This window comes from Scyliorhinus canicula, chromosome 1, assembly GCF_902713615.1.
Source record: "Scyliorhinus canicula chromosome 1, sScyCan1.1, whole genome shotgun sequence".
Lineage (NCBI taxonomy): Eukaryota > Metazoa > Chordata > Chondrichthyes > Carcharhiniformes > Scyliorhinidae > Scyliorhinus > Scyliorhinus canicula.
Window position 1 is genome coordinate 53,060,179 of NC_052146.1, and position 288,358 is coordinate 53,348,536.

The following is a 288,358-nucleotide window of genomic DNA, read 5'->3' on the forward strand; positions in this document are numbered from 1 at the left end:
TCAAAATTGGAACAGGTTGGGGAGAGCCCTTCTTCCACTTTCAAGTTATTGCTGTTTATTACATTGGCTGCTTGGATGACGAGCAGCTGGTTCAATGGCTTTTAGTTACGTTTTCTCTCTGCAAACAACTATTGCTGAATTAAAAGCAGACAACCAAAATGGCTTCCTCATCCACAATTTCAAAGCGGTGTGTTGATTGGACATGCCATGCTGTTGTTTAACACCTTGAGAGTTTGAGGCAGCTAGTGTCTTTATGTTTGAATGACCCATATAATTGATCATACACTTTTTAATTAGTTTTAGGAAAAGGCATTGGGCAGAGTTTCTCATTTTTTAACAAAGTGTCAGCTCAGGCGGGAAAAGTGCTGCACTGCACTGTCGGCTTTCCCCCCCCCCATATGTTTTTTGAAACATAGTGAAAAGAAATGCTGGATGCGGTTCCCATGGCATCACACTGGTGGGGAGGGATTGGTTCTGAATAACCGCACCCCAGCAACCTCAATCTTCAATAGGTCAGGGGTGCCCCAATCTAACAAAAATAAAAATAAAAACATGGGAAACCCCACCCTGGCCTTTCACGGTGGAAACATCATAACGAGGGGAAAGGGAGAATCGAGCAAGGTATTCCCACTGGCATGGAAGCAATTTTGGGACTTCCCCTCAATGCGTCACCCCCGCCAGTATACCCATGTGCCAAGGATTGGGGGGGGGGGGGGGGGGAATTCCCTTAATTGCAGCAGGGTAGCATGGTGGTTAGCATAAATGCTTCACAGCTCCAGGGTCCCAGGTTCGATTCCCGGCTGGGTCACTGTCTGTGTGGAGTCTGCACGTCCTCCCCCTGTGTGCGTGGGTTTCCTCCGGGTGCTCCGGCTTCCTCCCACAGTCCAAAGATGTGCGGGTTAGGTGGATTGGCCATGCTAAATTGCCCATAGTGTCCTAATAAAAAAAAGTAAGGTTAAGGGGGGGGGGTTATTGGGTTATGGGTATAAAAGTTGGCAGCACGGTAGCATGGTGGTTAGCATAAATGCTTCACAGCTCCAGGGTCCCAGGTTCCATTCCCGGCTGGGTCACTGTCTGTGCGGAGTCTGCACGTCCTCCCCGTGTGTGCGTGGGTTTCCTCCGGGTGCTCCGGTTTCCTTCCACAGTCCAAAGATGTGCGGGTTAGGTGGATTGGCCATGCTAAATTGCCCGTAGTGTCCTTAAAAGTAAGGTTAAGGGGGGGGTTGTTGGGTTACGGGTATAGGGTGGATACGTAGGTTTGAGTAGGGTGATCATTGCTCGGCACAACATCGAGGGCCGAAGGGCCTGTTCTGTGCTGTACTGTTCTATGTTCTATGTTCTATGTTCTATATCAGTCTGGAATCTTCCTTTTGTTCCCTCTTGAGATAGAAGAGTAGTTTCAATCCACAAAAAAAGTCAGGTGATCCTTGGGCAGCCATATTTTGCAGCCTTTGGTGCACTGATTTTAAAAAGATAAAAATTGGTTTGTAAATACTGGGTCATGACATTTTATTCAACGTATTTGGGTGTGATGCCTTTGTGGATTTACTTCAGCATGAATATTTCAGGTTCAACAACAAAACATTCAGGTATGGATTGTTGAAGTCGCAAGTGAAGACATGTCAAATTGCCTGTGCTTTGTTGGTCCAGATGTACTGACACATTTTCAGTTCTCATGGGATTTAATAAAAGTTAAGCATCGTGGGTGGGATTCTCCATTCCTGCAGCTAAGTGCCGGCTCGAACGAAGAGTCTGCGAGGGATTTGCGTGAAAAAAATCGGCGCAAACCTCTCATAGGTACCGGAATTGGTGAGTGGCTAGCACCGGCGCTGACCAACAACCCCCACCTCCCGTACCGGAAACGGCCAGGGAATGTAGGGATCTTGGGCCGTCCATGAGCACGGCTGACGACCTGCACCGGTCGGGCAGTACAACATGGCGGCAGCCGTGCGCGAACCCGGCCGGCCATCCACGACCCCACAGGCAACCCCATGGCCACCTCCCACCATTCATCCCAGCTCTCGCAGGAGACCCCCCAGCCAGCGGCACGGATCTGCAGCCGCCACGTCGGGTTCACGATTTGTGTGAGACCATGGCCGGGATTCTCCCCTACCCGGCGGGGCGGGGGGTCCCGGCGTGTTGGAATGGCGTGAACCACTCCGGCGTCGGACTCCCCAAAATTGCAAAAGTCTCTGCACCTTTAGGGGCCAAGCCCTCACAAGCTAGGCCCATGCCAGAGTGGTTGGCACCACGCCAGCCGGGGCCGAAAGGACTTCGCTGGCCGGCGTAAGCCCGCGCATGCGCGGAGCGTCCGCGGCTACTGACGTCATCCCGGCGCATCCGCAGGGGAGGGGATCTCTTCCGCCTCTGCCATGGTGAAGACCATGGCGAAGGCAGAAGGAAAAGAGTGCCCCCATTGCACAGGCCCGCCCGCCGATCGGTGGGCCCCAATTGTGGGCCAGGCCACCGTGGTGGCACCCCCGGGACCAGATCGCCCCTCCCAGGTCCCAGGAGTCCGCCCGTGCCGCCAGTTCCGCCGATCAAGTAGGTGTTTTGATTCCCGCCGGCGGGAGATGCTTGACAGCGCCGGGACTTTGGCCAATCGCAGGCCGGAGAATCGCCGGGGGGGGCGCCGACCGGTGCGGCGCAATTCCCGCCCCCGCCAAATCTCTGGTAGCGGAGAATTCGGGACACGGCGGGGGCGGGATTGGCACTGGTCCCCTGCGATTCTCCGACCCGGCGGGGGGGGTCAGAGAATCCCGCCCCATGTGTCCATGCTGTCAGGAACCCGGCCCATCGTGGGCAGAGCATCACGAGTGGGCCAGCCAATGGCATTGCGACTGCGCGTGGTGCATATCATGATGGCGCCTGTTTAGAGGGGGTGGAGACTCGCAAACTGGCGTCAAACCGCTGCTGGCCCTGATTCCGGCATCGGAATCGAATCTCCATCTGATCGCCATTTACGATTTTGGTGTTGGGCTATGGAGAATCCCATCCCCAATCTTTTCCAATCACATTTTTAAAATCATTAAACTTGCAATGTTTCAATATTAGACCATTTGAATTCAGTTCATTTGTGCAACCAATCACAAGCCATCTAAAGATTTGATGGGAGATGTTTTTGTGATGTAGAAGGGACATGTTACTACCCATGTTACGGGCCGGAAAGTGGAGCTGAGTCCACAAAAGATCAGCCATGATCTAATTGAATGGCGGAGCAGGCTCGAGGGGCCAGATGGCCTACTCCTGCTCCTAGTTCTTATGTTCTTATGTTCTTATATCCAGCTATTTATCCTCACTTGTCTAATTCTAGGCTATGAAGTTTAACTCAGCTATTTGTGACTCACAGAATAGGGTGCACTCTTAATATAAATTACTACTAGTAATAAAATCCTTCAGGTCTTAATTGCTTCAAAAAGTTAAGAGCAAGCAACTCCTGTTTTTTCCTAGTTATCCGACACTTTTTGATAAATACACCAACATTTTCCCAAGGGTGCACCAGAACCTTCATAAACTGCACAGTGAAGGAACCAACAAAAATTAATGTAATATATTGTCCTGTGCTGGTGCTATGGAATACCACAAGCAATATTATTAGAAACGTGCATATTTACTGTTGTGCTGGGATGTCTTGATAAGTATGATCCCACAACTTATAATCTTGTAGCAGAAATTCGCCGCAAAATGGCCACTGTTCCGCCGTTTGGTGGAGGGCTAGCAGGGGGAGCACCCGGCTCTAGCTGCCGATACGGCCGTAGAATTGCCGGTCGATAGCCACGCTTGCGCAAGGCAACGGCCTGCAGCGGCTGCACCGTACAACATGGCACCGGCCGTGGCCGAACCCGGCCTGCCAAATAGTGCCCCCTCTTTGGAGGGCTCGCGACCCCCGGAAACCCCTCCCCCAACAGTGCCCCCAGCCCCTGCCAAAGCCCCCCTGTCTGCGGGTTGGCCCTCCCCCAACTGTGGCGGCGCTGGACTCAGTCTGCAGCCGCCACACTGAGTTCCTAACAAATAATAGCATGAGAGACCCACACTGTCGTGAACATGGCCGGTCGGGGGCGGAGCATCGGGGGGGAACGGCCTCAGACAACATCATGAGGTCGTCGATACAGCGTGTGGCGTACTCCTACAGTACGCCACTTTGGAGGGGGCGGAGCATTGCGAAAGCAGCGCCGCCTCCCAATTCGGCACGAACAATGATTCTCCAGCCGATCGCGAATGCGATTTTGCCGTCAGCGATCGGAGAATCCCGCTCAATAATTGCAGAAGAACATGCCAGGATCAACAATAAGCATTCCTATGATGTACCAACCTGGTGAAGATCCAACACAGGACCACATGCATGCCACATCCAGCCATGAATGATGGTGGAGAATTAAACAACTAACCAGTGGATTAAACAACTAACCCCAATACAGGGGTTCTGAAGTAAAAAATAGAAAGTGCCACAAAGATTCAGCAGATCTGGCTGCATTTGTGGAGAGAGGGACACAATTAATGTTTTGAGGCCATATGGGAACGTAAAACAATTCCAATTTTCAATAATAGCAGCACCCAGTGCATCAGTTCAAAAAACAAAGCTGAAGCATCCAGCCAGGGATGTTGAGTAGATGATCCATCTCCATCTCCTAAAATCTACAAAAGCATAGATATCAGTCATCAGATAATTTGGTTCACTTCATGTGATATCAGGAAACGAGTGAGGCAACTGGATTTATCAATATTTTTTTTTTTTTAAATTTAGATTACCCAATTATTTTTTTCAATTAAGGGGCAGTTTAGCATGGCCAATCCACCTACTCTGCACATTTTTGGGTTATGGGGGCGAAACCCACGCAGACACGGGGAGAATGTGCAAACTCCACACGGACAGTGACCCAGAGCCGGGATCGAACCTGGGACCTCAGCGCCGTGAGGCGGTTGTGCTAACCACTAGGCCACCGTGCTGCCCTTGGATTTATCAATATGTTAGAAAACAAAGATAGTCTTATATCTTTGTATGGGGAAACATAAAAAATATGGTATAGTTTTAGGTCAGTTTAATTTAATGTTTGTATTCCTGTAGTTCAATTCATGCTGGACAAAGATGTTTGTAGATGTGGGGGTTGGTTAAGTTCCAACCGTGATAGAGCTAGCTATGGTATGAAGAGTCAATATAGTTGCTTGGCAACTAGAGGCTCTTGCATTTATTTAGTTTTAATTGAATGTCAGAGCAGTTAGTCCATATAGCTGCTGGAGAGGGAACTCGTCCCACAGCCCTGCTAACAGCAGTTGGCCATAAACATAACACATACAGTTCAGAAGGAGGACATTTGGCCCATCAAGTCTGCATCGACCCACTTAAGCCCTCACTTCCACCCTATCCCCGTCACCCCATAACCCAATAACCCCACCCAACCTTTTTGGACACTAAGGGCAATTTAGCAGGCCAATCCACCTAACCTGCACGTCTTTGGACTGCGGGAGGAAACCGGAGCACCCGGAGGAAACCCACACTCACATGGGGAGGATGTGCAGACTCCGCACAGACAGTTGCTCAGCGGGGAATTGAACCTGGGACCCTGGAGCTGAGAAGCCACAGTGCTAGCCACTTGTGCTACCATCCTGCCCGATGTGGAGATACCAGCATTGGGCTGGGGTGAGCAAAGTAAGAAGTCTTACAACACCAGGTTAAAGTCCAACAGGTTTGTTTCGAATCACTAGCTTTTGGAGCACTGCTCCTTCCTCATGTGAATCATTGAAGCTGCAATATGTTCATTAGCACACAACTCCTTTTTAAAAACATATAGATTGATTGTGGTCAAACACACACTCTTCACAGAACCCAAGTTAGAACGCAACCTAGTGCTCCAAAAGCTAGTGATTCAAAACAAACCTGTTGGACTTTAACCTGGTGTTGTAAGACTTCTTACAGCAGTTGGAGACAGGAGAGAGTGAGAAGGCAGCTCTCATAGCTCTGCCTGACGCAGTAAAAGGCAAGAAAGCAAGGTCCAGAGGAACAACAGGATGGTTGGTTCTGGAAACTTGGAGATAGAACAGGAAAATGTTCATGGGCAGCACAGACAAAGCTAAGAAGGGAATGGCTGGTGAGACGTTAAGTTTTTAAGGGTTTCTAAAGTAATCCTAAAGGTTTCCAAAGTAATCCTAAAGTTTGGAATTACTACAGTCTGCAAAACAAATTTTAAGGTAATTGGGAAGACAGTATCGGCTAGACATCAAAGTTTGTGTTCACAGTGGAAGTCAGTTGAGGCAAAGAAATCCTGAAGGGGTGGTGTAAAATCCTGGAGTGGGGATACAAAGGGGCTCACCAAAGAGTTTGGAAAACATGGACTGGATTCTGGAATGCAAACTGCTAATGGGAAGCATAGTTAGGAGAGAATATTTTAAAGTGTGTTTTTGGAAGTAGAGTTTTGGAACTGCTACATGACAATCAAACTGGGAGGATTCTGAGAAGCAATCTAGAGCTACTAACTAGGGTTCTGAGAAGAGTGTGTTTGACCACAATCAATCTATGTTTTAAAAAGGAGTTTGTGTGCTAATGAAAATATTGCAGCTTCAAATGTATTATGTCATCTGTATTAATCTTAAAACCTGTTAACCTCAGAGGGGGAGTAAAGGGAGTATTATAATCCAAACTTTCCATATTTAATCATTTTCTTGCTGTTACATCTAGTTAGCGGTCCTATGACTTTGTTCCACCACGTTTGATAAAAATAAATAAAAATTACTTGAGCCAGGGTTCCATCCTGGGATCTTTCCATCCAGTTGCAACATCAACTGGGATCATAACAAATGCTATGGGTTCTGACAACATTTTGGCAGGAGTGCTGAAGGCTTGTGCTCCAGAACTAGCCACGCTACTGACCAAGCTCTTCCAGCACATCTATAACACCGGTATCTAGAGTACAATGTGAAAAGTTATCCCGGTAAGCATTCCACAGAAAGCCTGACAAATCCAAGTTGACCAATTACCATCTTATTAGTCTCCCCTCACTCATTCGCGATGTGATGGAAAGTGCAACCAGTGCTATCATGTGACACTTTACTCAGCAATAACCAGCTCACTGATATTTAGTTTGGATTCTTCCAGGGCCACTCAACTCTGAACCTCATTGCAGCCTTGGTCCAAACATGGCAAAAGAACTGAATTCAAAAGGTGAGGTAGAGAGTGAATGCCCTTGATATCAATAAGGCATTTGACTGAGTGTAGCATCAAGGAGCCCTGGTAAAATGTAGACAGTGGGACTGAGGAGCAAAATTCCTCACTCAATGGCCTCATACCTAACATTCCATACAATCCCTACAATGCAGAAGGAGGCCATTCAGCCCATGGGGTCTACACCAGCCCTCTAAAGCAGCACCTTACCTCGGCCCACTCGCCTGACCTATCCCCACCCAACCCGCACATGTTGAGACAATAAGGGACAGTTTAGCATGGCCAATCAACCTAACTTGCACATCTTTTGACTGTGGAAGGAAATGGGAGCAGCTGAAGGAAACCAACGCAGACACGGGGAGAACATGCAGACTTCACACAAATAGTCACCCAAGGCCATAATTGAATCCGGGTCCCTGGAGCTATGAGGCAGTACTGCTAACTGCTGTGCTGCCCCATTAAGGAAGATAATTATGGTTGATGGAGACCAACCATCTCTTCAGTAGGAAATTACTGCAGATGTTCGTCTGAGTTCTAGGCCAAACACTGGAAAGTATAGGCTGGGTGGCCTGTTTTCTGGCCAGTGCAGATACGATGGACCGAGTGTTTTCTTTCTGTGTGTTAAACTTTCTCTGATTCTATGAAGCAGTCTGTGCCCACATGCAGAAAGACCTGGACAAAATTCAGACTTGGACTGATAAGAGGCAAGTAAAATTTGTGCCACAAAAATGTCAGGGCTATAATCATCTCCAACAAGAAAGAGTCTAACCGCTTGCCTTGACATTCAACAGCTTTATTGCTGCCGAATTCCCCACTATCAATATTCTGGAGTTACCATTGACCAAAAACTTAACTGAATCAGCTGTATAAATACTGCAGCTACAAGAGCAGGTTAAACGCTGGGACGGTCTGCAGCAAATAACTCACCTGCTGAGTCCCTAAAGCCTGTCCATCTACAAAGTACAATAAAGTCAGAAGTGTAAAAAATACTCTCCACTTGCCTGAATCAGGGTCAAAATCCTGGAACTCCTTCCCTTCCAGGACTGTGGGTGTACCTACACCTCAAGGACTGCAGCTGTTGAAGATGGCAGCTCACCACCACCTTCTGAAAGGAAACGAGAGATGGACAAGAAATGCTCGTCTATCCATTGGATCAACGACCATAACCCATAAAATAATTTTTTTAAATGAGTGTAGCTCCAGAAAAGAATATTCAAGAGGTTTGACACTATCTGGGACAAAGCAACACACTTGATTGTCACCCCATCCATGAACTTCAACTTTCACTCCATTCACCACCGAAGCACAGTGGCAGCAGGTTGTACCATCTACAAGGTCCGTTTCAGCAACTCACCAAGGTTTCTTAAGCAGCACCTTCCAAACCAGTGGGCTTTGCCAACTAGAAGGACAAGGACACCAGACACATGGAAGTACTGCAAGTTCCCCTCCAAGCCACACAGCATTCTGGCTTGTAACTATATCTCAGTTCCTTCACTATTTCTGGCCAAACTCCTGGAATTCCCTCCCTAACAGCACTATGAGTATACCCACATCGCCTGGATCGCAGAAAGCAGTTCACCACTGCCGTCTCAATTTAGTTGGTAAATGCTGTCCTTGCCAGTGACGTTCACATACGAATATACAAATTAGGATTGGAGTGAACCATTCGGCCCCTTGAGTCTGCTCCACCATTCAATGAACTCATTACTGATCTGATTGTAACTTCGACCCCACATTTTTGCCTATAACCTTTTCAGGAAGAGAGCTCCAGAGACGTACAACCCTCAGAGAGAAAAATATCTTCTCACCTCTGTCTTCAATGAGCGACCCCTTATTTTTAAAGTGATCCCTAGTTCTAGATTATCTCACAACATGAGAGAACACGGGGCAGCATGGTAGCATTGTGGATAGCACAATCACTTCACAGCTCCAGGGTCCCAGGTTTGATTCCGGCTTGGGTCACTGTCTGTGCGGAGTCTGCACATCCTCCCCGTGTGTGCGTGGGTTTCCTCCGGGTGCTCCGGTTTCCTCCCACAGTCCAAAGATGTGCAGATTAGGTGGATTGGCCATGATAAATTGCCCTTAGTGTCCAGAATTGCCCTTAGTGTTGGGTGGGGTTACTGGGTTATGGGGATAGGGTTGAGGTGTTAACCTTGGGTAGGGTGCTCTTTCCAGGAGCCGGTGCAGACTCGATGGGCCGAATGGCCTCCTTCTGCACTGTAAATTCTATGTAAATTCTATGAAACATCCTCTCCACATCCACCCGGTCAATATCTCTCAGGATATTAAAGGTCTCGATCAAGTCATCGCTTACTCTTCTAAACTCTCGTGGATACCTACACAATTTTTCCTCACAAGGGAACCTGTCAATTCCTGGTGTGAAGCATGAATTTAAAAAATGGAAACACCTTTGGACACAGATCATGGGACAACTCCATTTTTTGCATCAAAGAATTTTCATAAAATCTAAATTAATTCCTGAGAATTTGGAACCAAATAAACAAAACATGTTTGTGAAATAGTTTGCATTATGCAATCAATTGTACGTACGGGAGTTTCTCAGTGTTGACACTGAGTGATCATATTTTCAGTATTATTTCTGTTTTGCCAGGACACTGATCTGTAAATTAGAATGGTTAGAATAACTTCAGTTTTAATTTTAATCAAAAATCAGACTTTACATTATATTCAGCCAAAGTGTTTTAATGTCACTGTCATTCCCTGTGTCTCATGCAATCTGAAAGTCACAGTCCAGAAATATGCAGTATCTACTCCATGTGCCCTATGAGAGCACCCCCGTGTGGCCATTTTTGGATATTCTACCTGCTGTTGATGAAAGTCAAATTTGGATTGGATTGGATTTGTTAATTGTCATGTGCACCGAGGTACAGTGAAAAGTATTTTTTGTGAGCTGCTCAAACAGGTCATTTAGTACATGATAAGAAAAGGAACAGAAAATATATAATAGGGCAACACAAGGTACACAATGTAAATACATAGACACCGGCATCGGGTGAAGCATACAGGAGTGTATCAGGTCAGTCCACAAGAGGGTCGTTTAGGAGTCTGGTAACAGCGGGGAAGAAGCTGTTTTTGAATCTGTTTGTGCGTGTTCTCAGACTTTTGTATCTCCTGCCCGATGGAAAATGTTGGAAGAGCGAGTAAGCTGGGTGGGAGGGGTCTTTGATTATGCTGCCCGCTTTCCCCAGGCAGCGGGAGGTGTAGATAGTCAGTGGATGGGTTTTTCCTCTCCCTTTTCTGTCCCAGGTTTCTTGTTTAGTAACCTTTGGGTCAAATGGAAATATAATTTCCGAAGTGGGGAGGGACACCAACCTGGTAATTGTGTTCTGGACAGGTCCAACACTACTGGTACGAATTCATGGTGGGTGTTGTTGAATAATATTTTCCCCATTTGTTTTAATGTTAACCCCGTTTGGGGCCCTGTGGTGACCTCAAGACAAGCGGGGATGGAGCAGTACTAGCTAATGGCCGTAACCCATTTCTAAGCATGTAATAAATGTATTTGTTCTGAATTACTTTACCAGGGCACCTCTGTCCAAATTTGAATCCTTTCTCCGGGCTGTGGGCTAGACAGGCTAGCTCCATACACCCATGGTTAGTGTATGCACACGATTCACTGGTGATGGTCGTCCTTAAGGAGCAGTAATCAGAGCTCCCCTTTCCTTCCTGCACACCACCCTTTGGTTGTTACACCCATAGGTGACACTCTTATTAGGGTGTACCTATAGGAGTCCATCCTCACACTTGCCTGCATCGGTGATGTGAACCATTTATAACTGGGGTATCATAGGATAATCTTCTGTTCATCGGCTAGTGTGGCCGCTGTGGTCTGGGGCTGCTGTGTCTATTCCATGGTGAGTAGTCCCAGGTACCAAAGCATATGCAGTTCATTCTGGAAAGGGGATCAGAGTTGCATTTGTTATTCTCATCAATGGTTGATTCCCTTCCCCCACCTTTTATTTTAAATGAGAATAATAATAGTCTTTATTGTCACAAGTGGGCTTCCATTAACACTACAATGAAGTTACTGTGAAAAGTCCTGAGTCGTCACATTCTGGCACCTGTAAAATAAGGAAGAAAATGATCAGGAGGCTTCTTTTTGGGATACATATATTTTTTTTAATTGGGTTGTGCCTCCTGGGTGATGAGTTAGATATCAATGTATGTCCAGGGGGTGGAGAGGTGTTTTATTTATAGCGAACAATATGTTGACCTGACTTCCCTCAGGTTAACAGGGAGAGTTGCATGTTACCTGCCGTTCTTTAGTGGGAAGAGTCGCAGATCTTTTGAGCTGTGTTAACTGGAAGAGTTGCAGGTCACTTGGCTTGCTTTATGCAAGAGTGTTGTTTAAAGTGCAACAATATGTTGATTGTGTAATGTGGTTTACCTGGTTTGCCTTAGGTCAACGGGAAGAGTCACAGATAGTTGGCCTGCTTTTTCTGGAAGAGTTGCAGGTAAAGTGGCCTGCTCCAACCTGGAAGAGTCGCAGGTAAATTGGCCTGCTCTATTCTGGAAGAGTCGCAGGTAAATTGGCCTGCTCAAATCTGGAAGAGTCACAGATAAATTGGCCTGCTTTAATCTGAAAGAGTCACAGATAAATTGGCCTGCACAGAGTCTGGCAGCTAGAAGCTGCTGGAAATATATTTGTTCAGGTGCCATCAAACAAATTTGGCAGGGGGCCGAGGGGCCAGCTTCCATGAAATGGGAAATGGGGAAGTGTAGAGTTTCAGGAAGGCCGGATGTGGCTCCCCCAATATAGTGGGTCCAGTAGGGTGCATTGTCACTTGGGGAATTATGACACAGGGACCAGAGCTCTGTGCTGTCCCAGATAGATAAATAGGTCCTTTGTTCCAAAACCAAATTATCGGAGAGCTATGACCCAGGGTAGACAGTCTACAGGGTAGACCAGCCAGGGGCTGGTTTAGCTCACTGGGCTAAATCGCTGGCTTTTAAAGCAGGCCAGCAGCACTGTTCAATTCCCGTACCAGCCTCCCCGGACAGGCGCCGGAATGTGGCGACTAGGGGCTTTTCACAGTAACTTCATTGAAGCCTACTCGTGACAATAAGCGATTTTCATTTCATTTTCATTTTCATGGTAGGAGTGGGCAAAAAAGCTTATTTACAAATTTAGGGCCAGGACACCCTCTTACCTCATCCAGGGGGGGGGGGGGGATTGGATTGGATTGGATTTGTTGATTGTCAAATGTACCGAATTGCAGTGAAAAGTATTGTTCTGCGTACAGTCCAGGCAGATCATTCCATACATGAAAAAAACATAGGACATACATAAATACACAATATAAATACATAGACACGGGCAGCAGGTGAGCATGTGGAGTGTAGTACTACTCAGAAGAGAATATATGTGAAGAAATCAGTTCAGTCCATAAGAGAGTCATTCAGGAGTCTGGTAAAGCTGTTTTTGAACGTGTTAGTGCGAGGTCTCAGGATATTAAAGGTCTCCACTGGCCATTGCTCTCAAAATTAGCGAAGGCATGGACAGACAAGCAGAGAAGAGTCAGGCAGCACAGAGTTTCACTCTATGTGGATGACCTGCTGCTCTACGTATAAAACCTCCTGGTCAGTAAAAGGCAAGATACCTGAACTCCTCAGGCAGTTCGGTGCCTTTTTAGGTTACAAAATGAACCTGAGCAAGAGCGAAATCTTCCTGGTGACCCCCCGAGAGGGAGGAGCTTAGCTGGGGCTGCTACCATTCAAACTGGCCCAAACTAAGTTCAGGTACCTGGGGATCCAGATAGCCCATGACTGAACGCGGCTCCATAAATGGAACCTGTCCAGCCTGGTGGAGGAGGTGAAGTGAGACCTGTGGAGCTGGGACTCGCTACAGGCCAGTGAGCTTTACGTCAGTGGTAGGGAAATTACTGGAGAGAATTCTTCGAGACAGGATCTACTCCCATTTGGAAGCAAGTGGACATATTAGTGAGAGGCAGCAAGGTTTTGTGAAGGTGAGGTCGTATCTCACTAATTTGATAGAGTTTTTCAAGGAGATCACAAAGTTGAGTGATGCAGGTAGGGCAGTGGATGTTGTAATATGGACTTCAGTAAGGCCTTTGACAAGGTCACTCATGGCAGACTGGTACAAAAGGTGAAGTCACACAGGATCAGAGATGGGCTGGCAAGATGGATACAGAACTGGCTAGGTCATAGAAGGCAGAGGGTACCAATGGAAGGGTGCTTTTCTGATTGGAGGGCTGTGACTAGTGGTGTTCCGCAGGGATCAGTGCTGGGACCTTTGCTGTTCATAGTATATATAAATGATTTGGAGGAAAATGTAACTGGTCTGATTAGTAAGTTTGCGGACGACACAAATGTTGGTGCAATTGCAGATAGCGATGAGGACTGTCAGAGGATACAGCAGGATCTAGATGGTTTGGAGACTTGGGCGGAGGGATGGCAGATGGAGTTTAATCCGGACAAGTGTGAGGTAATGCATTTTGGAAGGTCTAACGCAGGTAGGGAATATACAGTGAATGGTGGAACCCTCAAGAATATTGACAGTCAGAGATTTAGATGTACAGGTTCATGTCACTGAAAGGGGCAACACAGGTGGAGAAGGTAGTCAAGAAGGCATACGGCATGCTTGCCTTCATTGGCCGGGTCATTGAGTATAAAAAATGGCAAGTCATGTTGCAGCTGTATAGAACCTTAGTCAGGCCACACTTGGAGTATTAGTGTTCAATTCTGGTTGCCACACTACCAGAAGGATGTGGAGGCTTTAGAGTGGATGCAGAAGTGATTTGCCAGGATGTTGCCTGGTATGGAGGGCATTAGCTATGAGGAGATGTTGAATAAACTTGATTTGTTCTCATTGGAATGACAGAGGTTGAGGGGCGACCTGATAGAGGTCTACAAAATTATGAGGGGCATAGACAGAGTGGATAGTCAGAGGCTTTTTCCCAGGGTAGAGCGGTCAATTACTAGGGGGCATAGGTTTAAGGTGCAAGGGGCAAGGTTTAGAGGAAATGTACGAGGCAATATTTTACACAGAGGGTAGTGGATGCCTGGAACTCAAAGGAGGTGGTGGAAGCAGGGACAATTGTAACCTTTAAGGGGCATCTTGACAAATACATGAATAAGATGGGAATAGAGGGATCCAGACCCCGGAAGTGTAGACAACTTTAGTTTAGACGGACAGCATGGTCAGCGCAGGCTTGGAGGGACGAAGGGCCTGTTCCTGTGCTGTGCTTTTCTTTGTTCTTTGTTGGTGGGAAAAATGCAAATGTTAAAAATGAAAGTGCTGCCAAACTTCCTATTCAGATTACTCCCGATCTTTACCCCCAGATCCTTCTTCAACAGGACCAATAAACTAATCATGGGCAGGGAAGCGTCTTTGGATACAAAAACCATCCCACTAAGAGGGCGACACATGGGAGGCTCAGCTCTGCCGAAACTCCTATTTTACCACTGGTCAGCAAGCACAGAGAGGTGCAGGGTGGTTGGGAGAGCTGGAAGCGGATTGGTGCAGATGGAGGAGGCCTCCTGGACAGGGACGTCCCTCCGGGTACTGACCGCAGCCTCATTCCCAGCCCCCCCCCCCCCCAACCAAATACTTGAGGATCCCGGTGGTAGTACCGACATTAAGGACCTGGAATAAGCTCAGACACTATTTCAAGCTCAGTGTCATGTCTGTTGCGCCCCCATCTGCAGGAACCATAAATTTATTCTGGCAAAAATAGACGCCACCTTCAAAACATGGAGAGAGAATGGAAGGGTACTGACAGTGAGGGACATGTACGTGGACGGTAGAGTCGTGACCTTGGGGGAGCTAACAGGGATGCTCATGCTCCTGAAAGAGAATGGGCTTCAGTACTTGAAGTAAATGTGGCGACATATACAGATGACTGTTAGAATAGGTAAGGGCCCCACTGGATGAGGCCCAAGAAAAATGGGAGGAATTGCTGAGCAGGTAGATAAGGGGAGGATTCTGGATCAAAGCTCTGCACAGAGTGAACTCCACATCCTCATGCACAGGGCTAAGCCTAACGCGGTTAAAGGTGGTGCACAGGGCACACCCAAGCAGGACGGGCATGAGCACATATTTCCTGGAGGTGGAGGATAGGTGCCAGCAATGTTGGCGGGTCCGACCAACCACACCCACATGTTCTGGTCTTGCCTCAAACTCAGCGGGTTCTGCCATGTCCAGGCTGGTGGGGGTAAAGATAGAGCCATGCCCTTCAATGGCAGTCTTCGGGGTTTTGGTGCATCCACAGCTCTTTATGGGGAGAGGGCCGAGGCAGTGGCCTTCACTTCCCTGCCTGGTGGAGACTTCTGCTTGGAAGGAGATCAGTAGCACTACCCAGAGCCTCAGACTGGCTCTCCTACCTAGTGGAGTTCCTGAAGCTCGAAACAATTTGCAATTAGGGGATCTGATGAAGGATTCCATTTTTTTTTTTAAATTTAAAGTACCCAATCCTTTTTTTTTCCAATTAAGGGACAATTGGATTGGATTGGATTAGATTGGATTGGATTTGTTTGTTGTCACGTGTACCGAGGTACAGTGAAAAGTATTTTTCTGCAAGCAGCTCAACAGATCATTCAGTACATGGGAAGAAAAGGGAATTAAACAAAATTCAAGAAAATACAAGAAAATACATAATAGGGCAACACAAGATATACAATGTAACTACATAAGCATTGGCATCGGATGATGTACAGGGTGTAGCGTTAATGAGGTCAGTCAATAAGAGGGTCATTTAGGAGTCTGGTAACAGCGGGGAAGAAGCTGTTTTTGAGTCTGTTCGTGCGTATTCTCAGACTTCTGTATCTCCAGCCCGATGGAAGAAGTTGGAAAAGTGAGTGATGCACCATCAATTGGACTCGAGTCATAAAGAGGTTCCAAACAACAGGCTTTAATACGCTAGATGTGTGCCCGGCAGTGGTCGTACCGAGAAAGGCCGACTGCCAGCCGGTATGAGTTCTTATACCCCGCCTTGTAGGCAGAGCTACCAACCTCTCAGCCAATCGACGGGGAGTCACATGACTAGCCACAGCCAATTGGCAGAGAGGCACATGACTTGCCTGGGCCAATGGGCAGCGAGTCTGCTGTACCAATGGCAGCTTGGTTCTACTGTAATATGATCTCCCTAGTCATACTACCACAGTGAGTAAACCGGGTGGGAGAGCTCCTTGATTATGCTGCCCGCTTTCCCCAGGCAGCAAGAGGTGTAGATGGAGTCCATGGATGGGAGGCAGGTTTGTGTGATGGACTGAGCGGTGTTCATGACTCTCTGAAGTTCCTTGCGGTCCTGGGCCAAGCTGTTGCCATACCAGGCTGTGATGCAGCCAGATAGGGTGCATCTGTAAAGGTAAAGGTTGGTAAGGGTTAATGTGGACATGCCGAATTTCCTTAGTTTCCTGAGGAAGTATAGGTGCTGTTGTGCTTTCTTGGTGATAGCGTCGACGTGAGTGGACCAGGACAGACTTTTGTGTGGACAATTTAGAACAATTTAGTGTGGCCAGTTCACCTACCCTGCACATCTTTGGGTAGTGGGAGTGAGACACTCGCAGACACGGGGAGAATGTGCAAACTCCACATGGACAGTGACCCAGGTTCGAATCCGGGTCCTCAGCGCTGTGAGGCAGCAGTGCTAACCACTGTGCCACCAGGCCACCCTGAAGGATTCTATCATACATGGATACAATTTACCAGCTTCTTCAAAGACCTGTTCGTGACCAGCAACTAGGGGGGATGGGGAGCAAGTGAGGGAGTAATCTGTTGCACGCATTGAGGGATGCAGATGGCTGCATGCAGAAGTGCCGAATAAAATGTAAAATATATGTATTGTCAAGAAATGCAAAGGGGCTCAGAAAATGAAGCAGTCTATATTTATACAAATGCCAGTTCATGCAATGTAAATACACCACCTGTTTTTGCTCTAGTATTAATGTTTTAACTCACTGCTTATTCCATGTGGTTGTTATTGCTTTTCCAATGTTTTCCATACATGCTTGATAACACTTGTATAGCAACGAGATGTAAATTATTTATAACCTCGGTTAAGAGACATGCAACTGTAACATAGAACGATATGACACAAAGATTCACCTGTCATAAATGGAAAACTCTCATGCACCGATGGCCTGATTTGATCCTGACGCCAGGTTACTGACCGTGTGGAGTTTACCCATTTTCCCCGAGTCTGCGTGGGCCTCACACCCACAACCCAAAAGATGTGCAAGGTAGGTGGATTTGCCATGTTAAATTGCCACTTAATTGGGAAAAATGTAATTTATTTTAAAAATGGAAAAACTCCAATAAAAACATTTTCAAAAATTATTCGTCAATAACTATATTATTGTTATTTTGTGTGATTGTAAAGACAGATGATAGAAAATAAACATCAATCCCTTTTACCTGTTACTCCTACATATCTAATAAGTGAGAGGCATTAGAATGACCATCTGCAAATGCATTCTCTGCCTTGTCTTGTATTGAATGCAGGCATGTTGTGGGAAGGCAAACACATTGCCATCTTTTTTTAAATTGAGAGTACACAATTCATTTTTTCCAATTAAGGGACAATTTAGCGTGGCCAATCCACCTAGCCTGCACATCTTTGGGTTGTGGGGGCGAAACCCAAGCAAACACGGGGAGAACGTGCAAACTCCACACGGACAGTGACCCAGAGCTGGGATCGAACCTGGGGTCTCGGCACTATGAGGCGACAGGGCTAACCCTCTGTGCCACCATGCTGCCTACATTGCCATCTTTTCACCCTGAAAAAGCAGGATGTATCAAATCTTGAGTACAATATCTTCAATGTAAATAAGGCATTAGATGATCAAAGGAGAATACTGTGGATGCCTGAAAATATATTTTCCATTTGCTCTCAGATCCACCTTTGCACGTCCTTTGCTGTTGCTCCCTCAGCAGTGGTGACACTGTAGCACAGTGGTTAGCACTGTTGCTTCACAGCACCAGGGTGCCTGGTTCGATTCCTGCCTTGGGTCATTGTCTGTGCGGAGTCTGTACGTTCTCCCTGTGTCTGCGTGAGTTTCATCTGGTTGCTCACGTTTCCTCCCACAAGTCCCGAAAGACGTGCTGTTGGGTAATTTGGACATTCTAAATACTCCCTCTGTGCACCCGAATGTGGCACTAATGGGCTTTCACAGTAACTTCATTGCAATGTTAATGTAAGCCTATTTGGGACAATAAAAGATTACATTAAAAAAAGGGGTCGCGATTCTCCGCTGCCCAGGCCCCGTGGGAGAATCGCAGGAGGGCCGCTCTGGCGCGCCCCCCCCCCCCCCCCCCCCCGTGATTCTCCCCCCCCCCCCCCCCCCCCCAAAAATATTTTTCACAGCGACCCGTGATTCTCTGACCCGAATGGGCCGAGCGGCCTGCCGTTCCCGACCGGTTCATGCCGGCGGCAACCACTCCTGGTCGCTGCCGGCGTGAACATGGCGCCAAAGGCTTATTTGTGGCTTGTGGGGGGGGCAAAGAGGGGAGTGAGCACCACATCCGTGCTCGGGAGGGGACTGGCCCGCAATCGGTGCCGACCGATCATCGGGCCGGCGTCTCAAAGGGACACACTCTTTCCCCTCCGCCGCCCTGCAAGATCAAGCCGCCATGTCTTGCGGGGCAGCGGAGGGGAAGACGGCAACTGCGCATGCGTGGCTTGGCACCGGCCAACCTGCGCATGCGCGGCTGACGTCATTAGGTGCCGCCACGTCATTCTCGGCACGCCGGGTCTTGACACCAGCGACAAGGCCCGGCGGCCGAGATTTACGGCCAGCCGCTCCTAGCCCCCCAGGGGGGGAGAATAGGGGGCGAGGAGCAGCCTCCGACGCCGTCGTGAAACACTCCGGGTTTCACAACGGCGTCGGGTCTTGGGAAGAATTCCGCCCAGGATGTCCAGTTGCTGAAAGAAAGCTTATACCATTATTGCCCGTTGGAGTCAGGATTTGGTCTGGAAAAGAAATGTTTTCCCTTCAATAGAAAACATCTTCCCTTTAGACGCTGCTGTTGGATGAGATTTTGCAGCTGTCAAGTGGTAAGCCTACATTTTCAGTGTATTCACTGCCCAGGTAAATAAAGTGAATCCTAAAATTTGCTCCATTCTGCACAGGATTGTTAAGACATTGAATGTCCATCAGAAACAGGGATGGAAGCAGAACCCATTTGGCTTTTAAAACAGAATTAGATAAATAGTTGAGAAAGAAAAGCAATTTAAATGCCACAGATAAAAGGCAAGCAAATGGAACCAATTATTTTATCAAGCTGACACAGGCAGGACCTGCCCATTGTTCTTGTTTGGTACTGTAAAACCCTGCAGTTCAATGTTTTAGTTTCAAGTAAGCTAGAATATAATGCACATGTATGAACGCCAGTGAGTGATCAGTTCGGCAGTGACTTATTCCTGGAGGTTCTTCTTTCTGCGTGACCAGCTAAGTTGCCCGACTGATTGCAGCAGCTCATATTTCCTCGAGATGCCTACATTTATGCCCCAAAACATGGCAGACTGCCTCTACCGCCATTTACCCAACTGCTCCCCTTCCCTCTGCCTCCGTCAACACCATCTCCAACAATGTATACATGTTTCACACCAAGATGACAATTGTCTAATCATTGGTATCTCTTCTAATTGTCTGTGGTCAGTGGGGAGGGAGGCCGCTGATGCTTAATCTTCAGGAGTAGGAGAGGTTTGCAGAGCTCTCAAAATCTACTTTCTCATTGGAAATCCGGCTGCCCCAATGGTAACTTTCTGGTTTCCCAAGTCTTGATACCTGTGTTTAATTCTTATCTGCTTGACTTTGCAGCTTATCACAGACAATGATGGTTGCTTACTCAAAGAACAAAGAAAAGTACAGCACAAGAACAGGCCTTTGTGCCCTCAAGCCTGGGCCAACCATGCTGCCCGTCTAAACTAAAATCTTCTGTACTTCTGGGGTCCGTATCCCTCTATTCCCATCCTATTCACGTATTTGTCAAGATGCCCCTGAAACGTCACCATCGTCCTTGCTTCCACCACCTCCTCCGGCAGCAAGTTCCGGGCACCCACTACCCTCTGTGTAAAAAACTTACCTTGTATATCTCCTCTAAACCTTGCCCCTCACACCTTAAACCTATGCCCCCTAGTAATTGACCCCTCCACCCTACAAAAAAGTCTCTGATTATCCACTCAGTCTATGCCCCTCATAATTTTGCAGACCTCTATCAGGTCGCCCTTCAACCTCCTTCGTTCCAGTGAGAACAAACCAAGTTTATTCAATCTCTCCTCATAGCTAATGCCCTCTATACCAGGCCACATCCTGGTAAATCTCTTCTGCGCCCTCTCTAAATCCTCCACATCCTTCTGGTAGTGTGGCGACCAGAATTGAACACTATACTCCAAGTGTGGCCTAACTAAGGTTCTATACAACTGCAACATGACTTGCCAACTTTTATAGGCAATGCCCCGGTCAATGAAGGCAAGCATGCCGTATGCCTTCTTGACTACCTTCTCCACCTTTGCTTCCCCTTTCAGGGACCTGTGGACCTGTACACCAAGATCTCTCTGACTGTCAATACTCTTGAGGGTTCTACCATTCACTGTATATTCCCTACCTATATTAGACCTTCCAAAATGCATTTCCTCACACTTGTCCGGATTAAACTCCATCTGCTATCTCGCTGCGCAAGTGTCCAAACGATCTAAATCCTGGGCTGTATCCTCTGGCAGCCCTCATTGCTATTCGCAATTCCACCAACCTTTGTGTCGTCCGTAAACTTACTAATCGGACCAGTTACATTTTCCTCCAAATCATTTGTATATACTACAAATAGCAAAGGTCCCAGCACTGATCCCTGCGGAACACCACTAGTCACAGACCTCCAATTAGAAAAGTACCCTTTCATTGCTACTCTCTGCCTTCTATGACCTAGCCAGTTCTATATCCATCTTGCCAGCTCACCTCTGATCCTGTGTGACTTCACCTTTTGTACCAGTCTGCCATGAGGGACCTTGTCAAAGGCCTTACAGAAGTCCATATAGACAACATCCACTGCCCTACCTGCATCAATCATCTTTGTGACCTCCTCAAAAAACTCTATCAAGTTAGTGAGACACGGCCTCCCCTTCACAAAACGGTGCTGCCTCTTGCTAATATGTCCACTTGCTTCCAAATGGGAGTAGATCCTGTCTCAAAGAATTCTCTCCAGTAATTTCCCTACCATTGACATAAGGCTCACTGGCCTGAGTTCCCTGGATTATCCTTGCTACCCTTCTTAAATAAAGGAACAACATTGGCTATTCTCCAGTCCTCCAAGACATCATCTGAAGACAGTGAGGATCCAAAGGTTTCGGTCAAGGCCTCAGCAATTTTCTCTCTTGCCTCCTTCAGTATTCTGGGGTAGATCCCATCAGGCCCTGTGGACTTATCTACCTTAATAATGTTCAAGACGCCCAACACCTTGTCTTTTTGGACCTCAATGTGACCCAGGCTATTTACACACCCTTCTACAGACTCAACATTCACCAATTTCTTCTCTTTGGTGAATACTGATGCAAAGTATTCATTTAGTACCTCGCCCATTTCCTCTAGCTCCACACATAGATTCCCTCCCCTGTCATTCAGTGGACCAACCCTTTCCCTGGCTACCCTCTTGCTTTTTATGTACATGTAAAAAGCCTTGGGATTTTCCTTAACCCTATTTGCCAATGACTTTTTGTGACCCCCTTGTAGCCCTCCTGAGTCCTTGCTTAAGTTCCTTTCTACTTTTCTTTATTCCACACGGGATTTGTCTGTTCCCAGTCTTCTAGCTCTGACAAATGCCTCCTTTTTCTTTTTGACGAGACCTCTCGTTATCCAAGGATTGCGAAATTTGCCATATTTATCCTTCTTCCTCACAGGAACATGCCGGTCCTGAATTCCTTTCAACTGAGATTTGAAAGCCTCCCACATGTCGGATGTTGATTTACTCTCAAACATCTTCCCCCAATCTATGTTCCTCAGTTCCCGCCTAATATTGTTATCATTAGCCTTCCCCCAATTTAGCACATTCACCCTAGGACCACTCTTCTCCTTGTCCACCAGCACTTTAAACTTACTGAATTGTGGTCACTGTTCCTGAAATGCTCCCCTACTGAAACTTCTACCACCTGGCCAGGCTCATTCCCCAATACCAGGTTCAGTACAGCCCCTTCCCTAGTTGGATTGTCTATATATTGTTTTAAGAATCCTTCCTGGATGCTCCTTACAAACTCTTCCCCGTCCAAGCCCCTAGCACTAAGTGAGTCCCAGGCAATATTGGGGAAGTTAAAGTCTCCCATCACAGCAACCCTGTTGCTTTTACTCCTTTCCAAAATCTGTCTCCCTATCTGCTCCTCTATCTCCCGCTAGCTGTTGGGAGGGCTGTAGTAAACCCCCAACATTGTAACTGCGCCCTTCTTATTTCTGATCTCTTCCCATATAGCCTTGCTGCCCTCTGAGGTGTCCTCCCGCAGTACAGCTGTGATATTCTCCCTAACCAGTATCACATCTCCTCCACCCCTTTTACATCCCCCTCTATCCCGCCTGAAACATCTAAATCCTGGAATGTTTAACTGCCAATCCTGTCCTTCCCTCAACCAGGTCTCTTTAATGGCAACAACATCATAGTTCCAAGCTCTAAGTTCATCTGCCTTACCTGTTATACTGCTTGCATTAAAACATATGTACTTCAGGCCACCAGTCCCACTGTTGTTTGCAACATCTCCCTGTCTGCTCTTCCTCAGAGCTATAGTGGCCCTGTTTCCTAGTTCTCCCTCAATTTTTTCACCTTCTGACCTATTGCTTCGGTACCCACCCCCCTGCCATACTAGTTTAAACCCTCCCAAGTGACACTAGCAAACCTTGCGGCCAGGATATTTATGCCTCTCCAGTTTAGATGCAACCCGTCCTTCTTATACAGGTCACACTTGCCCTAGAAGAGCTCCCAGTGGTCCAGATAACTGAAACCCTCCCTCCTACACCAGCTGTTAAACCATGTGTTTAGCTGCTCTATCTTCCTATTTCTAGCCTCACTGGCACTTGGCACAGGGAGTAATCCCGAGATTACAACCCTGAGGTTCCGTCTTTTAACTTTCTGCCTAGCCCCCTGAACTCCTGCTGCAGGACCTCATCCCCCTTCCTTCCTATGTCATTAGTACCAATATGTACCACAACCTCTGCCTGTTTGCCCACCCCCCCTTTTCAGGATGCCCACTACCCATTCTGAGACAACCGTTTGGATAAGTAAGGATAACTTGAAATTGCAGCAATTCCATTTTATAGAAGTCGCCAGCAGCCAAGCCCTCAGCTTTTCAAGGCATGCTGGTACATTAATTGTAGTCAGGTTACAGCACAGACTTGGCCAAAAGACATCCCGACCTTTTTACACTTTCCTTCATTTTCTGCACCAAACAGACCTTTATGTTTGCACATTCCCAGTTCTTTAAATGACTGACTGCTCCAATTTTCAGCATATCTGAGGTAAAACAAATGTCTAAATTGTGATCATCCCTGGTCCATTCCTAGCAAGCTCCTGATGTTATGAGTTCGGACCAGTGTTTGACTTTCAGAAAAGCGGAGAAGAAAATGCTGCCCCATTAATCAATACAGCTGTCTGACTTTGCTGTACAAATCATAAGAGAAAACAAGATCTAGGTTTTGTTTCATGGATCTCAATGTGTCTGTATAATTATTTTAAGAAATGTAATTTGCTGCTGAAATCACAGGATTCAAATGATAATTGTATTTTATGTTTTTATTCTACAATGTTTGGGTTTGGGATTAACATGCATGAAAACAGCAATAAAAGTTCTGTTAAACAGCAGCTGCCTTGGCTTTCAAAGTTTGACTGTGCTAATTATATGTTAGCACCTGAATTCACAATGGGAGATACACCGTGATCTCCGATATGCATGCAAGCTCCAAAAGGTGCACACAGGTCATTGAAGCAATGTCGGAAGATCAGAGATACTAACCAAATTCTAATATGAATCATCCATCAGACAAATGATGAAAGTTTGTTTTTCGGTGGAAGTGGGCCAAAATGCACATCTACACTTACAATAACATAACAATCCTGAAGAATCTGTATTTGATTTTCTGTGGGAATTGCATAGAATCTTGAGGTGATCTTGAGTGTAAAGAAATACAGTGGAGGAAATAAAAATCTTAATCCATACACTTGTTGCTATCACTGTTTTTGAAAAGTTTTGGAACAAAACAGCGAACCACAGAAGTTACAGTTGTTTGTTTTCAGAAGAAAATAAGCATCATGGAAGAATAGAATGAATAATTGTTTCTATTTACAAAGTGCTCTACATATCATATGAAGGCATAGATGTTTGGTTGCAATGAGTACCAACCAGAAGCACTGCCACGGAAAAGAACATGATGAATGAAACAGAGGAAAGCCATAATAATATTGGACGGATGTCACTGAAGAGTGTTGTTGGAAATTGACCACCAGCATAATGAAGATGAAGATGGCACAACTCTGAAAACGTAATCCAAAATCATGTCAAAGCAGCCATGGCACAATTGTAGATCACCATCAAAGCATAGTCCAAAGATGTGCAGGTTAGTTGGATTGGCCACACTAAATTGCTCTTAGTGTCCAAAACGATTTAGTGGGGTTACTGGTTTACGGCGATAGGGTGGATGTGTGGGATTTGGTAGGGTGCTCTTGCCAAGGGCTGGTGCAGACTCGATGGTCCGAATGGCCTCCTTCTGCACTGATTCTATGAACTTCTCCTCCTAGCTAATGCCCTCCATACCAGGTAACATCCTAGTAAACCGCTTCTGTACCCTTGCCAAAGCATCCGCATCTTTCTGGGAGTGTGGCGACCAGAATTGTACACAATATTTCAAATGAGACCTAACTAAGGTTCTGTACAGCTGCAACATGACTTGCCAATTTTTATATTCAATGCCCCAACCGATGAAGGCCAGCATGTTGTATGCCTTCTTGATCACCTTATCCACATGCATTGCCACTTTCAGTGATCGGTGGACATGCACTGCCAGATCTCTCTGCCTGTCAATACTCGTGAGAGTTCTACCATATACTGTGTAATTCCTACATGCATTGGACCTTCCAAAGTGCATTCCCTCACACTTGTCCGGATTAACCTCCATGTGCCATTTTTCCGCCCAAGACTCCAACCAGGTTATATCCCGCTGGATCCTCCGACAATCCTCTTCACTATCCACAACTCCACCACTTTTTGTGTCACCTGCGAAATTACTAATCAGACCAGTTACATTTTCTTCCAAGTCATTTATATACACTATGAACAACAAAGGTCCCGGAACTCATCTCTGTGGAACGCCTCTAGTAACAGCCTTCCATTCAGAAAAGCACCGTTCCACTGTTACCCTCTGTCTTCTGTGCCCAAGCCAGTTCTGTATCCAACTTGCCAGCTTTTCTTTGATCCCATGTGACTTCATCTTTTGTACTAGTCTACCATGAGGTGCCTTGTCAAAGGCTTGACTGAAGTCCATGTATACAGCATCTGCTGCCTTTCCCTCAGCTATCATCTTTGTCACTTCCTCGAAAAACTCGATCAAATTCGTGAGGCACGACCACACCTTCACAAAACCACGCTACCCATCACTAATAAGTTCACTTGTTTCCAAATGTAAGTAAATCCTGTCTCTTAGAATCTTTTCCAATAATTTCCCTACCACTGACGTCAGACTCATCGACCTATATTTCCTGGATTATCCCTGCTGCACTTCTTAAACAATGGAACAACATTGGCTACTCTCCAGGCCTCTGGAACTTCACTTGCAGCCAATGAGGATACAAAGATTACTGTCAAGGTCCCAGCAATTTCCTCCTTTGCCTCCCTCAGTAGTCTGGGGTAAATCCCATCAGGCCATGATGACTTATCTACTTTAATGTTTTTTAAGATTGTTGCTCGTTCTGGGTGAGTGTGCTTTACACTCAATTGGCTCTGTTTTATTCCTTAGCTCTAGAGTCGCCAGGTATCTTTATGATACCGCCACGAGGTTCAAGTTCAAGTTCAGATCAATGACTCAATAGACCAGTTAGTAAGTTCAAAACAAGACACGTTTATTATTACACAGTTATTTACTTGTCATGCATATAATACTAAGACTAAACTATTCCTACCATTACTAGGCCAATATTTATCTGGAATAAGGGAACTGCTGGATCAGGAAACAATGGCCTCTTACTCTGTCCTGGATCTGCAGGCTTCCAGTTGGTGTGGACTAAAGAGGTCAGGAGTGTCTATTCTCGTAGCAGGCGTTGTATGGCACTTACTTGTCGGTGTAGCAATTGGCCAGGCCTCTCCTTCTCACGTTCACATTCTTAGAGAGCTTCTGCAAAGGTGTTCTGCTGGGAGGGCCGGCTAAGAGATCGAATTTGTCTTGGGACCTTACTTTTATAGGTCCCAGGGGCTTCGCGCCCTTTTGGGTGGACCCCTAACTCACTGGCAATCGATTGGGTCGCATCCCAATCGATTGATATGAATCCCCCAATACTGAGGCTGTTCCTCGATCGCGGGGCAGTTCTTTCTAACTTGTTTGTGTCCTTTTGTTTCAGACCCCGTTGGTGCCGGGAAGTCTGATCTGCTATAGAATGTTTCGATTGCAGCTAATTGTTGTGTCCATTGTTCCCGGGAATCACCAGGAATCGCTCAATTAGTATGCAAACTTGCTAGTTTCTATGCTGTCTGGTTTCTTCAAACAGAATACACAGAGAGGTTCTGCAACCTACTTGCCTTTCTGACATTGTCCAATTTTCCCTGCATGCATTTCAATTCTCCATTTTATGTCGGAAAGTGGCCAGCTTCGGTGGATACAAGATGCCCAACACCTCCTCGTTATTAATATCAACAGAACTCAGAATATCTACTCACTCTACCCTCTACTCCTCATCCACCAAGTCCTTCTCTTTGTGAATGATGAGGCAAAGTATTCATTTGTATCTCGCCCATTTCTTCCTTCCTATTGGAAGATTCCTTCCAATATCCTTGAATGGACCAACCCTTTCTCTGGCTACCCTCTTGCTCTTTACATATGCATAAAACGCCTTAGGACTTTCCTTAATCCTGTTTGCCAATGACATTTCATGACCCCTTTTAGCCTTCCTAGCTCTTACCTTAAGTTCCTTCCAACTTTTTTTATTTTCTTCAAGGGCTTTATCTATCCTAAGCCTTTTGGACCTGATGAATGCATCCTTTTTCTTTTGACAAGGTTCATAATATCCCTCGTTATCCAGAGTTTCCTATACTTGCCACCCCTACCTTTTTCTCTCACAGGGTACATGCCGGTCCTGAATTCTAATCAACTGACATTTGCAAGTCTCCCACATGCCGGATGTTGATTTTCCCTCAAACAGCCTTGCCCATTCAACAATCTCCAGATCCTACCTAATGCTGTAGTAATTAGCCTTCCCCCAGTCTAAAACCTTCATCTGAGCACCACTCTTGTCCTTATCCATAAGCAGCTTAAAATTTACGGAATTATGGGCCGGGATTCTCCCCTACCGGGCGGGGCAGCGGTCCCGGCGAGATGGAGTGGCGTGAACCACTCCGGCGTCGGGCCGCCCCAAAGGTGCGGATTTCTCCGTACCTTTAGGGGCCAAGCCCTAACCTTAAGGGGCTAGGCCCACGCCGGAGTGGTTGGTGCCCCGCCGCCCGGCAGGAAAGGCCTTTAGCACCACGCAAGCCGGTGCCGAAGGGACTTCGCCGGCCGGTGGAAGTCCGCGCATGCGCCGGAGCGTCAGCGGCTGTTGACGTCATCCCCGCCCATGCGCAGGTGAGGGGGTCACTTCCGCATCTGCCATTGTGAAGACTCTGGCGAACGCGGAAGGAAAAGAGTGCCCCCACGGCACAGGCCCGCCCGCCGATCGGTGGGCCCTGATCGCGAGCCAGGCCACCATGGGGGCACACCCCGGAGCACCCCTCAGGACCCCGGAGCCCGCTCGTGCCGCCTGGTCCCGCCGGTAAGGTAGGTGGTTTGATTCCCACCGGCGGGACCGTCATGACAGCGGCAGGACTTCAGCTCATCGCGTGCTGGAGAATCGCCGGCGGGGGGCCGCCGACAGGCGCAGTGCGATTCCCGCCCCCGCCGAATTTCTGGTGCCAGAGACTTCGGGAGACGGCGGGGGCTGGATTCCCGCCGGTCCCCGGCAATTCTCCGACCCAGCGGGGGGTCGGAGAATCCCGCCCATGATCACTGTTCCCAAAATGATCTCCGACTGAAACTTCGATCAGCTGGCCGGGCTCATTTCCCAGCACCAGGTCTAATATGGCCCCTTCCCGGGCTATTTACATATTGTTTCAAGAAACCTTCCTGAACGCTTCTTTCAAATTCTGTTCCAAAGATGTCTCCAGTAGTGTGTCCCAGTCAATATAGAGAAAGTTAAAATCACCAACCACAACAACCCTATTATTTGTGCACCTTTCCAAGATCTGTCTGCATATCTGCTGCTCTATTTCCTGCTGGCTGTTAGGAGGTCTGTAGTAAACCCCAAACATTGTGACAGCACCGTTCCTATTCCTGAGGTCTACCCACATTGCCTCGCTGCCTGAACCCTCCAAGATGTCCTCCCTCAGCACAGCTGTGATAGTCTCCTGAACCAATAATGCAACTCCCCCACCCTTTTTGCTTCCCCCTCTATCCAGCCTGAAGCATCTACTCTTCAAAAGCTTCTTAAAACCCATGTGCCATCTCTAATAACTCACCAAATGGTCCTTTTCAATTGTTTCCCTTTTGTGAAACCCATCACAATGTCTTTCTATACTGCAGGCACTATATACATGGAGGCAATAGTAATGTTGGATCTGGTAGATTTTATGTTATTAAACCACTTTGAAAGCACATGCAAAACAATCTGCTCCATAACGTGCTTCCGTCGGGATTTGTTCTGTTACTTTTCCTCTTTGCAGCAGGAGCTGTTTGTGCTGAAATGCATATTTTGAAACAGCTGTTCCAATGCTCCCGTAATTTATTTATTCGCCTCCTGATAAGGCTGTTAATGTTACAAAATCTGATTTTAATGATTAATGGTGAATCCTCAGAGAGACAAAGATTTGCTACAAGAAACAAGCTCCAATTGTTTGTTTGATTTCCAATCTCAATAGCTTCTTGGATAAAATAGGAGCTAATGATCTGTCTTGTAACTGCACAGCCTGTTGCAATTTGAAAAGTAGTAAAACATTTTGTTTTTGTTTTATTTGTAAAGTTGGGCAATAGTGAAGTGTTTGTGAGAGGGAGTGGGGGACAACACAATGAATCAGATCACTCACAGCTGTAGATTTCTCATTTTATTCGGCTTCCGGTGACGGGGATGTGCTGATCTGACACACGGTTATCCTCCTGGAAACTCAAATATTGGCACTTTTAACCCAAAATAGCCAGCTAAATGTGGGCGGACGGGGGGGAAACCTCAGCCTCCTCCAATGTCACCATGACAGAAGAGACATGCCAAGTATTAGCAATCCTAGGACCCGAAGAGGCAGCAGAGGCAATAAGAGCCGGGAAAAAAAGACAGAGGGAAACATGCTGGGTGACAAGGTCCCAGCCACAACTGCTGGAAGGACTGCTGCATCATATGCAGGGCCATAGACAAATAGAGGGAATTCCTAACACAGGAACTCCAAGAGCTCAAGGATGCCATGAAACTGGAATTGATGGCCACGGGGAAACTGGAGATAGCGGAGGCTCTGGTCAGCCTGCAAGCAGTGTTAGAAAAGACGGAAAGGTAGCTAGAGATGCAGGAGGCGACAATCAGATAGCTAAGGAAGGCCGCGACCGACTAGAGCGATCGAATCGCCTCACTGGAGACAGAGGTGGCAAGGCTGGTGCGACACAAGGACCACTAAAGGGGAAGGTTGAGGACCAAGAAAATCGATCTCGCCGCACCCCGGCATTGTGGAGGGAACCGAGGGCAGGAACCCTACGGAGTACGTGGCCCAGATGTGGGCAAACTGGTTGGAAGGAATAGCTTCCTTAAACCTCCGCAAGTGGACAGATCTCACAGTCAAATCTCAAGGCCGGGGAAACTGCAACTGCTACCGAGACCGGAAAAGGATTTCAAACTGGGCAAGACATACAAGGTCCTGCAATTAACTCGCACTGGGTATACCAAGACATTGGGGCAGACCTGACCAAGCATCGGGAGGAATTTAACAAAGCCAAGGCGGCCCTTTACAAGAACAATGTGCAGTTTGGAGTGCTGTACCCACGAAGCTCTGTAACTAGTCAGGGCAGGGAATACTATTTCACCGCACTGGCGAACGCAGATGAATTTGTCCATAAGCATGAGCTGGGAAGGCAATGTAACCAGCAATCCAACCTCAATGCATTGGACAACAAAACATTTAGAAACTATTTGCGCGGGACTGAACCACATTGCCTTCAATTCTAATGTTGAGTCTCAGAAAGGAGGGGGCGAGAGCAGTAGGTCGCAGGGGGGGATGAGGAGGAAGGGGGAACAGACATGCATTGGTCGGGGGGGTGGGGGTGGGGGAGGTACAGATGGACCTGGGGAGGCCACCACACTAGCGGGTGAGCTAGCACCAGGAGGTCCGAGCAAGGGGACGACCGCAGCACACGTGCTGATGGGGAGAGGGTACCTGGCAACGGGGTGAGAGAACACTCTAAAGGGGTAGGTGATGTTGGGGTAAACAGAAGGAGAAAGGCGAGGAGGTGGAGCGTGCCGGGGTCAGACGGGCGAGAAAGACAGACCCGGGGGAAGCCAAGGGACAACTGGGGAAGGGTGCTGGGCTGGCTATGACAGATCGCATATGACAGCAAGGAACACTAAGGCACCGCAAGCAACCACTTTGGATGGTCCTCTAACAAAAGGAAATTCCAGAGAGCAGAGGTGCATTCACAAGGTAATATGGTTGATCCCGCAAGAGGTGGGAGGGGGACAAAAACCCCCCGGAAGAATAGTCACCTGGAATGTCAGGGGACTTAACGGCCAGGTGAAAAGATCCAGAGTCTTTGCCCATTTGGAAAGTATGAAAGCCGACATAGTCTTCCTCCAGGAGATCCACCTGAGGGTGAAGGACCAACTGCCCCTGGGTGGGGCAGACATACAATCTGTGCTACGGGAGGAGGGTTTGGGGAGTAGACATACTGCTCAATAAGAGTGCAGCATTCATAGTGATAATGATGGTCACAGACCAAGGGGAATGGTACGTCATGGTTATTGATGTCCTGGAAGGGGCACTAGTGGTCCTTGTAAATGTGTATGCTCTCAGCTGGGATGATGTGGAATTTATGAAAAACCATGGTGGAAATCCCAACATACGCACAACAACTCATCATAGTGGGAGGGGGAAAATTTTTTTAAAATGTACTTTATTCCAAACATGTGTAAAAGAACAGCAACATATACAAATACACTCCACAAACTCACAGGCCACAGTTTGTACAATTTCCCCCCTTTTTTCCCCTCCCACTTCCCCCTCCATGCCCCCGCGACAAACAGTTCCTTAAACATCATCATGAACAACCCCCACTACATCTCAAAGCCCTCCGCTGACCCCCTCAATGCAAACTTAATCTATTCTAAACAGAGAAAGTCATACAAGTCCCCAGTCTGCCTGCCACCCCCAGCAGCATACCCAACCTCCAATTTAGCAAGATCCTTCGCCGGGCAATTAGAGAGGTGAAGGCCACAACATCAGCCCTCTTCCCCTCCTGCAGCTCCAGCACTTCCGATACCCTAAAGATCGCCACCATTGGATCGGGCCTGACCCCCACAATCTTTGACAGCATCCCAAACACCGCTTCCCAATATCTCTCCAGCTTCTCGCAACCACAGAACATGTGCATGGAAGAGGTAATGAAACTCCTAAAGGAATGTGGAGCCTTCTCAGGCTACAAACTCAACCTGAGCGAATGTAAGATCTACCTGGTGAACCAGCAGGGGGAGGGACAGAGCTGGAGGGACTGCCATTCTAAATAACCAAATTCCGCGACTGGGGAATCCAAATTGGCCAAGTCTCGACAAGGACCCATAAATGGAACCTGAGATGTCTGACAGAGGAAGTCAAAAGGGACCTGCAGTGATGGGGTCCATTCCTACTCTCCCTGACAGGGAAAGTGTAGACAATCAAACTGAATGTGCTGCCCAGGTTCCTGTTTCTGTTCAGGTCCCTCACGATCTACATCCCCAAGGCTTTCTTCAACACAGTAGTCAAACTTTTGTGTGGAGGTGGGGTGGGGTGGGAGTGTGTGGGGGGGGGGGGGGGGGTGAGAATCCCTCCCAAACCTACAGTTCTACAATTGAGTGGCCACAGCAGAAAGTGTGAGGGAATGGGCGAAGGAACCAGGAGCGGAATGGTGAAGATGGAGGAGAGTTCCTGCATAGTGACATCTCTCCGAGACCTCATCTCAACTGTACTCCCATTCCCCCCCCGGCTAAGTAGTCGAGAAACCCAGTGGTAGTAGCCAAGCTCTGGACTTGGTACCAGATGAGACAATACTACAGCCTAATGTTCACTATGGCCCCCAGCTGCAACAATCACAGGTTTACTCCTTCAATAATGGATACCACCTTCAAAAAGACAAGGGGACACTGATGGTAAGTAACATGTACACAGACGACAGAGTAGCGACCCTGGAGGAACTCATGGAGAGGTTCCACTAGCAAAAAGAAACAACTAAGACACAAACAGATCAAAAACTACCTATTTGAGGAGACAATGACGTCCCCCAGATACCAGGACATGCACTAATTGAGGAACTGCTGCACGTGAGTGACCTGAAGAAGGGAAACTGTGGAGATCTGTACAGTTCACTGTTGGAGGAGGTACACTCCCCCCTGGACGAGACAAGGGAAAAATGGGAAGAAGAAATAGTTGTAGAAGTAGGGGGAGAACTCTGGATGGAGCAAGCACAGGGCAAACTTCACCTCCCTATACGTGGGGCTGAGCCTAATACAGTTAAAGGCAGTGCACAAAGCACACATAACCAGAATCTGAATGAGCAGGTTTTTTCCAGAGGTGGAGGGCAAAGGTGAAGGGTGCTAGGGAGGACCAGCCGACATCACCCATATGTTTCAGTAATACTCCAGGCTGGTCAGGTTCTGGGTGACCTTCTTTGAGGTTATGTCCAGGGTTGTGGGAGTGAGGGTGGAACCATCCCCAAACGTGGGCCTTTGGGGTTTCACATCAGCCGGAACTCGTTATGGAGAGAGGGGGCTGACTCCCTAGCCTTTACCTCCCTGATCGCCCGCCGGAGAATCCCGCCTGCTCAGCTGGCAGCTGTCAGCACCACCCAAAGCTGCAGACTGGCTGTCCGACCTGGCGGAATTTCTCAGGCTGGAGAAAAAGTAAAATTTGCCATCCGGAGTTCAGAAGAGTGCTTCCACAGGACATGGCAGCCATTCACCAACGTGTTCTAACATCTATTTGGAGCCAGCAACCAGTAGAGTAAGGGGAGGGGGGGGGGGGGGGGGGGGGGCAAGGGGTGAAACACAAACAAGCCTCTGGACAAAGAGGAAAAGAGAGAGGGGAGAAATGGGGGAGGGGGGGGAGGTGGCGATGGTGGAGGGATCGAAGTCAAGCAAAGTAAGCAAAAGAGAAAAGGGTCAAAGCAGCCGTAGGGGACGGCTCCACGAGCAAGCTGAAACCTAAATTAAACTGTAGAGACACCTGTAAATACATGCCTGGCCATACTGGGAATTGTAACAGATGTAAGCCATCTAAAGGGGGGAGACCACGGCCACAGCCGGAGGAATGACTGTAAATTATGTGCTGATTCTTTTTTTGCGCCATTATGCAATATGTAACTTATGAGTGTGAAATATAAGATGTAAAAACCCCAATAAAAACATATTTTTTTCAATTTCTAATTTCATTCCATCGTGTTACCTCACTGAAACTTCATGAGGTCAATACATTTGTCGGCCCTTGTCTAAAATCCCTACGTGCTTCTTAAAAGAATATACGTATCAGATCATGAATATATGTGAAAAAGAGACAGGCAGAGAAATGGGTGTTGTGGAAGATTTATGCGCTTATGCATAAAGAGAAGTTCAAATGTTGTGACATGTACAAACTAAAGTAAAAACAATTATATTTTCTTTATGTAAAGATATCTTCTGACTTCCTGCGGAAATAAACAATGCTTGCCCCTCAAAAATTTCTAAATCAGTCATGGGATAAATATAAATAAAACTGTCGACCTATCATTAACTTCAGGGCAGATAAAAATGCAACGGTCTGACTTCAAGTTGCCAGCTTTTTGGACCTACTTGACCAGCTTATGTTAGCTTTCTAGGTGTCTAACAGATGTTTTAGCCACACAGTATAGATGATAAATACCAAAAGATGAGATAGAAAATTAAGTAGTGATAGACATATTGGAATACTGCAGCTGCATGATGCAACATACTTGGGCCTGTAGAGGCTAAGTGGTCCCCTGCAGCAAATAGTGAAACCAAAAATATGTCCATGGCGTTCCTCACAAACACTATATAATCATGCGTGCAATGGTTTTGTGTGCGAGCACGAGTATGACATACATAATTTCCCTTGGATACATACATTAAAACATTTAAATGGAAACGTTTGAACTGACAAGTTAGTTTATTCACATTTCTCCAGACAATGCATAAAATAAATGCATTAAAGTTTCTAAAGATTGTAACAAATAGAGAAATATTAACAGCCTTGTATGGTACAAATTTTAATAACTGCCAAATAAATTAGTAACTGGGAGTTTTCTGCACCAGTTTTCTGTAAAGCAAGTTTTTCGCAGGCGCAACAGAAAACTTGTCTATTCTGATGCAATAGTATTAATGTAATTTTCACACCCCTCAAATAGTCATTTAAATTGTAGAAATTGTATAGGTTATTTTTGGCAGTTGCAGAGTGCTCATCCTCCTGGAATATAACTCCAGAAGAATAGAGAAAGTCCCGATTTCTCTTCGAGGCTCCATATATAATAAAAATGCAAATCAACTGGCCAAAATTGGTTTGAGAATCGTCAAATGTTCACTGATTAAATTATTTATTTATCGGGCCATGTACACCCTAACTTTCTCTCTCTTCACCACTGTGCTATGAAGCTGGAAAATCATCTAACTGGCATATTTCAATCCGGACTCAATTAATGTTAAAACAACTTTTATAATAACCTTTATAATATAATAATCTTTATTGTCACAAGTAGGCTTACATTAACACTGCAATGGAGTTACTGTGAAAAGCCCCTAGTCGCCACATTCCGGCACTGTTTGGGTACATGGAGGGAGAATTCAGAATATCCTTCCGGGACTTGTGTGAGGAAACTGGAGCACCCGGAGGAAACCACGCAGACACAGGGAGAATGTGCAGACTCCACACAGACAGTGACTCAAGCCGGGAATCGAACCTGGAACCCTGGAGCTGAGAAGCAACAGTGATAACCACTGTGCCACAATGTCGCATTTTTGAAAGACTCCGAAACCAAATTATTCAGCAACCCAAATGAGCAGCATGAAGACTACTTTCTTTGGTTAATTAATGTTGCAGGTGGGGCAGCACTGTGGCGCAGTGGTTAACACTGCTGCTTCATGGCGCCGAGGCCCAGGGTTCGATCTCGGCACTGTGTCACTGTCTCTGTGGAGTTTGCACGTTCTCCCCATGTCTGTGTGGGTCTCACCCCCACAATGCAACGATGTACAGGATAGGTGGATTGGCCATGTTAAATTGGCCCTTAATTGGAAAATAACAATTGGGTATTCTAAATTTATAATTTAAAAAATTAATGTTGCAGATATCCAGCCAACTTTGCAGTTTCCAATTTCACTGACTCAAATCTAATTGCTTTCTGATCTGATTCCCAATATAGAAATGTCTCAGAGCCTTGGCAGTGCTTTCCCAGTACTGGGGATGAGCATGGCATGCACTGTAACTCCAGTGTTGTGCCAACCTATTTTAAATAATGCATTGGGACCTCCTCTGCACTTAATCAACCTACACAGAATATCTCGTAAAATTTTGGGTGCGCTGATACTTCTATCTGCACCCTCAAAATGTAAAAAATGTATCAGCATTTGGAGCATACTTACCTGTAACTGAGTGTCAAGATTCACAGCCAAGCCGTTTTAAGTTAAGTACCCTGTAAATCAGTTCTGTAACTACTGATCTCAGGTTGTTAGCTACAGTGTTGACATAACCTAAGGATACATTCAGTCTTTGTGGCTAGCAGTTGTATGGCTGCACTGTGAATATGTACTTCTCTGAGAGTTCACATAAAGCTAAGATTTTGAAACCAATCCCAAACCCAATGTATGTGCAAAGGATTATAATTACATTTTAAGCTTTAATTATGATACAAAACTATTGAATTTACTATACAGACATAAAAGTGGAATTGTAGCTAGTGATTGAATACATCAGATTTCCATTGATGGAATTAAAAATTAGATGGTTTCTAGAAGAGGCAGGTGATCCTGAACACAGGTAACACCTTCGCACTTCAAGCTGAAAGTCTACCATCTTTAAGGAGTAAAATTTCAAGTCTTGATGATAATTGGAGATCTGAAGCCTTTTAGCCTTTCACATCATCATTATCTAACGCTGCATATAAATAGCCCAAAATGTCCGTGTTTTAGTTAATAATGTGTGAAATTCCATTTTTTTTTGTTTATGGGGGGGGGGGGGGGGGGGGAGATAACGCATCATACATTATCCATTTAAAGTGAGTCTAATGCTCAATATAAGCGTGTGGAATTTTAAAAAAAAATAATTTTGATTGGAATTTTTTACAGAAAATATAACAACAAACAATGAAAAGCAACAATATAACACCATAATAACTGTAACACCCCCAAGACCGTATCAACGCATGTATCACACCCCCCCCCCCCCCCCCCCCCCCCCCCCCCCCCCACACACACACACACCCAAACCCAGTAAACAACAAGAGAACTTAAAAATAAATTTAAATTAAGTAAGCAAACATAGTCAACGTCCCCCCACCCTCCCCCCCTCCCCCCCCCCCCGGGTTGCTGCTGCTGCTGACCCAGTACCCTATCGTTGAGCCAGAAAGTCGAGGAAAGGTTGCCACCGCCTAAAGAACCCTTGTACCGATCCTCTCAGGGTGAATTTGACCTTCTCTAGCTTAATAAAACCCGCCATGTCATTGATCCAGGTCTCCACACTTGGGGGCCTCGCATCCTTCCACTGTAGCAAGATCCTCCACCGGGCTACTAGGGACGCAAAGGCCAGCACACCGGCCTCTTTCGCCTCCTGCACTCCCGGCTCAACCCCAAACCCAAAAATCGCGAGTCCCCAGCCTGGGTTGACCCTGGATCCCACCACCCTTGACACCGTCCTCGCCACCCCCTTCCAGAACTCCTCCAATGCCGGGCATGCCCAGAACATATGGGCATGGTTCGCTGGACTCCCCGAACACCTAGTTAATAACGTGTGAACACCTGTCTTCGCCCCCAAAGAACTTAGTCATCCTAGACCCGGACATGTGGGCCCAGTGCAGCACCTTGAATTGGATGAGGCTAAGCCGCGCACGTGAGGAGGAAGAGTTAACCCTCTCCAGGGCATCAGCCCAAGTCCCATCTTCGATCTGTTCCCCCAGTTCTCCCTCCCACTTAGCTTTCAGCTCCTCTACTGACGCCTCCTCCACCTCCTGCATTACCTTGTAGATATCAGATATCTTCCCCTCCCCAACCCAGACCCCCGAAAGCACCCTGTCACTTACCCCCCTCGCGGGAAGCGAAGGGAATCCCTCCACCTGCCGCCTAGCAAACGCCTTTACCTGCAGATACCTGAACATGTTCCCCGGGGGGAGCCCAAATTTCTCCTCCAACTCCCCCAGGCTCGCAAACCTCCCATCAATGAACAGGTCCCTCAGCTGTCTGATGCCCGCTCTGTGCCAACCCTGGAACCCCCCATCAATGTTCCCTGGGACGAACTGATGGTTCCCCCTTAACGGAGCCTCCATTGAGCCCCCCACTTCCCCCCTATGTTGCCTCCACTGCCCCCAAATCTTGAGGCCGCTTGTAGCCGCCACTACCAGACTCGTGGTATATCTCGTAGGAGGGAGCGGCCACGGCACCGTTACCAGGGCCCCCAGGCTTATTCTCCACAGGACGCCCTCTCCATCGGTTTCCATGCTGTCCCCTCCCCCTCCATCACCCACTTCGCACCATCGACACATTGGCCGCCCAATAATACCCCGAGAGATTGGGTAACGCCAGCCTCCCACCATCTCTACCCTGCTCCAAGAAGACCCTCTTCACCCTCGGGGTCCCATGCACCCAAACAAAGCTCATGATGCTGCTAGTCACCCTCCTAAAAAAGGCCCTAGGGATAAAGATGGGCAAACACTGAAAGAGGAACAAGAACCTCGGGAGAAACGTCATTTTGACGGACAGCACTCTACCTGCCAGCGATAGCGGCACCATGTCCCACCTTTTGAATTCCTCCTCCATCTGCTCCACAAGCCTGGTAAAATTAAGCTTATGGAGAGTCCACCAACTCCTGGCCACCTGCACCCCTAGGTATCTGAAACTCTTCACTGCCCTCTTAAACAGGAGCCTCCCAATTCCCTCCTCCTGATCACCCGGGTGTACTACAAATACCTCACTCTTGCCTAGATTCAGCTTATAGCCCGAGAAGCTCCCAAACTCAGCCAACAGCTCCATCACCCCCGACATTCCCCCCTCTGGGTCCGCCACATACAACAGCAGGTCGTCCGCATACAGCGATACCCTATGTTCTTCCCCACCCCGCACCAGGCACCTCCACCTCCCCGACTCCCTCAGCGCCAAAGCCAGAGGTTCTATCGCCAGTGCAAAAAGCAAGGGGGACAGGGGGCACCCCTGCCTGGTCCCACGGTAGAGCCTGATGTACTCTGATCTCCTTCCATTGGTAACTACACTCGCCATCGGGGCCTCATAGAGCAACCTCACCCATTTGATGAACCCCTCCCCGACTCTGAACCGCTCCAGCACCTCCCACAGGTACCCCCACTCAGCTCTATCAAACGCCTTCTCTGCATCCAGCGCCACCACTATCTCCGCCTCCCCCTCCACGGCCGGCACCATAATAACATTTAACAATCTCCGCACATTCGTGCTGAGCTGCCGTCCCTTGACAAATCCTGTCTGATCCTCGTGTATCACCCCTGGCACACAGTCCTCTATCCTGGTGACCAGAATCTTCGCCAGCAACTTAGCGTCAACATTGAGGAGCGAGATTGGCCTGTATGATCCACACTGCAAGGGGTCCTTATCCCGCTTCAGGATCAGAGAGATCAGCGCCCGTGACATCGTCGGGGGCAAAGCCCCCCTCCCATGCCTCATTGAAGGCTCGCACCAACAGGGGGCCCACCAGATCCGCATACTTTTTATAGAATTCCACCGGGAACCCATCCGGCCCCGGCACCTTACCTGACTGCATTTGACCAATCCCCCTGACTAGCTCCTCCAACTCTATCGGCGCCCCCAGCCCCTCCGCCAGCTCCTCTTGCACCTTTGGGAAACGTAGTTTATTCATGTTAAGATCCAGTTAAGATGCTCCCCTTTCAACAAGCCCTTTCCTTATATTTCCCTTATGTGATTCTGTGTCAAATTCTAATTCTCAGGGAGGAATGACAGGGTAGATACTGAAAAGTTGTTTCCTCTGGTGGGGCAGTCTTAGACCAGAGGGCATGATCCCAAAGTATGGAGTCACCCATTTAAGTCAAGAGATGAGGAATTTCTTCTCTCAGAAGGTAGTGAATCTGTGGAATTCTTTACCGCAGAGCCTGCAGAGGCTGGATTGTTGAGTATGTTTAAGACTGAGATAGACAGCGTAATGTATATAGGGTCAACTTAACAAAAGACAACATTTTAAAAAAGACTGAGACAGACAGATTTTTAATCAGTGAGGGAATCAAAGGTTATGGAGATAAGGTGGGAAAGTGGAATTGAGGATTATCATATCAGATCAGTGATGATCTTATTGAATGGCAGCAAAGACTCGATGGACCAAATTGCCTACTTACTATTTCTTACGATCTTATTGCGGAAAATAGTAATTGCTAAATACAAAAAACTCTTAATGTATATTATCCCAATTATTGTGAGCAATGCCAATGGCAATTTGCTAACTATAGCTATAAAAACAGGATGACTGTTGGCACAGGTGGTACAGTGGTTACAACTGCTGCCCTCCCAAACGCCAGGGACCCGGGTTCGATTCCAGCCTCGGGCGACTGGGTGGAGTTTGTGGGCGCGATTCTCCGCTCCCCACGCCACGTGGGAGAATCGCGGGAGGGCCCCCCGACTAATTTCACGACCCCCTGGCACCCCCCGCGATTCTCCCACCCCCGCTCGCCGTTTTTCACGGCGACCGCCGATTCTCCCACCTGGGTGGGCCGAACGGCCTGCCGTTCGCGACTGGTTCACGACGGCGGCAACCACACCTGGTTGCTGCCGTCGTAAAAACTCCATGAGATGCCTGTTTGGGGCTTGTAGGGGGCCTGGTGGGGAATGAGCACCACGACTGTGCTCGGGAGGGGACAGGCCCGCGATCGGTGCCCACTGATCGTCGGGCTGGCGTCTCAATCGGACGCACTATTTCCCCTCTGCTGCTCCGCAAGATCAAGCCGCCACGTCTTGCGGGGCGGCTGAGGGGAAAGACGGCCACCGCGCATGCGCGGGTTCGAGCTGTCAGCCGTCGTGACGTCAGCCGCGCATGCGTGGGTTGGACCGAATGGCCTCCTTCTGCACTATCGGCATTCTATGTCTATTAACTGTACATCTAATGGGAGATTTGCTCTGTAATGATGCCCACATCTCTGGAATGCATTCTGGTAACATCTGTCTGATATTCTATATGACGATTCCACACCAACATCCCTTGGGGGCAGGAAATAGGACAATCAGGTGATTATGTAACCTGGCAACGGATCCTGACAACCAACGCTTATAGTTAAGCATCTGGAGAGAGATGTCTGCACAAGAATTTAGCAAAAAAAAGGTTAAGAGATTTGTCATAGCACGCTGCCCACTCGGCTGTCAGTGCATGCTATTCTCTGGGCGTTTCCAATCGAGTAAGTTTTTTTCTCTCTCTCCGAGACTGCAAAATCTCCAGTGCTGGAGCTCCACCCAGCGGAATGTAAGCGAGCGCTCACAGCAGGAGCAGTTCAGCTCGGCGCAAAATGCAATGCCTATCTTGCGTCCATTATTATTTTTGTTGCGAATGACATCGATGCGAGCCAGAGGCAATAAAAAATATCAATGTCCAATTTTGGGGAGACTTTTATTTCCAGATTTGTTTGCTGCTCTCCCTCCATTGCAGGCCCAGCAGGCCTGGTGGGTGGGTGTATATGTGTGTGTGCACCCCGAGCAAGGTATGCAGTGTGAGCCGAGAGGCCGTGTGCTTATGTGAGATAGTGACACACCGCCTTTTAAATTGGTGATTCCCCCATCGCCTTTGCTGCCAGGTGTGGGGAAAGGGTGTCGGGTGGTGACTGGACACCCCGGCGTCAGGCTTGAAGTGAGCCGACACCACTGAACAACAAGCCTGCGCCGAAACAAACACATTAACACCTCCCTATAGATGGCGCCTGACGGTTCAGCAGCCGCAGTAAATCTGCTGCCCCAGTTTTTGACAGAAGTAGGGTTTGACGAGGGCACTTCTTATTCGCGCGTGATCTCCCAAATTGATCATTATCGTCGCGTGTACTCGATTAGTCGGATCCATTTCAAAAACTTAATCGAGCTTTGCAGCACCACTCTTTGAGATTCACTCCAATAAAAATGATACACTTCAATTATTCTTGGGCAAATGCTCCCTATCAAATGGAGTATTTTTTTTGCTGTTGAAAATCAGGTGACCTTGCAACGTCTCTGTTCAGAATTATCAAATATCCAAACAAGCAGCTTTCTCAGCGAGACCATATAGAAAACAGCACCCCTGATAATTAAACTTGACCTATTTACTTTATTTGCATGAGGTTCACTGCTCGACACACATTTGCAACTGCAAAAGCACAGCCTTTTACCGGAAAACAACGGGGCAATGGCCCAATAGCCTGACTGCAGTTTAATCCAGGTTTATTTAGTTAAAGTGGGGGGTTGGGGGAAATTAAATTGATTCAATTGGCAGCATACATCCACTGTACTGGACAGGAACTGCAAAATCGAGCCATCAAGGAGCATAAACACAATTTATTTCAGCTTTTCCAGACCATGAAGACTTTCATATTTTCAAATTTAGCCGATGTATTGTGAAGAATAATGAATTCTTTGTCAGCCTTTTTTAAAAAAAAAGTGAAGGCCAGGGTTCCCAACGCTGAAATATATTTTGAATCATACGTCAGTTTATAAATCAGTAATCAGGAAATGTATAGTTATTGCAGTAAACGCTGCTGTATGGCTGGCGTTTGACTTTAACAATGATCCTTCATGCAAACATCTACCCAATAGGCACATTGGGACAGGAACAATGCAATGATTATGGCCCACGTCTCAACACCCCCTCCCCCCCCCCCCTGGCCCCGCCCCGGCCGCCGCCCCCACCCAAAAGAAACTGCAATTTAATAAAATGATTTTCAATTATACGACCAGACAGGCAAGTCTGTCGTGAATTTTACACCGGTTGGCCAAGAGGTGACCTTTACACTCTGCCCGGGTCATTAGGATTATCCAGTTTGCTAACCCCTAGATGGCGCTCAGTCACCAGGGAAAGGTACTTCATGCAAATCGGTGGCCTGTGCGGTGGCTGGACTGCTGCTCCCTGAAATCACAGATCAGATCAGCCGAGGCGCCAGGTGAGTGATATGCTAGGATAATCCAAGCAGTATTGCACATTGTTTACTCTGATCCACGAGCGCCGCACTGGTTATTTATTAACGTCACTGTAAACAGGTCAGGGAGAAGCTATTTCCACTTCACATTGTGCTCACTTTACAGACCGTTTCTCGTGGCCTGCCACTTTTTGAGAAGTGAGTGGGGGGATAGATGCCTTCTCAATGGGGTTAGTTTAATCTGTCTCCCTTAAACAGCCACACGTAACTGTTCTTAATTGGTTTTAAAATGAAGCCAATTGCTGCATGAATTCCGCCTCATAAATAAGAAAACAGTCAACGCAGAATATAGGCCGCCTGCCCTTTGGCTTGACTTCCCTCTGACATTACATGTGTTTACATTTCCTTATATGACCACAGCATGTTTATTAGACCCTTCTTCCTTATAGGTCAAATGCAAACTACTTTGCAATTCCAGAAGCATTGGTGTTGGCCTTTTGTTACGCAGAAAATATAGTCGAGATTTTCTGACTTTTTATTACCGTTTCCGCAGGAGCTAGAAAATGAACCCTCCAACTCGAGATGGGACTACTCAAATCAGTTACAGATTCTAACCCCAAATCACAAGTGCAAATGATTCATTGTATGAAAAAATTAGGTTGAGGATAAAGTGTTGAGCGTTGTTCTTTAATAAAATATTACATTGCCAGGAATAAAAATAGCGCTTAAAAACGTTTTTTTCACTGGGACGCGTCGACATAAAGAATAATCTACGCAAAAGAGGGTAGAAATGCAATGGCAATATGTTGGTCTGAAAGAGGCATTCATCAGTGTCAAATTAAATTCAATGTTACTTGTTACAGTAACTCACTGAGGTAGTGGAGAGCAAAGCTATGCAATACGGGAGGGAGCGAGGCTCTGTAATACTGGAGAAAGCTGGGTTCTCGAACACTAAAGGGGGGCCAGGTTATGCAATACTGAAGGTAGTGAGGCTGTGGAACACTGGAGGGAGCGGGCACTAAAAGGAGTGAGGCTATGCAATACTGAAGGTAGTGAGGCTCTGTAACACTAGAGGGAGCCAGGCTCTGTAACATTACAGTGAGTGGGGCTCTGAAACACTGGAGGGAGTGAGGCTATGCAACACAAGATATTGAAACTCTGTAATACTGGAGGGAGCGAGGCTGTTTAATACTGGAATGAGTGAGACTATGTAACACTGGTGGGAGCGAGGCCCTTTAAGACTGGACAGAGCGAGGCGATGTAACAGTTGTGAGTAAGACAATGTAACACTTGAGGGAACAAGGCTATTTAACACTGGAGAGGGTTAGGCTATGCAATACTGAAGGGAACATGGCTATGTAATAGTAGAGGGTTCGAGGGAACAAGGCTCTGTAACACTGGAAGAAGGGAGGTTGTAACTCTGGAGGATACTGGAGGTAACAAGATTCTAACACTGGAGGGAGAGGCTCTGTAACACTGGAGGGAGCGAGACTCTAACACTGGAGGCAGCACAGCTATGTAACACTGGAGGAAGGCTCTGTAACATGGGATGCGAGGTTCTGTAATGTGAGGGAGTTGGGCTATGGAGCACTGGAGGGAGCGAGGCTAAGTAACACTGGAGGGAACATAACTGTGACACTGGAGAAAATGAGGCTATGTAACACTTGAGGGAGTGAGGCTATGGAACACTGGAGGGAGTAAAACTTTTTAAACACTGGAGGTAGTGAGGCTCTGTTATACTGAAAGCAGCGAGGCTATGTAACAATGGAGGGAGCGAAGCTATGTAACATTTGAGGGAGCATAACAATGTGACACTGGAGGGAGTGAGGCTATGTAACAATTGAGGGAGTGAGGCTATGGAACACTGGAGGAGGGAGTAAAGCTATGTAACACTGGAGGGAGCGAGGCTATGTAACACTGAAGAGGGCATAACTGTGACACTGGAGGGAGTGAGGCTATGTAACTCTTGAGGGAGTGAGGCTATGGAACACTGGAAGAGGAAGCAAGCTATGTAACACTGGAGGGAGTGAGGCTATGTAACACTGGAGGGAGCAAGGCTATGTAACACTGGAGGGAGCGAGGCTATGGAACACTGGAGGGAGTGAGGCTATGTAACACTGGAGGGAGTGAGGCTATGGAACACTGGAGGGAGCGAGGCTATGTAACACTGGAGGGAGCAAGGCTATGGAACACTGGAGGAAGGAGCAACGCTATGTAACACTGGAAGGAGCACGGGTGTAATACTAGAGGGAATGAGGCTATATAATGCTGGATGGAATGAGGGGTAACACTGGAGAGAGTGAGTTTATGTAATGCAATGGGGAAGTTAGAATCATAGAATCACGACACTGCAAAATGAAGCCATTTGGCCCATCGAGCCTTTAACAAACCTCTGAAAGAGCATCTGACCTATCCCCGTAACCCCACCTAACCTTTTGGACACTAAGAGGCAATTTAGCATAGCCAATCCATCTAGCCTCCAGTGTGTGAGGAAACCGGAGCATACGGAGGAAACTCACAGACATGGGAAGAATGTACAAACTCTGCACAGATACCCAGGCTGAAATTGAACGTGGGTCCCTGGTGCTGTGAGACAGCACTGCTGACGACTATGCCACCCCTTTATTTAACACACTTGTAACACAGTGGGCAGGCAGGGTATGTACCAGAGGGCAGGCAGGGTTTGTAACACAGTGGGCAGGTAGGATATGTAACAGAGTGGGAAGGCAGCGTATGTACCACACTGGGCAGGCAGTGTATGTAACACAGTGGGCAGGCAGGGTATGTAACAGTGGGCAGGCAGGATTTGTAACACAGTGGGAAGGCAGGGCATGTAAACACAACGGGAAGGCCGGGTATGTAACATAGTGGGAAGGCAGGGCATGTGACACAGTGGGAAGGCTGGGTATGTAACACAGTGGGAAGGCAAGGTATGTAACACAGTGGGGAGGCAGGGTATGTAACACAGTGGGGAGGCAGGGTATGTAACACAGTGGGAAGGCAGGGTATGTAACACAGTGGGAGGCAGGGTATGTAACACAGTGGGGAGGCAGGGTATGTACCACAGTGGGAGGCAGGGTATGTAACACAGTGGGGAGGCAGGGTATGAAACACAGTGAGAAGGCAGGGTATGTAACACAGTGGGCAGGCAGGGTATGTACCACAGTGGGAGGCAGGGTTTGTAACACAGTGGGAAGGCAGGGTATGTAACACAGTGGGAAGGCAGGGTATGTAACACAGTGGGGAGGCAGGGTATGTAACACAGTGGGAAGGCAAGGTATGTACCACAGTGGGAGGCAGGGTTTGTAACACAGTGGGAAGGCAGGGTATGTAACACAGTGGGAAGGCAAGGTATGTACCACAGTGGGAGGCAGGGTTTGTAACACAGTGGGAAGGCAGGGTATGTAACACAGTGGGAAGGCAGGGTATGTAACACAGTGGGGAGGCAGGGTATGTAACACAGTGGCGAGGCTGGGTATGTAACACAGTGGGAAGGCAAGGTATGTACCACAGTGGGAAGGCAGGGTTTGTAACACAGTGGGAAGGCAGGGTATGTAACACAGTGGGAAGGCAGGGTATGTAACACAGTGGGGAGGCTGGGTATGTAACACAGTGGGAAGGCAGGGCATGTAACACAGTGGGGAGGCAGGGCATGTAACATAGTGGGTAGGCAGGGTTTGTAACACAGTGGGAAGGCAGGGTATGTAACACAGTGGGGAGGCAGGGTATGTAACACAGTGGGAAGGCAGGGTATGTAACACAGTGGGAAGGCAGGGCATGTAAACCCAATGGGGAGGCAGGACATGTAACACAGTGGGAAGGCAGGGTATGTAACACAGTGGGAAGGCAGGGCATGTAAACACAATGGGGAGGCAGGGCACGTAACATAGTGGGCAGGCAGGGTATGTAACATAGTGGGCATGCAGGGTTTGTAACACAGTGGTAAGGCAGGGCATGTAAACACAACGGGAAGGCCGGGTATGTAACACAGTGGGCAGGCAGGGTTTGTAACACAATGGGGAGGCAGCGTATGTACCACAGTGGGCAGGCAACGTATCTAACACAATGGGGAGGCAGGTATGTAACTTCAGGGAGTGAAGGTATGTAAACCACTGGGTAGGCAGGGTATATAACAGTGAGCAGGCAGGATATGTAACAGTGGGGAGTGAGGGTATATAACAGCGGAGAGTGAACGTATGTAACCCAGTGGGCAGGCAGGTTATATAACAGTGAGCAGGCAGGTTATGTAACAGTGGGGAGTGAGGGTATGTAACCCAGTGGGCAAGCAGGATATATAAGAGTTAGCAGACAGGGTATATAAGAGTGAGCGGGCAGGGTATGTAACAGTGGGGAATGAGGGTATGGGCCACAGTGGGTAGCCTATGTAGCAGAGTGGGGAAGGAGCTAGCTAACATAGTTGGCAATGAGACGCTGTCACACATTGGGGAGGGAAGATATGTAACACAATGGGGAGGCTATGTAACAGAGCACGCTGGCAAGCTATGTAAGAGTGGGGAGATGGAAGGGAGGGTACACGACAAAAGCATGACCTTTGGCGAGAATAACCCGCAGCTTGGTGAAATCACTCGTGAGAAATTGAAAATGGAAACAATATTGGTGAACAATTAAACGCAATGATCAGGCCAACCTGGTCCTTTGTCGCCTCTGTGTAACGGACTGGAAATGTGATTGGAATAACTGGGACAAGGCAAACTTGGATAAAAATTTATTGAAACTTTTTGAGAACTTCAAAGCGAAACAAAAATAGTACAAGGAAAACCAAGAACTTTCAACATTTTATAACACAAAATATACCTTCATTTATTTTTTTTTCAACTCTCGGCACTTTTAAGCTGTAGAGCATAACATCTCCATTCATTTTGACACACCATAGAAAACCCCGAAAGCGTCTTCATTACTTCTTAAGCAACTGGTGAGCTTTTATTCCCCCCGTTACTCTAGACAGTAGCACTTAACACTGAAACAATGGTAAAAGCTAAAAAAAAAGAAATGGCACGTCTTGTACTCGGATCTATAAAGGTTTTGTTTTAATGTAGCATGGTAAGACATTGCTAGGTAAAATAGTGGTAACCATGCCGGCACTCTGGTTAATAAGGAGCTGTGTTGAAATGAGTATGACGAACGAATAAAGGGCTTGGAGCCTTATATACAGATGTATGTACACCAACAATAAATTAAAGTATAATTTCCAGTATTCTAATTTCAGTATATTTACACATGTTATCAAATAATTACATAAATACTTTATAATAGGTCTCCGTTTCTTTCTGTTATTGCATATATATGAAAAGCAGGTTGACATCTAGAAACCAAACTACCGATGGTGCTCGGAAACTCTTATCTTTCACTCTTCGGCTATTTCTTTGTTTGCTAAGTTGGGGACTCGATAATACCAAGGCTCTACACACTAGCATTTAAAAAAAGAAACAAGACATGTACGTGTGTGACATGCAAAGCCCTTTTGTCCTCTCTCTCTCTGGCTTTCGGATATCACCTTCCTATCAAGGGGAGTCGCTCCGGGTTGACCGGTCCTGTTTCGTGTCCAGTCCGCTGACCAGGCGCTGGATGTTCTGGAGCTGGTTGGGCGTTTCTTTCTCTGAGCACTGCTTCGGCGACAGTGAGAGCGATCCCGAGGAGAGGGTGGAGGACCTGCTGTTGACCTCAGAGCCCGAGTCCAGGCCGGCTGACACGGGGCTGGTTGTCATGCTGCTGTTGTTGACCTTCGCCTCGCCTGGGGTGGCCATGGGGGGCAGGGCGGTGGCCAGCAAGCTGCTACTGTCCATTCCGGGCACAGGGAAGGTGTAAGGGCTATACCTCAAGCGAGGCCTCACGGCGCTGAGGAACGGATGGCGGTGGAGGGAGGACGCGACAGACGGCGGGACTCCGGCGGGCATGGAGGCGGCGGCCGCAGCGGCCATGTAGGTGTAAGGATAGGGGAAAAGGCTACCAAAAGGTGACATCGCGAGACCCTGTCAATGTAACAAAGAAAAGTCAGGTTACGTTTGCAACAACTAATTGCTAAATACCGATACAAATGGATGGATTAGACTGGATTCCCGCGTTCAGTGAAACCATTAACCCAGAAACAATGCAACAGCTTGAGTAAATTTCCCATTCGCAAACCGAATGAAAAGCGTGAGGCCAGACACTGCAGAAAGAACACTTTAAACGCCCGTCTAAAGCACACATTGTGGGCTATTTAAAATCGAGTTGGGCTCTGACAACAGAAGAACAACTAGGTGCAAATATCTCTCACTTACTCTCCCCCAACAGGTCGCTCAGAGAGACAGGCAGAAACAAGAAGTGAAATAGGATTGAGAGAATGTGACTCATGCCAGCCAATCAGATAGTTTATCTTGATTGATATTCTATATTTTGTAGTATAAGTGAAAGATTTTTTTTAAGAGGTGATATATCTGGTATCAATCAGCTGGCGTTTCAAACCGTTCTGAGGGTGTGGTTGGAAAGGGAAAGTGGGAGATCCAATATTTTTTATTTCAAACGATCAATACTTTGCATGTTACACAAGGCTGTTTACTGAATGTTGCTCTCCGAGATAGCCTGCTTTCCAACGTTAATTTAGGGGGAGTGGGGAGCAATGTTGAAATACCCTATCTTGATTACTCACACAGGCTGTCAAACGACAATAGTGGAATAAAGACGAGGAGGATGAAGCTTTACCTGAGAGGCCAGCACGTGTTGTTGGAGGTGAAACGGGAGCGCTGATGCGGATCCACCAGGGAGTCCCTGCTGGGCGGAAACTAGTGTGTCCAGGGCGCTGATCCCGCCCGTGGCGCCCGACATTGAGGCCAACAGGTGACCCATACCTGCTGCCATATTTGGGAAGGCCCCACCCATCGCAAACTGACTGGGGTGCAACAGAAAAGGATGTCCCGCTGCCAATGGCGCAAAGAAGTGCTGGCCAGATAAATTATGAGAAAAGGCGAGGTTCTGTAAGTGTCCGTGGTTCAGGTGCGAGATATTATCCGTCTGGACGGTCAGGGGTGAATAAGGCTCCTTGCTCAAACCGCTGGACTCATCCGCTTTCTGATGGTGGTCCCGAACTGGGCTTTTGATCTGGCGGCCCTCGCCGTTCACGGCCTTGGCGCCCGAGGAGATGGCCGTCGGGCTCGGCTGCGAATCCCTCAAGCCCTTGTCAGTCCTGGAGCTTCCGTGCTCTCTCATCCTGCTCACAGAGTCCGCGGGCCGTGGGTTCGCTTTGCTGGAACCGCGTTCCCCCTTCCTGTCCTCGCCAGCAGCCAACAGTTTTCCCGAGTCTGGCCCTTCCTGGATGGGCTCGTCCTTACTGTCCACGTCGCTTTCGTCTTCGTCGCTTTGCAGGGCACCTGGAAACGAGGACAACGCGGTTAGAAAAGAACAGTTAGCAACTCAGACACGGTGCCACATTTGGGAGCCGCGCAGTTGGTGGGATGGGTCTGTCCCAGAAGGTGACAGGACCCAGGACAATGAAGCCACTCTGATGAAATAGAGAGAGTGACAATACAGGTGCGAGGAATCCAAATTCTGTCTTGTCTATGCTTCTCATTGCACCACTTAAAACAGAAAATGCTCTTTTGCTATATATAGTTTCACGGAATAAGGAGATTTCTAATTGAATTTAAGAGTTATCAAATCCTACAAAACCTCAGCATGCGCACACAAGTGGCCGGGGTCTCTCGGAGCCTAATTCCATTGCAGGAGAACAGTGAGTCAAAGCAATGCTGTATCTTGTGGCGGGTTATTTGGTTGGGAGGTGATAAGAATCTTAAATACAAACACACACTCAATTAATGCACGAGTGGAACACAAACTTAGTTGCGCCTTATTAAAAAAAAGCAAACAATCTCCTTTTGTAGGTAACAGAAATAATAACCTTTTACGTTCGCCGTTCCTGGCGTGGAAGCAGCGGGGGAGGTGGACTGACCGAAGCATTTGAAAGCCGCTTGCTCGCTGGACGAATCGTCCGATGTCCCATTCTCTTTGGAGCCCTTCTGCTGTTCGTCATAGACTCGGAGGGACTGAATCGCCAACTGTTTTCTGTTTAACCAAAAAACAAGGGGACAGGGACTTCAGTGGTTAGCACTCCAATAACTGCCCTTGTCACTTTCAATTCTATTTCAGCCTGCATTCTGATCATGTCGAATCGTGGCTTGTTTAGCAATATTCCGTGGACATGACTTACAAGTTGGTTTCGCGCGTTTTCTGTCTTAAATAAAAACAGCTAGGATGACACCAAGAGCAATCACCAAAAAGCGAAAAGATACTTCTCTGTCGCAAAATGCAACAAGCAAAACAACAAGCAGTTCTCATTTCACTCTCTGTGCTACCGAGACGATGACAGCTCTCTATCAGGCGGGTGAGATCATGACTGGAAGCAGGGCCTGTTAGTCCACACATTGACAAATAGAACTCACCTCTTCTCTCTTCTCCCATTGCCCGTGTCACGAAAGCCTTTGGCAAATGGATTGTTGTCGATTTTTAACTGAGTTATCTAAATATTAAAGAAAATGGCATTTTAATACTTATCTGCCATGCAACACATCATCAACTGCAATCTGCGCTGGAAGCGCGCAGGTTCTACGAAACCGTGTTGCTACAAGTTACCAGTGGAATTCAGAGACCAGGCGGCAGCGTTAAATCGCGGTTACGTTATCATTTCGGATTGTTTAGAGTAAATAAATGTCGAATTGCGTTAACGCAGCCACCGCAATATTCATTTCACCACAATCTGATCTGGAGTTGCAACATTTCCTTCTCCTGAATTGTGCATGCATCGCATTAAAATGTGGACCAGCCACTGAACACAACCATACTGCGCGAATATATGGGTGCAGAAACCCCGAATTTAATGTTACTGCCACTGAATGCGGTGTATTTATTTTATTAAATGTGAAAATACAAGGTGCAAACCACGAATCTGCCCCCAAATAAAGCCATTTTTGCATCATGATAACCCGCTCGTACAAGACAGGCAGGCCACTTTATCAGAGAGATAGGGTGTAGGCTGGCCTGGCGTCAGCACCGCCATTTACCCGCTGTTGACAACAAGTCAACAGTAACTTTATTGCCCATTCTTATCCTCCTTTCAATGGGGTCGAGAATTTAACTAGATTGAAAGCATTGTCCCTTTAAATAATGAACTGAAGATAATAATACAGCAGGGGCGAAAAACAGATCGGACACCCAGTCTGTTAACGTCGTTTTATTTAGCATGTTAACAGCCTTTTCATTATCAGTTTCTATTATCTGTATGAAACCCCCATAATCAACAGCGCGCAAGAATTATCAACAATTATTAAGTCACTGTAGGCAATGTGACTCCCTTCATAAGATTCCCTGACTAGCTAGTAGTGTGATGAGGAGCTAAGTGTCAAAGAGTTCCAAGTCCCTTAAAATTTACTGGGGCAAAACCATTAACAATAATTAACTCAATTGTCCATCCTCAGAGGTTTGATATCTATAAATGAGCATAATGCAAGATGAACATCTTGAATCTATTTAAAAATAGTCTACTTGCACGCTTTGCCACTAAAGATTACGAAATGTCTCTTTTTTAATAACTATAATTTAATAATAGTTAGAAATCTGTTAAATCCTACTACCTCGCACAACAACATTGATGTCAACACACGGCCCGCACAAACATATGCATCCAGGAGAGCCTTATATCTACTGCCGCACCAGGTAGCCTACGCCAATAACCAGCATTACAAGCCAAATCATAAAATCGTATTACAACATATTCAACAAACATCCTTGCAGATGAAATGAGACTGCCATTTAAACAATGTATTGATCACAATGAACTAAGCGATGCAGACAAGAGAAAGAAACTTGACCAAGTCTTCATGTTTCGATCTTTTTGGTGCAACGGTATCACAAGGGAAATCGACATCTCTATTACAAGAAATATTACGTTTCTGCAAATTACGGACTTACTTTTTTCTAAACTCACCTTATCGTTTTGGTACGCAGTCACCGCAATGAATTCTGTTTCGGGGAACACGTACGTCCGGAAAGTACTATAAGGAAGTTTCAAAATGTCGTTCGCACGAACAATGTGAAATCTAGGTTGATACTTGTGCATGGAGTTCAGAATAGTCTAAAGAGAATAAATCAAGCAATTACAACTCGACCAAGGCGAGTGCAGTTTTATACATGGCTGCTTCTAGATTCAGCCAAGCTGCTGGGAAACGTGGTATTATATCGCTTTGCTGTTTAATTTCACGCTGCTTATTAATGGTTGATCGGCAATAATATAAACTAATAACCAGCAGAAAAGACTTTACAGGAAGGGACAGAGTTCAACAGGAGTGTAAATCCACCCTTTTACATGAACAGCTGACGGCTTGCTAACAGTTGCACTATGGCCTCCCTTCGCTGTCTGAGCACATGCGAAATTATACCTAACTGGTTTAGAAATATATTATGCCTATCTACATATATCTGCTTATACGTGTGTACCTCTACCTCCCCACATATGTGTCTCTATGTAAATCGGTAAGACAAGTCGCCGATAATGTTGACATGCACGGCAGTAATTCAGAATGGAATGTGTTAAACAGCAAACGGCTGCTTTATAACCATTAACAATTTAAATGTCTTTAGTGTCCTGCTTTTTGAAGATCATATTAAAATGTGTTGACTAACGGAGCTACCGCTATCGTCATTGTTATTACAGTGGCTGGACTGTTTTCTCTCCAGCGAGCAAAATGCTTAATACTTTGCAGATTTGCCAAAATGAGCTAGTTTTCAAATATTTGCCACAGCAAGCCAGTGTCCATTACCACCGAGATTTACAAACTGAACATTGAGGAGGTTGACATGTGACTAAGCCTGATCACTTTGTGTCAAGAGAAAATTGTAAAATATGATCCCAACGATAAAATACTTGCAATCCCAGTTACTTAAAATGGCCGATCTACACAGTACCTCAGGTTATGAGAGCACACAATCATCACACTCAGAAAATAATGCAAAAAGAAAACATGTAAAGTCCTCACGTCAACACCAGTCCGTGCTTTAAAAAAAAACTCTGAATGCGAAAAATATTTTAGTATATTGACCAAACACGGCTGAAGTAAAAGCATATCACTCATTGGTTACTACTTGTTTTTAAATCATTCGCCCAAGTGAAGATTAATTCAGAAGTAAATATATCAAACTTACAAATCCATGTTTATCGGAAATGTTGTTTGTCAGTTTCAGCTTGTGGAAAGTGACAACTTTAGACATCCATTGCTCACCAGTAGCGGGGCTATCAGGGTGAATGTACATTCGCTTTGGCATTTCAGGGTCAGCTTTTCCGGCTACCATCCAGCGTGAGTTGTGGAATTTATACCTACAGTCATCCGCCGCCACTATATCCATTAGCAAAATATATTTGGCCTTCTTATCCAGACCCGTGCATCTAACTTTAAATGGCGGGAACATTCTCCTGCAAGAAAACATTAAGTTGACTATTTTTGCTTTGTACATCATACTGTCAGTAATGTAATCCACGTGAAAGCCAAATTGGAGCTAGTTTCTCCACTATTTCGGGGCATTGATTCGCAGGCATTTACCGTGTGAAATATTTGATACAACACATTTCATGGTGCTAGGTTTTAGAAGTATTGTGAAACAGCAAAAACATGCTTTAGATGTATTTTCATTGGTGTTTAATTTAAGGTTTCCATATACTAAATTTCAACTGTTTAGAAAAAATGCAGGGCCAAGTTAGAGAACCAATCAGTTCTATGTGGAGATATTTCAACTTAAATTTCAATATTTCTGGTAAGATTGATACAAGCATGGCTAACAACCCGGTCCTAGGTAAATGTGGGTTCGGTTACCTGCATAAGGCCGCGGCTACCTCAACGTTTATGGTTTTATAATCACCAATTGGTGCCATAAAAAACTGCGTGAGTTAAAATGCTCCCATCACAGGTGTCCTGAAAATAATCTGCCATACCCTAACTATCCCCTCCCTCCTCCACACCACCCAAACCCACTGAGATAAATTGCAGCGCCCAGCTCCTCCAGGCAACCCTGGAAACTAAGTGCTTGTGTGGAGCCCTTATCCTGCGAACGATGCACGTTATTTCCAAGCGCGGGCTGCCTGTCCCATCTTGCCATTTCTCCGATCAAATGAGTGGTTAAATGGAACTTCAGTAAGTCAAGTTTCATCAATCGGTCCCCCTGCAGATCACATGTGACCTCCCCTCTCATAAGGAAGAACCTATTTAAATTAATTTCATTAGCATTTATTAAAATTAAATATTTGATCGAGCCTGGTCGTCCTTTCTTAGCCCAGTGATGTCAATTGTCTCGTCTCACCAACAAAGCTGAAGACTAAATGTTTTTTTTTGGAAGGGGGGGGGGGGGGGGGGCGCTATGTCTGAGCTATTTCAATAAATAAGTGACTGTATTTACCGAGGCGAAATGTCTCCCTAAAATGGATCATTCTGCAGGAAGTGCTGCAAAAGTCCTTGACAGATTAGAGGCTCGTGCAACTGACAGCTTTTCTCAATTAAATCTATTTCGCCTGCTTAAATCCAACAATGCTCCAATATATATATATACAATGCATATATTATTCCGCATCATAACTATTCACGGCTGGATATTTAAAATAACTGGTAAGATCTCTTAATCAGTGAGGTCGGCATTGCTCTCTTGGATGGAAATGTGCGCCGTACCTTCCAGATTTGGTGATAACCATTTCAGTGCCACACTTGTGAAACTGATCCCACAAATCTTTCGCTTCGAGTATAACTTTCGGATCGTCTTCCACTTCTTCCTCGGGCTCCAGAGTCTTAAGAGGCCTCAGATGCGAGGGCTGGTGGCCCATTGCCGATAGAGCGATCCCAGCCTCACCTGCCCCCACGAGCTGATCCAGGACAGGCTTGCTGAGTCCGCCCGGGATTGTGAGAGCGGCCGCGCCGCCCGGAGGCAGGGCGAGAGCGGGGAAGAACGGTGGCTGATGTCCCAGCACAGCACTCATCGCAAAGTCCGGTGCCCGGTGAGGTAAGAACGGATGATAAGCCATACTTGTCCCCGGAATAACTGGCTCTCTCATCGGTAAATTCATCCACTCCCTGGATCTCGGTCGCACTGTCGCTTACAAGCGCATCATTATTAATATTATAATATGTTTTTGGAGGGGGGGGGGGAGGGGGAATCTTCACATGAACTGAAAGTAAGACTGGTTGGCCGTGGCAGAGCCTAGGCGCATCTCCCCAAACAGTCAACTCGGAGCTTTCCGTATGTGTGTGTGTGTGTGTGTATGTGTGCGTGTTGCGAATAGCTCAGCACTGTTGATTGGCTATTTGACGCTTTCGGACCAATTGTGTTGCTCCATAGGCGTGGTTTTGACAACTAAAGCCGGGGATAGATGAGTTATAAAAAGAAGGTGTCGGAAACTGTAACGTACAGCCAGCATCACTACTTCAGCCGTGTGAATATGTCAACATCATTAGAGGGAGGAGGAGGAGGGGGGCGCCTTGTGTGTGTTTGGGGGGGGGGGGGGGGTCACCAGCCAATGGAAAGGCCCAGGTGGCTTCACCCACCATCCAGGAAATCAGGCAGAGAGAATCGTGTGTCTGTTCCGGAGACAAGCTGGACCTCTCAGGCAGACAGCCCCCTTCTCGCCGTTATGTGCAATCTCTGAAACATCACTCCTCCCTTCACACTAATCCGCCGCCGCCTTCAAATGCCAGAGCCGGCGATTAGCAGCCGCTTTCATTCCTGCTGATTTGGGGGCGTCTTGTGTTTGTTCCCTTGTCTTGTCTTGTCTCTCTCTCCCCCCCCCCCCCCCCCCCCCCACCCCCAGTCTGCCGCAGATACTGATCTCTACATTTCAATTCGCGGGGGTGGGAGGTGGACAAAGCCACTAGATGTCCAGCATCTTAATTTTATTTGTTCCTTGTCTATGCTTTCAACAACACACAAAAATGTCTAATTTAACGAGGTGATTTAATTATCAGGACATGGCGCCTTGTGGGCTGCTGCAGCTTAATGCAGAAAGATTCTGCTTTCTCCCTTCTCTCTCTCTCTCTCCCTCTGAAAGCCCTGGGAAAAAAAACTCGCAACTGAAAAGCAATCACATCGGCTAAATGCACGGAGATAGGAGCGGAACATCTAAAGTGATTAGCTCTTGTAACATTGCATTTTTGACGCACATGTTTAAGGGCGCTTGGCGCCAGGCTGCTGACGTCGAGTTGTAACCAGCGTCTCGTATCATTTTTCGCCCTTTTTTCTCTCAAAAGGCAAAATATCGTCTCTCTGATCTGTGAGTATATATCCTGACCAGAGAAAGTCGCTCTGGCCACCACCAATCTCCGCCGTTGTAGCTTGCGACCTGAAGACGTTTCATTTCATTCTCTCTCTCGCTCTCTCTCCCCTTCTCCGCTGTGTTGTGTGTCCTTGACTCTCTTCCCCCTCTCCCTCCCACCGCCTTCCCCTCCTTAAAGCGCGAATGCCAAAAGCACGGCGTTTTCCTGACCTATGTGGAGATTTAGAAGTCGTCAGATTCACTTCAAGGCGAGTTCCCCTGAACCTATTTGCGTACATTTTTGTTTGGCATTTAGACAAAGGGAGATCCCACTCATTTGTGTTTTTTTAAACAATAACTCTCGTTTTAAACGTTCCTTATAACTGTCCTTTTTTGCTTAAAGTGAAGCAAATGACTGGATCGCATCCTGATATAATCTTTATAAAATAATAATCATATTCTATAGAATTGCGGTTGAGCAATATATATTTACGAATTATGCGTTCTCATGTAACGTTTCGAAAGGTTTCACTAACTTCCGCCAATTATGACTGACCTCCCAGGCTAAGCACCCAAGAGACTCGTATTATGAAGGGAGGGTGCACTAATCTAGGATCAAAAGCAGGAAGGTGCGAACTCTCTTTGTCTCTCCTCGCCCGACTCATTCACCCTCCTGTGTGTGATAAATCTACACTGGCGCCAACTACGTATAGGATGATTAATTTGCAAGCAAACAAAAGGGAATTGATGGCTAGCCATCTTAGTTAAACATTCGCCAATACCGCAAGCTACTTGTTAGCCGTCAGAGCTTTAAAACCTAGTAAGTGCACTGATGTGAAAATTAAAATAGCTTTGAAAGCATTTACGCCAGCACCGAGTCGCTCTGTAGTGCCTCTGCAACCAGACACCTCACTTCATTAGCTATAAGCAGACAGAGCTATAGCCTGAAATGACACAGAGGTTTGTTGATTACTGTTTATCTGAAAGAGGCGGGCACGTTTACATTGGCAAGTTTCGTGTAAATATTCTCTTAGCATGTGTGAGGTCCAGCTAGTGCCGATTACATGCTTCTTCCTTCCTAAAATCTTCGGCCACATTCGCGCGAGCCCATTTCCAATTTAACCGAATGTGTGATTAAATACTGGGCTGAGTTTGTACTGTGAGACCGCTTTTATTCCGACGTCGACCAGTCATAATGCAGTAACCTCTACGTTTAATCTTTTATCAATACATAGGTAATAGAATGATCTGATATGTGGGCAATTCAAATATTAAAATATCAATTGATTCACACACGTGAAATAACTCAGTTGGGGTATTATAGTATGTATTGTAAAGTTAGACTGATGGATCTATCTAACGGATGGATAGGTCTAATCAATGTCTATCTGTGCGTCCTGTAGTCTTCAAGTATCTGAAATCGTGGTGTAAAGCAGCTAAACTATATAAGCAAAACACATGTTTATATTACATTGTGGCAACTGTCATAGTAATCTATTGGGGGTATTCCCTCCCAGTTTATCATTCAAAGGGACTATACGTTGAAAGGCACATTGCTCTTTTTGGCTAATAAAGGCACTGCCAAATCGTCACTTGCTAAATGAGAAAGTTGCAGGGAACGGATAATAAACAACAGCTTGCAACTCGGATTTAGCCTTCGTATTTAAATATCTTTATTGTTTCCCCCACTCCCAATCCCACCTCACTTTCTGCCTCAGGTCCATTCACCTCCTTGTCTTTTACTTCACACACTTGCTGCCCTTTTCACTATCCTACGCCATGCACTGCAATTTCCTCCCTTAATCAAAATAGTTCCCTTCATCGGCCTTCTGGCCACGTCTTCCCTTCAAAACATTCCACAGTTTTTTTTTTAACTGATCTTTCCCTACAGCTAATATAGACTACAATGGTTTCCGCTTTGTAGCTAGCCCGATAAATATAGCACTCTGTGATAAAGTTCATGAACTTCATTTCTAACTTCAATATGCAGTATCCTGCTCGGGTTCATAATAAAACAAAGCAGGCAAACACAATTCGTGGTCTCTGCGCTGTTCTTTTGACAGGTACTTCAATTATTGATCAACTATTTCAGTGACATAGGACGATTTTTTGTGCGGACTGCAGACTGCACAATTTTTATGCTGTAGACCGACATTGGCGCCAGCAGCTTTATGGTGTTCACAAACTGCCGCACGTTACATGGGACCATCCGTTTGTCAATTTTCATTTAGGAGCATGTTCCTGGCAAAATAGGATAATGACCAACTTCCAGTTATCCAAGACTAACAGTCCTAATTGCATTTCTTAACCAAATAATGATTTGGACTTTGCGATGAAATGTCAGTCGAAAATATTTTTCTTGTGGAAATTAAACTAATTGGACTTTCCCTGGGCAACTTATTCTAGGTAGCTAACTACTGTATCAATGCCCTCTTTGTCTGTGTTTTCTTTCTCGCTACAGAAATGCTGTACAAAGCTGATACACTAAGAACTGCCGGCAACATTATTGGCGATGCGCTTCTTGCAGATCGAATGTGACAAGCCCAACCACATGAAACTGTAAGGTGTCTTTTTTTAAAAATAGCATTTAGCCGTCAAATTGTGTTCTATAGCTGTACCAGCCAGTTGAGGCTGAAGTTCTCAAATTGCTCTTTCCAGGTAAGTAACAGGAATATCGTAACTTATTATTACGATGGTTTCGAGAATGTGCAGTCTGCTGTGATGGAGAGAATGAAGCAAATCTTCGCGCGATGTACATTTTGCTGGGGATTTAGTGCCTATTTGCATTGACGCGAGGCCAAAATACACGTGGCCTTGCATTCATGTTGGCCTTCTCGAACTGACAGCAATTATTGGCGATTTTTATTTTGCTGAGCAAATTTTAAGCAGACGTGAAGAAAGTTTTAAGCAATCAATGGATGTCCTCTTCGACGAGGCTGTTGATATATTTTTAACAGGGCGTAGTGAGTATAGCAAGGGTGACGGATGTTTGCTCCAGATTTTCTACAGTGTGCGTGCTATCTTGTACTAGCTGATTTAATATTACATAAGTAATGAGGGAGCATAACGCTTTGTGAAACACTTTAGTTCTCTGCTTTGAATGCTTTTCCATTCCATTCCACGGCGTGTAGTTTGCTCTCCATCCTGGTCCTGCCAAGTTCCTTGAGGGTTTTTGTGACGCTGCCCGTGGCTAACAATCTGCAGCAGTTTTTTTCCCATCAGTTTCTCTCCAAAGCTTTAGCGATTATACTTCGCCAATAGTGAAATATTAATGCGACTGTGACATGTCTGCAAATGTAAATAACCGATTGACTCTGCAAAACCAACAGCCGCCCCACCCCACCACACCTCCCTCAAAAAAAGTACATACACACCAACTTTGCATAATCTGAGTATTGTGCTGTCATAATCAGTTTTAAGATCAGATACTTCTGGGGTACCGGGCGATTACGATATTTAACGCTGATGGCTTTACTGGTAAATAAAAATGCAACATATTCAATTTTGTCCCATCTTCCATTGGAGAGGATTTATTAACAACGCGCCTGCCCTGAGCTACTTAATCGATTTACCCTCAAAGGCACAGGAAAGAACAGTTTAAGAAAGGTTTGTTGAGGGCACCCATCGTTGATCTTTCACGTAACTCAAATTTGTAGAATAATTATTTGAGTAGAACACACATTTTATAAATGGGACCAACCAGTTTCTCCCCACCTGTGATAATCAGTTTTCCATCAATTAGGCTCTCCTTCGGTTTAACATACTCAGAAAATATCACACCATGAAAACCTTCATCAACCTCGAGTTGGACAGTTATCTCTAGAGGTTTGCAGAGTGAATACCTTAAACCTTGCTGATAATGTCCTAGTGATTTCAAAATACATGTTCTTCATCATTGGCATTGTTCAATATTGAGACAAAATATGCATGTCTATGATTTTAAAAAAACATGTTATAATTTGTGTTTCTCCCAGCAAACATTTCCTGCATATAAACTGTAGTAAAGTGGTGTTTAATTAGGAAACAGAGAGACTCCGTAGCAAAGCAGAGTTGAAACTAAATTTGCTCCAGTTCCCTATTATATTTGTAAGGCATCTTTGCAACTTTATTTGATTGGATGTTACAGCAAAATTAAAGGATATTTCTGTCTATCTGTTTTATAACGTATTGTCCCTTCATTTGTCGTATTTCTGTTTTTATTGTTGACATGTGGATAGGTTATTTTCACACTTTCTACTGTCCAGCACATTATAGTTTAAAATGCTGCTGCAGCAATTGATTACTGAAATGCCCATTAGGATGGTCGAGGGTGGCATTGCCCCATTATTAATTGATGGACAACAGTAAAGCCAACAAACTATCTCAACCTCAGGATTATTTCTTGAAAGCAAACTGCCAGCTTCCTGCCCAATATGCTACATTGCATCAAATAACAATAACGTTTGTATTTATGAAAGTATATACCCATTCACCCATTGTGAACACAGCATGTGTTAAATGGTGATTTCAAGAGAAGATATGTTTTATTAAAGTGCCCCAGAATAGTTTATTATAAAATAATAGAAAATGATACACATACTACATACTATAATCTGTGAGCATTTGAAGATACAATTGAACCAAATATTTTAATCTTATCCACTACAGCATTTTTTTAAAATTTGTGTGGGTGAATGTTGTCCAGTATTTGCATGTTCTAATGTTTTGCCTCTGTGATTTGAATACAAAAGCAATTTTAATGATGTTTCAATGTGAGTGTGTTGTTAATTCTACCCCCCCCCCCCCCCACACACACACACATGCACAGATACACAATATTTAAGCTTTAATGTTATTACCTGCAGATTATAGTGGCATTGTGTAATAGATACTTTGTTGAACTATTTGTACTATATGCATAGATTAATCCATATTTCTAAGTATGAAATATGGCATAAATTTTCAGAATAGCCTAAAATATGAAATGTAGCCTTTTTTGCTCTGCAGCTTTTGATGTTCATAATATTTTGGGTTTAATACATACATTTACTTTGGAACAAAATACTTGATAACTCATCATTGGCCTAGTGGAGTGAGATTATTTTTTAAAATCTTGTAGCCAGAGATTCGTTATTAAAATTGCACATGTGTGATTTGGTTGGGTTTTTTAGGGGGAGGGGGGGTAGGTTTGCAATAACAAAAGAATGGCCGGAGGCGATGCTGTGGTGTGCACCGAGGTTAACCGTTTAGACAACTGGTGTATTTTTTAACATGTTAATCTGATGGACACTATTTTGGTTCGGACCCTTTTATCGAGGAACAGAAAGCTTCAATGCATAACCTTCACTAATGCGAAGAGAAATTGATAGTAAGGATTAAAGCACATTTCAGAAATCACTAAACAACCTGAGGCCAAGTAGTAAAATTCATATCTGATCGTTTAAATTTTGACACTCCCGTCTTTGTTCATGTAATAGGCACTGACTGTTCAAAACATGTTGCAGACCTCGCACTGAGCACGGATACAGCGCATCATAATATTGTCCGTTGTTTACTGAAATGCTATTTGTCAGTTACCATAAATTGAAGTGAAATATACTCTTAACATGGTTTGCAGGCTACCCCGCAATGTAGCCCAGAATAATATGGAAGATGGATCATAAATAAGGTGGCAGTTCAGGTGCTATTGAAAACATGAAAGTAAACGAAGAAGAAGAATATAAATTAACCTGGAGAAAATAAATCTGAAACTTTACACAGCGAGTAAGCATTCAGGCGCTTCACATAAACAGGCAAAGTTAACGTTTATGTACCTTTAGTGACCATTAACTACTGATACCCAGAACAAATTAGCTCGCGTGCCGAATATACAGATGCCTTTTTTTTCCTCTTTGAGTTACCAACTCTAACGGTGACCTATGGAAGCATGTGTATTAGTAGTGTTTTATTTTCATGGTGATGTCAAAACTGTTTAGAACGCAGTTACAAGTGATTCGACTACTATCAAAGGCGGATAGTGTCGTACGGAACAGTGTTGTGTAATGATTATATTTATCACAACCCCCATTTCCAATGTAAAAGAATTGATGAAAATCCTCACTTTGTTTCCGTTTTAGCCACCGGTCCCCGGGACCGTTCTTGCACTCATTGCTTTGCGCAAATTGTGTAAAACAAGCAGAATTGGTGCGTGCCACATCGTGTGCTGCAGGACCTGTTGTTAGAATTTATTAAAGACAGATGATTCCCCTGTTTTTTTCAAAAACATACGGAAAAGATTTACAATTCAGTTAATTGCAATGTACTTAGGTCCATCATCACTCCGCAGGTGTAAATATCGCGCGTTTGAATGTGTGACATGTATAACAGCATTCCCCATGAATGTAACAAGTACAGGTATTTACTTCTGGCGAATGCAGTTGTGTTAGTTGTAAAGAGAACACAAAAGGCAAACGTCACATTAGAGCAATGCTTAAGCTTTTAGTACATCATGTTGAAAGGAATTGAAATGTCAACTTAAGTTTCATAATGGCGTATTCTAAATATTCATCCAGGTATAAATATTATATCTAACGCCAATCGTTCGTCATATAGAAAATAATGGGCGTGCAATACTAAACTGGTTGAGATACTCTGAGTAGTAAAAAAAAACCTTGTGCTTTAACTCTCCAGTAGCAGATATGCATATCTCTTGTTGTAATAGAGCCAAAACGCTCTGTGGTACCTCTTTAGCCACCGTAGGTCAAATTGCTCCCCCGAGAAATAGCAGCCCTCTTTCGCTTGATGGCGCTATCTTTGGGTTTCCTGCTTTCTCAACCCAAGATTTACAGGGGACAAGCACGTTTACCTTTCTGTTGCTGCTATTCCTCTGGGGAGGGCGAGGCGGGGGGGGGGGGGGGGGGGGGCTTTTTCATGAACGAAAAGTTGTAGAATATTCAACTATGGAATATTGGAATCACGCCAATCTTTTTTTAAATCAACACGTCAATCGCAGCAGAGAATATATACCAGCCTGCTCATCTAGTCACTGTCTTGCCAGTACTCATTGGACCGAGCTTGCTGTAGCCTTCTGCGGGATTCAGCTTCATGTAAGAGTCCATTTCATGCAAAAAAAAGTTCATCCGAAGTTCAGTTTCTCTGTTGTAGGTTCGCCCTTTGCCAGAGTGACTATAATTTCCATGGAGCTATTTAGTGGCACCGATGATATATGAACGTCAATCAAACTGATTAATACATTTTTCAAAGGTTTTAATTGCAATGTTAAAGATGAAGGCTGGTGTTCCCAATACCTTAAATTATAACATTTTAATGAAACCCTGTATGTTTTTCTAATATAGTATTGAACCCTGTCCGTCGATACTTAACTTTCAAAGGGAGGTTTGGGGAGGGGTGGATTCAGGGTGCCTCCACTGTTTTTAGAGTATTGGTCGATTCTTCAGTCCTGTCATGTTTGGGTTTTTTTGGGAGTAGTTCCCTTTTTTCTGGAGAACAAACAGAACTCACAGACTGACCTCTTCAATGGCATTTTCTCCAGGTTAGCGTCAATCAATTCAAAGGTCATGCGGTTCCGAAGTTGCAGTCGATGCAGTTAGTAAAATCAATTTTATTATGAGACACCTCAGCTTGATCAATCAAAAAAAGGGAAAGAAAAGCTACCTTTGCTCCTTTTGCAACGGCTGCAACACTTCTCTTGTTTCTATAACGCATTTTCTGAATCATTATGCAGCCTGAAATAATCTTTTGATATAAACTCTGCAGTTGTCTCCCCTGCTACTTACAGTGGAGGCGAATCCGCTCTCAGTCTCTTAATTAGAGTGCTTACATGTTAGTCAAAGCAATGCTGGCTTCAAAGTGTGTACGACTGTACATTTATGCTAATCAGCCTCTTAAGCATTTGGTGCTCATAAGGCATTTCTGGCATGAGTTATATTTTATATTTGCACCATCGCATCTAAATTGTCCACGTGTTAATTAGGTTGCCCTCAGACGAGAATGGTTTTGCCTCTCCCGGATATTATCCTGCCACTGAGTTTACTCGACAGCGCTGTATTTTGAACTACCCTCCAAACAACGACGACACCGCTTTAAACTTTGAGCTCAGACACGAATCCTATTATGAACGCTTCAAGTTAAAGACCGGAGCGGTACACACAAACAAAATCCCCGCGACCTTTTGCACGAAGAAGAAATGCCTTAATAAGATCAATATATAGAGAAAGACAAAATCTTAACAAAGCTTCACTGGAAGTCTAACGACCTCTGATATACATTGCAAATTAATTGGAGACTATATGAGAGAAGGTGGGATTCCAGTTAATTAGTCGAAAATGAATAAAATTGAACATTATATGATTTGTCTCCGAGTACCGCTTTGTTAGTGCGGATTTAGAGATCAGCTTTTGTACAGGACAAATTGGATGTGAGTAGCGTGGTGCACTGTTACACTGTCGTTTTGTGTCCTGGCGACAGCTTCAATCCTGGGAAAAGGTAAAGGGATCTGGATGATCACAGCCCTCATTATCTCATGTCTGAGCACATCTTTGGGAACAATTCACAATCAACATGGGCGCCCAGTACTTGGACTCGTTTACTTGTAGCACAAAGTACACGTTATATATGTATTTTTAAAAAAAAACTTTATTGCAGATAACCTCTAAATCTTTTTGAAAAGCCTTCCCAGATGTAAAGCTTCAAAGAAAGGTTTCAGTTATATTTCTGTAGTGGGCTTGTTACATATTTAGGGACTTACTGTCCTTATAAAATGTGAAGTGTTTATCTCCAAGCCGTAATTAGACTCTTTAGTAATGCAATGCTGGCCATTCTTTCACTGTTACAGTAGACAATGAGCGGCTGGAGAAAATGTTCAGAGAAGTTTCAGTTAAGCAACACACGTGACAGGGCTAGTTCCAGTTGCACATCCAGCGCTGAGGTTTTGTGTGTGTGTGTGGGGGGGGGGGGGGGGGGGGGGCGCAGTAGGGACGGAGAAACGTGGGTGGGGGGGGGGGGGGGGGGTCGGTGCCGCAAAAATATACCGGTTCCACCAACGTGCACCACAGTGTTTAAGCTAAGCTGGCAATTAATTCTTGCTGATTGCTCTGTTGATGTTTCATAGAATTTACAGTGCAGAAGGAGGCCATTCGGCCCATCGAGTCTGCACCGGCTCTTGGAAAGAGCACCCTACCCAAGGTCAACACCTCCACCCTATCCCAATAACCCAGTAACCCCACCCAACACTAAGGGCAATTTTGGACACTAAGGGCAATTTATCCTGGCCAATCCACCTAACCTGCACATCTTTGGACTGTGGGAGGAAACCCACGCACACACGGGGAGGATGTGCAGACTCCGCACAGACAGTGACCCAAGCCGGAATCGAACCTGGGACCCTGGAGCTGTGAAGCCACTGTGCTATCCTCAATGCTACAGTGCTGCCCAAATGATGTGCCACTTCGGATTCGGCGTTTGCACGGTCCCATCTTTGTTTTAAAAATTCGTTGGGAAAATGTAATTTTTTTAAATCGCAAACACGCGGTGAATGTAAGTGGAAAACTTACTATAAAGTCCAGTGAAGAGTGAACAGCAATGGTTAACTGACGGAGAATCAGGAGAATTACATAACGTGAATACAATAGGAGCAACACTGTACCTTTTAAATAGACGTCGACCTCGAAGGGGGAACAGTGAACTAGCCAAGCTGGTATTATTTGATAGTTAGCGCCTGTAACAAACCGTACCCATATATTGGATAATCTTAAATGCTAGATATTATGATGGAGGTTAGCAGAACCTAAAGTTCAAATAAGAGTTTTTCTTTAGAGGATTTAATACTTTCGGAGCCAGTGGCCGGGTTCAAACCCAACAATAACAGGAAAGTCTCGAGTAATATAACTAAATCAAATGTAATAAATAAGGACCGAACGTTTTCATTAATTTAGTTCATTTCAGATCAATAAGACTGTACTGTAAATGAAACTTTGAGGAAACGTGCCGGCCTGTTTCATACAAGCCTTTGAGGGATCCTAGCACTTAAAGAATTAACTCCTTCAGTTTGCGGAATGCCAATGTTTGAAAGCGCAAATGCCGATTTCCCGTAGTGAGTTCACTTCTGTGTGTCACCTAATCAAGAGTTATATATAACAAAAAGCGCGTCCAAATATTTGTGATAAATGGCGAGGTGGAAATATTGGGTTTTTTTTATTGTTCGATTATACATAACTGTAGACTAACCTGTTGCTCAATCGGTGCTGGAGACTATAATCGCCGCATTCCGCAGTTTTGCCTCGAACACGCTGGGAATAACTTCATTGTCACGAATCTGCACTTCATCATTAGGAAGCAGGGTGTGTTACATGTGTTAGAAGAAATAATGTTGATTTGCTCCAGGTAATAAATGAGTTTAGCTTCAGGTAAGGACACAGGGTGGAATTGTGAAATGTCAGCGAGATTTACACCTGTCCTATGGCTTAAACTGACAGACCTATTGCCTACAGAGATGACCACTGGTGCCAGTCTGTCTGGGACTCATCGGCCATACTTTGTACCTTTAAATGGATGAGACGATCCAAACAAGCTAATAACATACGTATCTTTTTATCACCAGGAACCACACTGGCGAAGAAAGACAAATATTTATTTTTAAATACGTATCATAATTGCTGTGCTTTCTTGTTCTAGATCTTGATTGCAAAAGGGGTGTAGCTAAACTATTATTGCCAAATAGAGGGAGGTCGCCCTGCCAACATCAATAGTGATCTATGCCCAAGTTACCAGAAAACAAATAACCCTTGCACAATTACCCAAATGTCCCACCCAATGGACATTTCAGTGACAGATAATAACCAGACGCTAAAGGAATCCTGTTCAACCGCAAACCCTTCTTTTCCAACTCATTGCATCTGTTGTGAATGGGGAACACATTGCCGTTTCGCAGGGGCCGTTGCCATCCTATAGCGCTGTTGAAAACATTCATCATATTGGTCAAAGTGGGCCCAGGCCTCTCAGCCACCGTATTCACACACAGGTAGCCTAATGATTCCATTAAGAGACCAACCCGTTCTGGATCAGTGAGCGCATGAGAGGCTAGAGAAACTAATGCCTCCACTGTCACCGTCGTTTAAAGATTTCAGGAAAACACCATCTGACATCCCAACACTGTCCTGCACCAGGCATTCATTACTTGTCTGTCCCCTAGCCAGAGTAGCTTAATCCCATAAAGCGCCCTATAATTTATCTGACTACACTTCTTGAAACATTTTCTCCAAATATTTACCAACCGACTCTCACCTGCTTCAATGTGCTCTTCCGAAATTGTGACCTTAATGTTTTTTTTAAAACTCGACGACAATTTTCATGTAACAATCTAGCATGTTGTAACAAGCATTCTACATCATCAGGATCTGCACCAATCGTCAGCCAATTGCTTCAAGTATTTTCAGCTTTATCGAATCTCGTTTGAAAATACTTCCTTGAAGCCTTACATTCATATCAAAATAACTTATTTCACACTCCCACTAACAAGACTCAACACAATCCTATTTGGAGGATTGCTGTGTTAAAACCTTCATACGTAAATGATTTAGAAATGTTAGTTCGGGTGTTTTTCTTACCTTCCTGACAAAATGAATACATTTACCTGTTTGTTGATCACTACATCATGGCTATCCTAGAGTTAGTTCATTGCTAGGACATAGTTTGCTTTTGTTAAAGTCAGGGTAGTTGATGCAGAATAATCAGTAGGCTCTGGGCTCATTGTAGGACAGTAAACAAGATACTGTATTAATCAGCCTTCAGGGATTGATCAGTAAAGCAGAAATGGTACTTTGGCAATGACGATTGATTCGGTTTTAATATATTAATAGTCAAATTATTCATTAATTTGTAAAACTTAGGCCGCTCGTCATTTGATGATAATGAATTCGACTCGGAAGAAAACGTGCAATGAAAAAGCACCACCCAACAATCGGGAAAAGAGAGCCACATGCAGCAAGTTTGTTTAGAATGAGTGGCGTTTGTAAATCGAAACTCTTCCGAGACCTCTGCCTGTGGTGTGAGGGAAAGAGAAAGAAAGAGATTATTCAAGCAAACAGAGCCACTAGGCCGATATCATTTAGTGATTTATATCTACAAAATCTCACATCTTCATAATAAAGTATTTTAGAACTTATTCCTCCACCACAAGGGACAGGATATGCTGTCATTTGCAACTCACTGCCATTTGGATCAGGAAATTCCACTATTATTTTCAATTTCTGACTCCTTAATAGAATAAAACTTGAATGGTTGTCATTTGCATGAATCATAGTCACTTTACGTGAGAGAAGAATCAGCAATATTTTCAGCACATTGCATATCGATGTAATAGTAATTAACAACCTTGCCATGGGCCTAAAATACGTTTTTAATCTAGGAACCCTGTAAATGTAAAATAAAGAATAATGTTTGGATCAATCTTAATTTCCATAACGTCCAAGGACTAAGATTAGCTCTGTCTTAAATGTTTGCTCAGTAGGCACTTCATTTTCGGGGCATGTCAAAGTGCAGTATTTTCAAATCTTTACATTGTCGACATTTAAATGTGCGCAATAATGGGTGATATGTTAAAAATGGGAATGGGCAAACATTAAAAATAATGACATATCACTGACTTCTCTAAACTGTTAGTAATCCAAAGAAACCCGCCAGATAGCCTCCCAAAAAATGCAGCTCTGGAATGAAAACGTTCAGACTTACTTTTCAGCTGCAACAGTAAGTTATTATTGTTTTCACTCCGGCACCACTTTAACTGCTCGCCATTAATTTCTAGATTTCAACCATTTCCAGCTTTTGAAATCTTTTTTAAAGCAAGTTAAAAGAGCTTTAACAGGGGCCGCTGTTGCTGTGAACTCCCGATGGAGGTCCCTTCCCCTGGCAATATAATGGATTTAATTACACCGCTCTCGCAATCAAGATCTGTAACACAGAAAATGAGGGGAATGTCAAACCTCATGAATGTGATCACATTCGTGGCAATCTCCAAAAAAAATGCATTACTAATCTCCTTCTTTGTTCCCTTACAACACGAATGATGTCAGTGCCCAGCTGTTTCAGTCTGTTTATCTTGTTGTATTTTGCGCCCCCAGAACAATTACAAATCTTTCAAATGCATATTTACCTGTAGTTTTTAATGCTATGAAGATTATACCTAACATAACTCGTTCAGCTATCTATTTATCTATCATCCACCTGTAGAAAAATCTTGCCGTATTCATTACATAGGTTCATACAGTTAGTCCAAGACTTTGTCGAAGTTGATTGAAAGTCTTCAGTCAGGCTAAACCTGGGACAGCTGACAGCACTCTCAATTGCATGGAGACATATTCAATGAATTGTAAAGTTTCTGAATTTGCACAGCAATCAGAAAATGATTAACTGCTTGGAATGATTTGGAATACCTTATTCCTATCAGGAAAATAGACCTCACTTTACGGTGTTGCTGCTTGAAGCAGGTGTAATGCTGGTTACCGAAGGAATATGTATATCTGGTGCACCTCTTTATACTAAATCATAAGGCGTATTAGCCTGGTACAGTTTCTCAGGCAGCGGAACAAACGTGAGAGTGAAACAAATGTTCGGAGAGCTGTGGTAAAATACGATTGATGTGTTTTGTATAAGATCAAATGCTGTCTGTTTGGTCAATTCTTTGGTCAACGTCCTAAAAACAACGTTGGGACACGGCATGCGTTCAATCGGCCCAAATATTAATTGCATGGTCGCCGAAGTTATTTCGAGGAGGGGGCAGGGTGCTTATATATTAAAATAAACGGCGGAGTGATTTCGCATAGTCGTGGCTTTGGTTGGCTCTAACGTCTTTCAATATTTAAGAAGCATGTTAACTTTTGAAGAAGCTGCAATTTAAAGAAAGAAAGAATGCCATATCTCTTTAACAGAGGACAGGCACTTGTTCCAAAGATAAGAGACTCTCGGCGTGTTAGTGGTCGCACGCCCCACATTGCTCCACTGGATACAGTCACCTTTGTTCGGGATAGTGTGTGGGAGGGTTCAGTGAGGACGTGAGTGGCCGCAGTTCGGAACACGATAAGGCAATTCCAAAGACAGAACAAATTCAAAGTACAGGCATTTAATCAAAAACTTATTAACTGGCACAATGATTCTAGTGCCTTCTAGGAAAATCAAAGCTCGGGAACACACACTGTTCCCTCCCTCCCCCCCCCCCCCCCCCGTTCATAAATAACTTAGATGTGTAAAGTGCACAACAGATGAATAAATCCTACACGTTATTGTGAGTGGACATTGTTGTAGCGAAGCTTTGATGTTTTATGTTAGTGGGGAGTAAACATTTTCAATTTTTTTTGTTGTAATATTGCATCTGTGCAAGTCTGGGTCCGTGTTCTTGCTGTGAAAGATCAGACGTCCTCCAGTTCCCACCAACATGGTTTGGAAATCTTGTAGGAAGTTGGAGGGAAGCCAGCAAGGAAACGCTAGTTTCACATTTTCATCAATAATTTACGTTCCCTTTATTTTTCGGGATTTAAAAAAAAATTAAAGCTCGCCACTTTGGAACGAGGTTAAATACGACATTCAAAGCAAATTACAGCGGATGCTGGAATCTGAAGCAAAACCAAAAAATACTAGATAATCTCAGCTGGTCTGACAGCATCTGTGGAGAGATGAGGGAGCTAACGGTGACGCCTCTTTGTCAAAGCTGTGACATTTGCCACACAGAGTCAGATGCTAATCTTGAACTGGGCGCCATCCCAGAAGATTCAAGGGGAAATATTCATACCATGTGCACTGTGTGCAGGTAACACACAGTGAACTCAAGGTAAAAGCATAATGCCGTTGTACTGAGAACTGGGGCCACATTTTCCACGTTCATTTCCGCAAAGTGTCCAAGCAGGATGCAAGTTAAACTGGGAAAATTATAAAAAGGAAACAATCCCTTCACCGATGGGGGAAATACACAAGGGAGTAACTTACATGCGAGAAATGCAAGGAAACAAAGAGGGTACAGAAGTGCTTTACTGAACGCCAATGTCGCTGATTGAAAACACGCAGGGTAATGACTTTGGCAAGCCCAAGCATACCTCTGACCACCAGAGAGGAAGACCAGCAAATTTGTTTGTGGATTTTGGCTGGTAGTGAAGCAGCTAATAAATTCATGTCACCTTGTCAAAATTTAAAAGCCCGCCACCCTCTCCCCCCACCCAATAATGAGTCCACTACAACTTGGGGAATACATAAGGGAGGCCCAGGGACCATGAAACGGTAGGTCTGTTTATTTTGAGCGACATCATCAGAAACGTTGTTTCCCATTGTAACCAGCATTCATCCAGCCGATTCTCTCTCTCCCGCACCCCCAACCCAACACGTAACATCATGCTCTTAAATGATTCCACAACACATGGCGTACACTTGGAGCCAGCCGCTCTCTGTGCCACTCGAAGGGACAACTGGCAGCGAACTCTCAGCGCAACTCGCAGTTGGCTCTGGGGACCTGTCAGTATCCCCTTTCTAGCCGTGCGTAGTTCAAAGACTTCCACTTTCTGGCCGAATGCCCTAAAGGCATGGCCGAATCCGGGACTCGTTCACTGACCAACTGATGAAAAGAAATGAGGGATTTGACTCAGATCAGGTGGACTGCACATTGATTTACTTGCTTGGCGTTATCGATTTCGTGGAAACCTCTATTTAAGTCAAAATAAGTAATACTGTGCCTTTAACTAGTGGCCGGCTCGAGACTGTCAATTATGGTCAAGTACTTCAGTGTGGCATGAAGGAACCTGACTGAACTCTGGGCAGGAAGCTGCCGTATCCACGTGATGACGATGTGTCCTGCTCCATAAGTTAAAATAACCTCCTGAAACTGCATGCATCTCTGTGATATCTCAACACACTTCGTTCAGAAAATCAGCTGTTCAAGCTGCCATGTAGATATCTGCTCACCATTCAGATCATTGCTGAACCGTGCACAGACTTAATGATTACAGAGGCGAGAACATAGGTTAGCTGACCTTCATCACCCTCCCGTCAACCCCCCCACCCGCCCACTTCTCTCATGAGACAGAGCTAGAGGCAGACAAGGAGACAGGGGAAACAGACACAGGGATAAACAGAGACACAGAGGGAGAAGTAGAGAAGTTGTCTGCACAGCAGTTGCAAACAGAAATTCCTGGCTCCAAAAATGCTCCCCATCCCCCTCCCCTCCCACCTCCATCCATCCATCCTCCCCTTCCCACTCAGTTATTAGCCAGCAAATTGGCTCCAGTGCCCAGTCCGTGTGATTCCTCCATGGACTTCCTGTGTCGAATATTGCCGGCATTTCCACATCATGACTAATATTGGGGAAGGCGACCAGAACGACATCAGATTCCATGCTGCTTATACAGCCAAATCGAGGAAGATTTACCCCCCCCCCCCCCCCCCCCCCCCCCCTCACCTCATCACATTCTGGAATGATGCAAGCTGGAGGAACGTACATCTACCAACACTTGCATACATTTCAACCACATCACATTCTTTTTGTGGCCAGCAGTAAGATGCAGTCAGTCAGTGCTGTAATTTAAGAACGGAGGGTTTGGGGATTAGGATTCTCATGAAACGCGGTTGAAAGATGGGAACGTGCTTGCCGTGGGGTTTTCTTTTGCACTTGGGGATTTGTCTTTGGCATCCGCTGTCATCTCACTCGAGCATTCCCCGGGTGCTCACTGCAGGTCGTGGTGACGTTAGATCATGAACAACTTGGCCAGTTGTCGATTACCTTGTCAGGCTGCCGAACCCGATTATGATAAGTTCATAACCGCTCCTGCAAATTGATCCCCGGATCGCAAATTTATGATTTGTTTTTCTAACTGGTGGTGCCGCATAGTAAAAAAAACCTCTCTGAGCGAATATCAATCACGCTCCAGTCATCAGGGAGGGGAATAAGATAGCAGAGAGAGGTGACCAACCATGCAATCAGATGCCACGATTACATTGATTAATTGGCTTCCATCTAGCTTTTCAAGGGGCGAACTCTTGCAAAGTTGCATACCATTCGCTGATCAATAAGACCGCATCTTTTTCACAGACATGTACATTAGTGTGCAAGCCAATTCTGCACAATATCCTTTGTACAATTTTAGCCCCCCTAGTCGTTTCTGACTGTGTCTCTGATATATTCTTTGCTGCGAACGTCGTTTCTGTTAACCATCAAAGACACGCATGCCTTTTCCCAATTTGCATTGACAACCCGGTTATAAATCGCTAGCGCATCCCTCGCTCTTTAATGTTTAAATAGGATAGACGCCGACCAAAAATCAGGCTCCCAGAAAGTTGGCTGCAGCGCGCGCCAAATGCATCGCTCAGTTCCTGTTAAACCTGCCCCTGCCCTCAAGCAGACCATCAGTTAGGGTAACACTGGGGCAGGAGGGAAAACGTGGACTGGGGAGGCGGGGGGGGGGGGGGGGGGGGCAGTCACACCAGTGATCATCCGCGCCAGGGAAGTGAAACAGGGGTCACACATTCTCAAGCGGAATGAATTGCAGCCGACAACGCCAAGCGCTAGGAGTTTCCTGGTCACGCCATACCTTCCCCAGCCCTTCCTCACCTTTCACTCCCCCGCCCCCCGCCACCCCAACCGTGTCCAATTTGGCGACATGACTGATGGCATGATTCCGTGAAAGACGCCGCCTTCTGTCAGGCTAACGAGACCAAAGTTCCAGTTGTTTCCAAACCCCGGGCGGACTTCAGGCCACCGCGGGAAGGGTGGAGGAGCCTCGCCATCAATGGCAGAAATTAATCTGTGTCAGGGCACACTGCTCTGGTGTCTTAGCTCTTTACCCCGCTGGCGCCTCCGTGACAGGCAGAGCTGCAAACGTGCCCTCAGATGGCAGCTACCAGTTGGGCACATTTTGCACACTTTGTAAACTTCCACAAGCCACTGAACTTGACCACCAGAAATTTCAATCATTACAACCGTCGTTAAGTAAAAAAAAGAATAACACGTCAAAACCGCCCCTCCTGCGGGAATGGAGGGCTTTAAATCATGTTAGGGCTTGCTGTAGAATTGAACCATTTCAATCGGATGCAGGCCAGGGTCGTTTCCCATCCCTGGACACAAATGATCAGTTTCTGGATATCTGAGGACAGCAGTTACCTTGCCAGCTCTCTCTCTCTCTCTCTCAGTAAAGATTCCTTGCTGCCGGGTTTCGAGTTTAATGCGGTAATCTTGCCAAGGCCATGAACGGAAAACAAGAGCAGAACAGGGTCCAGTGAGGAATGTTGGGCGTGGGGGAAGAGCAAGGAATCTATGTGCCCTGGTGTGCAGTGACATCCGAAATGGGTTGATCGAGAATTTCTCCATTGGTAATCTGCAGCGAAATTGTAAATGCTGTTATTTTAATATTTGATATTTGAAAATCATATTACCACTTCGTTTAAAGAGATACCTTATAGAGGAAGCTTTCCCGAAAAATAAAGTTCCCTCTGAGGCTGCACACGGCAGCCAAGTAAATGAACAGGGGTGTTCTACAGAGGAAAGTTGATTGATTTAGTGAAGGGTGGTTTAAACATACACACATTGAGGATATGTATCTGTGATCTGGAGTAAAGCTGTTACAATAGTCACCCACTCCTCTCCGCACAAACAGGCAACAACACATCACCGGACTATATTCCAGGTATGGGGTGGTCAAAAGTTCACCTATCTCCCCCCACCCCCTCCTCTCCTCCAAACCCCCCGGAGTTGCACTGTGGCCAGAGATGATTCTTTTTTATCGACGGTTGTATTTGGACTGCTGGGGTTAATAGGGTTTAGAAGTTTACTCATGTGTACAAGTTTGGAAGAGGTTCATTGTCTCGCCCGGAGAATGGGCGTGGAAAGTTTTGTCATTCGAGGGTTGTGGTATCAGAAAGCCAACATTTTTGTGGGGTGCGTTGCAAAGAATTTCAGCGGATCTCGCCGCTCGTCTCAGAGAGACGCACAAGTCACGCTCAGGTGACCTGCAAACTCGTATTCGTGTTCCAATGGTTGAACATGAAAGTTGGCTGTCCTGGTCAGTCAGGGTTGCTTTGCGGTCGATCTGGCCATGACCACAATGGCAAAGTAAACGCTTGGAAATTGTTTTGAGTATGATCCAGCTTCAGGCTGCGGTCAGCGAGTTTGTCATCTTCTCTACGTCTTCATATGCTCCCCATTTTCTATGTATCATTGGCTGAACCGACAACCGAGAAAGACTTCTGATGCCGCAAGACTGTGCTCCGACGGAATATCTTTAATTAATGCACCTTAACATACATAAAATTCATCAAAGGCTTGCTCAAAATGCACTTACGAACTCTCCCTGTAATCTCAGTGCATACCAAAATATAGTACACTTTCTGAGACAGAAATAATTGAATCACAATTTGTTCACCGCGTGGATTGCAAATCTTCTCCCAGAAACGTTTTGTAAAACCAACCAAATTTTAATATTTAAATGGCAGACCGCTTATTTACTTAACTGCAACAACAGCTATGCCTAAAGATTTATATACAGGTTGACCCTTTGCTCACTTGCGTCAGGTAACTGACATGAGCTGAAATGACCTATACGCGATGTCCCCTACAATGAAACTACGCAAAATGACATGATGTGGCTGGGTTGACCGAAGAAGTACTCTATCAAATTCTACATAGTGTAATACGAGCGAATTACGAATAGGAACTATTTAGTCTTGTATCTACATTTAAAACTGGTAGAAGACTATAAACGTTGTCTGCTAAATGGTCCAAAAAAGATAGCGAAGTGGATGAATTTGGAAAAATGTGCGTATATTTTTCTTTATAAACAGCTCTAGAATGAAATAACTAAAAGCAATTACTTAATCTTTTAACCAGATGGACATGTATTTATCCTGGTATTTTGTCAAATCAAAACATTAAAGTGGGTCCCGTTAGCGTAAAACGGAATTATAAATTCTGCATCTGAATTTCTATATTGGAGATTATACCGAATATATTTATTTATACAATCTGCCAGGCCTATCTTTACTTCTAATCATTGAAATCCCACACAGCGACATTATCAGGGAAGGCAAGTCTCTCCATTATATATACTGGCACAGGCCTCTTAATGTCCCTCATCATAAATGATTGATTAATTAGGTTGTATGATTTTTTTTCGTTATTCAACCAGTTTCACAATATATTTACACTGTCCATTAACAAATCCATAAATCCAAAACGCGGGTTCAAAGATTGTTTCGTGCATTCTAAATATAAAACAAGTTAAAACTAACCAAGGCCGTGAAGATTACAAGATCAATTGAAGAAATTGAATATCTGCTGGCATTATTATCTGGTTTACCAAAGTGCTCGATTAGAGGAAATAAAATAACTGATTCTTACACTCTTCCCATCAAAGACACTGTCTTGCATTTTTCATTTACAAGGCAAAGGACTGCGCTCACTCACTCACATCCTCTGCTTTTCAATTCTAAACTTATTGGTCAGGTAAAGGAACAATAAACGGTATTGATTGTTCATCTGCTCTCTTTATTTCTGTCTGCAGATTAGTTATATTTGCAATCTTTCCAATGTCCTATTATTTCCTACCATTTTTCTGGCCCTCTTACATTTTTTAATATTATGCTTTCCCTAATTTCTTTTGTCATTACCAACACCCTCTCATACCCATTGGATTCCATAGTTTGGAATCGAATATTGTGACAAATACAGAAAATACTAGACAATCTCAGCATGTCTGGCAGCATCTCTGGAGAGAGAAGGGCTCAAATGTTTCAAGTCTGGGTGCCTCTTTCTCATCAGCTTTGTCAAAGGGTCACCCAGACTCAAAACGTTGGCTCCCTTCTCTCTCCACAGATGCTGCCAGACCTTCTGAGAGTGTTCAGAATTTGTTGTTTTTGTTTCAGATTCCAGCATCCGCAGTAATATTTTTAATATCATAAACCGTTGAGGGTTGCGCCTGTAGTTTAGGACAGTCTGCATCTCTGCCCTTCACAGTCAATATCTAGTAGCAGCATCTTACAGTCACAATACAATAATTCCGCAACATTCCCTGCACTGTAATAGGGTACGTCCTTCTGAGACACTCAATTGGGACATCCCAAGACACTGGATTCACAGCTATGGTCATTTTGTGATGCCAATATGTCAGTGGTAGTGAGGCAAAGTGACACCATAGAAGATAGGAGTGGGAAAAGAATGTCACTAGTTTATACAATTGGGAATAAAGAATAAACAAAAGCTCTAATGCTGGAGGACAAAATAACCAACTTCACAATCATATAATAGCAAAATACTGCGAATGCTGCATTCTGAAAGAAAAATGCTGGAAAAACTCAACATGTCTGGCAGCATCTGTAGGGAGAGAAAACAGAGTTGATGTTTAAAGTCCGTTTGACTCTTCATAGAATCATGGAGACCCCCATAGTGCAGAAGGAGCCCATTGTCCCATGGATCCTCACTGACTCTCCAGAAGTTCACCCTATATAAGCCCAGTCTTCCACCCTATCCCCATGACCTCACCTAACCTACACATCTTTAGACACTACGGGACAATTTAGCATGACCAATCCACCTAACCAACACATCTTTAGACACTACAGGACAATTTAACATGACCAACCCACCTAACCAACACATCTTTAGACACTACAGGACAATTTAGCATGACCAATCCACCTAACCAACACGTCTTTAGACACTACAAAGGAATTTGGCATGGCCAATCTACCTAACCTACACATGTTTGAATACTAAGGGACAATTTAGCATGGTTAATCCACCTAACCTACACAGCTTTGGACTGAGGAAGGAAACCGGAGCACTGAGAGGAAACCCACGCAGTCACCTAAGGCCAGAATCCAACCCGCTTCTCTGGCGCTGTGAGGCAACAGTGCTAATCACTGTGCCGCCGTGCCGCCCTTCCTCAGAACCAACTTCACAATTTTGATTTCAGATACTTGTTTTGCACATTTATATTACAATAGGTCTGATGTTTTTCAACAGGCCGTTATCTTATTATCATGTGTTAGAATTCGCGGAATTTTCAGTATACGATGTATTTCGACAACTTTGCCACCAACAGTTGATCCACCTGTCAATGCCCCGCATGTCCCATAGAAAATAAGATTAGGCATTTGCTTCAAAGTTAGCAGCAGGTCGACTTCCCATCCCTCTGGTGCACATGCGCGGTGTACTTGGTTTGGGTGGTCAAGTGTGTGAGTCTGAGTATGTCAAACAGTTCCGGACAGTGTGGCGGGAATGGTTAACACTGGCCAAACAAGGCATTATCTGTACCAATTGAGATGGTACAGCACAACAACAAAAATACAAGCAGCTTTGAAGTAATGCAACTGTTATTAAATTCATTTGGCTTCTATTGTGCGTGTATGTATCCACCGACAATCAAAACGTTGCCAAATAAAATTAAAATCGTTTTCTGAACTGAGAAAGGCAGCAACATCAGTAAAATCGTATTCAAGAACAAACTCCTAACAACACAATTTCGAAATCATGTATTCGAAGTTAAATGTTGTATCCGTGCCAACGTATTAAATTGTCTTTGAGAGAACACGGCGTTCACACCCTGTGCAATGATTGTAGGGTTGGGAAAGAATGATGTGGTGGATTTAGTGCAGAACAAGGAAGTTTTTCTGCTCTTCTTAAAACAGTACCGCCCGGAAGCTGTATGGCACCCCTGACAAGCGATTTAACGTGTAGAACAAAAAATCATATCGCACAGGTAAGTAGACACTAAATCGAAGCAAGTGGGTGACAACAAATAGAAACATATGCCAAATCCCACGAGTTGGATTTTATACAGGTCGGTCACAGTTTGAAATGTCCTGGTTGCAACCCCATCATAACATTTCCGAGTTACTTGTGTGATTCACTTAAAAGTGAACGCTTCATTATTAGATTGTAAAGACATTATTCTTCTAAAGCTATTACCTAATGGTGCCTTTATAACCTGTAAATCCAGTTATTGACTCGCGATAGTCACTTATGTGATTTGATATTGTACCGTTTTCATTTGTTACTGGATGCTGAAAGTTGTTTGCACTTTGATAGATTCCGTAGTGATGCAGATTTTGTTTTCCACAGTATTACTGCCCGTACCTGAAACATCAAAGCGACTGATTTATTCGTGGAAGCCACTAATTATTGCAACCTTGGTGCTGAAATAGAGCGTTGTTATTCGCTCTGCGCCTTTTATTAGATTTGAATAATTGTTGGTGATTGAAGCAGATGATCGACCAGTAGAGCAACCTGTGGGGATGTTCAGCTCATGCTGGTGTCGGGGCTGTTGACATAACTGGAGAAAAGACATCCCTTGCCCTCTCATGGTATCAGACCTTGCTGCAATAATAACAGCCTGTCGATGCACAATCGGTGCTTTGCAAATATTCATTTTGTCATTGGCATGATTTAGTCAACTGGATTGTTGTCCGTGTTCACATGACAGGTCGTGGCGGTCTCCGGTAGAACTTTATCAGCAATATGTTTCCTTGGTTCTTTAAAATAATCTGCCACAACCTCCCTGGTTACTGATTATTGAATAGAAAGGCATCGCTTCCAATTGGTTGGACAAATCGATTCGTTTTGGTCGAGCGGGCAGTTTGATTGTATTCGATACTAATCTTCATAACAAATGGCATTTCTGTTCACCGATATATACATTTTTGTAAATCGGTCAAAGAATATTCTTCAATCTAGAAATAGTTCCCTGGCGTTTCGGTTCCTTCCTGGGCAGGCATTTATTTCCTCGGGGATAATGTTAGGTATTGTTCCACCAGACTCCATAAATTTACACGCCAGATTGCAGCCTTTGATCGCAAGCATATCTGTACCCGGCCCTGACAGTTAAAAAATGCAGACCTGCTTGGACCTCATTTAACTGACATCAGTTTACTCTCAATAAGGTCATTCAAACTGAAAAATCCACCTTTGTTCGGGGCTAGAGGTGGGCGCAAGGTCGCATCGAAGGTAATGTGTCCGAACTCAGGCATTCATTGAGCAAGATAGTCATCAAAAGCTTCCTTATCTTTAATCGACACGCGGTCGCTGACAGTTAACGTGTGTGTGGCTGCCCTAAAATAATATTGTGTGCATTTTGTTCTGGGATTGTGTCATTGTGTTAAAACGATTAATCTCCTGAGCTGGCGTGGGGAATAGTTCTTCAAATCGAACGTTATAAGGCACCGGGATGAACAATGGAAATTGAAGTTCTGTTAAAGTGAGGGAAGGCAACATGGCTTTAAGCACCACCAGCTATATCATTAATATAGTTCATAATACACCAATTACTCTTAGTGATACCATTCGTGGTTTGGCTGCCCCCTGTCTCTGTATATTCCTCCAGCTCTACAAACCACTGCCCCAAATCTCATTCCTGTGTTCTACCCTTCAGCCACCTGGATCCCACCCCTTCTTTAAATCCCACTTTTCCTTTCCTTCGCTCCCTTTAAGACCTTCCTAAACTCCTCCCCGTTGTCTCTGCTGCCGAATATACCGCCTGCATCCGCGTTCATTGACCCTGGGTTCACTTTTCTTTTGATTGGGTCCCTGACGACGGCCTCGGGATCTTCTCCACCGAAAAGGCTCGCTAGAAATGCAAGCTGTTGTTGTTGCCTTTTCACAAATGAACGAAGGGTATCGGTAACTATAAGAACATATACTCATGGGCACACATCCCTTCATAACCGCCACATTAGACTGCGAGCCGAATGTAAATATCATGTAGATATTACATCAAATGTGCTTTTGTTAAAGTTTACTGCCACGAATAAGCACTCTTAGTGACTGCATTTGTAAACATATCTCTGATCTGTTAGCAAAACCCTGAGCAATTTGTTTATTATTTTAATTGCATTGACTTTTTTTACAGCGCTTGAAACGCAAATAGTGAGGGCATTTTCCTAAAACAAATTTTCTATCGACTATCCAGTCTACCTGGTGTTATGCGGGGTGCTCGCCAACAACCTCAGGTTACGCAGGTTACGCAAGTCAGTTTCAGGTGACACCATTGCAAATGGATAAATGCCGCAAGCCACACCACTTCTCTTTCCCAACCTATTCTCACTGTGGTGTATTTATGAATATAACACCCAAGTCCAACCTAGCTCCGAATCACGTCCAAAATGTTACCTTCTCGTCAACCTATCTAATGTGTACCGATCAAAAACCTCCTCCTCCGGAGTCACTGACAAGCAAACCAACTTCCCCAGTCATATTTCCCGAAGTAACACCTCTCCAGAACAGCATAAAGTTGACCGAACCTGTATCACCACGTCTGTAGGTACGTGTCACTTCAAGCCTTTATTGTAAACTCATAACCTGTTCCACCTCTTTGCTTGAACGCATTTATACCTCGTTACTTAACTCAACTAACGTCTTCCAACTGCCAACCTGAATCGAGGAGTTTTCAAAATGAGCCCGGAATGGATCACAGCTCCATTGCCTAGGGGAACTGTGTTGAATCTGGAAAAGGATCAAGAATATTCACACCCTGGAGCTTCCTGAGGCTGTAAAGTCAACCTGGCACCATCGCTTTTAGATGCTTAACCACCAAGTACATACCTGCTGGGTATAGGTCGATATTCATATTACACATGTACAGAAATCTTTCACTTCTTTGCTTGAATTCCGAATGCAACTATGTTTGCATCTAATTTAATCTAATTTAATGTGTACGGTAATCCAATTTAATATATAATTGAATGCATGCGTATGAATGATAATCTTTCAGTTTGCCAGCTCGCAAAGGAGCCATGAATTAATGTCGTATGCGGTCACACGTCAGTGTAGGAACTCGTTAAACACCTCCCAATTGCTGAAATGCAGGTATAATCGTAACGGCCCCTCACTCATGATGTTACTATTGCAAACTGCATGATTTCACTCCAGAATGTGCAGTCGGCGCGTAACCTGTGGCACTCACACCTGTATCATTGACGAGAGGTGGCCACTGCCAATTGGCCCCTCCTGTCCGCACTGCAACAAACCATCAACCTTCTTTCACCCAATGTTAGGAAAGTAATTGCTATTTCCATGAGCGATGATAACAATGCACACAATAGCATACAAAACCCAGTGAAGTGGTGGCATTAAAGCTACTGTTGCTTATCAAAGCAGAGTCAACTGTTTTTTTTTTTGCAGTTGCAAGAATACTTATCAAAATTATGGGATGGGGGCTCCAAACCGATTGTGTGCGTTCCAAACCTAGGCGCATGGTATTTGATAAATATCTCACTGTGCGATCGAAGTAAAGTGATCCCCACACCAAGGAAATGTATTGAGTGCTAATGTAGTTAAAAACAATAATTTAACAATCTCTATCTCAATTTATTCATGGCATTTTATTTCCTCCAAAGCTGTGAAGATGTTCATCATATGTGCCATATGTGGCACGGGGGTGGTGGATTTTATACATTTAGTTTTAAAAAAATAACTCCTAATTTTGATTTTCGACGGATCAAATTGAGGAATGCAATATGAGGTAATTGTTCATACCCCGAGTCAGAACGGTTACACTCTTTTACTTGAGGCAGTTTTTCACGTTCTAACAACAAAAAGCTCCTTTAAGCCGCCAATTTGCCATTACATCCGTCAGGTTTTCTCAAGGCACATTCCATTTCCCGCCGGCTCCTGCTCCCCGAAAGGTGTTTTTATTGAATACTGTGGGGCCGGGAATCTCCAAAGGAGAGTGCCTCTGAACATCGAGTGTGCGTGTGGTATTCAAGATACAGTAATTATCTGAGAGGAACTCTCTTAAAAAGAAGAGGTTGTGATGGGTGCTCGACGGAAATGATTGAACTAATTTTATGCATTGGTTGTTGGCAAATGGGAAACGATAAATACGTATCATTTTCAAATAATTCGGAGAGCAGAAAATATCCTAAGACACACGAAATATGGAAGAATTGTTGGTGAAAGAAATCATTTTTTTTTGGTTGAGTGACACAGGCTCAAACAACCAACTAATGCCACTGGACAGATTCACACAGAAGTAGCAACATGGGCTCCTGTAATGATCCAGTTGATAGCAGGGTAGCATGGTGGTTAGCATAAATGCTTCACAGCTCCAGGGTCCCAGGTTCGATTCCCGGCTGGGTCACTGTCTGTGTGGAGTCTGCACGTCCTCCCCCTGTGTGCGTGGGTTTCCTCCGGGTGCTCCGGTTTCCTCCCACAGTCCAAAGATGTGCGGGTTAGGTGGATTGGCCATGCTAAATTGCCCGTAGTGTCCTAATAAAAGTAAGGTTAAGGGGGGGGGGGGTTGTTGGGTTACAGGTATAGGGTGGATACATGGGTTTGAGTAGGGTGATCATGGCTCGGCACAACATCGAGGGCCGAAGGGCCTGTTCTGTGCTGTACTGTTCTATGTTCTATGATAGTAAACTCTTCACTGTAAGTTTTAAGGGCTGGTTTAGCATAGTGGGCTTGTAATGTAGAATAAGACCAGCAGCGCGGGTTCAATTCCCATTCCAGCCTCCCTGCACAGGCACGGAATGTGGCAATTAGGGGCTTTTCACAGTAACTTAATTGAAGCCTACTTGTGACAATAAGCAATTATATTATTATTATTATTATTATAAAGAGATCACACAGGACTACAATCAACCCTGTGGGGGAATACATGTATAGTTGTATATTTTAAATTTATAATTTAAAACAACCTCTTCCATCTACGGAACCATAAACAATTGCTGGGATTAAAGTGGTGCTTGGAATTTTCTGGAATCATTCAGCTACTTGTCAGCATTTGGTCATCTCAAAGGTCAGCTTTCCCATGAAATCCCACACTTCCCTTAAATTGGAATGACCTGATGCACCAAATAGCTGGGTTTGCATTGCAGTGGAGCAAACAATGAACCCTTGAATTAGGCTGTGGATCAGCAAGTATATGATCAATCTAGCAGTGCTTGGTTCAGTTCCTCCAGTGGCCTAATGGTTGGTATAAGTCACTGAACTGGGAAACCACAAACCGAGAGTCACGTTCTGGAGTTCCGGGATCCATGGTAGATGGTTACATTTGCATTCAATGAAAATGGGGACCCGAACTGGGGACAGAAGTGGGCGGGGGACTCTGGAGTGAAACACTCCAGCCAACTCCACCTCCTCCTGTGCAAGGCTCAGGCTCATGCAGTTCAAAGTGGTGCACAGAGGGCACCTAACCAGTACCCGAATGAACAGGTTTTTCCCTTGGTGGAGGATAAATGTGAACGATGCCAGGGAGACTAGGCCAACCACAACCACATGTTCTGGGCTTACCCCAGACTTATGGGGTTCTGCACAGCCTTCTTCTAGGCAATGTCCAAGGTTGTGGGGGTGAAAGTGGAGCCATGCCCGAGAGTGGCAATCTTTGGCATATCAGAACAGCCAGAACTACACATGGGGAAATGGGCCAACGCTTTCGCTTCCCTAATCGCACGCCGGAAAATCCTGCTCGGCTGGCAATCAGCAGCACCACCCACGGCTGCAGACTGGCTGGCAGACCTGGCAGAATTTCTCCATCTGGAGAAGATCAAGTATACCATCTGTGGGTGGGAAGAAGGCTTCCTCAAAGCATGGGGCCGTTCGGCGGCCTGTTTCCAGACCTGTTTGAGGCGAGCAGTGACCAGGGAAAGAGTGAGAGACAGTGGAGAGCAGACAGAGATACACAACTTTAAGAAGTACAAAGAGAAGGGTAGAGGAAACGAGGAGGAAACTCAGGGGAACCACAGGAAGAAGTGTGGAGGGGGGGAGAGGGCAGGAAGCCTCCCCCCCTCCCCACCCCCCCCCCCCCCCCGAACCCACAAGGCCTGCAACAGAAACCACAGAATGTGGGGGGGGGGGAGAATGGGGAGAACAGGAATTCATGGACTGAACACCCAGAACTAAAGAGAGGGATGCCAAGGAGGGGTCATGGAGGGGGAAGGGGGGGGGGGTGTCGGGAAAGGAAAGGGGAAGGACTGTATGTACACAAGAACTGCACAAACTGTAAATATCAGAGGCAACGTTTTAAAGTTTCATTATGTAAAATTGAAAATGCTAAGAAAATATATTTTAAAAAAAATTTGGATTCAATGAAATCATTACTGTGGCAGGCATCCATGGGGTGACCAGTCTCTCCAGATCAATTGAAAACATTGGCCAACCTATTCTGGCCCAGATGAACCCTACAAAACGTACCGTTGGATTCATCGGCAGGCTCAAAAATTGGGGTAAATGTTCCGGTTCCCATCCAGCACGGGAATCAGTGCAGACTGGATGGGAAACTCTATTAAGTCAATTGACCTGTGGTGGGAATTTCCAGTCTCCCATTCCGTGGGAATTGCCTGGGAAGTTTGAGCTTTGATGGGTAATTCCACTGCTCCCTGAAACAATTCCCACCCTGAGTTAAATGAAAAGCTGATCTAATAGCTGGGCAACTACAGAATTCACTCCTCCCCCCATTCCCCATCTGTCGTATTAATTCCTCCTGACCCGCTGACTCCCCATCCTACCCAACCTGCTCACAGATGTTTACCACAACAGGCTTTATATGTGATGGAACTGTGTGAGCTAAATCTGGATTGATGTCCTCTACTCTGATGTGAATTAATCTAAATGTGATCTGTGCTATTTAGTAACAGTATTATTAAGTAGGCCAAATAGCCAATCAAGTTAAATAATTCTCACAGACAGCAATAAAGGAAGTATAATTTATGGACTATGTCTCACTTGTTGATTATTACACAAAAAAGAAAAGAAAAATTGGGATTACACATGGAATTAATGGTAGAAGCTGAAATATCATAAACAAAGTTTAAAAAAAAGTTTAAAAATATCTTTTGTCCTTTTAGAAACGTGCATTTTAAAATATTCTGAGGCAATGACACCTCCACACTTGTAAAATTCACTTTTCAGTGACAGTGACGTTGTTCAGAGGTAATTAAAAATTAGTTACACTATATCCAACGAGACGTAACATTTTCAATGATCTTAACAGCAAGATTAGTGTGCAAAAAATAGTTGAAGTTCATTTCAGTTCACTGATTCTGTATCGATTGCATCTGAGAAGACTGCTACAGGGCGCCTGTGGCGGAGAAGGGTATCACTGACAAAAACTCCTGGATTTCTATCTTTAACTATGCATGTGTGAATGCCAGCAGTTGCTGTCAGTTTTACACATTAATGACGGTGAGTGCGATAGTTTCACCATCAACACAGCTACACATTCTGGGCCACTAAATACATTTATTCCCTTATTCAGGCTGCATCTGTCTAAAGAACCATCAATCTAAATCAGAAAAAAGACAAGAGATGGATCACATGTCATGTGGATCAGTACAAATATACTGCACCTGCTTCAATCATGGGGTATTTATTTTAGTTTTGTAGGCCTCTAGCCAGCTTTTGAACCATAAAGCTTATTTTAATGATTCAGTCATTGGGGATGCAACATAGTTCATTCTTACAATGACCTTAAATATATTGTAATATATTACAAGCCTGCGGTGGCTGCTCGATCAATGTTTAAGGATCATTCCCCAAAATTAAGACGAAACACAGATCAACCTCACAATGATCCAAAGATAAGTGTCAAACACAGGCTGTGCATTATTTGCTCACAAAGGCAATGGAAAGCCTTCATGGGAGCAGTAAATAATCATTTTTATATGTTTACAATATTAGGCATAGCTTTAACTTTTCCACAAATAGATAATGTGATCTGAAATGGGATGAATTATTAGGTCAGTTAAATCCATGCTATTTCTGTAAATTGCATGTCAATTATATGCGTATCTGAATTCATGCAATAAACTCTGCTCTTGACAGCAAGCACATTGTGCAGTAGAAAATGGAACTCATGCAATTGGTGGGTTGGAAATCCTTTATATAAACTGTGGATTAGCCGTCACTCTCAGAATGTAAATAAAAGCTTAGACCCTTTATTTTCTATTTTTATAAGACATTTTGCCACCTTTTTATAGAGTTTCAGGAGTGCTTCAACCAATAACACGATTGATTGATTTCTGATTTACAATGGAAGCGCTTCCATTGCTTTGTAAATGGAGAATACAATTGAAAATAAAAGCATTGAGAAATAACTTGCACTCTGCTCAGACTGAAACTAGACTAGAGCCAGATTTTTCCCCTCTTAACCTATCAACCAAATGCATTAGTTCAGGGTGGTCACATTGTTGGGAGTAATGCTAGGAGCTTTATCAGGAAAGTTTAAGTATCAAATGAGCCATTACTCTGACATTAGCAGACAAATTCTTAATATATTTATATTCTTTCATTATTTAAGTCAGCATGAACCTATTTGTTTTCATATACAGTGTACAGCATGCTAAAATGTTGAACCAAGTGATATTATTACAAATATGCAAAGCACCTATGCAATGCTCAATAGTTTCAGTATTTATTTCTGACACATTTCCGTTGTCTTTGTGAAGGAGCCAATATACAGGATGCATGGATTTGACATTAATATGGGGGTTGCAGCGAATATGATGATAAGCGATGGAATTCCACATTATTGGAATTGGACATTATTGTCTTTCTCACATGCCCACATTTGCGTTTCTCTGATTTATTTTAGCAGTTAGATGAGATGAGGCCAGATATGACTCATTAAGCTGCTTTACTTCACAGGCAGAAAGTTGACTTGCAACATTCACATGAATCCAAGTAATAGGTCATAAACTAATATAAATACAATGCACTATTCCTGGCCAGCTTTCTAGTTTTGACCAACCCTGGGAAAACTTTTTTCTCTCCTTCCTTCCTGCTTGGCGACTGACTATTCTTGAATCTCCTCCTTTCTGTCTCCCGAATTCATAGGACATTGATGCCTCAGGTTGCATTCAGCCAGCAGGACTGTTAACCAAACTGACTAGTCTCCTCTCCCAAAGCTATATTTTCTGATTGTTGGACATGTATTAAAATAATTGTTTCCACTATAATAAATCTGGATGTTTACATTTCCACCTGAGATGAGATAACAAGATATTTAAGATCTGCCATCATTGTGGAACTTCCTCAATGCTTGCATCAGGAAAGCTCATCCTCTCCCCTCACCCCAACCCCTCCCATTTAGTCTCAGTGCTTCAGTGCGTGGGAATTCACTTTGCTGTAAAAAAAGATATAACTAATTCTGGGAAACTCTCTTGGAAAAATATGGTTAAAATCAGAATCCTGTGGCAACTTCTGGATTATGATCCCTCTTGAATGGCAAGATTTGAAAACGATAAATGACATTGGGTTATATGCTCAAATTTTATGTGCTAACCCACAGCAATTTTTGGCACTCAGGGTGGCACCCTAAATACTGGCAAAAGGGATATTTATGGAAAGATATGGGGCTGGATTCTGTGCCGGCCGGATGCTCCATTTTGCCGGCAGCCGGGGGTTTCCTGACAGCGTGGGGCTGCCCGACAATGGGAAACCCTATTGACTGGCTGGCGTAATGGAGCATTCCACCGGCGGGTTTAAATGGAAATGTGGCGCGGCGGAGAATCCAGCCCATGAGCTTTGCATCCTTGAATTGCATTGGCACAATTAATAAGCCCATACCTCAAGAAATCATCTTCATACTACTTTGTTCCTGATTACAGCTTCTTCTGAATGGATTGTTCACCAGTGGCCTTGGACCAGCAGTGCTGGCAGCTATAAAATGGAGGAATCTCTCTCGCACCCAGGGCATGTGACGTCAGTGCACAGGGAATGTGACCTGCTCTCTGCTGCTCCTTCTGGAGAGAAGACTCCATCGATTTTTGAAAAGAATCTGCTCCAAGGGTGGCAAGATGGCATTGCTGCCTCATGGCGCAGAGGACCCGGGTTCGATCCTGACCCCAGGTCACTGTCTGTGTGGAGTTTGCCCATTCTCCCTGTGTTTGCGTGGCTCTTGCCCCCACATCCCAAAGATGTGCAGGGTAGGTGAATTGGCCCTGCTATATTGCCCCTTAAGTGAAAATGAAAAGAATTGGATACTCTAAAATTTTTTTTTAATAACCTGCTCCTGGGTCTCCCTTGCTAGGCCTGTGCACTCCTGAGGGGGAACGCATGCGCAGGATGGCTGGCATTCTGAAAGGCAGTGACGGCAGGCATTTTTAAAAGCCAATCGTGGCCATTGGCCACTTCTTCCCACAATTGGGGATGCCACGACTGATGGCCCCGAAATCCTCCTGACACTCGGCCGTGACCCACCCGCGGGTCGCGACCCTGAGCTTGAAAATAACTGCCCTCTGCTACTGTCTCCCCACATGCTTTATCACATTTCAAACGGAACTTGACAAGTGTGGTTGACTTGTTTCATAACAAGAACATTGTGAACTTTACTTGATTTTTTTTATCACTCAGCTTACGTGACATTATTTATTACACATACTTTCCGTTTATAGTCATGCATTACAGGTATGTTTCTCTCTAAATTAACCTGTGGTGCCAGCACCGAAAAGCCATGTTTTCCAATCAATTTTTACTTCTTACAGCGGAGTGGAAGAATAATTTATTTTCAGCAACAGAAACAACTTTAATTCACATAGGTAAGTCTTACCTATTCACATAAGAACACAAAAGCAACACAAGAGTTGTTTGTTTTAAGGAGGAAGCTATTCTTAAAGGTTTAACGTCCTGTTTGCCATACAGTTTATTCCAAAATGAATCCAGTCTGGATTCAACTTGAAAGTTATATTGCTGTGGAAACTCTCACAGCCTGAAGCCATGAAGTTCATTTGAATGTGACATTGGTAAGTACACATTTTAGGTAGCAGAGCATTTTTTTGCTTTCAGTCCTGTTATTATAATAGTGTCTTTGCAATAAGATATGGGGAGTGCTTGCTGAATGTTGGTACGGTCAATGTCAGTGAGATTCATTTTTTGAAGATCCCTGGGTCATTCTAGCTCACTGTAGAAACTGGGAAGCCTGCTTAGTTTCAACATTAGCCAAAGCATTGGTGCTTTTTTGCTCCTCTTTTCTTCCAGTTGGAAAAGCTGACTATATTGCTAATTTGTTTTCTTGAATTTAGTAGAGACTTGATTGTTAGCAGAAGGTTGATAATCTTGAACCAAAACCCAAACATGTTCGAAACACTCAATAGGTCAGGCAACATCTGTGTGAAAGGAATGGAGCGGTTGGGGGGGTGGGGGGGGGGGGGGGGGGGGGGGGGGGGTTGTGGGATTGATACCTCTTTAGAACTGTAATTCCAATTCCAGATCCAGTCTTGACATCTGAAGTGTAAACTCTTCTCTCCACAGAGGTTGCCTGACATATGAGGTTCTATCTAACATTTTGTTTTAATTGTTTGAGGTCTGCAGCATCTGTGCTTTGACTGATAAGCTTGCCTGTGCTTGAGTGCCTATATTCAGAATTCTTTGATCTCTTTGTAATAGGTTGAACAAGCAATGTAACAACATGCTGCCTAATTACTCAAATACAGAAATTGTGCATAGACTAGCCCAACACTCCCAACATAGTGATAGTATTATATATGAAACAATTGGCATGGGGTAAAAGGGAATATCAATGAGATAGCATTTGATCCCATTGGCTAATCCTTCCTAGATGTTTTGATGACTTAGGTTTAATGTCTTTAGCAGAACAAATGGTACTCAGCTCAGAGTGATCCATGTTGATATGATTCCAAAAACTGAGTGGCTACTAGTGTGGTGACGAGCTCATCAGAAAATAAAATAAAGGATTTATCTTAATTTTCATATTTCCTATAAACATGACCGTAAGACTTCCAGTCGTAGAAATCTTAGATTTTGCAGTGCAGAAGAAGGCCATTTGGCCCATTGAATCTGCACCGGCCCTACTTAAGCCCACGCCCCCACCCTATCCCCGTAACCCAGTAACCCCACCTAACCTTTTGGACACCAAGGGGCAATTTAGCGTGGCCAATCCACCTAACCTGCAAATCTTTGGACAGTGGGAGGAAACTGGAGCACCCGGAGGAAACACATGCAGACGCGGGGAGAAAGTGCAAATGCCAAAGTGCAAAGTCCTTTTCAGTTTTTACCTGTCCAGAAACCTTAATGAAGAATTCATTCTAAAACTTGTACAAATTTCCTGATTTTTTTCTCAAGCTAAGAAACCGTGATAGATGTTTGACTTCAAATGTGCAGCTTGATTTGAAAACAGCAAAAGTCACAAATAGCTGGCTTTTATTTTTCTGATAAAACAACAACATTTAATTAGATAAAATGATGATGACAATTCCTGAACAGAACTTATTTTGTGTGGTCTTATGGGAGTCTGTAAAATGGAAATATGTGCCCCGGCAGTTAAATGCAACAAAATACTTAAGCATAAACGTCAATAATAATTAGATTGCCCAGTCTCTCTGCTGACCTGACATCCTGACATTCTCTACAGCCCTGTGTTGGAGTGTTCAGTTTTATGAATTCAAAATAATGTTTGGCATTAGGACTGAAAACAGATCACAATAATATTACAAGAGTCTCTGTGGGAATAGAAATACAATTAAATGGAGCAGATGGGCTTTTCTCTAGTCAGATACCTCATGGATCACTTGTTCATTTCCCAGTTATGGTTGACATCAGTTTGGCATGTTTCAGGAAACTCTTTGTATGAAAGATGAGGTGAAATATGTACAAGCAACATTCATGCAATATCAATTTCAGACCTATAGGCTCCAATAAACCTTTGCACAAATGCTCAAATATACGTATTTCATTTCCTTTTTAAGCTTCTGAGTTCAAAATGTATTCTTATTTATTTTTGAAAATATTACAACCATGAATTGAGTATAGATTGAAAAATTGTGGGCTGGAGTTTCCAATCAATAATGCTTGGTCAGGGCATAGCTTGTGTTGGACAATATGCAATTAAGTTTGATTCAAATTTGAGGGTGGGGAGAAAATAACTTTACAAAACGGGTGCAATTTTGGGTGCAATGTTTGGTGGAATTGCTGATTGCTGCCAAAGCAGAAACAATTCCATTCTATAGGATTCAACCTTCACAAAAGAAGGGAGAAATCCCTATTTTCAAGTCTTTAGGTATGTTTTACAATGCAGAGTGCAACGAATCTGTCAAGGCTTTGGGAAGAATGTTTCTTATTAGCCTGATCAAAAATCCTAATGCATTCATATTTCAGTGAAATAATGTACAATTTTAGTGGAAACTTAAGTTTTCAGAAGCAAGTAAAGAATGTGAACCAAAGAACCAGGGGTGCTCAACTAAAATAATTAGCAGTTAGTTCAGGAAAGCCCCCCCCCGCCCCCCCCCCCCCCCCCCCCCCCCCCCCCCCCGCCTCCCGCCCCACTTCCTAACCTCATCCAAGGCTTGCTCTATATTCAATTCCCTGGAGTAAATGTAATAATCAAATAGAATCTAGAAACATCGGTAATGGGTGAGTCAGGGAAGAGAGAAGAACAATAACAGGGGCTTGATTTCTGTGGGGTGGCATATTTTGTGTGAATTCCTGAATGGAAACTTTCATTACAAGGCTGCTTGCTATTTTGGTGGATTCGCAACCTCCTCTCACAGCAGTAAGCTAAGCAGAAGTAAATTAGTGATTGCGGAGAATTTTGATTGCTACTTAAAAGAATCTTACATTTTACTATAATGAAAGCAAAATACTGTGGATGCTGAAACCTGAAACAAAAACAGAAATGGCCGAAAGATCTCAGCAGGTTTAGCAACATCTGTGGGGAGAGAAAGGGGCACATTTTAACAAAGAAAGAGTCCCATTTTGGGCCCGAATAGAACATAGAACAGTACAGCACAGAACAGGCCCTTCGGCCCTCAATGTTGTGCCGAGCAATGATCACCCTACTCAAACCCACAAATCCACCCTATACCCGTAACCCAACAACCCCCCCCCCCTTAACCTTACATTTTAGGACACTACGGGCAATTTAGCATGGCCAATCCACCTAACCCGCACATCTTTGGACTGTGGGAGGAAACCGGAGCACCCGGAGGAAACCCACGCACACACGGGGAGGACGTGCAGACTCCGCACAGACAGTGACCCAGCCGGGAATCGAACCTGGGACCCTGGAGCTGTGAAGCATTTATGCTAACCACCATGCTACCGTGCTGCCCCAATAGCAGGGCGTTTTTCAGAGCCTGCAGTGCTGAGAACGACCCAGCTATTAAACAGGACTTTTTTGGGGGGGCCCCGCTGGGGCCACACTTTCAGTATAGGAAGACATTGAGGCGTCATTTTTAAATGCCTCTTGCGAGATTCAATGGCATCGTCGCGTCACCCAATTGGGCACGGTGAGGCTGCTTGACCCATTGGTAATGTTTCCAATTTGTGTGACTCATACAGCCCCAAAGACCTGGATTCAATTCCCACCTTGCACGACTATGTGGAGTTTGCACCTTCGCCCCGTGTCTGTGTGGGTTTCCTCCGGGTGCTCTGGTTTCCTCCCACAGTCCAAAGATGTGCAGGTTAGGTGGATTGAACATGCTTAAGTTACCCCTTAGTGTCCTCCTTCGGCACTGTAGGGATTTCATGATTCTATGAATAGAAATGTTAACTTTATTTCTCTCTCCACAGGGACTGCCAGACCTGCTGAAGTTTTCCAGCATTTTCTATTTTTGTTGTTGGAGGGTTGAAAGAGACTTTTGAAACACATTGGAAGATGGTTTGTCAGCGTTTGTCAATGCTTTACCAATGTTTATTTGCAAACGCTGAGGAATTTACCTAAAAAGCAGAGTACTTTTGGCTAGTTTGTAGTATCAGGAGGAGAAAGGGAGTGCTCGGTCATTAGCATCTTGCCAGGGGACCACTTGGATTGTAAGAGGAGTGTGAAAAGGAGAGAAAGCCAGGGAGAGCAGAAAAAGTAGCTGCAGAAAAGGAGGACAAGGGGGACTGCTTCTTCTCTGTGGGTACAGGATATCTCTCCTCCTCTGGAGCTTCTCCAAATTAGGGTTAACCCTAATTCAAATGCCTCATCTGAAGGCCTGTGCATTTTACACTTGATCCCTGACACGTCCTGAAATCTGTCATTGTGTGACAGCTACCTCACACCACGCCTTAATTTGAAGTAACTGTGTGGAGGCCATACAACTTGTCAAACCCATAGGTTTTAATACCTTGAGGCAAGTTCACATTATAGCAATCACCAGTTAGGACTAAAACTGTGCCCTATAACAAGACTTCAAACTGCACAGCACACATTTAGCGGCCATTTTTATACTTTCATCCAAATAGCCCCCATCACTCCACCAAGAATCTGGTTCCAAGGAGATAATTTTGGTTCATAGAGTTTATTTTCCATCTAAAAGATTACGGCCGGGATTCTCCACTTGCTGACGCTGAAATCGCAAAACACATTTGGGCGGATAATAGCTTCCGACGCCGAAATCGAGGTAGGCGCTGGTTTGAAGACAAATCGGGATGCTCCGGCACCCTGAAAATGGCGTGAATGCATCGCTCACCGCGCAGGGTGAAAGTACAGTAGGAATTTCATCAGCTTCCGAGATCACTGCCTCCGATGGGCTGATTTCCCGACGGCGTCGTTCACTTGTGGTTTCATAAATCGTGAACTTGGCACCCTGGCTGCTCAGTGAGAGAGGAGGAGGTAAGAAATGACGAGGAGTGACTGCGGGCTGCTGGCCCTGACACCGGCCATGCTGGCTATGGCGGAGGGGGGGCGGGGGGGTGGTGCGGGCAGCTAGGGCCGGGGAGAGGGAGAGCTTGCTGAGCAGCCAGAGTGCCGCACCACAGTGCTGGGACCGTGCCCATGCACCGACCGCCATCTTGCTGAACATCCACTGACCACCCACCCTGGCTCCTGGTTCTACACAGTGGCACCGGCCCGCACTCCACCTCCCGCATCAGGACGCACCCTCCCACACCCGGCCCCGAGCACCCCTGAGGTCTGTGTCATATCAGCCAGTGACTGGGCCACCTCCCTCTGGGACTAGGCCACCTCCCTCTGTGTCTGCGCATGCTGGCCAGTGCCTGGGCAATGCAGTCTGCTATGACTGGGCCATGCTGAGGAGCGTCGTCGCAATGTCCAGGTGACTCTGGCACATGGCCGCCTGTGGGAGGGCACCACTGTCCTGGGCCTTGGCTCCTGCCTGTACAGAATTCCCAAGGCCTTGCACATTCTGACCCATATCCGACGCTGTCTCCCCCAATGCCTCCACCTCAGATGCTACCGGTGCGTTGTTGGCCTGGGTGGCACGCATGATCAGCACGACCCCCTGCTGCTGCACGCGGATGGACCCCTCCACCTGCGCCTGCAGATGCTGGATGCCCATTGTCATCCCCTCCAGTAGTCTCTGGGACTCTGACTGCACCTGCACTGTGGCTGTGACTGGATTTTCCAGACGCCCAGAACCCGTCTGGGCGGCATCTGGTTCCTGGGGCTAGGCTGTCCCCCGACTGCCCAGCCCCTCAGCTGCTCCTATCGCCACCTGCTGTACCAGATGTGATATCTGGTGCGCACCAGATAGTGACTCAGGAGCCTCTTCACTAATGTGCCCAACCAAGGTGATGGTCTCTGGGATGCTGGAAGGTGTAGGAGAAAGCAGTGACGGAAAGTCCGTGTCCTCCTCCGATCCGAGCTCCGGGTGTACTCGAGCAGAGGGCTGGTTTTCGGGCTGCACTCCCTGCCAGTGCTCGGCCGTCTGGGGGGCAACGGTCCTGGCACTGGCTGGGGGCGGGGTGCTATTGATGGACCGGCTCCATCTCTGACAGGTCCTGTCTGACACAAGAGGACATGTGTATTTAGACAGAGGGCCGGGGGTTTGTGCGGTGTAGGGGTTTGGGAGGGTAAGGTGAAGGGGGTGTGGGGGCTGTGGGTTGAGAGGGGTGAGGGGTCGAGGAGGGCATGGGGTGAGGTGGGTGGGGGATGCGGTGAGGCGGTTGGGGTGGGGGGGTAAGTGGGGTGTGGGGAGAGGTGAGGGGGTGCGGGTTGGGCAGTGAGGGGGTGTGGGTTGTGGGGATGAGGGGGGTGTGGGGAGGGGTGCAGGGCAGGGGATGAGGGGTGTATGGGCTGAGGGGGGGGTGCGGGGGGGGGTGCCCACACATGTGTCACGGGGTTCTGCAACTAAGCCGGATCTCACTTGCTCACCCGCTGCCGATCTCCGCATCAGCGACCTCCCTTTCCTCCGGGCTGCCGACCACGTCCAGTGTTCTCTGCTTGGGCACGGTGAGGGGCCACAGTTCTGGTGGTGCCCTGCTGGTCTTCCGGCAGTTGTGCGCGGTCTTCTCCTGAGGGGAGGGGGGAACACACACAACAAAACCATTAGATGTTCCGACACAAGCAGCCCAGGGATTAGTTAGATGATGGCATCAGTGGCCAGGGCATCTGGCCATTGCGGCTGGCATGGGTGCGCATGTAGGGCAGGGTTTGGGTTCGGCTGTCCCCCAAAGGGGGTGATGTGGGGGGTTGGGGTTATTGCCGGGGCACAGCGCTGCCTACTCACCCTGGCCACCCACACCCCACTTACCCCCCCACCCCAACCGCCTCACCGCATCCCCCACCCACCTCACCCCATGCCCTCCTCGACCCCTCACCCCTCTCAACAGGACCACAGAATGTTGTGCAGTTTCTTCCAGCACTGCATGCCAGTCCGGACTACGTTACCCATGGCGCTGACTGCCTCTGCCACCTGGGCCCTAGCACTGCGAACTATGGTGCCTGGCGGCCTTCCTCCCTGGCCAGGGTACAGGGTCATCCTTCTGTCCTCCACGGTGTCCAGGAGGGTTCCAGCTCAGCTGAACCATCGCTGTTCTTCCAAACATTTTACTGGCTGGGACGGTGTGTGTGGGGAAGGACCGTTTAAGTGCGGCTGCAGTGTGTGAGCCTCATGTGCGCCAATCAAAGACCCTGCGAATCTGGCCCCGTTTTGCATGGAACCGGTTGCGTTCCACGTGGTGATGGTGCTTGCCCATTTTGAGTTACTGAATAGGTGCAACTATTGCGCCGTTCTTCCTGTTGTAAAACACCACTGTTGCCACGCCGGCATCAGCACTAGTCTCAAAATCGGAGAATGCAGCCCCATCTTTAATGGAAGCACTCCATTTCTTTGTTGATTTAAACTTTGAAATGAAGCTGTGTTGCTGTAATATGACAATATTGCAATAATATGCTACAGCTGTAATTTTCTTCAAATATAGGAAACAGACTCATTAAAAAGTATCATCATTAATAGGGAGTGGTAACTGCTCCTGAAATAATACCGAGTTCAAAGAATCATAGTGTTAGAGCGCAGTAGGAGGTTATTTGGCACAGCCATCTCTTTGAAAAAGTTATCCAATTTGTCTCATTGCACAAAGCCCAACAAATAATTCCTTTTCAAGTATTTATGCAATTTGCTTTTGTAGGATCTGCTTCTCCCTTTCAGGCATTACATTTCAGATCATTTTTTTTTTAAAATTTAGAGTACCCAATTCATTTTAATGGAAGGGAAAATGTTGGAAAATCTCAGCAAGTCTGGCAGCATCTGTAGGGAGAGAAAAGAGCTAACGTTTCGAGTCCGATGACACTTTGTCAAAGCTGGTCTTTGTCTTTCTCCAAATCAAAGGTGTAGCAATGGGTACCCGCATGGGTCCTAGCTACGCTTGCCTTTTTATGGGGTATGTGGAACATTCCTTGTTCCAGGCCTATCCGGGCTCCCTGCCACAACTCCTTTACCGATACATTGATGATTATTTTGGTGCCATGTCATGCTCTCGCCCGGACCTGGAAAAATTCATCAACTTTGTTTCCAGTTTCCACCGCTCCATCATTTTCACCTGGTCTATCTCAGACACTTCCCTTCCCTTCCTTGATCTTTTGGTCTCCATTTCCAGCAATAGACTATCTACTAATATCCACTACAAGCCCACTGACTCCCACAGTTATCTGGACTACAGCTCTTTGCACCCTACACCCTGTAAGGACTCCATTCCTTTCTCTCAACTCCTTCGCCTCCGCGCATTTGTTCCGACGCTGCCACTTTCCAAAATTGTGCTTCGAAAATGTGTTCCTTCTTCCTCGACAGTACTTTCCCACCTACAGTTGTGGACAGGGCCCTCAACAGTGTGCGGTCCATCTCCCGTGCCACTACCCTCGCATCCTCCATTCTCTCCCAGTCCCCCTCATTCTCACATTTCATCCCACCAGCCTCCATGTGCAATGCCAGCTTTGACAAAGAGTCATCGGACTCGAAAAGTTAGCTCTTTTCTCTCCCTACAGATTCTGCCAGATTTGCTGAGATTTTCCAGCATTTTCCCTTTCGACCCAATTCATTTTTTCCAATAAAGGGACAACTTAGATTGGCCAATCCACCTAGCCGGCACATCTTTGGGTTGTGGGGCCGAAACCCACGCAAACATGGGGAGAATGTGTGAACTCCACACGGACGGTGGCCCAGAGCCGGGATCGAACCTGAGACCTCTGCGCCATGAGGCAGCAGGGCCAACCCACTGCACCACCGTGCTGCCCTCACATTTCAGATCATAACAACCAGTTGCGTATACAATGTTTTCTCCTCTGGTTCTTTTGTCAATCACCATTTTTTTTAAAAAGCCCAGTTATTTACTTTATCAAATCCCTTCATGATGCTCAGCATCACTTTTTAAAAAATAAATTTAGAGTAGCCAAATCATTTGGGCGAGATTCTCCCAAAACGGGAGAAATCGTAAAGCTGCCGTAAAACCCGGGCGGGTTTTACGGCAGCGCGCCCCTTCCCGACCGGGGACCGATTCTGGTCCCCGGTCGGGGCTAGCAGCCCGACGCCGTAGGCTCCGGCAAGACGGGCTTAACGAAAATCGTTAAGCCCGCTTGCCGGAGTTAGCGCCGGCTGACGCGTCATATGACGTCAGCCGCGCATGCGCAGTTTGGAAGACTCAAACCCGCGCATGCGTGGGTGACGTCATCGCGTTTTTGCGCGAAACCCGCGCATGCGCGGGCCGGGTTGCCCCTCAGCCGCCCCGCGAATGGATACTGCGGGGCGGCGGAAGGACAAGTAGTGCGCGGGCATCGGGCCCGCTGCCCGCGATCGGTGCCCACCGATTGCGGGCCCATGGCACCCTTGGCACGGCCGTGGTACGGCCGTGCCAATCGGTGCCATGGTTATTAATAGCGAGTTTGTGACGCCGTTTTTACGAACGGCAAGACCAGGTGTGTTTGCCGTTCGTAAAAACGGCGGAAAGGGCTGGGACTTCGGCCCATCTAACAGCTGAGAATCGCTGCTGGCCGTAAAAAAACGGCGGCAGCGATTCGGGTCGGGACTTCGGCGGGGGGGGGGGGCGGGAGAATAGCGGGAGGGCGGCAAAAATGTCGGGAAGGCCCTCCCGCTATTCTCCCACCCGTCGTGGGGGGCGGAGAATTTCGCCCTTTATTTTCCAATGAAGGGGCAAATAAGCGTGGCCAATCCACCTACCCTGCACATCTTTGGGTTGTGGGGGTGAGACCCACATAGACATAGTGAAAAAGTGAAAACTCCAAATGGACAGTGACCCGGGGCTGGAATCGAACCGAGGTCCCCGGTGCCGTAATGTAGTAGTGCTAACCACTGTGCCGCCATGCTGCCGTTGTTGAACATTGCTATCAAATCTCCTTAACATCTTCTGCTCAAAGAAGAACAACTCTAGTCTCTCCACATAACTGTAGCCCGTCATTCTCTGGTAAATTTCCCTTGCGCCCTCTCTAAAGTCTTAGCATCCTTTCTAATGTGCGGTTCTATTGGCCCGAATATCAAAGCTGGGGAATAATCAGGATTTCATGAAGGTTTAGAAGACCTTCTTTGTTTTTGCACTTTAAGCTCTATTTACAGAGCAAGCATCCCACTTGCTATTTTAACAGCCTTCGTAGCTTGTCCTGCCACATTAAAGACCTGTGTATACATAAATCACAGATCTCCCTGTTCCAGCACAACATTTACCATTTTCTTTACACTGTCTCTCTTCACTCTCCCTTTTGAAATGAATAACCTGAGTTATCCTTTATCCTTCAAGTGGATTTTGATATTAATGTAACATAAGTGCATGAATTTAATCGAACATTGCATTTTTTTAACAAAATATTGACAAGTTGCCTGATTTGAATGAAACAGATGGATGTCGCCTGTAAAATTGTGTTATTCCTTCATTATAATATGCAAATCAATTTAGCTGAAATGAAAGTTCCACAAATTTGCGGCTTACGACCCATTTGTTTATTTTTTATGTAAAATTTAGGGAAACTAAAACCGAGTAGAGTTTTAACAATTACGCTTTCAGGGCACTGCCTGGTCTCAAAATGGGCCCATTGGTACTTTCTATGAAGGCTCTTGTTTTGTTCCAGCTGACAAGCAAATGGATGGAAATTTCAATCAGAGAATCATAGATTCATAGAATTCCCAATGTGCAGAAGGAGCTCATTCGGCCCATTGAGTCTGCAATAACTCTTCAAAAGAGTATTCTACACAGGTCCACTCTCCTGACCACCCCGCCCTATTGCTGTAACCCCATAACCTAACCTGTACATCCCGGAACACAAAGTGGCAATTTAGCACGGCCAATCCATTTAATCTGCACATCTTTGGATTTCACCTTTGCAGTAGTTATGAATAGTTGAACAGTTTTCATTTACAAGAGACAGTCTAACTTATGCCAGGGGATTTCTTTGCTGTTGAATGGTGACATTTTAATGTGCATTCTCTCCTTTCCTGCAAAAGCTGGTTATTTTAAAATGTGCATACATCTCTTGTTAAGTATTGTACCCTAAATAATGGAAGATGGAGTCAATAAAGCAAACCGTTTTTCCTTGTTGTGAATTCACTTATAGACCTCACTAATTTGCAACAAGTGTCTCATGTTTACGAGAATGTTACCAGTACTTGATGCTGATTTATAAGGAGTTATATAGATTGGCTGGGACTTTTTTTCCCTGGAGCGTAGGAGACTTCGGAGTGATCTTATAGTGGAGTATAAAATAATGAGGAGCATAGATAAGGTAGATGGTCAACATCTTTTCCGAAAGGTAGAGGAGTCTAGAACTAGAGGGCATAGGTTTAAGGTGAGAGATGCAAAAGAGACCAGAGGGGAAATGTCTTTACACTGAGGGTGGTGAGCATCTTGAATGGGCTGCCAGAGGCAGTGGTAGAGGCGGGCACAATTTTTTCCCTCAAAAAGCAGTTAGAAGGTTCCATGGGCAGGGTGGGTATAGAGGGACATGGGCCAAATGCGGGCAAGTGGGACTAGCTTAGTGATAGATACTGGGCAGCATGGACAAGCTGGACCGAAGGGCCTGTTTCCATGCTGTCAACATCTATGACTCTATGTTCACCTTGTTCTTACCATTCAGGACCAATATTATGATTAAATGAAAATGTTTTGAGTTGGAAGAGGAGGAACTGATGCACAAATATTCTGTTAATGTATTGGGGATATGTTATGGTACTTCTTTTCCATATTTTGGACTCAGCATTTGATTTGTCATGGATTGTATGAGCCAGCTGTAAAGGGCAGTTTGAATTAAACCAATTTTTAGATTTCCTTTAAAAATTAGGTTTTATGTCATAGTTAATTCCGCCAACCTTCTTTCCCATTCCAGACGCACCTCATTTATTACCTCATGCTGAGCACTTTCACTAGCTGCACATCACCCTCCTCAATAAATCACTTTTAAGTCGTGCTCCACCTCTGTCTGCATCCTCTTCTAGCCCAATGAGCCAGATTCTTCCCTCCATTGGGAAAAATCCATTTGGGGAGAATGGTTTGCATCTCTATTGACAGAAGCTGGAAAGAGGTTTTTAAGAAACCTTCCAGAGATATATTCCTTTTGATAGACTTTTGAAAATTAGTAAGTAAATCACATTTCCTTCACCCATTGCCAAAGATTAAAACTTATTCTGCTTATATGCCACAGTTATAGATGTAGTTTATATAACATCGATATCAACTTATCTTTATCTTTGCTGTCCATCTTTCTTAGTGTGGATATTTTTATGGTGAAAGCAAAGAAAAAGTGGAAGCGATGGAGAGATTAAAGAATTTGAAAAAAAACTGACACTAAAGAGCTCCTCAGAAGTGGTGCTCTCGTTGATTTTCAGATTGGTCACTGACTTTTTGAGACCAATTTATTGGGCCAAAAATCATAAGGTCGACTTTTACATGGGTAATATTTTCAAAGGGATTGATAAACATGTTTGAGTTATTTATTTTATAACATTATGAATGAGATATACTTCATCTGTATTAATTATCTAATATTCATTAATTCCATAATGTTACAAATTATATACATTTCGGCCAACACAATGTAAGTATATAATGAATTAACTACAAAACGTCACTTTGAAATCCTTCAATTTTAGGATCAAGTTTATTCCTCATGTCTATGAATCATTGGAACAATGTTACGAGTGAGGATGCTCATATATTTCCACTCTGGGCGACTGTTTTTTGCCCTGTTTAGAGGAGATGTACGAGGTAAGTTTTACACAGAGGGTGGTGTGTGCCTGGAACTCACTGCCGGAGGAGGTGGAAGCAGGGACGATAGTGACATTTAAGGGCCATCTTGACAAATACATGAATAGGATGGGAATAGAGGGATACGGACCCCCGAAGTGCAGAAGATTTTAGTTCAGACAGGCAGCATGGTCGGCGCAGGCTTGGAGGGCTGAAGGACCTGTTCCTGTGCTGTACCTTTCTTTGTTCTTTGTTCTTCCAATATGCCAAATCCAATTGTTCCACATCTTTTGGATACAGTCCTCAAGGGTTTATTCATGCACACCTTTTTATCAATACTTATTTTAATTAGAATTTATACATTTACAATTAAATCGAATCATTAACACTTCCAGGAAAATACATAGGGCGTGACCTACCGGCCACATTACAACTGAAACGCAGCGCGGCATGACCGGTAAATGCCCGGAGATCTCTCTTCCGGGATCTACCCAACTGCCCCAACTCACGAGATCTAATGTGATCTCATGAAACGTCGCAATGAGAATCCCACCCATTGTGGGCGGATCACTTTTTAACAAATCTGCAAATTGGAGTGAGGCCAGCTGGTCTCACTATATTATGCTCTCCCATGATCTACCCGAAGCGCTGGAATCTAACACCCTCACCTTGGCGAGCACCGTTCAGTGCCGGTCTTCTCGAATGGGGACCAAACAGAATAGCACTTGTAGGGGTCTCCCAGGGGACTGGGAGCTCACAGGTGCTTGCCCTCTCAGCAGGGTGGCATGCTGAAACTGAGGAGGTCGGGGCTCAGATGGGAAACATGTCTTTGTTCCATTTGAGGCCCTGAAGTGGCGAACTAATGGCCAGTTAAAGGCCATTTTTCAGAAGAAATCTCAGGGCGGGAAGTGGGAGGTGTTGTGGGGGGTGAGGGGAGGTACCTCCATCAGCCCCTTCTGAATGGCTGATGGTGATGCCCTTTCCTTAAAGCCCAATGATCTTTGGACATCTCTTCCATTTTTAAAAATAAATTTAGAGTTCCAGTTATTTTTTTTCCAATTAAGAGGCAAGTTAGTGGAGACAATCCATCTAATTTGCACACCTTTGGGCTGTGGGGGGTGAGACCCACGCAGGCACAGGGAGAATGTGCAAACTCCACACAGACACCCGGGGCCGGGATCGAATCCAGGTCCTCAGCGCCGTAGGCAACAGTGCTAACCACTGCACCACTGTGCCACACTCCAGACCTCCCTCCACCCCAGCCTATTTCCCAAGACTCCAGTTATCCCTTCCCCTCATGACCCCACAAGCCTTCCATACCCTCTCTGCCCTGGGCCCCCGGTATTCTCCAGTTCCTGGTACTTAATCCCAGGAAGCTTCATGCAGTGTCTCTTCCAACCTCTGCAGAGCTGTTGTTGGAGCAAAGTTTCCCAACAATCTGATTGGCTGGAAGTTCTCCAAGGTTGGACGCATCCTGATTGAGGGGGCGGAGGTCCCGCTTTCTGCCTGTCAATGCTCGTTAGAGATTACAATGGTAGTGGGTGTGTCAGAGTCCACGAGGATATGTTCCCCACCATTCTAAAAATTCAGGCCTATGTTTTTTTAGCCCAAAAATGATGGGGTTGACTTTTACAGAAGTAGAGTAGTGGGTGCCTGGAACATTCAAGGGGCATCTTGACAAATACATGAATAGGGTGGGAATAGAGGGATACAGACCCTGGAAGTGTTGAAGATTTTCATTTAGATGGGCAGCATGGTGAGTGCAGGCTTGGAGGTCTGGAGGGCATGTTCCTGTGCTGTACCTTTCTTTGTTCTTTGTTCGTTGTACTTCCGGTAATGGCCTTGAGCTGAGCGGTCCTACGAAAGGTGCCTCTTGCCTTAGGTGGATTGGCCATGCCAAATTTCCCCTTAGGATGGGGTTACAGTGTGGGGAATTGGGCCTAGATAAGTTGGTCTTTCAAAGTGTTGTTGCAGGCTTGATGGGCCAAATGGCCTCTTTCTACACTGTAGGGATTCCATGATTCTGTGATTGTCAGCCCCTTTGTGCCCACATTGCCCGTGAAGAACGCATTGGAGAGCAATACCAGTATGTTTATAAATGAAATCAGTCCACACTGCGTCAGCATAAACTATTTATTTTGGGGCTTTCCTTTAGTACGCGTCTTTTGTGCATTTTACCTACCCTAGTCCTCCTGTGTAAATCTACCTCAGTGACTGCACTATAGTTGGCACAAGGCTGGTCCTTTGTACACTGCAATCCACAGCCATGAAGGGCTGAACTTGAATGGCAGCAAGCGGACCTTGCATGAGTTCTACTGCAGCACTCAGACTTGTGATGGAAGCTGCATTCATTGCAATGGAAGCTGAGGCAATGGGGGCCGGATTCTCTGGTCTCCGACGCCAAACTCGCGTTCGGTGCCGCTTTTGCGATGCGCCGCCCCTCCAAAATGGCGTACTCTGCAAGTATGCCACATGCCATATGGATGGCCTCAGGGCCTGAGGCCCTCCCACAATGCTCCGCCCCCGATGGGCTGAGTTCCTGACAGCATGCGTCTCTCATGCTATTTTTTTTCAGGAACCCGGCGTGGCGGCTGCGGACTGAACCCAGCGCCTCTACATTCGGGGACGAGCTGATCCACGGGGAGGGGTGTTTTGGCAGGGGCTGGGAGAACTGGTGGGGGGTGGTCCGGGGGTGGCGAGCGGCTGCAGGCTGCAGCCACGGACCGGGCAATTCTCCAGCCGTATCTGCAGCTGGAGCGGGGGGCTTGATGCTGTGTGCCTGCTAGCCCCCCACTAGACAGAGGATTGGTGGAGGTTTTGCGCCGTATTTTCAGGCATAAAACACCACTATTCCCACACCGCCATCAGAATTTAGTCTCAAAATTGGAGAATCCACCTCTGGGCATCAGATGCTCAATATGTGTGCAAACGTAGCTGGCCACCATTTCCGTGTTGGAAAGGATGGAGTTCATTCTCTGACCAAAGCCCAGCTCTGTAACATTGACAGGTAGCCTTTCTGACAGGTCTGCCAGTGCAACGAGCATTTCATTGTTCATGCTCTTCAGCCTTCTTCTGTATACTGCCCTGAAGCAATTCTCATCTGAGTCCTCTGCAGCAGAAGCTGTGTGAGACCTCACCCTCTGTGCTACCCTTATACCCTGTCCAGGGTGCAGGGCACTTGTGGTGCAATCTGTTTGGGTGATTTGGCTGTCATGGTTGAATGGTTGGTGGTGTATGTAAGTTGGGAGGTGTTGGTGTGAGGCTTGCAACAATCCTTATTGTGTGAGGGTACAGTAAAGCCTATAAATGTCAGGTATGAATCCTGATAAAGTTTGTTGGGAGCTGAGTGATATTGGTGTAGTGAATTGAGGAGTATATGAAGTGTAGATTCTGGGCTGTGGCTTTTGAAGAGGCGTTCACTGATTTTGACTATTGGGTAGTGAGATCATTGAACTTCTTTCCACACTGCATCTAGTTCCTCAGGAATTGGCACTGAAATTTCCGGCTCTCCATACAGGATATGTCTCCAATGGTCCACCTCCTCTGTCAAGGCCTCCAAGCAGCATCTGACAAGCTTGGAGTTTGGTCCTACCCCGGGCTGTGCCAACATTCAATGTTTCACTTCCTGCATAGCTGCCTGCACCTGCTCCAGCAACAATGCACTTCCCCTTTAAGAGGTGCTGCTTAGCTGAAAGTGGTGCTAACCGCTTGCAGCATTGGCCCCTTGCTCAGGCATCCAGCCAATCGGCAGCATAGCTAGTGCTGGCTGGATGCTGAAATCATTTAAAACAGCAGGCAGCATGAAGCTGGCGTCTTGCCTGTTTTGGAGTCAATGGGAGCGGGTTAATCACACGTCACAATCCCTGTGTGCTCATTTCAGGGGCACGTCGAATTTAGTGCCCTTTGTTCCTCAGGTTAGGTAATATAGCACAATTCAATTTGAGTTGCTAAACGGAAAGAATTATTGGTTCAAATGTTAAAAATCTGGACTCTAATATTATGCATTGAGAACAATACCACTGCTATGTAAACAAGTTACTTGTTACACAAATGTTATTGTAATGTTTCCCTATAGCCACAGAGTACCTGCTGCATCGAACATTGTCCCGCTAATATTTTGGTCTCTTCTCTTTAGAATCTAATACATTGGTCCTCTCGGGGATTTTGGCTGAGAGTTAGTAAGATTGTGTGGATCTCAAGAGCATCTGAGTTCTACTTGCAAAATTCATTGACATTGAATTGCAAATCATTCTCAGAAGTTTAGACCAGTTTCATTGTATTATAGGTATAATTCCCCATCTTCTTCAAGATTGCTTTGTGGATAAGTCATAGTTCCACACTAAACCACATGGACTACTCCAGTTTATCTCTGGTCTTCCACGATTTGGAAAATCCCAATATGAGCTTCGTCAGGAGTAATTCTAAGCAAACTCATCAGTCACGAAAGTGGCAAGATTGTGTGCACCGTTAATTTTGCAACCAGGCCGAGTTTGCTCCCTTGAAGTGAACAGGGCACAGCACTGGATGGGTTGTAAACCCGGTGTTTCATTCCGTCCTGGTGACTTCTCAATCCATCACATTACGGATGGAGTATTCCATGGCTGTCAGCATCTTTTTTTTCTTTGCTTCCTGGCTTCTCAAATAATTTCTTTTGCTTACAATGTCTCCCTTCCCGAACACTGGAGATAGAAACCAGCTGGGGTTTACCCTGATAGTCCATAACTCCTGCCAACTGCAATATTGTGCAGATGTGGATTTCAGGCGGGGCAGGATTAGGCTCAGTTCTAATGCCCCAAAGGTAAATGAGATTTGCTAACTGACATGGTCTGTGAATGTGAGGCCATTTAAATGAAGCATTCAAGATTTCCTGATGCCAATGAAATCATGTCCCAACGTGAACTATCACCTTCAGAAGAGAAACTGGGAAAAATTTAGGAATCATGCCCCAAAATGTGCTCAACAAAATCGGTGAAATTTGTAACTGAAGCAGCGAGACAATGTTTTGTCAGTTTAGCACATGTGCTGCTGACTCGTCAATATGCAAAACCAATTTTGTTACATACTTGGCAACAAAAGCATAGGTCGAATTTTGAATGATAAATTGCAGCATTACATAAATAACTTAATTGTGATAAACATCAACACTACTCTGAGTTGAATAAGGACTTTGAAATCATGTGGAACAAATCAAGTTTAAATTTATGTGCAAGTTAACACTTGTAACATTTTCCTAAACATTAAGCTCTTCACATAACAAAGGGACAATATAACCACAAAGCAATGCTCCTGTGTCGGAATTTCAGCTAAAGTCGTTGTTGAAGTTGAAATGTTGGTCAGATAAGGAAGTATAGAAGAAAACATTTTTAAAATACTGCAATGATTGAAACTTTCAAACATTAATAAATTGCTTTTTTTTCATCTACCTTGCTGTAAATTTGCCGAAAATTATTTTGGGAGTACAACATTTCAGTTTTAGAAATTTAAACTGGAAAAATATACCTGCGGCATTTATTGTATATATAGTGAGGCACACAACACAGGATGCAATACACCGTTTCAAGTGACTCACTCCAACAACGTTTCTATTGTGCTTAGAGAGGGTTATGGCGTGAAGGGACTTTTCAATTCCTTTCCTCAAAATTGTAGGGATTTGTACTGAATCAGTTCCGAAACTTCTATTTTCAGATTATTCACACAGTAAGAAGCAGATGATCTTCCTAACAAAAATTATTTTGTTTATCTCTGAACTTTTACTTTCAATATGGAGGTTTTCATATGGGCCTTCCTGTCTCTGGATTGTTGGAGACCGGTCATATCAACCAAGATGCGCATCGGGACCCAACTGAAGCACGAGCTCTGTGGGAATTGCCTGGAAAGTTTGAACTTCCGATGAGCAATTTCGCTGATCCCTGGGACCCTCTGACAAAGTTTCTGAACCTGAGCTAGAGTCAGAGAATTCGGACAGTTTCGCAGTACCTAGGAAATATGAGACAGAAAAATTTGAGTCTAACTCCTGGGTAATTATAGAATTATAGAATTATAGAATTGACCCCACCCCCCTTCCCAAATCACTTGCATGACCTCACAGACTCTCCCTTGACCCCATAACTACCCCCCTACCTCTGTTGTAAGGGTTTGCCCTGTAGGGGCACGGTCCAATGGCCATGCTGCACCTGAAAAGCAGCTTGTCACGGCACAGCATGGCCTGTAAAAGCCAGGAGACCCCACTCCCAGGATCTACCCGGCATGCAACACCTTGCGAGATTCAACACAAATTGTGAGAAGTTATGATGTAAATCCCGCCCAACACGTTTTGCGCAAATCTGTATATTAGAGCGAGACAGCTAGTGTCACTCTAATATGCAAATTCCTGGGGAACCTGAAGCTTTGGGATTGATTCCCTTCGCCTTGGAGACCTCGGTTGAGTGTCATTCAGTATTGATCCCCACAAACTGGGACCAGATGGAATGGCACTCTTGGGGGTCTCCAAGGCGATCAGAGGCCCCCAGCTCCATGTCCCTTTGGGTCCCACTTGGGCACTATTGGGAGCCACATGGGTGCTTTGGCAATGCCAGCTGAGAACCCTGGCAGTGCCATCTGGGTGTCAGCCTGGCACGGCCAAGGTGCTCTGGTTGGCACTGCCAAGGTGCCATGCTGGCATTTTTTGTGTGCGCATGATTGGACTGGGGATGCCCTGCGTGGGTGTTGGAGGGGAAACGGGGACCATAAGGATCCTCCCATAGTGCTTTTGGACTGGGGGTCGCTTCAGTGGCCTTAGAGATCAAGATGCCATTTTTAAATGTCTTGCTACATTGGGGAGTTACGGCGAGCGGAGCTCTCCATTTACAAAACGGGGCTATGTGCAGCCTGCCTTACCCACTGAGGTCCTTATACAATGTGAGTCCTGTTGTATAACTATGTTTTTCTCAGCACTTCGAGCATCGGGAAACACGCAGCTAAACCCGTTTGCTATGTGACTTTGTTCCCAATTAGATGAATCGAGCCGTAGGTCTCACTAAGAGGTTCAGAGGCTTGTAACGTTGAACAGTAATGTTTATTGGTAACAGAGAACTATTTACATATGTACATAGTACAGTCCAGACCATCAGCCAAGTCCATGCTGACTTCTACACAGGTCTCCGCATGCTCTTAAACTGATCCAGGTCCCTTTCCATGTGCCCTTTATCACACTGTGGGCAATATAGTGTTTCAGCACCACATTAACTCTTGCCATGACATACAACCTCATATTACAACTCCCACAATCCAACCTAACCACCCCTGACCACCTAGTCACCTCATCCACCTGCCACCTTACCCACTTACCTAACCCACCTAACCATCTGCTACCTTACACATTCACTCATCCATCCACTCATCAACTCTTCCGTCCACTATCATTCACCCATCGCCCATTCACTAGTATGCAGACTGGATATATAAATTTAGCTTACGGCAGGGGTGATGTCTCCTGCATTGATTCTCTTTGCCGCCCTCTGTATGGATTCCTGCGCTGAGGGAGATCTGCTTTGTGGATCAGAAGGCCGGCATTTTCAAACATATCCAGGTAAGTGGACAGTTTTCTATCTGATCAGCGTTGGACATGACAATTTTGACACTGATCGGAAGATTTGGGTCATGAAGTCAGAACTCAGAGATCCTTTTATTGGGTAGCATAAAAAACTGATGTTAGATTGTCAGCCATGCATATTATTCAAGGTTGCAGTTATCCTCCTTTATTGGCAGCACAGTTGAAAGATTTGACCAGACAGAAGAAAAATAGTCTGAGAAACTAATATTAATGACTGAATAAGTTTTCAAATTAACCATTGATCAAATATCACAAGTGGTGTGAGCCCATTTACTTGTTGACCTAGTTTCTAGCCGATGCAAGTCCATCAGAAGTCATGGATTGTGGTCTAGGAAACCTTTAATTTATTTTTTTCTTCAGATTGTTTCCACCTCAATATTTTTCCTGCAAGGACATTTTACCTCTAGCAAAACTAGGTCAGCCAGGCAATGCCATAAGTTTCACTTTTGTTTAAATTGGCTCACAAGGAACAGAAATAGAAAAGCATGGCAGGCTAAGAATCCAACATAAAACTCACTATTTTGTTCTCTATTTACAGTGTCATCACGTACAAAATATAAAATCAAAAAAGTGAGGGAACAGAATAAAGGACGTGGAGATCACAAAATAATTTTGGTGGCAAAGAAGATTATCTGGAATGTCTGCTGGACAGCACGGTATCGCAGTGGTTAGCACTGTTTTTTCACAACGCCAGAGACCTGGGTTTGATTCCCAGCTTGGGTCACTGTGCGGAGTCTGCACATTCTCTCCGTGTCTGTGTGGGTTTCTTGCGGGCGCTTCTGTTTTCTACCGCAAAGTCCCGAAAAACATGCTTCTAAGGTGAATTGGACATTCTGAATTCTCTCTCAGTATACCTGAACAAGCGTATAATGTGGCGACTAAGGGATTTTAACAGTAACTTTATTGTAGTGTAAATGTAAGCCTACTGTTGACACTAATGAAGATTATTACTGATACCCAACTGGCATTGAAGCCTACTCGTGACAATAAGCAATTTTCATTTCATTTAATTTCAAATGGTGAAATCTACCTTTTCAACTTCCAAAGAGAAATTCCCCTTCTTCCCAGGACCCTCTCAAAAAGGCTCCAACTCTACGTTAGAGTCCGAGACTTTGGACAGTTCTGATTTTCGTACTTGGTTGGTTACCAAGGAAATATTAGACTTAAAAATCCTTGTCTAAGTCCTGATAATGATATAGCTGACACCCAATCACTAACACTGAACCCCCACAACCCACCCCTGACTTCCCTTATCTCCCCCGTGTATGTCTTGGACCTCCACAAATTGAAATTAAATCTGCAAAATTTATAATGCAGATTAAGATTACTAGTCTCTTTTCCGGTCAAAAACCACTCAACCATCCTTGCCACTCACCTTGACCAGCTGCCACCCTTTCCACCTGCTCACTTACACACGTCTGCACTCACCCATTCATTCACACATTTACCCAAACACTCATTTACCCGTGACAATTCTCATCGATGTTGGAGCCATAAAACCATGTCCTTAGGCTTCTTGATGCCTCACATTTATTTATTGTTTTGTGTTTTTTTTTTCAAATTTAGAGTATCCAATTATTTTTTTTCCAATTAAGGGGCAATTTAGCGTCACCAATCCACCAACCCTGTACATCTTTTGGGTTGTGGGGGTGAGCCCCACGCAGGCACAGGGAGAATGTGCAAACTCCACATTTTGCAGAATTCGCAGGTTGCAGATGGGGACAGGAGCTATTCCCTCAACACCTAGTTGATACACCAGCAAGGCACCCTCACAAAACAGCAGACGTGCAAAATGTAGCTCACATCTCCACCCGAGCTCATCATACAAACCATTAGCTTGCTGAAAATGTGATTTTGCTGCCTTGGGCAGTATGGATGTGCTCCGCAGTATACACCATATAGATAGGTGAATTAATTAATTTTACACGGGGGAGTATTGATCAATGTCAGCCTCTCCCTCCCTCCCCATCCCGCACTCTCCCACCCTTCATTCTGCCTTTCCCAGCCATATGTATCATTGACCAGTTAAAGGCCTCAACAGGTCTAAGACAGACAGGCTGGCTGGTGTTTTAGGCTCCCACCATATTATGGGAAACTGTTCAGGGGTGGCTGAGGGGGTGGTGACCGGCCGCCCTGTGAGAAAAACAAAGGTAGTTTAAAGGGATTTATACTTGTATTGGTAAACATTAGAAATAAGGTATAGTTCTAACGTGTTTCATTTAATGTTTCAGAGCCTGGAAGGGTAAAACCTACAGTTGGATTCATACTGGACAAAGGTGTTTGTATGTGTGGGGGTTAGTTAAGTTCCAACTGCATTTCTATTGTGCTTAGAGAGCATTATGGCTTGAAGAACAAATAAAAAGCATAAGAATGTGGATAAAAGCAAATTACTGTGGATGCTGGAATCTGAAACAAAAGGGAAAATGCTGGAAAATCTCAGCAAGTCTGGCAGCATCTGTCGGGAGAGAAAAGAGCTAACGTTTCGAGTCCGATGACTCTTTGTCAAAGCTAGCAGACAGAGAGAGTGGGAAATATTTATACTGTGGAGTAGGAATGAAAGATGAGTCATAGTCACAGCTGTGGCTATTCACCACCCTCTGCTAGTAGAAATTTCTCGCACCTCAGTTTTAAATGACTGTCCCTTTGTCTTGTAGCTATTTCCCCTTGGTCGACGCTCTCCCACCAGTGAAAACATCTCACCATCTACCCCACCAAGCCCCCTAAAGATATTAGAAGTTTGAATAAGGTCACCCCTCAATCTTCTAAATTGCCAGGAATACAGATCCAGACTATTTAGGGCAACCCTATCATCCCAGGAATTAGCCTGGTGAATCTCCTCTGGCCTGCCTCCAATGTTGCTATATCCTTTTTTAGGTACAAGGACCAAAACTGTCTGCAGTATTCCAACTTAGGCCTCACCAGCATCACGTGCAATTGCAACAAAACCTCCTTATTTTTAAATACCAACCACTTTGCAATAAAGACCCAGGGTGAAATTCTCCGACCCCCAGCAGGGTCGGGGAATCGCCTGGGGCCGCCAAAAATCCCGCCCCCGCCGCGGCAGAGATTCTCCGCCACCCGGGAAGTGGCGGCGACGGAATCTCGCCACTCCGTTCGAAGAGGCCCCTGCGGTGATTCTCCGGCCTGGATGGGCCGAAGTCCCGCTGCTGGGAGGCCTCTCCCGCCGCCGAGGTTTGAACCACCTCTGGAACGGCGGGATCAGCGGTGCGAGCGGGCCCCGGGGTCCTGGGGGAGGGGGGGGGGGCGGGGGGCGATTGAACACCGGGGGGTGCCCCCACGGTGGTCTAGCCCGCGATCGGGGCCCCCCGCCCAGACTCCGGGCCAGTGCCCTGGGTGCACTATTTTCCTCAGCGGCTGCCACGGCCTTTGCCATGGCGGAAGCGGAAGAGAACCCCACATCACGCATGCGCCGGCAGTGACGTCAGCGGCCAGCTGCCGCTGACGTCACTGCCGGCGCATACGCCGACCGGCAAAAGCCTTTCAGCCAGCCCCGCTGCCGAGGGCGCCGGTTTTTTGCGCCAGTCTTCTGGTGCAAACCGCTCCGGCGCGGGGCTGGCCCCCAAAGGTGGGGAGAATTCTGCTCCTGCCAGGGCAGCACGGTAGCATTGTGGATAGCACAATCGCTTCACAGCTCCAGGGTCCCAGGTTCGATTCCGGCTTGGGTCACTGTCTGTGCGGAGTCTGCACATCCTCCCCGTGTGTGCGTGGGTTTCCTCCGGGTGCTCCGGTTTCCTCCCACAGTCCAAAGATGTGCAGGTTAGGTGGATTGGCCATGCTAAATTGCCCTTAGTGTCCAAAATTGCCCTTAGTGTTGGGTGGGGTTACTGTGTTATGGGGATAGTGTTGAGGTGTTGACCTTGGGTAGGATGCTCTTTCTAAGAGCCGGTGCAGAATCGATGGGCCGAATGGCCTCCTTCTGCACTGTAAATTCTATGTAAAAAGGGAGCACCCCAGTTACTAATCCTACCAGCAACTGGTTCCCCTGAGAATGAATTTGGGAACCTGTTTCTCCTCTGACAATTGAAGCTTTGTTTGTTGCATAATAAAAGAATGGTAGACTGCAGAGTTAATTCATTTCAATTTGTTGTACAATGGTGGTATTGTACATGTTTACTTGCTACATTTGCCTCTTTTGTCGCCATGCCAATTGTGCACATTCCTGAATACCTTTGCTCTTCGAATTGGAATATAATATTGTGATGACCTGCATTACGAACATACGAAATAGGAACATTGTCGGCCATTCGGCCCCTCATGTCTGCTCTGTAATTCAGCAAGATCATTGCTGATCTGTTGTGTTACGAATTCCACATTCGTATCTATCCCTGATCATCTTTGATTCCCTTGTCAAACAAGAAGCTATCTGCCGCCACCTTAAAAACCTCCCGCCTCCACCGTCTTTTGAGGCAGAGGGCGCGATTCTCCGGACTCACGACGCATCGGAGAATAGCAGGCGGCGCTAATCTTTACGGCCACGCTGGTCCGACGCCCTCCTGCTATTCTCCCCCTCCCCACGGCCGCCCCCCGACACGAATCGCTGCTCACCGTTTTTTTACGGCGAGCAGCGATTCTCCCCAGCCGATTTCCAAGGCCTTTACGGCCGTTTTTACAAACTAAAAACACACCTGCTCTCACCGTTCGTAAAAACGGCCGTAAAGTGCCGTTCTGGAGAACCATGGCACCGAAGGGTGCCATGGGCCCGCGATTGGTGGGCACCGATCGCGGGCAGCGGGTACTTACCCCACGCACTCTTTCTTACTCCGCCGCCCCGATGGATCCGTCCGCGGGGCTTCAGAGGGCCATAACGGCCCGTGCATGCGCGGGTTTCACGCATATGCGTGAGAACGTCATCCGCGCATGCGCGGGTTGGAGTCGTCCAATCCGCGCATGCGCGGCTGACGTCATCATACGCGTCAGCCGTTGCTAACTTTGGCGCGCGGGCTTAGCGAAATTCATTAAGCCCGCGATGCCAGAGTTCACGGCCGCGCGATGCTAGCCCCGACCGGGGAGCAGAATCGGTTCCCGGTCGGGGGCGCGGAGGCTGCCGTCAAACACGGCCGGTTTCACGGCAGCCTTCACGACTCTCCGCATTTGCGGAGAATCGCGCCCAGAGAGTTCCAAAGTTGCATTCGCGATAGGAATCTAGTAAACCTCCTCTAACTGTCTCCAACACATTTACATCCTTCCTGAAATAAGATGACCAAAACGGCACACAGTATTCGAGATGAAGTCTAACCAATGCCCTATATAACTGAAGCATAACATTCTTAATTTCATGTTCAATTCCTCTCATAATAAAGGATAGCAGTCCGTTAGCCTTTGTAATTACTAACTGTACCAGCATTCTAACATTTTGTGACTCATGCACTAGAACACCCAGATCCTTCTGTGCCTTGAAATTCTCAAGCCGTTCTTCATTTAAGTAATCCTCTGTTTTTTTATTTTTCCTGCCAAGGTTACAGCCATTCTCAAAAGAGTTGAAGCCATCTGCATCTTCAGTTTTGAGTTAAATTACAAAGTTTCTATAATAATAGACAGGGCAGCACAGTGGCACAGAGGTTTAGCCCTGCTGCCTCACGGCGCTGAGGTCCCAGGTTCAATCCCGGCTCTGGGTCACTGTCCGTGTGGAGTTTGCAAATTCTCCCTGTGTTTGCATGGGTTTCGCCCCCACAACCCAAAGATGTGTAGGTTAGGTGGATTGGCCACGCTAAATTGCCCCTTAATTGGAAAAAATTAATTGGGTACTCTAAATTTAAAAAAAAATAATAGAGGACGGTATGTGACGCAGTGGTTAGAATTGGAACTGCAGCGCTGAGAACCTGGGTTCGAATCCGTCACCATCTGTTTGGAGTTTGCACATTCTCCCCATGTCTGCGTGGGCTTCACCTCTACAGCCCAAAGATGTGCTGGTTAGGTGGATTGGTCAAGCTAAATTGCCCCTTAATTGGAAAAGAAAAATAATTGGCTGCTCTAAATTAAAAAAAAAAGTTTCAATAATAATAGAAGATAGTGCAAAATAGCACTCCAGGGCCAATGGTTGGTTGATCTGTCATGCTTACTGTGCTGTGTTTTCAAATGTGCAATACCAGACTGCAGTGTAGTCAGGTATTCAGTAACAAAGGATGTTATTCTGTAGATTGCTAAACCGAAGCAAAGTTCAATTTGATACTTTACAGCCTCCCTCTTCTTGCATGAGCTATGTAGGCTGGGCACTGCACTATGTATTGAATTGAGAATTTGCATTCAACCAACCAGATTTATTTTGCACAGACTAGCTCTCATCGTCGGGGGAAGAAGATTGTTATTCTTACTGTATATTGTGATGTTGTCCTCTCTTCACATTATTCATTTTTAAAAAATATGTATTTTGTGTGTTTTCTATCCATGGATGTGATTTAATGGCCTAGTTGCCCCGATTTGGTGACTCCACGGGCCTGCTTAATCTCGTGAGAGGTTGTGATGCCCGGAACGCCTCACAAGATCTAATGAGATCTTGTGAGATGTCACAACCTGGATCTTGCCCTCACTGGGAGAGAATCAGATGAACATATTTAAATAAGTAATTAAGCTAATTTAAATATGTCTGGGCTGTATTCTCCCGAGGCACGGGAACTCCTAACAGCCTCGCCTGGGAGACCTCGCCATGGTGCCGTTTAACACTGGTGCACACAAACGTAGACATGACACCTGGGGATGTCTCCCAGGCCATTGGATGTCCCCGGGTGGTCGGACTCTGGGCAGTGTGGTTGGTATTCTGGCACTCCCACTGGCACCTGGGCACCTTGGCATTGCTAGCCTGGTACCTTGACATGGCCACCCAGGCAGTACCACCCTGACACTGCCAGAATGCCTGGGTGATACTGCCAGACTTGCAGGGGCACTGCCAGGGTGCCAGACTGGCGGCGCCAAGGTCCCTGGATACCAGGTTACCCATGCCAGGGATTGGGCCCAGGCGTGCCCTGCACTTAAGAGGTCGGGTGAGGTCACCCTAAGAGGTATGTTAGGGCAGTAGGGTGTTGAAAGGTCAGGGCAGCAATTAAAAATGCGCCGAACAGGCGGTGGAATGTGGGACTAGGGGCTTTTCACACTAACTTCATTTGAAGCCTACTTGTGACAATAAGCGATTTTCATTTCAATTTATTTTTTCATTTTCAAATGGTGCCTCAATCCACGTGTCACCTTCCTGCACTGACGAGCTGAGCTGAGTTTGTCAGTGCAGAAAATGAGGTAAGTGTGGCATTGACGGGGCATTCCTGGCTGAGGCGGAAGATAATGGCAGAGTCCTGTTAGATGGTGGGGCCTTTCTTGGTGCTGCAGACGTCGAGAAACATTCCATTATACATGACCAAAATGGGACTCTGGTTTTTTTGCATTAAATCGCGCATCATATGTTACAGAATCACAGAACTGTTATGGTGTAGAAGGAGGCTACTTGGCCCATTTTGTCTGCACCGGCTCTCCAAATGAGCATTATGGCTTTGTGCCATTCCCCAGCTTTTTTCCCCATACCCCTGCACATTGTTCCTGTTCAAGTACTTGTCTAATGCCCCTTGAATGTCTTGATTCTAACCTACCTCCACCATATAACCAGGCAGTGCATTCCAGACCGAAGCACTCACTGTGTGAAAAATATTTGTCTCACATCACATTTGCTTCTTTTGCAAATAACTTCAAAACTGTGCCCTTTCAGTCTTGATCCTTTTACGAGCTGGTACAGTTGCTCCCTATCTACTTTTTCCAGCCACCTGATGATTTTGAACATCTCTATCAAACCTCCTCTCAGTCGTCTTCTCTCCAAGGAGCAGTCCCAACCTCTCCAATCTGTCCTCATAACTGAAGTTTCTCATCCCTAAAACCATTCTTGTAAACTTCTTCTGCACTCCCTCCAATGCATTTGCATTCTTCCTATCGTGTGGTGTCCAGAATTGTACATAATAATCCAGCTGAGCTCTAACTAGTGTGTTGTATAAGTTCAACATAACCTTCTTGCACTTGTACTCTAACTCTTGCTACCCTATTACTAAAGCCCAGAATACTATATGCTTTATTAACTGCTCTCCACCTGTCCTGACAACTTCAATGATCAATGTACATATACACCCAGATCCCTCTGCTCCCACACCCCTTCAAGAATTATTTCATATTCTCTTTCCATGTTCATCATGCCAAAGTGCATCACCTCACTTTTGTTTGCATTGAACTTGATCTGCCACCTATTAGCCCACTCCGCCAATTTGTCTATGTCCTTTTGAAGTTCTACCCTGTCCTCTTCACAGTTTACAATACTTCCAATTTTTGTGTCATCTGCAAACTTTGAAATTGTCCCTTGCACATAGTGATCTAGACTATTAATATATATCAGGAAAAGCAAGGATCCCAATAAAGGTAAAAGTAAAGTCGCCATAGTCCCAGATGACCAGAGGCTGTCTTCCCTTTTGAGTAGGAGAGCTGACTGGTGGTGATTTAACCTGAGGATCACCACACCTCAGACGAGAGGCAAGGTTAAGAATGCAGAATCTTCATGAATAACCACCAATTCAGACCCCAAGAAACACCACTACAAACCTTCATTTAGCCTGAAAAATATACATTATTCTCTGCTTCCTATCATTCAGCCAATTTTGTGTCCACTTTGCTACTGTCTATTTATTCCATGAGCTATACATTTTCTCACAAGTCTGTTGTGTGGCACTGTATTGAATGTCTTCTGAATGTCCCACGAGATGTACACCACATCAATTGAATTAGCCATATTGACCCTTTCTGTTACCTCTTCAAAAAACTCCAGCAAGTTATTCTAACATGATATCCCCTTTAGAAATCCATACTGGCTCTTCCTAATCAACTCCCATTTTTCCATGTGATCACTAATTATATCCTGATTAATTGTTTCTTTAAGCTTTCCCACGACTGATGTTAAACCTGTAATTGCTGGGACTATCCTTACAATCTTTCCGGAACAATTGCAGTTCTCCAGTCTCCTGGCACCTCCCCTGAATCTAGGGAAGACTGGGGTATCATGGCCAGCACCCCTACAACTCCCATTCTGACTTCCTTCACTATCGTTAGATGCATCTCATTGGGTGCCTTGTGAACTTTCAGTACTGACAGTCGATCCAACACTTACTCTTATCAATTTTGAATGCTTCTCAGGAAATAATTTCATCATCTGTCACCAGGTCCTGGGTGACATCTACCTCCTTGGTAAAGACAGATGCAAAATATTTGCATACCTCAGCTATGCTTCTTTCCTCCATGTGTAAATTCCCTTTAGGGTCCCCAATAAGCCCTACTCCTCCATTTACCACCATTTACTATTTATATGCAATGGAAAATTGTGAAAAATGAAAATGTTTTATTCAAAAACCATGGACAAATGTTTATTTGTATCTGTCATCTTACATAAGAACATAAGAACTAGGAGCAGGAGTAGGCCATCTGGCCCCTCGGGCCTGCTCCACCATTCAATGAGATCATGGCTGATCTTTTGTGGAATCAGCTCCGCTTTCCGGCCCGAACACCATAACCCTTAATCCCTTTATTCTTCAAAAAACTATCTATCTTTACCTTAAAAACATTTAATGAAGGAGACTCAACTGCTTCACTGGGCAAGGAATTCCATAGATTCACAACCCTTTGGGTGAAGAAGTTCCTCCTAAACTCAGTCCTTAATCTACTTCCCCTTATTTTGAGGCTATGCCCCCTAGTTTTGCTTTCACCCACCAGTGGAAACAACCTGCCCGCATCTATCCTATCTATTCCCTTCATAATTTTATATGTTTCTATAAGATCCTCCCGCATCCTTCTAAATTCCAATGAGTACAGTCCCAGCCTACTCAACCTCTCCTCATAATCCAACCCCTTCAGCTCTGGGATTAACCTAGTGAATCTCCTCTGCACACCCTCCAGTGCCAGTATGTCCTTTCTCAAGTAAGGAGACCAACACTGAACACAATACTCCAGGTGTGGCCTCACTAACACCTTACACAATTGCAGCATAACCTCCCTAGTCTTAAACTCCATCCCTCTAGCAATGAAGGACAAAATTGCATTTGCCTTCTTAATAACCTGTTGCACCTGTAAACCAACTTTCTGTGACTCATGCACTAGCACGCCCAGGTTACCAATGCAAACAGTTAAAACTGGAATAAAATGGTCACACATAAAAATAATATAAAATAATTCCAAATAACAAAGGGTGATGACAATTATATTGTGACTTGATTTCCATGATAACATACCAATGCCTTAATTAGATTATAGCTGCTTACTCATGCTCACAAATCCATGTTTTCCATGAACATCTCAGATTAAATTGAATGTTACTGAATTTTTAATGGCTTTGAACTGATTTTGTGTAACTTTATGCTACATTATTTTTATGGTATGAATTTCCTACTCAACCAGCATTGTGTTAAGTACAGTTTATCTTCTATAAAGGAGTTATTTCACCTTGTTGTGCATGCACATGTTTGTTTGTGCATTTGAGATAATTTGTGGCTGAGTTTGATTATTGGGAGTGTGCTACCAGGTTTAATTTCCATTGGGCTGTGTTGGGTCTTCATGAGGCTTGTACTGTCGGGGTTAGCCAGCTTCATTAAGAATTTCGAATATATTTTTTTCTCTTTTTAAAATTTAGAGTACCCAATTATTTTTTTCCAATTAAGGTGCCATTTAGCATGGCCAATCCACCTATCCTGCACATCTTTGGGTTGTGGAGGTGAAACGCACGCAAACACAGGGTGAATGTGCAAACTCCACACGGATAGTGACACGGGGCCAGGATCACACCTGAGGCCTCAGCACCGTAAGAATCATAAAATTTACAGTGCAGAAGGACGGCATTCAGCCCTTCGAGTCTGCACCGGCCCTTGGACAGAGCACCCCACCCAAGCCCACACCTCCACCTTATCCCCGTAACCCAGTAACCCCACCTAATCTTTTTCGACACTGAGGGTAATTTAGCATGGCCAATCCACCTAACCTGCTCATCTTTAGACTGCGGGAGGAAACCGGAGCACCCGGAGGAAACCCACGCAGATACGGGGAGAAAGTGGAAACTCCGCACAGACAGTGATCCAAACCGGGAATCGAACCTCGGACCCTGGAGATTTGAGGCAGCAGTGCTAACCACTGCGCTACCGTGCTGCCCCAAAGAATTTGAAAAAGATATCCGTAATATCAGGGCTCCATGGTGTTGGAAGTGGAAGTGTCCCAAAAATACACTAGGGGACCACCTTCCCCCACTCCACTCCTTGCGCCTCCCCCTCCACCCTCCCCCACACAGCCCCCGGAAGTCCCCAGGTAATGATTACCTAGCAAATGCCCAGGTAATTCAAACTTCCATTGAGTGCTTGCCCTGCAATTGAAACCATTCAAAAATACCATTTAAATCATAAACTTTGAATGGTTCTTACAGTCATAGTTCCCCAGAAAAAGTTAGAAGAATTAAATCCACAGGGGCTGGTTTAGCACAGGGCTAAATCACTGGCTTTGAAAGCAGACCAAGGCAGGCCAGCAGCACGGTTCAATTCCCGTACCAACCTCCCCAAAAAGGCGCTCGAATGTGGCGACTAGGGCCTTTTCACAGTAACTTCATTTGAAGCCTACTTCTCACAATAAGCGATTTTCATTTCATTTTTTTCATTTCATTTCTCACTCCTGCGTAAATATATCAGTGAAACCTCCCCCCCCCCTCCAAAACCCCTACGGGACATCCTCCCCCACCAATCTCCCCAAGGAATCCCCCTTTACCACTGACCACGCCCCTTCACCACCCCAATCTCCCTCAACCACACAACACCCACTGACCACCTGACCCCCCCGCTGAACACATGACACCCCCGTGCACCCCTAATCGCCCGACTCACCCCCATTGACCGAGGAGCTGCAAAGTAATTAATGAAAGTGCAGCACGGTAGCACAGTGGTTAGCACAGCTGCTTCACAGCTCCAGGGTCCCAGGTTCGATTCCCGGCTTGGGTCACTGTCTGCGCGGAGTCTGCACGTTCTCCCCGTGTCTGTGTGGGTTTCCTCCAGGCGGTCTGCTTTCCTCCCACAGTCCAAAGATGTGCGGGTTAGGTGGATTGAACATTCTAAATTGCCCCTCGTGTTCAAAAAGGTTCTGTGAGGTTACTGGATTACGGGGATAAAGGAGATAGGGTGGAAGTGTGGGGCTTAAGTGGAGTGCTCTTTCCAAGGGCCGGTGGAGACTCGATGGGCCGAATGGCCTCCTTCTGCACTGTAAATTCTATGATTCTATGATTCTGTGATTCTATGAAAGGGAGGACAGAGTCAATTTGAAGCATGTTGCAAAGTCAACATAAACAGAGAGTTACGAGAACTACTTGGATATGTCAGAAGCGATGCGCTTTTTCCACTTCTGCATTAAGAAAGGCAGGTTAGATTTGGCCCTTGATATGCATCCTCCTGAACTAGCAGAAAATCAGATCAGAGATGCTGGAAGTTGGAGGATCACATGCACCTTCTCACAGACATAGAGAACATGTATGCCTTCTTGAGTGCTGGTATATGACTAACCTTTATGCATCTATGTTGGTTGGTTTATTGTACACTTGAGGGTGTGCCCCACTGAGAGATTTCTGTGAGATTTTTATGTGTAAGTGATAAATGGTGATCAGGCAATAGGATTGTGCCATGGAACCATGAACTACTGAATATATGTTGTCTTTTTTGAAGGTTTGGCATCAAAACCTGATTAAGTGATCTGCTCCTCAGTCTCCAGCCATGTCAAAGAGTTAACAACTGCTGTGGAAAAGAGCAACTTGGGTTGACTTTGTCACATCAGATTTCCCTTGGAAAAGCATCTCAACTTAAATAAAACAGTTAACCATTGTGGCACCTAAAAGGATGGCTAAAATCAATGATACTTCACTCTAATTTATTTTCTGGAGATATTTATGTGAGGAGATTGGCCTGTTGACATCACAAGCTCCGATTTGGTTTACACATGTGAAGAGTTTATCAGAATGTCATTTGTAAAGAGAGCACCAGTCAGTGTAGATTCACAATGCTGTCTTTTTTTAAAATTTAGAGTACCCAATTCATTTTTTCCAATTAAAGGGCAATGTAGTGTGGCCAATCCACCTACCATGCACATCTTTGGGTTGTGGGGACCAAACCCACACAAACACGGGGAGAATATGCAAACTCCACATGGACAGTGACCCAGAGCCGGGATCGAACCTGGGACCTCGGCGCCATGCGGCAGCAGTGCTGACCACTGCACCACCGTGCTGCCCTCACAATGCTACTATAATAAATACAGAAACTGAATAAGCCCATCCATTATATTGTCCCATTATCCATAGTCCCAGATAACTGTAGGCTGCATTTCGCTTTGAGGGGGGAGAACTGACTGGTGGTGATTTAACCTGAGGTTACCACACGTCACACAAGTGGCAAGGTTGAGAAGGTGGGGCCTTCATCCATAACCTTAGCCATTACGGGAATCTGAACCCATACAGCTGGACTTTCTCTGCATCACAAACAAACAGCCGAGCCAACTGAGCTAAACCAGCTCTCGATTCTGCTCTAATTCATGACGACAATGACTTGTTTTGAGCTCTCCTTTGCCCTCCATGAAATATTGCCTCAGGAAATGATCATTTTGGGGGGCAAACCTGCAAATCTTCTATTGTTTAAACTTTAATCAATTTCTATATATTTTAAAATAAACTCTTTAAATACATGTTTTAATACTGCAGCGATGGGAAAGTGATATGCATAGTAGTATGTAGCTATCCATCTCTTCACCCCTTGGCCTTTCATTTGAGCTCACATTTGGCAGAAGAGATGAAATGTTTATCACTCATAGAACATAGACCAGGACAGCACAGTACAGGCCATTTGGCCCACGATGTTGTGCCGACCATTTATCCTAATCTAAGGTTAACCTAACCTACATCCCTTCAATTTACTGCTGCCCAAGTGTCTGTCCAAGAATCACTTAAATGTCCCTAATGACTCTGACTCCACCACCTCTGCTGGAAGTACATTCCACGCACCCACCACTCTCTGTGTAAAGAACCTACCTCTGACAACTCCCTTATACCTTCCTCCAATCACCTTAAAATTATGTCCCCTCATGACAGCCATTTCTGCCCTGGGGAAAGGTCTCTGGCTATCCACTCTATCCATGCTTCTCATCACCTTGTACATCTCTATCAAGTCACCTTCTTCCTTCTTCGCTCCAGTGAGAAAAGCCCTAGTTCCCTCAATCTTTCTTCATAAGACATGCCCTCCAGTCCAGGCAGCATCCTGGTAAATCTCCTCTGTACCCTCTCCAAAGCATCTACATCCTTCCTATAATGAGCGACCAGAACTGGACACACTATTCCAAGTGTGGTCTAACTAGTGTTTTATAAAACTGCAGCAAAACCTCGCGGCTCTTAAACTCAATCCCCCTGTTAATGAAAGCCAACACACCGCACGCCTTCTTAACAACCCTATCAACCTGTGTGGCAACTTTGAGGGATCTATGTACATGGACCCCAAGATCCCTCTGTTCCTCCAACTTCCAAGAATCCTGCCTTTAACCCTGTATTCAGCATTCAAATACGACTTTCCAAAATGAACCACTTCACATTTATCAAGGTTGAACTCCATCTGCCACTTCTCAGCCCAGCTCTACATCCTGTCAATGTCCTGTTGTAACCTGCAACAACCCTCAACACTATCAACAACTCCCCCAACCTTCGTGTCATCGGCAAACTTACTAACCCACCCTTCCACTTCCTCATCCAAGTCATTTATAAAAACCACAAAGAGCAGAGGTCCTAGAACACAACCCTGCAGGGCACCACTGGTCACTGACTTCCAGGTGGAATACTTTCCATCCACTATCACTCGCAGTCTTCTTTCGGCCAGCCAATTCTGTATCCAGACAGCCAAATTTCCCTGTATCCCATGCCCCCTAACATTCTGAATGAGCCTACCACGGGGAACCTTATCAAATGCCTCACTGAAATCCATATACACCACATCCACTGCCCGACCTTCATCAATGTGTCTCGTCACATCCTGAAAGAATTCAATGAGGCTTGTGAGGCATGACCTGCCCCTCACAAAGCCATGCTGACTATTTTTAATCAAACTATGTTTTTCTAAATAATCATAAATCCTATCTCAGAATCCTTTCCAATATTTTGCTCACCACAGACGTAAGATTGATGGGTCTGTAATTCCCAGGGATTTCCCTATTCCTTTTCTTGAACAGGGGAACAACATTTGCCTCCCTCCAATCATCCTATACTACTCCAGTGGAGAGTGAGGATGCAAAGATCATCGCCAATAGCACAGCAATCTCCTCCCTTGCTTCCCATCGTAACCTCGGGTAACCGTCAGGCCCAGGGGACTTATCTATCCTGATGCTTTTCAAAATTTCCAGCACATCCTCCTTCTTAATATCAACCTGTTCGAGTCTATTAACCTGGTTCACACTGTTCTCATGAGCAACAAGGTCCCTCTCTCTCGTGAATACTGAAGCAAAATATTCATTTAGGGCCTTCCACATCTCCTCAGACTCTTGGCACAAGTTCTCTCCACTTCCCTGATCGGCCCTACTCTCATTCTGATCATCCTCTTACTTCTCACATAAGTGTAGAATGCCTTGGGGTTTTCCCTAATCCTTCCAACCAGGGCTTTTTCATTCTCCCTTCTAGATCTCCTAAGTCCATTTTTGAGTTCCTTCTTGGCTACCTTGTAACCCTCTCGAGCTGTTCCAGATCTTTGCTTCCTCAACCTTATGTAAGCTTCCTTCTTCCTCTTGACTAGAAGCTCAACTTCTCTTGTCATCCAAGGCTCCTTCACCTTACCATTCCTTTCATGTTTATAAAGAACCAAGTGAAAGGAGCCACTCAGCAGACCAAGCCACCTTTGTTGGAACTTATTTTTTCCTGAATCTGGTGGTGTGAGAAATAGAACAATGTCTATTAGCGGATATCTTCTTGGGTTGAGGCAGTACTTCAGTGAGAATGAAAAAGCCAATTTGGGAGAATAATTGTTGAAATTGATGCTGTGAGTTACTTTTCACAACAAATATTCCTTTCTATATTGGGGGAAAACACTTCTGGTGTAGATGTGCAGAATAGGCAGCATGGTGGTACAGTGGTTAGCACTGCTGTCTCACAGCTCCGGGGACCCAGCTTCAATTCTGGCCTTGGGTGACTGTCTGTGTGGAGTTTGCACATTCTCTCTGTGTCTGCGTGGGTTTCCTCCGGGTGCTCAGGTTTCCTCCCAAAGAAGTGTAGGTTAGGTGGATTGGTCATGCTAAATTGCCCCTTGGTGTCCAAAAGGTTAGGTGGGGTACTGGGCTACGGGAACAGGGTGGAGGCGTTGGTTTAAGTAGGGTGCTCTTTCCAAAGGCTGGTGCAGACCCGATGAGCCAAATGGCCTTCTTCTGCGCTGTAAATTTTATGATTCTAATGGGTAGACATTTCTGACTATAAAGAATGTTGAGAAGGTAAATCAACCCTTCCACATGAAATTGTGCTTTTGAAAATATATCTCCATTCTGTGGTGATGAGAGATTGGGTGGCATTTGAGATTGAAGTGAAGGGACATATAAAGAGACATTTGCATGTAGTTTTTGTCTGGAAAATATGCATTCCCAGGCATAAAGCACAGGAAATGAAACGTAACCCTATGAAAATCCCTCCATCCCCTTTACATGGCCCCAGGAGTTCAGGTACATCCTCCATGTAGGGATGAGAGATGGCTGAACTGCTACACCTACCACAGACAGGCACAATCAAAGCATTCTGATTTAAATGAGGGCGAATGGTCTTTTCCATTTTATTTTCCTCCAGGTTCATCACAAGGGCTCTGAACTGCAAGGGTGCCAAAATAAGGTGGCATTGAGTCTTGATTCTGGGACCCCTTTACAAATCAGAAGATCTCAAAAGGACAGTCAGCAATGTTTGGGAGGCTAAAAGTTAAGTCTGGACTTTCTCTTCCCTCAACCCCTTGGATTTTTCAGCTTGTGAAACCTTCTAGCTTCTGCTTTCTAACTGTAGCCAGAAGGCTCCAAAGCCAGCCTATATTTCTAGGAAGAGTAGGCCTGGTCTGAGGATCTGACTTAGCTTGTCAAGCCCATCAAATGCAATTCAGTCAGGTCAGGAGAGGTGAAGTTTTGGATCTTTACACCTGTCCCATTTCTGGAAAAAGTATGTGTGTGTGGGGTGGGGCCGGGTGGAGGGGGAGGTGCATGGGATGGTGGGGCGGCATGGCGTTGGTAGATGTGGTTGGGTGGCAAGAAAATTGGTGCACAGATTGAACTCACGAAAATAGTCTAACGTGAAACTTGGTCCATCTCTAGGCTGTTTCACTTGATTGTACAGAATTTCAATAGAAATTTACAGAGGATTTTACCTGAAATCAAACCACATATTTAGAGTTTGAAAGAACGATATGACTTTAACCAAAAACAACAGAACACTTGATGAACTCGCATGGCTTTGATATACTTCTTCCACAGAGGACTAACATCTGTTTTTATGATACTTTACAGCAAATAATCTATTGTAAAAATGTATCTCTCGGGCAGCACGGTGGCCTAGTGGTTAGCACAACCGCCTCACGGCGCTGAGGTCCCAGGTTCGATCCCGGCTCTGGGTCACTGTCTGTGTGGAGTTTGCACATTCTCCCTGTGTCTGCGTGGGTTTCGCCCCCACAACCCAAAAATGTGCAGAGTAGGTGGATTGGCCATGCTAAATTGCCCCTTAATTGGAAAAAATAATTGGGTAATCTAAATTTAAAAAAAAAAATGTATCTCTCTTTGTTTTCAGAGACTTTGACTGTTTTTGAATAATTATTTGTTCCAAAAAAATTGAAAACACTACTCTCAATTTAAATCTGCACGATACTTCATTTTAAATCCATGGATAACAAAAAAAATCCATGTACACCAAAACTTGAGTTAGATGTCAAGTTTGTTTTCTATGTCTGCCTGTGCCTTAATTATATTTAAAAACTTTACACTAATCAAAATTTCATGTGTACAAATCCTTATTTCTTGTTTCCACTTCTTTCACAATTTTCTGTCAACTTTTACATTATTAATTCCTATGTTTACATGAACAATTTCTAAGATCGGCGGTCTCAAAACACATAACCACCATTTCCAATACTCCCAGATACCAGCCCTTGCAGCAAAATCACCATCGTCCCAGATGACAATAGGCTGTTTTATCCTTAGATGGGGAGAGCTGACTGGTGGTGATTTAACCTGAGGATCCCCACACCTCAGGCGAGGACAAGGTTGAGAAGGCGGGGGCCTTCATGAATCACCTCAGCTGGTATGGGAATTGAACCTGCACTGTTGGCCTTGCATCACAGCCTAGCTGTCCAGCCAACTGAGCTAAATCTGCCCTTGCAGTGCCCCCTTCCAGTATCCCTTCCCCAGTGATCCGTGACCCTGACATCCCACCCCAGTAGCACTGTCACAAACTGGATACCCTACCTCATTTTCAAAGCCAAATATTACCAGAATATAACATCACTCATCTCTAACCAGATACCACCAGGGCTCCCAGACCCAGAAACCATATTTCCACCACTATGAAGCCATCATCTTGCAACCCTTCCACGGGTACTGAGGACCTGCGTCCTATCTGGACTATCTCCCTTTCTAATTCCTTTGCATCTTGGGCTTTAAGAAGGGATAAGAGATAAAATGAACATGTGTTACATGAACTATAATCAACATCACAGATTTATAGCAACCATGCAAGAACTGGCATAACCAAGATATGTAAGGCCTAAGTTATCACTAGTATTTCTACAATACTGTGCAATAAAATAATAATTCAACTTAGTCAATTACTGTATTAGGCCTGATAACATATATCATATAATTGAAACAGCAGATCCCTTAACAGTGGCTACTGTGTGTATAACATATATAAAATATATACATGATAATATGAGCTTTGCATTGCACTGAGGAGAATGAGAGAAAGCAAAACCAGGCTCAAAATCAGTACTCAAGTTATAAATCCTTTAATGTGAAACTGAAGTCAACATAAAACCGGCTCTGGTTTTTGTTAGATTTAGAAGAATTTCAAAGACTGCGAAGTATAGAATAGTCAGTTGCATGGTGTTTGTCTGTGCCTGAAAAATGTCAATGTTTTAAAAAGTATCAGCCATGCATAAAGCAATGTAATGTATCATGTTTACACCAGAAACCACTGAATTCCTCTTCCAATGTAAAGGTTGCTGCCTTTCAGAAGAAGAGCAGGAGTATACAAATACTGTGCGGTGTGTTCCTCTCACTAACAAATATTTTCAAAATTTGGTGCTGTTGAAAATATACTTGAATCGCGATGTGCCTGCTGGTTGAAGTGAACCGTTTTGTTTAACACACTGTAGTCCCTAAAAGCTTCTTTTCTTTCAGCACATAATAAGTTGTTATGACTGACGACTTGCAACTTTCTTCAGAATCAGAGCTTGGCCTGATATTCTAGATCTGTGCTGTGGGTGACATAGAAATAAACACAATGTTAGTGATCAATGGCGTGTGATTATGAGAGAACCCAGGCAGTAGGAAATATTCAGAACAGGGAAAATTGTAATATTGACAGGGTATTTATAATGATGCTACAATATCAGCACTCACTGTTATATTACTCTAAAGGGTAGAGTTTCTGGTACAGAGTAGATCATTTAAAAGGATGCTCTGTATGATCCTGCAAAATACATTCTACAAATGAGGGGGTCTTCAATAACTCTCTAGCGCCAAAATTGCAAATTCCTTGTAGGCAGCATGAATTTAACATTTTCTTTTCATTCCTATTAAGGATCGTGCTCGCTGAATTCAAAATGTTGAACAAAATACGAAAAATAATCTGATGAGTTAGACTTCTGCTGGTCATTTCCTGCAAAAATAATTGAGATTCTCCTCTGCTTAGTGATATTTTAAAAGAAGATAATCTTCACCAAGGCCAGATACAGCAATGAGAGAAATTCCGATCCCAAAGTATTCTAACTTTCTGCACACCGATGTGTCAAATAGCATGTTGATGAAAAGGGTTAGGAATTAGCCTCTCGTTAAATGCTGGGGGGGGGGGGGGGGGGGGGGGGGGGGGGGTGAGGTGGTGGGGAGGTGGGGAGCTGAACATTATGCGCAGTGCCTGATATTTAAATCTATTCACCACAGCGTAACTGAATATTGTGCTCAGATAGGCAGCCAGTCCATTCCCCCTCGCTTTGTGCTGCTATCCAAGATGAATGTCTATCCTCAGCTGCCAGAGTCCGTGTCTCTGGAATCATTCTTTAGAAAGACAAAAGTACAATTGTTTCATTTTGCTCTCTGGTGTGGTGGTGTTCATTGTAACTGTGAAAAAAAAAATGAATTTAAGTCAAGTGTTCCTTGGCATGGTTGAAATTCAGAATACAACTGTATGGTACACATACCAATTCTGGACAGTTAATTAAGTCAGTGCAGTGTCAACATTTACAATTAAGAAGCAATAATAAGATGCACTTTGTCTGTAGGAACCATTGCTTACTGATTTCCAGCTTCAAGATAAATAATAATCAGCAAATCATTCAACAAAAATAATTTCTGACAGAATTTCTGAGAATTATTTGCAAGACAATAAATGGCCACTTTTTCTAGACTCACTAAGTTATCTTTCTGTTTTAACATAATATGAATTTAAATTATATGAATCAAATTTGACTTTTTGCAAATCATCTGTAATATAATAATCAGAGCACGAGAAAATTGATAAAACATTATTCTTTGGTTTAAGAATTAAGCAGAAATATTCAAATAGGGGAAACAATGTTGCAACATTCCTGCAATTTCATACTGAATTTATTTGAAGATATCTTTAGTTTGATATTTGTGATCATAATTCATTGCATTTACATCACTACAATAACTGAAACAGATAATTTAGCGCAATGATGTATAGTAAGCTGTTTTAATCTGCCTTGGTGTATCTAAATAGCTGTTACCATCTCCATAGCAGCTGAGAAGCTAAAGAGATATTTGAACTTCCAGTTATTAGCTGAAAGAAGGACACACAAGATTTCCCATTTTAAAATAATTTTCACTGGTATCGATGACGAAAGGAAATTCACTATTAACTAAACACTATTTTCATCTCATAGGCAAAGGCCGGGATTCTCCGATTGTGAGGCTGAGGGCGTGATTCAGCAGCCTCGATTTTCCCAACTTGGGGTCGGGATAAGGCCGTTGAATCTCAAGAGGTTTGCTACTCTCGATACGCCTCGCGAGATTTAACAGAGTCTCGCAAGACATCGCGATCTGGAACTTGACCACACTGGGCATGATTCAGATCTGCATATTTAAATGATGCATGAGGATGATTTAAATATGCATTTGCAGGATTCTCCCGTGCCCAGGAACTACCGGCCTTTTCTTGGAGACCTCGCTAGGGCGGCGTTTAGTACTGGTTTCCACAAACGTGGATCAATCAGACTGGCACCTCAGGGGGGGGGGGGGGGGCGGCGGGTTCTCCCACGCCATTAGAGACCTCTGGGTGGTTGGGGACGGAGCAGGGTGGCACCCTGGCACTCCCTCTGGCACCTGGGCACCTTAGCACTGCCACCATGTTTGCCAGGACGGCACTGCCAGGCTGTCAGGGGCACTGCCAGGGTGTCAGGCAAGCAGTGCCAGGTTGGCACTGCCGGACATCGTGCCTGGGGTCCTTACCAGGTGAGAGGGATGTTCCCAGAGGCCTCCCTGAGTTTGGGAGTGGTCAAAAAAGAAGGGGGAGCTGAGAGCAGATAGCTCAGAGAAGAGTTGTCCCCCAAGTTTGGGAGTCCGAGTTGGGCCCAAAGCTCCATGCAAGTGAGGAGAGGTGGGCACACTATTCCGCAGGGTGGGCCACAGACTTAAGTCTGCCCTCCTGAACAGCCCCTGGGAGGTGGTGGCAGAGGCAGTCAGCGCTGCCAGCCTCACCAGGAAGAGACAGCTGGTGATCCTGAGAGGTGCGGGTCACTGATTAGGCCTTTGCCCTGAGAGGGACAGAGAACCAGGGAGGGTTTTAAAGTCCACAGTGCAGATGTTCTTTGGTTGGGGTGAGCTCTGCTGATCCCCTGCTTTCTCTGCAGTGGGGCTGCTTCTGAGGAGTGCCAACATCTGGTGGGCCCCTGATTGAGTTTAGCCCACCCATCCCCTTAATGATACAGCTGGGGTATGAGGGAGTCCAGTGTGGCAGCCTGAGCGAGCTCCCAGATGACCAGAGGCTCTCTAACTATTCACAGGATATAGTGAGCAGTCAGCAATGTGGGCGGCCAGGAGCCTGTAAGTAGCATCGGACGGGTGTATTTAAATCCACATTTAGCAGCAATGGAGGTCTGAGCCAGGCCCGCCCGATGGAGACACCCCGAGTCCCACGGACCTGGCACCAAGTCATTCTCTGCTATCGCTTCTGGCCCGTGGCTGCCAACCACAGCAAGTCCAACAATTTTTGAGGCTTTCTCAGAGGTTTTGTTCAGCCTTCCGTTCCCCCTCCACAAGCATGGTGCCAGTCCCCATTTTTAAATAGTGGAGCATTAGGTGTCCAAGCTGCTAATGATATTAAAATCCATGCAAATGACGGTTTTGCATGGATCAGCTGGCACAGGATGCACACATCGATCACACTGCCGGCGAGGCGGAGCATGCTGTTGAAATCGGGCGTAAAACGGATATTTTCCATTTCACATGATTCTCCATCCGATTTCAATTCATGCTTCTGGCATCGTGAAGCGGAGAATTCAGCCCAAGTCATACAACAGAGCTTGACTCTCTTTACTTTCAATGACGAATCAAACCCAAATTTTGCTACATTAATCAGTCTCTAAAGTAGATCTCCTGGGTGTAATCCAAAGTGTGTCGCAGTTGCCAAAGATTTACTTCCTTTTTTTGTCCCTTTCCCAATACTATCTTCGACTGTGAGAGTTTTCTTGAGGATTCCCCCTCTAACCTAACTTCAAATAGGTGAACCCTTCAGCCATGTTTAACTTCTCACGAACTAGGGGCTGCATTCTCCTTTTCTACGGCTAAGTGCTGACCCCAACGGAGGATCCATGGAGTTCAATGATGGAAAAAACGGCGCTACACCTGCACCGCTTCCTTTACTGGTGAGGACTAGCACCGGCGTGAAACACTCACAGAATATACAGAACACAGTGGCAGAATAGCCGGGACATGCTCAGGCCTGACAAGCTGTAGCCGAGCGTAAACCTACACCCCCCCACACACACATACTGACCGCGTCCGAAAAGATGTCGCTGGTTATGCTGGACCGTGTACCCCCATCCATCCCGACTCCACAGTCCGCCTCCCGGGAACCCCCACTACTCCCCAGAGCCCTGACAGAAGCCCCACGGCCCACGGCCATCGACTGTGGCGATGTATGGCGGTGCTGGACAATGTACACCCTCTCCCTCTCTCCCCTCCGCGGTCACCACGCCAGGCTAAGCTGTTGAGACCACACGTGGGTCACACCATCAGGAACTCGGCCCATCAAAGGCGGAGCATGGTGGCTGGGCCCGATATTGTGATGCAAACGTGGTCGTAACTCCGCATGGCATGCGTCACAATGACGCCAATTTGGAGGGGGCGGCGCATCACGATTCTGCGCCAAACCGCCACCTGCCATGATTTTGACTGCGGGAGCTATTGTCCGCTCGATCACCGTTCCCGATTTTGGCATCGGGCAACGGAGAATCATGCCCTACATCTTCAAGCTGAGTGCAAACTGCCACCCGCATTCCATGCAGTAAATGACAGAGTCAACATTTTCTCTGTTTACGGTGCAGGGCAACTGCTGTCTGTGTTTGGTATACCGGAAGTTATAGGATAGCCTGCCACCTGATCACAAAAATGCCTTCTCTTTGGTAATGCGCTTTCTATCAAAGTAAGAATGTTAATCAGCTGTCTCTTGATCACCACTGCCTTTCACCTTAGAAACAAAAGAACAGCACACCTGTTCACAGCTTGGTATTGATAACACCTGTCTGGTCGCAGGAGCTTTAGGGCAGGAGTTTCTAGACAAGCCGCCGCATGTTTCGTAGCGAGGGGAGCGGGGTGGGGGGCACTAGTAGCTTGCGGCGGGTTTTTCTGGTCCCACTGCTGTCAATGGGTTTCCCGCTGAATGCGTCCCTCACTTCTGGGAAACCTGTGGCTGGCATGCAGCATCGATGGGACTGGAAAATCCCGCCGGTGTGAACGGCCGGTAAATTCCAGCCTTTAGGTCTCCACATTGTGAACTTAGAAACAAATGTCATTGTCCCCATATTTGGGAGATTTGGCATCGCCCTTTCAATTAAAGCACCCAGGTCAGATAAACTCCAGCACAGAAACATAGAAAATAGGAGTAGGCCATTCAGCCTTTCGAGCCTGCTCCGCCATCCAGCATGATCATGGCTGGTCAATTTATCTCAGTACTATTTCCACATCCCTTGACACGTTTATAGACTATCAATCTATTCCTTCTTCAATACATTCAGTGATTTGGCCTCCACAGCCTCCTGTGGTAGAGATTTCCACAGGTTCACCAACCATCGAGTGAAGACTTTTCTCCTCATCTCAGTCCAAAATGGCCTCCCCAGCAAACTGATTATGTGCCTCCTTCTTGTAGACCCACGAATCAGAGGAAACAACAACCCTGCATCCAGTCCGTGCAGCCCTGTCAGAATTTTATACGTTTCAATCAGATACCCTCTCATTTTTCTAATCTCCAGTGAGACAGACCTAGTCGACCCAATCTCTCCTCATGTGACCTTCCTGCCATGAACACTTTCATTTAGCTGCACGGTGGCACAGTGGTTAGCACTGCTGTCTCACAGCTCCATGTCCCAGGCTCAATTCCGGTCTCGAGTGACTGTGTGGAGTTTACACTTTCTCTCCGTATCTGGATGGGTTTTCTCCAGGTGCTCCAGTTTCCTCCCAAAGTCCAAAGATGTGCAGGTGAGGTGGGTTGGCCAAGCTAAATTGTCCTCAGTGTCCAAAAAAGTTAGGTGGGGTTTCTGGGTTACGGGAATAGGATGGAGGTGTGGGCTTAAGCAGGGTGTTCTTTCCAAGGGCCGGTGCAGAAACGACAGGTCGAATGGCCTCCTTCTGCACTGTAAATCCTTTGGGGGCAAATTGGCTGGATCGGCAATGTAAATTCAATGGTTCTGTGATTCTATACATTTAAAGATACAGTCCCAAACTATGACAATATTATGGACACATAATAATATAAGCCACACTTAACATCTAATCTGACAGCTAAGTCATTTTGTCTTCACGTTATAAGTCTCTATGTTAAATTTCAGTTAAGTGATTTTGCCCTACCAACACATATAGGGCAGACCCTGTTATTCAGTTTCCGACAGTCTGGTAATTGTACTAAGCACAGCTGATTTTCAGGAGTGTGTCAGCAAGATTCTTCTTCTTGAGTGCTCTGCCTGAAGACAGGTCCAACCCACAGGGCCATAACCTCGATCACAGGTAGGCCAAAGAGACAGGTTCCAAATCCATTCCAGCCGAAACAGGAATCAAATCCCATGATGTTGGCACCAATCTGATCCACATTGCCCATCCAGCCAACTTGCCCCCAAAGGATGCATGCTGTAGCAAGGGACGCGATTTAACTAAAAAACAGAGCCCGTTCTGAGTGGAAATCAAAGGGTCATTCCAGGCGCTTGTAATACCTGCTATCTAATGGCACTCTGTTCTTTTTCCAGCCCCCGGCAGGGAGCACCCTGTCAAGGCCGCAATTAGCCACATATCCTGCACTAAGAAGCTCCGATGAGCGCAGCCGTTCAGTGCAGGAAGAGATGGTGCCTCGATCGCTTGACCCCCCTGATGCAACCCCTGAACCCCCAGAACACCTCAATTCACTGTTAGGGGGGGTCTTCGGGTCCCCCTATACCCCACCACATACTGACAGGCGACCCTGGGCCCGATCAATGGTGTGGGCAAAATGTCAGGCTGGCACCTTAACACTAGCATCCTGGCAGCCTGGGAGTGCCTCTGCAGCCTGGCAGGGCCACACAGGAATGCTGGCAGTGCCCAGATGGTACATGGATGGCACTGCCAGGTTGCCCAGGTGACACTGCCAGGGTGACAGACTGGCAGTGCCAAGGTGCCCAGGTGGCACCAGCAGTGCAATGGTGTCAGCCTGGCCAGAAGCCAATCATCAGGGGCCTCCAATCACCTAGGAGACTCCCCCCAGGTGCCATTCTGCCTGGTCCCCATTTGTGATGCTAAACAGTGCCTGACTGGGGTCTTCTTGGAGAGGCCAACAGATGCCGGGTGGCTGTTCGATCCGGCAGCAGCACAGCTAAGTGCAGTTTTAAACTCTTTTAGCTATGTGAGTCTGGGCCCCGCTGATTTTCAGCGGGATCCAAGTCACAACGTCTCACGAGATCTTGAGAGGTGTCATGATTCTGGCGGGACATAGATGGTAAATCACGCCCTCAAGCTATGAATAATGATGGTAGAGGTTCCAATTACTTTAATCACGTGGTTGATCAGGAATCTCTCCTGCTCGATACTCAACCTGTTTGGCCACATTATAAAGGCACCTTGTCCATCTAGTCCTGGCATGTGAATTTAAATTGGAGCTTTTGGCACAAAGGTGGGGATGCTACTGGCAAGCCGGGAGATCTCCCTCAAGCAAGAGTAACTTGTACAAATATTTAAGTGCAGATCACTTGCTCTGTGTGAATTACCGGAAAAGTTGATGATTCTTTGGTGTGCTCGAAGTAACTAGTCTGACAGTTCAACTCAAAAGGTCTAATTCTTTGTGTGGTCAAACAGATTGCAATGGAGTAGTAACGCTATCATGGAATCCGAGAATTTACAATGCAGAAGGAGGCCATTTGGCCCATCGTGTCTGCACCGACTCTTGAAAGGAGCACCCTGCCTAAGCCCACATCTCCACCCTATCCCCATAACCCAGTAGCCCCACCTAACCTAATCGCAATTTAGTATGGTCAATCCACCTAACCTGCACATCTTTTGACTGTGGGGGGAAACTGGAGGACCCGGAGGAACCCCACGCAGACATGGGGAGAACGTGCAAACTTCGCACAGACAGTTACCCAAGCCGGGAATCAAACCTGGGACCCTTGAGTTGTGAAGCAACCAAGCTAACCACTGTGCTACCATGCTGCCTAAGCTGTCAGCAAGGAGGCAGTCTTGCAAAATGTGTGATTCTACAAAAAAAATAAAGTCAGTATCTACTCAGCGACATTGGAGCAAAAATTTGAAATTACAATTTAATTGCACAACTTTGAGTATGATAGACCTAATATGTACATTTCCCCCTACACATAAATTTTAGAAAAAAATAATCTTGTGCCTACTTGTGCTGTAAAAACAGAACAACTAGGATGGGGCTTACAGAAAAATAATTGGCAACAGAAATCCACTACAAGGTTGCAAAATAGGTGAAATACCAAAGTTAGTCATATGAGCTGTAATAACAAAGTTCAAGTGTTTGCTTTGAAACTTTTTTTGAGCAATGGAAGGGTGTTGGAACATTGAACCCACTCATTGTTAGGTTTGTTTTAATGGGTGGGATTCTCCGGCTTTCCAGCTGCATGTTTCTCGGCAGCGGGAGGCGGTACGCCGTTTGTTCCTGCCATTGTCAGTGGGAATTCCGATTGAAGCCACCCCACGCCAGCGAATGGCCAGAGAATTCTGGCCAATATGTGCTCTCACTCATTTTCTCCATTTGTGACACTGAGCCATGGTATTCATTTGGAGAGCCAGTGCTGACATGATAGGCCAAATGGCCTCAATCGCACCATAACGATGCTTAATTTTTTTAAGATTTAGAAACACTCTTTTGGGTTATAACAAGTGAAACCAAAACACCATTGCAAAATAAACCCACCCACATCTATCCCTATAACCCTAACCCCCCATGAACAAACAAATCAAAAACTAACTGCAACTGATTGTGATTAATTCCTTGAAAAAGGAGATGAAAGGCTGCCACCTCGAGTAGAACTTTTCCACCTACCGCCTCATTGTCTACTTGACCTTCTCCATATGCAAATTTTCATCAGGTCACTCAGCCAGGCCGAGGCACTGGGCAGTACCGTGGACCTCCACCTGAGCAGAACTCCCCTCCGGGCTATTAACGAGGCGCAGATGAGGACGTCCGTGTTCACCTGTGTCTGCAGCACGGTACACCAAACATAGCCATCAATGGGCACGGCTCCAGCTGAACACTCAGAATCCCTGACATAGTGATGAAAATGGAGACCCAGAATCTTAAAAGTTAAGCGACAGACCAAAACATGTGAGTATGATTCGCCAGTCCCCCAGTACAATGTTTGTATCTAACTATTTGCTCCTTTACTTTCTGATCCATCTTTTCCAAGGCCGAATGGATGTGGGCTAGAACCCTTCCGCTGCCTTATCAAGGTCCTCCACGTACCGCTGCTTCTTGAAATCAACCTCCAAGAAACGTGCCAGCATCGCGGCTGTCCAAGGAAAGGCCAAAGTCGCAACAGGAGCCATTTGCTTCACCAACTCGGCTCAAGGAGCTTCTGAGTCTGACGACAATTCTTTTCTCATCTGCTGCCTTGTATTATACTTGCTGGGCAATTTTTAAATTTGGGAACCTTATCCCATTGAACAACTCAAATTTCCCCCCCAAACATCAAGCACAAACTGGAAGAAAGGGACCAAAAACAAACTTCCCTGGTGTGAGCCACCGCGTTGGGACTGCTCACTAGATAGCTGCCACCGGAAGTCTCGCCGTAACAATTCTGTGACTCAGTAATTTGTGAGCTCTCTGGTTCAAACTTTACTGTTAGATCCAATGGGAGTGAGCAGTAGTTGGAGTTGTGGCACCACCTGCCTGTTGCCGCTGGTGCGGAATGCGACCTGTTTTGGTGATTGGGACTCAGAATAATACAAACTGGCAAGCTGCCTGTGCTAAAGTACTGCTAGCGGATAGCTCGCCAATTGAGGAGGGGAAGGGGGCGGACATCACTCAGCAAACCTGGCAGCTCTTCCCTGGAGCCAAGTTGGCAGGCATATCCTATGGGAGGGTGTGGAGGGGTGGGGTGGAATTAATGGAGCAAAGCGACCGAGAGTGGGTGGGATTACTTTTTTCATCACGCTAGGAAAAACATTTGTGCTCCTATTGATCCCAGGAAAACCATTCTAAAAGATTCCTTTTCAAGAATCCAACTGTCTTTGTAAAAAAGACATGCTCATTACGTTGTACATTTCAGTATTAGCTCCAAATTATTAGGCTGCCCAGTTTTCTTTCTTTAGTGAGAAATTCTTCTCCAGAAATTTCAGTTTGTGTACATGTATTATTTTGGCGGCTGGTTTGCACTGAATGCCTGCACCATAGTAATGGCATGCCAACAGTGCACATCATTGTCATGGTGCACAAATTACAGGGACTTATGATGTGGATGATTTATGCCACTACTGTTGGCAGACTCAGTATATTCGGTGCAATCATAGAAATTGCAGTTGAGGTAAATAAATAATCGTGTTGCCTCTATTAGGTGGTTTTTATAATTAGTCTTTGGTATATATTATTTGGTGTGGGGGATGGGGAGTGGTAGGGGCATGGTGGTGGGCGGGGTTGATGGTTCCTGGTCCGATGTAATCATTTTAAAATGATTCATTTCCTTTACACATTCTCCCCGAGTCTTCCCGTGTCTCCGCCACAACCCAAAGATGTGCAGGGTAGGTAGATTGGCCACGCTAAATTGCCCTTTAATTGGGAAAAAAGAATTGGGTACTCTAAATTGATATTTAAAAAAGTGATCTTTTTCTGTGATTTGGATTGTTAATCCTATATGTTGTGCATGTGGTAGTTACCAATCACAATCTGCCGATTTGCATCTTGTTATAATCCAAACAGTTGATCAAAAATATCTTTGGGATTGCAGATTGCTTGAGTGATTGAGGACTAAAAGCCTTTGCTTTCCGAGTTGTTGCTACAACCTCAAGAGGAAGAGGAGGGGCCATTGTTCCATCTAATGATCGAACCAGACAGATTTAAAAATAGTCCTCAAGGCAAGCGAGCTACCTACAATTGGAATTCCTGTTGGTTTCTGCCCATTCGTTCAACCTTCAAAATCTACGCTAAACATTTCCGTGCCTGAGTAGCCATGGCATTGCAATGGGCATTTCCTTTGTCCCTCTGATCTGTTGCTATATTCGCTGCAGCCGATTCTAATTATATTTTCAGCAAATTGTGGCATAAATTCGCCACTGGGATGATTAAGGAGCCCAATGGTCCAATGTATCAACGTCTGCTGTCAATATCGCTGTTACCCTGAATCCCGGGGAATAAATCAATTCTGAAGTGGCACCTCAAAGACTGTGCGCAGGCCATTTTTCCACCACAAGTTTCAATTGTAGTTTTACGTTGCATGAGAATAAATTCATAAATTATTAGTTGGAAGCACAGCTACCTAGAGTTCAGAGTAATAACAGGGTTACAAATTCCAATTTAATTGATCTAGTTCAGCACGAACTGGCAAATTCTAGGCCTGATCTTTAAAGTGTGACTCCTCCGGAATGGGCTGCTTGTCAATGTTCCTGAATCAACTAACCAGCGAGTTCTGGATGCCTGATTATAGAGCTTTGAAAGGTATCCTGAAAATTATGAAGTCACACCATGGAATGCCACAACTTTTGTTCTTCAAAGTATAAAGTGGAAATATGGGCTTTGAATTGTGACATGTTGAGTCAAGGGCTGGTGGAATGCCAGCAGATATCAATAACTACCCACATAGCATGATCTCAAACTTACATGTCGAAATCAGGAGAGTTGCCTTATCATGAGGGTGGAGGAGAAGCAGGGAAAAGTGACTCATCCTACTGTGCAGCAGCTGTCTGAATACGTGCAATGGTGCACTGTGAATATCCCGAGACAGGGAGGGAGAGTTCCCTCTCAGATAGTTAATGCTGATATCGCTGTCAATATCTATGGGCAGCAGAAGACAACATTAAAACGGAGTTGGCCTCTTCTACATCTTCCAAAGTAATGCGCAATGCCTCATTCACACAAAAAACATATCAAATATTTTGTTTTCAATAACCATATGCCTGATATGTTATAGGAAGAGTCCACTCTCAATACTTAGGAATTAAAAAATATATATATTTTTATTCAGGATATTTTCATCTTCTATACAACACACAACATTCCATCCAACTATGCACATTTCTCACTATAAACACCCCATCCACCATATCACATCACATGACCCTCTTTCTAACTATTATATAAAACAAAACAACCTCCCCTACCACCTGACACTTACTCTTAAAGTCAGAGAAGTTCAGCCTCCACCTCGAGTAGAATCCATCCTCCGACCCCCCCTAACGGCAAAGTTTATCTTCTCCAAATGTAAAAATTCCTACAGGTCATTCACCCATCCCGCTGTCCTTGGCCGCTTTGGAGCCCGCCACCCTACCAGGATACTCCTCTGGACTATCAGGGAGTCAAAGACCAACACGTCACAGGATCAAAACATGTGTGCGCAGTGCACTGGCCCCCTTAAACACCACTCGCATCTCACTCCAACTCCGGAAAAAAAACCATTCATATGCACCTTTGTCATATGTGTTCTGAGCACCACTTTAAATTGAATTAAACTCAATCTTGCATATGAGGCGGTCGAGCTTATCCTACACAAGACCTCACTCCAAGCCCCCCTCAAATGCACCACCCAACTCCTCCTCCCACTTCCTCTTTATCTCCTCCCTCTCCATTAACTGCCCATAAATATCTGAGATCTTACCCACTCCTATTGCTATCTTTTCTAGCGACGAACAGGGCGGCAATCACGAGACAGCTCCTTCTTCACAAAATTCCTAATCTGCACGTACCGGAACCCATTCTCCCTCGGCAGCTGACACCTCTCCACCTGTTCCCCCAACTCTACAGAACCACCTTCCATGAACAGGTCCCTAAACCTCTCTATACCCCCTCCTGTTCCCAAACCCTATCTATCGAATCCAACCCTGCTGGAATAAATCAATGATTACCACAAATCGGTGCCCACAGCGACATGCCCTCCAACTTAAAACCAATTCCATACTCTTAACGAGGGTACCACTACTAGACTCGCTGAGTTTTTGGTCAATGAGAACGCAAGCGGAGCCATCACTAGTGCCCTCAGACTTGACCCGATACACAAAGCGTCCTCCAGCAGTCCCAAATCATCCTCCATCACCCATTTCCGAACCTTCTCCACATTCACCGCCCAATAGTAATTATTCAAATTCGGCAACACCCCCTTGCCCCATCCCTCTGCAAAAAGGCTCTCCAATTCAAGGCACCTTACCTGCCCATGTAAAGGCCAAAATGATCCTATTTACCCTCCCAAAAATAATTTAGACAGGAAAATCAAAAGATTCTGGAAAATAAATAAGAGCTTCGGAAGGATTGTCATTTTCAAAGTTTGGATCCGCCCTGCCAGCGATAGCAGGAAAACATCCCAACTCTTTAAATCCTCCTTCACCCCTTATACCAGGTTGGCCACATTCAACTTGTGCAACAGAGCCCAGCTATGCACCACCCGTATTCCCAGGTACCAAAAACCCTACCTGACCAGCCAAAACAGCAACGTCTTCAGTTCCCTTCCTTGTCCTGGGAACCTATTGGGAACACCTCACTTTTCCCAATATTTAGCTTTATATCTGAAAAAGAACCAAATTTAGTCAACATTTCCATAATCCTACTCATGCGAGAAATCGGGTCCATCACATATAACAGCAAGTCGTCCGCATGAAGGGATACTCGATGTTCCACAACCTCCCCCTCTATTGCCCCACTCCATCAATGCCATTGCCAACTGCTCAATCGCCAATGTAAAAAGCAATGGGGAAAGTGGACAACACTGCCTTGTTCCCGTGTGTAAACAAAAATACAACAACCGTGTGGCTGTAGTACACACACTTGCTATGGGGGCTCAAGACAACAACCTAATCAAACCAATAAACCCTGGTCCAAAACCAAACCGCCCCAGCACCTTGAAAAGATACTCCCACTCAACTTGATCAAACGCGTTCTCCGCGTCCATGGATATTATCACTTCCATTTACTGACCCATCGGTGCCATCATCATCACATTCAATAACCTCCGAATATTGGAAGACAATTGCCACTCCTTCACGAACCTGCCTGGTCCTCAGCTGTCACAGTCAGCACACAACCCTCCAGGCGTGTTGCCAACATCTTGGCCAAAAGCTTTGCATCCGCAGTAACAGTGATATCGGTCGATAAGATCCACACTCCACTGGATCCTTGCCCATTTTCACAATGAGCAAATCCAAAGCTTGTGCCAACGTGGGTGGCAGTTCTTCTCGACAAACGAATCATTGAACATTTTCATTAGATAAGGTCCCAACTCCTTCGAAAACCTTCTCCAAAATCCTGCTGGGAATCTGTCTGGGCCCTGAGCCTTCCCAGACTGAATTGAACCAACGCAAGATTTTTTGCAATGGGAATTAACATTATGTTGACCTCAAACTCTTCTTAAAGGATTAATATTCAGTAATAACCAATGGGATATTTAAACATATAATGACTATTTACTGCATGTTGGTGTTTTCATTTATTTTCATACCCTTTCTCAAATAAATATACACAAAAGGCGTGACAATTGGGGAACATGTGGCTTTCAAAATGGAATTGAACAAGCACCTGAAACAAAAATATCACAGCATTATGGGAAAGGAGGGGAGTGGGACTCGCTCAATTACAGAGAGCGTGCTCTGATTGGATGGGCAGAATAATCTCCTCATCTATTATCATTCTATGATTATACCCTATGAAATCTGGGTTTACGTGCACATGTCAAACATCCTTTATTCATAACACTTGGGATTGTGTTTCACTCTTCAGATAGCCTTGGCTTTCAGATGGAAAGGCCCATGTCTGCTTACCTTCCAATTGCCTAAACCTAGACCTAATCTACAATTCCAGGGCTGTAGTAGTAAATTAAAGTAAAGTAAAATAGTGAATTAAGCACAAAATAATCACAAAAATCAGAAGTTAAGGCAAGAGTGTGTGATTGTCGACATAACCGACAAACAACTAGTCCTCATGCATTAAGGTCCAGTCCGGTCGGCAAGATTTGTCTTCACTCGGGTCACAGATTTCCCACACAAAATGTCTATAATTCTATGAGATATTCAAAGACACAGAAAATACATTTTAATTCTCAGGCGGGAGGGATTTTTAAAAAATCGGCAGAAAACAGCAGAAATATGAATTATAGCTGGCTCAGAACAAAGTACGGAAATTGGCATCAGCTATATTTTTAAACAAGTGGGACGGAGCTTTGCTCATGGAAATTGGAGATTTTATAGCTGCAGTGCAAAAAGAGATGTGGGCACACCATTGCCCCGTGAGAGCTGCTGCTTTGCCAGAGTTACCACCTCCAGGTCAATTGTTGAGGTCAACGGGAATCAGGAATTCAGAAAGCTCTGCAATGGTTGGAGCCACAACTAGCACAAAGAAAGATGGCTGCCATTGCTGGAGGCCAATATCTCAGCTCCAGGATACCGTTGCAGAATGACCTTGCTTCAAGGACTGCGAGTTTTCACTGATAATTGCACAATGTTCAGCAGTATTTGCAATTCATCAGCAGTCCCTGTTTATAGGCACAAGACATTCAGGTTTGGCTGATAAATGACAAATAACATTCATGTCTCACAAGTGCGAGGCAATGACCATCTCCAACAAGGCAAAATCTAACCATCTCCCCATGACATTCAATGGTATTGCTGCTGCTGAACCCCCACCATCAAGTTCCTGGAGGTTACCATTGAATAGAAACTGAACTGGACAAGCCACATAAATACTGTGGCTGCAAGAGCAGGTCAGAGGCTAGAAATCCTGTGATGAGTACTTGACTCCCTGAAGTATGTCCACCATCTACACAGCACAAGTCAGGAATGTGATTAAATATTATCTACTTGCCTGAATAAATGCTGTGCCAACAAAATTCAAGAAACTCAACACAATCCAGGACAAAGCTGTCTGTTTGATTGGCACTCCATCCACCACCTTAAACATTGACTTCCTCCATCACTGGTGCACAGTGGCAGCAGCCTGTGCGATGTAGAAGATGCTTTGCAGTATTTCAGCAAGGCACCTTTGACAGCACCTTCCAAACAACTGAATTTCAACACGTAGAAGGGCAAGTGCAATAGACGCCTGGCAGCACACCATCACTTTCAAGTTCAACTCCAGTCCTCACACCAGACTGACTTGGATTTGGATTTGGATTTGTTTATTGTCACATGTACCGAGATACAATGAAAAGTATTTTTCTGCGAGCAGCACAAACAGATCAATTAGTACATGAAAAGAACATAGGGCAACACAAGATACACAATGTAAATAAATAGACACCGGCATCGGGTGAAGCGTACAGGAGTGTAGTATTAATCTGGTCAGTTCATAAGAGGGTCATTTAGGAGTCTGGTAACAGGGGAGAAGAAGCTGTTTTTGAGTCTGTTCGTGCGTGTTCTCAGACTTTTGTATCACCAGCCCGATGGAAAAAGTTGGAAGAGTGAGTAAGCCGGGCGGGAGGGGTTTTTGATTATGCTGCCCGCTTTCCCCAGGCAGCGGGAGGTGTAGATAGAGTCAATGGATGGGAGGCAGGTTTGTGTGGTGGAATAGGCAGTGTTCACGACTCTCTCACGACCGGAAACTATGGGCGGGATTCTTGATCTTGCCCATTGCCACCCTGCTGCAAATGAGAATGGAGAATTTGGCGTTCCAGCCAAAATGCCATTTACTTTCAGCGGGATCGGAGGATTTCCTGCCACCCGTGAGGTCAGTGGCTTTTGGGGTGTATCACTGTTCCTTCGCTGTTACTCGATCAAAGTCCTGGAGCCTCCCTTCCTAAAAGCACTGCAGGTGTATCTACACCATATAGACTGCAACGGTTGAAGAAAGTGGTTCACCATCACTTTCTCAAGTGAAATTGGGAATGAGCAAAAATTGTTGGCATTGCCAGCTCACACATACCACGCAAGGATTAAAAAACTCTAATTTGCTGCTGGGCTTATTTTCAGAGGTTATCTTCATTGTCTTATGAAGAATGCCTTCTGACAGCAGTAAGATGCTCTTATATTGTGGACCATGCCGCTGTTATGCAACACATGCAGTATGGGCGAAAAAAACCCTGTGCGACACATTAACCTCTGCATCTGACTTCTCGATGTACACTTCCCAGCAATTGATATGTGGCTTAATATCCATTTTCAGCTTTAGCCTCTCTTATATAACTCCATGTACTCACAGCATTGTGGCAATCATCTGGTTAATCAGCTGTGCATGCTCTTAGAATGAGTACCATGTGAATGTGGCAGGTTTTGAAAACGTTGGATGCTTTCTTGTTCTACTGTACATTCTTTTGTTGCAATACATGGATTCGAGTTTGTTGGGAATCAGTTCTTTGATGAGCCCCACCCATTTCTGCAATGCATGACTTGACAGCTTTGTGTTTTGCACCGTGTCTGCCCATCAACTCCTGAAACATGACACACATCGAACCAATTTTGTTTATAATCAGTGACTGTTAACCAAAACAAAAAAAAAAGCACCCGAGGGGAAGAGGACAATCCGTTGTGTAGTAGCAGCTGTCAGTGATTCAAGAGCTTGTATCATTCTGCATTTGCTTTTTAAAAATAAAATTCATCCTATTGGTGCTGTATATATAGCACATGTTTGTGTGATCTTCTTCCACTGAAAGCTCCTGTCAAAGAAATTAAGTGATCCACAAAGATAAAGAATAGAATTCCATGGCCCCACCAGCATGAAATTTCATACTTGTCTCATATTGGCTGCATATTTCACATTAATTCAGAACAGATTAATACTGCTGCAATTTAATAGATACATCAAATACAGTCCTGCCATATTCTACATTTGTTTCATCAATCTTTCTGGACTTGCTTGCTTGCACAGAGCCTTCATCGACTGATATCAGACCAGCCTTCACTTCTCATGCAGTTAGTTCCCTGCAATGTCGCCGCCTTTTACAGAGACACGTTAGTAAAGAAAGTGCACAGGGGATACATGTGGCAGAGGTTGCATCTTTCATTCCCTGCCTTTCCGCATTCTGTGTGCAACTGGTTTTAACCTGGCACTCTTGTTCAGAGTCAGGGAGAGAAATCATGGGCTGGATTCTGCATTTTTCGGACTATGTCCCCATGCCGACGTGAAAACGGTGGTCTTTTACGCCAGGAAAACTGGCATCAAAAGACCACAGATTCACCATTTTGCAGGGGGCTAGCAAGCTGCTGTTAGCTGTCAATATGGCCCCTGGCACTTCTGGGTTAGAGGCCGCGCTTGCACATAGCAGCGGCCTCCAGCGGCCGCGCCGTGCCCCACAGCAGAGTAAGCCTGCGAACCTGGACCGCCGAAATAGTGCCCCACATCGGCCGCTCGCCCACCCCGGAATGCGCGCACACATAGCCCCAGTCTCAAATGAAGACCCCCCTGCCCTTTGATCAGCCCTCCCCGACTGTGGCGGCTCCGGACTGAGTCCGCAGCTATCACGCGAGTATCCCGGACGGTGGTACCAAGTTAAAATCACGCCGTTGAAAATTCGGCCAGTCAGGGATGGAGAATCGCGGGGCGAGCCTCAGGTAATGGCCTGTGGCAGTGGATACTTGGCACAGCATACGCCATGAGTATGCCAATTTTCAGGGGGCGGAGATTTGCGAAACCAGCGCCGCTCTGGAATTCGTGCGTTAAAACAGATTCTCTGCCCCATTGCCGAACGCGATTTTGCCGTTGGGGTGTGGAGAATCCAGCCCCATGGGTCATAGTGCCTCCCCTGTCTCCAGGACCCTAACTCCCCTCCCCCTTTTATTCTCCCCTTCAATCAGGCATGTTGGGCGAGATTCTCCCATATGGGGAGAAATCGTAAGGCTGGCGTCAAACCCGGGCGGGTTTGACGCCAGCCCCCCCCTTCCCGACCGGGAACCGATTCTGGTCCCCGGTCGGGGCTAGCAGCCCGACGCCGTAAGCTCCGGCATCACGGGCTTAACGAATTGGAAGACTCCAATCCGCGCATGCGCGGATGACGTCATCGCGCATTTGTGCGAAACCCGCGCATGCGCGGGCCGGGTTGCCCCTCAGCCGCCCCGCGAATGGATACTGCGGGGCGGCGGAAGGAGAAATAGTGCACGGGCATCGGGCCCGCTGCCCGCGATCGGTGCCCACCGATCGCGGGCCCATGGCACCCTTGGCACGGCCGTGGTACTGCCATGCCAATCGGTGTCATGGTTATAAAATGCGAGTGTTTACGGCCGTTTTTACGAACGGCCAGACCAGGTGTATTTGCCGTTCGTAAAAACAGCCGTAAAGGGATGGGAACTCGGCCCATCTATCAGCTGTGAATCGCTGCCGGCCGTAAAAAATCGGCGGCAGCGATTCGTGTCGGGAGTTGGGCGTGGGGGGGAGAATAGCGGGAGGGCGTCGGAACAGCGTGGCCGTAAAATTTTACGAGCCACGCTATTCTCCGCTTCGTCGGGAGTGCGGAGAATCTCGCCCGTTATTTTTCTTCCCCCTCTCTTTATCACGAATCAATTCAAACAAACGCCGAAAGTTCCTGGTAAAATGATAACTCCCATTGTTGGCAACTGGTTACAAATATCTTCCAATTTACACGAAGCGTGGGTCATTAATCAGCAACGATATAAAGCAGTAAATAAATTAATGATTTAATGCCGTGTTAGTTGGCTTATGCTCCGTAAGTGATCCCACCTGCCACTATTAAACAATCTTTATTTTGACAGCATTATGTAATATGGTTAATTTGATTGGAAAATAGTTATGTGCACTGTGCAGATGATAACACTGATTTTGGTGACAGTCTCATTCACATTGTACCATATGTATACGGTGACAGTAAGTTCATATTTGGGGGAAGAAGTCAACACTTGCATCTCAGATTGCAAGGAAACCTTTCAACTTTTGGTTTTATTACCACATGGTCTGGATAGAAAAGAAAGGCTGTCTCCATGCTGCAGGTTGCATTGTTTTATTGTTGGAAAGTTGTCGAAAGGAAAGAGGGAGGGAAGGCGGGAGGGGAAGGGGTAGATCCATTCACTTGCTGCCACCTCCCTCCCTGGACACACTGACACAGCACTCATTCAAGTTGCTCAAGAAAGCTCAGTATCACTAGAAGCAAAGTTTCAGTTCCCTGGGAGTGGCTCGTGCTGTGGAAATGGATGCGGGTCTGGCCTGGCACGAGGCTACGTGATTAATAGAACCCCTACAGTGCAGACGGAGGCCATTCGGCCCATCGAGTCTACAATGTCCCTCAGACACAACACTCTACCCAGGTCCTCTCCCTTGCCCACTGCGCCTTATTCCCGTAACCTAACTTACATATCCCTGGACTCAAAAGGGCAATTTAGTATGTTGAATCCACCTAATCTGCACATATTCAGACTGTGGGAGAAAACCCGAGTACCCAGTTATCGGTCTTCATTGTCAGGAAGAGGCAATGGAGCCCACAGGTGTCTTTGTGCAATAAAGCTTTTAAGAGGCCAGAGGACAAAGACTGAATTGTTCACAACTGCGTCTGTGTTTTCTTGATCAGCAAGCCTGAAGACTCTGCTGATTTCTGCTTCTCACTGTTGTTATGGGCCAGGGTTTAGAGAACCCCAAAGCGTATCATGGAGTTCACCTGACCCACAACTTTTAATAGATTGTGGTTATGGGGAACACATGGGCCTACTCTGCAGGTGTGATGCAACAGAGATGTACAGTACTTTTAAATTAAAACAATGTTTAGTTATGAAACCAGTTAACACTTTATAAATGCACAGCAAACATCTTAGCAACAATCGACACCAATAAATCCCCCAAAGAATACAGTACCCTATAACTTGCAACATCCATAAGACAATAAAGAACTCTTTTTACAGAAAGACATCAGGTTTAACTTCTCTACTGAGAGCAGTTACCACGTTAAAATCACCAAATTAACATTCTTTAGCCTGCAGAGATTCATACACATCTTGCTGTGACTGCAGTTTCTCCAAATCTAAAACAAAACTAAACACACCCTGTAGCAGACAGCCCAAAGCGAAAGTAAAAGCAGACAGACAGCCCAGCTCCACCCGCACTCTGACATCACTGATAAAAACCCATTTCTCAAATGACACCTCCCCCCAAGAAAAAAAAATAAACCATCAACTTCAAGATGGTTTCATTTTTCACCTTTTCCTCTTTCCTTTAAGACATTTGGACAGTGAATATACGTTTCTTTTTTAACAAAACAAAACATGCAAACATTTATAATAACATAGCCCATTTTAGTTCTTCTTCCTCCACCGAAATCCTTCTTGCTTGATAGTCTCTTTGGACAAGAAGGTCACTGCACGATCCATCCATTTCTCTACGCTTCAGCATTTCTCTTTAAAGTCAGATACTTTAGTTGAATCTGATCACAGAGTCCCTTGTAATTCTCCAACACAGGAGCATTGGTTATCACAGTTTTCAGGCAGTCAACTGTCTGTTGAAACTCCGCTGTTGACTGAAATTTTCAACATTTCTACAGCAAGTCCATCAGTGGAGTAACCACGCTACAAACATTTGGCACAAATGTTCGATCAAATCCACTCATGCCAAGAAATTGCATTATTTCCCTTTGTGTCGAGTGTATTGGAAACTCCCCAATAACTTTTGTTTTCACATCCTGTGGGACCATTCGATCCTGTCCGATTGTATGGCCAAGGAAAATGACTTGGGCTTTTCCAAATTCACTTTTGGCTAGTTTACCACCAAACCCATTCCTGAAGTCGATCATATAACTCCAACAGATGTTTTAAATGTTCTTCCCCTGTCTGGCTGAAAATTACCAGATCGTCGATGTATACTGCACAATTGGGTAATCTGAAACAACTTTGTTAGTTAATCGTTGAAATGTGGCTGGGGTGTTTTTCATGCCAAATGGCATAACTTTGAATTGGCAGATACCATCTGGAGTCACAAAAGCTGAAATCTCCTTCGCCCTTTCGGATAAAGGTACCTGCCAGTAACCTTTAAGTAAATCCAGTTTGGAAATAAAAGCTGATTGTCCCACTTTCTAATTGCAATCCTTCAAACATGGGATAGGATAAAAGCCAGTTCTTGGAACTGCATTAACCTTTCTATAGTGCACACACAACTTTTGGGTACCATCTGGTTTAGGTATCATCACTATGGGTGATCTCCATTTGCTGTAACCCACTTCAATTATGCCATTTTTAAGCATACTTTCAATCTTTTTGTTAACCTGTGCCAATTTTAAAGGGTTACGTCTATATGGATGTTGTTTGATTGGAACAGCATTTCCCACATCTACATCATGCATAGCCATTTTAGTACTTCACAATTTATCTCCACAAACCTGCCCATGTGATATTAATAACGCTTTCAGGTCAGTCCATTTTTCCTCTGGAAGGTAACTCAACAATTTATATCAATTTTTAAGAACATCCTCATTTTCTAATTTAATTTGAGGTATGTCAAATTCAAAGTCATCTGGGTTTGGTTCGTCACTTTGAGTTAGAATCATTAAAACCTCCTTTTTCTCTCCTTCCCTTTCAAAGTACCTTTTAAGCACATTCACAAGACACACTCGGTGAGTTTTCCTTCGATGTGGTGTCCTTGCCACATAATTCACTTCACTTAATTTCCTTTCAATCTGATAAGGTCCATAAAACCTTGCTTTTAAAGGTTAACCTACCATTGGTGACAAGACTAAAACTTTATCTCCACTGGCAAAACTATGAACTTTGGATTTCTTATCCGCTACCTCTTTCATCACATTTTGTGCAACTTTTAAATGTCTAGCCAATTCCCCTGCTCTGTTTAATTGTTTCTTAAAATTTGACACATAATCCAATAATATAAGTACCGATTTCTCAGTCACCAATTTCTCCTTAATCAATCTTACCTCATGAACAAATATTAGTTCAAAAGGACTGAATTTGGTTGACTCATAAAGTACATCCCTAATTGCAAACAGTACAAATGGAATTCATTTATCCCAATCCTCTGGATAATCATGACAATAAGCCCTCAACATTGTCTTTAATGTCTGATGCCACCTTTCTAACGCTCCCTGCGATTCTGAATAGTACGCAGTTGATTTAAATTGTTTTATTCCTAGGCTATGCATAACTTCTTTGAATAACTTTGAGGCAAAATTTGATCCTTGATCTGATTGTATTTATGTGGGTAGTCCATATCTAATAAAGAATTTAAGTAACTCCTCCACAATCTTCTGAGCTGTAACATTGCATACTGGAATGGCCTCTGGAAACCTAGTAGACACATCCATTTTCATCAAAATATATTGATTCCCACTTTTTGTTTGAGGAAGTGGTCCTACACAATCAATTAAGACCCTTGTAAAAGGTTCCTCAGATGTTGGAATAGGTATTAGGGGCATTGTATTTATCACTGCTTGAAGTTTCCCTATCACTTGACATGTGTGGCATGATCGATAAATTTAATTATATCTTTATGTAGTCCAGGCCAATAAAAATGTTTTTGTATACACGGAGTACTCGGCCATTGCGATATCGGACCATGCACCACATTGGGTGGACGTGGAATTGGGGGAGGCGCGGGATCAGCGCCCGTTGTGGCGCCTGGATGTGGGGCTGTTGGCGGACGAAGAGGTGTGCAGAAGGGTTAGAACGGGCATTGAGAACTATCTGGGTACGAACGACACGGGTGAGGTGCAGGTGGGAACGGTCTGGGAGGCCCTGAAAGCAGTGATTAGAGGAGAGCTGATCTCCATAAGGGCACACAGAGAGAGGAAGGAGAGGCAGGAAAGGGAGAGGCTGGTGGGGGAGCTCCTAGAAGTAGATAGGAAATATGCGGCGGCACCAGAGGAGGGGCTATTGAGGGAGCGGCGCAGTTTACAGGCCAGGTTCGACCTACTGACCACTAGGAAGGCGGAGACGCAGTGGAGAAGGGCGCAGGGTGCGGCGTATGAGTACGGGGAAAAGGCGAGCAGGATGCTGGCACACCAGCTTCGTAAGCGAGATGCAGCCAGAGAGATTGGGGGAGTGAGAGAGAGGGGTGGGGACGTAGTGCAGAAGGGGCAAGAGGTGAATAGGGTCTTCAGGGACTTCTACAGGGAATTGTATAGGTCTGAACCGCCGAAGAGGAGAGGGGGAATGGAGAACTTTCTCGACAAATTGAGGTTCCCAAAGGTACAGGAGGAGCTGGTAGAAGGGTTGGGGGCGCCGATAGAGCTGCAGGAGCTAATTAAAGGGATAGGCCAGATGCAGGCGGGGAAGGCGCCGGGGCCGGATGGGTTCCCGGTGGAGTTTTACAGGAAATTTGTGGACCTGGTGGGCCCAGTGCTGGTGAGAGCCTTTAATGAGGCGCGCGAGGGGGGGGTTCTGCCTCCAACAATGTCGCAGGCCCTGATCTCCTTGATTTTGAAGCGGGACAAGGACCCGGTCCAGTGCGGGTCCTACAGGCCTATCTCCCTCTTAAATGTAGATGCCAAGCTGTTAGCAAAGGTCCTGGCAACCAGGATAGAGGATTGTGTGCCAGGGGTAATCCATGAAGACCAGACGGGGTTCGTGAAGGGACGCCAACTTAACACAAATGTCCGGAGATTGTTAAACGTGATCATGATGCCGGCAGTGGAGGGGGAGGCGGAGATAGTGGTAGCGCTAGACGCGGAGAAGGCATTCGATAGGGTGGAGTGGGAATACTTGTGGGAGACGTTGGAAAGGTTTGGGTTTGGGGAGGGATTTATCAAGTGGGTAAAGCTGCTCTATTCGGCCCCGATGGCGAGTGTGGTAACAAACGGGAGGAGGTCAGAATATTTTGGGCTCCATCGAGGTACTAGGCAGGGATGTCCCCTATCCCCCTTACTCTTTGCATTAGCGATTGAACCGTTAGCGATGGCACTGAGGGGGTCAGAGGGGTGGAGGGGACTGACAAGGGGAGGGGAGGAGCATCGGGTCTCGCTATATGCGGATGACCTGTTGCTGTATGTGGCAGATCCGGAGGGGGGAATGCCGGAGGTTATGGAAATACTGGCGGAGTTCGGGGACTTTTCGGGATATAAATTAAATCTGGGGAAAAGTGAGGTCTTTGTAATACACTCGGGAGACCAGGGGGAGGGAATTGGGAGGCTCCCCTTCAAAAGAGCAGTAAAAAGTTTCAGGTACTTGGGGGTGCAGGTGGCAAAGAACTGGGGGACCCTCCACAAGCTGAACTTTTCTAGGCTGATGGAACAGATGGAGGAGGAGTTTAAGAGGTGGGACATGGTGCCGCTGTCGCTGGCAGGGAGGGTGCAGTCAGTTAAAATGACGGTCCTCCCGAGGTTCTTGTTTTTGCTCCAGTGTCTGCCCATCTTCCTCCCTAGGGCCTTTTTCAAGAAGGTAACGAGTAGTATCATGGGGTACGTGTAGGCACATGGCACCCCTAGAGTTAGAAGGGTCTTTTTGGAGCGGAGTAGGGATAGTGGAGGGCTGGCGTTACCCAATCTTTCAGGATATTACTGGGCGGCAAATGCATCGATGGTACGAAAGTGGATGATGGAAGGGGAGGGGGCAGCTTGGAAGCGTATGGAGAGGGCGTCCTGTGGCAACATAAGCTTAGGGGCACTGGTAACAGCACCATGGCCGCTCCCTCCCACGAGGTATACCACGAGCCCGGTGGTGGCGGCCACCCTCAAGATCTGGGGGCAGTGGAGGCGACACAGGGGGGAAGTGGGGGGTTTGATAAGGGCACCACTAAGAGGGAACCACAGATTTGCACCGGGAAATACAGGAGGGGGATTTCTGAGCTGGCAGAGGGTGGGCATTAGGCAACTGAAGGACTTGTTTATAGAGGGGAGGTTTGCGAGCTTGGGAGAGCTGGAGGAGAAATTCGGGCTCCCCCCGGGGAACACGTTCAGGTACCTCCAAGTGAAGGCATTTGCCAGACGACAGGTAGAGGGGTTTCCCGTGCTTCCCGACAGGGGGGCGAGTGATAGGGTGCTATCAGGGTTCTGGGTCGGGGAGGGGAAGATCTCGGACATTTATAAGATTATGCAGGAGGTGGAGGAGGTACCAGTAGAGGAGTTGAAAGACAAGTGGGAGGTAGAGCTGGGGGAACAGATAGAGGATGGGACATGGGCAGACGCCCTAGAGAGGGTCAACTCGTCGTCGTCATGTGCGAGACTGAGTCTCATTCAATTTAAGGTACTGCATAGAGCCCACATGACGGGGACAAGGATGAGTCGGTTTTTCGGGGGTGAAGACAGGTGTGTCAGATGTTCGGGAAGTCCTGCGAATCATGCACACATGTTTTGGGCATGTCCGGCACTGGAGGAGTTCTGGAAGGGGGTGGCAGGGACGGTGTCGAGAGTGGTGGGGTCCAGGGTCAAGCCAGGATGGGGACTTGCGATCTTCGGGGTTGGGGTGGAGCCGGGGGTACAGGAGGCGAGGGAGGCTGGAATATTAGCCTTTGCGTCCTTGGTGGCTCGGAGGAGGATCTTGATTCAGTGGAGGGACGCAAGGCCTCCAAGTGTTAACACCTGGTTAAACGACATGGCAAACTTCATCCAATTGGAAAGAATCAAATTCGCCCTGAGAGGGTCGGTGCAGGGGTTTTTCAGGCGATGGCAACCCTTCCTGGACCTCTTAGATCAGAGATAGAAACTGAGGTCGTGACAGCAGCAACCCGGGAGGGGAGGGGAGGGTGGGAGGGAGGGGGGGGGGGGGGAGGGTGTGGGGGGGGGGAGGGGGGGGAGGGGGGATAACAACGAAGGAAACACGGTATCGGTGGTGTCACGGGCAAGGCCTGCCCGAGGACACTGCCAGAAACGACAAGGTGGTCTGGCGGCCGGTTCGTAGGCGGGGGGGGGGGGGGGGGGGGGGGGGGAGGCGGGGGGGGGGGGGGGGGGGGGGCGCGCAGGTAGGGGGTGGGGGGGATTCTTGTTAAGTAGGGGGGTTTGACTTTGTTTTGATATAATTCAAATGTAGGGGGGGTTAAAATGTTTGTACTCTGAAAAATTTCTTCAATAAAAAGTATTTAAAAAAAAAAAAATGTTTTTGTATTTTAGCTTAAGTTTTCCTTACTCCCAAATGACCTCCCACTGTTAAATCATGTGATACTCGCAACACCTCCTTTCTTTACCCAATCAGCAATACAACTTGATGAACTTCTGCCCACTTTTCATCTGATTGCATATGTAAAGGTCTCCATTTCCTCATCAAGACATCAGTTTTACGGTAATAACACTCTGGTATACACTCAGATTCCTCTTCCGTGTATGCTTTCTGATACATCCATTTTATTTCTATATCTTTCTCTTGTACCTCCGCCAATTTTCCTGAATGAAAAATATCTGCCTCATCCTCCACCTGTTCTTTTCCAACCATCTGATCAAAAATCGTTTCTGATAATGCCATTTCAACTTTATCTTAATTCTCTGATTTCTCCTCTTGTCTTAACCTGTGACTTTGTGACCTTGTTACTGCACAATCTGGAAAAATCCCAGGATACTTGTCCTTCAACACTTCAGTTGTCTGATTTTCCACTGGATTATCAACCACAGTAGGCATCACTCCCACCTGTAATCCAGCTATATCATGATAAAAGATAAACTGTATTCTTGGACAAGATAGTTTCACTATTACTCTTACTACCACTTCACCACTCTTCACTGGACTTTCCAACCTTATCTTAGATAACGGAACACTTCTCTTCTCACCCTGAATTCCACATATTACCACATCTTCTGGCAACATTCTTCCCAAACTCCTCATCTCTCACTATTAAAGATTGACTAGCTACCGTATGTCTTAAAATTGTGACTTATTTACCTGTTCCTTCTGATACACATGAGTAAACTTTGCCCACGCAAGTAAATTCTTTAAAGAGATCTGGCACCTTCTTATCAATCACCTCTGATCAGGCTGTACAACCTTTTGCTCCTCCTTTGCTTCACTTGGGCTTTCTTTTCCCACTTGAATAAACTCCACAGTCTTATCCTGTTTTACCACATCAGCCTTCCCAGTGCTATTCTGCAACCAACCAACACTATAACTTTACATGGCCTAGTTTATTACAGTAAAAACGTTTGAAACTTTTCATGTCTCTTCCACCTTCCTGGATTTCCTTTTTAGTCTGAGGTACACTCTCCTTATTATCTCTTATCATATCTCCTTTGCCTCTACTGCTTGAGTATTTCTCTTATCCCCAGTTTCTAACCCTCACAGGCTGAAACTGATGTCAGAAACCAAGCTTTGATTTATGAACTAATTCATAATCATCTGCCATTTCTGCTGCTAACCTCGCAGTTTTAACCCTCTGCTCTTCCACATGAGTTCTCACTACATTAGGAATTAAATTTTTTAACTCCTCCAAAAGTATAATTTCTCTGAGAGCTTTATATGTTTGGTCTATTTTCAAAGCTCTTATCCACCTATCAAAATTACTCTGATCCTTTCAAACTCCATGTATGTTTGACTAGGTTCTTTCCTTAAATTTCTAAACCTTTGTCTGTAAGCTTCAGGCACTAGTTCATATGCACCTAATATGGATTTTTTTCACCTCCTCATATGTCCCAGGTACCTCCTCCGGTAGTCATGCAAACACTTCACTAGCCCTACATATCAACTCTGTTTGAATCAGTAATACCCACATGTCCGGTGGCCATTTCATTTGTTTAGACACCTTCTCAAATGAAATGAAAAAGGCTTCTACCTCCTTCTCCACTGCGTGGATATATTTAAATAGAGCCCCACCAAGCCTTCGACTATGACTTCAGCTTCTCCAAGATGGCGCTGGAGCGAGGCGACTTTTTGCAAGCTGTGCCCAGCATACCCTCTAATTCTATATTTTACTCTTGTTCTATGCTTCTAAAACTTCACACTAACTCTATTAAACTCTCTAACAATGTTCTAATTCAATTACTTACATATTTAGCGATCTTTAGGACCCTGGAGACGCCTGAAACTGATGACCTGAAATCGACCCGGACCAGCCGACCACGTGTGAGCAGCTGCTGGTGCTGCAGTCCCAGGCCTGGGGATTCCCCTACAGCGGCTGCCAGAGACCAAGAAAACACCCTAGAAGCCAGGGCCTTCACTCTACAGGCTCACAGAGACCAGGAAAATACCGCAGAAGTCGGGACCTTCAATCTACTGGAACTCCAACGACCAGAACAGCATCCCAGCAGCTGGAGCCCTCTCCCCCTCTCTCTCCACCCCCCCCCCCCCCCCAGCTCCCAACCCCACTGACCTAGAGAGCTGCGACCTCCTGCAGGCCCTAAGCACTCCTTCCACTACCCCCCCCCCCCCCCCACCCCACCCTACAGTCGCCTCAAACTCTTAAAAATCAACTCCCACAGCCTAACAATCACTAATACTGCTCTTTTAAATTTACTTGCAGATCGAGAGATCCTCCGGCCTCTGAAGGAAGACTGTGATCTGGAAAGGACTCTGCGGACCCCAACACACGGACCCGGCCATCGCCTTATCCGCAACCGCGACCCCAGAGACATCATAGACTTCCCGGCCTTTACTCCATCCATGCTGGAGCGTGGTCTGGACATCCAAGGACCTGTGAAGACAAACCGCAGCCCGACATTGACCTGGAATGCTCAACCACGCAGATCAATTTTCTGAGGCAGGAACCGCAAGCAAGGCAACAAATCCTCTATCCACACACCGACCAGAGTGAAGAACCTCATTGGACACAACTATTCCCTTAACACAGCATACTCTCACCGTCGTCTTGGCTCAAAAAAAAGTCGTCATCCAGGAAGCGTGGAAAATGTGCAGGCCTGCAGGTGAGACTGAAACAACGCGGCCCCAAAACCCCTCTGCCAAGCTTACTCCTAGCTAAGGTCCAATCTCGAAAAAACAAACTAGACGAACTTAAAGCCAGACTCACTTTTCAAAGAGAACTGAGGGACTGCTGTGTGCTCTGTTTCACAGAGACATGGCTCACTCCTGCTTCACCGGACTGTGCCCTCCAACCAGAGGGCTACTCAATCCACCGAATGGACCGTACAGCGGCCTCAGGCAAGACAAGAGGAGGTGGGGTCTGCCTCCTAATCAACACCACCTGGTGCCTAGATGTAGCAACACTGATGAGTTTTTGCTCCCCGGACCTGGAATACCTGACGCTAAAATGCCGCCCATACTACCTACCGCGGGAGTTCAGCTCCGTTATCCTGACGGCAGTTTACATCCCACCCCATGCGAACATGAAAATCGCACTGGACGAAATATTCACCACCACAAATATCCTTGAAACGAAACATCCCGAGCCTTGTTCGTTGCAGCTGGGGACTTCAATCAGGCCAAGCTCAAGATCTTACTACTAAATTACCACCAACACGTTACCTGTTCCACCAGCGGCCCAAACATCCTGGACCACCGCTACACAAATATCAAACATGCCTACCGATCTATCGCCCAGCCACACTTTGGCAAACCTGACCACAAGGCTGCACTCCTGCTTCCTGCTTATCAGCAAAAACTGAAGCAGGAGAATCCATCAAAGAGTCGTGCATTGTTGGTCTGGGGAATCGGATGATCTCCTACGGGACTGCTTAGAGTCAGTGGGCTGGTCAGTATTTAAAAACTCTGCGACCAGCCTGAACGAGTACGCCACTACAGTAACTGACTTCATTAGTAAGTGTAGAAGACTGTGTGCCAAAGAAACAAATCTGCGTGTTTCCCAACCGGAAACCCTGGATGAACAGGGATATCCACTGCTTGCTGAAGTCTAGGTCTGAGGCGTTCAAGTCAGGCGACCCTGATCTCTACATGAAAGCCAGATATGATCTAAAGAGATCCATCAAAGATGCCAAAAGACAGTACCGGACCAAGCTCGAGTCCCAGGCTAGCCATAAGGATCCCCACCGTCTATGGCAAGGTTTGCAAGACATAACGGGCTACAAGATGAAGGTTTATAAAATCGTCGGCTCCAACACACCCCTCTCTGATGAGCTCAATGCATTCTATGCACACTTTGAACAAGAGGTCAGCGAGAGCAAACCCTCCACCCTCAGAACCCCAGAGCCTGTAACTGAGATCACCATTGCAGACGTCAGAGCAGCCTTCTCGAAGGTCAACCATCAGAAAGCCACTGACCCGGATGGGGTTCCCGGACGGGCACTCAGGTCTTGCATGGATCAGCTGGCGGGGGTATTCGCAGACATCTTCAACCTCTCTTTGCAACAATCTGAGGTCCCTATATGCTTCAAGAAGCCGACCATCATCCCTGTACCAAAATAAAGCCAAGCAGTGTGCCTTAATGACTATCATCCAGTGGCTCTGACATCCATCATCATGAAGTGCTTCGAAAGGTTAGTCATGGCACGAATCAACTCCAGCCACCCGGATTGCTTTGATCCACTACAGTTCGCCTACCGCTGCAACAGGTCCACAGCAGATGCCATCTCCATGTCCCTGCACTCTACCCTGGAACACTTGGAAAACAAAGACACCAATGTCAGATTCCAATTTATCGACGACAGCTCAGCCTTCAACACCATCATTCCTACAAAACTCATCTCCAATCTCCATGGCCTTGGCCTCGGCTCCTCCCTCTGCCATTGGATCCTGTACGTTCTAACCCACAGGCCACAATCAGTAAGGATAGGCAACAATACCTCCTCCACGATCATCCTCAACACAGGTGCCCCACAAGGCTGTGTCCTCAGCCCCTACTATACTTTCACCTATGACTGTGTGGCCAAATTCACATCCAACTCGATTTTCAAATTTGCTGATGACACCACAGTAGTGAGTCGGATTTCAAACAATGACGAGACAGAGTACAGGAATGAGATAGAGAATCTGGTGAATTGTTGCGACGACAATAATCTCTCCCTCAATGTCAACAAAATGAAGGAGATTGTCCTCGACGTCAGGAAGCGTAGTGGAGAACATGCCTCTGTCTACATCAATGGGAATGAAGTAGAAAGGGTCAAGTTCTTCGGTGTCCAGATCACCAACAACCTGTCCTGGTCCCCCCATGCTGACACTATAGTTAAGAAAGCCCACCAACGACTTACTTTTTCAGAAGACTAAGAAAACTTGCTATGTCACCTAAGACTCTCACCAACTTCTGCAGATGCACCATAGAAAGCATTATTTCTGGTTGCATCACAACTTGGTATGGATCCTGCTCTGCCTAAGACTGCAGGAAATTACAAAAGGTTGTGAATGTAGCCCAATCCATCACGCAAACCAGCGTCCCATCCATCTGTCTACAATTCCCGCTGCCTCGGAAAGGCAGCCAGCAGAATTAAGGACCCCACGCACCCCAGATCTACTCTCTTCCACCTTCTTCCGGCAGGGAAAAGATACCAACGTTTGAGGTCACGTACCAAAAGACTCAAGAACAGCTTCTTCCCTACTGCCATCAGACTTTTGAATGGACCTACCTCGTATTAAGTTGATCTTTTCACTACACCTTGCGATAACTGTAACATTATATTCTGCAGTCTCTCCTTCCTTCCCTATGTACGGTATGCATTGTCTGTATAGCATGCAAGAAACAATACTTTTCACTGAATCTAATACATGTGACAATAATAAATCAATTAAAAGTCAAATGAAATCAAAAATGACGCTCAGGCATCCACATCATCATCCTCATCACTCTCCTCAGACCATACGTATTTCTTTCCTTCCGCAAATTTTAACTGACTGTCATGTTTCATAGCCATTTTCTGAAGTTCAAACTCTCTCTTTTTCCCTTTCCTCTCTCTCCTTTTCTTTTCCTCCATATCTCTTTCTCTCTCTTTTCCTTTTTCCTCTCAATCTCTTTCTCTCTTTTTTCCTCTCTATCGCTTTCTCTCTCTTTTTCTTTTTCCTCTCTATCTCTTTCTCTCTCTTTTTCTTTTTCCCTGATCTGTACCTCCCTTTCTCTTTCATTTTGTTCTGCTAGGGATATTCTTTCTTTTGTTATTTCTTCTCTCTCCTTTTCTTTTTCCCTGATCCGTATCTCCATTTCTCTTTCTTTTTCTCTCAGTCCATCTTTGATTAGCTATCTCACAGGGTAGAAAAATAAAGTCGCTCCTGAGTTTTTAAGTGGACTGATTGAACAACATCGGTCTTCATTGTTAGGAAGAAGCATTGGAGCCCTCAGGTGTCTTTGTGCCATAAACCTTTTAAGAGGCCAGAGGACAAGCCTGAAGATTCTTCTGATTGCTGCTTCTCACTGTTGTTATGGCCCAGCATTTAGAGAACTCCAAAGTGTATCATGGAGTTCACCTGATACACAACCTTTAATAGATTGTGGTGATGGGGGGCACATGACCCTACTCTGCAGGTGTGATGCAACAGAGATCTACAGTACTTTTAAATTAAAACAATGTTTATTTATGAAACCGGTAAACACTTTATAAACCCACAGTAAACATCTTAACAACAATCAACACCAATAAATCCCCCAAAGAATACAGTACTCTATAAGTAACTCTTAATCCTTCCCTGCAACATCCATGAGACAAAAAAGAACCTTTTTTACAAAAAGACATCAGGTTTAACTTCTCTACTGACAGCAGTTACCACTTTGAAATCACCAAATGAACATTCTTTAGCCTGCAGAGATTCATACACATCTTGCTGTGACTGCAGCTTCTCCAAATCTAAAACAAAACTAAACACACCATAGCAGACAGCCCAAAGCGAAAGTAAAAGCAGACAGACAGCCCAGCTCCACCCACATTCTGACATCACTGATAAAAACCCATTTCTTAAAGGTACATCCACTACAGCTATTTTATAAACACTTATTTCTTAAAGGTACTCTCACATGACACTGTAATATATTTTCAGTATCGGCTATGTAGCACAACATTATCATAATATTTCAATACTTTAATAATACTGAAAAAATAGAGTGGGATAATAGGCACGTTTACTCGAACATACGAACACACAAATTGAGAGCAGGATTAGGAATTAAGAGCAGGAGTAGGCCACCCAGCCTCTCAAGTCGGATCCACTGTTCAACAAGATCATGCCTGATCTGATGGCAACCTCAACCCCACATTCCCGTCTCCCGCTGATGGCCTTTCACATCCTTGCTAATCAAGAGTCGATCAAACTCTGCTTTAAAAATATTCCCAAGACTTTGCTTCCACTGTCTTTTGTGGAAAAATGTCCCGGAGGCTCACAACTCTCTGAGAGAAAGAATTTCTCATCATCTCCATATTAAATGACCAACCCCTTAATTTTAAAATGTGACTCCTGGCTCTAGATTCTCCGACAAGAGGAAACATCTCCACACCTATCCTGTCAATACCCCTCAAGATGTTAAATACTCCGATCAAGTCGCCTCTTGTCCTAAATAGGGCAGGATTGAAGTCATTGGAAAAGATTCTTGAGAATCATGTGCAATGTAAAACAGATCACTGATTTACTAAGAGCCCATTATGCATTCCTGGCAATTTCACACCACAAAGCATGTTCACAATAAACTGTCATTCGTGACAAAGTTAACAGAACTGCAGCAATGATTCCACTTATTGTTTGCAAGATAATTATGGATGACAAAGACCATTTAGCCCAGCTCATTTCATCCATTCACAATTACCTTAAAAGTACCGCAATTCCTTCCAGCATCCAAATGGTTTTAAAATGATTCTAGGATTTCACTTCCCATTTTTCCAACAAATTTTCAATCGAGAGCATTCCTGTGAGACTGACAGTTGTTGCAAGTCGGGACTGCTGCTGCTGACCTTTGGGCAGCTTTGCAGGTTACTCGTGGGCTTTTCAAAAACAAATCAGAACCACAAGGTGGCCTGAAGGTCTGAAGCGGTGCAGCAGTCGTCATTGAAGGGCAAGGGCTGCGTTTAACGGCCTTGCCGCACCCTACTTGGTGTCGCGACGAGGCAGCTGAATTTCGCGAGAGGCCTCTCGTGAGGTTCACGACGCTCATGACATCTCGCGAGATTCAACGGAACCTTGTGGGACATTGCGATCTGGACAAGATCCAGATCAGCATTCAGAGATCCAGATAAGCATATTTAACTGAGCTATTAGATTCAGTTAAATATGCGTTCGCTGGATTTTTCTGGATTCGGGATTCGCTGGCCGCAACTGGGGGACCTCGCCAGGACGCTGTTTAGCACAGGTCCGCACGACCATGGGTCTGTCATAATGGCTCCTGGAGGGTCTCCCAGACCATTGGATACACTCGGGTGCTCACGGACAATGCAAGGTGGAACCCTTGCAGTCTCGCTGGAAACTGGGCACCTTGACACGGTCAGCCTGGCACCTTGCCACTGTCACTCAGTCACGCTAACAATGCCACCCTAGCACCTCCAGAGTGCTTTGGTGGCACTGCCAGGCTGGCAGGGGCACTGCCTTGATGCCAGGCTGGCAGTTGCAAGGTGCCTGAGTGACAGGTTGCCCACGACTGGAGTCTGGGGTGCTGTGCCTATAAAGGGGGGCTCGTGAAACCTGGAAAAGGTAAGTTGGGTGAAGTGGGTGGAGAGCTCTGAAGGTCTAAGTGGGGGGTTGAAAGATCGGTGCTGTCTTTAAAAATTGTGACCCGCTCCGTAAGTTGTCCTCCTGCACTGGTGAGCTGAGCGTTCTTCAACAAGGCCAAAAGAAAAATGGCAAAGCACTGTTGAATAGTGGGGTCATTTTGGGCGCTGCAGGTGTCAAGAAACACCCCACTAACCATGCCCGAAACTGGACATAGTGGCTCGGATTCTCCGTTGGCTGACGTCACAATCAGGAAATGTGAGGGGTGGAGAATTGGCACTAACGCTGAAGGTATAGCGGGCACGGGTTCCACGCCAAATCGCAATTCTCCGGTGCCTCGACAGCAGTGTCAATGCATCTCACTCTGTATGTACAGTAAACACCTTTGGCTGCCGCGATCCTCTGCCTCCACTGGGGGGAATTCCCAACGGCGTAGAACTCCACAAACCCTGCCCAACACCTAGAGCTGGATCCTCTAATTGCCAATGCCGAAATCACGTTCAGCGATTGGCCGGAGAATATGTTTTTACACCAAAATCAGGGGTGACGCCATTTTTCAGATGCTCCGCCCCCTCAAAAATGGTGTAATCACTGAGTACACCACACGCCATGAGGACGGCTTCAGGACTTCACCTGAGGCCCTCCCCCGATGCTCCTCCCCTGATGGGCCAACTTCCCGACTGCGTGGGGCACGTGTGCTCACAGTTTTCGGGGACCTCGCGTAGCGACTGCGGACTGTGTCCAGCATCGCCACAGTTGGGGGGGGGGGGGGAGCTGTTCCGCTGGCTGGAGGGGCTTCATCAGGGGCTGGGGAGACTGGTGGGAGGTGGTCCAGGGGTGATGAGGGGAGGTTACAGGGAGGGGGTTACCTGGCAGGCCGCACCATGTTGTATAGTGTGGCTGCCGCAGTTCGCTGCAGGTCACCGGCGTGTACATGCACGGCCATGGACCTGGCAATTCTCCATCCGTATCTGCAGGTAAAGCCGGGCTTTACGCGGCGCGGCTGCTAGCCCCCCACCGGGCGGAATATCAGTGCGGGGGTGGCGCCGACCTTTTGGTTGTAAGACTAGACACATGCTCCGGACATAGCCTCAAAATCCGGGAGTCCTGTCCTTAGTCTCAGAAACAGAGAAGAGATTCTGGTCCAGCCAGACTGTCTTGCTCAACTGCAATGCCTTGTAGTTCACAATGGGCATGATTCAACAGAAAGATATCTAAGTGCCATATTGGGTGTGTTTAGCGGGATGTTCCTTGACAGTTGTGTGGCGAGATCACGGTCCATGTTCAACCGCACACAGTGCCAAAAATGAGCCCCTATGAGATTATCAACATTGCTGGCTGTCTCGCCATCTGATTCGCCTGACTCAGCTTCTCGCTGCTCACAAGAGGGAACTGCTTTTAAGTGCTCCGTCACCACTCACACCCAGTCAACACAGAAGCATGGCAGCGCACAAACCTACTCTTCACTTTGGCGATGTCAATCTGGCCAGGCTTCTTGATGCCGTAAATGAGAGATGGGCCCCCCTGGTTCCCCGAGTGGGTTGGAGGAACAGCAGCAGGGTCAGCAATGCTGCCTGCGAGGCAGTGGAGAGCCTGTCGGTTCGGGCAGCATGGCCATGAGGAACGGCATCCAGTGTCGGAGGAAGACCAACGACCTCCACTTCGCTGCAAGGGTAAGTTACCACCTCGCTCCCTTCACCCAGATGACCTGTCGCAAGTGAGTTGACTGTGAGCATGTCAGATAAAATTACCCTTCTCTCTCACTTGCCACGTGTCCATTCTCTCGCAGGATCTCCACCTGATAGGCGGGGCCATAGGGGTCATCCCACTTACCCCTGCCACCTAAGTAAACACCTCACAGGAGAGATACGAGGAGACAACCATCGATGTGTCATCGACATCACCCCTACCTTCCATCAGCACACTTCTGTGGGCGACATTAGTGGACAGACTTCTGGGGCACAGTCTGGTGAGCACCGTGTTGATGTGCACCAGGTGGAGGCAGGAACATCCAAGAGAGTCAGCAGTCGGAGGTCTGCTGGATGCCAGGACTCAGCTGGGTCCCAGTGAGATATCGAGCCTCTTGACAAGGTTATCCAGTCCTGAAAGACATGCCATTAGGTAATTTGGACATTCTGAATTCTCCCTCAGCGTAAGCGAACCGACGCCGGAGTAAGACGACTGCGGGATTTTCACAGTAACTTCATTGCAGTGTTAATGTAAGCCTATTTGTGACAATAATAAAGGTTATTATTATGATGCAGATGAGGCACTGCAGGGTGTGGCCCAGTCACTGAGGAGCATTGCTATCGGCAGGAGCAACCAGCAAACACAATCTGTAGCACCATTTGAGAATATTTTGTTTATTAAATGGTCAACAGTCACAAAGATTTGAAAATCTACAAAATCTACTACTTAACATTCTACATATGACACTAATCATTAAACAACAAAGAAACATCACTGTTCCATCCTGATACCAACACAAAGCTACATCAGCTGATTTTCACACAGAAAAAAACACACGGTATCAGCCCTCGCAGGTTCCTCAACAGAAACGGAGGATAAGCCTGAGAAAGTGTGATCATGTCCAGAACATTTTGCAGAAATGATCAGTCCATCAATGCGTTACTTGTTCCACGTATCAGAGCCATTCCCATCCAGGAGCTGCAGCTCCGCAGGTCCTCCCACACGGCCCAATATCACTGGAACCAAATCCTGGCATCCACATATTCCACTGGCACTCAAGGTGCAGTTGAAAATCCTTGTCTTCCAGTGTGTTTACCCGTGGTGATGTGCCAGTTATATGCAGCACTCACCACATCAGCAACAAAGGCATCAGCAATTTGCAAAAGCATTTCTTCAATGGCGTTAGCAGGTAGGCCATTCGGAACAATGTCGGCACCTGGTCCCCTAGCATCTTCTTGCTTCAAACTGGATTGTGTTCTGGGCTCAAGCGTCCCTCTGAGCCCCGTGTTATAGAACCCAGGCATCTTTGACAAAATTGTCCTTCTTTCTGGTTACAGAAAAGAAAGGAAACAACATCAGCAACCTCCAGGCATTTTCAGCCACCAGTAGGAGCAAGCAGCAAACACAACCTGAAAATAATTTAGTTTTAGACAGTTTCAAAATACAGAAGACAATATAATGAGAACACCAATCACTTGGCACCCAGAATACACTGACCTCCCCCTCCCCCCCCCCCCCAACATACACACACACCTACAGTGGACATGCATCAGTGGAAAGTGCAAAGTGGACCTGCATCAGCGGAAAGATACTTGGCGAGCCAACCACCAGAAGGTCGCATTGACATGGAGCATAGCGGAGGAGGGAGAGAAAGTGAAGACCACCTCCTCTCTCCAGCACTGGCAACGCGTCGTTTATCATTCCAAGGACTCTCAGGCCACAGAGGCTGCAGCTGCCGGTTGTACCACAGTTATATGGTATCCAGCATACAATTACCCGACCCCCCACAAACATATACCAAATGCAGAATAAATGGACAACACCGAACACCAGGGACATCCTCTTACGGGAGCAGCACATCGCTTCTGAATATAAAAAGTCACCGGGAGTCCATTAAAGTGTTCTGAGCAACTTCCGGGCTGTGCAGTTGAGCCGGGTTGTGACCCTCTTCTCCTGCAGTATCGACCCCTGATCTTCCATCACCACCCAGTCCAAGGATCAGGCCACAGGAACTCAGGGGGCATTGACAGGTGACACACAATTCCAGAACACAATACACAGTCAACACACAAAACAGACCTTTAAAAACATCCCAAGACTGCTCAAGCAAGTCCTTTTACATCCTCAGCCCGGTAATAGACCCGCCAAAATCCTCTCCTCACCACACTCCAGGTAAGAGACCAAAAGGCAACTACTTTCTTTCTTCCTTCCCTTCTTTCCTTCTTACTTTCAACTACAGCAGCCTCCAGCCATTCTCAGTCACCAACTGGAGCAAGCAGCAAACACAACCTGCAGCTGTGAAGTGCTCTCACAACTAACAATGCCAATTCCTTAACGACAATAGTCTTCAGTTGTACAGCCAGAAACTGCTCGCAGCCAAAGGGAGTTAAAGTGACTTTCAGCACATAACCTCGAGCAGGGCTCTGTCCTGGAAGTGTTTGGTATGACAAACAGGCAGCAGCTCTGATAGCTGTGGTTGCCCCAGTTATGGGTATGCACAATATTGGAGGATGGCCAATAAGCCCAGCAAATGGCGAATCCCTCAACCCCCCCCCCCCCTCCCCAGCCCAGTGACAATGCCCGACCTATGGGGCCCAGACTCCCACTCAGGCCAGTCCCTCCCCTCCCCCCACTCCAAGGGGTAGCCCCAGTACCCCTGGGCTGCGTGTGTGAATGCAAAGGGCTGCTCACCTCCTCATCTCCCTTCAGCAGCCATTGCGGCAGCTTTTCTATTATTTTTTTTATAAATGTTTTTTATTCAGTTTTCATGTTTTATATTGAACAAATTACAAATTGTTAGAGAGAGAAAAAAAAGAACACGCAAAAATCAACATATATATTTACAGGTAAGCATCTTCGTAGTAATAACTGTGGCCTCCCCCCTTTAGCCGGCATACATATTTTACATTCCCCAACATGTTTATTGGCATTTATTTAGTTTGGTTTTGGGCCTTAGCTAGCCATCAAACCCCCGTAACGAACACGTAGCGCGCCCCCCCCCCCCCCCCCCCCCCCCGGCTACCTTCCCCCGACTATTCTTCCTCTTGTACGTTGGCCACAAACAGGTCCCGGAACAGTTGCATGAATGGCTCCCACGTTCTGTGGAAGCCGTCGTCCGACCCTCGGATGGCGAATTTGATTTTCTCCATTTGGAGAAAATCCGAGAGGTCGGACAGCCAGTCTGCAGCTCTGGGCGGTGCTGCTGACCGCCAGCCAAACAGGATTCTACGGCGGGCGATCAGGGAGGCAAAGGCAAGGGCGTCCGCCCTCCTCCCCAGGAATAGATCTGGCTGGTCTGAAACCCCGAAGACCGCCACTATCGGGCATGGCTCCACCCTCACCCCCACCACTTTGGACATAGCCTCGAAGAAGGCTGTCCAGTACTCCACAAGTCTGGGGCAAGACCAGAACATGTGGGCGTGGTTGGCCGGGCCTCTTTGGCACCGTTCACATCTGTCCTCCACCTCCGGGAAGAACCTACTCATACGGTTTCTCGTTAAGTGGGCTCTATGTACCACTTTTAGTTGCGTCAGGCTGAGCCTTGCGCACGTGGAGGTGGAGTTGACTCTATGCAGTGCTTCGCTCCAGAGTCCCCACCCTATCTCCATCCCCAAGTCGTCCTCCCATTTCCTTCTTGTTGCGTCCAGTACGGTGTCGTCCCTTTCTACCAGTCGGTCATACATGTTGCTACAGTTCCCTTTCTCTAGGATACTTGCGTCCAGTAGGTCTTCCAGTAGTGTCTGTCATGGCAGTTGTGGGTACGTCCTTGTCTCCTTTCGTAGGAAGTTTTTGAGCTGCAGGTACCGTAGCTCGTTCCCCCCGGCTAGCCGAAATTTCTCTGTCAGTTCGTCCAGTGTTGCGATCCTGTCGTCCGTGTATAGGTCCCTGACTGTCAGTGTCCCCCCGTCCTGCCTCCACCTTTTGAAGGTGGCGTCAGTCAGTGCTGGTTTGAACCTATGGTTGTTGCAGATGGGAGCCTTGAACGACATTTTGTTCAGGCCAAATTGCTGCCGCAGTTGGTTCCAGGATTGGAGAGTGGCTTTCACCACTGGGCTGCTGGAGTGTTTTTTGGGTGGGGATGGGAGTGCTGCCGTGGCAAGGGCCCGGAGGGAGGTCCCCATGCAGGAGGCCTCCTCCGCACGCACCCACTCGGCTTCTGGCTCCTGGATCCATCCCCTTACTCGCTCGGCTGTTGCCGCCCAGTGGTAGAATTGTAGATTCGGGAGGGCTAGCCCCCCCCTGGATTTTGTTTTCTGTAGGACCTTCTTTGGGATCCTAGCATTTTTACCCCCCCACACGAACGCCACGATAAGTTTGTCCAGCGCTTTGAAGAAGGCCTTGGGGATGTAGATCGGAATGGATCTAAACAGGAAGAGGAACCTGGGCAATACGTTCATTTTGATCGTCTGGACTCTTCCTGCGAGGGAGATTGGGAGTGTGTTCCATCTTTGCAGGTCCTTTTTTACTTCCTCTGCCAGGCTGGTGAGGTTCCATTTGTGGATCCCTTTCCAGTCATGGGCTATTTGGATCCCCAGGTAGCGGAATTGATGTCGGGCTTGTTTGAACGGCAACCCCTTTAGTCCTGCCCCCCCCCCCCCCTTGCTGGTGTACTGGGAAGATCTCGCTTTTGCTCATGTTGAGTTTGTAGCCCGAGAAGGCTCCAAACTCTTTCAGAAGCGCGATGATTCTGTCCATGCTGCTTTGTGGGTCTGAGATGTAGAGGAGCAGATCATCTGCATAGAGTGAGACTCTGTGCTCTCTGCCTCCCCTTCGGATCCCCCTCCAATTTTTTGCTGCCCTGAGCGCGATTGCTCGCGGTTCGATTGCTAGTGCGAACAGCAGCGGGGACAGTGGGCATCCTTGTCTGGTGCCCCTGTGCAGCTGGAAGTATTGGGAGTTGGTATTGTTGGTCCGTACACTTGCCATGGGGGCGTTGTATAGGAGCTTTACCCACGCGGTGAACCCTGTTCCAAGCCCGAACCGCTCCAGTGCCTCTATGAGGTATTTCCATTCGACTCTGTCGAAGGACTTTTCTGCGTCCAGGGAGACGATCACCTCTTGTGTTCTCTCCCCGGAGGGGGTCATTATCACGTTCAGCAGGCGCCTGATGTTCGAGGTGAGCTGTCTACCTTTGACGAAGCCCGTCTGGTCCTCTGTGACCACCTCAGGTACACAGTCTTCTAGCCTTTTGGCTAGGATTTTGGCCAGTATTTTGGCGTCTGCGTTCAGCAGAGATATGGGTCTGTATGGCCCACATTCCGTTGGGTCTTTGTCTTTCTTAGGTATCAGCGAGATTGAGGCCTGTGCTAACATGGGTGGCAGTGTGCCCCTAGCTAGCCAGTCTTTGAACATCTCCCGCAGGTGCGGGGCCAGCGCTGTCGCAAATTTTTTGTAGAAGTCCGCCGGGAATCCGTCCGGTCCCGGCGCCTTCCCCGTCTGCATGGAGCTAATGCTGTCCATGATCTCTCCCAGTGCTAGTGGTGCTTCCAGGTCCCGTTTCCTGCCCTCTCCCACAACTGGTATGTCCAGTCCATCAAGGAACCGGTTCATCCCAGCCTTCCCCGTTGGGGGCTCTGAGGTGTACAGCTCTTGGTAGAAGGCCTTGAAGGTTTTGTTAATCCTCTCTGGTTCTGTTTCCAACGTGCCTCTGGTACCCCTGATTTGCGCAATTTCTCTGGTGGCTGCCTGCTTTCTCAGCTGGTGTGCCAACAGGCAGCTGGCTTTGTCTCCGTGTTCGTACAGGGTCCCGCGCGCCTGGCGGAGTTGGTCCACTGCTTTCCTGGTGTAGAGCAGATCAAAGTTCCTTTGTAGTTCTTTTCTCTCCGCCAGGAGCTCTACGGTCGGGGCCTCAGAGTATTTACGGTCTACCTCCAGTATGGAGTCGACCAGCTTCTGCCCAGCCACCCTTTCCTCCCTATCTCTTTGCGCTTTGAAGGCAATGATTTCCCCTCTTAGTATGGCCTTAAGTGCTTCCCAGAACGTGGAGGATGAGACCTCCCCGTTTTGGTTGTTCTCCGTGTACTCCGCTATGGCCCGCGCTATCCTTTTGCTGAAGGTCTTGTCAGCTAGTAAGGCACCGTCCAACCTCCATGTGGGGCGCTGGGCCCTTCCCGTCTCCAGCCGCACGTCCATGTAGTGTGGGGCGTGGTCTGATATCACAATTGCGGAGTATTCCACTTTGTCTATCCCTGGAAGCACCGTTTTCCCCACCACAAAGAAGTCAATTCTGGTGAACACGTTGTGTACTGGGGAGAAGAAGGAGAATTCTTTCTCCCCCGGGTGGGCGAACCTCCAGGTGTCCACAGCTCCCATCTGCTCCATAAAGTGACCGAGTTCCCTTGCCATGTTTGAGGTTTTCCCCGTTTTGGGGTTTGACCTGTCCGTCTTTGGGTCCTGTACACAGTTGAAGTCCCCCCCCATGATTAGTCGATGCGTCGCTATGTCCGGGATTTCTGCCATGGTCTTTTGCATGAAGCTCGTGTCGTCCCAGTTGGGTGCGTACACGTTGACTAGGACTACCGGCGCCCCATCCACGGCCCCGCTGACCATGACATACCGCCCCCCTGGGTCTGTAACCGTCTCTGTCGCCCTAAACATTGTCCTCTTGCCGATCAGTATCGCCACCCCCCTGGCCCTTGTCCCATAGCAGGAATGGTAGGTTTGTCCCACCCAACCCTTTCTTACCCGCAGTTGGTCCTGCTCCCTCAGATGCGTCTCTTGGAGGAAGACTATGTCGGCCCTCATGTTTCTGAGGTGGGTGAGGACTCTAGATCTAGCTTTTCTATTATTAAATAGGAGCGCGAAACGCCACCCACGTGTCTCTCGCTGGGCAGCTTGTTATTTCCCGGGAGGCCGTTAGATTAGGTTTCCATCTCGCGGAAGATTGCTCTTAATTGGTTTCAATTGGAGTCGCGCCACGTCTGGGCGGGATGTGATTTAACGTTGTATAATTTCACAATATTTTGGAGGGTATTAATTGGAGCTGGCTGTGCTTATCCTAAACTAAATTATAAGGTAATATGAGGCACGATTCTACAGGTTCAATAGCCATTGACACAAATCCTGTAATGGTCGCCACATATTGTGAGAGGTCGAAAATGGGATTTGTGCTGACGAGATTTTGGAATGCAATGTTCCTGGGCTCTCCTTAATGACACAATCAGGTTCTCACCCAGGGAGATCCTCATTTGAATGAATTTGAATCCATTTTTATTTAATTAGCGAGTTTAAAGTTGAATCTTCAGGCCTCATTGAACCTTTCCACCCAAGATGTCACGTGGGCGCGAATTACAGCTGGTTTTTAAAATGGGAACTGGTACCATGGCCTCCAAGGGAGGGGAAGGAGATAAGGCCCCTTCTCCACACGTTGTACCAGGGTGTACAAGGGGACAGTTAACATTGGCCAACTTCTTAGGGGGCGGGGGCTGGTGGTGTGTGTGGTTCAAGGGTGTTGGGAATGTTGGGGCCTCCTCTGTGATGGGGGTCGCAGCAGTTGTTAGTTGTACTGAAGCCTCTATGCTGCATAGTTTAAAAAGTCTTCAGAGTGCTGTGTCAGTCTGCAGGCTGTGTTGTCATAAATGAAAATTAGTGCTGAATTACTCAGCCACTAGAAGCATGGGGGTGTTTGTGGGTGCCGGGTGCATTAGGTGGGGGGGGGGGGGAGGCATGTATGTTCAAGGTGATATTTCAGAGATTGACAGAACGCTGGAGTGCCGAGGGGAAACAGGGGACACTTAACCTTGCAATCATAGTCGGCTATTCATTTTTTTTCTACATTGAACCCCAGTCCTATTGGTGAGGCCGAGGCAGGATTGGTGACCTTGCTGGGGGCCCTCTGCCAATGTAGCCCGCCTCTCCTCCACGGCATCCAGTGATCGAGTCAGGGCCCACTCCGAAAATCCAGGAGCTGGTCTCCGAGCTGCCATCCTCCTGGCTTGACTGTGAGCAACTGCTGTGGAGCCCTTTACAATGCACCTTGACTGAAGTGTTTAAATGATCCCTGTGGCCAGTGAATAAGACACGTTGAGCATTAGTCTGCTTTAATTCACGGGTCAATTTTTTTTTAACTGTGCCTCAAGATTGCAACCCAGACGCGCCGCCAGGGCCTTCGCCATTCACATCGATTTTCCCGCTGGAAATGACACTTTGCCATTTTTGTCTAGACAGGTCCGCCCATTGGTTATAAAATGACCGCTAGATATTAGCAGAAATATTCAACATAACAATAAGAGTTCCCAGCCACAAAATAATCTTTCTAACTTATTTAATATGAATGTGGTAGATAAGCATGCATTCTATGATTGGGAGGGATTTGCTGAGCAACGCCGCCGCGTGTTTTACTGCGGCAGGAGACGGCTGACCACTGGCTGGTGAAATGCTCTTCTGGTCCCGCCATTGTCAATGGATTTCTTGTTGAATGCAGCCCACATCGCAGGCAAACCCACGGTGGGTGCACTGTCAGTGCGACCGGAAGATTCCGCCGGTGGCCAGAAAATCTCACCCTGTGTTTCTTAATTGCACTAGCTTATCTGAATAAGTTAATTTGCTGCCCGTCATGTTGTGTAACTTTGATGTTCAGACCTTTGTCCATTTTTGTACCATTCAGTCATTTTATTTTAAAAATGCACAATGAATTGTATTTTGTGGATGGTGGAATTTCTTGTTTCCACATGCAATACTGGAGAGAATATTTATAAAATAAGCTCATGTATAAGTATGCCACAGGGCGGTATTTTTACTGTTCTAACATTTCTTCAGAAGTCCCAAAAATAAAACTATTCTTTAGATAACAGACAGGACTTTATAAGAAGGTATCTGTGTTCAACATATTTGCACAAGCAAAACAAAGAAATATAACAACACCCTGAGTCCCTCTGAGCTGTTAATATGCCTGCTGCATTTAATGTTTGTTTACTCCAGCTACTTTTTCTTGTAAGTAAATACTTTTCATCAACTACATTATTTTTTAACATATTTCTGACCAAAAGGGAGCCTTGCATTCTGTAGCACCTGTCACATCTTTTAAGTCACATTCTCCACCTCCTGTATTGAATCATCTCTGTCTGCACAGTGACATACCCTATGATTGATATCACCAGAAACCCCTATTCACACAGCTCAATAGCAAAGGGAAATTGCTGTTTTCAAAAGAAGTCAAATAAATTCAAAGTACGCTATGTCTTATTCTTCCATAAAAAAACAAGCACGTTAAATAACTCTGCACGACCCCTAGGCTTTTCCTTTAAAGCTAATTATTGGGATAGAACAGGGAGCTTTATTTAGCACTTGGCCCATGCTGTATCTCATCTGGGAACATTTTGGGAATGACATTTAGATGCACAAAATTGAACTGTGTCCCATTGTCCAGGACTGATAATTATCTCCACAGTGAGCACATGAATGGTTTATTGTAAACTGTTCGAAAAACCCGACAAAACTTCTAATTATCAAGGTTCCCAGGCTACAACAGAAACAGTGGTGTTGCTTGGCGTAAGAGGTGAGGAGGATATTGGAGCACTATCATATTGAGCCAGTTTACAGCTATAGGGTGCCCACAGTGGTGAGTGCCCTGTGGTGATGGTGATGTTGAGGTGGATGCACGGAGTGGCAGGCCAAATTACATCATCAAATAACAAGGGAGAACGTTTGTGAATCATAAAGATGCCGTAACTATAAAGGAATTCCGCCAGGGACTTAATAGTAGAACCTCATCAGTTGTCCAAGCTCAGGGGGAAAGCACGACAAGCAGAAATTTAGAAGAACTGAAAGGGAGAAAGCATAGAATAATTACGAACAAATAAATAATATTCCTACTACATTCTCACAAGGATCAGATGCATCTAAACCACATTCTAAGTGTCAAGGTGACCCATGAACATTTGAAAATGCTTTCTATCATGTTGACCTATTCCTGATTCCAGCTCTCTACTTCTTCATTCTTCTTATTTAATTTTGGTTGAGAACAACAAAACTTCTATTTTGGAAATTTTTTAAGCTATATGTATATAATGGCATCAAGTAGTCAGAGAAGTATATGCAGTGGATGCGTTCACCTGAAACATGTAGGCCGTGCAGTAGCAAAAATAATGAAACAATGCACTTACCCTACTCACGGAAAAATACCAAATTGACAGTTAACTAAATATGATATAAAAGTTACTGTAACATTTCTCTTCACAGCCAATCCCATTCATCACACACAGATTCATCTTACTATGACGGACGCTGTGAACTGTTACAACTGTATTCTGCCAATATTTAGTATTGAAAGAACAGATTCCGTATCAAAAACTTCACATTGATGGATATCGGCTCTATATAATCATTCTGACTAAACGTTACTCTGAGTGTTATTTTTAATGACTTACTTAAAGAGCTTTGTGTGCTCTTTTGACAAAACTATTCATGCATTTGTTTGGTAATATCTTATACTTTTAATGATTGTATCTGCCAGTGCAGATATACATATTTCCATCGAGAAGTAGTTCTAACTGATTGTTATGTATTTACCCAAAGATTTGGGCAAAGGTCCACAAATATTTACTGCTGAATACTTCAACTTTAGCAATTTAAAAAGTTATATGAAGATTTGACTTTCAATTATTGCAAGTAATAGATTTTTAAAAATGCTTTCCCTATAAGCTCAATACACAAGGCACTAAAGTTGTAAAGTACTTGATTTTTAGAAAGCAAAGATTAATTTTAGCCACTGATTTATCAGCAACACAAAATTGGCAAATTTATTGTTCAAATGCAACATCCAAAATCCTTAAATCACATTATTTGAGACACATATGGAATAAATAACAGTGCCGGGGATGCATCCGATTAAGTTTTGGAAAAAGTCGATTGTTTTGATGTTATTGCCAATGAATCACAGTCTTGCTCAGTTCAGTGAATATACACTAAGCAACACAGACTCTTAGTTTAAAAATTGTCTACAGAATACCAAGCCATCCAACAGGCTGAACAAGCCAGGAGTTAATTTTAACTGAGTTTTTCAATGACATCTTGATACATTTTGAAATCACATTGAATAAGGAAGAATTCAATCTCTTCGGAACTGAAGATACTGCACACTTAAAAAAAAAAAATATTTTCTTAGGGATACAAAACAGAACAAAAGGAAACAGACAATGTTATCTGCTGAACACATTTGCTTTGCTATCAAGGCAATAAGCTGTGTCTTTTATCATTTGTATACACAATATGTATTTCTAAACATGTTCTTCCTCCTTCCAACAGTCCTTAATTGTATTAGCAAGTGGGAGTATATTTATAACATCACTATTTTGTCGCTGTGATATAGTCTCATTAAAGGTGAGAACAAAACATTGGAGCAGGATCCAGTCTGACTCCTGAGTGAAGTGGTACGAGACTTCCCTCCAACGGGGATCACTTGGACTTGACAATATATGAAATAGCCCCAGTGCGGTGCCAAACTCAGGGAACTTTAAAACCTCTCATCGCTTCAGAAATGGAAGCTAAATTTATACAGAAAGTGAGTACATCTATTTCATAGGATTTACAGTGCAGAAGGAGGCCATTCGGCCCATTTCTGCACAGGCCCTTGGAAAGAGCACCCTACCTAAGCCCACACTTCCACCCTATTCCTGTAACCCCGTAACCCAACCTAACCTTTTTGGACACTAAGGGCAATTTAACATAGCCAATCCACGTAACCTGCACATTTTTGGATTGTGGGAGGAAACCGGAGCACCCGAAGGAAACCCACGCTCACACGGGGAAAAAGTACAAATTCCACACAGTCAGTGGCCAAGCCAGGAATCAAACCTAGGAGCCTGGAGCTGTGAAGCAACTGTGCTACTACTGTGCTACCGTGCCCTCCAATCTCTGACTGGGTCTGAAGAATGAGGGTGATCAGTGTGACTCATCTGGTAGCATATTTGCCTCTGAGTCAAAAAGTTGCAAGTTCATAACCTCTTTGTGGAGACTTGGGCAAAACTCTAGGCTGACACACCAGTGCAGCAGGAGGAGTGCAACATTATAAAAGGTGCAGTTTTTGGATGAGTTGTCAAACTGAGGTGCTGGCAACCCTCTCAAATGGGCATAGAAGACCCCAAGAACCATTTTGAAGAAGAGCTGGGGATCACTCCCAGTGCTGTGCCCAATATTTAACACTCCCTCAAACATTTCCAAAACTTGATCGGATGCATCACATTATCACTTATTCCATAAATAATGCAACTTAAGGATTTTGGTTGCTGCCCTGGACAATAAATTGAACAAAAAATCTGCCAATTTTGTGGTGCTTATGAATCAGTGACTAAAATTAATCTTTGCTTTCGAGAAATTAAGTCCTACAATTTAAAAATAAACAGATTATCTGGCCAGGATCCCATTTCTGTTTGTGGGACATTGCAATTGAAAATTGGATGTCACATTTCCTACTTCATAACAGTGGCTACACTTTAAAAATTACTTAATTGAATGTAAAGTGCTTCGATAGTGAAAGGTTATGTTTAAATACAAGCCTTTCTTTCTTTCACAATGACAAATGACTCCCTTCCATAAATATAGTGTAACTAGCTGTAAACGATTTCTATTAGTTATTGGAGACAAAACCCAAAAGATCATAGATTACAGAAACTAAATCATTCTCCTGACAGAGACCCCGATTGGTTGACACTTCTCATTTTTTAATACAATTTTATCAGCTACACTTTGAATTATTTGCAGGTTGTTAAATGCAAATAAGTTACTAGTTTTAAATCGTTTATGAAAAACAATTCCCAGCTCAGCAATCGTCTAGGAAATGGACATTGCATTACACAGTAATGAGCTGTAACAATATAAATCGGTGAGAAAATATGGTCAGATCTGTTGGGGCTTTTGATGAAATCTGTGGGGAATCTGCAGAACATGTTCTTATGAATTAAAGAACGTCTGTGAACAGGCATTAACAGTTGGAAGAAATTACACACAGGCAGTAAAATAACATTGCAGATTTTTAATTAATCAATACATAATGTTGATGTTCTGCTGAAACAAGGAGTGGAAATACATGGGTCTGTCCTTATTGTGCCCGGCACCATACCTTTGAGGCCTTGGCTGGGCCAATGAGAGCAGCAGCAAACAGATGGCAGGTGCCTTCCCAGAGGGAGGAAGGAAAAGGGCCACTCTCGCAAACTTCCTGAGTCTGACTCAAGAGCAACATTGATTGAAGCTTGAGACAAGGTCACTTGCTCATCCTGTTGGCTGAGTGATGGTGTGTGGCCCAAAAAAGGCCCAGAGAGAGGGGCGAACATGAAGAAGGGGAGGAAAATGAAAACAAGACAGCTCAGTGGCAAATACAACCAACAGTCAAGAGGAAGGGAGGTGAATGGGAGAAAATCATCGGCCATATGTATGTGGAGAAATGTTGAATTCTATGCCTGAGGACAGCCCCCCCCCCCCCCACCCCTCCCCCCCCACCCCCACCTATGACAGCTGTCTTTAGGTGGCATTTTGCTTTTCATGTGTAAAATTATGCAGCTTTGCAAGAGGGGCAGGCAGCTTTGACATGCACCTCACCATCTCTGTCTACTTTTAATAAACTCCCTTGCAGGTGAACATCTGCTTTTCAGCAGGCCAATAGTCAGTATATGTTTACTTTCTCTTCTAGTCTAGGTTTAAAACTAATTATTTTGTGATGTGGTGGAAAACATCAACCCATGGCCTCCTGTTCTTTAAGAGAATGCAGTGGCAGGCTCTGTTTTCCTCAAAGGCGGGGGAGAAGAATGCAATGGTATTCCTATTCAATTAGGCAGAGCTGTTCATGGCTTTGTGTTATCAAGACAGCCTACCTTTGACTTTCGGTGACAGTGATGTGCCGAGCCGACGCACATCAGATGGCTCTCCTCCCAATCAGAACCAAAAGAGACACTTTTAGACGAATTTGGCCTGAAAAACCGACAAAAAACAACTCCAACGGAGGAAAAGAAAAAACGGAGGGAAAGGTGACGGCGAATGGGAGCTCAAGAGGTCGATGAGAGGGCAGAAGTGGCAGGAAGGGCCACGAGCAACGGGCGGACGATCCGCTGGACCCATGAAGTGAGGAGCCCTGGCCGCCCATAAGAGGGGGAGACCGTCGATCCGAGCACCAGCCTCCCCCTCCCCATCTGGAGACGGAGGATCTTCCTAAAGAAGGAGCTGGCCGCCATGAAGGAGGCAATTAAAATCGAGATCCAGGTGGCAGTGAAGTTGGTGGTAAACAGAGGCGATGGTCTCCCTACAACGAATGATCAACGGACTGGGAAAGAAAGGAGGGGATTATCCAAGACCGAGAGAGAGAGGCTCAACAGGCCAGAGAGTCAGCATTGTCGCTCTGGAAGCAGAGATGAAAGGTTTGGTGGCGGCCCAGGGGAGCTTGAAGGGGAATGTCGAGGACCAGGAAACAGGTCCCAATGGCAGAACGTACGGATCATGGGCCTGCCGGAAGGCATCGAGGGCAAGGACCCGACAGACAATATCGCCCAAATGCTGGGCAACCTAGTCGGGAGGGATAGCTTCCCAACCCCCTCAGAACTCGGCAGAGCACACAGGTTGCCCAGCCCGAAGCCCAAGGTGGGGGAGCAGCCGAGAACGATCAGAGCAAAGCTGCTCCGATACCAGGACCGCAAAAGGGTCCTGTGGTGGGCTGGACAAACGAATGTGAGCAGATGGCAAGGACATTGAATCCGGATCGATCAGGACATTGGGGCAGACTTGGCAAAAAAAAGGGCCGAGTTTAATCAGGCAAAGTCAAAGCTTTACAAGTGAGGTGTGATTCGGCATGTTATTCCCGGCCAGGCTCTGGGTCACGCACCGGAGTAAAGTGTCCTATTTCAACACCCTGGTCGAGGCAAACGACTTCGTACGGGCCAAACGCCTGGACAAAGAACAAGCGAGGCAGTGATGAAAGCGTGTCAGAGGAGGATTTCAGAAAAAGACAGATTCAGAGACTCATAGACATTGTTATATGTTTGCATGGGACTGTACACCCTCATTCTGAATAGAAAGACTGGGTACAGGAGAGAGGGAGGACAGGGTAAAGCAGGTGGTGGGGTAGGCAGGGAAAACTATCAGGCTGCGGACATAAGCAAAGGGCTATACCAGCCCTGGGAGGGGAGCCACTGTACTAGCAGGGAGGGCTAGCACGGGAAGACAGGCAGTAAGTGGCATACCTGACCAGCGGTGGGGGGAGCGGAGACACAGGACAGGGAGGGGGAACACAGAGCGGTACGGGGTGCGAGATGTGGGGAATAGGGGACGGGGGGCAGGGGGGAACAAAGAACATATCGGAAATAGGACGGGGAAAAATATTTGATACTTGGATTGGCTTTGACAGGCAAGGAGCAGGTCGAGGAAGCAAGATGGTGCAACAAGCAGCCACTTTGGAGGGTCCCTAAACAAAGGGAAACCCTGGAGTGCAGGGGCGCACCCACATGGTGCACACACAGTTAACGGCCATGTTGGGTGCCCTCTGGAAAAAGGAAACCCCAGAGCGCAGGGGCCCGGCCTCATAGTGAGAACGCCGATCGTGGCCATTTTACATGGCCCCCCAACAAAGGGAAACCCCGGAGTGCAGGGGTGCATCCATCAGGTGAGTACGGTTGATCCCACAGGAATAGGAGGACCGAAACCCCTCATCAGGATAGTCACCTGGAATGTAAGGGGACTTAACGGTCCGGTGAAAAGTTCCAGAGTCTTTGTCCACTTAAGAAGCCTCTAAGCCGACATAGTCTTCCTGCACGAAACACACCTGTGGGAGGAGGACCAACTACTGGTAAGAAAGGGCTGGGTGGGAAAGACATACCATTCGGGACAAGGGCGAGGGGAGTAGCCATACTGATCAACAAGCGGACGAGGTTCATTGAGACAAGGACAGTTATGGACCAAGGGGGATGGTACGTCATGGTCAGTAGTGTCCTAGATGGGGCACTGGTAGTACTATAAATGTGTCCATGCCCAACTGGGATGACACAGACTTTATAAAGAAGACCATGGTGGAAATCGCTGACATTGATACACATCGACTGATTGGGGGGGGGGGGGGGGGGGGGGGGGGGTACTGCCTCACCAGCTGAAAAAGCAGGCAGCCGCAAGGGAAAGAGTGTAGATAATAAAACAGCGGAGAATGGTAACCAAGCCAAAAGAGGTCAATTGAGCAGTGGAGACCTTTTGATCGACTGTATATCTCCAAGCCCCGCGATGGGGATATGGGGATGAAACAGTTCCTCGACAGATTAGATATGCCAGTTGTGGGAAAGGATAGGCGGGGGAGGGGGGGCTGAAGCACCAATATATTTGGGAGAAATCATGGCAAGCATCAGCTACATACAGGCGGGGAAGGCGACAGGACCCGATGGGCTCCCAACGGACTTCGATAAAAATTCATGTCGGCCCTGGCCCCATACCTAAGGGACATGTTGACAGACTCGCTGGCAAGGGCCACTTTGCATCCTACGCTAACACAGGCCACGATATCACTGATAACCAAAAAAGACAAAGAACCAATGGAATGCGGATTGTACAGACCCATTTTTCTGCTTAATGTGGACGTGAAGATACTCGCGAAGGTCCTGGCCTAATGATTGCAGAATTGCATGCCAGAGGTGGTCGCAGAGGACCAGACAGGCTTTCTCAAGAGCAGGCAGCTAACTGTGAACATCAGGCGGCTGATGAATGTAATAATGACCCCCCGACCCTTGGGGAGAGAACACCAGAGGTGATTATCTCCCTGGATGCAGAAAAAGCCTTCTACAGAGTCAAGTCGAAGTACCTCTTTGAAGTAGTGGAGCAGTAGGGCGAGGAGCAGGGTTCTCCCCCTGGGTGAAAATCCTGTACAATGCCCTCAGGGCGAGCATTCGAACCAACACCACCAGCTCTGAATACTTCCAGCTGCACAGAGGCACATGGCAGGATGCCCACTGTTCCCGCTCCTATTTTCCCTGGCAATTGAACCCCTGGCGATCACACTGCGAGACACAAAAAGCTGGAATGGCATCCAAAGGGGAGGCAGAGAGCACGGAGTCTCACTCTATGCGGAGACCTACTCCTCTACATCTCGGAACCATAGGAAGGCTGGAGAGCAATCATGCAGCTCCTGAAAGAGTTTGGAACCTTCTTGGGCTATAAATCTAACTTGGGCAAGAGCGAGGCATTCTCGGTGGACCCAGATGGGGGAGGGACAGAGCTGGAGGGACTCCCATTCAAGCTAGTCCAAAACAAATTCTGTTACTTGGGGATCCAGAAAGCCTGGAACTGGACATGGATCCTGACAGGCCTGGCATTGGAAGTTAAAAAGGACCTACAGAGATGGGACCCACTCCCGCTCTCCCTGGCAGGGAGGACGCAGGTGATAAAAATGAACGTGTTGCCGAGGTCTCTTCCTGTTCAGATCTGTTCCGATCTTCATTCCCAAGGACTTTTTCCACAGCATAGATACAATGATCACGGTGTTTGTGTGTGTGTGGAGGCGAAGAGGCGGTGTGTAAGAATCCACGAATCCCCAAATCAACACGACAGAGGAGAAAAGTCATGGGCAGTCTGGCACTACAAATCTACAATACTACCCCAGGGCAGCAACGGCAGAGAGGGTGAGGGGATGGATACTGAACCCACTATGGAATGGGTGAGGATGGAGGAGTCTTCCTGTGAGGGAATAACCCTCTGGGCCCTCACCACGGCAGCCCTCCCATTCCCCCAGATGAAATACACACCCTGCCCAGTGGTGGTAGCCACACTAAAGAAATGGAACCAGATGGGCAACATTCCGGAAACCATCTGCGGAAACCACAAATTCCCACCAGCCATGTGTTGCTCGTTCTGGTGAGTGCGCTTTGCACTCAATTGGCTCTGTTTTATTACTTAGCTCTAGAGTCGGCAGGTATCCTTATGATACCACCACGAGGTTCAAGTTCAAGTTCAGATCAATGACTCAATACACCAATTAGTAAGGTTCAAATCAAAACACGTTTATTAATACACAGTTAATCGCTACTCATGCATATAACACTGAAAGACTAGGCTATTCCTACCACTAACAGGCCAATACTTATCTGGATAAGGGAACCCACTGGGTCAGGGAACAATGGCCTCTTGCTCTGTACTGGATCTGCAGGCTTCTAGCTGGTACGGACTAAGGGGTCAGGAGCATCTATCTCGTAGCGTGCGTTGACTGGACACTTACTTGATGGTGCAGCAGTTGGCCAGGCCTCTCCTTTTTACGGTCAAGTTCTTCGAGAGCTGCTAAGATGTTCTGCTGGGAGGGCCGGCTAAGAGAGCGAACTGACCTTGGGGCGAGAACACCAGAGCTTACTTCCAATCGATTGGATCCCATACCAATCGATTGGTTTGAATTCCCCAATACTGGGGCTGTTTCCCGATCGCTGGGCGGTCCTTGGCTGCCCGTTTGCTTCTTTTGTCTTGGACTCCTGCTTGCGCCAAGGAGTCTAGCTTTACTTCAATCACCTTTGATTGTTACTATTGTGCCCGGGAATCGCTCATTAATATGCATGGCTGCTGGTTTCAGTGCTGTCTGCTTTCTTTGCAGGCAGAATACACAGGAAAAGTCTGCAAACTGCTTGTTTCTCTAGGATTGTCCAATTTTCCCTGCGTTCCTTGTGTTTCTCCATTTTGAACTTGGGAAGTGGCCAACTCAGGTGGCTACACTTGCTAGACACCACTTTCAAGAAAGGACACAGGACGGGGACATTAACAGTTAGGGACTTTCACTTGGGGAACAGACGAGTGACACTGAGCGAGCTGACGGACGGCCTGGAACTATCGGCAGGACAGGAACTTAGGCACCTTCAGGTAAAGCACTTACTCCGTAAGAAGATGGTAGGATACCCCACGGCCCCAGAACCACTCTATTAGAGGGACTGATAAACACGGACAGTAAGGAAGGGGGGAACTGCAGGAAAATCTACAGACAGCTACTGGACAGGGCGAGACTACCATTGGACGAATCTGGACAAAAATGGGGGATGAACTGGGGACTGAAGTGTGGTGGGGACTCTGGAGCGAAGCACTGAGCAGGGTCAATTCCAACTCCTCCTGCTCAAGGCTCAGCCTCATGCAGTTCAAAGTGGTGCATAGAGCGCACCTGACCAGAACCCGAATGAGCAGGTTCTTCCCGGAGGTGGAAGATAAATGGAAACGGTGTCAGGGAGGTCTGGCCAACCACATCCACATGTTCTAGGCTTGCCCCAGACTTGTAGGGTTCTGAACAGCCACTTGTAGGGTTCTGGACAGCCTTCTTCGAGGTAAAGTACAAGGTTGTGGGGGTGAGGGTGGAGCCATGCCTGAGAATGGCAATCTTTGGTGTGTCAGAACAGCCAGAGCTACACATGGGGAAGAGGGATGATGCCCTCGCTTTCGCTTCCCTAATCGCACGCCGGAGAATCCTGCTCGGCTGGTGATATGTAAAATTGAAAATGCCAATAAAAATACTTCATAAAAAAAGATAGCGGGCGGGATTCTTCGCCGGCGGAATGCTCCATTTTGCCAGCAGCCCGGGGGTTTCCCGGTGGAGTGGGGCTGCCCCACAATGGGAAACACATTGACCGGCCGGTGTAACGGAGAATCCCGCTGGTGGGTTGAGGCAGAAATGTGGCGCGGTGGGGCAGAAAATCCCGCCGAGCTTACCTTTGACAATACTCAAATCCAAAGCTAAAAATAATTCCTGTCCCCAGCTGGTTAGCAAGAAAACTTAACAGGGAAATGATACAATGAAGATTTGAAAAATAATATTTATTTGTTTAATCTCAGCATTTGTGTATATCTATCTGGTTACAAAGTATCGATGAGACCAGCTAATGTCATCGTTGGCCGGCCGATGGAGACAAGATAAAAATGAGTACGTCTGTTCAAAAGTTAATTCAAAACAAGTAAAGAAGTTTCATTATAACCAACAGATAGAAGAAAGAATCCAACCTGAAGGAGCTGATGGTGTGCGCACTCAACAATAATTTAGAATGTTGGGGTAATTGCATACAGTTAGCATAAGTTGTATTTTAATAACGTGACCCAATTCTTCCATTCATATTGTGCCCGAGCGAGGACAGGTTGTCTAAGAGCTGCATATGGGTAATTCATTGGAGTCAGGACAGTTTGTAAGCTTACTTTCTTGTAAAAATCATGTTTGACCTCCTGCTGCTGTTGCTGACCCAGGAAACCAGATACTCAAGAGAGGTTCACCCAACAAAAGCATCTATCATCCAAGACATCTAATATTACATGGATGCCTGAATGATGCCAGTTAAGTCCCACCTTCACATCTGAAATGAACCTGAAGCAAAGTAGGTTAATGCTCGCCTGACATTTTGGATGGATGACAGAGCATGTGATCGACTGATGGTATGTCTTTCGTTCGTGATTGTACACACAATGAGTCTCTGGGTCCGTCTGGTTAATTTTTACTCTCAGTGAATCCAATGTAGAGCCTTGCAGTTAGGAGCACCTATTAGGATTTTGGGTGTGCGTGTGATTTGCGAACCCACAGGGTTGTGATATTTGCCTCTTGCATGAGTAACTCTGTGCCAGGAAAATTAAACACACACATCTATCCCATTGAATACTGATGAGAGAAGTGGTATCTAAATAGTGCGACTTGCATTTACGTTATTTGAGAGGGGATTTCTCACGTGGAATATTTGCAGCAAAATTCTAAATTGCACTTTCCAAGAATGAGTTTATAATTACACTGGACATAGCAGACAGTGGGGGACTCACTGTCTTCCCCCGTGAAGTCCAAATTTAACGTGTATACTCAATGAGGATAAAATTGATCTTTGCCAGTGAATTAGCAGCCCATTTTGGACCAAGATTGTTTTTCTTTTCTAAACACATCAGGCTGTATTCAGATGGACAGGCCTAAGGATCCAGGCAGGAAATCATGAAGGAAAGTGTTTAATTTATGTAAAAATATTATTTTAAAGTGGTGAAAGTGTCAGACTCTCTGCCACAATTCGTGATTGAGGTGATGAGTACAGGCACATTTAAGAGAAAGGTGGATAAGCTAACGAGGGATAAAGGAACAGCCGAATATTGGGCTGCGCTCCCCGGTCCCTCACTCCCTCAGCGGCGCGCAGTTTCCTGGAGGTGGGATTCATTATCACCGCTGGTTGTCAATGGAATTTCCCATTGAAGCCACCCCACATTGCTGGGAAACCCATCGACGGGGGTGCTCTGCTGGAGGAAACAGAATCGCAATGTCGTGGGAATTTTGGCCTATGTTTCAGATGATGTAAGGTGGGAGGAGGCTTGAGAGGAGCCTAAACACCAGCAAAATGCTGTTGTGCGAAATGGTCTGTTTCTGTGCTGTAAAATTCTATGCAACGTTTTTCTGCGAGATCATGCATCTTGTGCCCAGAGCTGGCCACTTGCGTCATAATTTGCAGCCTCTCCACCATGCTGGTTATACTAGAAGTGCCCCTAATTGGATGGGTGTCTGCTATTGATACAGTAATGAACTGATGATGAAAAGATGAAAATTGCTTATTGTCACAAGTAGACTTCAAATGAAGCTACTGTGAAAAGCCCCTATTCGCCACATTCCGGCGCCTGTTCGGGGAGGCTGGTACGGGAATTGAACCGTGCTACTGGCCTGCCTTTTTTTTTTAAATTTAGTGTATCCAATTAATTTTTTTCCAATTAAGGGGCAATTTAGCATAGCCAGTCCACCTACCCTGCACATCTTTGGGTTGTGGGGGTGAAACCCACGCAAACACGGGGAGAATATGCAAACTCCACACGGACAGTGACCCAGAGCCGGTATCGAACCTGGGACCTCGGCGCCGTGAGGCAACTGGGCTAACCCACTGCTACTGGCCTGCCTTGGTCTGCTTTAAAAGCCAGCTCTTTACCCTTGTGCTAAACCAGCCCCTAACTTTAGGCAGAAGTTCAATGCTGTGCATTCCAGCACTCATATCAAGATGCACTTTCTCTCCGTCCACTTTTTCTGTCTCTTTAAGCTTAGCAACAAGCTTCATGACGAACAGATAAAGTACAGGAGTATGCATGCCAAAGCAAATTGTAAATCTGTCCTAGAGCTCCTTAGCTCAGTGCCATTTAACATACTGCTACACTGAGATAGCAACCCATTTTCTCTTGCAGTCTTGCTTATAATCAATAGTTAGCAATCTCCTAATTGTGTGCCTGTAAAAACAGACGAATCCCCGTCATCTCAATTCCCAATGTTATTCGGAACTACCAATGATACTAGCCAGCCTTTATAAATGGATTACCATTCATTTGGGTCAGAATGTTTTCAGCATATTACTCTGGGTTCTTTTCACAAAATTAATAATTAATATTCCGAAAATATACGGCAAGTTATTTTCTGACATTGCATTTCCCTTCCACTGAAGTCTGATGTATCAAGTGCATGTGAAGAATTGGAACATGTATCAAACATAACTAATGCTGTTCCAGGAAAGTTCATGGTGTTTTCATTTCCAAACCACACAATCAGCTGAGCAACTTCCCAGAAATTTCCTTCAGGGTGGTCCTATCTGTATAGTGCAGAACTATGCAATAAAGTGGCATTATAAATTTCACATTATATGCTTGAAAGTGTCCAGTTTTCTTGATAAAATAACATATCAGCTCACGGTAATTGATCTAATAAAATAAATATTTATAACAATGAGATACTGTCATTAGATGAATAGCGCAAGCAGAATCAAGTCTGTTTATACAGTGAAAACTATGTAAAGTCTACTGCTTAAAATTATTACCTCTTATTATCAAAGAATTAAAAGATAACAATCATTTTCTGTTTCATCATTATCACACCAGGGCCCATTAGTGTCAGACACATTTCTAATTTAAAAGTGTTTAAAGCAGAGATGTGTTGATTTGTCAAAGTGCGGCCGTTACAATTAAAGTGTGATGCTAAATCTATGATCAGGTCTGACTGTATGCAGCAACATTAGATCCTGGTGAGCGTTGCCACATTTTTAAAAAGCTATTACAGATAAGCTACATTCAACGCTGCAGAGGGGAGTGAAATTATTGGTACATTGGTGACGATAAACAGAGCAGATCTTAACCCAACTCAGAAGCTGAGATTTTACAGCATTTTCTCTTTGGTTTTAGAAGCAGTGGAATTGCCGGTCAATGTGATTAAAAGAAAGGCTGAACAAACTGCATTCAGTTGCTGGGCTAAAGCCTGTCTACGGATCACCTTTTTTCAGCAGCCAGAGCTTTCAGATTTCCATGCCACCTTCACAAACAACAAGCATGGTGAATAGTTCCATAAAGTCTTGAAGCGTTGAACTTTGCCCTCCCATCTTGGTGGTTAGTGCCCTTCTTTTGAAAATGATGTTTGGGTATGATTGCATTAGATTTATATTGAACTCACCTTGGGGATCTCAATGTATTCATTTTTCTTGTCACAGAGATTAAGCATTGGCACGGTCCATCATGTACTGACATACATAGCAAATGCAAATTCACTCTGTTCTATAGATGTGATGGAACAAATGGTCACGAAAGCTTCAACAAAACGTCTTTCCCTGAAGTGCATATACATTTCAAAAATGTTTTTCTCCCGCAGTCTGATCTCTACAATGCATCTTCCCATGGCAAGGGCAGTAGGGTAAGTCTGCAATGTTGACAGATTCATACTTGTACTGAATGTTACCCACTCCTCAGCCAACAGCTAGACAGAGCGAGCCAAACAAAATCAAGATGGAACATTTTGCATTTCAGGTTCGGAGCAAAGAACAGACAAAACTTGCCAGACCAAGGCATGTGCATTTTAAAATACATTTAGAGTACCCAATTAATTTTTCCCAATTAAGGGGCAATTTAGTGTGGCCAATCCACCTACCCTGCACATCTTTGGGTTGTGGGGGTGAAACCCACGCAAATGCGGGGAGAATGTGCAAACTCCACATGGACAGTGACCCAGATCTGTGAATGAACCTGGGACCTCGGCACCGTGAGGCAGCAGCGCTAACCATTGCACCACTGTGCTGCCCTAAGGCATGTGCATGTAACATAAAACATAGAACATACAGTGCAGAAGGAGGTCATTCGGCCCATCGAGACAGCACCAACCCACTGAAGCCCTCACTTCCACTCTATCCCTGTAACCCAATAACCCCATCTAACCTTTTTATTTGGTCACTAAGGGCAATTTATCATGGCCAATCCACCTAACCTGCACGTCTTTAGACTGTGGGAGGAAACCGGAGCACCCGGAGGAAACCCACGCACACACGGGGAGAATGTGCAGACTCCGCATAGACAGTGACCAAGCAGGAAATCGAACCTGGAACCCTGGCGCTGTGAAGCCACAGTGCTATCCACTTGTGCTACCGTGCTGCCCATCATTTGACCATCAGTTTGACCTATTGTTTAAAATTCAGCATTTTATGACTCGATAACGAGTTATTAACTGCTTTAAAAGTTACCTCCAAAATCTTGTTGACAAGCAACAAAACATAATCTGCGGGATTCTCTATCGGCGGGATTCTCCACTTCGCTGGCAGCACACCCACGGCCGTGGGTTTTCCGAAGGTGTGGGAGTTGCCACAATGGGAAAACCCATTGGCTGGCAGCGGGAAGGGAGAATCCCATTGCCGACAGGGGCGCGCCACGCCGGAAAATGGGGATGGCGGAATGAAGAATCCCTTCCAAAGCATTTGCTGCATACAATTTTTGATTTAACTTTCCTCTTCTCCAGTTAATGTATTTTCATCGCTGCATTCAACAAACAACCTGAAGCAATAGAAGGCCAGGAAATTAATCTAGAATTAGAACTTTTTAAACCTATATACAATGGTTAGACTTGCACATTTAACGTAGGCGTGCTATTTGAAAATTCCCATCCTTGCTTTTAAAACCCCTTCTGTGGAACCTGTTCCAGCTCTACAACCAAGGTGTATGACCTTCTTCAAGTTTGAACGCATGATTTTAATTACTCCACCACTGGGGACCATGTATTCAGCTCTGGAATGTACGCTCCAAACCTCTCGGCCCCTCTACCTCACTTTGAGGTCCACCTCAAAACCTACCTTCTTGAAGGAGATTTTTGTCATCTGCCTCGAAGTAAAGTTTTCTTTAATAACAAAACAGCTGGAGATGTTTCACTGAATTAAAGACATTATGGACGGGATTTCTCAGGCCCTTCCTGGCAGCAGGGTCTCCCTGGTCCTGGCGAAGGAGTCCACCGGTGGGGCAGGTGGGCCACGCAAAATGTTACAGACATTGGCGAGATGGGAAGATCCACCCCCACCCCCGCCCCCGCCACAGAATTTAGGTTTCCGAGGCAGTCGCCTGTCACATTTCTTTCCACACCCAAGTCTGATGTGAATGTTACAGGATAATCAGTAAATTTATAAGGGGCTTCTGATGATCACGGGACATACCGAAGTGCTTTACAGCCAATGCATTGCTTTTGAAGTGTAGGACAAGATTTACCGGCTGCCTCCCACCTGAACCGGGCCCGGTGCGACGTGGCGGGTAAATCCCTGGAGAGGTCTTTTCCAGGATTTACTCAGCTTGCCACACCTCTCGAGATCTAGCGGGAAGTCGCGAGAGGTCGCGATCTGGATCCTGCCCATTATATATTTGCCAAATCTGCTCCTTAGAGTGAGTAGCTAGTCACACTCTAATATGCACTTGCCTGATCAACTGAAAGCTTTGGGATCTAATCCCTTATGGACAAGTCTGTCATGGACAGATCTGATTAATACTACATTCCTGAATGCTTCACCCGATGCCCATGTCTATGTATTTACATTGTGTATCTTGTGTTGCCCTGTTATGGATTTTCTTTTCATCTGTTTGCGCTGCACGCAGAAAAATACTTTTTATTGCACCTCGGTACACGTGACAATAAATGAATCCAATAAACAAATCTAATCCTTCACCTCGGAGACCTCAGCTGACCGCCATTCAGTGCTGGTCCCCACAAATGGGGACCAGGCGGAACGGCAGTTGGGGGGGACGGGGTGTCTCAACGGCCTCTGGGCAGGTGGCACCCTGGCTCTGCTGGTGCCACCTGGGCACTTTGACACTGTCAGCCCAGCACCCTGGGGTGTCATCATGGTGCCCAGGTGGCATTGCCAAGCTGGCAGGGGCATGCCAGGTTGACGGTGCCAGGCTGACATTCTTCCTGGACCGGGGATCGGGCCTGAGGGGACCCTGTCCACGTGGGTGTGGGGAGTTGGGGGGGGGGGATGGGGAGACAGGGCTGAGGGGGCTGAGAAACCCCTTACAGGTGAGTTGGGGAATGGGGGGGGGGGGGGGCGGGTCAAGAAATCGGGGCGCCATTTAAAAATGGCATGCCAATCTCCTCCTTCACTGTGGAGCTCTGCTCGCTGGAACTCCTCAGTGCAGGAAATGTCACAGTGCGGTCTTTGGAGCTGGGGGGCAGGGAGGGGGGAAGGGGGGGGCGTTCCCCGCTTCAGGAAAAAAAGCAGAGTGTGGGGTCATTCCCGCCTCTCCAAGTGCTGGGAAACAACTCCTTGATTCCCAGACAGGATGGACTCTGTTGCTTTTTTGGGTTACATCACAGCCGTGATTACTGTTGAAATGTAGTAAATGCTGCAGTCAATTTGTCACAGCAATGTGATAATGACCAGATAAGCTGTTGATGATACCAATTGAGGGATAAACATTGCTTTTCCTCAAAATCATGCCGCTAGACCATTTACATTCACCTGCGAGAGCAGCCGATTAACATCAGTTTAACATCTCATCTAAAAGACAGTACGGTAGTCCTTCAATACTGGACCGGAATGTCAGCTTTGAATTAAGTTCTGGAGAGGGACTTAAACACGTATCCTTCTGATGCAAAGACAAGTGCTGGCCATTGAGTTACTCCATTGATACTAACAAGTCCCAGTTAGAACAGGGATGATGTGTAAAGTGAGTTAGTTCAATGTTGACTGCAACTGGATGCAGTGAAACTAGAAACAGGCTTCCGACACAGGAGATGGTCCAACACTGTTTTATTGAACTTGCTGATTGCTGTACAGAATCTGCTGTGGGTTTAAACTCGATTAATCTAACTGATAACCTCCTACTGGCTTGACCAGACTAGCTCTCTACCATATGGAGATGATGCTCACTGGCTTGTGCACTGTGACTATCTCAGTAGCTGTGTCCTGTGAGAGAGAGAGAATCTTAATGCCCTGCGGGCTTTATAGTGATGGTGTCCTGTCTGGTGATTGGTTGTTCTGTGTCGTGTGTGTTCATTGGTTATCCTGTGTGTCAATCAGTGCCTGTCTGCATCTCATTATATACATGAGTGAATATTATGACAAGGGATACCTTCGGATGTCTCAAAACCACAAGGAATAATGCAGGGCAATATGAAGAAATGGTCAGAAAGTTCAGTCAGTGCTCAGAAAGATTTTCCTTTCCACTAACACATTCAGATTGATTGGCAAAGGTGTGCTTGTCAACACTGAAGGAAGAATTACTTTGGGCACTTTTTTATAATCACGTTGTAAATAGTCTCAAAATGTACGTTTTCATTTTGCTTCTGTGGCAACGAGAGTGATCATTCCAAAATTATGAAACGACCGGATCTGGCCAGACTAGATTTTTACCACCAGAGTGGGAAGCTTGCGTCAGGATATGTCCCGATTCAGCAGACTATTCTCCTTCTAGGATGGAGTCAGGCCTGTCACCTCTGGAGGCAGTGTGGAGGCAGCAATGAAGGCAGGCAAGTGCTCAGGCAGACTGGTTAGAAGACCACTTTAGCTCTCTGCTACTTTGTTCTCGTGTTTTTAAAAGCTGCTAGGTCCTCTAGTCTTAGCTCTCACCCCCTACCTACCCCACATGCCCCCGTGCCACCTCCATGCCCCTAAGCCCCTGAGGGCTGCCAAGAATTGTGGGGGAGGCAAAGGGTGTTTTCTGCAGCAGAATAAGGAAGCATTGTTTGTGATAATGGCCTCAGCACCTGGTGGGTGCCGAAGGCAGGAGGGCAAGGCCAATGTTTTTTTTCGATCATTACATTGGGATTCTGGTGGAGAGGTTCAGTGGCAAGATGCCCAGGGATGGCAAGAGGAGGCCATCACATGTCACCAAGAAGGCCTGGGCAGAGGTTGACCAGGTCAGTGGAAATGACGTGGTGCACCACACGTGGCTTCAGTGCCGCAAAAGGTTCAACAATCTTCTCTGGTCGGTAAGGGTGAGTACAGAGGTGGCATCACACTGTGTGGAGATGTGTAGTCATGTGGCTCTTCCTCATGACTCTCAGGTGTGTAAGACTATGTGTGTCAACTGGCACTGAAGTCTGCGCTGCCAAGATTGGGATTTCTACACGCTTGGCCTGAATGCATTGGAGGGTGAGGCATACGGCTCTGACAAAGCCCACAAACTAGCTCTCGAGGGTGGCATGAAGGGGCAAGCTGGAATGGTGCTTCAGAGAGAGGGAGTACTAACGATGAATTCTATTCCTCTCTTTCAGGAGGAGAGAAGCCATAATGTGGGAAAGTGCATTAGAATGGCTGGTGGGGTGCCCAATCTGATTGTCCTGACACACTCCGAGATGGATGCGCTGGAGATAGAATGCCATCACAGAGCTAGTTCCATTGGTCGTGGTGAGGCGGGGTCTCAGATGGAGATAAGAGTACAGTTCACAAATGTGAGTGTGGCGGAGAGTGCAAACTCTCATGTTTGGGAGATATTAGGAACTTGGTCTAGAAATGGGGTCCAAGATGTAGAAGGGAATTTAGGGGTTAAAAAGAGTTAGAGGGCTATGCCCACCATCTGACCAGCCATCACAGAGTCAGATTACCTATTTGCCTATCAATGGAAGGTTAGTTGCATATGAATGTTATAGCTCTGTTCTTTTGTATAAACAGGAGTGGGTAATCAGCCAAGGTCACCCAGAGAGGTCATGAAGGAAGATGATCAAGATTACAGACTTTTGAAAAGCATTCTAAAGGAATTTGATTTATAGCAGAGAATTGTTTCGTAAATACATAATTTTCGTAAATCATCTTTGCCTGGCCATGTAAGTGGAATGAGAGCTGTATATTTATTGGACGTGTTATTTAATGGGAACTAATGGTTTAAGGTTAAGAAACTGTATGCAATCTGTTAATGTTAGAAGTGAAGTGAACGTTTAAATATTTTCTTTTCATTTTAATAAAGTTTGTTTCTAAAATAACCAAGCCCTATTTCTTATATTATCACTCTTGCAACGAATCAATCTTTACGCAACACATTCAAACTTAAGAATGTTATGGCATCGGGTCCAGACTCTTAACCTCTGTTGAGCGCTGACCAGGCATCTGTAACAAATCATTATGGGGTTCTCTCATCTGAATTGGAAATGTCACAGCAAGAGTGCCATTGAAACTCTAATGCAGATGGCACCATGCTGCAGGTCTCCATTACCTCATCAGCCCACTGAGCATGCACATTCACTATATGATGATTGAATGAACTGATGTGTCATCTTCTACCTGCAGATGCATTATCTGCAAGAGCCTGAACTGACCCTGAAGAGTCCTCTTTAACCTCTGAAGATCAGACACTGACACCTGCAACTGTGCCACATGGGAGGAAACCGGAGCACCCAGAGGAAATCCACGCACACATGGGGAAAACATGCAGACTCCGCACAGACAGTGACCCAGCCGGGAATCAAACCTGGGACCCTGGAGCTGTGAAGCAATTATGCTCACCACTATGCTACCGTGCTGCCCTGGATTCACCAGGATGTTGCCTGGAATGGAACATTTAAGTTATGAAGAGAGGTTGGGTAGGTTTGGGTAGTTTCTGTTGGTGCAGAGAAGACTGAGGGGCAATCTCATCAAGGTGTACAAGATCATGAGGAAAATGGACAGGGTGGATAAGGAGCTGCTGTTCCCCTTAGTTGAAGGGTCAGCTACGAGGGGACACAAGTTCAAGGTGAGGAGGTTTAGCGGGGATTTGAGGAAAAACCTTTCACCCAGAGGGTGGAATGCACTGCCTTGGAGGGTGGTAGAGGTGGCTTGCCCTTTAAAAAGTACCTGGATGAGCACTTGGAACATCATAATATTCAAGGCTATGAACCAAGTGCTGGCAAAGGCAGGTCAGGTGTCTTTCATGCGTCAGTTCAGACTCAAAGGGCCGAAGGGCCTCTTCTGCACTACATTATTTTATGATCTGTGAGATAAGTTTGGTTACTGTACCAAAATGAAAACTGGACCTACCTTTGAAAAAAGAGAGTTTATGGTATTATGCAACAACTACAATGTTTAAAATCCCAGTCAGTTTACTTGCTGTAGCCAGCTGTTGAGAACGTATCTGACCCACAACACAGGATTACAAATTACGACATGAACACAGCATTGCTGCAGCTTTTGAAATTATGTCTGAAAGGATTCAACTGATTTCATGCCTCATACTGACCTTAAGTTGCTCCAGTATAGTGAAGTTGTCAGGATTTACATCCTTCTTCAGGTAACCCTAACCAAAGAAATCCTCGCGATTCAGAAGCCAGATGTGTGCTGCTGAACAGAAGAGGCGCTCTGTTGAAGACAGCCAAGCATGACATTGTACATGTGAGATATGGTCACACGGACCGTGCTATAAGACAATAGCATGGTGATCAACTCTTCTTAAGTAAGCTTTCAGAAAAATAAATTGCAAGCGTTTTAAATTGACTGTATCTATTGAAATATCCTTTTCAAGTTCAGATAGAGGACAATCCACTTTTTTTTGTGCTATTTTAGTGAATCATGGACAATTATTAAAGCTGTGTCATCCCTTTCCTGGCAAAGTGGAAGGTGAAAAATCTTCTCTTGAAAAAAAAATTTGCATTATTTTACTTCTATTCTTAGTTTGCACAAAATGTGCAGGTTAGGTGGATTGGCCACGCTAAATCGTCCCTTGGTGTCCAAAGTTTAGGTAGGGTTATGGGGTTACAGGGGGAAGGCGGGGAAGTGGGCCTAGGTAGGGTGCTCTTTCAGAGGGTTGGTGAGACTGGATGGGCTGAATGGCCTTCTTCTGCACTGTAAGGATTCTGTGACTCGAAGATGATAAATCATTGCACAAATTCCAGCAGAAATGGGACATTGGCAAAGTTTAGGAGAGAATGACTCTACGCCCTCATTTTTCAATCAAATACAACCAAAAACACATTTATTTTTCTGGCATGTAGTATTTCTCTGACTTTCCCCCTGACATCCTTTGGTGTTTGACACAGTGGCTCACAGATCTTAGCACCAAGATTTGAAAAACATTGAGGGTGCAATTTATCGAATGCGTCCCGCTGGAATCTGGATAGGATGCAGCCGGTATATCCCACAAGAGGCCTCAGCTGGGATTCCTGACGGTTTCTACGCCTCATGAGATCGAACAAAATCTCGTGAGATGTTGCGATCTGGATCCCGCCCAAAATGCACGGGACCCAGATTCGCAGTGTTAAGCCACTTAACTCTGTGTTTGCCAGACTGAACCGACTACCAGGAACTGCCGGCCTTGCTGAGGAGACACCGGCCGGGCGCCGATTAGTCATGGTCCCCACAAATGGGGAACAGGCGTACCGACACTTGGAGGGCTCTCCCAGGCAATCGGAGGCTCCCTGGTGGCTGGTATCTGGGCAGGGTGGTACCCTGGAACTACTGATGCCACCCAGGTGTCTTGGCACTGCCAGTGTGACACTCAGGCAGTGCCACCAAGGCAGTGCCACTCAGGTGCCAACCTGGCAATTCCAGGGTGCCCAGGTGGCACTGTCAGGCTAGAAGGGACACTATCAGGGTGTCAGGCTGATAGTGTCAAGGTGCCCAGGTGACATTTTGCCCACACCAGAGATCGACCCTGCCCATCTTAGGTGGGGTGCTGGGTGGGGCACGAGGAACCCCCCAACAAGTGAATTGAGGTGTTGGGGGTGGGGGGTGGTGGAATTGGGGGGGGGGGGGGGGATTTGGGAGGCCTAGGTGCTATTCCAATCTCTTCCTACACTGAGGAGCTCCGCTCGTCAGAGCTCGTCAGTGCAGGAAATGCAATTGAGTGTCGCCTTGCTGGGGCTTTCCCCGTCGAGGCCCGGGAAAAAACCAGAGTGCCGCTAGATAGCAGGATCATTCTCAGCACTACAAGCACTGGGAATGACCCCGCATATGCCAGCCGAAACAGACTTTATTTTGTTTTGGTTAGATTGTGCCCATAATAATAATACAATCTTTATTAGTGTCACAAGTGGGCTTCCATTAGCACTGCAATTAAGTCACTGTGAAAAGCCCCTAGACACCACACTACAGCACTTGTTCGGGTACACTGAGGGAGAATTCAGAATGTCCAATCCACCTAAGATGCACGTCTTTGGGGACTTGTGTGAGGAAACCTGAGCAGCCGGAGGAAACCCACGCAGGCATAGGGAGAGCGTGCAGACTCTGCACAGACAGTGACCCAAGCCGGGAATCGAACCTGGGACCCTGGAGCTGTGAAGCAACTGTGCTGACCACTGTGTTACCATGTCCTATTGTGCTTACGCTGAGACACTTGTTGGTGCAGAGTAAAGGGAGTCTCTGTGATATTCGAACTCAGTGTTCTTCAAACGTTTCTTCCGGGGACCCATTTTTACCAACCGGCCTACCTTCGCGACCCACGCCAGCCGACCTTCACGACCCACACCGACCGACCTGCGCGACCCACCATTTTCTCTAACCTTATTTGCTGCTGATAAAAATGGCGGAAATGGTTTTGGGACCCTTTGGCCCTCGTACACGCACCTCTAATGGAACCTGTTGGATAAAGGTGAAGCATTGTGGTGTCGGAAAGTATGGAGTCTCATCTGTCCAAAGTTCAGAATTTTTTTCCTGTAAAATTTTATCAAACAAACCCCTCCCTACCGAAACTTGTAAAAAAAATAAATAAATAAAATGAGTAAAATAAATGAAAAAAATGAATAAAAACCACTACAAAATTTGGAAAGCAAAAAGCTGCAACCATTTTTAAAAATAGCGGCCACACTGCGTATGCGTGTCCGATTTGCGCATGCGCACCGATCATCGTGCGTGTGTGCGCAATGCGGCAGAATTTGTTTTTTAACCTGTTCCTGGCCGCTTGCAGCCAGCGTTTTGAAAAGCCGGCTGCTCCGCGGGGATTTGCGCGAATGGGAGCGCCGCGGACAACGGCTCCGCGACCCTCCCGACACCCACCTGCGACCCACCCGCCGGTCCCACCCCCGACTTTGAAGAAGACTGTTCTAACTGTCCTAAATCTTTCCCGGGAAGGAAGTGCTGTGTCTGAAATGAGAAAATGTTACATTCCTCAACAGTGCAGCTCTCACTTCCATAAAACAGAAAAGCAAAGGAAATGCAACTCATGCATAATGCAGGAAAAAGGGAAGAAGTATCTGATGTTAATCCCTTTTGATATGCCAGCTTTTACCTGTAAGATCTACAATGTCATTGTGGTGGCTCGAGACAATACACTGGGAACTTCCAGCAACAATAAAGGGGGTTTATTAACAGCAGGCATAAGCAACTAGAGACAGGCACAGAGCATTGATAGTTAGATCTTGACTCTCCAGCTCCGGGGTCCATACTGAAATGAAATGAAAATCGCTTATTGTCGCAAGTAGGCTTCAAATGAAGTTACATGAAAAGCCCCTAGTCGCCACATTCCGGCGCCTGTTCTGGGAGGCTGGTACGGGAATTGAACCCACGCTGCTGGCCTGCCTTGGTCTGCTTTAAAAGCCAGCTATTTAGCCCAGTGAGTGTCCAGGCCCTTGCTTCCAGCGCACCACACTTTCTCTCTATTGGACAGGGTTTGTGCATTCCCACATGATTGGTTCCTTGCCTGTCATGTGGACCATTAAGCCTGCTCCCTTAAAGGGGCCACGCTAACACATTCCTCTCCCTTAAGTCCCTCATTACAATTTACAAGATCAGCTATGTACAAAGCTATAAACAAGGTCCAAGAGACATAAGGGAAAAGAGTTCATCGCAGAGTCCGTCTATCCGGGGACCTTTCAGTCTTTGCCGACCTCCTTACACCCCCAACCAGCTCCCCTGGCTCTGAGGTAGCCTTGTTGCCTGCAGAAATTGATGGTTGAGGAGACTCCACCTCTTCTGTAGGGAGGTTCGCATCGGCAGCTCCCACCTGGATTGCTGGCGGAGTGGACTCTGAAATTCCCGGCTCCATTTACTCTAGAACAGCCATAGGAGTGCAGGAGGCACTAGTTAGACCCATCTGTTCTGGAATGGGGGTTATCGTCCCTCGGCTCCTCGTGTGGTCGACATGCTTTGGCACAGTCCTGTCCTTGACATTTACCACACACGATTTGATTTGATTTGATTTATTATTGTCACATGTATTAGTATAGGGTGAAAAGTATTGTTTCTTGCATGCTGTATAAACAATGCATACTGTACATAAGGAAGGAAAGAGAGACTGCAGAATATAATGTTACAGTTATAGCAAGGTGTAGAGAAAAGATCAACTTAATACGAGGTAGGTCCATTCAAAAGTCTGATGACAGTAGGGAAGAAGCTGTTCTTGAGTCGGTTGGTACGTGACCTCAAACTTTGGTATCTTTTTCCTGACGGAAGGAGGTGGGAGAGAGTATGTCCGGGGTGCGTGGGGTCCTTAATTATGCTGGCTGCCTTTCTGAGGCAGTGGGAATTATAGATAGAGTCGATGGATGGGAGGCTGGTTTGCGTGATGGACTGGGCTACATTCATGACCTTCTGTAGTTTCCTGTGGTCTTGGGCAGAGCAGGCTCCATACCAAGCTGTGATACAACCAGAAAGAATGCTTTCTATGGTGCATCTGTAGAGGTTGATGAGGATGCAGCTGACATGTCAAATCTCCTCAGTCTTTTGAGAAAGTAGAGTCGTTGGTGGGCTTTCTTAACAATAGTGTCGGCATGGGGGGACCAAGACAGGCTGTTGGTGATCTGTGCACCTAAAAACTTGAAGCTCTCGACCCTTTCTACTTTGTTCCCATTGATGTAGACAGGGGCATGTTCTCAACTATGCTTCCTGAAGTTGATGATAATCTCCTTCGTTTTGTTGACATTGAGGGAGAGATTATTGTCGTCGCACCAATTCACCAGATTCTCTATCTCATTCCTATACTCTGTCTCATCATTGTTCCGACCCACTACTGTGGTGTGATCAGCAAAGTTGAAAATCGAGTTGGAGGGGAATTTGGCTACACAGTCATAGGTGTATAAGGAGTATAGTAGGGGGCTGAGGACTCAGCCTTATGAGGCACCGGTGATGAGGATGATTGTGGAGGAGGTGTTGTTGCCTATCTTTACTGATTGTGGTCTGTGGGTTAGAAAGTTCAGGATTCAGTCGCAGAGGGAGGAGCCGAGTCCAAGGCCACGGAGTTTGGAGATGAGTTTCGTAGGAATGATGGTGTTGAAGGCTGAGCTGTAGTCGATAAATAGGAGTCTGACATAGGTGTCTTTGTTATCTCGGTGTTCCAGGGTAGAGTGCAGGGCCATGGAGATGGTGTCTGCTGTGGACCTGTTGCAGTGGTAGGCAAGCTGTAGTGGATCAAGGCAATCTTGTTCGTGCCATGACTAACCTTTCGAAGCACTTCATGATGATGATGTCAGATCCACTGGACGATAGTCATTAAGGCACACTGCTTGACCTTTTTTTGGTACAGGGATGATGGTCGTCTTCTTGAAGCAGATAGGGACCTCAGATATGGGTCCAGATTGGGATACAATCCAACCGGCTAACCAAAGTGGGCCCGAGATGAAATTTTGAACAAGCACCAGATCACCCACCTGGAACGACCTGTCACGCTTTTTTCAAATATGTTTATTTTTCAGGGATGCCTGATGTGCCTCCCCCTTTCTCCCCAAATTTGGCAATATCAAGTTGAAAGGAGTTCTGAGGTGAAGGCACATAAGGAATTCAGCTGACAATGATTCCCATGGAGGAATTGGGGGGGGGGGGGGGGGGGGGGGGGGGGGGGGGGGGGTTGTGTTATATGACAAAAGGAAGTTGGCCAGCTGATGGCACAACTGCCAGTCTGATGGCTTCCTCAAAGCATTTTAAAAAAACTGTATGGCACTTTCTGCCAACCCGTTGGATGCAGGGCCGTCTTGGTAGGCCGGATTCCATTTGTTTGAGCAAAGCATTGGAAATCTTCCCCAGTAAAAGGGTATCATTATCGGACACAATGGCTCCTGGAAGGCCGTGCACAGAAAATACCCAGCAGAATGCGTCCACAGTCGCTGCCAAGGAGGTTGCTCCCGTCTCTTGTATGGATAACCATTTAGAATAGCCAAGATAATAGCCTCCCCGGACAGGCGCCGGAATGTGGCGACTAGGGGCTTTTCACAGTAACTTCATTGAAGCCTATTCGTGACAATAAGCGATTTTCATTTCATTTTCATTTCACAATGAGCATTCTGCCCAAAAATGTTTCTGCATAGTTGGCATGTGTTCTAGTTCATGGGGCACTCTGCCACTCTCAAGGGTGGAGATTGGCTGAAGGAGGTAACAATTGTTGAGTGTAGCTGGGGTTGCATTGCCATACCACTTCCTTAATCACTTTATCGATTCTCGGCGACCAGATGTAAACTGCGAGGCAGCATCTTCATTTTTGTTTGGCTCGGATCGCCGTTGTGTAATTCGTATAAAACAGGTTACCTCACTGAGAGTATAACGATGACTGGAGAGCCCCAAAGTATTACTCCATCTTTGCAGGATAGTTCGTCCCTGCGGATCATTATTTTTTGATATAAATTTAGAGTACCCAATTAAGGGGAAATTTAGTGTGGCCAAGTCAACCGTCCCTGCACATCTTTTTAGGTTGTGGGGGTGAGATCCACGCAGACACGGTGAGGGTGTGCAAACTCCACATGGACAGTGACCCGGGGCCGGGATTGAACCCGGGTCCTCCGCGCCGTGAGGCGGCAGTGCTAACCACTGCGCCACCATGCTGCCCATCCCTGTGGATTAAATAGGACCTCAACAGTTCAGACGTCTTGTGGTGCCAACCTGTTTGCATCATACGTTTCACCTTGGATAATATTGGGTCCTGCTGAGTCCAATTTCCTATGTGTCCGGACGGCACCAGCAAGGTGTCTAAGAAATTCAGTACCAAGATGATTTCTTGGGGCACTGGCGATTGCGCCAAGTTCTTTGGCAAGGGTAGTCAACTCAATGCGTCCGCATTGGAGCGTTGGGTGCCAGACCTGTGTTGAAAAGTGTACAAAGAACAAAGAACAAAGAAAAGTTCAGCACAGGAACAGGCCCTGCAGCCCTCCAATCCTGCACCGACCATGCTGCCCGACTAAACTAAAATCCTCTACACTTCCGGGGTCAGTATTCCTCTATTCCCATCCTATTCATGTATTTGTCAAGATGCCCTTAAATGTCACTATCGTCCCTGCTTCCACCACCTCCTCCGACAGCGGGTTCCAGGCACCCACTACCCTCTGTATAAAAAACTTGCCCCGTACATCTCCTCTAAACCTTGCCCCTTGCACCTTAAACCTGTGCCCCCCAGTAATTGACCCCTCTACTCTGGGAAAAAGTCTCTGACCATCCGCTCTGTCTGTGCCCCTCATAATTTTGTACAGCTCTATCAGGTCTCCCCTCAACCTCCGTCGTTCCAGTGAGAAAAAAACGAGTTTATTCAACCTCTTCTCATAGCTAATGCCCTCAATATCAGCAACATCCTGGTAAATCTCTTCTGCACCCTCTCTAAAGCCTCCACATCCTTCTGGTAGTGTGCCAACCAGAATTGAACACTATACTCCAAGTGTGGCCGAACTACGGTTCTATACGACTGCAACATGACTTGCCAATTTTTATACTCAATGCCCGGCCAATGAAGGCAAGCATGCCGTATACCTTCTTGACTACCTTCTCCACCTGTGTTGCTCCTTTCAGTGACCTGTGGACCTAAATCTAACTACAGTAACTATACGTAACTCCACTAGCCATCTGAACTACTATGCTATTGCCCTGGTCACAGTGATCTCTATGACTGGCAATACTCTTGAGGGTTCTACCATTCACTGTATATTCCTTACTTGGATTGGACCTTCCAAAATGCCACCTCACATTTGTCCGGATTAAACTTCATCTGCCATTGCTCTGCCCAAGTCTCCAAAAGATCTAAATCTTGTTGTATCTTCTGACAGTCCTCATCGCTATCCGCAATTCCACCAACCTTTGTGTTTCCCGCAAACATATTAATCAGACCAGTTACATTTTCCTCCAAATCATTTATATATACTACACACAGCAAATATCCCAGCATTGATCCCTGCGGAACACCACTAGTCAATCAGAAAAGCACCCTTCCATTGCTTTTCTACTCTCTGCCTTCTATGACCTAGCTTAAGGACTGAGAGAGTCCTCGAGGCTAAGGCAATTGGCCATACTGATCCATGTTATGGGATAGAATTTCTCCTTTTCCCATATGGCGACAATCCCATGTGAGAACAATTGGCTTCCCTGGGTCGAAATGTGCAAAAGATTCAAAGATTGTGGAGCTTGTTTTACCAGGTGGAAAGCTTCCTCTTGCTGCTCCTTCCATTACCAACATTGGTGTTTCTTTAGTAACTGGTGTAGTGGTGCCAATGCGATGGCCAGGTTTGAAATGAAAATGCTATAATAGTTCACCATTCTCAGGAAGGATTTTAGCTACATTCCTGGGTAGTGGATCCACTTGTATGGCTGTGACTTTTTCTACGAGTGGGTGTAGACCTGTGGCATCCATTTGAAACCCCAACTACGTGGCCTGGAAGGTATATTTCTCACATTTAAGGCAGACTCCTACATCTCTGAATCGCTTTAATATCTCTTCCAAATATGATATGTGTTCTTCATGTGTGATTCCAGCACTAAAACAGTTGAGGCAGACCATCAGTTTTGGGACGCCCTGAAGGAGGTTTTCCGTGGGCACACTGGAGAGGGTAGTGCAGATCGAGGAAATGCTGACAGTTAGACTCGTGATCTGGAATAGAATCTAATGTGAAATAAGCATGGCAAACGTTTGGGACTCTTCACTTAATTCCAACTGCAGGTGCACGTGTCTGAGGTCCCGTTTGGAATAGGTGTGACCCCTGCTAGGTTGGCGTACAGGTCTGCCTCTTCGACTCTGGGAGCATAGAGAGCATCATACACCCGGATACGATAAGGCACTGCTCCCTCCCCATCCTACCCGCGACCCAGAAAATGTTCCTGCCTTCCGGATCCCACGCTGTGGAAATCTGGGGTACTGCGTTGCGACCCTCACTGGGCAGGGCGTAGAGTACACCAACTTTAGGCTATATGTCCTCCCCCACCTCTGCGCTGCCCTATTACTGGGGCTCGACTTTCAGTGCCACCTCCAGAGTCTCACCTTGAAGTCCAACGGACCCCTGCCCCCCCTCACCGTCTGTAGACTCGCTTAAGGTCGCCCCTCCCTTCCTCTTCGCCAACCTCACCCCTGACTGTAAGCCCGTCGTTACCAGAAGCAGACGCTACAGTCCCCAGGACAGGGCCTTCATCAGTTGGAAGTCCAGTGACTCCTGCAAGAGGGGATTATTGAGGCTAGTAACAGCCCCTAGAGAGCCCAAGTGGTGGTCGTCAAGACGGGAGAAACACCGGATGGTCAGCGATTACAGCCAGACCATCAACCGGTCACACAGCTCGATGATACCGCCTCCCCCGTATATCTGACACGGTCAATTAGATTGCACGGTATCGAGTCTTCACGACAGTCGACTTGAAGTCCGCATACCATCAACTCCTTATCCGCCCGGAGACCGCCAATATACTACCTTTGAGGCAGATGGCCACCTCTATCACTTCCTCAGCGCTCCCTTCAGCATCACTAATGGGGTCTCGGTCTTCCAAAGGGAAAGGGACCGAATGGTTGATCAGTACGGGCTGCGGGCCACGTTCCCGTACCTGGATAACGTCACCATGTGCGGCCGTGACCAATTATCCCTGGTTCCTCTAATCACTTCAGCTCAGCTTCCATCATTTGATGCAGGGCATAAGGGACTGGTCTGGCCACGTAGGTGTCGAATCTGGATCAGCATAAATCTTGACCTTCACACCCTTGATCTGGTCGAACTCATTGTGGAACATATCTTCGTATCATCACAGAACATCCTGAAAAATGCTGTTTTAGATTTTAAAGATTTCCAGCCAATTTAGTTTAATTTGCTTTCACCAGTCCCTTTCCATCAGGCTTGGTCTTTGCCCCTCTACAACAGTCAAAGCAAACTGGGCCTCTTGTTCTTTGTAAGCTACTGGTGTACTGGTGGTTCCAAGAATTTTCAGGTTTCCCCACATGTAGGTTAACAGCTTTGTAGTGATCTCATTATGTGCATGTACACAAGTGGTTAATGTGTAATCACGAGCACCACATGATCACTAGAGGGCCGGACCAGCACGGGTATGAAAGGCAACCACATTGGGTCTCAGGCTCTCTTGGGGGTGCACTATGACCAGGGCAATAGCAGAGTAGTTCAGATGGCTAGTGGAGTTACATATAGTTACTGTAGTTAGATCTTGTTGACCGTATCACGAGTATCAAAGTGAAAGTAAAGAACTCATGCGCTTATTGTTCTAGTTACTCAATAAACCTTTTGTTGCCTCTTTTGAAGCTTCTTCCTCTCCTCCTCGAATCCTGAACAGCTGGAGACTAACGATGGCACCATTTACCTCGTCGCCAATCTGGTGGATCAAGACAGTACACTGGGGACTTCCAGTAACAACAAAGAGGGTTTATTAACAATAGGCAATGCTGGATAGGTCTCCAACTCCAGGGTCCAAACCGTCGGGCCCCTGCTTCCAAGGCTCTGCGCTGTCTCTCTATTGGCCAGGAGTTGTGTGTGATTGGTCTCAAGACGGTCACATGGACTGCAAATCTCGCCCCCTTAAAGGGGCCACGCTCCCATAGTCATTTATTTAGTTTACAAGTTTTTGAGTTCACTATTTATATCTCAGAACTGGTATGTCTCTGCTGCCAGTGAATTAAGAAGGGAAGGCCAATGGAAGGAATCAATCTGTTGACTCACTCTTTGGATGTATTTGCTTGTCCTGCTTTCCCCTGTACAATGCACTGCAGGTCGATCATTAATTGTACAACATTGCTACACACAGTATGGACAAAGCCATCTCTGACAGTAAAACCTTTGATTGAATTGGGGCTATTCAAAACAGTTTGATCCCAAAGTTTCCCTGTATTTTAATACAGCTGAGAAAAATATTTAAAGGAATTAATTAATTAACCAAATTGAAGAAACAAAACAAAGAGATAAGCGAATATATGGGACTTCACTGCATACCATATTTAACAAAGAGACCAAATCTTAAACACTAGAATCTATTTTGAATTCTTGATTCCTCAAGTGTTTTTTTTTTTCCAATTGGCATTACAATGACCTGTCAATTCTTCCAAGTAATGCATCAATTATACTAGATAATTCTGTTACCAATTGCTTTATGTGCCTATGATCTCTAACGTCTGCAGTTTGTCAGGACCCTTCCTGATTCAGTAGTTCTGTCCTTTTTCTGTATGCCACATGAGAGCAATGGCACTACTTTTGGTTCTTCTCCCACAGCAGAGGCTTCTGACTTGCTGACCCATGAAGTTGCTCTTTGACCTTTTACTTTGACCTTCTCCACAGGGCCACTTCTGTTTCGTTAAAAATCTCCATTCACTACCTGTCAGTGGCACCTGCTCAGAGGGTCTTTCAGAAATTAAACTCAAAATGGGTCCCCGGAGATCTCTTGATATTGCTTACAACAATCTGCCCTAAAGAAGTGAATGGGGTAGGGAGCCAATCTCACTAATCATCTATTGGAAACCATTTTCCTTCTGCCTTTATTCTTTGCAATTTCAATTATGAAAAGGGCCTTTGAGAACATGTGGTGTGGCTATCATTTACAACTTGCAATCATTTAAATTATGGAATTATGTGACCACAAGTAGCTGCAAACAAACCTATCTTGAGCGTTTGCAGGAAACATAACAGTCATGCATTAGAACTTTTGCAACTCATTATACTTGCATCGAAATGACAGTAGGCTAGAAATGACTACTTGTGACATTATCGGATTAGTTATGAAAGCATTCCTCTGCATGTTCATTTAACTGAACTATACATTGGGTCATGCAACTGTAGCACCATACAGCAGAGAAGGAGGCCTGTTAGCCCATCATTCATTTGGTGGCTCTGATTAATCTTCCAATTAATCCCATTCCCCTGCCCACTCCTCATCACTCTGTGAATATTTCCCTTTTTAAGTTTCCCTTTCGAAAATTGCTACTGAATCTGTTTCCACCATCTTATCGGGCAATGCATTTCAGATTCTCCTAATATTTCCCCGGTTTGGCAATTTTTACAATCCATGCTCTCTTGCCATTTTAATTTTAGCTTTTGATTGGCCAAGTGCCTGCAAGAGATCAGTTGAAGCTTCATGAATATATGTAAATCAAGGCACCATTAAGACTCCAATTCCAATATAATGCAAAATCGCCCAGTGTCTAACCTGTCATTAAAACCTAGCAAAGCTGGTAAAGCAGCATTTAAAGCGTCACTCAGCAGAAATTGGATCAAAGGGTATATTTGTTGTTGAGCTGTTTGGAATGCCAGGAGAGTTTCCATCTTCCAGCTCACTTCTTCCTGATATTTGTTGTGTTTCTTCCCTCAGTAAGCTCTATCTGCTTATCCTGTGTGCTGTTATTGCCAGTTTTATTGGGATGGAGGGAGAGGAGCAGCAATCTCAGCAAGCAGCACAAGCAGCAACAGGGCCTGTCTAAAGGCTGTGAGGGAAATTATTTTATTTGGACAAACAATGTACTGGTTGAGACTCTTCTCTCCCTGGCAAAGCTGCAAAGCACCCGATGTACCAATGGCAGCACGGCAAGATGCGAAGGCTTGGCTAACTAGTCAAGCGTGTATGCTTCTTCAGAAATAACCCAATCACAGCAGTCCTGCTTGATCTGGCATTGCGTGAAAGTGGATATGTCAGGGTCATTAGCCACATCCACCAAGATGTCATCAACCATTTTGCAGGCCCTGGCGTACATACCTGGAAATGACATGGGGATCTACTTTCTCCGGGCCTGAGCAGAGCAATGCCTCTTGTGGTAAACCACGTGACTGAATTGTCTGGTCTGTACTGTATCATACATGCCTGGGCTTGACCAGGTTGGCTCCGCCTGTGGCTCCTCCCCTTGGGGTTTTCTGTATAAGAGTGGCAAGTCTCCGCTTCCGGCCCCAGTTCGGGTCCAGAGGCTGGAGGCTTGCTGTTTAGTGTATTAAAGCCTCAGTTAACTTTATCAACTCATCGTGTATTGTTGATGGTGTATCAATTTAATACACTAAACTTCTAAGATGGACGCTTCGCTCAAGATGAACTCCTCACTCAAGCCCGATCACCTGGAACTGGACCAACAAGCAGCTGACGCTACAGAGACTTTTGAACACTGGCTAAGCTGCTTCGAGGCCTACCTCGCATCCTTCAACGAGGACTTCACGGACCTCCGGAAGAAGCAGGTCCTCCACGCACGGGTGAGCGCAAGAGTTTTTAACCTAATCAGAGACGCCCCATCATACGCAGTGACGATAATGCTACTCATAGGACACTATGCGGCCAGAACAGTCACCCCTGACAACGCTGCCCAGCACGGAACGCAACTTGTAACGGCTGTAAGAAGAAGGGCCGTTTCGCAAATGCCTGCCAGACCTGAACCACCCCTAAAGCTTCTAGGTCCAGCAGTGCTGCTTGCTGCCTGTCGGGGCCACCCCCAGCTGCTGCACCACCCACCATGTGCGACCCTTGGGAGCCGCTATCTTTAATGTCAGCCGACACGTGCGACCTGCGGGGGCCGCTATCTTGGACCTTATCCTGCAACTCGCCCGCCACATGCGATCCACGAAGGCCGCCATCTTGGACACCATCTTGCACCTCGCCCGCCACGTGCGATTCATGGGGGCCGCCATCTTGGGACCCCTCCGCTGCCTCCCGGGAACCCAGCTTGCCCGACCGTACGCTGACCGCCGCTACCCGCCAACCGGCCTGCCAACCATCTTCTGACACTCGCCTCCGTCACACTGGGCCAGTGCCAGTCGCACCACCTTGCAAAGTCCACGATGGCCGTCCGGATCAACGGGCACGGGTCGGCCTGCCTCTTCGACTCCGGGAGCATAGACAGCTTCATACACCCTCCCCATCCTACCCGCGACCCAGAAAACCTTCCTGGCTTCCGGATCCCACGCTGTGGAAATCCGGGGGTACTGCGTTGCGACCCTCACTGTGCAGGGCGTAGAGTACACCAACTTTAGGCTATATGTCCTCCCCCACCTCTGCGCTGCCCTATTACTGGGGCTCGACTTTCAGTGCCACCTCCAGAGTCTCACCTTGAAGTTCAACGGACGCCTGCCCCCCCTCACCGTCTGTAGCCTCGCGACCCTTAAAGTCGCCCCTCCCTTCCTCTTCGCAAACCTCACCCCTGACTGTAAGCCCGTCGTTACCAAAAGCAGACGCTAAAGTCCCCAGGACAGGGCCTTCATCCAGTTGGAAGTCCAGCGACTCCTGCGAGAGGGGATTATTGAGGCTAGTAACAGCCCCTGGAGAGCCCAAGTGGTGGTCGTCAAGACTGGGGAGAAACACCGGATGGTCATCGATTACAGCCAGACCATCAACCGGTCACACAGCTCGATGCGTACCGCCTCCCCCGTATATCTGACACGGTCAATTGGATTGCACAGTATCGAGTCTTCACAACAGTCGACTTGAAGTCCGCGTACCCTATCCGCCCGGAGACCGCCAATATACTACCTTTGAGGCAGATGGCCACCTCTATCACTTCCTCAGCACTCCCTTCGGCATCACTAATGGGGTCTCGGTCTTCCAAAGGGAAAGGGACCGAATGGTTGATCAGTACGGGCTGCGGGCCATGTTCCCATACCTGGATAACATCACCACCTGCGGCTGTGACCAGCAGGACCATGACGAGAACCTCCGGTACTCCTAATTCTCACTTATAATAGAGAGAAATGCGTCTTTCGCACGACGTGCCTGGCTATCCTTGGTTATGTCATGGAACACGGAGTCCGAGGGCCCGACCCCAACCGCATGCGCCCCCTCCTGGAATGCCCCCTCCCCCACTGCCCAAGGCCCTGAAGAGATGCCTGTGGTTCTTCTCCTACTATGCCCAGTGGGTCCCCAAATATGCGGACAAGGTCCGCTGACTGATCAAATCTACCACTTTTGCCCTGACGGCTGAGGCCCGACTGGCCTTCAACCACATTAAAGCAGACATTGTCAAAGCCATGGTGCACGCTGTGGATGAGTCCATCCCGTTTCAAGTGGAAAGCGATGCGTGGACTTTGCTCTGGCCGCCATGCTCAACCAGGCGGGCAGGCACATGGCTTTGTTCTCTTGTACCCTCCATGCCTCTGAAATTCGAAACTCCTCTGTTGAAAAGGAGGCCCAGGCCATCGTCGAAGCTGTGAGATACTGGAGGCATTACCTAGGCAGCAGGCGATTCACAGCGGGGCAAGATTAACGACAAGATTCTGAGGTGGAGGATCAAGCTCTCCACCTACAATTACGATATCTTGTATCGTCCTGGGAAGTTCAATGAGCCTCCAGATGCCCTCTCCCGCGGTACACGCGCCAGCGTACAGGTAGACCGACTCTGGGCCCTCCACAACAACCTCTGTCACCCGGGGGTCAACCGCTTTTTCTATTTCATCAAGGCTCGCAACCTACTCCATCTACTAACATGACCCCTCATAAATGTCTGTTTGCCTTCCCCAGGAATTCCACCTCCGGGGTCTCGTTCCCGTCCTGGCTTACAGTCCCAGGGCCTGTCCTTCTCCAGCAGCATGCGAGGAACCATAAAACCGATCCCCTCGTTGAGAAGGTCCAGCTGTTCCATGCAAACCCCCAATACGCCTACATGGCACACCAGGACAGGCGGCAGGACACAGTCTCCCTCTGAAATTTGGCTCCTGCAGGCTCCCCAGAGATCACTACCACCACCACCCCCCACTCAACACCGTCTACCACCACCCCTGCCCACTTCCCTTGCGAACTATGACCCTCAGGTCCACCAGCGACAAATAACACCACCTCCGCCCCTACACCGCCCCCTCCTTCGCCGACCCAACATCTGGATGAAGAAGCTGATGACAACATGCTCCCGGATGCGCAGGCCTCGACGCCGGCGCCAACACCACAGCCGGGATTGAGGCGATCACAGCGGAAGGTCAAGGCCCCCGACAGACTGGACCTTTAAGACCAGTCCACCCCTGCCAGACTTTTTTTAAACAGGGGGTGAATGTGGTAAACCACATGACTGTATTGTCTGGTCTGTACTGTTTCATACATGCCTGGGCTTGTCCAGGTTGGCTCCGCCTGTGACTCCTCCCCTCGGGGCTTTCTGTATAAGAGTGGCAAGTCTCCGCCTCCGGCCCCAGTTCGAGTCCAGAGGCTGGAGGCTTGCTGTTTAGTGTATTAAAGCCTCAGTTAACTTTACCAACTTGTCGTGTATTATTGATGGTGTATCACCTCTGCTTCAAGGAGATCCTTGAACGATCTTGGTGTATACGGCTGCTGTTAGCAAGGGCAGCAATAGTCAGATGCAAAGCACGCAACCTTGCTGCACATTCACATGACATATGGTAAGGGCACCATATCTTGGAGGACAAATCTTCCCTCCTGGCGTTAGAACCATCTCACAGGTTCTCATCTTCAGATCAGCAACTATCAACGGGACTTATTGAATTGCTCCATCATTTGCCTGTGGACTCTTGCCTACATATATGGTCCCCTCTTTGTTTAATTTTTCTTTCCATGAGCTGTTTAATTCCTTGCCACTTCAACCTTGGCAAATGTTACTAATTGGTTGTGATCCCTTTTGAGCCTCTCCAAAGGCTTTCAGACTTTTTATCTCCCCATGTCGTGACACTCCCCTTGAAATGTTTCCATCATTATTAAATTTAAGTTACATGTGTTTTTCCACTCGCCCCACTTTTGAATTACCTGAAACTTTCTGAGTTTGCACCTGGAGTAGTGAATAATTATTCAGATAAGCTTCCATTAGAATCGAGTACGATTTGCACTTGGCCTTTCAGGCAGGATTAGCACCAGTTCTGAACAGACTCAAATCAATTTAGACCTAGATGAAAATCAATCCTTTTTTAAAAAAAATAATTTTTATTGAAATGTTTACAAAATATAAACATCTTAACTCTATTAACAAAACAACCGCGGTAACACCCCAAGAAAAATACCCCCCCCAACTTCAAAAGCAACTACAAACAAAAGGGAAAAAAAACAAAAGAGCACCCACACAACAAAAGGGAAAGAGATAGAACCCGCCACATCCCACAGACCCATGTACACAGTTCTCCCTCCCCCCCGATCCAAACCCCCCCCCTACCTCAATCGCTCCCTCTCCCCCCCCCCCCCCCCCCCCCCCCCCGGGTTGCTGCTGCTGTTGGCCTATTTCCCTATCATTCCGCCAGGAAGTCCAGGAAAGGCTGCCACTGCCTGAAAAACCCTTGTACTGATCCCCTCAGGGCAAATTTCACCTTCTCCAATTTGATGAACCCCGCCATATCATTGATCCAGGCCTCCACGCTTGGGGGCCTCGCATCCTTCCATTGGAGCAAGATTCTCTGCCGGGCTGCTAGGGACGCAAAGGCCAGAACACCGGCCTCTTTCGCCTCCTGCACTCCCGGCTCCACTGCAACCCCAAAAATTGCGAGTCCCCAGCCTGGCTTGACCCTGGATCCCACCACCCTCGACACCGTCCTTACTACCCCCTTCCAAAACTCCCCCAACGCTGGGCACGCCCAAAACATATGGGCGTGGTTCGCTGGGCTCCCCGAGCACCTAGCACACCTATCCTTGCCCCCGAAAAACCTACTCATCCTCGTCCCAGTCATGTGGGCCATATGCAGCACCTTGAACTGTATGAGGCTAAGCCTCGCACAGGAAGAGGAGGAATTCACTCTCTCCAGGGCATCCGCCCACGTCCCCTCCTCAATCTCCTCACCCAGCTCCTCTCCCCATTTACCCTTCAGTTCCTCCACCGAGGCCTCGTCTAGCTCCTGCATTACCCGGTATATGTACGAAATCCACCCTCCTCCAACCCACACCCCCGAGAGCAGCCGATCCCGCACCCCTCGTGGGGGCAGCAGGGGGAACCCCTCCACCTGCTGCCTGGCAAACGCCCTCACCTGCATGTACCTAAACATGTTCCCCAGGGGGAGCCCAAACTTCCCCTCTAACTCCCCCAAGCTCGCGAACCTCCCCGCCACAAACAGGTCCCTCAACCTCCTAACCCCTGCCCTGTGCCAGCCCAGAAACCCGCCATCAATGCTCCCTGGGACAAACCGATGGTTCCCCCGTATCGGGGACTCTGTCGAGGCCCCCACTTCTCCCCTGTGCCGTCTCCATTGCCCCCAAATTTTGAGGGTACCCGCCACCACCGGGCTCGTGGTATACCTCGTTGGAGGGAGCGGCAACAGCGCCGTTACCAGCGCCTCCAGGCTCGTGCCCACACAAGACACCGCCTCCATCCTCTTCCATGCTGCCCCTTCCTCGTCCATTACCCACTTACGCACCATCGCTGCATTGGCAGCCCAATAGTACCCACAGAGGTTGGGCAACGCCAGTCCCCCCCTATCCCTGCCTCGTTCCAGGAACACTCTTCTCACCCTCGGAGTCCCATGTGCCCACACAAATCCCGTGATACTCCTGTTGACCCTCCTAAAAAAGGCCTTCGGGATAAGGATGGGAAGGCACTGGAACAGGAACAAAAACCTCGGGAGCACCGTCATCTTAACGGACTGCATCCTCCCCGCCAGTGACAGCGGTAACATATCCCACCTCTTAAACTCCTCCTCCATCTGCTCCACCAACCTTGTGAGGTTGAGCTTGTGCAGGGCCCCCCAGCTCCCAGCCACCTGGACCCCTAGGTACCTGAAGCTCTTCCCTGCCTGCTTCAATGGGAGCCTACCAATCCCCTCCTCTTGATCCCCCAGATGCACCACAAACACCTCACTCTTGCCCAGGTTTAACTTATACCCCGAGAAACCCCCGAATTCACTAAGAATCCTCATCACCTCCGGCATCCCCCCCCCCACCGGGTCCGCCACATACAACAACAGGTCATCCACGTACAGTGACACTCGATGCTCCTCCCCACCCCGCACCAGGCCCCTCCAGTTCCCTGACTCCCTCAATGCCATGGCCAGGGGCTCAATCGCCAATGCGAAGAGCAAGGGGGACAGGGGGCACCCCTGTCTCGTCCCCCGGTACAGCCGAAAGTACTCCGACCTCCTCCTATTCGTGGCTACACTCGCCATCGGGGCCTCATAGAGCAGCCTCACCCACCGGATAAACCCCTCCCCAGACCCAAACCTCTCCAACACCTCCCACAAATACTCCCACTCAACCCTACCGAAGGCCTTCTCCGCATCTAATGCCACCACTATCTCCGCCTCTCCTTCCACAGCCGGCATCATAATAACGTTGAGGAGCCTTCGTACGTTTGTATTCAACTGCCTTCCCTTCACAAACCCCGTCTGGTCCTCATGAATGACCCCGGGCACGCAATCCTCTATTCTAGTGGCCAGGATCTTTGCCAACAGCTTAGCATCGGCGTTCAGCAGCGAAATCGGCCTATATGATCTGCACTGCAGAGGGTCCTTGTCCCGCTTCAGGATCAAGGAAATCAGCGCCCGTGACATAGTTGGGGGCAAAGCCCCCCCTCCCTTGCCTCGTTAAAGATCCGGACCAACAGGTCCAAATACCTTTTATAAAATTCCGCCGGAAACCCGTCCGGCCCCGGCGCCTTCCCCGACTGCATGCTCCCTATCCTTTTGACCACCTCCTCCAGCTCGATCAGCGCCCCAGTCCCTCCACCTGCTCCTCCTCCACCCTCAGGAATCGCAGCTTGTCCAAGAAGCGCCCCATTCCACCCCCCTCCACCGGGGGCTCCGACCGGTACAGTTCCCCATAGAAGTCACTGAAGACCTCATTAACATCTACTCCCCTCCGCACCACCTTCCCAGCCCTATCCGTCACTCCCCCAATCTCCCTGGCCGCATCTCGCTTCAGGAGCTGGTGCGCCAGCATCCTGCTCGCCTTCTCCCTGTATTCATACACCGCCCCCTGTGCTTTCCTCCACTTTCTGGTAGTCAATAGGTCGAATCTGGCCTGAAGGCTACGCCTCTCCCCCAGCAATCCCTCCTCTGAGGCCTCCGCATATCTCCTATCCACCCGCACCATCTCCCCTATCAGTCTCTCCCTCTCCCTCTGCTCCCCCCTCTCCCTATGGGTTCAGATGGAGATCATCACTGCCTTCAATGCCTCCCAGACCGTCCCCACTTGGACCTCCCCATTATCATTGACCTCAAGGTACCTCTTGATACACCCCCGAACCCTCTCGGCCACCTCCTCATCTGCCAGCAGCCCCACCTCCATGCGCCAGAGCGGACGTTGGTCCCTCTCTTCCCCCAGCCCGAGGTCCATCCAATGCGGGGCATGATCTGAAATGGCAATGGCGGAGTATTCCACATCCTCCACCCTCGACACCAACCCCCTGCTCAGGACAAAAAAAATCAATCCTCGAGTAGGCCTTATGTACGTGGGAGAAAAACGAGTATTCCCTGGCCCTTGGCCTCACAAACCTCCAGGGATCCACCCCCCCCCCCCCCCCCCCCCCCCCCCAAATCTGGTCCATGAATCCCCTCAGCACCTTAGCCGCCGCCGGCCTCCTACCCGTCCGGGACTTGGATCGATCCAATGGGGGATCCAGTACTGTGTTGAAGTCCCCCCCCCATGATCAGGCCCCCCACCTCCAGGTCCGGAATGCGGCCCAACATACGCCGCATAAACCCCGCATCGTCCCAATTTGGGGCATAAACATTCACCAACATCACCCGCTCCCCCTGCAGCTTGCCACTCACCATCACATATCTCCCGCCACTGTCAGCCACCACATTTAACGCCTCAAACGACACCTTCTTCCCCACCAGGATCGCCACCCCCTTACTCTTCTCATCCAGCCCTGAGTGAAATACTTGGCCCACCCATCCCTTCCTCAGCCGAACCTGGTCCACCACTCTCAGGTGTGTCTCCTGGAGCATGGCCACATCCGCCTTCAGCCCCTTCAGGTGCGCAAATACCCGGGCCCGTTTGACCGGCCCATTCAGCCCCCTCACATTCCAGGTTATCAGCCGGATCAGAGGGCTCCCTGCCCCCCTCCCCTGCCGATTAGCCATACCCCATCCCTTGCCCACCACCGGCCAGCATCCCCCACTCTGCCAGTTTCCCACGGCGGCAACTCCCCCAATCCAGCACCCCCTGAGTCCTCTAGCTCCTTCCTGACCGTTTCAGCAGCAACCCGGTACCCCCCCCCCCCCACCCAGGGACCCCCTCCTAGCCGCGCCCCTCCCTCCACAGCACTCCCGTGAGCCAGCTAACTTCTGCTGACCCCGGCGACTCCCGCTCTACCTTCGACTCCTCCTCACGTGGGACTGCCCCTCCTCCATTGTGCCCGTCAACGGGTCCTCCCCCCCCCCCCGCTCTTGCGCGGGAAAAGAAAACAGCCAGCAACGACCCGCGCTTCTCAGCCCCGGCCCCGCCCCCACCATCTCCCAGCACGGGAAACCCGCAGAAAGCCCGCGCTTTCGCCCTGCCCGGCCCCGCTTCCTCCAGGGCTAAAATCAATCCTTTTGTGCCAAGCTCCCCCTCAACAACTTTATGAATTGAGAGTGTTGCTCAGAGTACTTGTTCCTGCCTATCCAAAGGGAGAGGATCTAAGCGACAAAAAGCTGACTCTGATGCTAAGTGTGGTACTAATTTGGAAACTAAATTTCAAGAAATTTTAGAAATAAAGAAGGTAGTACATGCGTTCCCCAACTGGAAACCCAGTCCGTCGTGCAAAACCACCTCCCATTCATTGACTCTGTCTACACCTCACGTTGCCTTGGGAAAGCGGGCAGCATAATTAAAGACCCCCTCCCACCCAGGTTATTCTCTCTTCCATCGGGCAGGAGATACAAAAGTCTGAAAACACACACTAACAGATTCAAAAACAGCTTCTTCCCTGCTGAATGACCTTCATATGACTGAACTGATCTCTTCACACATCTCTACCAAATAGTACTACAATCCGTATACTTCACCCAATGTCTATGTCTTTACATTGTGTATTTATCGTATGTCCTACATTTTTCATATATGGAACGATCTGTCTGATTTGTTAGCAGAACAATACTTTTCACTGTACCTCAGTACACGTGACAATAAATCCAAATCCAAATGTTAGGAGTAAATTATTGAAGCAACCTTAAAAGTAATTATGCAATGGATGATGACACACCTCCACAAACTACACGCTCAGATTTATAGCTGGAGCCAGGGTAGGTTCCTATAGTGACAAAAGCACATGAAATGGCGGGAAACCTAGTACATAATTTCCAATTAGGCAAATTTCATGCAAATAAAAGGTCTCTCAGTGAAATGTATCCCTTTTGACCTTGAACACATTTATCATTTTTAGTTGTTAACCAGGCTGATTCTTTTTAAAACATACTGAAATACTTCATGTGGAGGATTGGTCTCAATTAACAAATATAGGTAATTGCAAATGAAAACGGAAAATTCTGGAAAAGCCCTGCAGGTTTGAAGGTTGATGACCTTCCTGTCATAATACGCACCCATGCACATCATGAGGTAAAGACAGGCAGTGACAGACACCCAGGTTAGCCAATCAACACACAGGACAGAACACAACCAATCACCAGACAGAACACTGGAGTATAAAACTTCCAAGTATAAAACACACGAGGCACCAGCAGTCTGCCTCTTTCCACTGGTGACAACTGTAGTGACAGTCAGGGTATATACATCAGTTAGCACCTTTGACACGTGGATAAGAGCTAGCCTGGTCTAGTTAGTTAGAGTTAGTACACTTAGAGTAGTAGAGTGTCAACCCACAGCCAGCTGTGTGCATTGTTAAAGAAGTTCAATAAATCTTATTGAACCAACGTCTAAGTTTGGTGTATGCTTTACAATCCAACTGCATCCAGTTGTAGTCCGTGTTACTCCAGGGTAAATAACACAACACTTTCCAGGCAATGTACCGGTAATTTCTTTTTGTAGTGCATGGGTAACGGGTTTAAATGGGTGGGCCCTTCGAGATTTTTGTACGGCCACCCCTGTGTTGTAACTTGATGGGCCCAAGTTATGCAAGGTCTAATTCAGGTTGCTGCTCTAACACCCCCCCACCTCATGCGGGCAGGGCAACCCCCCCTGGGCACGATGTCTGGTGTGAGCAAAATGCCACCTGGGCATTGCCAGCCGGGCATCCTGGCTGTACCTTTGCCAAGCTGGCAGTGCAACGCAGGCATGTTAGAACTGCCAAGGTGGCACCTGGGTGGCATGACAGGATGCCAAGTTAGCACTGCCAGGGTTCCAGGCTGGCAGTACCATAGTGTACAGGTGGCATCAGCAGTATCAGGGTGCCATCCTTCCCAGAGCCCAACAACCCAGGGTTCTCCGATCACCTGCCTGGATCCTGTTTGTGGGGACCAGTGCTAAATGGCTCCTGGCTGGGGTCTCCGTGATGTCAGTAGACCCCAGGTGCCAGTTAGATCTGGTGGCGGCATAGTTAAATGATCTGTTAAGCTCACTTTTTGTTTTATAAATTTAGAGCAGCTAATTATTTTTCTTTTCCAATTAATTGGAAAGGGGGCAATTTAGCGTGGCCAATCCACCTAACCTGCACATCTTTGGGTAGTGGGGGTGAAACCCACACAGCCATGGGGAGAATGTGCAAACTCCACACGGACAGTGACCCGGGGCCGGGATTCAAACCCGGGTCCTCAGAGCTACAGTCCCAGTGCTAATTACTGCGCCACATGCCGCCCTGTTAAGCTAACTTAACTATGCAAGTTTGGATCCGGCCTTGTGTGATCGTTAGCTCTCGCGGGGATTAACAGTCTATCGGGAATCCCGGCAGAGGCCTATTGTGGGATCTACCGTCACATCCCTTCAAGATTCCAGTGGGACGGGCCAGTAGATCGTGCCCAATATCTTGAAATGATTCAAAATTGACAGAAGACCATTGTTTTGAAATCATGGACCTTTCTTCTCTTTGGATTAAAAAGATATTGGAGTAGAAATTCATCACAGGCAGCCTTGGGTTGGCTACCAGTTCTAGTTCTGATGTTTAGTTGCATTGACTTCAATGGATAACATCTCTTTTCCGCCATCGCCCACGATGGAATTTCGGTTGAATTCGATTTATTGCTACATGTATCGAGGTACAGTGAAAAGTATTTTTCTGCGTATAGTCCAGACAGATTATTCCATACATGGAAAAACATAGGGCCAACATAAATACACAATGTAAATACGTAGACATAGAATACAGAGTGTAGTACTATTCAGTAGAGAAGATACGTGAATAGATCAGTTCAAGGATTGGAGTGGAAGAGAGAATAACCCGGGTGGCACGGGTTTTTGATTTCACAGCCCGCTTTTCCAAGGCAGTGGGAGGTGTAGACAGAATCAATGGATTGGAGATGCATTCGCGTGATGGACTAAGCTGTGTTCACGGCTCTCTAGTTTCTTACTGACTTAGGCCGAGCAGTTGCCATACCAAGCTGTGATGCAGCCATTTAGGATGCTTTATATGCTTCATTTCATATGGTGCACCTGTAAAAGTTGGTAAGAGTCAAAGTGGACATCCTGAATTTCTGTAATTTCCTGAGGAAGTATAGGCACTGTTGTGCTTTCTTGGTCATAGCGTCAACGTGGGTTGACCAGGACAGATTGTTGGTGATGTGTACGCCAAAGAATTTGAAGCTGTCAACCATCTTCAGCATGGCACCATTGATGCAGCCAGGGTGTGTACAATACTTTGCTTCATAGATTACACAGAATTTACAGTGCAGAAGGAGGCCATTCGGCCCATTGAGTCTGCACCGGCTCCTGGAAAGAGCACCCCACCCAAGGCCAACACCTCCACCCTATCCCCATAACCCAGTAACCCCACCCAACACTAAGGGCAATTTTGGACACTAAGGGCAATTTATCATGGCCAATCCACCTAACCTGCACATCTTTGGACTGTGGGAGGAAACCGAAGCACCCGGAGAAAACCCACACGCACACACGGGGAGGATGTGCAGACTCCGCACAGACAGTGACCCAAGCCGGAATCGAACCTGGGACCCTGGAGCTGTGAAGCGATTGTGCTATCCACAATGCTACCATGCTGCCCTAAAGTCTTCCTGAAGTCAATGACCAGCTTCTTAGTTTTGCTGACATTGAGAAAGAGATTGCTGTCATTACACTACACCACTATGTTCTCTATCTCCCTGATGTACTCTGACTCATCGTTCGAGATTTGACCCACTACGGTGGTGTCATCAACAAACTTGGAGATGAGTTGGAGTCAAATTTTGCCACACAGTCATATATAAGGAGTATAGTAGTGAGTTATGTACGTAGCCCAGCGTGGCCCCGGTATTGAGGGCTATCATGGAGGAGGTGTTGTTGTTTATCCAATGGTTCCAATTTATTCCATGTGTGGGGCCAGATTCTTCGATTCTGAGGTTAAGTGTGGAGGATCTGTGGCATTTTCCATGAAAAAAAACAGTGCCGCCCCTCACCAATGCTGCGAACGGTAAGGGGCTAGCAGCCACTCCACGTAAAACTCCCGATCTCCACAAAATAAAAAAACCACGTGGATATGATCTTGAGGTGCCCTGTTTTACAGGGAAATGGATTAAGTATTGCTTGGTGGGATTAGTCCAGATAGCCCTCTTTCAGCCATCAGAGCGTCAATCGCTTAGTTCCTGTGGCATAAGTCTTTCACAGGTTTACAAGTTGATAATCAACCAATCTGGCTGCCCTTGGCCTCCAAACCCTGCAATGGGGCTTGAACCTACAGCTTCTGACTCGGATGATTGCAGCACAACCCATTTCACCACAAGACCATCTTGCACCTCCAGCCATAATATTTAAACAGGGAACCAAGCAAACCTCTGAAAGACTCAGAACATGAAGGACTTGGCAATGGTGATGCCATTGAAGGTCAGGGGGAAAGCAATTTATTTCCTGTACTGAATTGCAGGAAGGTCTGAAGACGAGTACAAAAATGGATGAACAAAAAACGTTGAAGTGTGTGAGAAATAAAAATGATAAGACACATATGTAATAAGCCTCGGTATTGTTGTGGGCATGCCGGCCATTCTTGCTTTAATAGAGTTTTGATAGCATCGACGGTTCCTATCACTTCAATTAGTTTTGGATGGAAAGTCCGATGACATTATTAGGAGAGGATGAAAAGCTCTACCATTTTGAGTTACTTTAGTGCCTTAGAATTAATTTTAAAATTAATAGAATGCCCACTCAGAATGACTGTGAAGCAAATGTTGAAATGACATGCCATTATAAGCCATGGACATACATGAAAGTAACATCAAATGGCACCCAGACTGATGATAAAAGGACTAAACATAGTCTCATTCTAATAAACTGCTGCTTGATTGGAAGCAGGCATCAAGCTTAAATATTGGTTAGTCCTTAACAATTTCAATTGCTATTCAGGATGAGCAGGTTGACTTGTACAGATTGCCTTGTCCCCATTAAGGGCACTGGCAATGTTGCTGTTCTAAGTTATTTCCTCTTGATTCAGTTAAGTTGGAATGAGGTATTTTTTCTTCAAACAGACTTGCTTTGAAGTATTCTCCAGTTTTTAATTTTACCATCTAGGTTGCTTTCATGTGGAAAACGGAGGAAAAACATTGTAATGTACAATTAAGCTTCAGCATGTCAGGGAAATAGCATTACTGTCTAATTTAGTGGAAACTGAAGATCAACTTAAATTGCTTGCTGCAAATCAGTTGCATCAAATCCAGATGCAGCATTTACACTACAGCACCCAGTGGAACTTGCAAAATAACACTGGCACTGCATCTGCACATGCCCAAAAATATCTGGAGGAAAAGTGAAGTTAATTTATAAGAAATATATTATGGGGGAAATTGTAATCTAGGAGATCTGACAGAGAATGGGTGAATTGGGTGCCCTGTTGGTTTTACAGTGTGCCCAATTTTACTCTCCATTGAAATCACTTGGGAGAGTAATATTGAGCAGTGTGCGAAGCCAGTATTCCACATAATCTCATCAATTTCCAACCAGGTGAGTTAAGGTAACATTTACCCTCACATTGATTGAATGAGGGTAAATGTGACCCTGAGTCAGACAGATCAGAACAACAGATGTTATTCATGATACACGCTGAGTTTGGTGATTTCAGTTGGTGGTTACTGAGTGTTTTACAACTGGCCTTGAAAAAGGATGATATAAAATGTTAGTCAGCGCAGATCAATAACTTGTGATCCCTGCTGTAGTTGTGCATGTCAGATGAAGGTAAAATTAGGAACACCTATGGTCAACTGGCCACAGAAGAATGACCACATCTTCAGTGTCGATAGAAGAATATAATAGAGCCAATCACTGTCTTCAGCAGGAAGGATGAGAATTGAATTGGGTGAACAACACATTGAATTCTAAGCATTAGCAATTAGGGATGAGCAATAAATAATGGCCTTGCCAGCAGCACTTGTTTTGTTATGCCCTTGACGTAGCATAAACTGCTTCCTTGATGTGCACTTTGACAAAGGAAGGTTCAGACTTGGAGATAGCTATAATACATTTATTAAACTGTTAACAATTCTCCTACTAGGATTCAACTCTCCTGTTAATCCTGCTATAGCTACTCAGACTGACGAACCAGTCTGCTACAATCTATGTGAAGGGTGTGCTGTGTTTCAAATCAACCCTGTGCACTCACTGAGTGTCTCCACTGGAAAGAGGAAGATCATGTGTGCCTTGTCCTTTTATATGGGTTGGTGTAATGCCCTCCTGTGGTAGTGTCACCTCTGTGTGTGTCGTGAATGCCCATTGGTCGTGTCCTATGTTACTGGCCTATTGGTTGAATGTATGTGTGTCATGTCTCTGGTGCTCCCTCTAGTGTATAGCGAGTCTACATGTATTTACATTAACCCCTTGTGTATTTACAGTGGTGCATATCACCACATCCCCCCTTTTTTCGTGTTACATATTTTCTGTACAATGTTAAAGAAAAATGAACAAACTAGGCAGATAAGTGATGATATGTACAAATCATGATCACAGTGATCATTAAACAATAAGTCCAAATCATATGTACGATTCCAAAATTCATAAATTATTATGGTCGAGTGGCTTTCTTGTTTGGTTGGTGAGTTGGTGATGTTGATGGTGGCATTGCTTTGTAAACGCCAACAGTGTCTCTGTCCGTAAGGAACCAAGAAGTGGTCAAATCACTTTGTTGCCTGATTTGGAGTCTTTTTTGCTTCCGTGCATGTTGTAGCAATGTATGCAATCTGTGTCGTCCTGCCATGGTGTGTCATTGTACTGAGCTGAGCAGTAACAGTGTCCCATATTTGCAGAGTCATGCCATGTTGTACCAGTCATGGTTCCAGTGGCGTTGTGTTTGTCGTGCTTGTTGTCGACGTTGTTGCCTTTGGTGCGCTTCTTGTTTTTGTCTTTGATGTTGTTGTTGTGTTGGTTGGTTTTGTTGCCATGTTTGCTGCGGTCAAGGACCACACTCTGTGGATAATACGAGTCCTTAACACAGTTACGCATGTCAGCATGCTTTGTGGCATCTGCTGTTTCCTTTAGCGTGCCGTCACTGAGTTTGCAGCACTCCCTGTCTGGAGTTCATGTCCAGCTTACTGGTATCAGCTTTGGCTTGTCGATGCTCCCTGTCTGGAGTCTGGTCTGTTTCACCTGAGTCAATTTTGGCTTGTCGATGCTCCCTGTCTGGAGCCCTTTCTGGTTCACCTGAATCAGCTTTGGTTTCTTGCCACTCCCCGACCAGAGTCATTGCAGGTTCACTTGAGTCAGCTGAGGTTTCTTGATGCTCCCCGTCTGGAGCCATTTCAGGTTCACTTGCATCTTCTGAGGTTTCTTGATGCTCCACGTCCGGAGTCAAAACGTTCAGGAATCCATTTGCTTGTGGAGAGACCCGAGTGAATGAGGTTTGAAGTAACGTGGTGTCACCGGAGTCACCAGTAGTCTCACTGCGATTGTCGACTGCATCTGTACACACTAACTGAGGTCTGTAATGTTGCACATCTGGTATGGGGAGTGGGATGCCGTCATCACTTGTCTCACATACAGTGGGTAGAGCCTCAGTGTCTTCTTGTCATTCACTTGAGCTGGGTAGACTGTCAGAGTCTTCTTCTGGTGGCTCAAACAATCTGGGTAGACAGTCATAGTCGCTTTGTTGTTCAGGTGAGGGTGGTAGACTGTCATAGTCCTCTTGCTGTGCACTTGAGCATGGCAGACCTGCATCGTCTGCTGCTGGTTGCTCAGAGGAGTTTGCTAGACCCTCATGGTCTTGCTCATGCAAGGACTGCACTCTGGAGTCTTGCGTTCCTTCCATCGTGGAGTCTGTCCATGAGTTCGCTGTGGAGGCTTGTAACACTCCCTCTGTGGAGTCTTGCAGCGTTCCCTGTGTGGAATCGTGCATTGGTTTCACTGTGGAGACTGTCATCACTTTTTGTGTGGAGGCTGGGGCCCTTCATGGTGCATGGACAACTCTCTGTTTGGAGTCGAGGACTCTTTGCGGTGCGTGGACCACTCTCTGTGTGGCAGCAGGCTGCTCTCTGTGGGCTTGTACCGCTCTCTGTCTCTTGGCATCAGGTCGCAGCATAATCCTGCACTCACGAGTCGGGATGTCGTATATGCTGGGCTGAGGATTCCCCAATCCGAATAACTCATCTTCGGGGTCTTCAATGCACAATACGTATAGTTGCGGTTCGGATTTTGTACTGGGGTAGTCACCTCCCAAGGTGAAATCTTCGTCTGAGTCGTTGTCTTCTAGGACCATATTATCTTCTAGGGCGGTGCTTATTGCATGTTGCAGGGTTCTGCGGAGGTTACATTCAGCTACTGGTTGAACTTCAGGCATTGTGCTGTCGTTCCAGGTGAAATAATCTGGTTTTGAGGCTTTACATTTTTTTTACCGTGTTTTGGGACATTTCCCCTTTAAGTGGGCGTGGTCCGGGTCCTCTGACGTCATGACGCGTGTGACGTAGGTTGTAGGAAGCGATTGCGCATCCGCAGATTGCTGATCCTTTACTTGGGGCCTTTTTCTCAACTGCGCATGTGCTTTTCCAAAATGGCTGCAAATCAAAACTGCTGTTTGTTGCTGCAAGCCTACCCCATGGTGAGTTTTGGCACCTCTTTTACCATTTTTTCTTGTATGTGCCTCGCAGAATTCTTGGACTTTGTCCAGGACTGCCTGGAAGTCACTCCTGTTTTGCCCCTTTGAGTATTTGAAGGTCTGGAAGATTTCAGCTGCTCTTGGATCCGCGATCGTAAGTAGAAGCTTTATTTTCTCTGCATCCGCCACGCCATCTAGGTCGGACGTTATCAGGTAGATCTCGAATCTCTGCCTGAATGCACGCCAGTTTTCACTGAGATTGCCGTGGTACCTGAGCTGCTGTGGAACCGGAATCCCGAACATCATCTTGCCTGGGTGCTGCTGGTAGTCACTGCCTGCTGAGTTGTAACTATATGGATTTAAGCAGGTCACTCCTGGGTACCATGTTTTGTTGTGCTCTTGACGTAGCATAAGCTGCTTCCTTGATGTGCACTTTGACAAAGGACGGTTCAGACTTGGAGATAGCTTTAACACATTTATTAAACTGTTAACAATTCTGCTACTTGGATTCGACTCTCCTGTTAATCCTCCTATAGCTACTCAGACTGACGAACCAGTCTGCTACAATCTATGTGAAGGGTGTGCTGTGTTTCAAATCAACCCTGTGTACTCACTGAGTGTCTCCACTGGAAAGAGGAAGATTATGTGTGCTGTGTCCTTTTATATGTGTTGGCGTAATGCCCTCCTGTGGTAGTGTCACCTCTGTGTATGTCGTGAATGCCCATTGGTCGTGTCCTATCTGACTGGCCTATTGGTTGAATATCTGTGTGTCATGTCTCTGGTGCTCCCTCTAGTGTCTAGCTAGTCTACGTGTATTTACATTAACCCCTTGTGTATTTACAGTGATGTATATCACCACAGCACTCACATCCCATGAAAGAATAAAGAAAGGAAAAAAGAACATTACGAAAAGAGAAAGAATGTGTGGAGGCAATTCCTCAGGGTGGAATTCTGGGATAAATGTCATGATTTGACCCACTGGTATCTGAAGAATTGTCCATAATTGAATTGATAAGGTCAGTGAGAGGTCAGATGACTTTCAGGGTGGGTTAACAGACAGACGTCAAGACAAATGGTTCTCCATTTATTACTTGTCCTATTGGCAGTATTGCAAAATGTCCCTTTCAGCCCCTACAATATCAGTAAAAACAATAAAAAGTAATGTTCTTTTTCTTCAGGGCCCCTAACACTTTAAAGTCATGGATCCCACTGATGGCGCTCACATTGCCTGACTGTGCTAAGCAGAAAGTTATGACGGGGTTCAGCTGAGCCAAAGGAGCAGGAATTCCCTCCATTAGAAGTGCCTTTCTCTGGCTCCAGCTCATCAGCAAAGTTTCCCTTGTAAAGGTCATGAAGGGGTCCTTGGAAGCATAATGAATTGTGAGGAGTACACTAGAGAACTTGAAAAGCCATTGACAAGTTGGTGGAATGTGTGGACAGCTGGCAGATGTAGTGCAATGCGGACAAGTGTGAAGTGATTCATTTTGGTAAGAAAAACAAGGAGAGACAATGGGCGCGATTCAGCGGACAAAAGTTAAAGTCTGCTTTTGGGCATGTTTGGTGAGGTGTTTCTCAACGGCGGCAGTGCTGAGATTCACCCGTCATTCATTGACACTTTGCCCATATTTTGGGCCTCGGGGAGAATCCCCCTGCTGAGCCGACACTGTTATTGACTTCCAGCTGGCGAGCTCGGCTCCTCACACTTTGGGGTGCCATTTTGTATGGCAGCCCCCTGATTTCTACACCCCCCCCCCCCCCCCCCCCCCCCCCGGCTTTCAGCTCCTCCCTGATTTTTGGAACATGCCCTTAACCCACGCAACCTTCTGTAGGCCCTTGGAACCTCCTCTCATCACCCTCCCCCCAATTGTCAAGGACCCAGCCCCTTGCAGTGCCAACCTAGCACCCAGACACCCTGGCATCGCCAGTCTGACATCCTGGCTGTGGCAAGAGCGATCAATAAAACATGCAATATCCTGGGTTGTATTAATACAGGTATAGAGTACAAGAGCAGGAGGTTCTGCTGATCATCTACAGAATGTTAGCTTGGCCTCAGGTGGCGTAATGTGTACCGTTCTGGGCCCCACACTTCAGGAAGGATGTGAAGGCACTGGACAGAGTGCAGAAAAGATTCACAAGATTACTTCAGAGATGAGAAACTTCAGTTACGAAGACAGATTGGAGAAGTGTGGACTGTTTTCCTTGGAGAACAGAAGACTGAGAGGAGATTGGATAGAAGTACTTAAAATCGTGAGGGAAAGGGCAGCACGGTGACACAGTGGTTAGCATTGCGGCCTACGGCGCTGAGGACCCGGGTTCGAATCCCGCCCCTGGGTCACTGTCCGTGTGGAGTTTGCACATTCTCCCCGTGTCTGCGTGGGTTTCGCCCCCACAACCCAAAGATGTGCAGGTTAGGTGAATTGGCCATGCTAAATTGCCCCTTAACTGGAAAAAATAATTGGGTACTCTAAATTTAAAAAAAAAAAATCGTGACGGAACTGGAATGTTCCCAGTCATGAAAGAATCGTGACAGAGAGGGCACAGATTTAAAGTAATTAACAAAAGAAGCATAAGTGACATGAAGGAAAGTGATTCAGGTCTGGAATGCACTACCTGAGAGCAGGTTCAATTGAGGCATTCAATAAGGAATTAGACTGTGATCTGAAAAAGAAAAATATACAGGGTTAATAATCAATGGTGCGAGAATGGTACTAAGTGAACTGCTAATTTGGAGATCTGGGGCGAGATTCTCCCCTACCCGGCGGGGTGGGCAGTTCCGGCGCCGAAGAGTGGCGTGAACCACTCCGGCATTGGGCCACCCCAAAGGTACAGAATCCTCCAAACCTTCAGGGGCTAGGCCGGCGCCAGAGTGGTTTGCGCTGCATCGGCCGGCGGGGAAGGGACTTGGCGCCACGCCAACCGGCGTGAGTTAGCGCATGCGCGGGAGCGCTAGTGTCATCCCAGCGCATGCACGGGGGGGGGGTTCATCACTGCGTCCGCCATCGCGGAAGACCACAGCGGCCGACGAGGAAGAATAGATTGCCCCCACAGCACAGGCCCGCCTGCGGATTGGTGGGCTCCAATCGCGGGCCAGACCACCATGGGGGCACCCCTCAGGGCCAGATACCCCCGCGCCCCCCGAGGACCCCAGAGGTCGCCCGCGCAGGAAGGTCCTGCCGGCAAATACCTGGTGTAAAATACGCCGGCCCATCGTGGGCCGGAGAATCGCCGGGCGGGCCGCAGCCAGTGGCTGCCAACCGGCGAGGCGCTATTCCCGCCCCCGCCGAATAACTGGCACCGGAGAATTCGGCAGCCGGCGGGGGCGGGAATCACGCCGCCCTCCGGCGATTCTCCGACCCGGCGGGGGGGTCGGAGAATCCCGCCCCTGGTGTAAGCACGATGGGCTGAATGGCCTCCTTCTGTGTTGAAACAATCCTGCAATCCTGAGACATCAACCCTGACATATAAGTCTGAAAGTCCTGAGAACAGTTGAAGACCAGCAGAGTCCCAGAGAAGGTACAACCTCACTGAGATTTATGTTTTACTTCTCACATCCTAGATGTCCAAAATTTCCTCTTCATAATTAGAAAATCTGTTAATGTCCTCTTCACCAGGAAAGTGGGATTTCAGTTTTATGTTCCAGCAAACCACGGTATCTCTGACAATGCAGCATTGCCTCAGTTCTGAACTGAAATGTCATCCTGGATTTGTGCTTAAATGGGGCCTGAACCCACAATGAATATTTTATAATCATATAATCATTATAATTATTGATAATGATACAATTGACCGTTAATGTTATGTTTCAGTCATGTCATGGAATTATAGAATTCGTATGGTATAGAAGGAGGCCATTCAGCCCATAGGTCTTCCCCGACCCTCTGAAAGAGCCACCCTACCTAGGCTGACTCCCCCACCCTATCCCCTTAGCCCCACCTAACCTGCATATCTCTGGACACCAAGGGGTAATTTAGCATGGCCAATTCACCTAACCTGCGCATCTTTGGATTGTGGGAGGAAACTGGGGCACCCGGAGGAAACTACACAGGCATGAGGAGAAAGTGCAAGCTCCACACAGTCACCCAAGGCCAGAATCGAACCTGGGTCCATGGTGCTGTGATGCAGCAGGGCTAACGACTGTGCCACCATGCTCTCAATAATGTTTACTTTTACTGCTAAAAATGCCAACCAAAAATAATTCCACCCAACAAATTTTACTGAAGTAAATCCTTTATGAAATAATCTCAAATTCTGTCGAAAATGAATTTTATCTCTTTATTTATTTCATATTAATTTGATGTCCCACATGAAGCTTCTAGCTGGTCATTTGTATTTCTTGCTTTAAGACGTGCTTCATGGAACAGGGGCGGAATTCTCCGACCCCCTGCAGGGTCGGGGAATCGCCCGGGGCCTTCGTAAATCCCGCCCCCGCCCGTGGCCGGAATTCTCCGCCACCCGGGAATTGCCTCTTTGACCTATCAATCAAACTTTGAACTTTGAATTCCCTTCTGAGATAACTATAGTTTTTGGAAATCAGCCAAGCTTCATAAAGAGCTCTTCGGAAAGTATAAACAAACAATTAACATAACTGATAGAACAGATGTTTTTACCTCTCATTAATATGGAGCCTTTTTTCTAAGTTTAAAGAGCAGGGGATTTAAAAGAAATCAAATCACGACAGTTATTCAAACTCTATCCAACCTTCTGAATGCTTCACATCTATCTATAAATTTGTGACTCACACACTGCATGTTCAGGCCCTTACAACAGCCAAAATGGGGTCTCCTTTAACTTTTAACTGAGTTCAAATGGCCCTTTTGAGTTCAGGTTGCCTTCATGTGTGATTCATTCCTCACTGCTTTCCTCTCTTGGCAAAATTGGGATATGTTGAAAATGGAGGTGGAACTCACACGGAGTGACCACATGTCCTCAAAAATCTAACTCTTAGAATCTGGGGACCTTTTGTGATGTCACTGGTGCTGGTAGGATGACACAGGCTGGGCCTCAGACTGAATGAGAGGTTCCACCTCCAGCTAATTAACTGCAGGGCTGCTGTGATAAGGGGGATACGTTCCCCACTGATTTTTCAGGTGGCATATGTAAAACTGCACCATCTGAAAAATCCTGCCAATTTGTGAAAATGTTTATCATCTTGGTCCTGCTGTTTCTTAGCTGTTTCATTTGTGTCATTTTCCCAGAGTGCTGCACTTCTTTGGCTGCTGTAAAGTTACAATGGACAATCAGAAGAAGCAATACTGATTGTCTAAAACCTTTAACCTGGCTGACCACACCATCCTCTCCACTGTTGTCCAGGTGTGTTGGTCTGCTCCTACTGATTTCACTCTTATTCATCTAAAAATAAACTAAGAGGCACTTGCAATGCCTTAATTTCCTGTTCACTTGACCATTATTTCTCGTGGCCCTCAAGGACGCATCCATGGTCCCCTCCTATTTCTCAGCTACAAGTTTATCCATTGGTATCATCATCTGAAAATATAGTATCAGTTTCCACCTGTCCCATGATGACATTCAGCTCCCACTCCTCCACTGTCTCCACATTGTCAAACTACTTGTCCAATATCCAGTACTGGACGAGCAGAAATTTCCTCCAACTAAATATTCGGAAGGCCGAAACATAAGGCTGGATTTTACTGGGGCACAGAGCCTCAAAAATCAGGTCTGGGGTCCGGCTCACGATCCCAAAGGCTGTCCCACAGCAATTTAATGCTGGGTGCATTGTTAATTGATTTAAAGTAAGATTTGACCATGTTAGAAAATCTTGTCATAGAGAGTTGCCGGCCAATCAGATGCCCAGGATATCTGTAATCCCAATAGTATTATTGGAAGCATTGGTTACTGCTGGGCTTGTAGGCAGCTTTATCATGCTAAGGATCCCAGGAAAGTGTGGGGTCGGTGGTCTCACCGAGGCCTACCAAAGTGTCTCAGGGAAGAAGATAATTTGGGTAGGGGGGATGCCAGGTTCAAGAGGCCACATAGAGAGGGTTAATTCCTTGGGGGCAGGGTCCACGAGGCCACCAAAGAGGTTTCATCCCTATTGCCTGACACCAGCTCAAGCAATCAAAACTTTCTGAATGGCATGGGCCCCTCCTCCCCACAGGTAAAACACAGGTGACTCCGGGATTATGAATGAAATGAAATGAAAATCGCTTATTGTCACGAGTAGGCTTCAATGAAGTTACTGTGAAAAACTCCTAGTCGCCACATTCCGGCGCCTGTCCGGGGAGGCTGGTACGGGATTAGGCCCTTTACTGGACATTATTTGGTCACTTAAGGACATTCAGAGGCCCAGGGGCAGGTAACCATGTGATATCACTCCCCACTCTCCCTACCATGCCCCATGAATTTCAGTCAAGTCATGGGATATCTAGTAGTGCATACCCCCTCTGTCTTCAAACCTGCCAGTGAGGGAGCTGAAAATCCAGCTCCCTTTCTTTGGTCTCTGTCATAAACGCACATCCTTTGCCACCAATTTCATTCATCACTCTCCCTGACAATGATTTGAATCTGATCCAGTTTGCTCAAACTGGAGTAATATATTTGACCATGGGCGAGCTTCCAACCACATACCCCCACTGTCGTTGCTTGGTTCCACCCCTGTACCTGACTCTACCCCTGCCTCAGCTGCTGATGCTAATACCCATATCCATGCCTTTGTTATCTCTCGACCCGACTCATCCAATGAGCAACTTGATGGCCTTACACATTTACCCTCCGTAAACTTGAGGCCATTCAAAATCTCTGCCTGGATCTTAAATCATATCAAGTCCTATTCGTCCATCAGTCCTGTGCTCGCTCACCGACTTTGACTCCCAGTGAAGTCTCGACCTTAAAATTGTCATTCTTGTTTGCAACTCCATTCCTAGCCTCACCCTTTCCAGCCCCTGTAATAGAATTTACAGTGCAGAAGGAGGCCATTCAGCCCATTGAGTCTGCACCGGCCCTTGGAAAAAGCACTCTACCCAAGCCCACACCCTATCCCTGTAACCCAGTACCCTACCCAACGTTCTTGGACACTAAGCACAATTTAGCATGGCCAATCCACCTAAACCGCACATCTTTGGACTGTGGGAGGAAACCGGAGCACCCGGAGGAAACCCACGCACACACAGGGCGGACGTGCAGACTCCCCACAGATAGTGACCCAAGCCGGGAATTGAATCTGTGACTCTGAAGGTGTGAAGTAACTGTGCTAACCACTGTGCTACCGTGCTGTCCGTCCTCCTGAAGCCCTACAACCTCCTGAGAATTTGCGCTCCTACAGTTCTGGCCTCTTGAGCATCCCTGATTTTAATCATTCCACCACTGCCAGATGTGACTTCAGCTGCGATGATCTTAAACTCAGGAATTTCCTTCCTAAACCTAGTCAGAAACGCATGCGGAACACTTGCCTTCATTGGACGGGGCATCGAGGATAAAAACTGCCAAGTTGTATCCAACCTTGGTAAGGCCATACTTGGAATATTGCGCACAATTCTGGTCGCCACACTACCAGAAGGATGTGGAGGATGTGAAGGATTTGGAGAGGGTGCAGAAGAGGTTTACCAGGATGTTGCTTGGTCTGGAATTTGTTAGCTATGTGGATAGGCTGAATAGACTCAGACTGTTTTCATTAGGAAGACGGGGGTTGAGTAGTGGCCTGAGAGGTCTACAAGATTATGAGGGGCATGGATAGAGTGGATGGGCAGGCACTCTTTCCCAGAGTGGAGGGGTCAGTCACCAGGGGGTCCGTGGGGCAAAATTTAGAGGAGATGTGCGAGGCAGATTTTTTACGCAGAGGGTGGTGATTGCCTGGAATGTGTTGCCAGGGGAGGTTGTCGAAGCAGATACATTAACAGCATTCAAAAGGCATCTCAACAAACACATGGATAGGATGGATATAGAGGGATATGGCAAAAGGAAGTGCTGAGGGTTTTGGCAAAGGTTGGTATCAAGACCGGTATAAGCTTGGAAGGCCGAAGGGCCTGTTCCTGTGCTGTATAGCTCTTTGTTCTTTATTCCCTATGCTTCTTTAAGTCCCTTCCCTCTTTTAAGGTGTGCATTAAAATCTCCATCTTTGATCAAGCTTTTGGTAATGTGTCCTAAAATTTTCTCCTATGGCTTGATGTCAGATTTTGCTTGATAACCCTCCTGCTAAATGTCATCGGACATTTTGCTACATTAAATGCACTGTATAAATAAATTGTGTTGTTGTTGAAAACAGCATCACAAAAGAGGAAGCTACAGTTGCCTCATTTACCTGAAAGACATTTACAATCGGATATTTGCAAATATCAGACAATAAAATACCAGTTTGTCTCCTAATCTTGTGTTGCCTAATGCCTCGTGGTTAAGGCGCTCCTTACCTTGTAATCTCCTAAGCAAGTGCAAAAGTGAACTAAAAGTTAATTAGAGGAAAAAGCTTACTTCTTGTATGACATTATCTCAGCTCTAGGCAGAATCAAGAGAAAATGGTTGTGCAGTAGCTAACATTCTGATATTAACTGAGTCCAGTTGTAGTACTAGAACTGGCATAGAAGATCTTTTAAAACTTATTAAATGACATGCTGACACAACTTGAATATACAGCTCTAATTTAACCTAATAATGACCTAAAATCCAAGTGTAAACCATCAGTGCGAATCTATATTTATTCCTGTGTTAAAGTTATACCTTCAGACTAATAAGCGATTATTATTAATGTTCTTTGTAATGTAGATCAACATTGCTATATAAACACTGTAAAATGCAGCAAAATTTAATTAATTAGAGGTATTATTGTGTTTACTTTGCCTTCTTAGCAACACCACATTGTGTATAAAACCCAGTAGCCATTGCACTATATATAAGGCTTTTGCATTTTCCCATTTTAATAAAACAAATTGACCTTAGAAATGGCGGGAATCAGGGGCGAAAATCTCCCCTACCCGGTGGGTCGGGGGGTCCCGGCGTAGCAGAGTGGCGCCAACCACTCCGGCGTCGGGTCTCCCCAAAGGTGCAGAATTCTCCGCACCTTTAGGGGCTAGGCCTGCGCCGGAGTGGCTCCCGCGCATGCGCCGGAGCGTCAGCGGCCGCTGACGGCACCACCGGCGCATGCGCGGTGGAGGGGGTCTCTTCCGCCTCCGCCATGGTGGAGGCCGTGGCGGCGGTGGAAGAAAAAGAGTGCCCCCATGGCACTGGCCCGCCTTCCGATCTGTGGGTCCCGATCGTGGGCCAGGCCACCGTGGGGGCATCCCCCGGGGTCCGATCGGCTCGTGCCCCCCCCCCCCCCCCCCCCCCCCCAGGACCCCGGGGCCCTCTTGCACCGCTTGCTCCTGCCGGCACAGAGGTGGTTTAAACCACATCGGCGGGAGAGGCCTTACAGCGGCGGGACTTCGGTGGGATTACTGGCCACTTAAGGTTTCAATTAAGGCGAGGGAAAATGCGCCACCCTAGAGTTTGCCACCCCCCAAAATATTGTGGATAGATTGGAGCGGGGGGGGCGTTGGATGACCAGGTGACAGAGAGGTCAGCCGGGGAACTTTACACGCTACGTGCTGCAAAGCTGCTGCCGATGGACTGCAAAATTCTGCCATTTACTATTATACAATGAGAGGCAGCATATGGTGCAATGGTTAGCACTGGGACTGCGGCACTGAGGACCCGGGTTCGAATCCTTGGCCTGGGTCACTGTCCATGTGGAGTTTGCACATTATCCCCGTGTCTGCGTGGGTTTCACCCCCACAACCCAAAGATGTGCTGGTTAGGTGGATTGGCCAGGCTAAATTGCCCCTTGATTGGAAAAGAAAAATAATTGGCTATTATTATCCAATGAAACATACCCCATATCAACCGTATTGGGCTGGATTCTCCGCAAGCGGGATTCTCCGCTGGCGGGATTCTCCCCAAGCGGGATTCTCCGCTGGCAGGATTCTCCGCTGGCGGGATTCTCCGCTGGCGGGATTCTCCGCTGGCAGGATTCTCCGTTGCGCTGGCAGCGCACCCATTTCCTGCTGGTGTGGTGCTGCCCACAATGGAAACCCCATTGGCCGGCTGGCGGGACGGAGAATCTCGCTGCCACTGTATGTGCGCCGCACCTTAAAATCCCGCCCATTGTTTTGGAAATGGTTGGATATTCCAAGTTCCTGGGGTCGGATCACATTACTATAATGTCCCATTGTATGACATCAGAAATACTGGATTAATGATCGCATCTGGATCTATACCTAATCTAGGTGAATTGCAGAAACTTGCAAGGTTGGTGGCCTGAGGGGGGTACTACCGTAAAGGCGATGTTTAATTTCTTAAAAAGCTCAATTCGGATTACTTACAGTCAAAATGTTTGGGAAGGCTACTTTCACGTGGAAGATGACACCAGGATATAAAGTCTGATACTTGATTTGAAGGTGTTTTGTGAGAGCATACAAGTTTTTATGCGTGTGAATGCACTGAAGCTGGCCAAAGAATTATAAGTGGAAGGTGTAATATATATTTCCACAGCAATTTTTGAAAGACAAAATTGACCTCTATTGTTATGCAGGAATCTTAATTTGATAAGCCAATATTCCCGATGGCATTTGCCTGTTCTGATTTATAGTCCAATCCTAAAATGCATTGCAATTTGATTGTTCAGCTGCCTTCTTGCTGCCATTTTCAATGGAATCACTTACTGCTAAATTAATGAATGCACTCATTATCATGGAATTCAAAACCACCAAATTACTTTCTATATTTCTGTACAATTTGCGCCACTTGTGATACTGTAAAGTCCTTTTGATGTTGTACGCTCTGCTATAAAGTACTCAGCTAAACACAATACGCCTGATTTTAATGTGCAAAAATGTCCAACCTGGCTTACTCCTAAATTGAGTGCAAACTATATTTTCTGAACCTGAAGAAGCATCAATGCATTATTGGAACTGACGTGGCTCTCCGAGTTAATTCTTCCATTTTATCTTTTTGTATACAACTTCTACTCCACTTAATAAAAAATAATAACACTCAGCTTACGTGTCACCTTGGCTTAAAGGTATGTTGACTTCTGAGTCAGAAGGTTCAAGTGTTAATCCAGGATTTAAACACATAATCAAGGCTGACTCTTTGGTGCAATACTGAAAGAGCACGTGAATGTCAGAGGTGCCACCTTTTGGAGAAATGTTTACCTGAGGCGTCATCGGCCTGCTCAGGTACAAGATCTCACCCCAGTACACAAAGCGGAAGTGTGCTTTCCATTTACTGTGTCTCATTGCTGTTTAAGGGACCCTGCTTTGCACAAATTTGCTGCTGCATTTGCCTGCGTAACAACAACGACCGCACTTCAAACATAATTATTTGGTTGTGAAATACGCTGTGATATCCCGATAACGTGAATGAGAGTCTCACTTCTTTACAGGTATGTCTGGAAGGCACATATATTAGGCATAAGAAAGCAGTGGAACTGGAGTAGATGGGTTTTATGAGTTTATCAAAATTCCGAGGCAGTGAATTGAAATTCAGGTCTATTTTGTCACCTCATATTTGGTTAGTTTAAACTGGTGATTGAAAGTAGGGATGACAGATGAATTTACTGAGGGGTACATCCAGATAAAGTTGAATAATGTGCACTTTTCTGCAAACTTTAAAAAATAGAGCCAGCAGTGTTTGCGTGGGTTTCGCCCCCACAACCCATAGATGTGCAGGCTAGGTGGATTGGACACGCTAAATTGCCACTCAATTGGAAAAAAATGAATTGGGTACTCTAAATTTAAAAAATAAAGAATAGAGTCAACATACATCAACCAGTCTGGAATATAACAAGTCATTATATTTGCATTAACCCTCATGGGGACCCCGGGGAATCACTCATCGATCTCCCCATGTGACATCGTCTGTAAGGTGAGTATGATTGTGTCAGGCTGTTGCTGGCTAGTCTGTGGGACAGCTCTCCCAATTTTGGCACAAGAATCCAGATGTTAGTAAGGAGGACATTGCAGGGTTGGCAGAGCTGGATGCGCTATTGTCATTTCCCGTGCCGAGGTTGATGCCAGGTCGTCTGTCTGGTTTCATCCTGTTTTGACTTTGTAGCAGTTTGATACAACTGAGTGGGTTACTGAGCCATTTCAGGGGGCACTAAGGAGCTAATTACATTCTGTGTGTCTGGAGTCATGTGTAGGCCAGACCAGGTAAGGACAGCAGATTTCCTTACCGCAGCAGTTTGCACCATCTACAAGATGCACTGCAGGAGCTCACCAAGTCTTCTTAGATAGCATCTTCCAAGCACACCACCACTGCCATCTCGAAGGGCAAGGGCAGCAGATATAAATAAAGACTTGGACATTTCCACCCGAGATACTCACCATCCTGACTTGGAAATCTATCGCTAATCCTTCATTGTCGCTGGGGCTAAATCCTGGAACCCTCTCCCTGGACATGATCTAGTGGCCTCATTGGACCAAACACGGTAACGTGATGAGGCCGTTAAATTTTGCAAAAGGCTTCTCTGAAGAATTACGATGCTCAGACGACTCATGAGATCTAATGAGATCCAATCTGGATCATGTCCTCTCTGGCCGTGATCAAGATTAACATATTTAAACGAGCCATTCGGCTCATTCAAATATGTCTACACCGTATTCTACCACGGACCCGGAATGAACGGCCATGTCTGGGAGACCTCGACATGATGTCATTTCACACTGGTCCACACAAAGTGGACCATGTGTAACAGCACCTGGAGAGGACGCTAACCTCGGCTAGTGGAAGCCCCCGGGCGGTCTGGCTCTGGTGCCCTGACACTCCCGCTGACACCTGAGCACCTTGGCACTGCTAGCATGGCACCACTACTTGATACCTGGATGGCACTGCCAGGCTTGCAGGAGCACTGCCAGGGTGCTAGGCTGATGGTGCCAAAGTGCCCAGGAGCCAGGTTGCCTATGCCAGGGATCGAGCCTGGAGATGCCCTGCCATTAAGATATTGGGGAAGGGAGAGTGCTCGAGGACCCCCTCAAAAGTAAGTTGGGGTAGTGGGGAGCTCCGGAGGTCACGGAGGCATTTACAAAGGGTGCCCCGGTCCGCGAGTCGTCTTCCTGCTCTGACATGCTAAGTGAAGGCTCAGCGGGGCATTTCTGACTGAGGCCAAATGTATGCCAGAGTCCCGTTCGATGGTAGGCTCATACTCAGCACTGCAGACACCAAAAAACACCCCGCTATACATGTCCAAAAGGAGACTCTGTTTTTTGTGCCTTAAACCACGCCCCCTAACGGCACTGTGGGTCTTCCTACACCTCAGGGCCTATAGCAGTTCAAGAAAACAGTTCACCACCATCTTCTCAAGGGCAATTAAGGATGGCATAGCCAGCGCCACCCACATCTCAAAAAATAATAAAATGATTTTCAAAAAAGGACATTGGTGAACAAAATGGGTTTTTACAATCAACAATGGTTTCATGATATCCTTGGCTGCCATGTCACTAAGCAGGTGGTACAATGGATAGCGCTGCTGCCTCACAGCGCCAGGGAGCAGGTTTCAATTCCCACCTTGGGTGACTGTCTGGTGCCTCCCACAGATCAACCATACGCAGGTCAGAAGGATTGGCCATGTTAAATTTCTCCTTAGTGCCCAAAAGGTTAGGTGGGGTTACGGGGATCGGCCTAGATAGGGTGCTCTTTTGGAGGTTCGGTGCAGACTCAATGGGGCAAATAGCCTCGTTCTGCATTGTAGCAATTCTATGATTCTTCTCTGATTCTAAAGAGAAGCTTCTTCAAGAAATAACCTTCTGCCATCTGCAAGTAAGCCATCTGTTCCCTGTAAACTTGAATGGCTGAGTATGGCCTCCACAGGTCTAAGTGGCTGATGGAGACTGTATTCAGTAACCCCTAGCTCCTCCATAGATTGGGCTTGTTCATGCACTTGTTGTGCTTCCAGCATGGTTCATCCGGCCTCATTCCTCTCCTTTTCATTCTCTTCATCCTCCTCTTCTCACTGAAACACAAGAACATAGGAAACAGGAACAGGAGGTGGCTATTTGGCCCCTCAACCCTGCTTTGCCATTCAACTAGATCATGGCTGATCTTCTACCTCAATGCATTTTCCAGCACTATCCCCATATCCCTTGACATATTCCAGGAGACTGGTAAACCTGAGGCCCAGACTAATGCTCTGGGGATGGGGGTTCAAATCCCACCATGGCAGCTGATGGAAATTCAATTCAATTAATAAATCCAGAATATAAAGTTAATCTCAGTGGTGGTGTCAGTGAAATTACACCCTACCGATTAGAAATTACACCCAGCTATGGGATGAATCTGGAGCACCTGGAGGAAACCCACACAGACACAGGGAGAATGTGCAAACTCAACACAGTCTGTCAACCAAGAATTTGATCAAACCCAGGCCCTGGGTCTGTGAGGCACTAGTGCGAACCACTGTGCCACCATGAAGCTCAACAAGTTTAATGAAATGAAATGAAAATCGCTTAGCGTCACAAGTATGCTTCAAATGAATTTACTGTGAAAAGCCCCTATTCGCCACATTCCGGCGCCTGTTCGGGGAGGCTGGTACGGGAATTGAACCGTGCTGCTGGCCTGCCTTGGTCTGCTTTCAAAGCCAGCGATTTAGCCCTGTGGGAAGGAAATCTGCCATCCTTAACTGGTCCAGTCTACATGACTCCAGACCTACAGCAATATGGTTGACTTTTATCTGTCCTCTGCAAAGGCCTAATAAGACACTCGGTTCATGGGCCATTAGCGATGGGAAACAAATGTTGGCCTTGCTAATGATAACATCACATGAAAGAGTAAATAAAATGCCACACAATTGTAAGGCATTGATCGATTCCTTCCTTCTTCCACCCTTCACATAAGGTAATCGTGAACAAGGGGTCAAGGACTGAGATGCTCCTTGCATCATTCATTGTCCATTCAGGTGTGACAGTTTACAACAATCTGGTACTTTGTGTTTACCATCATATATTCTCATTCCAGATTTTATTTAATTAACTGAATATAAATACTCCAGCCACCATGATGGGACTTCAACGACTTTGGATCGGGCAGCACGGTGGCATAGTGGGTTAGCCCTGCTGTCTCACGGCGCTGAGGTCCCAGGTTCAAATCCCGGCTCTGGGTCACTGTCCGTGTGGAGTTTGCACATTCCCTGTGTTTGCATGGGTTTTTCCCCCACAACCCAAAGATGTGCAAGCTAGGTGGATTGGCCATGCTAAATTGCCCCTTAATTGGAAAAAATGAATTGGGTAGTCTAAATTTATTTAAAAAATAAAAAAATAAAAAAAATTTGACTTTGGATCACCAGTCCAGGCCTCCAAATTATTTACATAATCTGCTGAGCTACTTCACCCAAAGTTCCACGTCTGTCATGAAGGGAGACTCAGTGATCAGACTGAACTATCAGATGGATTTCGTCAGGTGCAGCTGAGCATGATTGGTGGGTGAAAGTCAGTTATCCGTACGCCAATGTGGCGCAGTGACCTAGGTATTGGCAATATAGGTTGAGATGCCGTGTATGCTCCAGTGAAGATTGCTTGTCTGCTGAGCCCATTACTTTGGAAGCCTTTGTATTCCAGATGACAGAGGCTGTGGTTTGGAAGGGAGCCAAAGTTTTTGGAAAAATTGTTTGTTGCATCTGTGCCCACCCCTGAAACTGGACCATGGGGGTGAATGGATAATGTGGAACACCATTTCGAGAGCTGGTGTAGCACAGCTATGATCTCACCCTGCACAATGTGCATTATCTGCATGTATGTTGGCATACACAATCTTATCAGCAGGTACTGGGTCTGAAGTCATGATTCCTCCTGGCATGCTCAGTGTTGGGGACATCGTTGCCAGAGGTGTTCAAAGTGATGAGAGATCTGGATGCTATAAATTGGGAGAAACTGTTCCCACTCATGGAAGGAGGCCCAAAATGCAGCGCAAGCAGAGCCCGAGAATACTTTTAAGGCTGATAGATTCTTGATAAACAAGGGGGTGAAAGGTTATGAGGGATAGGCAGGAATGTGGGGTTAAGGTTAGAATCAGATAAGCCATGATCTTATTGAATGGTGGAGCAGGGTAAATTTGTATTTTCAGAATAAAACTTCAGCAATGGAAGCTCCATTTTGACCAAATTGGCCAGATTTACACATACCAAATTATGTAAGCCAGAAATAGCATCTAACTATAATAGTTGAAATTCAAAACAAAGAACAGCAAGGTTTTGCACAATGTAAGAGAATTTGTAGCATGAGCCAAATAAGCTAATTGGGCTCCTTCCTCTATATTTTTAGGATCATTGTTTAGATACTCAGTTGGGCAAGAAAAGCCATTGCCAAAAAGTTGAGCCAGAATATCCTTACAATCATAAAATCTTAATTCACGTATAATACAACACAAAGTAATGAAATGTTTCTAAAATATTGAGCACAATTTACCGGCCACATCCTGCCAGAATCAGGACAGGACATGGCTGATAGATCCCGGGAGAGGCTCTCCCAGGATTCCCCACAGCTTTTACGCCTCATGAGATTGAACGTGATCTCGCGAGAGGTTGCGGTCGGGATTCTGCCAGCTATGGGCGGGACCCATACTCGCAAAGCTGAAAGAGTTTAAACGTTCACAGCTCTGCTGCCATCAGATCAAAAGGCCACCCTGTATCTATCGGCCTCGCCAAGGAGACCCCAGCCGGTGCCATTTAGCACCACAGGCAGAACGGCACTGGAGAGGTCTCCCAGGCAATCAGAGGCCTCCGGATGGTTGGCCTGGGGGTGCCCTGTCAGTATGTGGTGGGAGGCAGGGGGGAGGGGGCAGGTGCTCGAGGAACTTCCAACAGGTGAGTTGGGGCATTGGGCGGGTCCGGGGGTCAAGACATCGAGGCACCATCTCTTCCTACACTGAGGGGCTCCTCTCATTGGAGCTCCTTAGTGCAGGATATGTGGCTAAGTGCGGCCTTGACAGGGTGCTCCCTGTCGGGGGCTGAAAAAAAATGGAGTGCCATTAAATAGCAGACATTACAAGTGTCGGGAATGACCTCTCGATTCTCGTCCAAAACGGGCTCTGTTGTTTAGTTAAATCGCGTCCCTTGGCTACAGCATGCATCCTTTGGGGGCAAGTTGGCTGGATGGGCAATGTGGATCAGATTGGTGCCAACATCATGGGATTTGCTTCCTGTTGCGGCTGGGATGGATTTAGAACCTGTCTCTTTAACCCACCTGTGATCGAGGTTATGGCCCTGTGGGTTAGACCTGTCTTCAGGCAGAGTAGTCAAGAAGAAGAATCTGTAGCCAGGTAGCCAAGAATCAGGGGAAAGTAGCCAAGGTGTGAGAGGGAGGGTTAGACTGGATGGAACAGTTAAACCTCAGAGAAAAGAAAGGCGAACCGCAGGAGAAGGGGAGGAGGAAGGGAGGAAGGGGGGCAGAAGGAGGGGAGGGGGGGGAAGAGGGAGGAAACAGGGAACAATAGAGGAAAACCAGAGGGGGGGGGGAGGTAAGGGAATTATAGCTGGAAGGAGAGCACGGGAAACAACAACAAACTTGGCAAATACAGTAACAGAGAGGAAGGAAAATACGGGTGAAAGAACGGCTGAAGCGGAGGTGAATGTGAGGCGACACCAACAGCGAAAACCGTCCGGGAGAAGCAAGTAACAACACCAACACCAGATCCATTCTCGTAGTGCCCTCTCTGTATTGGACATAAACCATGTAATTGTTTCTCCGGCACTCAAATGTATATGTACCTCCCCAGTCCCCTGTCGCCCCCCCCCCCCCCCCCCCCCCCCCCCCCCCCACAAACTTGTGTGTTAAAAATCATAGTGCTAACTGTACAGAGTTGCTGTTGTTGAGCTAGTGCACAATATCCTTTCTCTTTTCTATATATTTTATTCTGTGTACAAAACTGTAAATATACTTTGTTCAAAAACCCAATAAAAAACATTTAAAAAAAAGAAAGATCTGCCTGACACACTCCTGAAAATCAGCTGTCCTTCGTACAATTACCAGACTGTCAGAAACTGAAGAACAGGATCTGCCCAATATGTGTTGGTCGGGCAAAAACACAACTGAAATTTAAAATAGAGACTTATATCATGAAGATAAAATGATTTGGCTATCAGATTAAATGTTACGTGTTGCTTATGTTATTATGTGTTTGGACTGTATTTTTGATTCATAAGATTGTCATACATAGATACATAGAAGATAGGAGCAGGAGGAGGCCTTTTGGCCCTTCGAGCCTGATCCGCCATTTATCACAATCATGGCTGATCATCCAACTCAATAACCTAATCCTGCTTTCTCCTCATAGCCTTTATTCCCATTCTGCCCAGTAAAGCAGTTGAGGCTCCTTCATTAAATGTTTTTAAGATAAAGATAGATAGTTTTTTGAAGAATAAAGGGATTAAGGGTTCTGGTGTTCGGGCCGGAAAGTGGAGCTGTGTCCACAAAAGATCAGCCATGATCTAATTGAATGGCGGAACAGGCTCGAGGGGCCAGATGCCTCACTCCTGCTCCTAATTCTTATGTTCTTATGTTCTTATTCTCCTCAAGTGCTTTATCCAGCCGCTTCTTGAATACATTCAATGTATTTGCATCAACTACTTCCTCTGGTAATGAATTCACAGGCTCACCAGTCTTTGAGTGAAGAAATGTCTCCTTATTTCTGTCCGAAATAAGGACAGCACGGTAGCCTTGTGGACAGCACAATTGCTTCACAGCTCCAGGGTCCCAGGTTCGATTCCGGCTTGGGTCACTGTCTGTGCCGAGTCTGCACATCCTCCCCATGTGTGCGTGGGTTTCCTTCGGGTGCTCCGGTTTCCTCCCACAGTCCAAAGATGTGCAGGTTAGGTGGATTGGCCATGATAAATTGCCCTTAGTGTCCAAAATTGCCCTTAGTGTTGGGTGGGGTTACTGGGTTATGGGGATAAGGTGGAGGTGTTGACCTTGGGTAGGGTGCTCTTTCCAAGAGCCGGTGCAGACTCAATGGGCTGTATGGCCTCCTTCTGCACTGTAAATTCTTTTTTTTTTATAAATGTTTTTATTCAGTTTTCATATTTTATATTGAACAAATTACAAATTGTTAGGAGAGAGAGAAAAAAAAAAACAAACACGCAAAAATTAACATACATATTTACAGGTAAGCATCTTGCACTGTAAATTCTATGATATTTATTAAATGGTTTACCCTGAACCCAGATTGTGACCCCTGGTTCTGGACACACCCACCATTGGGAACACCTTTCCTGAATCTACCCTGTCTAGTCCTGTTAGAATTTTAAAAGTCTCTATGTGATCCCCCCTCATTCTTCTGAACTCCAGCAAGAACAATCCCAACCTAGTCAATCTCTCCTCATATGACCGTCCTGCCATTCCTGGAATCAGTCTGGTAAACCTTTGCTGCACTCCCTCGAGAGCAAGAACATCCTTCCTCAAAGAAGGAGATCAAAACTGCACACAATACTCCAAGTGTGGCCTCACCAAGGCCCTATATAATTGCAGCAACACATCCCTGCTTCTATACTCGAAAACTCTCGCAATGAAGGCCAAGATACCATTAGCCTTGTTTACCGCCTGCTGCACCTCCATGCTTACCTTCAGCGACTGGTGCACAAGGACACCCAGGTCTCACTGCACACTACCGTCTCCCAATTTACAACCATTCAGGTAGTAATCTGCCTTCCTGTTTTTGCTTCCAAAGTGAATAACCTCACACTTATCCAAATTATACTGCATCTGCCATTGATTTGTCCACTCGCCCAACATGTCCAGATCATGCTGTAAGATCTCTGCATCCTCGTCACAATTCACCCTCCCACCTAACTTGGTTTGATCTGCAAACTTTGAGATGATACATTTTGTTCCCCTATCCAAATCATTAATATATATTGTGACAACCTACCAGTTTGAAAAGGACCCATTTGTTTGGGTTTGGGACTGTATCTTTAAATGTAGATTAAATGAAAACGCTCATGGTAGGATGGTCACATGAGGAGAGATTGGGTCGACTAGGTCTGTATTCACTGGAGGTTAGAAAATGAGACGGGATCTGATTGAAACGTGTAACATTCTGAGAGGGCTGTACAGACTGGATGCAGGGGTGTTGTTTCCTCTGGATAGTGGGTCTACAAAAGGAGGCACAGTACCAGTATGCAGAGTGCGCCATTTAGGACTGAGATGTGTAGAAACATCGGTAGATCGCATCCAAAGAGACCATCAGCAAAGATCCAAGAGGAGGGTTCTGTCTTGGAAATGTTTGGTAGGACAGGCACGTAGCAGCTGTAATTGCGCTAGAGCTGCCTGCTGGAGAATGGAAATGGATACTCACCTCCTCTGTTACCCTCAGTACCACTCTGCCAGCTTTCCATTTTTAAGAACAAGTGCTAAACGACGTCTGCATGATTTCTCACTGGGGAACCAATTAATTCCAAAGGGGCCCTTGCATTCAACTTCAATCTTGTGAATGGGATTGAAATGAATGCAAATGAGGGTTACTGATATGCTTGCCAGAATTGGGCGTGATCTGGAACTTGCCATCGGGATAGATAGCCGGTTAGATAGCAAACTGATTCGCGCCCAGCATGAATCTCAATTTTGGTCATTTCCATTATTTAATCGCGGTGGTTAATCGCGCCCAGAGTTAATGTTTTGAGCCGAGTATGATTCTTCTTCAGACATTAGTAATTTAATAATTACGCTGCACTAATTGGTCTCACAGCATAAGAGTATAGGAAGCAAAAGCAGAACTAGAAACTTGGCACTTCAACCTTTCTGCTATTCAATTTGATCGTGGCTGATCTCTCACCTTAACTTTGCCTTCATGCGTGATGCTCACATCTGTTCATTTTGTCTAACAATTTACCAGCATCTCTCCTAAATATACTGAGTGACTGAGCAACCGCAGCACTTTGGGTAAATAATTCTCAGGTGGTTTTCAGACATCAGAGAGGGTGGTTGGGGGCAGAGGTCAGACACCAGGGATCACACGTGGAGGTGGGGCGTTCAGGACAGGTCGGGGCAGGATGGGGGTTTGGTTGCGTGTGGGGGTTGGGACATGGGTTTAAGGTGGGGTCGGATCAGTGTGGTGGGGATCGGCTGGCGTCAGGGATTCTGGTCAGGTCGGGGGGGGGGGGGTCGAATGTACAAAATAGGAGCTGAAGTAGGCATTTGACCCCTTGAACCTGCTCCGCCATTCCATAAGAACATAATTGATCTGTTCGTGTTGAGTTCCACATTCTCATGTACTACCGATAACCTCTGATTCTCTCACCCAACAAGAACCTATCTAACTCTGCCTTAAAAATATTCAATGAACCCACTCCATCATCTTCTGAGGCAGAGAGTCCCAAAGTCACACAATCCCCTGAGAGAAAATAATTCTCCTCATCTCTGACCAAAAAGGATGATCCCTAATTTTAAAACAGCACCTCATCGTAGGGGCTGGTTTAGCACAGTGGGCTAAATAGCTGGCTTGCAATGCAGAACGGTGCCAGCAGCGCGGGTTCAATTCCTGTACTGGCCTCCCTGAACAGGTGCCGGAATGTGGCGACTAGGGGCTTTTCACAGTACTTCATTAAAGCCTACCTGTGACAATAAGGAGTTATTATTATTAATATTAGTTCTGGACTCACCCACAAGCGGAAACATTCTTTCAATGTCCACCTTGTCAAGATCATTCACCATCTTATGTACTTCAATCAAGTCACCCCTCACTCTTCTAAACTCTAGTGGAAACAAGCCCAGCCTTTCCAACCTATCGTCATAATTCCAGGTATCAATCTAATAAACCTCCTCAGAACTGTCTCCAACGCATTTACATCCTTCCTTAAATAAGGAGACCAAACCTGAGCAAAGTATTTGAGATGCGGTCTCACCTTTGCCCTATATACCTGACGCATAACATCCTCACTTTGGTGTTCAGTTTTACTTGTAAAAGAAGCAAGCAAACATGGAAAGGGAGGGTACAAAGAATTCAGAGAAGCAAGGAGGCATGCTCCCAAAACTAGGATGAGGCACATCTGCAGCAATATCATAGATCATAGAATTTACAGTGCAGAAGGAGGCCACTCGGCCCATCGAGTCTGCACCGGCTCTTGGAAAGAGCACCCTACCTGAGGTCAACACCTCCACCCTATCCCCATAACACAGTAACCCCACCCAACACTGACGGCAATTTTGGACACCAAGGGCAACTTATCATGGCCAATCTACCTAACCTGCACATCTTTGGACTGTGGGAGGATACCGGAGCACCCGGAGGAAACCCACGCACACACGGGGAAGATGTGCAGACTCCGCACAGACAGTGACCCAAGCCAGAATCGAACCTGGGACCCTGGAGCTGTGAAGCAATTATGCTATCCACAATGCTACCGTGCTGCCCTATATATAAATTTGAGCACTGCTACTGTCAACACAATAGTTTCATCATCAATGCCAGAGTTCTTTCATCCAGCATTTCTGGAAGTATCTATTCAGCTGTTCGCGTGAGCAGCAGCAAAGAAATGAACCACGGATGTCTGAAACCAATGGTGCAAAAAAAGGAGTGATGAAGCATTGCTGGAAAGAAAATGCTGCATCTGCTTTCAATAAGCTTCTGCATAGAAGAGGACTCATACCGAGGTGCGAGAAGGGAGGGAAAGACAGACTCCCTGCGCCAGATAATCTAAAACAGTTTCCTTATCTGAACCCTTAGGAATCAGTTGTCCTTTAACTTTAACGATGATGAAAAAGAAAAACAAAACAAAATGGCGTGTAATCCCACAACAAAAGCCTGAGAAAGGAAATATGTGGATGTCGGATATTTTAAACAGGGACTGAAAATGCTGGAAATGGTCTGTCAACATCGGAAAGAGAAGAGCAAGTGAGTGTTTCAGATCCATAACGTAACAATAAAACGAACTCCCCGAAACTGAGTTGCATTGTTTTCCTTTAAATTGCAGACATCTAACTGCTGAGTGAACTAGACTCGGGGATGGCAGCAACATTGAGAACAGGTTTGGACAAACAACATCTGTCAGAGAAACGACAAGTTCATGTTTTGCACGCTGCCAAAATGCTCTTTTGCACACGGACTGGTCTGCTGTGCATTTCTAATGCTCCCTGTTTTCATCAAATGCATGCGCTGTAAACTGCTGGCAGGAGATCACAATAGTGAATTTGTCCATTCCTAGGTGAGCTACTAAGACCTGATTGCTCTTTGGTATGGAGTATAAGATTGCATTGCTTTTGTTTCAACATAATCAAGGCTTGCATCCAAATAATATTTTGCACAAGCTCATGGCATCTCAAAGTGCTTTCAAACTGATGAAGAACTTTCGAACTATAATCACTATTGCAATGTAAGAGACACAGCAGCCAGGTGATAACAATACTCCACTGCTCTTCTTTGAGGTAGTGTGTCGGGATCTCTTACATCCACCTCAGAGAAGAGACTTGGCTTTCAATCTCATTCACAAGGCAGGACCTCAGTGCAATGTTGCCTCAGTACCAGACGAAATTGTCAGACTATTGCACAAAAAGGTACTGCAAACGATAGCAGATGAGGATGCACAAAATATACCAAGTGTTGATAAAAGTCTTGACTGCATCATATGTTGTCGATTATCTCGTGGGTGCAGCTGGAAAACTCACTTGATGCAAGGGGGCAAAACCGAGATATTGCTGTATCAGTCCAATTTCATCTGAAACATCAAGTGGCAGATTTTCCTCCTCAGCACTAGGCATGAATAGTTCAATGTGCCAATACACATTACAAAAGCTGCTCACAAACCATGAGATAGAAAATTGTGAACAACTTGTGCTTGACTTTGCAATAAGGGCTCCTCCCCATACAGCTCTTAATGCTTAAGAGAAAAAGGCAAGCCTCCATCAAATCGCACTCACTTGCAGATTCTCCTACAGGAAATGCCAGCTGCTCTGCCCATGCTCCACAGCCATACGCATACATGTGAACAAGACTTCCAACAAATCTCTGTTTATGTTCCAGTAAAACAGCAGAAGGAACCACCCAAGGAAACTCCTGGGGTGAAATTTTATGGAGGCGATGGGGGCCTTGCCTCTTTTCGAGACAGCCAAAGACCCCTTGTGCCAATTAGGCATTTAACAGGCCAGCCTCCGTCCCTCCCCAGGACCCCTTGGGCAGTGGTACTCAGCAATACTACCAGGGAGGCCATGGATTTTGCTGGTACGGCACTCACCTGAGGCTTTGGATTGAGGAGGGACCTGGGCACGGGTGATTGACAGCAGGAAGAAAGTTGTGCAGTGGAATTGTGGGAGGGGACGGGGATGGAGGTCAGCACCAATGGCAAGGAAGTGGGTCTGTGGCCCAATCCCCTTCCTGTTGCTGGGTCCCTTGAACAGGCACTGAGTGCCTTTGAATGAGGGAACCCCACTCGAGTTTGCTTGTCATGCTTCTCAGGTAGTGTGCTCCCCACCTGCCACCTAGTGAATAGCAGCAGTGGCTGGATGAGGCCGTTAAGTAGATATTAATTGGTTCCTTAAAGTCCTCAATTGACTGTGAGATGGGAAGGCCGTCCATAGCCTTCCTTCCACGTATTTAACCGAGATAGAGGCATGAAGGGGTTGACATTTCCACCTGCCACAGGGCCGTCTGATTAAACGCCCTTCCCCCCCACTCCTTAGCCCCCATCACCAAACTCACTATGGGAAGACAAAAGTTGTTTTTTAAGGTAATTGAATAAAACACCTAGTGCAGCTCATTCGTAAAGAAAATAGAGAATGGGATTTTCCACCTTTTCCAGTAGCAGAGACATCTCATCGTTGGCTGGTGGCAGTTTCTTCCGGTCCCACCGATGTCTATGTCCCGCCGCTGGGGAACCTGCTGTAGGGATTGACATTGGCAGAACTGGAAAAACCTGCCAACAGGAAGGCCTGGAAAATCCCATCTAGAGCCTCCATGTAAGTTGGTTTTCAGAGTTTAGGGGTGTGAATTTGCCACCGTGTTGCGTCCGGCACTAATCCTGTTGTGCCAGGAGCATTGCAGAGAGCCAAAAATAGGCTTCTCTGCAGGTGCAAAACTGCTTGAGAGTCACCCAACCAGTAGCACCCAGTGCAATCTGGATCACTCCCTTATTGGGCCTGATACAGATAATCATATTTAAATAGGCCATTAGGCTGATGTAAACATGCACGGCTTGAGGTTTGAGACCACAGTCTCTCAGCCCCCGGGTGTCACCGGCCACACCAGTGAGGCCTGACCCGGGCGCCGGTTAGTATCAGTCTCCATATACAGACACCGAGGCACATGGATGCTATTGGAGCCCCTCGTGTGGTCGGGGATAGGGCAGGGCAGTGCCCTGACTCTCCCCCTGGTGCCCAGCACCATTGCCGTGCCAATCTGGCACCCTGGCATTGCCAGGGTGTCAGGGGAACTGCTCAGGTTCCAGGTTGGCATTGCCAAAGGTTGGGGCTTGAGAACGTGCATGATAGGGGGAGGTGAAGGGGAGTTATGAAGGGTGGCAATGGTGAAGGGGTCTATGAAGGGGCATCACAAAGGTTTGGGGTGAAGCAAAGTTCTGAAAGGGGGGCACTGAAAGGGGCAGAGTGGGGTCCTCAGTGACTCAATAGCTGGGTGTGCTCACTTGGGAGGGGCAGTGATGTCACATGGTCTGTAGGTTACGGTCCCTCAAGCTCTCTTCGAGATTGGAGCACCCTTTCAAAATGGCATCCTTCTGAACTCCAACAAATACAGACCCAGAATCCTCAACCATTCTTCATATGATAAGCTGTTCATCCCAGTGATCATTCTTGTGAACCTCCTCTGGACCATCTCCAAGGCCAGCACATGCTTCCTTAGATACGGGACCTAAAACCGCTCACAATACTCCAAATGGGGTCTGACCAGACCCTTATACAGCCTCAGTGATGGCCAATTTAGAGATTTGGGTTTTGCTGATGACATTGCTGTCCTGCCAGCCGAACAGGGTCACAACAGCTCACTAGTTCAATCAACAATCAAGCTGAGAGAGTGGGATTCACCATAAACACCAAGAAAACCAAAATAAAATGATGAAACTACCAACAATTTGCAGATGTTTATGTCAATCAAAGCAAAGTTGACATTGTGTAGGACTTCATTATTCAGGCAATTCCATTGATATCTGGGGGGGACCATAGACAAAGAGCTCAGTGTGAGCAAGCATCATCAGCTTTTAGCTAACTGAAAAAGCTTTGGAACAGTAAAAAGCTTTCCATGAAAACAAAGCTTAGGTTTAACAGTGCAAATGTGCTTTCCACGTTCCTATATGGTTATGAAACTTGGAACCTGAAAACCTGCCAAGAAAGGAAATTGGATGCTTTGAATGCCAGATATCTCAGAAGGATTCCAGGCATAAACTGGTGGGGTATTATACCCAACACTGAAGTACAAAAATACTCAGAACAGCCTCCAATTTCACTCATCATCTGCCGAAGGTGGCTCAGCTGGCTGGGCCATATCATTTGTCTTCCACCATTGTGGCCTGTCCATCAGGTCATTTAGTGGGTTCCTATTAGACATAGAAGAGGCTGACCTCAGTTGTACTAGCACCAGAATGTCAGTAGATATCTCCAGTTGGTCAACAGACGCTGGAGTGATGCAAAGACATTGACAGTGAGCAGGAGGGAGTGGAGTGCTTTGTTTGTCTCTGCACCTCTAGACACAGGAGTTACTAAATCTAAGCACATATGAGGGTAAAAATGAAGGCAAGGGTGAAGGTGAAAATCTTCAGCCTTGCTTCAAGTTGAAGAAAAGCAGTGCTGGTTCAGTGCCTCATCATTGCAGGTCTTTATTGAACTGCCTCCAGAGAGGCATCCTCGTGCTATGGAAAGCCAGAAAACTATGGAAAACCAGATATGACTAATTATGTTTCAAAACCCAAACACCCGCTTTCCATATCGAACAAAATATACAAATATGACTATTTTCCTAGTGAACATAAGACATTTGCATGCACGATCCTGTGTGACTGTGAGTTACCCAAGTTACTCACTGTACACCCATTGTTCTAATGCTTTAAGAACTATTTGTTTGGCTCACCAGACACTCCACATGCATTGTCCCCAGTCTGAAAATTGTGTAGTTTTCTTAATAGTACGCGTGTGCATTGATAGTGTCTGTTCTCCTGGGTCATGTCTTTGTCTGGAGAGTGTCATTGCCATGGCTCTTGTTGCCTTGGTGACTTTTGTTTTTTTTCTTTGTGTCTGTTTGATACACAGGGATCTCGAGGCTTGAACCAGCTGCATCCCTGTCTGAAGGTGAAACCCAGGTGAAACCTGGGCAGCTCCTGCTCTTACAACCTACTCAACCTACTGTTCCACACGGCTCAGCGGCATCCCTTATATACTGCTTGGATTGCTCCCTCTAGTGGCTGTCTGTACACATTTCATTAACCCTTACATTACCTTCATGTATGCTAATACCAAACGCATATAATAATAATCTGTCTTTTAACTAAATTAGTTGCATCATCCCACATTGGAGTACTATATTTGCTGTCTGCTGTAATTAATAATAAGATTTTCATTTACAAAAATGACATGCTTCATGACACTATGAATGTGAAATCCTAATCGAATGATTCACAATATTAAACTGTGGTTTAATTGGATTAATTTGACATATTCCAATCACTTGGTGAAAATAGAATGTTACAGCAATTACTGTTACTTTCAATAGCTTAGTTCTTCTTACAACCAAAAGCCTTTGCTACAATTGTTAGAAATTAAAGAGTGCTCCAAAATTGTCCAAACTACGAAATATTTGTTTTGTACGGAGTGTTTTGTGAGGCAGCATCTGTGTGTTTATTTCTAATCTTGCCAATATCTTCTTCATCCTTCATTACTATGCACATTTAAGTATTGAAATGTTTCAATTTCTTGCCTCACCTCAGACGCAGTCAAGCTGACAATGAGACAAACAAATCCATACGTATAAAAGCACACACTAAGATTGCCAAAGGGCACACGCACACACACGGACACAGAATGCAAAAGAGTCAGGAATACAGACTGATAGAGCTAAGTCTGACAAAGGCAAACTGTCAGAAAAACACATGCAAACTGGCTTATTTGGGTTTTGAAATATAATAAGATTGATGTCAAATCTGGTTTGCTGTAGTCATGTCATGAGGCTGTGTCTCTGGAGGTAGACATCTTAAGGCAGTTCAATAAAGACCCGCAATGATAAAGCATTGAAGAAGCTCTGTTATCCTTACACTTGAGACATGGCATCAAGAAGTGGAGGTAAAACAGATTTATGAATCCTGGAAACATGGCAGAGAAAACAGCTCAGAAAGGCACACAGAAATGTTTAAATCTTCAAAAAAGAAAGCTGCTAAAAAATGACGAAGAGAAACTAACACGTACCAAAGGGTGTAAGTAAATACTGGGTGAGTGAACATGGCAAACTTTGTAAACTTTTCAATCCCAGCTCTAGGAGAAACGAAAGGTGATACGTGACAGAATTGGCAGTTTTTCCATTTACAATGCCAAAACAATGAGATTGCAACAGAATTCATTATCCAGGCAGAATTGATAAGAGTTCCCATATTCTTAAAATTGCAGGGATGAATAGAGGTAGGCAGGGGGAGGGGGAACTGCTGCAAATTATATACCATCGGTGGCACAGTGGTTAGCACTGCTGCCTCACAGCTCCAGGAACCTGGTTCAATTCCAGCCTCGGGTGACTGTCTATGTGGCCATTTGGCAAATCGAGTCCGCACCGATCTTTGGAAAAACCACCCCACTTAAGCTCACACTTCCACCCTATCCCGGTAAACCAGTAACCTCTCTTAACCTTTTTGGACACTAAGGGCAATTTAGCATGGCCAATCCACCTAACCTGCACACCTTTGGACTGTGGGAGGAAACCGGAGCACCCGGAGGAAACCCATGCAGACTTGGGGAGAATGTGTAGACTCCGCAGACAGTGACCCAAGCCGGGAATCGAACCTGGGACCCTGGAGCTGTGAAGCCACAGTGCTAATCACTGTGCTATGGTGCCGCTCCACTGACGATAACCAACGATAATGAAAGCAATAGGTGGTAAGAGCAGGAGCTGGCTAGGAAGACCTGGGTTTCACCTTGGGACAGGGATGCAACTGGTTCGAGCCTCGGCTGTCCCTGCATCATCTGGCTCAGCCAGACCTGGCAGTTCCCTGATGTCTGCGCCATTGTGTCAACGCCCTCAGGGATGCTCCTCAGTGATTGAGCCATACTCTGCATACCTACCTGCGACTGGGACAAGCTCCCCAGTGCCATGGCCATTCCCATCTGAGAGTGGGAAATGTCCCGCAGAACCTCATCAAGCCTAGTCTTGTTCTGGGTCACATTCCCCAGTGAGTCAGATATTCTGTATAGACCCTCAGCCACGGCCATCACTGACTGTGTGATGCCTTGAACACCTCCAGTAATGGTGCTAATGTCGTGCACCAAGCTCTCCACTGCAGTTGCTAACCTAGCAGTGTTGGCCTCAGTGCCATGCATTGCCGGTGACATCTCCTGCGCACGTGTCCTTTGGGACTCCTCCAAGCGGCTATAAACCTGCTGCACTGTCTCTGACATCTCCCTCTGAATGTTATGGCCGCACCCTAACGTCTCCATCAGCCCCAAGATAGCCTGTTTCACAGGCTCAGCATCAGGCTGGGACCCAGCTGGGTCCTGGGATCCAGCAGCCCTCCGACTGATGGCTCGCCAGGGGGTTCCTGCCTCCACCTGATGTGCATCAGCAGCAGTGTGGTGCTCATCAGATAGTGCCCCAGAAGCCTGACCACTAACGGTTCCCACCAAGGTGCGTGTATCTGTGCTGGTGGAGGGTGGGGATGACATCTGTGATGCCTCGATTGTGTCTTCCTTGGAGCTCTCTTCTATAACAGTTGTAGCCTTGGAGCTCTCCATGAGGTTGTCTCCTGGGAGGCTGGAGAGGGGGCCACTCAGGATGGGCCGGCGCTGTCGGCTGGAGGACCTGTGGGAGAATGGACATATGGTCAGTGGGAGGGATGGGTCAGTCAGTAAGGCAGTCACTACTTACATTTGACAGGTCCATTGGCTGGGCCCCGGTGGTTCTTCACCTCTGCGGCATACGTCAGCCTCCATGTTGGTGACCGCTCTGTCCTTGGTCACACCAGTCACCTCCAGGGCACGTTCCTCAAAGGTGGTGAGGATTCGTATGGCACACCACCGCCAGCCTGGGCTCTCTACCAATGGTTGAGGGAGAGCTTTCCCTGAGGAGACACAGAGAGGGCATCATTAGCCACATGCTTGGTTCACAGTGAACGACCCCCCACTGTAGCCACCTGGGTTGGCCACTTCCTGACTTTAAAATGGAGATCTGCTAAGAATGCAGGGAGAAATGGACAGGCACAGGGAAGCAAGCAGATGCAAAGCTTCCTGTGTATCAGAACTTGCAGAAACCCAGACAGCACTGAAACTAACAACCATCTACATATTGATGAGCGATCCCCGGGAACAATTGGAAACATTTAAGATAATCGAGGCCAAGCCAGACTCCTCGGCGCCAGCGGGAGCCAAGACAAAGGAAGGCCAACGGACATTTAGGAACCGCCCAGCGATCAGGGAACAGCTCCAGTATTGGAGAAATCAAATCAATTGATTGGAACATGGTCCAATCAATTGAAACCAGGTACGGGGTCTGCCCAAAATGGCGCGAAGCCCCTGGGGACTATAAAATAGAGTCCCCAAGTTCAATTCGTTCTTCTTGGCACTTGGCTCTCAGCGAGGAGAGGCCGGCCTAACAGCTTCTTGGCAGCTCTCAAAGAACTCTTGACCGTGACTCTCAACTCGGAGAGACTTGCCCAGCAGCTGCACCAACCAAGTAAGTGTCCAGTCAACACACGCTACGAGATAGGCGCTCCTAGCTACCAGTCCATACAAACTTGAAGCCTGCAGACTCAGAATCGAACGAAAGGCCATTTGTTCCCCTGACCTGGTGGGCCAGTTTCCAAAGCTAAGTATTGGCCTTTTAGTGTTAGAGATAGTCTAGTGAGTAGTATTTTATGCATGAGTAGCGATTGACTGTGTATATAATAAATGTGTTTTGATTTGAACCTTACTAACTGGTGTATTGAGTTATTGATCAGCACTTGAACTTGAACCTCGTGGTGGTATCATAAAGATACCTGGCGACTCTAGAGCAAAGGTTATAAAACAGAGTAATTAAGTGTAACGCACACTTTGCAAATGAGCAACACCACCCCGCCCAGCTGCAGGGCTCCAACCCCCCACCGTGGTGGCACTGGACACAGTCCGCAGTTGCCACACGAGGTTGACAAAAATTGAGAGCATGTGCGCCCCACGGCTTCGGGAAGTCGGTCCATCGGGGGCGGAGCATTGGGGAATGGCGAGCGGTGACGTCCTGAGGCCATCCCAACTGCGTGCGGTATACTCAGTGATGACGCCGTTTTTGAGGGGGTGGAGCATTCAAAATATGGGGCCGCCCCCAATTTCGGCAAATCACTGAATGTGACTCCAGCAATTGGAGAATCCAGCCCTGAGTGTTCAGGCAGACGCAGACTTTGTGGGCTTTCACAACAGCAAAACCGGTGCCACACGTGGACCGATTCCACTCCTGTTAAGGGGCTAGCACCGGCGTCATGTGGAACACAATTGATTCTAATGAGAAATTATGCCAGATTCACCGGTTTTATGATTGACTCTCAGGAGGCTGACAAGCTGCAGCCGCAGACACAGTTCACTCCCCACACACACTATCCCAGCCAACAAAATGGCAGCGAGGAGCGCAGCCCCACGGTTCGCGGACGCAGAGCTGGAGAATGTCCTGGATGCCGTGGATGAGGGTGACCCTGTACCCCAGGCTGGGAAGGACACTGCCAGCTGCTAACATTTGCCGTGCCTGGGTGCAGGTTGCAGAGGTGGTCAGCGCCGTGAGCATTGTTGTCTGGACCAGCCAGCAGTGCTGCAAAAAACTGCACAACCTCCTCAGAGCGGTCAGAGTGAGAAGGCAACACTGTTCCCCTGGCACGAACCCCGTCCCATACACCTGTAACCCTACCCCCCCCTCCCAATTTGGAGGGTGGCCGAACCCCCACCCTGCACCACATGCCGGCACCCATTCCGGCTGCCATGGCCCGGTGACCTGGCTACTGAGGCCCACCACCTACACACCCCCTAGGCTGCATGCATCAGAAAGTCTAACTCTGTTGTCTCCTGTGCACCCCCCCCCCCCCCCCCACCACACCCCAGGTGAAGACCGCTCACATCTGCTGGGAGTGAGAGAAGACAGGACGGCGGCACTTGAGTGGGCCCTGGATGTGATCGGTGGCCTGGAAGAAAGGGAGGTCACCGGGGTGGAGTTTGGCCAAGGGCGAGGAAGTGAACGATTCTCCGCAACGGCCGATGCCGGCGTGAAACCCAGAGTTTTTCACGATGGCGTCGGAGGCCGCTCCTCGCCCCCTATTCTCCCCCCCAGGGGGCTAGGAGCGGCGTTGCGGGGAACTCGGCCGCCGGGCCTTGACACTGGCGTCAAGACAGCGTGCCAATAATGACGCGGCGTGGCGCCTATGTGACGTCAGCCGCGCATGCGCAGGTTGGCCGGCGCCAACACGCGCATGCACGGTTGCCGCCTTCCCCTCCGCTGCCCCGCAAGACGTGGCAGCTTGATCTTGCGGGGTGGCGGAGGGGAAAGAGTGCGTCTCTTAGAGACGCCGGCCCGATGATCAGTGGACATCGATTGCGGGCTAGTCCCCTCCCAAGCACGGCCGTGGTGCTCGATCCCCTCTCCGCCCCCCACAGGCCCCAAACTTACCTTTCGCGCGATGTTCATGCCGGCAGCGACCAGGTGTGGTTGCCGCCGGCATGAACCAGTCGGGAACGTTAGGCCGCTCGGCCCATCCGGGCTGGAAAATCACGGGTCGCCGTGAAAAACAGTGGGGGGGGGGGGTGAAATTTTGGGGGGTTGGGAGAATCGCGGGGGGTGCCAGAGCGGCCCTCCCGCAATTCTCCCACCCGCCCTGGGGAGCGGAAAATCGCGCACCCCGTTTAGTTGAATTTCCCCATGACATGTGTCAAACCCTGCAAGGGATGAAAGGCTGACATGTTAGCATGGTGCGCACCCCGGTGCCCAACCAGGTCCAATGGGCTACATGCGGCCCCAGTTGGCACTGTGGGATCTGCCCCCGCATGTCCCCCCCATCCCCGCACCCCTGGCCCGGTTAGTGCCTGGCCCTACCACCTGTTCCTGATGCAAGGGATACCGTCAGCTGGCACTATCCTTGCTGGTACTGTGCCCGGCCCGCGGCGTTGTAGGAGCTACTGTGCTTGTTGTGCTGCGTGGGCCGCTGGCAAGTGGCGGTCGGGTGGGGTTGGGTGGAGGCACCCAAATGGCCAGTGTCACTCTGTGGAACCAGAGACCGGGGGAAGTGGTTAGTGGGATGCGCATCAAGATAGCCTCCTTGCAGGCCGCAGGAATGGCGATCTGGTACTGGACACCGTCCCAGTCCCGGTGGGGTCATCCCGGCCACTTGGCTTGTTTCCCCATCATCACCCCAGCCAGTGTCTGGCCCAGCCGTCCACAGTCGCGCCTCTCTGTGTCCGACCTCCTCTCTCTCTCTCTCATCTGTCACGACTCTGGTTTCACAATGTTTAAAAGTACAATTGACTCGTGTCATCGTGAACTTGGCCCATTGAAGGAGGAGTATCGCGGAGGCCCCGGAGAATACCGGGTCAGGCCCGCATATGATATGAAAATGGTGTTTACTGTATGTGCATTCCGTAATGCATTGACGCCACTGTTGAGGTGATGGAGAATTGCAGTTTAGTGTCAAATCAACGCCTGCCATGATTTTGGTGTCAGAACCTATTCTCCGCCCAGTCATGTTTCACAATTCTGACGTCGGCCAATGGAGAATCCCGCCCGTTATGTTTTCATCTTTGCAGTGAATCATGGGTCAAATAATCAGGCCACACCTAACCCATTCTAGCGGATTTAACTTTGTTCTCTTTAAAAATCCTCAATTTTAAGCTAATGCATGAAACAAGAAGAATGTCAGGACCGATACCAGGAAATTTGTATTTTGTTTAAATTCAAACAGGCACTTCAACTTTCATTGTTCAAGGCATTACTCTGGTTCATTCCCCTTGGCAATGTCTTGACCAATCAGAGTTGACCTACCTGGTTTGAATTGAACCAAAAGCTTCGCAGTTAATTTTTCCCTGGTGCATTCTCCATAGCAACACCTCTACCAATCATAGACCATTTATCAACCAATCGGCACTCTCTTCTCATGCAGTATAAATTCTTGTTCCCTTTCCCAATGTTTTCTTTATTCTGAATGATTGAAAATGAGTTGACTACACAACTCATTCCAACTCTGAACGCTATGGGCATTATGCTGATGGAAAAGATAATTGGGCGGGCTGTAAAACAAGTTGCCGATTGGTTCTCATCAATTTTGTGCTACTTCTAAACACCAATTTCACTCCTCAGTTTCCTCAAACAGAATAAAAAATAAAAGGACCACACAGAAATTCCTGAAATTTATTCGACTTCAGTTCAAATTTATATTATTGCCTGGAACACCTTGCAGTCTGAGCGAAAAGAAATCTTGTGCAAAAGCTCTTTCTGTTTATGGAGAAACACAGACTGTCTTTTCTGAACTTTGTACAACACTAATCGTTTCCAGTAGTCATTAGTTTTTTTGGTTTCTGCGTCTTTCAAAATCCACAGCGTGTCACAGATCTAAGAGTCTCTGGAACGTAGCCATCTATGGAAACCCCTAAGTGGTTCCCAGCTCTCCGACTTATTATGCTATTCATTGTCAAGCCACTGCCCTCAGAATGTATGTTTTTATTCAAGGAAACTGTCCAATCACAGCACTCTCACTTCTACCCCGGCTCCCCAAAGCTCAGACTGCTGGCTGCTTTCATTCCATTAAAGTGAATGGATTTCTCATCATCAGAAGACATGTCTGCATCTCTCTGCTGTCGCTTAAGATGGGTCCTGTTCTCAGTCTGCCTTACAGGGTCTTAAAAGCACTATTCAGCCTAGTCTGCAAAACGCCCCTGTGAAAGCAAGTAGCCTGATGTGCTGCATGCTGGCCCTGCCCGAGCACAATTCCCTGGAGCGTTCAAACATGGAAGGTGGGACAATTATTTACTAATTCTATTAACGGAATACAAATCACTTCCAGGGAAATATTTTAGCCTTTGTAATTCAGTCCACTCCCCGTCCCAAATTTCCCAAGTTCAAGTCGAGTTTATAGGTCAAAAAGGCAAAGGGGTCTCTCAGAAGTTGTACAGACAGGCTTGCAAAGAATCCAGCAGGGATTTAGTATAACTTATCCACAGCTCCTTCTTTCATCTGCTTTATTAAATGTATTTGACATCAGTGCAAGCAACACACAGCAACATACGAATTACTAGTGTGCTTCATGCTATTTTGTTCTCTGTGTTTTCCCCGTGTCTTCACAATTCAAGTACATTTACAGCTGGAGTTCCTATAGAGGTTTTGGCATCTCAAGGTTGTGACCAGACCTGGGAATTCAAGCATCCCTTCCTCTGAAGCAAACTTTAAAGCACTTTCTGTACATATCATATTTGAAAAAGGTCTGGGTTATGGCAACAGTACAAGGAGCTGCAAATAACTGATTAATCCATCTCTTCGAGAAATACCTCCAAAACTTTAAGCAAAATGCCACCATCTGCCAGGAAGCCTCGAACGGGAAGAAACATAGTCTGGGTCAGGGTTGAGGCTGGGAAACTTTTTTTTTACTCTTGACTGATTGAAAAAATCCATGCCCAGAGGCGTTTCGCTGGATGGGATTGTGTATGATACCCAGGCAGCAGATGCTGACTGTGTAATTCTAGCCCGCGCCAGCAATCCAATTTGTTTGCAGAAACAGGAAGGTCATGGCCTGCCAATTGCTGCACCAACCCTCACGGTTTGAGCTGATTATTTTTAGTTTTGCGAAGTCCGCCTTTGCTGACTGAATCCCCCTTAAAACATTTCAAATAGCACCTGGAAGGGAATATGTCTCTACCTCTGTATCCTCAGTCAAAGTGTAACACTGCAAGGTGACAGTACGGAATGTGTCAGTCAGGGAACGTATAAATCTGCCGTGAGAATAGATTTTCAGCAGACCTGTAGACGTGCAGAGAGAATGACTTATGGAGTTCAACCAGCAGTCAGTGCCAAACACGACCAGAGTATCAAAACATCTTACAGGACAGAATTCCAATTTATTGATCGACGTAAGGCATACTTTAAACTCAACAAAGTAAGTCAATGTGACAACATGCGAAACAAGCTTCAGTATTTTCAAATATTTCTCAAGCTTTTCTTGGAAGGTAATCTTTCACTCACATTGTTTTGGAAGAATTTTATATTTAGCTTGTTTCTCACCTTTGAACTTTTGTGCGTAAATTTCCCATTGCAATTTTTTTGGCAAAAGAATGATAGGCAACACTGTAGCACAGATCTTTGCTTTGTGCAATGGTGAAGTCAATGGAACTTAAAAATTGAGACAGTTGTGAAATGGGCTGTAACCTATTTTACACTATCACAGAACATCAAGGGGTGAGAGCGAATGGTCTTGTCGTGCCCGAATCGGTGACGGGACGGGGCCGGTAAATCTCGGGATTTGTGACGCTTGGAGTGCTTCACGATATCTAACGAGATCTCATGAGACATCTCGATCATTGGGCTCATTTAAATATGTCTGCGCCTGATAATCCCGAGGTCCGGGACTGAACGCTCATGTCTTGGAGAACTTGCAATGGCACCATTTAGCATTGGTTCACACAAATGTGGAGCAGGTGTAATGGCACCTGGGAGGTGGGTGTCTCCCAAGCCATTGGAGACACCTAGGTGGTTGGGCTCTGAGCAGGGTGGTATGCTGGCACTCCAGCTGGCACTCATGCACCTTGGTACTGCCAGCCTGGTACATTGGCAGTGCCACCCTGGCAGTGCCAAGGCACCTGGGTGGCACTTCCAGGCTAGCATGTGCGCTCCCAGGGTGCCAGGCTGCCTATGAAAGGGATTAGGCCTGGGAATGCCCTGCACTTAAGAGGTGGGTGATTCCTGAGTTTCTGATCAATATATTTACATCCATGACTAAGAGTGCCAGCTTCCATTTCCATTGCATCACTTGACTCCAACACTGGCTCATTTGCTGTCGAAACTCTTTTCCATCCTTTTGTTGCTTTTAAATTTGACTCTTCCAATGTTCTCCTAACTACTCCCATTTTCCACTTTGTACAAACTCGTGCTTATCCAAATCTCTGCAGCCCTGAGCTCAGCAATTCTCATTCACCCACCAATTCCCTGCTTGCTGGTCTTCCCTGGCTCCCTGTCCGACAACAGCTCAATTTTAAAATCCTCAAACTTGTCTTCAAATCTCGACATGTATTCAGTCCTCCCTATTTGTGTAGCTTCTTCCAGCTACTCAGCCATTCAAGAGCTCTATGCTCCTTCAGTTCAAGCCTTTTGCACATCCCTGATCTTAATTGGAAACCACCAGCACGGGTTTCCCGATTGTGGGGGGGGGGGGATTCAATGAGAAATCCCATCGGCAGCATCGGGACCAGAACATCCTGCCACCAGACAGTAGAAGGGCGTCACCCACCACCGAGAAACATACCGCCCGGGAGGGTGGTGGACGGGAGCGGGAATTGCCTCCATATCTCCTCGTCTCACTCTTATTAACCATCTTGGGATGCCATCAAAGTGGAGTAGAGAAATATACTTCATTGCTATCCAACATATTTAAGATACTAGAACATCCTGAGCTGTTACACAGGAGCATTAACTTGACACCCAGCCACGTAGGTTATTCAGGCTGGCGCTAACATCTTGGTCAAAGAGGGAGCTTCATCGGAGCATTTCAAAGGTGGAGAGTAAGGTGATGGAGTGCCAGAAAGGCTTGTGGAAGAAATTTCAGAGCTTCGAGCAAAGGCAATGACTCAATAGTTTATCCAATTACTTAACTTGAATTGTGATTGGTATTCCTTAATGGTTCCACAATATCTCAGGTGAGAAATCACTATTTCTATTTCAGACCTGGATAGCATTATCTCGAAGATTCTGCCGATGAATGCCAAAATAGACAGCATAGTATCAGGTACCACTACTGTGTCCTACTTGTGAATTATTAATAAAGACATTTTCTTTCTCATCAGCACATCTTCCGTGGTATTGTTCGCTAGTATTCTTGAGTCTGGCGAATGGTTGTGAGGTTTAGCTATTATGGTCAAATTGAGTTTAACTTGGCCTGTTCCTTTAAGACCACAGTTCAAGTACTCCCTGGGGCTAAGTGCATTATATGTTACTGTAATTAGGCCACAAAATCTAATTTATTTTCACTTTTCACAGAATGTTATTGCCAATGACAAGGCCAGCATTTGTTGACCATCCCTATTTGCTGCTGGACTGTGGGGCCTGGTTGCCCATTTCAGAGGACAGTTAAGAGCCAACCACATTTCCATGGACCTGGAGTCACATGTAAGTCAGGCCATGTAAAGACAGTAGATTTCCTTCCCTGAAGGATCTTAATAAAGTTAGGTTTTTACAACAATTCAAGATACGTCCATGGCACCATTACCTTTAAATTCCATATCTTTATTAATTATTCAAATTTAAATCCCACCAGCTTCAATAGTGAGATTTGAATCCGTGTCTCCCGGGGCATTAGCCTGGGCCTCTGGATTACTAGCCTGGTGACATTACCACTGTACACGCTTAAATCACGTATATACGAGGCATGTTCAAGCTGACGACCAGACCCCTGGCTCTCTAGAATTTACAGTGCAGAAGGAGGCCATTTGGCCCATCGAGTCTGCACCGACTTTTACAAAGAGCACCTTACTCAAGCTCACGTACCTACCCTATCCCCGTAACCCAGTAAACCCCCACTTAACCTTTTTGGACACTAAGGGCAATTCAGCATGGCCAATCCACCTAACCTGCACATTTTTGGACTGTGGGAGGAAACTGGAGCACGCGGAGGAAACCCACACAGACACGGGGAGAACATGCAGACTCCACACAAGACAGTGACCCAGCCGTGAATCGAACCTGGGACCCTGGAGCTGTGAAGCAACTGTGCTAACCACTATGCTACCCTGCTGCCATGTGGCAAGATCAATTAAGAGCCTGCATCTTCTCTTCCTGTCACGATTTTCTGTGTATTTCATGTAACTGTGCTGTGTCTTTATGTGCATGGTATATTAAGTGTGATGGGTATCAAAAAATGAAACACAAAGAGCTGGATTTTCCGCTGTCGGGATTCTCCGTTGCCTTGGCAGTGCACCAATGCCCGGAATTTTCCGACGGCGCGAGTCTGCCCACAATGGGAAACCCCAATGGCCGGCTGGCGGGACGGAGAATCCTGCTATCAGCAGGGCCCGCTGCACCGGAAAACCTGTGCGGCAGGACGGATAATCCCGCCCAAAGTGTCTGCATATATTAAGGTTTTCTAATATAATAAATAGATACTTAAAAAGAAACCCAAATGAAATTAATGCTATTGAGCTGGAATATACATGGACATTGCATGTTATTTTAGGCCGAAACTTATATCTTCTCCTTCAAAATGACTTTCAAGACAATAACCATCAGGAGTGTCGGTGGAAGGGGAACAAGAGGCTTAAAGTGGATCTACGCAAGGTTATGTTTTAGCTGGCTGCAGAATGTATCTGAGTCCGTTGAGAGTAATAGTTCTGGTCCTACATGTAGTGACATCTTCAATGGACTCTTAATAAATCATCTCTGGTTGTTTTTTCCAACAGAATCATAACTACAGGGGATGGTGGGGGCTGGGGTCAGGGGTGTTACTTGTCCTCAATGGAAATAAAAGTCAGGAAAACAGGAAAGGAGAGATGCAAGACAGGCTACTGACTCGATATCACCAGTTTACAATACCATACAAGCTCATTTCCACCTCACATTCTTTTTGAATGCATTTTTGATTTCACAACACATTAAAACTCAAAGAAATTCTCTTTACCCCACCCCCCCGATTGATTAAGGGCAATGTAAATGATACATAGCCCATTCATAGAAGGGTAAGATATAATTCCCGATGGAGGTTTACACTGATTACTGACATAAACAGGGCGCTGTCAGCCATTGATGGTGTCACCATGTACATATCTGCATTATCCCAACGACAGCACAGTCTGAGCGGATACCTGATGACTGTCTGCTTATACTGAACAGATTTCCCAGTGTAGCAATATAAAGCCTGCAGATCCTTAGGTCAATTTTCACACTGCTTTCATGCTGACGTTTTTATACATCTGGGCACAAATCATTTTCCTTGGAGTTTTTACACACTCGGGATTCCGACCCTCTATTTATTCTTTTTTTACTTTCATGATATGATTTATAAAATGGATGCATCCAACTCGCAGTACAATCCGGTTTATAATTGCCATGTAACTGCACAGGCTACTTGCCAAGTGAGGACCAGGCCGGCAATAGTCTGTGGAAATATGTTGGATAGGATAAAGCTGAAATTGCACCAGATCTGACTGTAATATGAGGCAGTTATAAATGCAGCATAACTCATGTCACAGGTTTCCTTAAAAGTAAAGCTGGAAGCCTGAGCTGTGTTCTGGCTGCACTAACATCAGGCCAGCACATTCTTGAAAGAAGGTTCAATTAGCTGACAAAAGATTCAACAAGGAAGCAAACTACGAGTGCTCAGCAGTAAAACATGAGGTTAGTTTCCTTCCTCCACCTTCTTATCCAGCACAATGAGCTCCCTGTGCGAAGAGCCCTCAGAGAAACTCAGCAACAATATTCACCAACGTGACGATTCTTGATATTCAGATGAAGAGCAAAATTGACAGAGACTGGGTGCAGAACGATCACCTCAGTCATCCAGGAAGTGAAAAGAGGAAGAGGGGCAGAAATAAATTAAAACAACAGAATGTTGCCTTCTGGAAAGGACGAGTTCAAATTCATTTAAATATCCTTAATGGAAATATTTGAAGATGACAAATTGAATATACTTCAAAATAACAATTTCAAACTACATCCCTATACTTGATGTGTTGTGTATTAACATCTCAATTTTTATCAGTTATCATCCGTGCATTAAGTTCTTCCATTGCCTCATTCATCCTTGGTTCTGTAACCACCTTTGACCCTGCAGCCCTGCAAGTGCTTTGATGTCCTCCAAATCTGGCCACTTGACTATCCCCCACTTCCTTCATGTCATCACTGATGGCTTACCTTCTAACGGCTTATGTCATAATCTTTGAAATTCCCTCCTTAAACCTCGCTGTCGTCCTTTTGGACACTTCTTTAAATCTACCCTCTTGACCACACCAGTCCTAATACCTTCTTAGCTTGGTGTCAATTTTTGTCTTCTCCTGGGAAGCGCGTTGGGATGTTTAACCCTCTAAAAAGTAAAATCTTATTGCTGTCTCATTCAAGCATTACACCTACATTTTGCACTAAAATTATAGTCAAGGATGCATTTAAAAAATACACAGTAGGTCTGATTCTGATTCCTCTCACAAAGCAAAACAATAATTGCATATTTGTTGATTATGGCAGTCATTTTCAAACCCAGGTCACAACCTGTGGGTGGGTCGCAGGCGAGTGTGGGGAGGGTCGTGGAGCCATGCGTCGCGGTGTTCCTCATCGCGGGGCCATGTGTCGCAGCATTCACGATCGCGGGAAGTAGTGCCCAACGGCGCAACCAGCTTTTAAAAATGCAGGCCGCGACCGGCTTTCAGAATGCCAGCTGTTCCACGCAAGCATGCCATCTTAGCAGCGCGCAGGCCTGGAGCCCAGTGGGGCAGACCGCTTCCTCCTGATGTCAGCACGCGCTGACCCAGGAGCAGAATTTTGTTTTTTTTAAAGCCGCTGGCATCTTCCTGCCTGAAGTGATGGCAGAGAGCAGGTCACGCGCCCCATAAGCTGATGCCACGTGTTCTAGACGTGTGAGAGAGATTCCTCCATTTTGCAGCTGCCAGCTGCCGGTGGGCACTCCAGGGCCTCTGGTGAACAATCCATGAAGAGGAAGCTGAAATCAGGAACAAAGCAGTATAAAGATGATTACTTGAGGGTTTATTAATTGTTCCAATGCAAATCAGGATTCAAAGTTCATGTGTGGTATATGCAGGGAAGCACCGGCAAATGAAAGTTTAAAACCCTCAAAACTTCAAAGACATTGGAAGACTAGGCATGGCAACTTCAAGGACAAACCACTTGATTTTTTTGTAACGGATGCAGTGAGATCTTAAACCACCAGCTGAATTCATTATCAGAAATGTAACATTGAATCACAAAGCAAGTGAAATTGTGAGGACAAAGCAGGCTCACCTGTCACGTTAAAGGTAAGTGAAAATGGTGGGTTGCAAAGATTGGCTGGCGTGGGTCCCGAACTTCAGCCGGAATGCTCCCAAAAAATGGCCAGTTGGCAAAACTGGGTCTCGGGTAAAAAAAAAGTTTGAAAAACACTGGATTATGGGATGTCACTGTTCCATTTGCCTTCGAGACAGTAGCTACACTTCAAAGATAATTTGCTGGATGTAAGGCAATTGGGGACATCTTGACAGCATACAAAGGCTCTATATAGATACACATTTGTTCTTTATTCCATTTTCAACATGTGAATCACAGAAATAAAGGTTTATCTATGGTTACAGCGGGGGAAAGACGTCACATCAAAGTACATATTCTCAAAGATCAAATAAAATATGCCACAAAATAAAGCAGAACGAAAAGATTTAACGATTAAATGTATTTGCAAAAAGCAAAGAAAAAGCTGCTCAGAACGTTTGCAGTGCAAATTATAACTCACAACCTTAAAATGGTTATGAATGTTGGTAAATAAAAACTTTAAAAAGCAATTAGGTAACTGCTCAAGTTATTTTCTGCAATGCAATGACATTTTTTCACTAACTCGAAGCGTGCAGTGTGATACTGTAAGCAGGGCACAAGATAGTCGGCCTTTAACATTGTGCACTGTATTTCATCATTTTCTATTTTAAAATATAAAAGCTCCAAGCACGTAGTTTATGTGCCTGTTGTTTAGATGTTAATGTAACATTATAGCGAGTGGTATGAAATGAAGTCATTTTAAATTCCCAGGGCAAAATGTAATCTCTAGAAGTAAACCGCTTGTAGGTGGGTGGTCGGTGTGAACATTGTAAGCTTCACTTTAAAGTTAAGGAAATGGCTTTAAAGTTAATCACAGAGATGTCCTCAACTGATTAAATAAGCAGCAGTTGTGTGTTTATCACCCTTCTCTTGGCTTCCTTCTAAAATGTTAACCTCAGTCCTCAGAAGCCTCCACAGAATATCAGCCTGCCTTGTGTTTTTTTGGCACACTGAGGTAGACACTCCAGGTCTTGGGGGGAGGGGGCGGGGGCTGATGGCCAGCAATTACTCTTTTCATTCCAAGACTTAGCTGCAGGTAATTTTACAAAACTTCAATCAACTTCAATGCAGAATGCGTGTTCAAAACTCAGAGTGGTTTGAAGGCTTTCATTTCAAGGTAAAACATAGAAATGACAAGAATGCTCAAAACCATTCAATCCGATGTTGTTTATATCACGGAATGGAAATTCGTCGGCGCCTACTGTCTGCTGTTGAGACTTCTCCATGTGCCTGAAGTGTGAGGCCTGAGGTGGTTCCAGAATCAAACCCCTTCACTGCTACCTTCTCCTTCAATACACTCCATAAAATCTGCTTCTCTGACAAAGCTTTATGCCATCTATTATAATATCTCCTTATTGGCTCACTGTCAGAATGTTTGTATGGTGCTGATTCTGAGAGAAACCTTGGGATTCTTTTATTTATTCATGGGATTTGGGAATAGTTAGCCAGGCTTGCATTAATACCTATCTTTAATTGAGAAGGTGGTGATGACAATTGAGCAGCTTACCCAGCCATTTGCATAGAACCATAGAATCCCTACAATACAGAAGGAGACCATTCAGCCCATCGAGTCTGCACTGACCTTCTGGAAGAGTACCCTACCCAGGCCCACTCCCCCGGAACCTAACCTGTACAGGGGAAGCATTGTAGCACAGAAGGTTAGCACTGTAGCCAGGGTCAGTTTACAGCGCCAGGGTCCCAGGTTCAATTCCCTGCTGGGTCACTGTCTGTGCGGAATCTGCACGTTCTCCCCGTGTCTGCTTGGGTTTCCGCCGGGTGCTCTGGTTTCCTTCCACAGTCCAAAAACGTGTTGGTTAGGTGGATTGGACATGCTAAAATTTCCCTTAGTTCCAAAACGTTTTGGAGGGGTTTATTGGATTAAGGAGGTAGGGTGGAAGTGAGGGCTTAAATGGGTCGGTGCAGACTGGATGGGCCGAATGGCCTCCTTCTGCACTATGTACATCCCTGGACACTAAGGGGAAATTTAGAATGGCAAGTCACCCTAAACTGCATGGCCAGGATTCTCCCCCAACCGGCGGGCGGGCCAAAGAGTTGCGTGAACCACTCTGGCATCGGGCTGCCCGGAAGTTGCGGAATCCTCCGAACGTCCGGGGGGGTAGGCCGGCGCTGGAGTGGTTGGGGCTGTGGCAACCGGTGCCAAAGGGCCTCCGCCAGCCGGCGCGGGTTGGCGTATGCGCGGGAGCGCCAGCGTGTTCTAGCGCATGCACAGAACCGCTGGCGTGATCCCTGCACATGCGCAGGGTGGTTTCTTCTCTGCGCCAGCCATGGCGGAGCTTTACCTGGACGGGGGATGCTCAGTAGCACATTAGGTTGGCACTGTGGCTTCACAGCGCCAGGGCGCCAGGGTCCCAGGTTCGATTCCCCGCTGGGTCACTGTCTGTGCAAAATCTGCACGTTCTCCCCGTGTCTACTTGGGTTTCCAGAGACCGGCGCGGAGGGCAAGAGTGCCCCCATGGCACAGGCTCGCCCACAGATTGGTGGGCCCAGATCATGGGCCAGGCCACTGTGGGCCCCCACCCCTGGGGCCGGATACCCCTGTGCCACCTACCCCCCCCCCCCCCCCCCCACCTCCCCGAGGATCCCGCTAACCGCCCCCAGAGCCAGGTCCCACCGGTATGGACTTTGTGTATTTTACGTCAGCGGGACTGGCCGAAACCGGGCGGCCGCTCGGCCCATCGGGACCCAGAAAATCGCCGGGGGCCCATTGCCAACGGCCCCCAACCGGCGCAACGTGATCCCCACCTCCGCCAACAAAACGCCGCCAGAGAATTCGGCAACAGGCGTTGGAGCGGCAGAACAGGTTTCATGCCGCTCCCCCCAACCCCCCCCCCCCCCCCCCCCCGACCCCGGCGATTTTTCGACCCGGTGGGGGGGTCGGAGAATCGCACCTCACATCTTTGGACTGTGGGAAGAAACTGGGATACCCGGAAGAAACCCAAGCAGACAAGGGGAAAAAATGTAAACTCAACACAGACAGTCGCCCAAGGCCTGAATTGGACCCGGATCCCTGGAGCTGTGCGGCAGCAGTGCGAACCTCTGTACCATCTTGCTGCAGTGCAGCAGGCAACAAACACATTGCCCTGGATCAATGGTTCCTTCTATGCAGGAAGTGATTCCGCAACTCCATGACATTATAGGCCAGTCTGGATAAGGATGGCAGGACTCTTTTTCTGAGGGACATTAGTGAACCAGTTGGGTTTTTACAACAATCAGACAGTATTCTGGTCACTATTACAGAAAGAAGTGCTTTATTCCAAATCTTTTAATTATCTGAATTTAAATTCTCCAATTGCTGTGGCAGGATTTGCCTCTGATTTATTAATACAAGCATTTGTGCAGCACGGTAGCATAGTGGTTAGCACAATTGCTTCACAGCTCCAGGGTCCCAGGATCGATTCTCGACTTGGGTCACTGTCTGTGTGGAGTCTGCACGTTCTCCCCGTGTGTGCATGGGTTTCCTCCGGGTGCTCCGGTTTCCTCCCACAGTCCAAAGATGTGCAGGTTAGGTGGATTGGCTATGCTAAATTGCCCTTAAGTGTCCAAAATTGCCCTTAGTGTTGGGTGGTGTTACTGGGTTACATAAAAATAAGAACATAAGGACTAGGAGCAGGAGTAGGCCAAATGGCCCCTCGAACCTGCTCCGCCATTCAATGAGATCATGGCTGATCTTTTGTGTACTCAGCTCCACTTTTCGGCCTGAACACCATAACCCTTAATCCCTTTATTTTTCAAAAAACTATCTATCTTTATCTTAAAACCATTTAATGAAGGAGCCCCAACTGCTTCACTGGGCAAGGAATTCCATAGATTCACAACCCTTTGGGTGAAGAAGTTCCTCCAAAACTCAGTCCTAAATCTACTTCCCTTATTTTGAGGCTATGCCCCCTAGTTCTGCTTTCATCCGCAAGTGGAAACAACCTGCCCGCATCTATCCTATCTATTCCCTTCATAATTTTATATGTTTTATTACGATCCCCCTCATCCTTCTAAATTCCAACGAGTACAGTCCCAGTCTACTCAACCTCTCCTCATAATCCAACCCCTTCAGCTCTGGGATTAACCTAGTGAATCTCCTCTGCACACCCTCCAGCGCCAGTACGTCCTTTCTCAGGTAAGGAGACCAAAACTGAACAAAATACTCCAGGTGTGGCCTCACTAACACCTTATACAATTGCAGCATAACCTCCCTAGTCTTAACCTCCACCCATCTAGCAATGAAGGACAAAATTCCATTTGCCTTCTTAATCACCTGTTGCACCTGTAAACCAACTTTTTGCGACTCATGCACGAGCACACCCAGGTCTCTCTGCACAGCAGCATGTTTTAATATTTTATCATTTAAATAATAATCCCGTTTGCTGTTATTCCTACCAAAATGGATAACCTCACATTTGTCAACATTGTATTCCATCTGCCAGACCCTAGCCCATTCACTTAACCTATCCAAATCCCTCTGCAGAGATCTGGTATGCTCTGCACTTTTCGCTTTACCACTCATCTTAGTGCCGTCTGCAAACTTGGACACATTGCCCTTGGTCCCCAACTCCAAATCATCTATGTAAATTGTGAACAATTGTGGGCCCAACACTGATCCCTGAGGGACACCACTAGCTACTGATTGCCAATCAGAGAAACACCCATTAATCCCCACTCTTTGCTTTTTATAAATTAACCAATCCTCTATCCAGGGTACTTTACCCTTAATGCCATGCATCTTTATCTGATGCAGCAACCTTTTGTGTGGCACCTTGTCAAAGGCTTTCTGGAAATCCAGATATACCACATCCATTGGCTTCCCGTTATCTGGTAATGTCCTCAAACAATTCCACTAAATTAGTTAGGCACGACCTGCCCTTTATGAACCCATGCTGCATCTGCCCAATGGGACAATTTCTATCCAGATGCCTCGCTATTTCTTCTTTGATGATCGATTCCAGCATCTTCCCTACTACCGAAGTTAAGCTCACTGGCCTATAATTACCCGCTTTCTGTCTACCTCCTTTTTTAAACAGTGGTGTCACGTTTGCTAATTTCCAATCCGCCGGGACCACCCCAGAGTCTAGTGAATTTTGGTAAATTATCACTAGTGCATTTGCAATTTCCCTAGCTATAACTATGGGGTTATGGGGATAGGGCGGTGGTGTGGGCTTGGGTAGGGTGCTCTTTCCAAGAGCCAGTGCAGACTCGATGGGCCGAATGGCCTCTTTCTGCACTGTAAATTCTATGATTCTATGAGTCATTCTGATTACAAATCCAGTCACAAAACCCTTATGCCATTGCACCCCATTTTGCTACATTAAAGTTGCTGCATAAAGGTAAGTAGTTGTTGATGTTGTTGAACAAACAGAACAAACCTCACTTCCCATCACTTCAAGAAGACAGCATAAACTATTTTCTCTCTGAATGACCAGTGGTCTTTCACCATGTACAACCCATCTGATGTTGTTGTGCCTTTGCAACAGACAGCTGTGCCCATTTCCCCTCCCCTAGTGACAGCAGTGAGGCCCAGGGCAACTCTAGGTGCAATTCTCACCCTCTGGCTGGTAGGCCTTGAACCTGAATTCAGCTTCCAAAAGGTAGAAGGCTAAGAGGGGGGTTGAGGAGAAACCTTTTTGCCCAGAGGGTGGTTGGGAGACTGGGAATTCATTGCCTGAAAGGATGGTTTTGTAAGAGGCAATGAAAGGAGGCCTACTGAGTTGTAGAAAAAAACAAAACTTCCTTTATTTATCACATTCCTTATTGGATCTTCTCTAGTCGGTTCTTAACTGGCTGACTCTATTTATACAAAGGCACATGAAAATTATTCAGGGGTCCCCCACCCCCTTATCGGGGGAGTTCGTACTCTGCAAGATCCACAGGGTAGTGAATCATCCCTACCCCATGAGAGGGTTATAACAGGTTGCTGACTCAGAAACTCTTGTAACATTTAAGAAGCATTTAGCTCTTCACTTGCGCTGCCATAACTTCCAGGGCTATGGGCCAAGCGCTGGGAGAAGGGATCAGTGTAGTCAGATGTTTGTTAGCTGGTGGGGACACGATAGACCGATTTACCTCCTTCTATGAACCCTGGGAGCAGAAAGAATCTTCCTGAAAAATAAACAGTGACAAAGCATGCAAAGGTTCCTGCCTTCAGCTGACAACCCCCAACTCCTCCACAGTGAACAGGCCATAAAACCAGTGTTCACAATGGACTGCTGGAGGAAATTGATGTTGGAAGCCTTCCTCTTCCCCACCAGGTCTACCACTTTCTACTTTGTCCTGGACATGGAGAAGTAACTAAGCACAGAGGGAAATCTATCCTAGAGCTGATAATTCCCTTGGCATATATCATCAGCCCTGTGTATATACTTAAGTCCCTGAGCAGAGCTTGAACCCATTAACTTCCAATGATGGTAATAGAGCTGCCAAATAAGGCTGTGAAAGATAGGCCTTTAAAAGTGAAGTAAAAAGACTTGATGTATCTGAGCTTAGATGCGACAAGCATCCATTGAAAATTAGTTGGACTAGCAGAATGATTCATGATTTGATCCTTGAACTGGTGCAAGGAAAGCAAAAAGTGATGAGGTGGATTTTAATGAGAAAACTGACACACTGTCGGCACACAATTCAAGAGTTAAAAGGAAAGTGGCTGGAGTTCTTACTGTCTGAAATGATAGATCAAGTGGAATGCAAAGAAATACGTGACTAGGTGGTGTGATGGAATGGGCAGGTGTGGCTTTAGGATCTGACATGATCCATCTGTGCACTTCACCAGTCTCCAGACTGGGAAAGTCATGAAGAGAGACTTGGGCAGCATGATATTTAACAATGTTTGTTCTGGGCAATTTTCCACTTCTTGGTGTGAATAGACAAGCAAATTACCCTCAGTTTGGTTATTTGTTTGCCACTTCATTTGCAATCAACCAGGGAGGCCATTCACAGTGAGGTGGGGGGGCAGTATTTTCATCCTAAATTGTGAAAACAAATCTAATTTCAATGCTTGCCAACATGGCTGGAGTCGGACACCAGTTACAGACTCTGGATCGAACTGAGGTTTGGTGTTACTGAGCATAACTTTGCCGGCAGCAATACTTAAAAAACTGGTGAGAGGAGAGAGGAATCACGCCCAGTGTCGTCACAGGGTACCAGCACCATAAGCAAGAAACAAACTGATCTTTCAACAATTAGTCTGAATCTACAAACATAGCTGCTCTGAAAATCTGTGATGAGTCCCATGATCTGCAGGTTAGGTGGATAGGGTATGATCAATGCGCAGGGTTAGGAGGATCGGGCAGGGGAGTGTGCTCTTTTGGAGGGTTGGTGCAGGCTCGATGGGCCGAATGGCCTTCTACAGCATTGTAGGATTCTACGGATTCTATGGAGTCTGCTTCCCTGGCATAAATAACAAAGAAAATTACAGCACAGGAATAGGCCCTTCGGCCCTCCCAGCCTGCGCCGATCCAGATCCTTTATCTAAACCTGTTGCCTATTTTCCAAGGATCTACTTCCCTCTGTTCCCCGCCCGTTCATATACCTGTCTAGATGCATCTTAAATGATGCTATCGTGCCCGCCTCTACCACCTCCGCTGGCAAAGCGTTCCAGGCACCCACCACCCTCTGCGTAAAAAAACTTTCCACGCACATCTCCCTTAAACTTTCCCCCTCTCACCTTGAAATCGTGACCCCTTGTAATTGAACCCCCACTCTTGGAAAAAGCTTGTTGCTATCCACCCTGTCCATACCTCTCATAATTTTGTAGACCTCAATCAGGTCCCCGCTAAACCTCTGTCTTTCCAACGAAAACAATCCTAATCTACTCAACCTTTCTTCATAGCTAGCACCCTCCATACCAGGAAACATCCTGGTGAACCTCCTCTGCACCCTCTCCAAGGCATCCACATCCTTCTGGTAATGTGGCGACCAGAACTGCACGCAGTATTCCAAATGTGGCCTAAGCAAAGTCCTATATAACTGTACCAAAGTCCTCTACAACTTTAAATGGTGGATATGTCCAGTTAAGGCCTCTGTCAAACATTGGAAGGGTGTGCAGCTGATCAAAGATTTTTCATTTTAATGTCACTGGCAGCAGCCCATATAAATTGTGGTGTATCTGGAGTTGGGGTCAGGCTGGAAAGTCTGTGGCTGGGGGGGTTTGCAGGGAGGGAGCATGCCAGTCTGGTCCTTCCGCGACAATCGGTTGTTACAAGAAACCTGTTCCAACAGTGATGGAGCATGGTAGTGGAGGAAATGTAACTGTGTAGATAGTGAAATTATTCGTGGACAAAAAGAAGCGAGTGAGTGAGCCGGCTGGATATGAATATCTATTTTTTTAACTTCATTTATGAGATGTGGTTTTGCTAGTTAAGCCTGCAATGCAGTGTCCAGATTCAGTTTTCTCAGGTGTTTCTAGAATCCTCAAAAGGATCAGCGATGTGCGTTTTTTGTTGCATGTTGGTATGTGGGAGCAAGAGCGCTTCTTTCAATCTCACATTGAAACATAAAGCTGCCTCTAGCCACCTCACACCTGTCATTTTCTGGTGTCCTGGTGAGACAAGAGGACCAGATTTTCCTGGTCCATGAGCATGGTGGTTCCTGCTTTTCCTGGGATGTCTCTGCTAACTGATTCACATGTGCATACCTGTGATGAATTGTTCTTCCAAATAAATCAACAACTGACTAGGGGTACGATTCAACGGAAAAATCTGGAAGTGTCACCTTGGGCACGTTTAGCAGGGTGTTCCTCCACAGCTGCACTGGGGAGATTATGGCTCATTTGAAATGGCACTTTGTGTTGAAAATGAGACCCCATGTGAAACTCGCCATTACTGGCTGTCTCGCCATCTGATTCGTCAGACTCGCATCTCAGTGTCTCATCTCTAACAAGCGAGGGCTGCTTTTAAGCGATCCCTCACCACTCACTCCCGGTCAACACACAAGCATGGCAATGCGGGGATCTGCTCCTTGCTTTGGCGATGTCGACCTGGCAAGGCTTCTCGATGCCGTTGAAGCGAGACAGGACATCCGGTTCCCCCAAGGGGTTCCACCAGTGCAGAGACACACACTTCAGTGGCAATATGGACATTGCGAGGCACTCCAGAGACTGCAGGATGCCACCAGAGTGGTCCAGGCATCGGAACCACATTTTGAGCAGTCAATGACACCTAGGGCGGCAGCATGGACCGAGATGTAGGCCGAGTACCCGAGATGTAGCTGTCATCCATGCTCCCTGGGTAGCGGGCGCCAACATACATGATACAGAGGTGGTGACTGCACACAACTGAACATTCAGGGAGTGGAACCCCTTCCCGCTATGCCCCGGTGTGTGCAAAGCGATATGTGTGACATCTATTTCCCCCTGGACCTGGCGCATCCGGCGATGGTGGAGAATTGTGCAGTCCTGGCATCTTGGTGGGCATGGTCCAGGTTGAAGATAATGTAGTCGGATGCCCGGGTATGCAGGGCATCTGTGACCTCCTGGATGCACCTGTGGGCTGTAGATTGGGAAATGCTGCACAGGTCCCCATTCGAGCCCTGGAATGAGCCGGTTGCACACACGTTCAGATCTGCGGTGACTTTCATGGTCACTGGGAGTGGTGGCATGGCACGTGTACCTTGGAGTATAGACTTGAGTGTTGAGAATATTTTGTTTATTAAGTAGTCAACAGTAACAAAGATTTGAAAATCAACTATGTAACATTCCACATATCACACTAATCAGTAAACAACAAGGAAATGTCACCTTCCATATTGGTACCAATACAAAGCTATATCAGCTCATTTTCACACAAAAAACAAGCACACAGCATCACCCCCTGTAGTTTCTCAACAGAAACGGAGAATAAGCCTGAGAAAGTGCTATCATGTACAGAAATTGGCCGAAGAAATGATCTGTCTACCAATGTGTACCTTGTTCCACGTACCAGTGCCATTTTCCATCCAGGAGCTGCAGCTATGCAGTCCCTGCCACATGGCCCAATCGCACCAGAACCAAATCCTGGCATCCACATGTTCCACTGGCGCCCAATGCAGTTAAACCTCCTTCATTTCCAGTGCGATGAACCCGCGATGACATGCCAGTTATGAGCAGAACTCACCACACCAACAACAAAAGCATCAGCAAACTTCAAAAGCATTATCAGGTCGCCCATTGGATCAATGGTGTGCACCATATCCCATAGCATCTTCTTGTTTCAAACTGATTGCCTGCTGGACTCATACATCCCCCTGGGCCCGGTGTTCCAGAACCCAGGCATCTTAGAAAAAATTGTCCTTCTTTCTGTATACAGAAAAGGAAGGAAACAGCAACAGCAGCCTCCAGCCATTTAAAGCCAACAGCAGGAGCAAGCAGCAAACATAACCTGCAGCTGTGAAGTGCTCTCACAACTAACAAGGCTAATTCGTCATTTGCAATAGTCTTCAGCTGTGCAGCTAGAGGCTGCTCAGAGTCAAAGGGAGTGAAATTGGATTTGAGCATTGAAGGCACAGCAAAACTCTGTCCTGGAAGTGCTTAATGGGTCAGGCAGGCTGCAGCTTGCCCCTATTATGGACCTCTACATATTCAAAAATGGGCTTGAAGGCCTCGCGGATGCAAAGCTCCTCATCGTTCCCCCATCCCCCAGACCCCTCCCAGGGGCGACAGCAGATCTGGAACGCTTCAGCCCCCCGACCAAGCCCAACCCCCCCTCCCACTCCCACCCCGAGTGCTGGGGCAGCAATACCGGTGCCCTTGAGCTGCATACCAAAACAAGGAAATAGCTACTCACCTCCTCAGTCCCCTCAGCAGCCACTGCGCTAGCTTCACATTTTTATAAAGGAGTATTAAATACCGCCCAAGTGATTTCTCGCTGGAGAAATTCCCGGGACGCCACTGCATTTGATTTCAATCTCACTCATGAGATTGAAATGAATGCAAATGAGGTTTCATGATATGCTCGCCATTATCAGGCGTGATTCGAAACTCGCATGAAAAGTTGGCAAGGAAAATTGCAAACTGGTTTGCATCCGGCCCAAATCTCGATTTCGGCCTTTCCCGCTATTCACCCAACGGGCCCGGATCCGCGTCAGATGCAGCGTGGTGGTTGAATCGCGCACAATTTATTTTAAGAGCTGTTTATTTTTTGCGAAGTCTTGAAGGAAATACTGCAAAGATTGATTATCTGTCATTCTATTCACCATATCCTTGATGATCACCAAGGCGTCTCCAACAGGAGGTCAATTGGAGTCGGAGTAGTCAGAATTTCTTTGAGAAAAGAGAGTCTTAGTTCAAAGCAGAATGAACAAATTGATTTGATACACAAAAATAATTTTGCAACTCAGGATTTTCCATCAATTCTCATGTTCCATTGGGGAAAGTCCTCTGTATTATGGTGGATAATAGAGATTCCAAAATAATTCACATTTTGACTTTTCCTGCTCTCCGTAAACTGTTCCAGGTTTACCAAACCATTTCATGATATCATCAGAGTCACTAGATTAAATTACTGCCTTGTAACTCACTGCCAGCCATTTATTATCTTGCATGCATTTATGAGTCCTTGTTAATGAAGAGACCACATAAAACACAATAATGCTGTTTTTGTATGGGTCTCAAAGACAGCCTTGTAGAGAAGAATACCATATTGCTGAAATCTTGTCCTTATTAGAACTCTGTATGTGCCTATTCCTGTGTCTACACGAGCGTGGTGGGCGGCAGAGTGGGGGCGGGAGTGCTGGTAAAAGGGAGAGGGTGGAACTTGACATTGTCTGCTTTATATACACTCCAGATGTATCTGTGAAATGGTTTTGTTTAATAATTGACTTCCCCATCATGTTGGAAAATTGGGGGAAATGTCTTTTTAAATTTTCATTTACAGAATTACCAGTTTGCACTTTTTAACCCTTCATTCGAAAGTCATTGCTACAGATTTCAGCTTTGCAGTATGTTAGGAAGCCCAGAGTTCATCAGTGACAGCCGTACAGTATCTTGCCAGGACTGGTGCAGCCCATGCAATCGAGCATGGGTTGACCATGATGCCAAACAGTGCCTGACAAAGATGAGGTCCAAGACCTGCCATTCTTTTACCTTGCAAATTTTTTGAATCCAGAAGGATGCGGTAGTGGACTTTTATACGGAGGTCAGAGGCAGTTTGGCGAATTCGTAGCAGATGGCTTTCACTTACGGAGGTTATAGTGTCAGTCCCCATTGTGCTGCAGTGCATCAATGACACGGAGCACAGATGGCAGAGTGGGGAAGCTGCACATAGAAGGAGGAAGAGAAAGCCATACTCACCAGCGAGCATTTCCTGTACATACACCTCAGCCAGGGGCAGTGCCCGAGGCAGCTGTATTTCAACAAGGAGGTTGCCAGTGAACTACATCACTCCTCCAACTGGCCGTACAGCCACAGAGCATGGTGAAGAGGGTACAGCCAATGACCTTTACCCTAAGTTTCCACAATGGCGCTCATTCTAAATGGAAGGAGGCGTTATTACCAATGTATCACAGTTTGCCATGCATTGCTGCACTGGGGAGATGACAGAGATCTGTATGCCAGGAGAGGTAACTTCATTGTCGTCTCTCTTGCCAAAGGATACTGTCCCATTGAGAGGATGCAGAATGAATCGAAAATGTTGGAGCAGTGCAGAAGGAATTAGTCACATTTAATATAAAGAAATAAATTACTTGTATTTGATAACTCTTTCATGACCGCAAATTGATTTGCAGCCAATGAAGTATTTTTGAAGTGCAATCATGTTTGCAGTGTGGGAAAAGATACAGCAAGGAAATACCACTAAAACCTTTACAGCCAAAACATTGAGAGAAAGTTACGTTTTCATCAAATCTTTTTACATGAATATCACATGTTTAAAATCACGGGCGCGATTCTCCGATGTCATGCCGGTTGGGAGAATAGCGAGCCACGCCGTTTATTCCCACGATGCCAGTCCGACGTGCTCCCGCTATTCTCCCAACCGGCCAGATTTTTGTCATTGTGTTTCGCGCGCAAAAACACGGAGAATCGCCCGATGCACCCAAAATGGCGATTCTCCGGCACCCCCGCTATTCTCCGGTCCGGATGGGCCGAAGTCCCGACGTCGTGGCCGTTCACACCTGCTTTTTAAAGTCGCCAGCCAGTCGTGCTGGCTGACGAGGAGTGAGGAGGTGAGCGGACCGTCCCGGAGTCTCCGCAAACTGGGGAAGGCATCCCCGAGAATGCTGCGGAGGGGGGGGGGGGGAGAGAGGGAGAAGTGGGAGGGGGGGGGGAGAGAGGGAGAAGTGGGAGGGGGGGGAGAGGGAGAAGTGGGGGGGGGAGAGGGAAGTGGGGGGGGAGAGGATAGTGGGGGGGGGGGGAGAGCGATAGTGGGGGGGAGAGAGAGGGAGAAGTGGGAGGGGGGGAGAGAGGGAGAAGTGGGAGGGGGGAGAGAGAGGGAGAAGTGGAAGGGGGGAGAGAGAGGGAGAAGTAGGAGGGGGGGAGAGAGGCAGAAGTCAGAGGGGGGGAGAGAGAGGGAGAAGTAGGAGGGGGAGAGGGAGACGTGTGGGGGAGAGCGAGTAGTGGGGGGGAGAGAGAGGGAGAAGTGGGAGGAGGGGAGAGGGAGAAGTGTGAGGGGGAGAGGGAGAAGTGGGAGGGGGAGAGGGAGAAGTGTGGGGGAGAGCGAGTAGTGGGGGGGAGAGAGAGGGAGAAGTGGGAGGAGGGGAGAGGGAGAAGTGTGAGGGGGAGAGGGAGAAGTGGGAGGGGGAGAGGGAGAAGTGGGGGGGAGAGCGAGTAGTGGGGGGGGAGAGAGAAGTGGGAGGGGGAGAGGGAGAAGTGGGGGGGGAGAGCGAGTAGTGGGGGGGAGAGAGAGAGGGAGAAGTGGGAGGGGGAGAGGGAGAAGTGGGAGGGGAGAGGGAGAAGTGGGAGGGGGAGAGGGGGAAGTGGGGGGGAGAGAGAGGGAGAAGTGAGAGGGGGGAGAGGGAGAAGTGGGGGGGAGAGGGAGAAGTGGGAGGGGGAGAGGGGGAAGTGGGGGGGAGAGCGAGGTAGTGGGGGGGAGAGAGAGAAGTGGGAGGGGGAGAGGGAGAAGTGGGGGGGAGAGCGAGTAGTGGGGGGGGAGAGAGAGGGAGAAGTGGGAGGGGGGAGAGGGAGAAGTGGGAGGGGGAGAGCGAGTAGTGGGGGGGGGGGGGAGAGGGAGTGAGTGGAGTGGGTCGTCCACCCCCGGATGCAACATGTCAGCCACCCTGCCCTGGCAGGACGGTCACGAGGACACGGCCGCTGGTTGCCCTGTGGCTGATGGCCACAGCCCACTGACGCACCGGTGAGGAGGACGTGTTGTTAACTGCCCGTTGGACGCAGAAAGTGACCAGGGGTTAGGCTGGCCGCGTGTCAGCAGTGCGACCAGGCCACCGGGACACACAGGTATCCCGTGGCAGGCGGCTGCCGAACTGTCGACTAACGTCCGTCTAACATGTTGTTTCTCTGCCCCCACCACCTTCTTTAGGTGACCAGAATGTATTCTAACCGAACGGCTATGTTCTGCGCAGTGGTTGGGGCCGCTGCACTGCAGTTGGACATCCAGCAGCGTCCACAGCCACATCCCACAGTGGATGCAGGGGCAGCTGCAGCAGCAGAGGGAATGGCCGCGGAGTGGCCCGTCATCGAGCAGCATGGAGGGGAGGAGGAGGAGGAGGAGACATTGATGGTGGAGTCAGGGCGCCAGAGGCGACGAGCGAGGCCTATGGTGTACCGTGGCCGGCTCTCTTTCGAGACAATGCCGGACATCACCTGCAGGAGGAGACTTCGGTTGAGCAGAGAGACAGTCGCACATATCTGCCAACTCGTGTCACACCTCATCCCACGTGGAACGGGAGGAGGAAACACGATACCGGTTGCCGTCCAGGTGACGGTGGCACTTAACTTTTATGCGAGCGGCTCCTTCCAGTCTCCGAGCGGGGACCTATCCGGGTTCTCGCAGTCATCAGTGCACAGGTGCATCCGGGATGTGACCGATGCCCTGTATGCCATCGCCGATCGCTACATCACCTTTCCCGAGGACAGAGCAAATCATGATGCACGAGCCTGTGCATTTACCAACGTTGCCGGGATACCGATGGTCCAGGGGGTCATTGATTGTGTTCACGTCCCCATGCGCCCGCCTGCAGGCAACAGGGACGTGTTCACAAACAGGAGGGGGACATACTCCATGAATATCCAGGTGGTATGCGACCCCCACATGAAGATCATGCACGTGTGCGCAAGGTTCCCTGGCAGTGGGCATGATGCTTACATTCTTGCGCAGTCATCCATCCCTGCTATGTTTGAGGGACGGCCCCCCCGGCTGAGGGGCTGGTTGCTGGGCGACAGGGGTTATCCACTGAGGTCTTGGCTGATGACGCCCATACGGAGGCCTCAGACCAGCGCGGAGACCCTTTACAATGAGGCCCATGCAGCAACCATGGGTGTGGTGGAGCGCTGCCTTGGCCTCCTGAAGATGAGATTCAGGTGCCTGGACCGCTCCGGAGGGGCCCTGCAGTACCAGCCGGACAGGGTCGCTCGCATTGTTGTGGTCTGCTGTGCGCTGCACAACATCGTGATGCAGAGGGGAGATGCTCTGGTGGAGGAGTCGGAGGTAGAAGCCACTGGCAGTGGTGCCAACACGGAGACGGAGGAGGAGGAGGAGGAGGTGGAGGAAGAGGAGGTGGAGGACGAGGAGGAGGAGGAGGTTGGTGGTGCGTCGGGCGCAGCACGCAGACCCGGGTGCTGGTAATGTCCAGCAGGTTGCACGACTGCACCAGCGAGGACAGCGGGCACATGACACCTTGATGGCAGCAAGATTCACGCGTCGCACGCGACGGCACCGCTGAACACTACCACTACCACCTGCACCGCCAGTCGTGCAGACGGTCAGCACACAACTGCCACAACCACCGCCCCCCCCCCCCCCCGCACCCCCGCTCTGCGTACACTGCTCCACTTCGACATCACCCTCACCACTGCGGCACAACGATATGGCACAACATTGATGGCTGTGTCAGCGGGTGTGATCAGTGCCATGTGGAATGATGACAGCCCGCTCTGCGATGAGTGTGAGTTCAGAATCGTTAGACAAAGTCTGACTCATGGCAACAGCTTAACCATCCACCTCGGTGGCCGCTGAGTTCGTCAGGGACACTCCATCACGTGCCCACGTGGGGTAGCTGTGGGAGGGGGTGGGGGGGGGGGGGGGGGGGAAGGGACTGCACACCCGGCACCGAAGTTTCACCGCTCGTCAACCCCAGCAACACTCGGTCACCATCACGATCTCCGTGGCAACGGAAAAATCACACAGTCTTACAAGTTAGGTGCAACAGTGAGTTTAATGGTGAATATTATGTACAGATGCCCTAGCCCGTACAAGTAAATTGTGCCCTTCATCCATGCCAACTTATTCTGTGTCCCTCTTCATTGCCTTACGGACCCTACCACTACGTCTAAGTGAATCCCCAGATGATACAGCGGGAGTGGAGGAGGACTGCTGAGAATCACCCCCTGCGACATGTCTCCCCGTCGGCACTCGTTTCCTGGGGCGACCCAGCCTTGATGGGCCAAGGTGCTCCACGGGCATTTCGGATGATGTGGTGCCACCCTGCTCTGCCCGCTGCCCACCCGATGCACCAGGGATGGGACAGGGGGAGGCCGAGAATTCAGGGACGTCCCATGATGGAGTTAATGGGACGGGCCCCGGAACCTCCTCCTCCCTCGGGGAGCCCGGTGGCCCCCGGGCCTCACTGTGGGACGGAGGTGCGAGCGGGGAGGTGCCCCGTCGCCCCACCGACACCTGGCGCTGCCAGTCCTGGAGGCCTGTAACGGTATCGACTAGGGACCGAACGTTCGCAGAGATGGAGTCCAGGGAGTGAGACATTCCCGCCAGGGACTGTGCGGCCTCAACCTGTGAGTGCGCGACGCCATCCAGCACGTGTGTCAGGTGGTCGATGCTCTCCACGACTGACTGGTGGGACTGTGTCATGGCCTGCTGGGACTGTGCCATGGCGTGCTGCGACTGGGCCATGGCCTGGTGAGACTCGGCCAAGGCCCGCAGCGCGCCGGCAATATCGTGTTGGCTCTGGCGCATTGCTGCCTGTGAGAGGGCAACCCTGTCCAGGGCCGAGGATGACGCGTGCAAATTAAGCCCGACGCCTTGCAGAACCTGACCCATGGCCGAATCTGTTTCACCCATTGCCTCGACCGCGGACGCCACCCGTGCAGTGTCGGCCTGGGTGGCTGCCATGAACGGCACCACTCCCTGCTCCTAGACGCGGTTTGACTCCTCTAACTGTGTCTGCAGCTGCTGGAAGACGGCCCTCATCCCGTCATTGTGTCCCTGGATTTCGAAATGCATCGGCTGTCCACGTGGGTCGATGGAACCCGGGAAACATCTGGAAGCCAGCTGAATGCTGGGCCTAGGCTGCCCTCCGACCGTCCAGCCCCTCGGCTGCTCCGACCTCCACCTGCTGTACCGGCTCAGCTGTGTGGTGCACACCAGACCGTGACCCAGGAGACTCATCACTTAATTGCCCAACCAAGATGAGTGTCTCTGGGATGGTGGATGGGAGATAGCAGTGCCGCAAACTCTAGGTCCTCGTCCGTCATAAAACCAGCAGTGTCCTCGTCCCAGTCATATTCGAGCACAGGCTGCAAGCGGCCAAAGTCTGGTTCTCCCTCAGGTGACTCTGTTGAGTGTGTCGCCGTCCTGTGTGCGTCCTGCTCGAGGGTCCGGGGTTGGGAGGATGGCACTCCTGGCTGACCTCCGGCCACCCTCTGTCGTGTGGCCCTGGGTGCGGTGGTCGTGGCAGATGGGTGCCTGTGTGTGGAACCAGGTGGCCCTGGATGTTCGTCACCATGCCCGAGGGAACAGAATAATTCGGGGTTAGTTAGACACGCTCGGCCGGGCGTAGGATGGTCCAGTGGGTAGAGTGTGAGGGGACCGAGGATGGGGGGTCCAGTGGGTAGAGTGTAAGGGGACCGAGGATGGGGGGTCCAATGGGTAGAGTGTAAGGGGACCGAGGATGGGAGGTCCAGTGGGTAGAGTGTGCGGGGACCGAGGATGGGCTGGGGGGGGCGGTTTTGTCATGCAGGGTTGTCTCACTTGGTTCTGCACCTCCAACCTCGCATTGCGCGACCTCCCGGGTGCCAGATCCCCCAGCAAGGTCCAGTGCCCTCTCTTCAAAGACTGTCAGGGGGTGCATAATGGGTGAACCGCCTCCGGTCCTGTTCCGCTCCCGGTTGTTGTGAGCAGTCTTGTCCTGTTGGGGTGAAGATGATAGATGATAGATCATCACAATTCGGCAGGTATCAGCAGGCCGTTCAGATATTGGCACAGGTTGGGGGGGAAGTTGCAGCTACATCATGGCATCTCTCCAGGGGGTTGCAGCGCTCATGTGGGTCTGTGACAACTTTGTTAACCACCCTCCACTCACTCTGGCCCCCCTCCCCCTCCCCATCGTGTCCGGGGGGAGGTGGGTGGTGAGGGACATTGGGGGGGGGGGGATTTTTGTGACCCGGGGGCACCCTCTTGGCACTTACCCTGACAGCCCTGGCAAGGTCATGGAGCTTCTTCCGGCACTGCTCCCCAGACCGAGGGGTCTGCCCCACAGCACTGACTGCCGTGCCCATCTCACGACAGGCCCATCGCACAACGCTGGCAGGGTGGCGTTGCCCTCTTTTAGGGCAGATGA

At 46.8% G+C, this 288,358-nt stretch overlaps 1 protein-coding gene and 2 long non-coding RNA genes across 3 annotated transcripts; 1 reads left to right on the plus strand and 2 right to left on the minus strand.

Annotated features, from left to right (window-relative positions):
- Window positions 1-47,591: 47,591 nt before the first annotated feature.
- Window positions 47,592-55,973, minus strand: tbx3a (T-box transcription factor 3a). Its single transcript, XM_038790876.1, has 7 exons — window positions 55,582-55,973; window positions 54,071-54,338; window positions 52,857-53,003; window positions 51,316-51,392; window positions 50,775-50,938; window positions 49,583-50,247; window positions 47,592-48,870 (listed from the first exon to the last, which is right to left on the minus strand). The coding sequence occupies exons 1-7, from the start codon at window positions 55,971-55,973 to the stop codon at window positions 48,403-48,405; spliced, it is 2,181 nt and encodes a 726-aa protein (XP_038646804.1). The 3' UTR covers window positions 47,592-48,402.
- Window positions 55,974-56,749: 776 nt separating this feature from the next.
- Window positions 56,750-140,605, plus strand: LOC119962793. Its single transcript, XR_005459966.1, has 4 exons — window positions 56,750-57,173; window positions 59,617-59,813; window positions 139,105-139,340; window positions 139,423-140,605. It is a non-coding gene; the product is annotated as an uncharacterized LOC119962793 (long non-coding RNA).
- On the minus strand, window positions 131,339-232,249 carry LOC119962796. Its single transcript, XR_005459968.1, has 3 exons — window positions 232,132-232,249; window positions 197,561-197,679; window positions 131,339-131,413 (listed from the first exon to the last, which is right to left on the minus strand). It is a non-coding gene; the product is annotated as an uncharacterized LOC119962796 (long non-coding RNA).
- Between the last annotated feature and the right edge of the window lie 56,109 nt (window positions 232,250-288,358).

Excerpts from the sequence above, each read along its gene's own strand:
- tbx3a (XM_038790876.1), bottom strand. The coding sequence starts at position 55,973 with ATGAATTTACCGATGAGAGAGCCAGTTATTCCGGGGACAAGTATGGCT. Across the intron at positions 53,004-54,070 it reads TTTCCGATAAACATGGATTT|ACTATTCTGAACTCCATGCA; the intron begins GTAAGTTTGATA and ends TATTCTCTTTAG. Across the intron at positions 48,871-49,582 it reads AACACGTGCTGGCCTCTCAG|GGTCTCGCGATGTCACCTTT; the intron begins GTAAAGCTTCAT and ends TTACATTGACAG.